Here is a 287,059-nt window from a genome sequence, read left to right as displayed (position 1 = left end):
CCTGACAGAAAAGCCCCGCGAGAAAAAGCCCCCCAGAAAACGACAAGCATATAAGAGATTAAATAGTTCCGCCACAACAAAATGTAACAGCTATGATTAACTTATTAAAGGTCAACATAAAAAAATTCATTTTAGATCAATTTTAAACTTTTTAAGGATGCACAGACACCCTGATAAGTTCAGCTGGTGAAAAACAAACTCACAAGTTTACTGAATTTAATCATCCTCCATCAAAGCCATGTTCAGAGTCAAACAAAAATCAACCATAAATCACCATTTTAATCGCACAATCACCCCAATGACCATCTATATTTTTTAAACAGTAAAAGGATCACTGTTAGTCACTTGAGGTTTCACCTTCCACTGTTCCCGAGGAAGAATCTGAATCACCACTATGTCTCCGTTAAGCGCCCTGTTGCGGGCAACGACTCCGTCCAGGAAAAGATCACGCCCGTCGTCCTGGAAACATAAAAACATGGCCCTGGTTTTCTAACCGCCTTCGTTTAAACATAAAGGATCCAAACTACACCGTAGTTCGGGGTCGTACTATGAAGAGGTTTGCATTTGAACTTACAGGAGACGGAATAAAGGCTTCATTGTAATTCTTGGGATTGATTCTTAATTGTCCCTGGAGAGGAAATAGAAAGAAATTACTCAAGCACATCAGTTAGAGATAAATAATCTCTAGTTGAGAAGAAATGCAGTGGGGCGATAGTGCCACCTTTTTGCGGCTCATACCTGGTAAAGCTCTCCTCTTTTCAGGCCATGGGAAACCTCCTCCAAGCTCATGTAGGACTCAAACACCTGCTTCTTTGATCTCCCGTCTCCTTTGTTCTTACCTTTCGCGCCTAGAGAATTTACTCCTGTAGCCGAAAAAGATTTCACTCAGGGACATACTGACCTAATAGTGACAAAGAAGATTTTTCTTTTAAGCAAGAAGGACCAAAAAGTCTCCTAGAACTAACCTGCAGGCTGCTGAGGTTTACCCTGTTTTGGTTTAGGACTCGATGTTTGAGGTTCAGCGGATAATTTTAAAACTGCCTCCCTGTTTTTCTCCTCCTCTGGTTTCTTCGGTTGGTTTTTTTTCTTCGACTTCCTCCCTTTCTCTTGCTCCTGCTCGCTTGCACCAGTGTTCGTTGTTGGGGTCTGAGGCCCGGCATAGACCTCGGCTGTCTTGAGGCCAGCGTTTTTGTTTGGATCATCCCTTTTCTTTTGCTGTTTCTGCTGTTTCTTTGGGCCGTTGCTTCGCGAACCGGCAAGCTCCTCGCCGGATTCGATGTCTCCGTCCTGGCTGGTGGTGGTGTCCCTCCTCTGGCCCCGTCGTTGTCGCTCACTCACACCTGGCTTCCTTTCGCACTCCTGCTGGTCACTATGACTGCTTAACTTCTCCATATATAAGGACAGTGAACTCTCTTCCCCTTTCTTTTTTGAGGAGGACGGAGAGAAGTCGCTTGAGTCGGGGAACTCGATCAGCACATGGTCCTTTTTTTGTTGTGGCAAGTTAAGCCTGTCGCTGTGTGCTTGGAGCGACGCGCTGGAGCCGTTTTCCTCCTTTTGGGTTAACGAGTCCTGTGTGTACTGTGCTAGATAGGAAGCGAACATACTGCTGCGGTGCTGGCTCAGCAGCCTGGCGTAGGCGTCCTTTGGAGGAGTCGCCGCCGACTGATTCTGGCTGCGCCTCATCCCTCGATGCCGCTTGGTCTTGTTGGACTGCTGAGCAGGATCCATAAGACAGTCCTTAAAGGAGCTTTTTCTGCCACGACATGGAAACAATGAACAGTTGATATCTTGGTAGATGTCGAGCAAAAAATTTAAATAAAGTTTTAAAAAAAATACAGGAGATAAAAATATTTAAAAAAGGGCAAAGACATTTACGCCAGAAAAACATAAATAACCACAAAACAAGGATAAATGAAGATTACTTTCTTGAAGACAATTGATAATAATGCCAGTAAATTAAGATATTATTTTAAAGTAATCAATTATTCAAATCTAACTAGTCATTGTCAATCCAATATGCTTGTCGGATGTGCCTGTTGCACCGAAAATCGGTGGTATTTTATTGATATTGTCAAAACAATTTAATATCTAATGCAATGTGACTAGGATTACAAACAATCGACTTACTATTAATTGTTGATTAATGGTTTATTAGATTAAAATTAGTTCCAATAGAACCCTCTGGTGCTAGGGTTAGGGTTAGTAGGGTTTGGTAGTTCTAGTGTTAAAAGACCAGGTCAATTGGACCTTGCAAGCTTTTTATTATTTTTGTGTGTGTGTGGTTTCGGGAAGTGACGGTCTGACAGGATACATGTCCAATCTGACATCTACCGCAAAGATGGCAGGGCCACTCCAGAACGGGAAAGAGAAACTGGTCCAAACAGAGTCGGTTTGGGAAACATAAACACTCAAGTTCCTTGAGTTTCACCTTAATAGCGCTCATTCAGCCGAGATGCATTGTGGAGCAGCGTAAACTTCTCATTCAAAAATTATTGATGTGCTACGAAGGTGAGGATGTGATGACAGAAAAGCAAAGGGCATAACAGAAACATTTTATACTTAAACAAAAAACATGTTGCCATTAAGCAAGGTTGATTTTGAGGGTTGTTACAAGTTAATACAGCTGGTAAAATAAACATTTATGATCTTTTTTCCCCCCTGTAATTCCACTGACAAGTTTAGCAAAAGTAGAGTGAAATGTGTGGCTTAAGATTGGACCACAAAAACACCTCAAAGCAACCGTCAGCACGGTGATAATTTGACATTGTTTTACCCACACTTGAGACAATCACGACCTTATAGGTAGAGCAAAGTACAGTAGAGCCAAATGTAGGAGCCATTTCTCCCACTGGTGAAATCGGGTCATCAACATGACAATGAAAGTGGCCCAGTCAAAGCCCAAAACTAAACTTGATTAAAATGCTGTGGTGAGGCACTAGAGGGCTGTGCATTCAGTAAAATTGAGCAAACCTCAGTGTGATATAAAACCCCTCCTGAATGATGTGGAAGACATGCAGGTCATTATTTAACCTTCATTCAGGGAAAATGGCAGCAGCTGTTTGGCTTGCTTTTGTAACTTGGGCACAATGAAGCTTGTGAACACCTGCTATTCATTTGTCATATTTAAATTCAAGAAAACACATTAAAAAAATACTTAAACATGGACACTGGACCCAATAAGAGCCAGTAAACACTACGTTTTAATCGCAGACAACACGAAACATTCATTTGACTAACTCCGGTTTAAATGGCTCTGTTAGAACTAGCCTTTGCTAACAGTTAGCAGTGAATGAGCTACTTTAAACGTCAAATTGTTGCTTAAACCTTCACTGCCGACGTCTCTTGTCTGAGAGAAAATGACATGCTTTGCAGTAAACAAGAGGCGAAACAATGTAACGACTGTCAAAGTGTCTGATAAAGATATTACCTCTCGCTGACTGTGATGTAGGTTATATGAAGCTAGCGTTTGTCGCTAGAACGTTACAATGCCGTGCACTCACTTCCTCCGTCGTCATTGGTTGGTTACATACATGCTGCATTTGAGTGCTTTGGAAAATGTAGGAACAGTCGCGAACGTCACATTTATTGTGCGACCAGTACCTGCTGCAAAGCAAACGGGAAAAACTCAACTGCATTCAGGGCTATCTAGTCGTTAGATGTCTGGTATATAGGTTTTGAAAAAGAAGTTAAAATGAATACCTTCAGGACACTGACTTCAATGAGTCTCCCTGTGGTGTACGTCATTAACCTCTAGATGGCAGCAAGTCATTATTTGACGGCCAGACATCGGAGGAAAATATAGTAATTTGTGCGAGTTGGTTGTGTAAACAGCATATCGTGTGATTTGCCAGGAATGCCAGGAATATTATCATATCAGAAATGTCTTTGTGTTAAAGTTGAATGGGTGGTGAGATTCGCAGAGTCTCCTAAGTTCATCGCCATATTAAAAATGGGAGATTCCAGCTTTGTTCTGGCGAGCACCTTCCACGCGTGACTGTTCCTCCTTCATAGTACGAGGCAACTTTGAAGGCTGTCAGCGTGGGTGTGCTTTTGAGTAAACACGAACTAGGTGTATGTGTGGAATCAGATGAGCCATCTGTGAGTATTATGTGAATCAGAATCCCATCTTGTAACTTTAAAAGAGACCCAGAAATGCTTGGAAAGCCCACACAAAAACATTTACACACACGGATGATCTTTCTTTTTCATCCTCTTCTTTTAATTCGTGATATTTGAAATCCCACTCACTATGTATTGCAGCATTAGATTCACTCTGCATCTACATCTGTTCACCATAGCTAACATGTATTGTATAAATGAGCTTCAAATTAAGAATTGGTATTACAGATATTTGTACTGAAGTAAAGTGAGAGGAAAAAAATCCACAAACAACAAAAAAGGCCTTACAAATACAACCAATAAAGGGGAAAAAAACATAATTTGGCACCTTATAATATGCTGGTGATGTACACTGACCATTTGACATATTAACGTTTGTAGTTTTAAAATACTTGTGTTTACTCCTGCCTTCTAAACTAACATTTTTTTCAGTAACACACAATGTCTTACCAACATAACATTACCCCTTACACTTCACAACTTTGGTGTGCTTTGTTGACATTTTCTGTGATAAACTGAGAAAAAGTGAAGCTTGCTAGCTAGCTAGCAAGCTAGCGGATAGATAGATAGATAGATAGATAGATAGATAGATAGATAGATAGATAGATAGATAGATAGATAGATAGATAGATAGATAGATAGATAGATAGATAGATAGATAGATAGATAGATAGATAGATAGATAGATAGATAGTATTGAGGAAGAATGTATTAAAACTTTGAACAAAACGTTTGGCTCGTCTCTTCCTCAACACAGCCGGGTTCTTCTCGGCGAGCGGCGGCCAGCTGTAAAACGAAACTAAACAAAGCGTGCTGACGTCACAGATCACAGAGTTTAATTCATACAAAGCAATGAACAACAAAGCTGCAGAGATACAGAGATATGCATTTCTCATAAAATAACAACACACAAGGAGAGACAAAAACAAACACGAAACACACAGACAGACAAAGGCGCCCAACGTGGAGAGAAAAAAGATGGCAAAAACTCTGTGTATATTAGCGTTACATGTACTTTATAGTGAGTAGGCGTTTCCTCACTTTAATATATGCAAAGAAGGCGTTCTGTTGTTCAACCAATCAGAGAACCACCTTGGAAAAACGTCAACCTTCCCCTAAGTTTTAATGACCAAACTCAAGAGTCATTTTAGTTGTTAAAGTTATAAGTTAATTTTCACAAAACCTATTTTACTCTTTTGGACTCAGCATCTCCCAAGATTTGAATCTTTGCCTTATCACGAACACTATTTAAAAGGTATATCCGAAATTAAACATAGATGTTTCCCAGATTCGAAATCTGTGCTCAACTCCAGATGCAGCTCAGAGCCCCTGGGAAACCCCCAACCTTCGACCTCTCGGCAGGGGAAGATATTATTTATGGCCTGCTAATTTAAAGCCTTTCAAGAGAATAGTGTTTTGTGGCTGCTCTAAGTTACAGCCCTGCCAGGAGAATGTTTATCTCTGCTTAACATTTGTCCAAATAGGAATGTTTATCTCTTAAACGCACATGGCATGAGATTAGCCATATTAAACACTCAACAATATTCATATTTCCTTAACAATAGATAGATAGATAGATAGATAGATAGATAGATAGATAGATAGATAGATAGATAGATAGATAGATAGATAGATAGATAGATAGATAGATAGATAGAGCTTTCGAGTTAATGTGAGCAAAAAAAAAGTGAATTGCTTTAGAGAAAACTGAAAGGAAATCATTTTAATCTTTTTTTCTTTGTTTTTCCATTATTTCTTGATGTCCTTTTGCTCTTGTTAAGCAAAAGTAGTCTAAAGTAGTTTGGTAAACACCTCATTTTTTTATTTTGCTGTATCTTCATATTTTATGGTCTACTGCATCCTAAGGGGAAAGCAATCTCATTGAATATCATTCATTCACCTTAAGTTCAGCTTTGTGAGCACACACAGAGATAATTTTGTGTCATGTTTTACCGCAGAGACTGAAACTCTGACACTTTAAAATCATAAAAAGTCTACTTGTGGTGAACAAAACACAACTTTGTGAGATCTGGAGGTTTAAAACAGCGTGTCTGAGCTTGGTTCGTCGATGTTCAGCTGCAGCTCACTGCACGGCTGCACCAGTGAAACATGGCTGCTGCGTGCAGGAAAACAAAGTGTCGCAGGAACAAGGGATGTCCTCTTCCCCTCTTCTGAGCAAAGCTAAAAGAACCTCTGGGAGAACGTGGGTGAAAGAACGGCTGCCTCTGCAAGTGTTGCGCTCGTATGGGCCCAAGTTGGAACGCATGCAGATGAAGCAGCAAATTCCCATCAAATATTTATCAAGCCAGGGGAGGCAGCAAAGCCTTAAAAAAAATGAAGATAAAATGGGAAGCAGGAGCTGTCACTTTGCACTCTTCCTCACCAAAACTATGTTCTCTCTAAACCTTTGTATTATTATCCATTAGAAGATGATTGACTATTTAGAGCTGGGGAGTGTAACTTTTATTAAAAATATGTGTTTTTACATATTTATTAAAATTCTCTTTATGGCATGTTACAGATAATCTGTGAAAAAAAGCTCCTCCTCCTCCCCATACCAACTGCAGAAATACACCACTCAGTCAGAAACAACCAATCACAGCCAGGAGGAGGGTCTTAGCGCTGTCAATCACTCTCATTCTCACCCCATCCCATTTCTCTATGCTATGCTACGAATGCTAGCAGGCATTCGTAGCAGTAAAAAAGCTCCTCACTGCATTGTAATCATCAGGTTGCTGAAAGTGGCTAAGTCTTCACACATTTTAAGTCTGTAAACATAATATCAGAGAATGTTTTGTAGCTTTTCAACGTTTACATTGTTTATGTATGTAGTACTGGCTCGAGTTCATGTAGTCTGATAAATGGTAAAAACCTGCATAGAGTCACTTTTAGTTTTTATTTGGTCCATCAGCCTTCAAAGTCTTCAAGTAATGGTGGATGTTTTTAAAATCCTTCAAAAGTACATGATTTAACAAATGCAGTGCCTTGTAAATTTATTAACACTTGTTGTACTGCATAGAGTCACTTAAAGCTCCTCCTGCTTCTCCCAATACCAATGCTAGTTAGCATGCTAGTTAGCATAACCGCTGATGTTGACGGATAAACGATTTTCCTGGAAAGGTAAATTGCTTCTCTGCCATTAGCACATTTAACAGAGAGTACATGAGGTTTATTGACTTCACTAAGACCCTCCTCCTGGCTCTGATTGGTTGATTTTGATCTGGAGCGGTGCATTTCTTTAGCAATAGTATAAGGGAGGAAGTCGAGGTGCTTGATTTTTACAGATTATCTGACTAATATTATTCTGTCATGACATAGTGACAGTTTTGACAATTATGTTTAATAAAAGAAAAAAATATATGTATTTCTGTAAAAGTGTAGATTTTAGGCAATCTGCACAAAAAAAAGGATTTTGCAAGAACATTCATCATGGTTACCTGGTTAAAAAAAGGAACAACCAACAAACAAAACAAAAAAACATGTCTGGCTCACGTATTTTTAATCACAGTATCATATGCTGTAATTGTAGGCAGCAGTAGACTCACATGCCCAGAGAGGCTCAAGCCCATGGTGCAGCGAGGACTCCATGCCATCACCTTCCAGTGCCATGGCAACGGCCTGCAAGTCACCCCAGGCGAGCTGCGCTCTTTAACGCCAATTCACAATCAAGGGCTGACTTCTGATCATCAGCACCCAGAGAGCGTTGGAGCACCGTGAGATTGATGTGTGCATGCAGAGACACACACACGCACGCCCACACACGCACGCACACAACTAGAGATAACACTGTCTCGGTTTTCTGTCAGGCAGAGACAGTCAGGTGGTGTGTGTGTATAGCAACACAGATTGGCATCTCTACTATCATGTGGCAAATAAATAAATGGCTAATCACATAACTTCCACCGACCACTTCTGTGTGTATAAATTACATCAGTGTAGCTGTTTATGCACTGAATAGCTGCTGTGGTAATATGTGGCTGTAATTTGATCTAATTGTCTTAATAGAGACATTACACACCCGGACACAGTGTCATATTTTAAAGGACATTTTGAAAAGAGAAAAAGAAATCTCATCGTCACCTCAAATCAAATCAGGAATTCAATGCAAAAGTGAATGTAACTTAATTTGTGTGTGCTGTTTTGTTTTTCAATCTAGGACAAATTGTCCTTAAGTTTATTGTTGTTATTATTACCTTTATTTAACCAGGAGAGTCTCAGATAGATTAAAAACTTCTTTTTCAAAAAGAGTCCTAGCGAAGAGGCAGTAGTTTAAAACCTGTGTGAAACCTCAGTTAAAAAAGAAGAAGTTCCTCTACCGCCTCCATCTTCTGGTCAGCATCAACCAATCAGATCCAGAAGGAGTGTCTTAGCGCTGTCAATCATCCTTGTGAACATGTTGTGTAATGTGCTAATGGCAGAGAAACAGGAAAACTGTTTATCGGTGGCCATGCTAACTAAATTTAGCATTCGTGGCAGGCTCGGTTGTGGTAAACCAGCAGAGAGAAAGGGGGAAGGTTGTGAGCTATGCTACACAAGCATGATTGACAGCGCTAAGACCCTCCTCTTGGCTTTGATTGGTTCTTTCTCACCCGAAGCAGTATGTTTATGTGGATGATAGAAGAAGCACGGTGAGGAGGCAGAGGAGATTGTGTTTTTTTTTCTTCACATACCTACTGTCATGACATAGTTATAGTTTAAACAACTATATAAAAACAAGACCATCTATAATAACACATACTGTGTCTTTAAGTTACTATAAAATGCCGATCCACAATAACTGCTTAAGATGCAAAGGATTAAAAAAAAAGCCAGAAAGAAACCAGCAGTCCCATTTGAGTAATTTAATCGCAGGAAGAAAAAAAAAAAATCTGCTGTTCTGTGAAGGCCTCAGAGGTTTGTAGGAGGACAATAGAGAACAAATTGCATCCAAAAGACAGAGGAACACAGCAGACAGGGGAGAGGTCTGAAGCAGGGTCAGGTTATAAAAACAACACCACAGACGTCGGAGCTCTCACAGAGCTCTGCTTGACGACCATGTGGAATATGAGGTGCTTTGATGAAAGCTGAATGCTCTGGCTTCCGAGCACATCCCCGTGTGAGGCAGAAAACAAACCCGGCCCATTGTGTTGGCATCGTGTTGGCACCACTGAGCTCAAGGCCAAACTTTTCTTTAGCAGGGAGGCAGATGTTCAGAGTAATTGGAAGCAGAATACAGAGGAAACTTGGAGGGGAAACTGTTTGAAGTTACAAAACACTTGAGACTGGGGCATAGATTTACCTAGACCAGAAGACAATGGTCCAAATCACTTACCTAGAGATACAATTACAATAGTTTAATTGAAAGAGAATGTAGCTCCAACTTAAAAAAAAAGACAGTCTTGAGCATCTCACTTCACTTTATTCAGTTTGAAAATGAATTCCTGTTTCTATTTGCCTCTGGTTCTCCACCAACAACAACCTCCTCCTGTCTTCCCCCTCAGGGAAGCGGTCTACTCTCAGCACCGGACAGCTCCCAGTGTGTTCCCACGCCCCGCCCACCTCTCCTGCAGACGCGCGCTGAGAAACAACCACACACATAAGACGGCGCGCGCGCGAGCACACCGTGGGCGACGCTTAGCATCGCTAGGTTGTTTTTATTGGGAGGGGACTGAAGTTCGGGAACATTTCGGTGCCGCTCCTCTCTTCCGCGGCACCACTCCGCTCCCGGGGAGAAGTGTTCGTAGATTTAACGGAGTTCCGAGGATTTTTTTTCTTCTTCTCTTTTTTCCGGACAGCCGCTTTATGAAAGTCTACGCTTTCCTTTGAAGCCCCAGATTAGAAGTGGTGGTGACGGGGATTCCTGTCGTAACTGGCGACGTAATGGCTATAAAATTCAGGACCTTCTGTGGTTTGTGTTCGACAAAGACTTTCTAATAGCAGCATTGAGAGACACCGAGAGAAAAAGAGAGGCAGAGAGAGAGAGAGGATTTGGCGATGAGCGCAGCTTGCCAGGTGCCCGCGGTGTCTCCTCTGCGCCTGTGAGGAACCACCATGGCTCTCATCCTCTTCGCGCTGCTTCTGCACACCGGGCTCGTTCTGGGATCAAACTACGGCTACGTGGAGTGGTCGGATAACGACAGGGACGAGAAGCACCCGCCGGCGGCGTTCAGCACGCAGAGCGTCAACAAGGAGCCGCCCCACCGTCCCACTCCGCACCCGCTGCAGCCGACGGAGCGCGCGGTGGTCGCGCACAAAATCGAGGAGGATCTCCCCCGGGTGGTGACGGCTTTCCTGCACACGGGAGACTCCTCGGCGCTGAGGCAGGTCAACTGCTCTCGGCGGTATGAGCTGAGCAGCCTGCGCGGCGGCCTCCACGTCGCCTCCCACTACTCCCTGCACAGCGTCCTGGACACGGTGGCGCACGCGACCAACTTCCTCAACATGATCCTGCAAACCAACAGGTCCCGCGAGCGAACCTTCCGCGGGGACACGGGTTGGTACCACGCGCTGGTTCAGAGCATCCTCGAGGGGGACCCGAAGATCCACCGGGCGGTGGTGACCCTGCACGCGGACGCGCCGACGACCCCCGACCCCCACGTTTTCCTCCAGGCGACCAGGACCGGAAACGAGGTGGTGCTGCAGGACCTCTCCGGGTCCGCGCACCGCCGCCTGAAGAACAGGAGCCCGGAGTCCGACTGGTTCCACGACTTCAGGGACGGGAGGAGACCGCAGATGCACAGCGGCGTCCCCGAGGGCTCGGGCACCGGCGGCGGGAGTTACCTTCTGAACAAGAGCCAGATCAAATGGTCCGCACCGTACCTGGAGTGTGAGCACGGGGCTTTTGTTCCGTACTGGCTGCTCACCTTGTCGGCTGGGTTTTATGGACTGAAAAGCAACTCGGCGCCAGAATTCAGGTGAGAGAAAAATGCAAAAATATTGTTTTATTAGTAGTAGCAATATTACTGGTATTATTATTCTAGACTAGGGAAGACGTGCGACACTTAATGAACACACTGCCAAATGTAACATGTCGCAAAAGTTTTCACACCACTTGGACTTGTTAACTTTCCGGCGCTTTAAGCACACACTAGTTATATTTTATTAGGACTCTTTTTTTGTGAGAAATCAACACAAAGTAGTTTAAGAAATTGCAAAGTAGGAAGAAAATTAGATGTTGTTTTCAAAAGCTTTAACACCAAACAACCTGAAAAGTGTGGCGTGGTGTGGTGTGGAATCAACACACACCACAGGGTCTGGACAAACCATTTCCATACGTTGCATTAAGGAGCCGTGGGAATTGGAAATGTCGTTTAAAAGAGAAAATATGCACACACAAAAAAAACAACCCCCCCCCCCCCCCCAAAAACCCAAGTTTGAATCAGAAAAGGTTATTATTTTAATGTTGTTGTTTTTTTTTTACTTTTTCTGGTAAATCTTGTGTCTCTTAAGGTTCAAAATTTCATTTAGTTTCAAATTTTGTCATGAAACGGTGAGGTGTGTAGGTGATGGTGAGGCAGACGCAACAGACCCAGGTAAGGTAAATGGTGAATTTAATGATGGGAACTCAGTCCAAACAACGAGCAGCTAAGTTAAATACATGGGAGGGTAATGACAGAACAAGACACACCTGGGAACAATCAAGGGGAGGACAGGACAATGAAGAGACTCAAGGACACAAAAAACTCTAAATGAACACAGAAAACACAGATCCTGACAAATTTTTTCAGTTTTAAATATGTTTCTGGCGTAAATTTTTTAAAATTAATTTTTGAAAATTTATATTATATTAGAATGTTATTACCTTATCAAAACTGTACGTGGAGTTTTACCTTGATTCTTTCGTGCTTGTTTGAGAAATCCTTGAATCTCCCATGGCAACCATTCAGCGGTAGAAAGATGATCCTCATCCTCAGGGCTTCAGATCTTCTGCCTCACAGAGCAACCCTCCTCTGCGACTGCCCCACTCAGCTCCTTCAGACCAGCCAGCAGCAATTAGCAAACACCTGGTGGAATTGCGGATCTGCTGAGCTCATTATATGAGCTACATTTCAGCGCAACACTGGTAAAAACATTGTTAAAGGGTTAATAGAGGAGAAATGTTGTGTTGACTTCCTAGTGTTGAAAGGCCAGAAGTTTCTTAAAGCGACAGAAGCTCAATTTAAAGACATTAAATATGATGTCAAATTTTGTTTAAGTCATATTTGATACATACAGAATTTATTTTAGAAAAACTGAATGTAACATAGTTACTTGATCGTGCTATAAAATGCCACTATGTGGCTGGAAAACATATAATGCTGCCCCTTTAAACAAATTTTATGGCCTCAATTTTGCTGCATAGTTATCGTGTTGACAGATTCTCCCACCTGAGCCGCTTCTCCAAGATTATTTCCGGATAGTAACATGATAGAATGAGCCCAGGGACTCTGAACGTGTAACTCATTGCATATTTGACAATAAATAATGACAGTCGATGCAGACACGACCCTGCAGGTTTTTAGCCCTGTTAACAGATGGGAGTAAAGACATCTTCCCAGATGCCAGTAGACCCTCTTCATTTAACATTCCTACCTGTCAAAGCACAACTGTGCTGCCTATAATTTGATGAACACTAGAGGATTTATACAGCGTGTCTTTATGAAGGCGTCAAGCTTAGCTGGTTGTGGACGACGGGGAGGAAGAGCAGAAGAGGGAGGGCAGCACTTACACACAACTGGCTCGTATTTCAAGCTGCCAGTCTAAGAGCGTCTTGAAACAATCGATACAATCATGAATAAACGATGAAATATCAGCAATTCAAAGCCACTGTCTGCTGCATCAGTGAGCAGAGCTGTATCCTTCACTTGTCTGTGTCAGTATAATAATTTATGATTAGTTACAAAGTAATCTCAGCCAAATACTTTGATAAGTATTAAAGATTATTGTGGCAGTAGTGGCCTTTTTTTGGTGTTTCAGACAGAAAACAGGCAAAGAAAAGATAAATTTTGGCCAATATTAACAATCGATATCTTTTACCACCTTGTTGTGGACAGTGAAAGTAAAAACTATAGTGATGCAGCAGAGGATTGTGGGTAGTTTAAGTGAAGCAGAAAAGCGATGGTGAAGAGGGCAGTGTGGTTGTTTTTTCCACAAGTTGTCAAAAAGGGTAGTGAAATATACACAATATTGGTAAATACTGGTTATCGGCCGTAAGAACAATATTAGAATCACATATCAATATCGACCAAATTTTTTATATGGCTGCATCCTTAGAAGAGAGGAAGAAATGTGGCAAATGTCAGGAGTCAAGACAAATCAAAATGCAGACAAGAAGACAGAATGGTCGTAGATTTTATAATTGAAGAAAAAACATACAAAATGGTAGCGAATGTGGAGAAACAGGATGACACGGAGCCAACTGGAGTTCAATTGAGAGACCAGTGGAAAACAGAAGAGCTTTGTTTCCATTTACCACAAAATTGCGTGAGTTGAAATTCCGAAAAAAATAAATTTGCTTAATGGAAACATGCCAATTCTGGGAAAAAAAAGCTCAAGTTTTTTGATAAAAAGTTGTTGCGCTATGATGAGATGGCTTTTCAGCCGTATTGAAATATATATATGTTTAGCAAAACTCTTTTGGAAACACCTTTTTCACAAGTCATCTGATCAACAGCCGGATGTTACTACTGGTGAAAACGACAAAGGAGACAACAGGAAATAATAGGTGGATGATGGTTTGTTTTCGTTTTTTTTGGACAATGTGCAGCTGGCTCCAGCAGAGCTCTCACAAAATGTTGTGTGTCATTTGAACGTATTGAATCCATAGCTCTTCTGTAAAATCACAGACTACACTTGCATACATAGCCGCTCCAAAGAATAAGGCGATTGTCACTCCAACACCTGAATAAGACACCATCCTCTGATGGCTGAAATATGAATATATTTCATGTAAGTGTTTACATCTATCGCTGCCATGATTCTTAATGAAATATTGCATGAACAATAGAATAGAATAGAATAGAATTAAGCTTATTCATGTGTGATTTTAATTTCTCTTTTTTTTAATGGAAACACAGCAATTGCCAAATTGTTACAGGTTCTGACATTCGCAGAATATCGACAAAGATTTGTGCACCTTTTTAATGAAAACGCCGCTAATGTAACTTTAGTCCTTAAATATACTGATTAGAGAGTGGACATAACCAGACGAGCGAGTGGCAAGTTAGTGGATGCAGCTGGAGAAAGGAGCAGGTAGAGGCAAATGAGGAAGAGATTAACAGCTGGGAAAGGGAGCACACTAGAAGGCTGAGGTGAAAAATAAGCCAATCCAGCAGGATGCAAAGGTGAAATGAAACCTGATCTAATGTACCAGTCAACAGAAAGAAATACTAATATAAACAAACAAATCCAAAACACAATCAGACTAACTGAACTGACACCTGGGGTACACTAAGATCTCCCATAATGAAAAAAACCCCAATAAACTTTTGATTAAAATATGGACATAAGTGACACCAATGGATCATACCTAACACATTGAGGACCAACGCATAACATCCGCTCTGTTGCAACATCACACTCCTCTGAGATGTTCGCAAATCTTTTCAAATCAACGTTAAACCTAATTAATTCTCATACACACAAACTAGTCTTTACTTTGGAGAAGCATTCAAACCAAGAAGTTCTGTTTCACGTCTAGGCAACAGTAGATCCGTCCGTCCGTCCGTTTAGCAGATCCCAAAAATGCTTACTTGGATTAAACCCTGGAATAATAAAAGATCAAATTGAACGAGTTGATCTCCACTCCTTCCTCAACAAGAGAGTTTTATTCTGCTGACAGAGCTCCCGGCCATCAGGGAATACAGTCTCTGTAAAGTTAAGAGATGCTTGACATTGTTAACATCCATCTAAAAAGCAGAGCCTCGGGTTTCTCAGCAGAACATTATCTGAATTATCAAGCTGCAAGCATCGTCTTACTTTATCTCCACAGTGCCGTGTTCTACAAAGTAGGTGAGTAACATGCTTGATTAGGGACATTCAGATAATGTAAAGGTTATTCCGACTCTTGAGAAGGTTTTTTTCCATTGATCCAGGCAGGAGTTCGTACATACCCTGAAACGGTTGTAATTTCAGTAAATCGTGGTTCTACTAATTACTGACTTAGGGGATTGAATACAAAAACACATCACATATTTAACTGTAAAATAACCTGAAAATAGTGTTTTTCATTTTCATTCTAGTTTATAATTATGCAGCATTTTGTGTTGCCCAGAAAATTTCCTACAGAACCAAAAGGTAAAAAAGCTCCAGTGATATGACAATTTCATTAAAGTTGCAGTATGTAACGTTTATAAAGAACATGTTTGTTTTTTTGTCACCATGTTGTTATAGAAACAACCAGTCAGAGCCAGGAGGAGGTTCTTAATGCTGTCAATCAATCTCATGTACTCACTGCTAAATGTGCTAACGATGGATAAACTGATGACGGTTCATCTGCCGTCATCAATGGGTATGCTAACTAGCCTTAGCATTCACAACAGGATTTGAAAAGCTGTAGCGGTAACAGAGAGCAGGGAGCAGAGAGATGGCAGGGCGAGGGTGATTACGAGATTGTGATTGACAGCTCTAAGCCCCGCCCCGTGACTCTGATTGGTTGTTTCAAGTTAGCTCTGGAAGCGCTGGGAATCATTAAGAAAAGAAAGTAGTTTCTTTTCTTAATGAAAAAAAAGTCTTTCTCTTTTCATTAAAGAAGAGGACTTAAGAGGACTTTAATGAAAAGTCATTTCATTACTCCTTTAATGAAAAGCGGGCAGAGAAGCTAAATTCTTTTCTCAGATTATGTCCTACCATTCTCTGACAACATAGTCACAGTTTAAACAACTATTTAAAATATATATATATTCTTAACAAAACATAAATGACCACGGTTCCAACAGGATGGCTAGTGAAGTCTTAACTGCAGCTGCAGAAGACAAGATATGTGAGGGAGTCACAGCCAACTTGTGGTTTAAGTATCTTTGCGAAACCACCGGTTTTAGCTTTTTGGGGGATGCTAAAACCAAAAAGCTTAAAGCTCTGTTCTGACCGCTACTTATGAGTTAAGCATCTTTTTCGAAGCCCACATGCGGTTTTAAACTGGCTGCATTAGTTGTGCCTCACTCTGATGTTTCTGGCTCGTCCCCGCAAATTATGAGCAGCCTGCCTGGGACGTCGCACAAATAAAACAATCGAGGGACTACAGCGAGAGTGTTTATTATGCTGGGAGATGTGAACAACCTGCTTGCTTTATTTTATCCCGAAGACATCTGGAAAAACAGGGTGATTAAGTACATGAAGCGAACAAATTCATTATTAAATCAATCGACTTGTTTTGCCTCTGCCAAGAAAGGGCCGGGTGGGTTTAAATGATTTTGGCATTACACAAGCTGGCATTTAGAAGCAGAAAAGCCAGGCATTAAATCTAATTTGTATAGTTCCAGGTCAGTGTAGAGAGAGTGCAGCTATATAGAGCAGTAATGCAGTAAGACGCTGCATTTTTAATGGGGGGATTTTGAAGAGAAAGGGTTTCTTTTTTCCATTAAATGGAAAAATGTGAGGAAAAAGTTAAACATTAACTTTTTTGCAGCATTTTGGAGCATTGGAACATTGAGGAGATTGTCAGGATCTGGGATTTTTTGAGTTATTTTAGAGTTTGTTTCTGTGTCCCTTAGTTTGTGATTTTCAGTGGATCAGTCTTATTTCTGTTTTTACTTTAGTTCAGTCCTTTCTTAATGATTCTAGTTTATGTCTATTTCTTGTGACTAGTTATTCTTTTTTACTCTTAGTTTAATTATGTTTACTGAGTCCTGTTAGTCTAACTGTTTGATTAATTTTCCTAGTTCCCCTATTGTGCCATTTTCTTTCTCTCTCTCCGTCTCTCTCTCTCCTCACACCTGCAACTTGTTCGTGAATTAGTCTGGTCTATTGTTTCAGTATTCACACTCCCAGTATTTAATCACCTCTCTCATTCCTCCTCACCGATTTCTCCTGTTGAACCTCGTTACTTCCCCGGATTATCCTGCTGGCTTTTTGTTCTGGATTCTTGTTTTTGTCTGACTCTGGCTCCCTGTGTTCCCTGTGAAATTCTTTTGTTTGTCAATTTTATTTCATTAAATCATCATCATCTGCTCAATGCCTCTGCCGCTCTGCGTTTGGGTCATCTTTAAACAACACATTATTTGTTGTTTTAAGATGTCCTTATGAGCATACAGTTGAAACCAGAAGTTTACATACACCAGATAAAAAGACTCAAACCTTTTTTGTTTCACTAACAGTAAATTAGATCAAACTTATCTTGTTTTAGGTCAGTTAAAATTACTGAAATTATTTCTAGTCCAGTGATTCTTGGTGCAGCGAACCCCACAGGTGAGGGGGATTTGTAGGTTTTTCAATTGGTTCGGTTTGTTGGACAGTGTAGTGTGAAAGCAAACCGCACCAGCTGAAAATATAACAAATCGAACCGGGTCTATCAGGCGTAAAAACACCCTTCAAACTGGAAAGATTAGAATGTAACCTTTCAAGGCAAGCAAACATTGGCAAAACAAAAAAATAAATAAAACACAGAAGTGAGGTGAATTATTGGGCTGTGTTTCCTTTGCAAAATTTAACACAGAAAGATTCATGTGTTTAAGAGCTCTCAGAATAAGCTGTAAGGTCAGTAGCCAAGCGGGGAAAAAGCACACCAAGACAAATTGAGTTCAGTGCAAAGAAGTTGCCAGAAGTGTCACACTCCCATCCTCTCTTGACTTTCTGTAATCCATTGGTCTCTGCAGCTTCCTCCGCGCCAATCCCTAGTCTTGAGATGAAGCTCCTAAAAATAGAAGCAAAGTCGGGTTCGGACCGAACATCACGAGCCGTTGCCTAATTCCACCACGTCTTCTCCACCCCGAATCAGCTTCCCTCTGAGTCGGCTTCACACGGACAGACATTAAGGCTCCGTAAAGCCGATCAAAATTCAAGCGGAGACGTTTGGGTTTGTTGCGAAATGTGGAGGCATTACCGTGAGGAAGGGAGAGTGCCTCGAGGCGGCTGCTTAACACAGATTACTCAACATTCAGGAGCGTTGTTGAAGGTTGAAATGATTGCTTCCTTCAGGCTCTCTGCCAAGTGCCGGAGCTGACTGGAAAGGTGCAACAAACAGCAATCACGGCTCTTTCAGAAGCGAAACGTAGCTCAGACCTTTGAGTAAAATACAGCAAATGTGTCTCTGACAGACTTGGTAAAGTTGGACGAGCAGCGAAATAATAAAGAGCAAACCAATGGAAGGCCTAACATGTTCTGCAGAGACTCGTACGGCCGTACTTCCTGAAACTTGTGCAGTATTTTACCGTCCGATATCAACACGTTTTTTTGTCTTTCTCGATGAAAGATAGCGACAGTCGCGTCTTGCCATGGTTGTTTGTTCCTCTTCCCAGCAGGCAGATGGAGATAACAGGTGTCAGGCTCCACATCACAGTAAAGGATAGCTAGAGTGTGTGTGATTGTGCAGCCTTTCTTTGTGATGGAGAAGGAGACAGCAGAGTGTAATCACAGAAGATTGAGCCTCCTGAATAAATGTTTGTGTGTGAAGAAAGAGAGAGACAGAGAGAGAGAGAGACAGTCACGGACGGATATAGAAACCGGGCTCGGCTCCAAACCCAGCAGGTTAGACGGAAAACGTTAAGCTGAACTAAACTCAATCGGTTATATAAGCAGGCCGAGGTGTATCGCTCAAGCTTTTCGGGAGAGTTCAAGCCCATGCATTTCACATTAAGACTCTCTGTTGCAAAGGTTTTCAGCCTCTGTGTCCAGAAATACTTATTACATTGTCCTGAGATCTAGGAAACAGGACTAACAGAGACTTTGTATGTGAGAAATTGTGTAAAATCAACTTTTTGAACTTTATTTCACACTATGTTATTCCCTCATCAGAAGCATGCAAAGGGTGTTGCTTTGATTCTTTCATGCATCTTTGAGAAATCCTTCAATCTCCCATGGCAACCATTGGAGGGTGCCTGCACGCTATTTCAGCTCCTCCAGACTAGCGACAGCAGCAATTAGCAGGCCTGCTGAGCTCGTCATAGAAACACATTCTTAGAGTTTACAGTTGTAAACGGCATCATGGAGGAGCATTGTTGTGTTAACGTGCTGAAGACGGAGTGTCGGAAACAAACAGGCGCTTCTTAAAGAGACAGAGTCCAATTTCAAGGTGTCAAACTGCAAAGTCAAATGCCTTTTAAGTTATCTTTGACACACAGCATTTTTATAACAATTGAAGGTAACATAATTACTTGATTGTGCTATAAAACGGCAGTATATGAGTGGAAAATGCATGATACTACACAATTAAATCTGAAATTGTGCTAATTCAGTTCAATTCAATTTCATTTTTTTTTCATGTTTGGAGACACTGGATGAAAAAGGTTGAACAGCATCCCAAACTATGAGGCACAGAAGGTGGCATCTTTATTTTGAGTAGACTTTTTGCTTTAGGAGGGACTGGTGCGCTTCACAAATTAGATGGCATTATGAAGAAAGAATATTATGCAGAAATTTGGAAACCAGGAAGTAAAGGTTTGGACGTAGAGGGTCTTCGAAGTGGAAAACGACCTTAAGCATACCACCAGATTAGCTACAAAGTGACTTAAGGGCAGCAAAGGCAATGCTTTTGAGTAGAAAACACAAAACTCTGATCTGAGTTGCTTATGTTGGAATGTAAGCAAACTGTTGCTTGTAGGATCATACCCAAAACATTTGACCTATGTTGACCTATGTTATGTAGTTTAAAAGGTAGCCCTAAATTGAGAACATTTATTTAAAATGATTTATCAAAACATTTAGTATCTCTATTTGGCCTAAAGCAGAAAGTAAATGCCTAGTAGTGTGAAAAAACATATTTTTTTTACACTGTATTTACATCTCGGGTTATATTTCCATATATTTTAGCCACTATAGATCATTGTGACTTTGTGTGGATCAGAAAAACCCACAATAAATTAAAACTGGCCCACACCCAATTCTCTTTTCTCTGCAAAAATCCTTGAGGTGGTGTGTTACACAATCACTGCACCTTGGAAAAGAAATGGGTTGAATAAATCAAAGCCCAAAATTTCACTAAAGATGTGCATCTTTAAAAAGCCCACATTGATGTTTTGCAGAGAAAAATACAAGGAGGAAATGTGTAGGAACAATCCGTTTGCACAATTAGACATTTTGCTTTAATTGACAAAGTGTGCTCATCACATTAGTAGTTTAACCCCCATAGACACCAATCCCATAAAAAACATAATATTTTGTAGCAAAAACACACAAAACATTCACAGCAAAGACGTTTATTAATCATTTCAAAGTGATTACAGTTAGTCATTGTTAGTTACATCAGAAGATTACCTAGCGGAAAATCAAATTTAATCTGACTCCGGTTTTTATTCTGGAATGTTTATCTCTGCTCTTCATCATCTTCATCTCCATTGCTCTGCATTTCTTTCCCATTTCGATCCACTTCTTTCAATTATTGCTGCCTCCAACAGATTTGGCCTGACTTCCTCTGAGAACGGCTCTTCTTGTTAATTTTCTTGTCTTTCATTCCAGCCTCCCGAGTCTCTGCGTTCTCCTCTGGCCTCTTGTCCCTCTTGTGATTAATCTAATCTAAAGCAATTTTGTCGGCTCTTCTTTGTCTCCCATGGTTCACTTGGGTCCTTTTCCCCGTCTACCCTCTCATGTACCTCAATTATTTCCCGTCTCATCTTTTATTTTATTTTTTTTTACTCTTACAACATTAATCTAATTCAGCATTCTCATTTTCATTTTTATATGTCCTTTTGTCCAACTCCCCACTGATTTCCATGCAGTGATTTACATTTTCTTTTTCTTATCTCTTCCTGTTCTGTTTTTTTTTTTTTCATCAACAGGGGGGTTATTCGTGTGGATGTGAACCTTCAGGATGTGGATATTGACCAGTGTTCCAGCAGTGGCTGGTTTGCTGGGACTCATCGCTGTAATCTCACCAGCATGGAGGTCAGTGTCCGCAAAACAAAAAGCAGGAGGGATTCTTTGTTTCACACTTTCTTGCTCTACACCACTACAATGTACCTCTGGTTGTGTGCTTAGATAATTGAATATTTTAGCTAAACCTTTCACGTGTGGATACTGCAACCTAACTTAGCATAGGCTTGCTTTTTGGGGGGAAAACAAACAAAAACAAAACGCTAGCCACTGAAAAATTCAAGATGGCTGCCATGGTCATCAAAGAAAATATATTCTTGTGTTAAATTTGCCAATATTTGCCACAGATGAATACTTTTGGTGTAGAATCCCACATTATTCAACCCATAGTAGTTATATTTACAGATACTTTTATAATTTTCCAAGATGGCCTCCATGGTTGTAGTGGAAAAATAAGTTTGCCCTAACATCACCTATTAGATGAATGTGTTTCGTGTCAAATCATATTACATAATAATAATCGTGTCATAATCATAGCTTACATATTTTGAACAATATAAATCATATGTATTTTCTTGATCTTTTGCTCCCATTTTCTGGTGGACATTTTTCAAAATGGCCACAATGGCTGTAATGGAGAACATATGTTTGAAATAGAATCCTAGAAAAAAGTTAGGTTTACTAACCACTAATGGACTAAATAAAAATCTTATCCATGCTAAATCCCTAAACACATAAAATTAGCAGAAGTTGGTAACGCTAAGTCGGAAAACATAAAAAATGAGCTCCACTCATGCTAAATTGCTAAGTATTAGCACATCAAATAGAAGCTAATGCTAACCACTAAGATATTTATTGCTGTCACATATTCATCTCCTTCCAGCTGGCGACTGGTGTGAGACTTGCAAAGAGGAAAGCTCTCAGTTTCTGCTTTTGTTACATATTATTCCTTTAAAGCTGTATGAATAGAATGACCACAGTTGAACACATATATGGCATAAAATTCATCCACATTATGAAAATGGGCAACCTTTTATGTCAATAATTGGTTTAAAAGGCTCAAATTGTGGCAATCTTGAAAAATGGCTGTCACTTTGAAATTCAATTCTCAAATGGGAAATATGAAAAAAATACGACCTGAGGAGTAATCACGCTAGTTTTTATGCTTGTATCCGCACTTGAAATACTTTTACAGTAACATGCTGCACCTTGTTGTCCTGCTACGAGCCTGGCTCTTCTGCAGGATTTAACAGGATATCTACCATCCTGTATTCAATTTCGCTACCTTCAAATCAATTCTAATGGCTTCGCACACATTATATGACATCTGAAGTACCAATGTAAATGGAGTTTGAATACAAATTCACGGCACACCTTTCAGATTTTTTTTTCAGGGGATATAAATACTTTGAGCCACTTTGAGCCAGATCAATTTGTCATAATATTGGATCTTTTTTTATTCATGCTCAGTCACTTTTGATCAAGACGGCCTGTACATGATGCTGTGAATCAGAAAAGTCCAATTTGTTGAGCAAAAGCTTAAAGAAGACATCTGGCTGTAGCTTTCTAAATTATTTTTTTTTGTTGCTTCACACCACTTTGCTCACTTTGAGAGCACCAGCTGAAAGAGCAAAGCCATCATTCTGCTGACGTAAAATGTGAATCCATGAAAGGCTGGGTAGGATGGAGGCTTTAAAGAGTTTTAAGATGCGCTCCTGAAGTATTTTAATAATTAACACCGTGTTTTGATTTCATCAAGAAGGTGTTTTTCTGACATAATATTCTCTGAAAGGTGCTTCACTAGAGAGTGTGCCCTCCCCACTTAAGAAACTAACAAAATACCAAGTTAAAGGTTGTGATGTCTTAATAAGTCATTATTCATTATTGTTCATTACCTGAATTCATTATTTTTGGCATACACAGAGCCAGTATGGGCATGAACTGTTTTTTCATTTGATCACATTACAAAAGCAAACAAAATGCGTTTTATTGGCATTTTATCTGACAGTATAAAGCAAAACGAGGCATTGTAGTAAAGTGGGAGGGTCATTTTATTCAGTTTATTTTAATAGCGCCAATTTGCAAAAAATAATAAAATTAAAGATGATAAAAAATAATAAACTGGGCCTAATTAAAAGAGTAGAATGCATAAAAACACTATTCAGTATCTGGAATAAAGCCAATGCTATGAATAATCTTGAACACAGATCAAGACCAGATCAAAATAAAATTTTGAATCTTTAGCAAGATTTGAGAATTGATGGTCACAGATGATTACCATCTGATCTGACTGAACTATTTTCTAAATTAGAACGAATAACATTTCAGACTCTGGATGTGCAAAGCTGGCTGACAGGGCCGGACTTAAAACAATGTGGGCCCCTGGGCCGGAGCCAGTTTTAGAGTTTTGGTGCCTTGTGCACTAAGGAAAAATGATTTTACTGAAGCAGATTACAGGTAGTCTTCTACATCAGCATATAGAAATAGGTAGCCAATAACTCCATGTTGTTCCCAAAGAAATTTACTATAACATTATAATTTTCAAATATTTAAATATTGTTTATAGTAGTACAAATCCCAAAAAATATTTATAAAACTCACCTAATTTAGTAGTTTTATACTAAGTAAAATATTTGCAATATATGCATTAAAAAAAACAAATCTTTGGGCCCGCTCCCAAAAATCCGGGCCCTGGGCTACTTCCCTTGTGAACCCTTTCTATAGTCTGATCCAGCTGGCAGAGATATTACCCAAAAAAGGACCAGAATCAATGATTACATGCATTTCTTTCTAATGGTATTGGCTAAGTGAGACTCAATACAAAATGACACACTTTTTTAGACTTTGATCACCGCAAAGATAATAGAAATACCTATAAAATACATAAAAATGTCTCTCTACCCGACTACTTGAAACAATCTTGAGGTGTGAATACTGTCAATAGGCGCTGGACGTGGACGGCCCCTCCATGGGGGTTACGATGAAGAACACGTGTTGTCAAGGAGGGCTGGTGTAAATAAGAGCCGCTTTCAGCGTAACCGCTGAGCTGGAACCAGCGGCAGGCATACATCACGTTTTGCCACATTGACTGATGACAGAACGGCATAACGGGGGAGATGGATGGGCATGTTTGGCGCGCTGGAGGAGCGGCTCCAGGCTGTTTATATGCGAGCGGATTCGCCCTCACCTTCGCTGCAGCGTGTCTGTAGCACAGTGCTGGTTCTGGATGAGGCGATGCAGGGGAGAGGGGCTGTGCAGGCATGTTGCTGGCATTAGGATGTATAATGCATGCAGCTTTACGGATTGCAGAGAGATGAGCTGAATAATTAACCACGTTCTTGGTATGTGGACCCCCCACATACCCATGTTTGTATGTAGTTAGACGGTTGATGGGAGGGTTTTTTAATGTTTGACCCCCTGCATTGTTTAAATTTTTATAAGCCACTCTCAGCTGGTGGTAGCTGTCTGCTCCAATATGACGGGTGCTGTTTCTGCTGCACAGATGGTGCTTCTGTTTGTATGGCATCTTCTGTCCTCATCACAGTGAGCTCAAAATAAAGGCTTTATTTTCTTCTTATTGTTATTGCTCTTCTCTTTTCACCAAACCCAGTCTGAGTAGCACATTGCATTCAGCAAAGAAAAAATAATAGACACCTTATCTCATAATCTCATAGTGACATGTTTTTTTGTAACTATGACAAAAGGTGTCTATTTGTTTTCTTTGATAAATGCAGCGAGCACAGCTCATATTTATGCAAGCCACAACTACAGGTTGTGTTTCCTGTCGGCTGACATACACTGAAAAATTAAAAAATACATTAATTGGTCACGAGTAATAAAAAATAATAAAGTTAATCAAATTTACTTTTTGTGTTTAAAGTTAAGAAATTAATTTGGATAAACTTAATTTGATTACTTGTGACTTATTTACACAATGTTTTGCACTGTCTTTATGAGGTGGAGGTTAATAAATTTGAATATCACCAAAAAGTTTATTTATTTTTGTAATTTAGTACAAAATAGATACTCATATTTACGTATATTCATTCTGCACAGTGATATGGATTTCAGCTGATAAAATTTAGCTTCTCATATGTGAGAACTGTTTTTACTGTTGCAATACAGCATGCTTTTTTTAGACTGTCACTGCCTGGAATCCATTATTAGCTAAATTAATCAATATAAATACTTGAAATTTGTTACTATGTGTGTAATGAATCATTTCATCTTTAATTGAAATAAATTAGCTTTTTGACAACATTCTAAGTTTTTTGAGATGCAGCTCTATTTGTGTATGGAATATGCATATTTGTAGATGAATCATTTTTCAAAAAAACAAAATCGTGCTTCTCCAAATGTGAATAAAAAAACTTCAGACGATTCAGTTTTAGATGGTGTAGTAGAGTAACATTCACTACTGTTCTCTGATTGCCACTTTAGAGAACACGGTCAAACAAAAGCCAACATGAGCAGAAAATGAAACCCGGAAAAACCTAGAGAATTACGACCAGATTCATATTCACTCAGTAAGCAATAAGAGCAACAACTGTTTCTGGTATTTAGCTAATTAGTCATCACCAGGTGTTCGCTGTGTTTAAACAGCCGGATGATGATGGTTTTAAAGTGGGAGCAGAAATTAGTATTTGTTTTGCTGCTCAAACAGCGTCCTCTTGGCTGACAATGGCGAAAGTTCTGGAAGAAACCAGCATAATAAATAGAAGAGGATATGATAGTTGGTTTAGTGGAGACAGGAAAGAAATGGGAGATTAAATTGGAAGATCAGAAATGTTACATTACACAACAAAGAGCTCTTTAAAGCTGGTTACTACCACTCAGTATGGCTTTTGCTTTTCTCTTTTAAAGCAAGAGAAAGGTCCAGGCTTTCATTTCTTCCCTTCTCTTTACATTTTTGATTCCATCTCTCCCTTTGTGCTTCACTGCTTCCATTTCTTTCCTCAACTTGTTCGCTGCTTTGTGTGATCATTCTCTGAGTTCTGCTGTTTAGCCAGACTATTACCCATACTTTAATGTGCTGCTTTGGGACCTTACCAGCGTTTTCCTATAGCAATCTGAGCCTGAACAGTCCAGTTGTTTCCTTATTTTTTGCTAAAACAGTCTGTCAGCAGACCACAGGCGCACATAAGACAGATCATTTCAGAGCGTTGTTATCTACAGTTTTTTTGTTGTTTTTTTTGGGAAATGAGCTGTGGAAAGTCAATGTGAGGCTCGTTGCCTTCTCTCCAGCAGTACAAACATACCCCGAGGCTCAGGGGAAGAGAAACATCATAATGAGATTTTAGTAATGTGAAGGAGCCTCATGTGATCTCCTGAATTCGCTGCTCTTCCTCTCAGAGCTGACATTGCCCAGTGCGGCGGCTGCAGTACATTTAACTTGAAATTCTGTTTTTAGCAACATGAGCTCTGCTTGGTAAAGATGTTGCTTTTCTAAACCAGCAGAGGACTGGGAGGCTTTCACAATGTGTAGCTTTTTAAGTCTTCCCAGTGTAAAGTATTAAATTTGGCTCCTTTTCAGTTCGTATGAACGCTTAAAGGTAGCTTTTGCTATTCAGCGGTCATTTATTTTATCATTTGCACTGACTCTTAGGCATCGGCTCCAAAACATTTCCATGCCATGGCCTCCCAAACACCATTAGCCTCTGGCTGGGGACCCTCTTAGAAAACCCACAGACAATGCTATGAAATATTTAAAGACACATTGACTTTTTCCTCACCTTTATTCACAAAACCTATCTTATAATTTTAACTTATATTTCATAATTATGATTGTAAAGCAGATTAGATTTTATGATTAAACAAAGGTTGTTAAAAATTCATGACTAAAATAAATATTAGATTAAATTCTTTTATTTGTGATTTTTGTTTTCTCATCTTCCCTCCAACTTTCCGAGGCCCCACTAAAATGTCCTAATGGACCCCGAACCTTTATTCCCCGCACCACCACCATCGTTTCAGCGCGTCTGTACGCAGCTTTCCGCATCGTACGCATCGTTCGCATCGTTCGCCGTCTTCCTGGACTGTTCACGTTGTGCCCAGGTACAGAGGGAACGGGAAGGAAGGTAGGCTGTGTCCTACCAAATACAAAACCTCATGCATTATGGATGCAGTCAGTCATAGGGGGAAGATTCTTACATAAGGATCCGCTGCTTATATAATTAGACGAAGATGCGAGGATGATGATTGGCGTGGGTGATTTTTGACTTGATGCATCTTAGTAGGTTTATGTAATTTATTTATTTTTTCTGTATATGTGAGTGTCTTAGAGTAGTACTGAGTAGTCTCTCAGTCTTCATGTGTGTCTTTTTTTGGAGCCGGTCGTGTGAAATGTGCCGATGGAGATAGCGGGACTTCAAAGCCAGAGCTCAGTTAATGAGCGTAAAATCCTACCACAGCCTAAGAGGGTTACCTTAACCCTCTGTCTCTTCCCTTTGCCCTCTGTTTATGTTTAGGTGTTTTTCTTCTTCTCCTTTCATTGGCCTTCTCTAAACTCTCTCTGCTTCCATTTTTTTTTACCTTCAAAGCCTTGCTTCTTATCTGAGAATCAAATTTCTTGAAGCAAATAAACTCCTCTGAGGGATAAATAAAGACCAGAAGGAGATTATCACCCCATCTGCTAACATAGCATCATCTCACTTCTGCCAGCTTTGCACATGAAATAGTCACATGAACCTCAAGCGATTGTTATGTAATCGGTCTTCGTCATTCTTTTTTACTTTCCTATTCTGAACCTGTGAGCTCAGCGTATTGTTGATAACAGAAAGAGAAAGAACGATAATTTAGATTCTGCTCAGATTACTTTAACAAGGGTGCTGGGACTTGAAAACAACTTTAGGCAATTTTTGCCAAAATTCAGCAATATTGGACTGGGAAACAAGTAGATGTTGCCTTACTTTGAATGTTTGGTTCCGTTTTAAAACAAGAATGGATGACGATCTAAGAAAAAGCCAATTTAGAATATGAATATAGTGATGAAAATAACTATTTAGTCCCCATCTGGTAAAGTAAAGTAAAGTAAAGTAAAGTTTACTTTGCTTCATTGTTTCTTTCTTAAGAGGCTAATGAAAGAAAAAAATCCTTGCAGTTTTAGGTAGCATAATAAGTCCTTTGAAACTGACAGGTTCAGATTATTTTTTAAATGCTCCAAATAAATGGCAATCATGCCTGTGATGAGTGTATATAAACTTTTGAGCTGAGCGGTAGCAGTTTAGATGTTGCACAAATAAATGCGGAAATTCTATCCACCTTTCTCGCTCTGCCAAGAGAGAGAGAGAGTTTTTGTGATGCCGAGGATGTTTGTCAGGGTAATAAAGCCTTCTTCCCACTTCCCGCCAACCAAAGAGCCACCAAAGGCAGGAAAGACTTCAAGTTAAACGACACGGTCTAAAACTGGTGCAAAATGGGCCGAAACAGGCCATCATGTCTTGCAAACTGAATCTGCTAGCTACTTTATGAGAATGCAGAAGCTTCTGTGATGAAGAACATCAATATATCCCTCAAAGAATAGAAACTGCCAAACGGGATGAAAACCATTTTCTCTCTCTTTTTGAATAATTGACTTCATCATTTATACATCAATGTAAAAATGCATTAATAACTACAGTTTTATTCTTGTTCTGTGTTGAAATCGTGCCTTATTTGTGAATGAAGTAGCCAAATGATCAAATACATATATCTTTATAGAGAGCTAGATTTTGGATCAGTGTAAAACGAAGGTCATATTATCATTGAAATAATGTATTCAAAACAATTACACTATCAAATGAATCCTGTTTGTTAAGGATGTAGCAATACTTAGCAATACTTTTAAATGATACCAGAGTTAAGTCATGTCAAACTGTCACCATGCGCCCTGCATTCCCTGACAGAGAATCCATCCTACAATATGCTGCAGAGTAATGGTTAAACTCTCTAGACGGCCGGCTCATTGAATTAAATAGGAAAATAATTAAGTTTCAGCTGTTTGCTGCAGTTTGGTGCAGCTTTGAATGTAAATGCTACTGATGGCTGAGATGATAAGATTGAAAAATGGTTCTCAAAAACACACTTTTGTCGCTCAGTGGAGCAAAAATTGGCTAAATCTTTCAGTATTTATCTAAACATTCCTGTTGTGGAGCGCTGGCCTGAGTGCAATTCAGAAGAAGACAGGAAGGGGAATAAAGGGAGAGAAAGCTGCGTCGATGCCTGGTGGTAGTCTGGACTTAAATGGGATTGTGATGCAGTGACCTTAAACAGAACGCCTGTGCTCCAAAGTCTTCTAAAGAAGCTGAATTTAAGCGACTCTGGCAAGACGTGTGGGACATAATTCCTCCACATCATTGTAAAAAAGTTATTGCCAGTTGTCATCAACTCATGGTGTCGCTCATTACCACCCAGAGTGCCAAGAAGTTACTTGGAAGTCATTTTTCTGATTGATTTTTGGTTGATATTCTCACTTTATTTCTCTATTAGAAAGAAGCCATTATAAAAGACTCTTATTTGTTTGAAAGTTTATAATTTATATTAGTTTTTGTTATTTATTGATTATTTGATATAATTGCACTGAGGGGAGAACTGTGGCCCAGTTTGGTTGTGCTTGTGAAATGTACAATGACAATAAAGACTTTACTTTACATTTTTTGTTAATGTTAAATTATTTCTTTGCTGTTTTTAAATGTCCATATAAAACTCAGAACAATATTCCGAATCTAGCATTTCCCCCCTTTTCTTTAATTAGGCTGAAGTAGAAGGAAAAATGTGTGAGTAAGAGAGTCACAGTCACCAAGGAGGTTTCATGCTCCATAAACATACACTATTCACTTTCTAATCTAACGCCTGCAGCTTAATGGCTGCCAATGAACGGCTGTCAACTCTATAGCAACCGTCAGATCTTTACTAAGAGAGACCCTCCAGCTCAGTGCGATGTGAAGAGCTGCAGGGATCGCCCAGCCAGATATCTGCAGCCCATCTGATAAGTTTTAAAGTCCTACATTCGTTTAACCAGGGCAGGGCAATATATCAACTTAATTGATTAATCAAATTTTCTGTTTTTGAAGATTTAATTTTTGGGAAATGTGTTTTTTTTTAAATCATCAATCCACTCCTTGGGTTTCAGTAATTCAGAGTGATGTCAGCACACCCATTACCTAACATCTTGTTTTACAATCATGCTTTATAGCTCGTATTTAGTTGGACTTTGAATTCAGGTCAACTCCTAGAAGGGATGATTGAAATATAAACAAAAATATTTTCTCTCATTTGTAATTTAAAAAGAAAGGAGAGAAAAAAAAACATCTATTAAGAGTTTAAATTAGAATGAAAAAATGTCAGAGACTTTATTTTTAGGCTACATCACCCAACACTCAGCTTAACATTTCTTTGTTTTAAAGATTTTATTGGCTCCAGTGGCCTTTATTTGACAGGAAAGTGGAAAATGGGAGAGGGGGGGAAGACATGCGGCAAAGGTCGCTCGCGCCAGGCGAGGAATCAAACTTGCAACAGCCGCGTCAAGGACTAAGGCCTCCATACATGGGTTGTGTTTTACGCCTGCGCCACCACAGCATCCTCAGTTTAACATTTCACTCCTGTCATGTTTTTCTGGCAGCTCATTTCGTGGAACATCTTTTTAAATAAGTTCAAAATTACAACCCAAAATGTGTAAAAACTAACAACGTGACTATGTTAGGAAACCCAGCGTTTCCAGTCATTATCTTGAATCTGCACAAATTGGAATTACAAAAATAAATTTGCTTAATTGAAAAAAAAATGTTTTTGCACAAGAATGAGGTAGTTTTTGAGCTGTATGAAAATGTGCGTTTCTCGCAAAACTACAACGGAAACATTTTTTCCGCATCCCATGAGTCACATGGCCAACAACCGTCCGTTACTGCAGTCAGAAAACACGAAGAAAACAACAGGAAGTGGAAGGATGGCGGTATATTTTTTAATGACTTATCACGTGAACAAACTTATTAAAGTGATTTATAATATTGGAAACACCGCAATTGCGAAATTATGTTTTTTTAACATTAGCGGAATATTATCAACGTTTTGTGCACGTTTGTAATGAAAGCTCAGCTAGGGATATTCCAGACAGACCAAGGTCTTCTGTCCTCCAGTGTTTCAGTGCTCAGTAGACTCTCTCTGAAACAGCAGCAGGCAGCTTCATGTACACTGGAGACGGAGTGATTGTAATGCTTTTAGGGTTTATTGCTTCAAGTGTATTTATAGATCTCCAAAGGGTGCCGCTCTCATTCTCTGCCTCTTTTTCTCTCTTGCTAGCTGCCACCTATTGTGTCATGTTCACAACTTCATGGTGAGGAAAAATGTCAAAAACAGGCACGTCAGACTGCAAAGCAAAAATTAAGGTGTTCTCTAATAAATGTAATGTATATGTAAATGTATATGTTTATTTTTTCAATTGCAGATTGCTTCTGGCAAAAGAAACCAGATATCGTACAATATTTATTACACTTCCCATATGAGAAACTCACTGGTGTTTTTTCAGGGCCCTATAAAAATGTATGGCCGTTTCTTGAGCAAGATTTAAAGTGCTATATTTCTTGAGCGGTAAGATGGATGATCAAATCTGCTGTGAAGGTCTAACGCAGAAAGAGTTTAATTTTACCTTTGCGGCCATTAAACTCTACAGAGTTTAATCAGACAGGTTGCTCTAGCTAAAGCTATACTTTAACTGGAGCTAAAGTATAGCTTCGGTTTGGTATCTGACTTTGATTTATCTGCTTTGATCATTTCTTCAAGTATTTCCAACATCTGATGTTGCACTTTTAGTTCGTCTCTGGAATACAGAATCTGTATTTTTTCCTGTGTGACGGCTGTACGCTGCTGTGGCGTCCATAACTCTCCTTCTGATATGTTGGCTGTTTTCTTCTGATTAAAAAGTTTTGACATAATTTATAACATAAGAAAAATATTACTGTAAAATTATTAATTATTATTATTGTTGGTACCTGTGGTGGTTATAGAGTCTTACAGCTGGAAGGGTCTCGTAACGCTTCTTTGTGCACTTAGGATGCAGCAGACTGTCACTGAAGAAGCTCTACTTTATGATAGGCTTCTCTAACCACGTCCTCTCAGCTGAATTAAAGACAATTTGAAGGAAATAATACAATGTTCTTTTGAGGTTATTCTTTTGGAATTTAGCAAATATAAATAATTTTGGCAAACCAACTGACCTAAAATAGGAAAACTTAAACTTAAAACAGTGAGAAAATAAAGGTTACATTTTCTTTTTTTTTACAATGTATGTAGACATCTGGTTGAAATGTAGTAATTAAGTGAAGATCATAAGATCATGACCTTCCTAAAATGATGACCAAAATATTTTTTTTCCAAAAGTGATTTTGAGGAAAAACAATACAAAGCAAAACAACACTACTTTTAGTGCCAAAAGATGATTCAGGCAAAAAAACACTTTTGGTAAAACTGACTTTGGCCACTACTTTAGAAAGGTGTGACAATATGTTTGGAATCCATAAAATTACATTGTTTTCAGCTTGTATTGCTAATAGAACTGCTATTTACCATCACAAAGAACACTATTTTAGGGTTTCCCCCAGAAGACCTGCTACATCCGATGGTAGTGAGCTCTAGGGCAGTCCACCAGTGCCTACAAGCTACAAAAATTTGGAGGCGTATGAGCAGGCTTCATAATTTGGAAATAACAGTCTGTGAGGCCAACGGGCAGGTGCAGAAACAGCGCAATTGGTTTGCACTCCCCCAATGCATCAACTATAAATCTAGCTTAATCTGTTTTTCCTGATGGTGTGGGGGGAAAAAACCCTATCTAAAGTATACAAATGACACTCAGCCTGGTGGCCCGCCAGGCTTATAATACACTGGGAGAAATCCTGCTATTTCTTTGGTTTGGTATCATTCCCAGCTTCACGTTGCCACTTCAGACGTAAATAAGTGGCCACTAGCACTTGGTTCTGGGTTCATTTCTGAAGTTGTGTCCATTGCTGGTTTGAAAGTTTGTGATTCTCTTGTGATCTTTTAAATTATGTATTTTGTTTTTTTTAAGCGCCATGCAAAGACATAGGCAAATTCCCACCGGCATTTATAGACAATAGAGATTATTATTATAATGATTATTAGCTTCAGTTTATCCTGAGAGATATTCAAACTTTCTCCACTCCAATTCCTTGTGAGTAGTTGTTGTTCATAGCAACCACCTACCTTTCCACTGCTACCGCCACAATAAAATTGGCTGCGGTGAGTTTGATTGGAGTAGATGACAGGTGGTGACATTAGGCTGTCACGGCCAAGGTCAACCTGTGAACAGCCCAGGTAATTTTATTCAGCAGAGATGCAGGGGGATGATTCATCAGGTTGTGTTTCTACAATTGAAAATATATTGCCTACGCTTTAGCAATAATTTGTGTGGTCCTTTCATAGCTGTTGAGAATAAATAATTCTGTGTTTTCCTTCTATCTCTGTGAGCTAGTTGCTAAGCTAAAGCTATGCTAAAGCTAAAAGAAATGACATGTTAGAAAACACCCTCAAAGATAAGATTACAGAATACTAGAAGTAAGGGAACGCCCTCTTTGGGGCGTAACTCACGTAGAGGCTAACAAAGGAGATCACAACCCCTTCTGGGGGACCATTTTGACTTGCTTCCTCCTAAAGGTGGCATGTGAAATGGAGCAGCTGTATTTTGGTATTAATAAATGGAATTCATGAATTCATACATCAAGACAGGGCGCCGTATAGGGGGGAAAAGTTAGGACAATTCCTAGGTGCCCCTCCACAATTTATTTATTTATTTTTTTTTATAGAAATTAAAACGAAATTGGGGCCCTGTCAATTACAAAATTAATCATATTGTGTTTTCTACAATTGTTTTTAGAGGTAAAAATTTAATGTTCTCACTCCCAGACCAAAAAACACATATTTGCCCTGAACCCCCCTGGATCTGCATGAAATGCTTCGTTCCTGCTTGGCGCACTTGACCGTCACGGTGTTCAGCAGCATCCAGTAGAAGACAAGAACTACTATGGCTGTTTCTATGCTGCCTAGAAAAATTATAAAGTCGGGATTTAAAAATGAATAAATAAAAAAATAGAAAGAGAAAAAGGAAGAGTGTCAATTTATAACCCAGTTTTTCTCCAAGAGAGGTGGGCAGACTGTGTGAGATTATCAACCATTTAGCATAGTTAGCTTAGCTACAGACTATTGTTTGCCTCCTTTTCACAAGCATTAAATGAATTAAGGAAAAAAATTACCCAGATATTCATATATTTAATTTGTCCCTTGTACCTTTTACCGCTTAACAACAGATGAGTTAGTCAGCAGCAGCTCTAGTCCACATCGCTCCTGACCTGGGGGGGCCCAATAAAATTTTTTGTCAAGGGGACCAAGATTCTTGGCGGCACCCCTGAATCAAGAACTCAGCATAGAGAACGGTTCATTCTCCACATAGTGCAGAGACTTTGTAATATTCAAACGGTTAGGGCAAAAGGGTCAAAAGGGTTGACTTCTCACTTGGAGACTGAGAGATCTTCAGTGACTGACTGTTTTCTCTTATAAATAATGGAAGCGAACAGGAGAAGCACTTGTTCAGATCTAAGTAAACAGGTCATCATGAAAAGCTCAACTTTCATTTCTGAGACATGGAGTTTATTTTATGGGGGGGAAAAAAATCAACCTGACTGCTTTTATATTGTACAAATATATCAAGCATTTTAGCTTCCTCTGAATGCCCTGAACTCTGTCAAACTAGGGGATTGCAGTAAATGTAACCCTAACCATTCTTTGAAAGGAAAATGCTCCTCTCGCCTTGAACCTGTCGTAATCCATCACCCTGAGACCTGTCAAACGACTGTTTTATTGCCCTTTCATACTTGCTAAGAAAAAAAAAAAAAACAGGCTGGCCTTGTGTTGCTTAATTGCTGCCCTTTACAAGTGCCTCTTTGTGGGTTGCTACATGGCTAATTGGGTTTTCTGCTGGAAAAGTGACACTGGTGAAACCACACTTGAACCGACAGTGGAGAGCCAAAGGTTGAGTTAATCCGAGTCAAAGCCCACGTCTTAAAGCGTCACGTTGGTGTTTTCTGTATTTTATTTGTATTTGTGTTTGGAAACCAGTTTCAGATATCTTTGTTTGTAGCAGGTAGTTTGAGTCCAAAAAAAAGAAAGAAGGATATAAAGTGATAGTGTTTCCTTGGAAGCAGGGGGCGCAATAAAGTCTTAAAATAAACCTCATATATCATTTTTTGCCCACCCCAGAATCCCTGGGCATGTCTTATTAATGAGTCCGCTCTTTCTTTGAAGTAAGCAGAAGATGATGTTCATAATACATTCTGTTGCGCTTCTCTGAGTCTCCCTCAGATAAATTCTCAATTAGAAAATGTGTTTAGTTTTGAAGTGATTTTAGAATAGCACTGAAGACAATCTTTTAGTTTCAATATCACTTATCAGATGGAGTCCTGTGCTAGTTTTGCTCCAACAACGCTCGCTTTGAAGTCGAAGGAAATTTAAAATTTCACTTTTAATATACAGTTTAAATTCAGCTGAATTGCTGAAACTTTGTTGTAAGCTAAAGATGCCATGTGTTTTGCACACAGGCACCCCAGGTTTCTTCTTGTAACTATCCCTCACTCCTTTCATTCAGCTCTTTCTCTCAGTTACCTCAAACATCTCAGTGAGATTAAAATCTGCACTTTGACTCAGACTTTGTCTTTCTTAATTCTCATCCATCTCAATTCTTGTCCAGTTGTTGATGAATTTACTGGTACGTTTTTGGGTCACTGTCATGTTGCAGGATCCTGTTCTGCTTCAGATTAGATTTTTATTTGAGGTGATTTTACATTTTTCCTATAACGCACCCATATTCAGTAGAATCTTGCTGCAGCAAAGCATCTCCATACCATGCCACTTCCACCCCCGTGCTTCATACCCAGTCTAACATTCTTTTCCCGTACTGCTTTATGTGGTTTCTGTCACACACGTCCTCTCCATGTTCCCTCGCAGCAAGAAGGTCCTGGGTTCAATTCCCGGCCCAGGGTCTTTCTGCACGGAGTTTACATGTTCTCCCTGTGCATGCGTGGGTTCTCTCCGGGTTCTCTGGCTTCCTCCCACAGTCCAAAAACATGACTGTCAGGTTAATTGGTCTCTCTAAATGCTCCCTAGGTGTGAGTGTGTGTGTGCATGGTTGTGTGTCCTGTCTGTCTCTGTGTTGCCCTGCGACAGACTGGCGACCTGTCCAGGGTGACCCCGCCTCTCGCCCAGAAAGTAGCTGGAGAGCGGTACCAGCACCTCTCGACCCCAATAGGGACAAGGGTGTTAGAAAAAGGATGGATGGATGCATCATAACTCTCATGTCTGCCTTCCCTATCTCATGTGACAATCAAGCACTGATTTGCAGTATCTGTTTATCCTGCCAACTGTTTACTCTCCAGACCAGGCATTTACACCCTCTGCAGCACCTCCTTCTCGCTTGCTGCTTCCCAGTTTGGAGATATGAGGCTGTTTGTCAGCTTTGGGAAATGATCTGTGCAGACATTCTGCAGGGAGCTTCAGCATGCAGAGTTCTTCGTGGACACAAATCTACCAGTATGTATTTTTCTAAGTGGATGATGAAGGGAGAAGAAGTCTCTAGAATAACTCACATATTTGTGCCCTCAAGCTGAATTAATTAGTGATAGATGTTTACTTCTATTCTGTTCTGGGACTCAGTGATGTTCTACAACAGCTTCTCTTGTGGAGACCACCACTTATAGCAGCAGTATGTGACTTATTTTTTTAAAATTATGTTTTATATATACACTGCTCAAAAAAATAAAGGGAACACTTAAACAGGTGTTTAACACTTAAAGTGTTCCCTTTATTTTTTTGAGCAGTATATATACATTTATATATATTTGAAAGTATAGTATGAGACAGATAACCTGTGAAAAGATCAAGCTTCTCTGCCTTCTCCCTATGGTCCTGCTGTCATCTTAACAAATACACCGCTCTGTCAGAAAACAACCAATCAGAGCAAGGAGGAGGGACTTAATGCTGCCAATCAGGCTACTGCTGGTTTTCCATAACAGGAGTCTGTCACCAATGCTAAAGCTAGCTAGGCCATTAGCACATTGAGCAGCACATGCACAAGGATGATAGACTCGCCGTCAGGCTCTGATTGGATTGTTTTAATTGCTCATCTTTCCACAGATTACCCATCTCATATTATAGTGTCACAACAGGTTGACAGTTTTAACAAATATGTAAAAAACATATTTTTGTAAAAGTTACATTCTGTCGTTATCAACGAAGTGTGGAATGAAATGCACCATTTAAGAACATTCATTGAAAATGTTTAATGAATTATTTAGTCACAATGCTTTGTCATGCGGGTCCACAGTTTGTTTCTGTACTGTGTGCGAATGTGTTCATGTTTACGATCCAGATGGTCAGCAAGCTTATGTAGCTCCCCCGGTTGTCGACTCAAGCCGGAATTTTTACTGCCGCACTAAAAATCCGCAAACAACCCCTAATTCCTAATTTAGATATTAATTAGTTTCCCGGTTCCTTGGCAAAGCCCAGTGATTTCCCCTGATGTCGGGCATGTTTGCAAGCGCCCCGCTTGCAAACATGTCTGCAGCTTTTGCTCTGCAGAGGAGCGTGTAGAAAGATGCAGAAAAATCAATAACATGCCTGAAACAAGCTCATTACTGAGACTAAACACTGCAGTGGGAAAAAAGATCACAATCATCAGTGTGGACGGAGCTTTGGTTATTCAGTGTTATGTGAGATATGTGGCGCCCTTTGCTGTCAAGTATGAATTTTTCACTTCATTGAGAAGAGAGGAACCTTGCCGTCTGCATTGTATGGGTAGATTTCCACAGTTTTTGTTCCTTTTTTTGTAACAAAACAATGAATTATGGCATTAAACACATTTTTATACAAGACAAAGCTAAATGGAGAAAATCCAAAAATCCGTTTTCAAACAGTTATTTGATTTGGTAAAGGGAAAAAGTTATCCAAACCAACATTCTCTTTGAGAAAAAAAAAAACAGTTGTCTTCATTATTCAATCATAAATCAACTGTAATTAGGCATATTTTTGGTCCAATTTCACCTCTGACCTTTGGAAGAGGAATAGGGCCACTGTAAAAAAAATAGAATTGACTTTAATCTCATAAGATTAAATTTAGAATTGTGAGAAAAAAGTCATTTTTTTTCAGTGACTCTAATCTTCTTCCATACTGATATGTAGAATCAAGAAATCATTTAACAACAAAAAATAAATCTTTCTAAAATCATGAAGCCAGCTAAGATATCTTAAAAAGTAACATTTCATGTCCCAATCTAAGAATAGAGCAGAAGCAATATCATTGACTCATATCTTTATTATCTATTGTTATTGTCATGTGTTAGTCAGAAAAGTGTGACAAAGCCATTCGTAATCCATCCAGACTCACCGAATCACAACGAGATAATTTTCAAACCTTTCTAACACTGAAAGTTGCTGACTTCCTTCTTCCCTCCATTATATGTAGTATCCAGACCCATGAACGACGTCGTTAGTGAGCGATGACAAAAATAATACACACTCTCATATTTTACTGGACTGCCTTCAGATTTTGTTATGGCGTGCATCCACCCTGTAGCCATTACGTTAACCTTATGTCCCGTCCAGATTTGCCTTCGTTTTCCATCAACATGTTGTAGAGGTGATGGGAGAGTTATACCACTACGGACCAACTCTCTCCAGTAATTTTCATGGGGTTAAAGATTGGGCTGTGGTGGATAATCCATGTGTGAAAGTCACGTCCAATGCTCCTTGAACCACTCCTGTACAATTTAAGCTCGATGACTCCTCGCATTAACATCTGCAGATAAGCCTGTAGATGTCAGGGAAGAAAATGTTCACTGATGGAGCTGAATTTTATTCAGGAAGTCAGCTGATGCGTTGGCGTCATAATGTTGCAGAAGCCAGACCTGACCAACCCCTGATTATGACCATGATTAATTTGTCATTTTAAATGACAACCAATAGAAAACCACACAAACAACAAACAATACATGATATGTTGTAAGGCTGCAAATAGTTTAACAAGCAATTAATGTATTGATTATTTTGATGGTTATCATATAAAAATGTTTGCCTAAAATGCAATAACAGAATTCCCTTGGTCATTTTGAACCAAATGAAGCTAAATCTGCTACTTAAGGAGTTTTGGCTGAAACATATTTACAAATGCATCTTAAATGCAAAATATACATGTATTCTTTACAGTTTTGGCTGCTTTGACGTGTTTTGTTATTTTTTTCAGCAAATGATCTTTTTTGACTCTGCATACTGCAGATAAACGATCAATCAATTACTAAGTTAGTTGACGACTAGTTTTAATAATCAATTAATCACAATTCATGACGATTAATCCGATTAATCGTTTTAACCCTTGTTTTGTTTAGTGCTGCTACTTATTGTTTTTATGAAGACTGGTTGCTATATACATTTTCTCTATATAAAACTATAAGGTGTATGTGGATAACTATGTTCCTTCTTTGAGGAAAAGCACATTAAAGAAGACGCCGTTCTTTAAATCAGAAACACTTAGAAGCTGAGTGGATTCTTTCTTCTCTCTCTGCCTGCATATGGAGGACTGGCTCAGTCAGTGAGGTAAATCGTTGTTTCTTGCTTCTAAACTTGCTCAAGGCCGAGACGAGAGCACCCCGTCATCCGAACCGCTGCACCCCATGCAGCAGACAAATATTCTGCTGGAGGCTGCTATACAGAGGCAGCACTGCTGCATTAAGAGCATGGATTTCTAACCTTCTTATCAAAACATCACCCAAAACTTACCCTCATCCCTGCTCCCTCCTGTGACACGCTTTCTCATGACAGCATTTTGATCCGCTGTGTTTCTCTCTCTGTCTTTGTTCTTCCAGTGCACTCCCGTTGGCGGCCACGGATTTGTGCTGGACAAGTACAAGTGCCTGTGCAGGAAAGGATTTTACCATCCGAGCCGAGTGGCGCTCAATGGCTTTAAAAGTAGGTTACAAATCTCGTTGTATTATAAAAATAAAGAATAATAATAATAATTTTAAAAAACTGCATTGTGCAATTTGCTGCCAGAACAAAAGACTGATTGTAACTCAGAAAAGAAACAATCCCCCTGTATAGCTGACAGGTACAGTATACCCTTTATCTGATGTTCTTTTCAAAGCTTAAAGTGTGTTCTCAGCTTCTACAGCTGGGAAACTTCAAAGTGAAAAAGGATTGTGACTTTGCTTACTGTGGTATTGCACCATGAGTTGGTCTGGACTCTCAAAGGGGAATAAGTGACATTTAACTCATACCTCGTCCAACATATTCCCTGTTACAACCACAACCTTCATGTCCTTAATTTTGTCAGTGCAATGATTGCTGACTCTATTTTGTGACACTGAAATTTATATATATTTATATATAAAATGTTTAGTTTGATTTTTATTTATTTAAAAAACCTAATATCCTTTTACTCCCGCTTGACAGTCATGAGTTATTTGTGATTTACAGCATACGATTCCATAGAAAATCTTAAAACTTTGTGGTTTTTATGTGACTAACTGTGGAAAAAATTAATCTCAGGGGGTTAAATTATTGCAAATGTTTAAATAGAAATATACTTGTGAATTTTCCCACTAGTAGCATAAATTGTCACATTGGCAAGACGAGTTTGTGACCCACCTTAGTACAGACGGGCATTCGTCCTGTTGCAGTCAGGTGTATAAAACAAGCACAAGTAAAACCAGATATTTACACACACTCTGTTACAGTGTTTTGTTTTCTCTCAATATCCAACATTAAAGTAAACTTTTCCTGTTTGAGGTTAAATTACCTCTATTTGCTAATTGTTATGACGCTCAGAAATGTTCTGGGTCAACATTCTACCTATCACTTCTGCTTCAGAAAGTAGTCAAATTTAATAATTTTCCTTTTCATTATTATTATTTTTAAATCCTCAGAACACCAAGATAAAATAGTATGCTTATGATAGGTTAATTAGCAACATTTGAATTAAACTGAGGCTACCTCTAGTTTGATTTTAAGGCAACGCCTCAAAAGCAGCTTTTCCACTATAAATGTGCACAAAACTTTGTTAATATTCTTCTGATGTAAAAAGCAAAGTACACACAGTTTTGCAGTTGATAAAAAATGGAATTAAAATTACACGTAAATAAGTTTGTTCGCGCCATAAGTAATTAAGAAACACGCGGCATCATAATCTTCCCAGCACTTCCTGTCGTCTTCTTCGTCTTTTCCGGACAACATTCGGCTGTTGATCATGTGACTCTGTGATGCAAGAAAATTGTTTCCATTGCAATTTTGAAAAATAAACCAATTTTTATACGGCAAAAACCCCAACATTCTAAAAACAATTGTCCCGTTTATGTGTTCAAACAATTATATGGAAAGTCCAAACAGCCAGGAAATTAAAATAATTTGGGGTGGTCACTACAAAGTCCTCATTTTAATCCAATTGTCTCTCCTTTTTTTAGCAATAGATTTTGTAAGTTGTAGCCGATGTAGAGCAGGAGAGGTTTAGTTTGATTTAATGTGGCAGGGAACAAAAGGTTATGTCTTTTTATATGCTGTATGTTAATTTCTGATTTCAGCTGCGCACACACACACTGCGCTGTGAAAACGAAACCGATTTGTCCCCAATCATGCATTGCATTCAAACATCTTCATTCTAAGAAGCTGACTGAGAGCGGGGTCGTGTGGTCAGGCAGAAAGGTTGGCCTTGATGAGGAAAAAATTATCAGGCAGTTCTGACTGGTTCACACTCCCGACTCCAACATGCGGCGCCTGTGGGAGGTTAATATGCTAAGCTGAAGTTTATTATAATGCCTTTTGATGAGGCGAGTAGTCAAGAGACTGCGTGTGGGAAGACAGTCATTTTCCAAACCCCCATGCAGATCGTCTCTTGTTCACAGCTGATAGCAACTTTGATTTTCCTGCCTGAAACCTGAGTTTTATTCTTTGCAAAAAAAAAAAGTAGATCAAAGTGGGAACGGGTTTTATGTTGTTCCCTGGCAACAAACTGAAAGAAACAGGGGGTGCCTATGGTTAACCTTCACTCTGTCTTTCTTTGCAATGTCTTGAAAGTTAGAGTTCATTTAAAGGGATAGTATTATTTAAGATTGACTTATTTTAACATTATATCATGTTGTAATGTTATTCCCTCATCAAAACATACCTGGAGTCTTGCCTTAATTCTTTCATGCATTTTTAGAAAACCTTTAATCTCCATGGCAACCATTCAGCTGTGCAAAACATCTGTGTGGACCTAGCTCCACCTACAAGGATGAAGCTCCTCCTCAGAGCTTCAGTTTCTATATAAATGTGCACAAAACTTTGTTAATATTACTCTGATGTAAAAAAAAAACAAAGCACACACACTTTGTTTGTGTGCTTTGTTTTCTCAAGTCATCTCAACTTCCGCCTCCAGGAAGTATAGATGAAGTTGAGGCGGAATTTCAGAAAGAGCAGGAGCTTCTTAAAGAGACAGAGGCTAAATTCAATTTCAAGTTGATAAATTACAAAGTCAAATTTCTTTTGAGTCATATTTGATACATATAGCATTTTTATAACACCTGAAGGTAACATAGTTACTTGGTTGTGCTATTAAATGACACTATGTGGCTGAAAAACACACAATGCAGCCCTTTTAAAACATTGCTGATGAAAGGTGAGCTCAGCAGATCTTTAGATTCAGAACAAAAAGGATGTTTTTGACATAATTTAGCTTCTTCACTGACTTCTGTCTTAAATTTACCAGAACATCTTATCATGGAGATGTAACTCAGTCAGTTTTATCATGTTTTTTAGCAGTTAGAGGCTCAGTTGAGGATAGAGCTGCTTCACTCGCTTTTAGTTTGTTCATGGTGCTTTGCTCTCAAGTCTCGTTTGCTCTGTGTGTTTTCTGTTTCTGTCTTTTAATGACTTTCTCTTGTATTTTCTGGTCTCCTTGAGTCCCTTGTGAGTTCTTTTCCTTCCTTATTGTGCTTTTCGTTCAGACATTGCCACGACGCTGGCTTTAAATTATTTCCTGTCATCGCATTGGTCCCCGTGTCTGTGCTTTATTCATCATCCTGCCATTTGTCAGCTTGGCTGTTCATCACCTCTGTCATTGCACGCACATGAGGCCTCACTGTTTCTTAAACATTTATCAGGTGGCTTTTGGATTTTCTCTTTGATTTTTTCCACACCGTTTCGATTCACTCTAAAGCACTCACTGCTAGCATAATTGGAAAGTGACAAAATGTCAGGACCCATTTACCAGATTGTTTGATAGCAGAAGGCAAGACTTTTCCATTTCTTTTAACTTTTTACCAATACAGTCTTGCAGAAGAACCACAGTTTTATACTCCCAGGAGTCTGAAGCTCCAGTCTTTAAGAACAGGTGTCCTGCAACTTTAAAAGCATCTCTCCTTCAGCACATCTGTCAAATAATGAGGTCATTAACAGGACTCTGGAGAACTTGACAGATGGCTAGGTAATTTTGCCATCTGATTCAGGGGCGAAAGCCGGTCAGACCTGGCAGGCCCAAACGTGTTGTGAGGGTCTGCTGGGAACGTCTGGCGGAATCCCCTGTGAGACGGAGCTTTAACTCCCATCTCCGGCAAAACTTCGAACACGTCCCGGGGGAGGTGGGGGACATGGAGTCTGAGTGGACCGTGTTCCGTGCCTCCATTGTCGAGGCGGCCGATCGGAGCTGTGGCCGCAAGGTTGTCGGTGCCTGTCGCGGCGGCAACCCTCGAACCCGTTGGTGGACACCTTCGGTGAGGGATGCCGTCAGGCTGAAGAAGGAGTCCTATCGAGCCTTTTTGGCCTGTGGGACTCCAGAAGCAGCTGATGGGTACCGGCGGGCGAAGCGGCATGCGGCTCGGGCGGTTGCTGAGGCAAAAACTCGGGTGTGGGAGGAGTTTGGAGAGGCCATGGAGAAAGACTTCCGCACGGCTTCGAGGCGATTCTGGTCCACCATCCGGCGTCTCAGGGGGGGGAAGCGGTGCAGCACCAACACTGTTTATAGTGGGGATGGTGTGCTGCTGACCTCTACTCGGGACGTTGTGGGCCGGTGGGCAGAGTACTTCGAAGACCTCCTCAATCCCACCAACATGCCTTCCACTGAGGAAGCGGAGCCTGGGGACTCTGGGTTGGGCTCTTCAATCTCTGGGGGCGAGGTCGCCGAGGTGGTTAAAAAGCTCCTCGGTGGCAAGGCCCCGGGGGTGGATGAGATCCGCCCGGAGTTCCTTAAGGCTCTGGATGTTGTAGGGTTGTGTTGGTTGACGCGACTCTGCAATATCGCATGGACATCGGGGGCAGTTCCCCTGGATTGGCAGACTGGGGTGGTGGTCCCCCTGTTCAAAAAGGGGGACCGGAGGGTGTGCTCCAATTATAGAGGGGTCACACTCTTAAGCCTCCCTGGCAAGGTCTATTCAGGGGTCCTGGAGAGGAGGGTCCGTCGGATAGTCGAACCTCGGATTCAGGAAGAGCAGTGTGGTTTTCGTCCTGGTCGTGGAACACTGGACCAGCTCTACACCCTCAGCAGGGTCCTGGAGGGTGCATGGGAGTTCGCCCAACCAGTCTACATGTGTTTTGTGGACTTGGAGAAGGCGTTCGACCGTGTCCCTCGGGGAGCCCTGTGGGGGGTTCTCCGGGAGTATGGGGTACCGGGCCCTTTGATACGGGCTGTCAGGTCCCTGTATGACCGGTGTCAGAGTCTGGTCCGCATTGCCGGCAGTAAGTCGGGCTCGTTTCCGGTGAGAGTTGGACTCCGCCAGGGCTGCCCTTTGTCACCGATTCTGTTCATCACTTTCATGGACAGAATTTCTAGGCGCAGCCAAGGTGTTGAGGGGATCCGATTTGGTGGCCTCAGGATCTCATCTCTGCTTTTCGCAGACGATGTGGTCCTTTTGGCTTCATCAGATCGTGATCTGCAGCTCTCGCTGGATCGGTTCGCAGCCGAGTGTGAAGCGGCCGGGATGGGGATCAGTGCCTCCAAATCCGAGGCCATGGTCTTGAACCGGAAAAGGGTAGAGTGCCTTCTCCGGGTCAGGGGGGGTGTCCTGCCCCAAGTGGAGGAGTTTAAGTATCTCGGGATCTTGTTCACGAATGGGGGAAGAAGGGAGCGGGAGATCGACAGGCGGATTGGCGCAGCGTCTGCTGTCAAGCGGGCGCTGTACCGGTCCGTCGTGGTGAAGAGAGAGCTGAGCCAAAAAGCGAAGCTCTCGATTTACCGGTCGATCTACGTTCCCACCCTCATCTATGGTCATGAGCTTTGGGTCATGACCGAAAGAACGAGATCGCGGATACAAGCGGCCGAAATGGGTTTTCTCCGTAGGGTGGCTGGGCTCTCCCTTAGAGATAGGGTGAGAAGCTCAGTCATCCGGGAGGGACTCAGAGTAGAGCCGCTGCTCCTTCACATCGAGAGGAGCCAGTTGAGGTGGCTTGGGCATCTGGTCAGGATGCCTCCTGGACGCCTCCCTGGTGAGGTGTTCCGGGCACGTCCCACCGGGAGGAGGCCCCAGGGAAGACCCAGGACACGCTGGAGGGACTATGTCTCTCGGCTGGCCTGGGAACGCCTCGGGATTCCCCCGGAGGAGCTGGAAGAAGTGGCTGGGGAGAAGGAAGTCTGGGCCTCCCTTCTGAAGCTGCTACCCCCGCGACCCGACCTCGGATAAGCGGAAGAAGATGGATGGATGGATGGATGATTCAGGTGTGTCAGACCCAGGAACACATCTAAAACTTGCAGGGCAGCTGACCTTAACGGCTGATATATGAGCAGATGTTTGCTGCTGGTATTGCTTGCATGCTCAACAGGATTACTGCACCAAAGCTACGTTCACACTGCAGGTCTTGATGCTGTTCTTGAGTGCGGGTGGCAACAGAAGTGAGTCATTGACAAAAACGAAAGTTTTTGCCCAACTGGCGATAAATTTGCACTTGCCCATAATAGACACAGAAAAGCTAGCTAGCTAGCAAGGGTATATTAGCAGCTACTTAGTGGTAGCCTCACCTGGCTCAAGTCAGAACTCAATGAACAGGTCTGAGCTGACTCAAACTTTAGCCTGACAGATAAAAACTACTTAAACAAGATTAGATAGTCCTGCCTCGACCAAATGTAAGACCTGTCATTAATGTATTTAAGGCTACATCACATTTTTTTTCTAAATTGAAGTCATTTTAATGGATTCATTTTAGATACATGAAATTAAGACTTTTCAAGGATCTGTAGACTCTCTCAGTAAACAAAATCCAAAACTATAAAATCTGCAAATTCTGATACCAACCTGAATTCTTGTCAATTCCTGCTTGAACTGTATTTATTGATTCCAACAAAACCTCCATACAACTATTCAACAATCTGAATCATATTCTCTGGCCAAAGATATGCTTTATATTGTTCAGGCATACAATGTGGTGAGATTAGGATTTTAACAAAGGTATAAACAAAGATTTTTAAAAAGGTATAAATTATAATTCTTTTCTGAACTAAAAGTTGCTTTCAGTCCCACTATTGGAGGAAGTTAGCCCCAGACGCTTTTTTCTTTTATATTTTCACACAAACACAGGACTATTTACATTTCCAGTGCACATTTTTCCAAACATACCTCTACTGTTTACACAACTGCTTTCTTATTCTTCCACTGATTAAATCAATTCATTCCTTTTCTGTACACCTTGGTTCCTAGTGGGGCCGGGAGGTGCTGGTTCGTATCTCCAGCTAATGTTCCGGGCGAGAGGCAGGGGTCACCCTGGACAGGTTACCAGTCTGTCGCAGGGCAACACAGAGACAGACAGGACCCACAACCATGCACACACACACACACACTCACACCTAGGGAGAATTTAGAGAGACCAATTAACCTGACAGTCATGTTTTTTGGACTGTGGGAGAAAGCCGGAGTACCCAGAGAGTACACACAGAGAACCCACGTATGCACAGGGAGAACATGCAAACTCCATGCAAAAAGACCCTGGGCCGGGAATCAAACCTTGTTGCTGCAAGGCAACAGCTCCACCAACTGCAGCACTGTGCAGCCCCCATTGATTAAATATTACTTGAAATATTTAATTGTTTTTCTGGGCTGGACCTAAATTATTCTCATTGGCAGAAAAGCCTTTTTGTGCAAAAAATTTAAAAAGTAATGTATAGACAGGACAGTTTTCTATATCTGATATTCACATGCAGTCTGAAGCGCTATACAGATTGCAACTGGCACAAATTAAACTCTGGAAAAACGAGGGCTAGAGATAAACAATCTCATCGATTTGCAGCAAAAATGGTGCCAATGTTTCATTACGATTACCTTCTGCCCTCTCTTTTACAAAAGTCTTAGACTCAGTCACGCTCTCTGCAAGAATCAAATCACTTTGTTAAATTAATAAATTGTCTCTTGCAAAAAAAAAACAACTGAGCACATTCTCATGGAGCAATTCTCCACCAAAGTTACAGTGGGAGTTCTTGAATTAGGATCAGTTTTATAAATGTTTTTTCTGCATCTTTAAATGTTCTTTATTAAATCCAGGGCTCAAAATACTCAACCATGAGGATGTGAAATGCAACAATATTGTCTGCAGGTAGAGCTGATTAACAAATTTAAAAATGACAGGTGCTGGTTTAAGAAAGGTTATTAAAAGCAGCAGGATGACGAGGACAGTTTCATCATGTTTTATCTTCTTTTCATTCATTGTTACCTTGTCTGCTTAATTAAAAACGGAACTCTTTTAATCATCGCCCAAGGCTCTGGGACTTATTGGGCTAATGATTTTTAATCTCCTACACTGATAAACCGAGCAGTTAGAAAAAGTCACAGTGGAATGAGAATAAGCGCACTAATAATCCTCGGAAATCCTACTGTATATTAGCCATGAGACGTGGTAGAATATGAACATCGTTAACGTGTGTGCAGTAAAGCTGTCGAGATTTAAAGGAAATGATAACGTGTCCTCCCTCCCTCAGACCGGGAGCACAGCTCCTACAGAGACGAGACGTCTGACGTGTCCAACAAGTGTCTGCCGTGCAGAGAGGGCTGCAAGTACTGCCAAGACGACACCCCCTGCCTGGTGCAGGAGGACGGCGGACTGCGGCTCGCCGTGGCCTCCTTCCAAGGCCTGTGCATGATGCTGGACCTGGCGAGCATGTTGGTGGTCTACCACTTCAGGAGGAACAAGGTGAGTGGGACAGCAGGGCGTCGGGGAAGAACGCTGGAAGTTCACTTTGATTCGTAATGCAACTCTTTTGGGCTGTGAATGATTACATTGGAAAGTGCTTTGGAGTCTTCAGTCTTGATAAACACTATACCATTTACACTTTCATTTGTTTCACTTGTTTCAGATGTTGCGTTGGGTTATTTAGCTAAACTTAGATACAGTCAAAGATCAGACTTTGGGTTTACAACTTTAGGCTCCATGATCAAAGTTTGATCTGCCAGTTATGATGAAATAAATTTGGATTTGTTTGTTTCCTAGCCTTGCTGCGGTGAGTTGCATTAATTATTTATATTAGGAGCAGACGAACATCAAGAGCAATCATAGACAATAGAATAAAGAGTTTATATTTCTAGTTATTTTTACAATCTTATCTTAGTGATTGTCACGATTAGCGTTAGCCTGTTAAAAAACAGCGGCCTTGTTCTATGATTTTGCTAGAGAGTCTGGACTTTAGGCTATTAAGAAACGATTGCTTGCTATAGGTGTGGATTCTGTTGAGGTTTTAAAATGTACCCAATCACTAAGGTTTGTCTGTGATGTATGTAATGTGCCAGTTGGACTTTATGAAGCTTACTGGAAATGGCCTATGCCAATCCAAATGAGGCGGCTGTTAATGTTGATTCAAAATTTGGAGGCGTGGCCAACATGGACTGAACAACTTTGTTCACTTCCTCCGCCACAGGCAGACTACAGTTATAAACAGCACAGAAAATTGACATCATCGTTCACCACTTCTCCGTCTGATCGCTGATTCTTTGAAATTCCACCTGAAGAAGTCAATGGGAGAAAGTGTAGATGGAGCAATGAAGGGAGATGAGAATCGAGTAATATTGATTTGGAAGGCAATGGCCAGGCTAAGTTAGCTAGCATTACATAAATAGTAGTTTCTGCGTCTGTGTTCATTATGCAAAGTGTAGATCATTGGAGTAGTCCAAATATTTTGTCACATGGGACAAATTGAAAAGTGTCAGAGAGGAAAAAATTTAGAAGATCATAAAAACTCCTATTTTTTCACCTTCTTACCAAAAAAAAATTATTTCATTGAAACACAGTAGTCTGATTTAGGCAGACAACTCATCTGTAAATCCTTATAGAGAAGAGCTACGAAGGGTCTTTGAGGGTTTCTTCCCTTTTTTAAGGAAAGCGGACCAATTCCTAATTTTGGGGGGTTGAATGTGTTCTATTTTGCTTGTTTAAAAAACAAATTAAGCTAATTTCTGCAAAAAGACTATATATTGGTCACTCTAGTATTTAACCAGGTTTAATAAATAGGTCTGGTTCTCAATCACTGAGAAGCAATACTGGACTTTTGTGGACCTATTTACAATGAAAGTAAAATGAAAAAGACAAATACCTTTTTTCAGCATTTTACATTTTCTGTTTTAATCTCGCCCGAGAAAATAGCAAAAAAGTATCCATCTGCATTTGTTGGGGGACAAATCTGTGTCTTCACTGAATGAAAATTGTTCCAAGGACTGCAAACAGTCACCCAGCTGCACTTTGGACACTCTAAATATAGAACCTTACCTTACCACAGACATTTCCAGACAATTCTGAATCTAAAATGTCTCATGACAGACAGAGGCTGAGAGCTTAAAAGGAACAAAATATTTATAAAAAAGAGCAACTTTGCACGCCATTCAGCCTTGCTGTTATCTGTTGAAAGTCTTGCTTTCTCTCACAGCCTGAAGAAACAGCAAACTAGAAAATACAGTTTCCCTTTTAGTGGTTTTATGTAAATGCCATGCATCCTGCGACATTACTTTAAACATTTTACCATTTAGTCACTTTTTCCCCCTCTGTCTAACAGCTGGTCAATCAAGCTGAAAATCAGCCACTTGCAGTGACCGGCTGATTTCTCTGTGCATCTCTTCCTGCCTCTACTCATAACTTCTCCTTACTTTTCAAGCAAACAGAGGCTAATCAGAACAAATGCTATCGCTCATCTCAACACTTATTTCTACATCAGAAATCTACCTTTTCCGACTTGTTCTTTTTTTTTTTTTTTTTTTTTTTTAAGAGTTGTGATTAAAGTTTCCAAATCTGCTCTCATTCTGCTGTTCATCAACCTCCCACTTTCCTAAGTGCCAAAAACTACTAAGGACAATCAAAAATGACTAATTGCAGGTCAAATCAAGACATAGAGGTGAGCAGGAAACAGCAATGAATGTAGTTTGAAACGAATATACAATTAGCCAAGTGTGTTTAATGCTTTATCCTTAGCCTAAAGAACAAAGGGTCTTTATGAAGTACTTTTAATATTATTCTAATCCACAAATATTTAACTTCCACTGCACATAAGGCCTTGTTTCAAGTTGTTGCATAAGATGCTCTTTGGCAGCAGAAATGAATTAAACACTAGATCCTCCCAGTGTAGCTCGACTCCAACCAGCCTTCAGGCAAATATGAGCTGGAACTTTTATAAGTAAGCTAATTATAGATCATCTGTGTTATTCCCTCAGAATCTCCCAGTTTACTTTCAATTCGCAAAAAAAAAAAACCCCACATACACACAAAAAAAACGCCCCTGAGGGCTTTTACAATCACATAGCAGCAAAGTCCTTAGTGAGTTTTATATGGATAATTAAATGCAACCCAGAAAAATTCATTTCCCCCCCGACTCCCTTCCCCGTGCTGCTTCAAGATAACACAAGACGTTAAATAAATATATATTCTGAAACCCTCCTTATTCTGTTGTTTGCTTTGAAACAGGCAATTATTTTGTTTGTTTTTTGGGTTTTGTTTTTTTTTTTGCTTTTGCCTGGAAAGAAACTGAAATGCAAATCGGTATTCATTACGGCTGAATCGGAGGGTTTGATTTTAGACAGCACAGTTTAAGAATTAAGTTGTTGAATGTGCAAAACACTGAAGCCCGTACACTGGGTTAAATATGAAAATGTTTGTAAAAAATCCGTTGTTTTTCTGCAATAACAAAAGAGCTAGATTAGAGACTCTGCAAACAGGATTAGTCTCTTGAGACTTCTCATGCTGCAGAGTACTCAAACGTTCACTGTCTCCCATCATGTACTAATGAACATTCGTTTTGTTCTTCCTTTACAACAGAGCATCCGTACTTCTGGTCTCATCCTGCTGGAAGCCATCTTGTTTGGGGCGTTGCTGCTGTACTTCCCAGTAAGTCTCTGGTTTGATCTTAATGGGACCCGGCCTTGCAGAAGTATCCAAACCCTTTGAATTTGGGAATATGCACAAACTTAGTGTATTTTTTTGATTTTATGTTATGGACCAAGACAAAATTATGCCTAATACTAAAGTGCAAGTAATATAAATTGTTTGGAATACATTTTACTGATGAAAATCCAAAATCTGAAGCTTGCATTCCCTTAGTACTGGTACTCCTAAATAAAATCCAGTGCAGTCTATCGAACAAACAACAGCAGCATAAAGAAAAAAAAGGTTTTGGAAGCAGGATTAAGTTATAAATTAAGATCACAAGCTTTTAACACCCACAAATAGAACCGTTTGAACATAGCGCCACCAAAATCTTAAAAGATGTGGTTATGCATTTACTAACAGGTCACGTCTAGCTTTAGTCAGAGAATCAGCAAAGATGTCCTTGGCAACTCTACATATGCTACAAAAATTCAAAGCTCAGGAGGAGAAATCTGTAAACAGGACAAGATTTAGTCATGGATTTAACAAATTTGACCTTTCTGAAAGCAAGGTAAATAGGAAGTCATTGTTCAAAGAAATCTGTTTGCCTCAGTTCATGTAAAGGAAACAGGAAACACAGGATGGTGCCTTTATGCGTCTCTGAACGTTCAGAGACACATAGAGATAATTAGAAAGTCGGTCTTCTATCTCCTGAGGAACATTTCCAGGATTAAAGGACTAATGTCGCAGCAAGATCTAGATAAACTTATCCATGAGATTAACTTTAGTCTTATTGATTACTGCAACAGTGTCCTCGCAGGTCTGCTGAAAAAAACAACCAGACAGCTGCAGCTGATCCAGAACACTGCTGCTCACTAAAACCAGGAAGATAGAGCACATCACACCAGTCAAAGGAAACATCCCAGCGCAACTTCATGTTTTAAAAGACAAGTTGGGCAGGTTTTACTTTGTTTTTGACCTGGAGCCTGTCAGTCAGATCAGATCAGCTTTATGGTTAACCCTGGAAGTAGCCTTTTTGTCAGAGGTATCACATCCATTGCTGCTGTTATGGATGATTCTATAATCATTAAACACCTCATGTACTGCTGCCTGAATCCATTAACTTCTTCAAAGTACAGACAAACAACTAAGTAGGCCGAGGAGCCTGCGTATAGCATGGAAAGTACAAGAACAGCACAGTGTGGATGCAACCAGCTGAATCAGAAGCACCACCCACAGAATCACTCATCAGATCGCTTACATGTGGCATGAAGTAGCAGCAGATATGGAGCGTTGCTGCGATGAATCGTCTATGATTTTAGATTTGGCTATCATGTAACTAGGCTGCTTTTCAACTTTTGCTAAAGCTATTGTGACAAAAATTGACATGTTTTTTACTTGACAATCTAGTGAATGCTGAGCTGATAAGCCAAGTTGGAAACGAACGCAGTTTGAGATGTGGGACAAGCTGACTCATGTCACATGCTAGCTAATGCAGTTCTTAAACGACTTGTTTGTGTGTTTTTGTTAGGTTTGTGTGGGAGACGAGTGGGAGGATATAGCAGAATGTCGCTGCTGACTTCACTGTTACTTTGTCTTCTGTGTTGTTTTTCTTCATTTCTGTTTTGTTTCACTTGATGCTACAAAGTACTTCGGGTCCTACAGCACTTTTGTTTTTTGTGCACCGATCCACTTTTTTCACTTCTGATACCGATATACTGTAGGTATCTGAGGGTTAGTATGGGCCGATAGCGATCAAACAGAAAAACAGTGCTGAATTGACTTAAAACATTTCTTTTTTAAAACACAGACATAATGTACTTTATTACAAATTTATTTAATAACTCTGCACCAGTACAGCACAGTTTAATACACCAATAACTTAACAACCTGATTTGTTTAGTCAGTGTAATTAGGAGTAAAACAAACATTGTAAAACAAATGAGAAAGAAACTGACAAAGACAATAGGTTGACTATCTTGGTCAAATGTGTAAAAATAATCTGCTGCAAACCTTCTTTCACAAGGTTGAGAAAGTTCAATTTGGAATTATAAATATAATGTAAAATAAAAAATAAAGCATGACCTCACTCAGCGCACAAAATATAGAATTAGACCAAATAGATCTGCCGTTATTGATCGGGCACATTCTCACCGCAACCTGATCTAGAATTTTTTTAAATTTCAGGGCCGATGTTGATGTTAATATCAGATCGTTTCATCTCTAGCCCATGAGTCTCATACTTGAGAAACACTAATGTGTAAACTACAGTATATTTTCAGTTTCTATGTGACTTTAACTAAACAAACCTTCAGTATCACCCTTTCTCTAGCATGAGCGTTGCAGTTTATGCCACATACAGTATACAGTGCAGCTCATAAGCTCCACTGCTACGTAAATGAGACCTGATCTGATTCTAACTTATGCAGACTCTCTGTCTACATTGATGAAGATTTGTCCTGGCCTCTCACAGTGTGTGTGCAGAGGATTAAACAGTTGCCTATCATTAAGTATGGGGAAAAACAGAAATTTTGACCCCCATGGCAAAAAGTTCTTGCATAGTCATATGTTGTACAATACACCCCAGAGCGGAATACACATCAGTACATTTTATTATTGTCAGAAGTTCAGACATTTTGTAGATGTAAAACAATTTAGCAAGATTTCTTCAGATAGAACTGACATCAAAATGATCAAGTCAACCTTGCCATTTAATGGAAAACGTTTATTTTAGTCAAGATAATCTGTCTGGATATGCAGGTTTGTGGATGGTGATGGGTAGCATCCACATACTAACCATATGTAAGTAAAATCGTTTAATGGCAAAGAAGATAAGAAATCTTTACCGGTATTGTCAAACATAAACTGCTTCATTATAGATGGCAAATAACAATAGGTTTGTTTTATACATACTTGTACTGTGATGAGAGCTAATTGTGGGGAAAACCAAATATGGAGTTTTTGCTTCATACTATTACATAACCATTGCTGATCTAAACTGACACTCCGGGCATTTGAACAAAAGACAATCCCCTATGGAGCTGAGAAAGACAAAAACATGGAAATGGGTTTATATTTAACACAAAAATCTGCTGGAAGATAAGCATCATGTTGCACAGTCGATTAAAAAAGCACAACTTGTGTAACTAGTGATAAAGAGAAAGGACTGTGGGGTGCTGACCTCAGGTGGGACACGGCCAATAAAACCAAGTGTGTCGCCATTGCTCATGAAAAACTAATTCAAAGTCCAGTGCGTTAGAAAAGTTTTCATGGCCTTAAAAAATGTTCGGATTCTCTTATGTAACAATAACAAATGTAATTTATTTTATTCAGTTTTTATGGGACTTAATACGAAAGGAAAAGGCAAATCTTTATTGTCAGTGTGCAAACATATAACGGGCAGTAGAACAACAATGTTGGAGTATTGAATCGCGAAGAGAGTCACAAAGAGAAATGGTGTATGGAATCAGAATAAAATTAATAGTGCATAAATACTGAAGTCATAAAGGAGAGAAAAGCTGAAATGAAGACAATGTACCGCATAGTTGTGAAGTAGAAAGAAAATTGTTTAGAATAAGAATCTGAAAAGTCACATGCATCGAGACTAGAGTCTACAACTTTTTCTCTTCTTCTTTGGAAAATATCCCAAACTCAGTGGGATTGGATAGAGAGTGTCTGGGTGCGTCAGTGTGGAAGTCTCGCCAAAGATTGTTGGATTTGAGTGTGAACTTTGACTTGCTCATTCTGTTTAGCTTCATCACTTCATCATCACATCACTTTGGTTGATCTATCGCATACAATACATAGATTGATATGTTCGGTCACTCTCTGACAAAATGTCACTTATTCAAAAAGACCTGCCTTCTTGAGCTGCAGCCCACTATCCATGTGCTCAATGTCTGTCTGGACAATAACAGACAGACATGCAGCTTAGCTATGAGTGTTCCTCACTTTGTGCTTGGCTTAGCCAGGCTTTGTGGTGGGTGGTGCCATTGTGCTGTGTGTGTGTGTGTGTGTGTGTGTGTGTGTGTGTGTGTGTGTGTGTGTGTGTGTGTGTGTGTGTGTGTGTGTGTGTGTGTGTGTGTGTTTACCGTCGTGCCCACAGAGCACCTGCTGTGCTGAATCAGAAGCTCATCTTTAGAAGGGAAACAGATGGAAGAAACCTGTGTGTTGTGTTAACAGTGAGGGAATTCACTCTCCTTATCAGAGAGCTCTCCTGTCTGTCTACCAACAGAAAGCTTATTGGCTGGATGTCAGCCATTTGAAGGAAAAATGGTAAATTCTTTGAGAAAAGAGCTTTGTGATATTTGTTTTGTTCTTTTGAAAAAGTTACAGTCAAGGTTTTTATGTGTTTCATAGTAGAGTTTAGATTTATGGTCTGAGCCCAACCCAAATCCATCAAAAATTATTTGCTCGAAGGCCGGCTTTTGTGTTGTATAAGCCTGCAATACATACAGCAAAGGAAAAACCAAATGAGAATACTCAATATAAAGTTGTATTAATCTAATCATTATAGTCTAAGTATAGACGTAACAGGTTAGTAGTTTAACCAAAGAAACATAAAGTGAGTAGACTGCGACAAGCTCAGTGAACTGCCTGCACAAACAACTCCGCTCTGCTAGAATCCTTTCAATCACACATTCCAGAAAATTTGTATTTGATTCATCATGTGGTTGCAACAAGCCACAAAATGGAGCTGGAAGACATGAACCAAAAGGTAGAAACGGGAGAAGTTACACTGCTTCCTTAAAGGAGCTGCATCATGTGAAATCTGCTTTTTTGAGTTTTACATCATGTTATGTTATTTCCTCATCAAACAAACCTGTAGTGCTACTTTGATTCTTTCATGCATGTTTGAGAAATCCTTGAATCTCCCATGGCAACCATTTGGCTGTACAAAACACATGGAGGGACCGAGCACCGCCTTCATGGATGAAGCTCCTCCTCAGAGCTAAGTTTTTAAGCTATCAAGTTTCTGCCTCACAGAGCCTGTCTCCCCCACGACTTCCCCACTCAGCTCCTTCAGACTAGTCATCAACAATTAGCAAATGTCTGGTGGAACTGCACATCTACTCAGCTCGTTGTACAACCTCCTTCCCAGTGCAATGCTGGTAAAAATGTTGATGTGTTGACTTCCTGAAGGCGGAGTTTCAGAAAGAGCAAAAGTTTCTTACAGAGACAGAGGCCCAATTTCAAGGTGTTAAATTACGTAGCCAAATCCCTTTTAATCTACATTTGATATATACAACTGAAGATAACACAGTTACTTGATTGTGCTACAAAGTGATACTGTGTGGCTGGAAAACATTTAATACTGCCCCTTTAAATGAACATCTAAAAACAAAATCTGCAAAATTTTAATTAAAATAACATAATACTAAAGTGATTTAGTAGGGTTGGAATGGGCTAGGATACATTGCCTGTAGGTTTAGGTAAAGTTGGATTTTTTTGACCCGATCTTGACTCTATTTCATAGTGGCATTGGAATGGCACTACCCCCAAACAAGCACCCAAACTTCAGGTGTATGTTTGGGTGTTTGTTATGAAGTCATCGGTGAAGGTAGGTTCATCCTTATGAGATCAAACCTATCTTGTTTTGTTTTTTTTTAAATCCACCTACTTATCCTTTTCTCTCTGCACCCCAAGGATACCTCCAGTCCCAAAAATAGCTGCACTAAAATTTCCTGCCACTGTTATGTTCACACAGTCGAGTGTTATCTCCTCCCCGCTATATCTCACCATCTTTTTTTTTGCTGTACTTCGCAGCATCTTCCCTGCTTGTCTCAAGCTTATCCCTGCCCTTCACGTCCTCCATGTTTCTCTTTTATAACCTCGTTTGCATGTTCCTTTTCTCTCTGCATCTTCATCCTCCAGTCTCAACATTTGTTGCCAGAGCTTATTTCCTTCTCCTTTTTTTCCTCCTACTTCTTTCCCTCTGCCGCTACAAGTCTTCTCAGCTGTAGCTGTACCACTGCGGTGCTCAATGCATTTTTAAACAGTCCATCAAGTTCTGGCACAACTTGTTTTAAAAATACCCCTGCTGATTAATTGATGGAGGAGGCTTCAGAGGTTGGAGGCAAACCAAGACAGCCACCTCCTCTACTAGATGATATTAAAAAGAAAAAAGAAAAAAGAAGCTGTCTGCCGTTTCAGCGTCCTGGCTCGTAGTAATGAAGGGTTTGATCGGGCTTGGGACCAAATATCTGCGTGTATGTTTTGGAAACAAATCGAAGGCGTTACATATGTAAGTTCAGATGAGTTGACTGGCATCAAATGGTAATAGCAGAAATAAACAATGGCTAAGAACAAAGAAAATAAGCACAATGCTTCCTTACTACAGATTTCGTAAAGAAAATGTTAAAATTAGAAATTTGCTTTCTGAAATGATTTGTTCTAGATTTGTGTCTGGTTTAACATACAGACTCAAAGGACAAGGTTGCCTCCTCAGCATGGAAACAGGAACTTCAGAGTCCTGCTAATGAACTAATTGATTCAGAGACACAACTAAAGGTTTTCATGTGATTTAGATAACCCTTTCTGTAATAAATACAATCAAAATTTTAATAATTTATTTCCTATTCCCACAAATGATGTTGTTAAAATTAGTGGCAATTTTTAAAAATAAAAAACAATATTTCACAGCAGTGTAGATAATGATATTACCATCCTATTTTCTTGCTTTGTCAAGTTTGATTTTGATTGTAACAGCAACAACAAATGACAAAAGTATATCAAAGTCAAGCAATAAGTAAATTTCATGCTTTCAAAATCTTGTCATTTGGGTTTATATTAGCTTGTCACACAATGATTGCGCACAATCACTGAGGCATACTCTAAGTGCTGTGTAATTAAAACATTGTAATCCTTTAGCTGCTAAAGGTGGGAGCCATTTTAATTAGCAGCACTTTGAGTGATGCTCATTAGTTTAAGCACGTCACTCTTCAGGCTCACTTTTTTAAAATTAAAAATAGAAAAAATAATGAGTTAATTTGTATGGCACATTTCAACAACAAGGCAGTTCAAAGTGCTTTACATAGTAAAAACATCAATTTGAAAACATCAATTATGAAATGAGCAATAAAACATACATTTTGTTAAATGCCATCAGCAAACACACATACATAAAATGTATTAAAATATTTTCTGGCTATTATTAATCAGAGGCAACAAACAGGGGGGTTTTAGCCTTGATTTAAAGGAACGCAATGTTTCGCCTGTTTTGCAGTTTTCTGAAAGTTTGTTCCAGATTGAAGGAGCATAAAAACTTAATGCTGCTTCTTGTAACTGTCTTTATGTGACTCTGAAGGTCCAGGTCAGAGTTCATCACTGCACCCAGATTTGGAGCCTGGTCACTTGTTTATAGCTGTGATAACTGAAGGCGTGTGCTGACTCTGTGTTGTTCCTTTCAGGTCCAAAGAGAAGCTAATTTAATTCTTAGTGTCAGAGAAGCTGTGATAGCCTTGGTGTACTTTCCTCTCCACTGTAAAGTCTGACTTTGAAATATTAGGAGATCATTTTATGAGACTCATTTTATGATGTTCCAGTTTCTTATTGTTGTACCAGTTCCAGCAGCTTTGACTCTGTCACGCTCCTGCTGAGGAGCAGCGCCGGCGTGTCGGAGCCGAACTTGGAGCGAACACGCCGACGACTCAAACAAGCAATGTTGTTATGACAGTCTAACTGCTCGCTGATCTACACTTTGGCAGCATGTGTGAAATCCATCCCTCCAATTCCACGACGATAACGAGGAGGAAATAAGCTTTGGATTAGTTCACCGCTCACGATCCTGTGACATTTGCTTTGAGTCATCTTTTACTCGTAACATCCTCCATAGCTGCATAATATCTTGTCAGATTTAATATTTTTTTCATTTCATCATTTTTGTCTTCATCCCACGGTCTCTGAGCCGCCCTCCCGTCGGCCCGATGGAGCGCACGCGGTGATTCATGTTCCTTATCTCGCATTAGCTCCCCTTGTGTCCTAATGCATCTCTCAGCCAGACTGTTGCTCTCCCAAGACTGGCTCCCTATTTTGTTGAATTTGTCACACATGTTCTGCTTCTTTTCAGCGGAAAAACAGCTTACAGGTGCTGGTGTTACTTAAGCCTCATTACACAGTATGCTCGGCGTCTCTTGAATGCCAAGACAGGAGGGGAGCGGAGATTTTCCAGTTCTTTCATTTCTCACTTTATTCTGTGCAGTTTGTGCTGCTGCTGATGTTGCTGCAGTCGTGACTTCAGGTTTCTGCAAAATGTGACATTCGGTGGAAAAATCCGACCGTACGCTCAGGGCCAGCCTAAGTCTTTTTGGGGCCCTAAGCAGATTTTTACTAGCCGGTCCTCCTATACCAACATGTCAATACAAGATGCTTTATCATTCCAAAGCTACTCTCTGTGTGAAAGATACCGATTAGAGTAATTTGTAATTAGCTTACATCATGCCAGTGTTTATAATGGCTATTGATTAATAAACTAAAAATAATGATTTGGATTTTTGAAACGCAGAGTGGTATTTAAGTGTACCATATTATTTCAACTATTTGAACATAACATCAACTGATAAACAATTCATTTACAGTAAACAAATGAACAAGTTTCATATCTTTATTTCCCCTAAAGTGGCAGCAACCATCCAAAGGAAGAAATTAACCATTATTTGTGTAAGAACTGTAGTAACAATACAGTGAACCCTCGTTTATCGCGGGGATTACGTTCCAAAAAGAACCCGTGATAGGCGAAATCCGTGAAGTAGTAACCTTTATTTTTTTTTACAATTATTATACAATAAAATACTCAATAATACATTGAAACCAAAGAAAAAACCTTTTTACAGTCCCAAGCATTTGTTTAACAAATAAAACTACTGTATAAACTGTTTTTTGGGGGGTTTTTTTTACAAATAACTACTGTACTGTAAAATAATAATTTTGATCATCAATACGAACTGAAGGCTTCAAATTGCGGAGATCAGCCCAACTGCGACCCGAGTCATTGGATTAGAACGGGAGAAAATGAAAAATGATTATGAGAAAAAATACAAAGTACAGTAGGACAAATAGTGACTCAGGTGTATTTCACTGCTTTTTTGACTGAGCCGCTGCATCCTGACTCCACTCTGTTTTTTTTCTTCTAAAGCCCGCGGTGCCGGTGTGTTTTTTCGAGAGAAGAACATAGTTATCGGTAGATGTTGTCGCTCTTTTTTCTTCTGGGCAAAAAGATTCTTATAAACTGACATGCCACCATCGATTATGTTAAATTTGGCAAGCTGTGTTACGTACGTGCACATATTAAACTGCAAAGTTATTGATACACAGGTAGAGAAGAAGCGGAGAGACTGTTTAGCCAATCAGAACACAATGGACGATGCAAATCCGTGAAGCAGCGAGACCGTGAAAGGTGAACCGCGATATAGCGAGGGTTCACTGTATAGAAATTGCTTTTCCATGTGAAATAGCATTTAGTTTGTATTATTCAGTGTTGTTTTAAATATAAATATATTTTTTTATTATGCTAGCTTGGGGCTCTTGGGGGGCCAGTGGTGGTGCGGGGGCCCTAAACAGCTGCTTAACACACATATGCCTTGGGCCGACCCTCCTCACACTAATTAAAATATAAGTAAATAAAAAAAGTCAGAACTAAACTAATGAAATGCTAAATTTCTGTTTGTGGAACAAATCTTGTAACGATACCAAAGAGAGTAGATCCATTTTTACTTAGAGAAAAATGATAAAATATAATTTTCTATCTCGGTATAATGAAGTATATCGATTCAGTAAAGTGCTGTATCATTACAGAGATAATATATGTTGTTTTCTTCTTTGTTATCATTATTTTTATATATATACTTTGCCTGTTTTGTGTTTAAATATAAAACGGTGTGGATGGTTGATTGTACTTTAGTTGTTTATGGCATGGTGAATTGACTTTTGAATGTAGGGGTGAATTATATTAAAATGTTTCCCATTTCCATCGGTGAAATCTTCATTACAACTTAATGTTTACTGATCTTTGAGAATGTGTTCTTGTATTATTACGCCACTACCACTATATTACTTGAAAATGGTCTCAAAACAACGTTATAATTTATTGCAATAACTTCTGGGACAATTTATCGTCCAGTGAAATTTGTTTTAGTCACCGCTGCCTACAATTAACACAGTCTATATTATGACCATTATATTATGAATAGTAGGCTGGTCTCCTTTCAAAATAGATACTTTATTTATCCTGAAGAGGGAAATTCACAGATCCAGTAGCATCAACACAAATTGTAGCAACACTAGAAAGAAAATAGAATCAATACATATAAGACACAATAATAATAAAACTATTAATACTACTGATTGGTTGAGGCAAGGATCTTTCTAGAATCCTGACGGAGATTTAGTGGCGAATGTTTCATGTCCTGTAAGCTGGATGCCCTTCATGCACCACGTCTGTTTGCACAGCACATCCCACAGATGCACAACTGGACTGAGATGGGGAGAATTTGGAGAGCAACACTTCAAAGTGGATGCTGTTTCTGAAGCATTTTAGGTTTCTGGCAGGGTGTGTGTTTTCCAAACAGAGTCGACAGCCGTCAGGGAATATCATTTCTGCCTTGACTGATCCCCGAAAAAGAAAATAAAAAATATTACTCCTAAAGAGAAGGGAGTTGTTGAAGTAACTCCCCCTCCAAAGAGGAGGCCGTGGGCAGGAAGTGTCTCCTGTCGCAATCTGTGATGCAGCAAATTGGAAGAAGCTTCTGATTGTAAACACTTTTACGAAATTATTATTCTGGAAAGAGGATGCACTGGGTTAAATTGTTAAATTTGTGGTACATTAAAAAGGTGTAATGCACAGTGTATTATTTTAAACTTTACCCATGGCAAACGTTTGGCTGTTGAGTACCTAATGCGCTAATTAGTGCTATGAAACTTACCAGAAATTTTCTGCCCTGTAAACAACCGTCTTCCACTGCGAAGAGAGACGTGCCGAGCCAAACAAGATGGCTGCCGATGTTCATTTAATATTTTTAAAACATGGCCAACATGAGCTGAACGGCTTTGTTAATTTCTTCTACTGCCATTTCTAGAACTACAGTCAGAGTACAGAAAATTGACCTCATCGTTCACAACTTATCATTTTTACTGATTGGTTGAAATTGTACCAGAGAAATCCAATACAAGACAGAGCAGTGAAGGGAGATGAGAATCAAGCAGAACTGCATAGGAAGGCAACGGCCAAGCTAGCTTGTGAGTAGCTATGGAGTCTTTACAGCACCAAGACCAATGCTGTGTTCTGTTTTTTTGGCTAAACTTCTAAATCAAAAGTTTTTTTTCTTTTCCAACTCTCAAACTTTGCTCCAAGTTACCTTACATTTACCTCCGGACTCTGGGATCTCCTACAGAAACTTTAACAATCACCAACTTCCTTCCAAACATTGCCTCAGGGGGAGGAAAAGGGCGTGGTAATTTTCTTCAGACTTCCCTAAACAGCAAAAATAATGCAAATTCCTGAAAGGGTCATGCATAAACGGTCAGGAGGGGGGCGTACCAATTAAGTGGCTGATCCAAGCTTCATTTAGTTCAGAACGGTGGCCGCTGGAGATTTAATACACGGCGTCCTGCTGAGCTGCACGCTAATGAAGTGAAATGCAGAAGTGCAAAGGGAAGCTGTGATTTTTCTCGGTATGCCAGACTTGCCTCCATTAGCCTCCATCGCACCCTACTTCAGGTAATAGTTGCTGGGGGGGAAAAAAATCTTCACATCCGAATAGAAAAAGGTGAAGCAATAATTTATGAACTGTCACCAAATTCAAAGCTTTGTGACAAACTGGAGAGACGATTCGAGACTGGATCAGGTCAGAACATCAATATTTATTTCTGGAAAAACAAGAGAAGAAAACGCAGAATTTTGAGTGAGATTTAATGTCGTGCCCTACATATAACCCACATGCTGCTTTCAGTCGATGTGAGCTGTGGAGGCGTGAGCTCTCTGTGATGCCAGGTCTGCCTCCAGCTCTGCTTCTCTCTTAGTGAAGACTGAGTTTCTGTTTGTTTTGGGGGTTTTTTGTGAACTACAGAGAAATGTGATATGTGTGACATTATATCACTGCAAAAACCCAACATTTTCTGGTCTAGTTTCTAGTGTAAATATCTGATTACATTTGCAATCGTATACTATTGTTTTGAACTAGCTGCTTAAAACCAGCACTAGTTTTAAATGACATTACTTGTTGAAAAAGATTATTTCAGATTATGTGTCTTATAATAAGACATTTTTTCCATGTTGTAAGTGAAATAATCTGCCAGTGGAAGTAGCACTTTAAAAAAAAAATCAATATTAAGGAAACATTGACTTAAAACAAGTACCCTGATCTCTCTGGAAATGTACTTTTAAGTTAGTTTAGTCTTATTTTAAGTGTTTTTCAAAGTGGGGGTAGTCAGAGGGCGTTATGTTGGAGGGAAAGTGAAGAATAAAGAAAGCAAAAATAAAAAACAAAACTGAATTCTTAAAATTTTTTAAATCCATTTTTCATTATATATATTTTTTCTATTATAAAATATTTTTTCTTTCTTTTTTTAAATGAAATGTAAGTTAAAGTAGCTTATTTCAGTCTTACTTCTGACGCTCATCTTCTGATTGGCTGCTGGTTAAAATCATTGAGCTGCTTTGCTTCTCAACAAATGGAAACGTTTCTGACAAGAAAGAGACTGAAGGAGCTCAGCTGTGAAGGACATATAGCTGCAAAAATCCACAAGAACTGTGGGAATAAAGTACAATTTGATGTTAATTTCAGAGGATTTTGATGAATGCTTGTATTATCTGGTAAAGTCTTAGTATATAATCTGATAATAACATTTTGAGCCACAGAATTTGTGGCCATTGAAAATCAGAATGAGGCAGCATTTATGCTAAACGATTGTAATAATTGTTGAATAGTGAATAAAGAAAACATAAAGTTAAACTTAAAGTTTAGGTTTCTTTACGGATTTTGTAGCATTGTCTGTGGGCTTGCTTTAGGGGTTCCTGAACAAAAGCTAGTGCTGTTTGGAGGGGGCGTGGCATGAAAAACTTTGATAACTCCTAATCTAAACCAGAACTTGAAACTAAACCAAAAATACTCTGAAGATTTAGCATTTTTGCAGAAACCCCGGCATGACCCATAATGCTGGTGTGTTTGTCTCTCGCTCCAGGTGATGATCCTGTACTTCAGCCCCAGCGTGTTTCGATGCATCCTCCTCAGGTGGGTTCGCCTCCTGGGATTCGCCATCGCGTACGGCACCATCATCCTCAAGCTGTACAGGTATGACTGAGTTAACAACAACAAAGAGCGTAATCTGTATCTGAGATGTTTCTCTTTTTCCTTTCTTTTTCTATGAATTATTCTGATGGGGATATTAAATTGAAAGCAAAAACTAAAAATAGGCAAACCCCACTTCTCACTCGACGTCTCCTATCCTACCATCTCCTCCGCTCCTTTCTCTGTTTCAATAATTCAGCTCCCTCTCAAAGATTGCGTGCTTTCTTTGGCCCGTACGGACATTTAAATTTCACATCAGGTCTGATCTTTGCGCGTCTGCCTGCATTCATACACACATACACACACACAGCCCCACTCTGGCTTCCTAATCTGCAGCTTGGAGCGAGTATTACTGAGATGGGAGAAGGAGGTCAAAGATTGGCCAGAAAGTTCTCTTGGCAAAATTACCAATTTGACTTTTTTTTTATTATTTCTTTTTGCGAGCTTGTTAGATGGAAAGTGTGCCTCAGGGGGAAAAACTCTTACAGCCTGAGCGGCAAAGCTGGATATCAGATGAAGCGGATTTGTCACAGTCCGGACTGCCAATGAGGAGCATTATAAACAGAGAATGACATATTTTTCAAACTTCACTGCTGATTAAAGGCATTGAAATTTTGAGATGCAGGCCGACACAAAGTTATGCAAAACTGTATAATAAAATAATACATAAATGAAAAAGTACACTTGCAAACCCACCACGGCCTGGAGGTTCACTGTAGCTGGACTGGAGAAAGTCAGTCAGAAAAGCTCGAAAGAGAAACTGCAGAGATTTACAGCTCAGGTTGAGGTTCAATTCCGGATCTGTCCGTAGTAGAACTATGAGATTTGCAATTCATAAATCTGGCCTTTGTCAAAATGTGGCAAGACAAAAGCCTTAAAGCTGCAGTGTGTGACTTTTAGAAAGAAATTTTGTTGTTTTGTTTTTTTTAACATATTTGTTAAAACAGTTTCCATGTACAGACAGTAAAATATAAGACAGATAATCTGTGAAAAGTTTGAGTTCCTCCACCTCCTCCCAGTGCTACAATTGATGTCTGAAGAAATGCTCCGGCTCCTGGTCAAAATCAGAGGCAGGGGGACGGTCTTAGTGCTGTCAATCATGCTTGTGTGCTTTTGCTAAATGTTCTAATGACGGAGAAACAATTATCGTTCCAGGAAAACAGTTTTTCATCATCTGTGGCCATGCTAACTCGCCTTAGCGTTCACGACAGGCTCTGCTGAAGGGCAGACGCTGTAGCATAGCAGAGAGCGAGAGGGAGGGTGTGAGCAGCATGTATACAAGCTTGATTGGCAGCACTAAGACCCTCCTCCTTGCTCTGATTGGTTACTTCTAGTTAGCGCAGGGAAACAGCAGAGGAGCTTGATTCTTTCACAGATTATCCATCTCATACCAAACTGTCATGACCCAGTTTTAACAAATCTGTAAAATATTTTTTTTATTAAAGTTACTGCAGCTGTAAGAAGCGCTGTTTGTAGGTTGTCAATCAATGCAAAGTACAGAGCAAACGATTCCTTTCCGACAGCAGCTCCACAATTAGCATCCAACCACAAATCCACCGCTGTGGATAATTTCCTTCCCCCTTCGTTTCATACAAGTAAAGTCGCAGAGCTCCTGGGCCGTGTGTGCTTTCAGAGCGAACGGCTGGGATTGTGGAACCGAAACCAGTGTGGGTTACGACTGCAGCACTCACCGGAGCAACATGCGTGAGTCATTTCTCACGGGCAAATCCACCAAGACCTGAAGTCTTATAAATAAACCACCCATGCATTGTTCCAAACACATCGGTAGCGAATTTGTACTAAAAACAGATTCAGATTGTTGTATTTTATATTTTATGAACAAGAACATTTCTTCCTCTTACTTTCCACTTCATCCAGTACAGGAGCACAGCACGCTAGATAGACTTAAATGCATAAAACCGAAATGGATATGTTTCTGTTCATGTGGGAATGTCGACCGAAGCAACAATCTAATAATACATTTTCAGTTCAAGTAAACTGAAAATGTCGGATGAAACATCTACTTCTCAGATTTGGGAAATAATCTTGGAGTTTTTCCAGATTCAGACCGTGTTTCCTTCCCCCAGGGTCCTGAAGGTGTTCCTCTCCCGCACGGCCCAGAGGACGCCTTACATGACCAGCTGGCGCGTCCTGCGGCTGCTGGCGGTGATTCTCCTCATTGTGCTGTGGTTCCTGGTGGCTTGGACCTCGGCTGTGTGCCAGAGCCCGGAGCTGAGTCGCAGTCTGATAGTTGCAGGCTTCACACCAGAGGGAATGCAGTTCAGCATGTGCCTGCTGGACCGATGGGACTACATGATGGGAGTGGGTGAGTGTGTGTGGGTTTTTTTTATTTATTATTTTTTGGCAGTTTGGTCAAGAGGAAAGTCATTGATTGGGTCAAATCCATGATGCTGACTTCCATACCTGCGAGTCAATTGTAATCTTGTTACTTTACAAACAACTGCTTTGTCATGGGAGTTCAGCTGAGAAATGTTTGGAGAAATATAAATCTAATAGAAAAGGTCAAGGAGTATTATTTGTGTTTTATTTATGTTTATGTTTATTTATGTTTGTACCTCAGGTTTTCAGGTTTTGTGTCCACCGTGAATCGATTTGTACCTGCCGGTGGGCGTCTTTCATATCCGCTTTGACAAGCAACAATTTAAATACATTTTCTTTAATCTACTCACAGCCTGCGGTAAGGAGGTGTAACGATATAATTAGAATACTAATAGAAGGTAAAACAATTTTTTCAGATGATAGGACTTGAGAATTGTGCAATTTAGTGACCATTTTTCTCCATAAATAAGTCAGCTTAGTACAAGCTTTTGCCATGTAGATAAAAAATGGTTTATTTTCAGGAATGAAAAAGTGGTAAGAAGGGATGAAATAGAGATGTGGATATGTGTTGGCAAAAGGCAAAAGTGAATTAAATCACCTGCTCCACATAGCTGGCATATTTACTCACTAAAGGATACGGACATTTTTCAGTCGTTTCGATCACTACCATGTTCAAGAGAAAAACAAAAAAAGTTTTTCACCAGAATTTGGTACACATGCACGTGAGATATAAAATAATCTGATCACTCCCGTAATGCCTAGTTTCATTGTTGCCTTTCCTCTTCTCGTATGTGTGATCTGTTGTGTGTTTGGTGCCGCCCTCTGACTGAGGTTATTGTTGGAATTGGTGGTATAAATTACCTGTCAGTCATTTGCCTTTTTATAGGTCTTCTACTCTTTTTCCTTCATATTTGGTGTAAACATGATGTGTAGGTGGTAATTCCAAAAGCAAACATCCAAGCATATAGTCACACTTACAGGTGACACTTTAGTTTGACTTCTTCTAATTATCTGCAAAACTTTACAAATTGGAGTCCTGTTCAAATGCAGCAGACATTAACGGGTACCACCGTGACCTTCTCTACATCTGATAAACCTCTCTGCTTTCATGTGTTTCCTTTTGTAGATAAAAAAGAACTTTTTATTTAAGAAAGACTCAAAGGGCTCCAAAACCTACTACCTCTTTCAAAACTGACAATTTCAGGCTGTAATTCAAAGCACTTTCACAATTTCAAAATTGAATATAAAATTATATATTTCGGGAGTACAATTTGCCTTTTCTCCGCACAAGTCTCTTAATAATTGCTATATGATGGAGTAATCCTTTCAGGGCTCTTTAGCCCTGAAGAGCAGAGCTGGACTGTTAATCAGGATGCTGGTCCAACTCACAGTTCGCATGCTGCATAAGTGGCACACAGCAAACAAGTAGAGCAGAAAGGAAAAATGTATTATAAACACAGAGGGAATTCTCATAGGTAAACACAAGTATTTATAGTTAACATACTTGCACAAATGGCTAAAATGCTTCACTATGGACGGCAAACTTTGTGATTAGCGCTCAATAAGGAATGCACGTCTGCTTTAGACTGTTTGATATCAGATGTTGAATTTAGGCAGATTTTATCTGCAGCGCCGTCTGCTGTTTGGGTGAAAATCCCAGGAGCACAGGACCCCTCAATCTGGGAAAAGTCTAGATTTGTCCCCCCCAAATAAATCATAAAAGAAACATTTGTATTTAAGCGATATAAGTATGAAATAGCAAAAGAAATCCACTATTGATCAAAGAAAAAAAAAAAGTAAGGATGAATTTTTAACTGCAGATGGACAGAAGCATGTTTGTCAATCTCAAATTTATTTGTATAGCACATTTAAAGTCAACTATGAAGCCAAAGAGCTTCACAGTTTACATTGGGCTGAAATGATTAATCAAAATAACCATGATTAATCGATTATTGAAATAATTGTCAACTAATTAAAATGTATATATTTTGGATTTAAGATAAAAAACTAGCTAAAACTCCTCTAGTGGTATAAGTTTAGTTGTACCCAGTTCAGATTTAGTAAAGGAATTTTGCAGTTTTGCATTTTAGCAAAAAACCTAATATGGCAAAACCTAATGTTTATTTTCTTATTTAACAAAAGAATTAAATTTTTCATTCATTTGTATTTTTATGTGTTTTGAATAGTGCATAAAAAGGATTAAGTGGTTAAGTGAAAAATCTCTAGGAAGTGTCTATTGTTTTTCCCGATTAATCGTCAGAATAGCCGGTTAAATGCTAACTAAAATAATCGATAGCTGCAGCCCAGATTTACAGCAACAATCGTAACAGAGGAAACAGAAATATATACGTATATACGTGTGTGTGTTTGTGTACTATTGATGTTTTGACAAATAGCATTGTCTTCGTTTCATAAGAAGTGCGTATAGAGAATTTCAGTCCATAACTCTTCTTATAAAACCACTTTTTTGAAAGCTTGCTTACCATCTTATCACCAATGCATACATATTTAGGAGGCTCATCTGCAGAGAACATGTACCAAATAAAATCGTCAGGGCCTCATTGTTGTCCTGGATTGTGTGGATAAAGATTCCTGAGTTCGTACCTTTCTCCCTAAACCACACCGCTCTTCATAAATTGCAATAATTCCTGGAACCCTGCAGTGTTTCTGTTCAAGATGACCCAGATGGCCTTCAGAAGAGTGTTACAGTGCTTGTTCTTCGGTGACTGATTCTAGAGGCAGGAGGCAGCGATGTGCACCTCACTGGAGCCAGTCTGGCAGTAGGGGACACTAATCCTGTTTGAAAAGGGAAAAACGATGAATCCCTCAGAGATCCTACTGAAAACTGACAGACATGCAGACTGAGAGACTGGAGGTGGCAGGGAAAGAAAAGACGGAGTGAGGGAGGGGAAATGCTGGTGGGTAGTAGCCATCGATGCGGAGAGACATTTCTACCACCAGAACTTCAGAAAGACAAGCATGTGGAGGGAGAACAGCTAAGGACACTCTGGAGACGGCACAAAGTATCTTCAGAGAGAAGGGGTGTGTGTGTGTGTGCTTCTGCAAACCGGCGACATCTTCAAACAAATGTGCGCGCTCCAAAACGAAGCGCGCACAGGAATCCCTCCGGTTGTTCCTCTGAATGTGTGTAGACAAGCTAGGAAGAGAGGAAGCCCTGCTGTTTGCTCTGACAGCCGGAGAGAACGCGCCGACGTGCTGCGGAGGCTGCAGAGGGACAGGGAGCACCTTCTGAAGCAGCTGCGGAGCATTTCATCAATGCTGCATGACACCCCGTTTTTGAAAAGCAGTCCTGTTTTTTCTTCCTTGTTAATGTTGACAAGTGTTGTAGAAAAGCCCTCTTTGTAAAAGGAAAAAAATGTTTGTGTGGATGATTTATATGTACCTGCATGATGCAATAGTTATTTCTTCCTGAAATATATATATATTTTTTTATATGACTTAAAGACTGATTTAGCCAAAACTCTCCAGGCGTTATAGCTGTAGCTTTACCCAGATCAGATTTACTACAGGAATGCAACAGTTTTGCATTTCAGGCAATAAAATATTTATTTTCTTGTTTAAAAAGAGAATTGATTGTTTTTGTTCATTTGCATCCTTTAATGTATTTTAATATTGCATAAACAGGCTTAAGTGGTTAGGTGATATTTCTGTAGAATGTGTTAAAAAAAATTTTTTTACCCGATTAATTGATTAATCGTCAGGATACTTGATTAATTGATAACTAAAATAATCATTAGTTGCAGCCCAGATTTACATCAGCCATTGTAGAATAGCAAACAGAAATATATGTGTGTGGGCGTGCACTGTGGGGGTGTGGGGGTGTGGGTTCTTGCATCATCATGTTTTGACACATGAATACTTTCTGTGTAGTTAGTGATGATTTAAAGACAGTGCATACTCCTAAATATTAATTAAAAATAAGATTGAGATTTAATTTCTCAACCTGTCACAATAAGCAAAAAAAAAAAAAAACAACAACCACCACATGATAAATTAAAATGAGCACACACATTTTTATATGGACAACAATTGTTAAAGCGACATTCCTTCTAATATTTTTGCAAAGCCGCCATTTTCAGAAACATTTGTCACCCAGTACAAAGTAGTCAGTTTGCACTTTCTGGCACCTTTGCCTGTTTTTCTTGTGCAAACTGAATGGTTATTATTATTTGAAGTGCAGTTTTGCTTTCTGAGACTTCACAATCCATTTGTTGTTTTTGTTATTTAAAATGTTTTCCAGCCCCAGTGTTGTTTTCTTTTGAGACAATTTTTTCTGTATTGTCCAGCAAAATTTGTTGCAGTGACAGGCCTCATGTCTTATTTGTGATAGTTTGTTAATTTTGCAAACAGAAAAAAAGAAAAAAAAACATAATCTAAAAAAAGTCAGTGAATCACTTTGAGCCTCATTGGAAAGTTCACAAAAAGGGTGTGCAAAATTAAATTTATATTTTAAATGACTCTGTTTCTGCCAGTGATAGATGATGCTTTTATGTTTGTGCTAATCTTTGGGGATCATACTCTATTGATCCAGAACATAATTTCACGGTGCAGAGACAGACTCCGTTGCTTTGCACGCTACAATAATTACGTTAGATTTTTTGATACTTTAAAATTTCATTAGGTGATAATGAGCAAATTTGCAGCCACACACTGGATCGCCTGTTCTGAAATATTGTCCTGTAACAATGAAGGCAGGCGTCTCTTCTCAACGTCCTCTCTGTAAATTACCCTATTTTATAACTCGGCTCCATGATAAGAGGATAACAAACACTGCCGTCATGGGAAGAGGATTAATTTATAATTCTTTATTGCTTTATAATAGGATTTGGAGGAGGGGTTGAAAGTTTAACCGTATTTAAAGCAGTATATTGCTGTGTGAAGGACTATTCATACCCTTTAAACTTTTTTCGTTTTACTTTTACACCCGTCAATTTCAATGTTTTTTAGCAGGATGTGCTTTTTTTATATCGTTTTTCACAAATACCACCATTTTGGGCCATATTGAAATTGGTCTATTTCACAAACCTACACTGGAAACATTTTTGCACGTCACACGAGTCACGTGATCAACAACCAGACATTGCCACTGGTGCAAACCACGAAGAAGACAGGAAGTAGTTGGAGGATGATGGCGCCTTTTTTGTTTTTATAATGACATCACATGGACAAACTTATTAATGTGTGATTTCTTAGTCAAACGAATTTCTTTTAAGTCGTATTTGATATGTGCAGCATTTTTATAACCGAAGGTAACATAGTTACTTCAATGCTCTGTAATAGGACACTATGTGCCCTGAAAATACATAACACCGCCCCTTTAAGGTTAAGTGCATGTGGTTACTTCACCTGTAGCATTTGATTGTGAATTGTTTCAAGTGTTTTGGAAACTATTCTCCTCACTAATGTGAGGAGTAGCAACATTTGCAGTATTCCTGATGTCCTTCATGTTAGGAGAGCTAAAGAATAATCCCAGTAACACGACCACAGCTGTTTGATATAAGGACTGTGGATGGCTCATTACAAGCACAATGGATACAATGTTTTCCTGAAGGGTACATATTGCTGAGGCTTTCACAAAGATGACTATTTCATGGAGGGAGTTAAAGTAGGTGACAGAATGCCTGCAACTACTCAGAGAATTATATACAATATGGTCGCTAATGGAAAAGGCTTCTTCTTGTTTGGCCTCAAAGTTCATCCTGGGAATAGTTAGCAAACAGGGCTTTATGAAGAGCACAGTGGCTGCGACGGCAGATAACAGGTAATCAGCTCTGCGATGTTTTCATTTCTTATACTTTGTAGCAAAAAACTGAAGTCAATCAAAGTGAATGTTGAACTTTGGAAGCGGAAAACATCAGAAAGATACAATGAACGCATCGACAAATGTCAGTTATCAGTTCATGTTTTCTGAAAAGTATGTAAGATTGTGAAAAAATTAGCATACCCCATAAGACCAGGTGTTTTTATAACACTGTCATAAACTTTTCCACAACTTCCCTTCCCTGAGTGTCTGCTGTGTTTCTCAGTCTTCATGATGCCTGTTTGTTAAGTTCAAGTTTATGTTTTAAATTGGGACAATACGTAATAATATACGTGTAAATACAAAAGATTATAGCCAGGTGACTAATTTCCATTTCTAGTCCCAGTGGCAGGTTGATGTTAAAGCACAAAAATGTTCTCTAACGAACCTTTACAGAACATCTGGATTTGTACTGAGATAAAGAAAAAAACACATCTGGTGGACATCAAGCAGATCCACGCTAGATATTTATTCATTTATCTTTTTTTAATTTAGAAAATGAGTACAGTAATGCATTTGACATTCAAACAACTTCAAATCTGGTGAACCTTTACCAGCTGGCCTGTCTTTGTTTCAGCTGAGTTCCTGTTCCTACTGTGGGGTGTGTACCTGTGCTATGCCGTCCGCACCATCCCTTCTGCTTTCCACGAGCCGCGGTACATTGCTGTAGCCATCTACAACGAGCTCCTCATATCAGCCATCTTCCACATCATCAGGTGGGTCAATGTGATGGATCATCAAACTATTCCCTCTTCATTACGTGTGCTTCAAGCTGGAGTATGTAACTTTTATAAACAATATGGTTTTTTTTTGCATATTTGTATTACTACGTTGTAACACTGTAATATGAGACAGATAACTTGCGAATGAAATCGTCCCCCTATACTCTTGCTGTCATCTGAACAAATACACAGCTCTATCAGAAACAACCAATCAGAGCCAGGAGGCGGGACGTAGTGTTGTCAATCACGCTTGAATGCTCTGCTCACAGCTTCCTCTTTGCTCGCTGCTACGCTACAACCGGTTCGCCACAGAACAGCCCGACATGGACACTAAGGGTAGTTAGCTTTGCCACCAATGACTGCGGATTAGATGTTTTCCTGGAACAGTAAGTTGTTTCTCAGCCATTAGCACAATTTAGCAGCACATACATGAGTATGATTGACAGCACTAAGACATGCCTCCTGGCTCTGATTGGTTGATTTTGACTGGGAGCGGTGCATTTCTGCAGATGACAATAAGAGCACTGGAAGGATGCGGAGGACCTTGATCTTTTCACTGATTATTTATTAGTATTATACTGTCACAAAATAATTTAACAAATATGTATTTACATATTTTTATATATGTAAATTTACATACCCCAGCTTTAGGTCTTATCAGATAATTTATGTGACAGTATCTCGCCCGGCTAGCTAACTAGATAGATATACCCAGATATCTCTTTATCTATCTATGTAGCTAGATAGACAGGTACCCATCTATTTATCCATCTGTCTATCTAGCTGTCTAACTATCTATCTATATATCTATCTATAGGGATAGCTGGACAGCTAGATAACTAGCCAGATTGAGAGATATGTTATTGTCCCCATAGGGAAAATTTGTCTTGGACATCGTGTGCTAATAAAAGCTGCTACCACAATTCAATACACTAAAAAAATAGAAACACATGACTAATAATAAAACACTAATAAAACAATAAAATCAAACTTTGAACAATAATGTCAAGATCTTCATAAACTACACCTCTGTCTGTTGTATAACCTAATATTTAACCACTTACATGTAGATATCTTCTTGTTGAAGCTGTACGGGCACATATCATCTCGGGGAAAAGAAGACATCTTTATGCAGCTCTTTCGTCAGGGAAATGAACAGAGTCAGCAGAGTACAGGGTGAGACAGTTTAAAGGATAGCATAAATTATATCTTCCTCGGGGAGAGAAAAAGCAGCGATGTACTGTGCCAGAAACTAAAATAAACTCTGTTTTTCACACACTGTTTGTTGATGTCAGTCCCTGTCGCACTGAATTAAGCAGTAGTTCTTCCACTGCTCATCAGGTATGCACATAACTATTTTGAAGTTGTAGGTTAATCAAAACTAATCTGCTATATGCTGGATTTGAATACTAAGGTCATATAAATACTCCTTCCAGTTTGTCAGAGTTTTCCTAAAATTAACAGCTAGCAATGTTTCACTAACCAGTCCCGGTTAGTGAAACACAGAACCGGATTGCTAGAGCTGGGAATTTTGACTCATGATGCAGCAAATTCCCAGCGCTGCATCAAACCTTCAGGTTCATTCAAACTAAACAGTCTTAAGAGCTCTCCTGGGAGTTTATGGGGACTAAAGGATAACATGGCTTAAAGGGATTTTTCCCCCAGTTGCACAATAGATAGAAACAGTGATACTGTGATGCAATGGCTTGTCAGTGGTTGTAAAGTTACATTCAAGGTGGAATTCCTCAGTAAATACTTGGGTTCACTGTTCAGACATTTATCAGTCTTAGTTTTCTTTTTTCTCTTCTGTTTTTATATTGTATGAGCAATTTTTGAAGCAGCGTTTGCATCACCCAGCCATCCATCCTAGCTTAATTTCGTTTGGAGGTGCAGTAGTGACCTGGGTCATGGGGCAAGAGGTGGAGTCCCTCTTGGTCCGGTTGCCAGTCCATCACAGGGCAAGAAAAATACAGTGTTACAGATAACAATTCATACATACATATTCACACCTAATTGCAATCTACAGTGGCCAATCAGTCACTTTGATGCATCTTTTTGGAGACAGTGGGAGGAACCAGGCGTAAAACTGGAAAAGTATGCATCTTGAAAAACATAAAACCCTCAGGTGATATTTACTGTTGGCAACTTTTCTGACCTTTAGTGACTTAAATAAAAAATGAAAAGAAACTCTTAATATATCTTTTTCCTGATTCTATTGAGGACTCTACACTTCAAACTCCTCTCAGTACAATGTGGGCGTGAATGAATCACGGATGTGGGGAATAAAACCTGTTGCTGAATGGTGCTATTGATGCTTTTTGCTTCAGTCTCACACATTGCTGTTTTGTTCTTGAATCTTCTTGATCCATTTAAATCGTTGATGGAGACAGTTTACAAAACATAATAAAATGCCACATTGTTGGTGAGTTAGAGGTAGAATCAAAAACAAAACCAGTAGAAAATCTAAAATTTATAAGGGAAGCAAAGGAATATAGCCCTGTCAGTAAAGAAAAAACTTATGTTACCTTTATGTCATTTTTGCAAATCCTAAACTTTGATAAGCACAGAGGATCATTAGAGTAGTGACATTTAAAAACATATATCTAACATGTTGACAAAAGAAAATTATTGAAATTATGTTTTGATGTATTTTAGTGATTTCTGGGTAATTTTTTGAACAGACAATAATAAGTTTTCTAACTGAGGACTTGGGAGCACTAAGATTAAAAATAGATGCGCGTTCTTGCTGTTAGGCAGAAGCATTAAAATGAAACAGTAACGCAGCACTGATGAACATTCATATTTTAGATGCAAAGATGCATTTAAAACTACAGTGCCTTGACAAAAGGACATAGAGATAAAAAAAAAATCACACATCGTAGAATGAACGTCCTGTTAGCTAGCTTCTAACTTCCTGTAAGTAGCCAGTTGTACCAGTCTAACTGGTAAGTTAGAAACATATCAATTAAAACTTTGACTACATTTCATATTAGTAGGGATGCACGATCTTGGATTTTTGGTCATTGTCCAATATATTAAAACTCATTTGGCTGATAACCAATACCGAAATTCTTTCCCATACCTACTTACTGAAACTATCTGGCTTTTTCTACCGTGGAAATAAAATACTGCATTGTCTTTGACAATTTAGCCTGCTACCAAATACATATGCTACAAAAGGAGGCTGAAAATGATGGAACACTTTCAACTTACATTATGTTTAGTGTCAAATTTATTCAATGTAAAAAAAAATATATTCTCCACGACAATGACGACACTGAAACAGAGCGAATTTGACGTTGTGCTGAGCTGCAGGCACCATTGTCACTGGTTTGTCATATAAAAACAATGCCTTTTATATCGGGGAGTTATTTCGACGGAATGGCCGATATTAAAATTTACAGCTAATATCGGCCGATACTGATACCATGCCGATAATATCGTGCATCCCTACATATTAGCATTGTCTCTCTTGGAGACCTGGATTACCCAGAGAGAAAACTTACAGAAAGACCCCTGTCATGCAAAATTTAATATTTTGTGATAAATGTGATCCACTTACTCTGCAGCGCAGTGTTTCTCAGCGATCTTCATCTATTTAACTTTGAAAACAGGGGAGTTGGCTCTTTGAAGTTAAAAAAATCGTGACTGAAGAAGGCTTGAATTTCAGCAGTATTTATAAAGCAAAGGATGTTTCATCTGAGTCATAGCAGGAATAAAACCTCAGCTGCTGTTTGCAGTTAGTTGCCTTGGGAAATAGGTTTCATTTGTCACACATTCTGCTGTAAAACTTTCTGTGATTGACTTTTCTTTTTGGTGACCCGCTTTGAGCTCAGCCAGGCAGAAAGGAAAAGATCATTTGTTTAAATTTTCACAAAATTGTACATTCTCTTCCACTGTGCAGGCATTGAACAGCGGGAATATCGTATAGAAAGCTGCTTTCAGATGAAATTAAAAGCAGCACAATCCAAACTTTAACTAATTTGAGTTGCGGTAGAACGGAGATAAGACTGGATGTGTTTGTTCCTGTGAAATCAAAGACTAACGCCAGAATAGTCTATTTTAATGTTTTCTTTTATCTCAGACTGCGCATTATTTCTTAGTAGTCACGACACAGCCTAGAGCTGGACAAGTTACCTTTTTAATTTATCAGTCATGGTAGTCCTTTCTACTGGATATTTGAATTACTACAGACATTTAGAGTCTTTTTTTAAGCAATCCAAGCAAACTACAAACATTTAATTAATGGGGCTTTAACAATTGGAACGTGACACAAACAAGAACCTGCTGCAGGTTCGTTACAGGCCGCCAGATGTGACCAGTTGGGACTCAGTTTTTCACCCACAAAGTTTCCATGTAAGCAGATCAAAATCAAACTACATAATGGGAAACTAGATAATTTAAAAACATTAAAACACAAGCAAATAAATAAAAATTAATACCACAAATCTTAGACCTGTTGTTTTTCTTGTAAATATACTTTTTGTATATTTATGTTCTTGGTTTTATGTTCTTGGCTTTTTGTCCGCCATGCTGTTCAGAAATATTTACAATCATGGTGTGAAAATCATTACTCTTATTGAAATCAAAAATTAATCTTAAAGGAGACTTAAGCATCAAACCTCAAAAGAAGCAGCAGTGAACATTATTATAACTGCAATAGTTGACCAGTTCTGTTATGTGAATAGCATTAGGAATAATTATCACGCTGCTGTTTTAAATAAAAAGCTCTTGGTTTGATGTTTACCTGCAGGTTCTCTCTGGCTGCAGGGCTTCACCCGGACTGGATGCTCATGCTGTTCTTTGCTCACACTCACCTGACTGTGACTGTAACTCTGGGGCTGCTGCTTGTTCCAAAGGTAACAAGACGGTTTTACAAAACATGTCGACTACCGTTCCGAGTCGGGGCTCAACTCTTATGCTGTCAGCGAGGCCAGATTTATATTGTGTTTTTATATGAATCCAAACATTTTTAAGTCCTTTGGATTTGATATATTTTCTAGTGGTGAAGCAATACAAAAGAAAACTTTATTCAAATGTGAAGGAATTCTGTTTTACTCTAATTGCCAAGGATTGAGAGCATTGTAAAAAATTACATGAACCATACACACGAAAGAAATAAAACAACGCATAGCTTTTTTTCTTTTACGAACTCAGTTTGATTTTCAGTCACTTGAATGGCCTAATAAATCTTTCAATGTATTTTTTCTTAACTTTAGATTTATGGGGGAATATTTAAAAATGTAGTACTAAGTGCAGGACTACCGATGAATACTATCACCCTTTTCATGCCTGACATTTCGATGGTTTACAAAGCAACTGTTTTAATTCTGTTATTTTATGGAGGTGTTTTTTAAAATTTATTATTATTTCACCAACAAATGTACTCTGACAGTAATAACGTATAGATTTATATTGCAGCATTTCAGCAAATGCAGCTTTTATGCACTGATCTGATCACTTTGTATTAGTAGGCTTCTTTTAACAGATTTCTACGCCAAACAAGAAAAATCTAATTTGTATTTGAGTTGCAAAGGAACCATTTTCAAGTGTCTCACCCAGGGTTTGCCTCTGATGACCCTAAAGCAAAGATGAAAGCTGCTAACAGCAAAGCTCTAGCAAATACCAATGATGAGAAATATTGGCTTCAGAAATGTTTTAAATAGATTTTAATTCAACTTCACCACCTGTAAAATAAGTCAACGTGGTATTCGACGTGTATCACTGTAAATAGTTATGTAGTAGTTATTTTCTAGGACAGTGGATTTGATTTAAAAAACAAACAAACACATGTAAATAAAGAGAAAACAAGAAAATAAAAACTGGATTTTCTCTAAAGACTTTTGTGCCTCGTGTAATGTCAGCAGAGGCATGAGTGTGGACGTTTTGTAGGTTTATTTCAATTAAATAGTAATTTAAAAAACATATAAAAAACTAAACACCTACTGAAGTTTAGTAGGTGACCTTCTAAACATCAAACAAGTCCAATTGATTTTACATAAAATTGCAAATTACACACGAGAACACAATCAAATTTCTTTCTCTTTGTGCTTACTTTTTATAAATAAAACAAAGTGAAACCCTGCTCTCAAATTGCATAACAGCCCGCTCATAAACTAATAATATCGGACTGAGAAAATGTTGCCGCTGTATTGGAGGATGGATAGCATTCAAAAACAAATCTCCATCGAAGGAGGCTGTTCTACTAACGCGCTGTAAATATCCATTTACGGCACATTATTCACCAGCCTAAGTCCATTTGATATCAGCAAGCTGCGACGCTCAAATCCACACTGGCTCATTTACCATCATTACCTTAAACTCAATCAGACTGTTTAAGTGGTTATTGTAATTTAGCTGAGTACTCCTGCGGGTGTCTTTAGGGCTGATGGGAAACGTTTCTTGCTCCTGCTGCGTGAGAAATGTTCTCCCTGTTTTTTTATGCTTTCTTAATTAGGCTCCTCAGAAGCGCAACCCAGTTGAGCACGCTGGGATAATTGAGCGCAATGGGAGGACGTTAATTTCATAGAGCATCTGTTCGTGGAGCCCAACTAAATATTTGGACATCCTCTCTGTCCCCGTATGTGTAACTCCAACAAAGGTGGAAATTTAATATCTGTTTGTTGTGTTGTCGTTTATATTTCTACATAAATCTGATTGTCTTGTGCACAGTTTGGAAAAAAAAAACCCTGAACAAACGCTACAGAGTGGGGTTTTTATAATAATCAATCCTTTACGTTAAGAATCACTTCATATTTTATTATTAATAAATACATGACATAAAGCATTTTAACATTTCTTTAGTTTTAACGTTTTTATCTTTGTTTTTTGTTTTAATTTTGATCCGTTTCCTCATTTCCTGGAAAGTTAGTCCTACTGAAAATTAATCTTATTTTATTTAATTTGTTTATTACCAATACAATTTGTTTGATCTTGCTTTTTGTCTTTTCAACATTCTTAATTTCACTAGTTTTTGCAAAGAGTCAAACGCGGAAAGTCAAATTGAGATACATATTCATCCTTTCTGCTGTTGCTCGAAAACCTTGCGTCGTCTGCGGTATATTTGACCTCAAGCAGTTAAAACGAGAGAAAATACATAGTCGTGTTGTATTTATTGACTGAAAAAAAATCTGTTCAGATATTAAATAAACAAATACCAACATCAGTGTGCATTTTTCACACCCTGCTGTTCATATTCTCTCAGGGCAATAAAAGTAATTTGCTGAGGATTAGCAATAACAGCCCTGGTCGAGGATGCACAAATCGATGAAAAAAAAAGCTGTTTTATTGTGCAATCATTACAGTTAGATTTATATAAAGTTATAACACACATTAAGACCTATATTAATGTTTTTGGATGTATCAAAATAAGAAAATGAACAGGAAGAAGGTAAAGTTAAGAGTGCAATGTTCCTCCAATCCCACAGACATAACTTAGAGACCAGGAAAGCATTAAATAGAAGATAAAACTAAATAAACACAGACATCTTTTCTGATGCACCTCCATTTGTTATGAGACCAGATTTTATATATCTGTGCAGAAAAGAACATACTGCAGTTCGCCTGCCCCAAGACAGCAACCCTATTAACTTTGTAAGTAGTAAAACATCACTTAATGGTAAAGGACCGTTAGACCGTCAGTTCCCGAAACCACACACACACAAAAAAAACCTCTGTCAGTGTGACAGACACACAGTAAATACCAATGTGGGGTCTGAATGACCCCGTCTCTTAAGGCCATGAGACGATTCAGCTTAGAGTTAGCTTACAGTCACCTTCTATTTAATGAATTAATTTATTAAATCTGCGATTTTTCCATTTGGGACATGAATTCCCCTTCATCTTTGAGATTGTAGATTCTGATTTAATGCAAAAATTGAACCGTAAAGTGTTTTGTTGTGGGGTCATACGAAGCCACGCCCACCTAGCAGTAAACTCTCGCCATTCAGATCAACGAAGTAACTCCTGCATGCAGCGCATTTTTATGACCCCACTGGGACTGGACCAAGTCCTTCTCCACTTCTAATCCATCAAAACAGAAGAAAAGACCAAAAAGTATTTACATACCAGATTGTATTAGCAAATGAAATCTAGGTTTTATATTGATTTGACGTGTTCAGTGCTGTCCCTAATGACCAGTCTCTACTGATTCTGTGAACTTTAGTCAATTACTTTCATTTTCAGTCGTGGTGCTTTCAGGGTGTCCTTGTGTTTTGGATTCTGATCACTGTCACTGATACCTGCGTATTTAGTGTCATTTCCCTGCCTGTCTCTTTATTTCTCTCTATCTCGCTGCTTTTCCCTACAGCTGCAGTCTGTTAGCAGCCTCTCTCCTGCTCAGCATTTGAGCAATCGGCCCTCCCTGGCATTTAAGCCTCTCTATTGAGCCATTCCCTTGCCAGATCCTTCCTCTGTCAAACCTATTGTTGCTCCTGTTGTCCTGCTGTCTTGTGGTTTGAATTCGCTTTGTGCTTCATGTCTTGCCTGGTATTGTATTAGTTTTGGTTCTTCAATGCCTTTGTTTCACCATTCTTGTTTCTTGGCACTTAGTTTATGAAAACAAAGCTTTCTATGATTCTTACATCCTCCTTCTTGCATTTGGGTCCTCCTATACGTTAATGAGAAACTCTTGACTTTCATGGCTGAAGGTTTTTGAAGTACAAAATGTTTTTCTGGTTTTTCTCCATGTTTCAAAAGTTTACCAAAGAACATCAAATCATTTCAAGTTCTCAGGACTTTTGTTCGCAAATACATTGAGTTTATTTATGCCTGCCGATTTACCAAAAAAACCCCCAACTAATCACAACAGAGAGATGAATTAAATATACTTGATGGTTCAGCATTTCATTGTTCGCTTTTCTTTCTGCAGCTCAGTCTGGAACGCTGTGTCTCACCTCCTGGGTCAGATCCTGACTGATAGTGACTCATTCTCATCTTATCGGTGCTTAGAGTTGTTCAGCCACCTGCTTTGTGAGCGGCTCTCGCTGGGGTTTTAATCTTTGAGCCACTTTGTTATCTCTTCGGCTGCATTACGCGATGCTCAATAATGCTTGAAATACAGAGATCCTCACCAGATTGTGTCTGGGCTGTTGGAAGAAGTTCCTCCTTGAGGACATTTTCAATCTATTCTGTATTCATGCGTGCTTTTTGCCACAGCCAATGGAGAATGCACAGCCTTGGATGAAAATCCACCTCACAGATAAGCTGTGTCAGGATTCTACAGTGTGAGTCCAACACCAATCTGATGGTAGATGTCACCTTAACTTCTCCATATTCCAAACATTCAGAAAGAAGACATACATTTTTCACCAACTTACCATTGTCTGTTTTTTTCCTTCTTGCAGAATTTCACTAAGTGCTAGATTTTTATTTTTTTTTACAGAATTTTTCTTTCAGTAGAGGTGTTTCAATTACAAATGGGCGCAAAAAAGAAATACAATTTTGCAATTGCGGTGTGTCCATTGAATAAGAAATGCAATTAAAATCACATGTAAATATGTTTGTTCACATAATAAATCATAAATAAAATCATGTCGCACTATGATTTTCAAACTACTTCCTACCGTTGTGGTCTTCTTCGTGGTTTGTACCAGTAATAACACCTAGTTGTGACTTGTGTGTTGCAAAAAAAGTTTTTCGATTGCAGTCTTGCGAAATAAACCAATTTTGTTGCGGTATACAAAGCACCTAGAGCCAGCTTTTTATCAAAAATCGACAAGTTTTTCGAAATTGGTGTGTTTCCATTAAACAAATCTATTTTCAAAATGTCAAATTGCGCAGTTATATGGTCAATGGGAAGACAGTTTTTGCTACCTTTCTTGTCACAAGGCCATTGTTCAAAAGTCCTTGACATAATATGTGTTTAGCAGGGCTCATACTCACTTCCAGTCAAAGCTGGGCAAGTTTGGACCTGTAGAGCTCTCCTCTAGCTTGCTGGGTAGTTGTGAACGTCCTGAAGTGTTTCTGACAACTGAGTCTCTGGTCCTAAAGTTATTGATGATGTATAAATTTATGCTTTCAGAGGTAATGTTCTTAAGTGTCCTTACACAAGAGGCCCTATTGTTTTTGCAAAGGTGGGTCTACATTGTTCTAACTACCTTAGCAACTACTTTTTAGACTCCTATTCTTCCAAACCAGAAAAGGAATTAGACCAGAGGATACTTACTTCTACTTATCTACCAACCCTGAATAGAAACATCTAGTTTATTTACTTTGGATCAACATTATTAGCTTTTTCTTCTTTTGCTCTTTCTTTTGGTTTGTTATTTTGTTTGTATTTCCTTTTAAATCTTGTAAAGCACTATGTATTGCCTTGTTGCTGAAAATGTGCTATATAAATAAAATTACCTTTACCTTCTCCAGTTGTATCCATTGCTAACAACTGACAAGAAGTCTTTTAACATGATAGTGATTTCAGCTGGACATTTTCATTGCTTCATCCGTGCTTCTAACTGCAGTGTAACAAATGAAGGGGTCCTTGAGCAAAATATACATCTGCTCAGTCTGCATATTATCCTAAACTAATGGGAAAGTTGGGGGCGGTACACGGTTATTCCACTGTGGACTCAGTCTTAACACTTTGTTTCCATCTGGTCTAGTTCCTGACCAAAGGCACTCAGGCCCGAGATGATATCGCCACTGAGGCCTATGAAGAGGAGCTGGACATGGGAAGATCTGGCTCTTACCTGAACAGCAGCATCACGTCCGCCTGGAGCGAGCACAGCTTGGACCCAGAGGACATACGGGTGGCGCAGCTTTTAAAATCCTGACCAGAAATGAAACTTGATTTTCAATGCTTTTAAAAAAAACAGGATTTTCTTTAAGCACTGGATTTCATTCAGAAGTCATTTTGAAATAATCCTTTTAAACTCACATCTAATCGTATAGGTGCATAAATGTAACAGGACATTAACACAATTCTCATACAGGAAGAGCTGAAGAAGCTGTATGCCCAGCTGGAGGTCCACAAAAGGAAGAAGATGCTTGCCAACAACCCTCACCTTCAAAAGAAGCGCAACTCAAAGAAAGGCCTGGGTCGCACCCTGATGAAGCGGATAACAGAGATCCCAGAGACCATGCACTTACACCGCCAGTGCAGCCGAGACGACGGCAGTGAACATGGCAGCAACCGGGGCACCCTGAGGAGAAACCAGCTGGAGGCAAGCCATCAAGGTAAGTTCACAGATACAAATCTGGATGCAGGCTAGCGGCAGGACGGAGGAAACACAACCTGGTTTTCAATTAATGTCTTGTTTTTAAACTTGATTTTAGCTTCATATCTGTCAGGAAAGCAGATAAAAAATATATTAAATGCTCTTTAATTTCTTTGAGTTATGTTCAGTAGTCTTCTGGAAATGAAACACCATTTTCTAGAAACTTCTCAGATCTTCTCAAATGCAGTTCTGGTAGTCAATTTACACCCAGCCGTCATCAGCATGAATGTCATATTAATAAATAAACAGTTTTTAGTGACTTCAACATTCAATGATTTTTATCCAGTACTAAGCTAGTTTTCATCCGAGTTATGTGCGTTTTTAGAACATTAGTCATTGTTTCATAGTTTCAACCATCATCTCACCCACTCTGTCACCTTCAGATGTCAGGAAATTGATCAGGTTCAGGAAGAAGCAAAGAACCACAAAAGCTCACTGGAGATCATTAACTGGAGGATGCTGGGATACCAGTGTTACTTCATGAGGGAAGCTAGAAAGAACGAAGCCCCTGCTGCAAACTTTACATGTTAAAACATAAAAGAAACATGCACCTGCCAATATGCCACAAACTTTATGCAATAATGTTCTTTGAAGAACAATAGGTACCTGCTTAATTTAACATCACAGAATGTGACTTTCTACGCTACTTTTCTTCAGGAAAACTTCAAGACGATTCCCTGAAGAACAAACTCACGGGTCTGACGAAGTCGCTCAGCTTTGACCATGTTTGTGAGCAGGATGCAGAAACAGCGAGCCAAACCGGCTCGGTTCCAGGAGACAAAATGACTCCCGTTGGAAGCGGCGGAGACGGCTCTCTCCTGGGTTCCCTCATCGGCCGCAGATACACCAAGAAGCAGCTGGAACCGGCCAGCACTCTGCCGAGGCTGGAGCCGGCCGAGTCCACAGAGTCCGTCCCGCTCTTCTGGAAGTCGGCCAGCGCCCACAACCTCACTCACGAGAAGAAACCCGTCCACCTGCGGACCTCCATCATGCAGAAGTCCCTGAGCGTCATTACGAGCGCCAAGGAGAAGATGCCGGGACTTTCCAGCAAGACGCAAAGTGTGGAAGACGCCAGTAAGAAGGGCCAGAAGGGGCCAGAGGAGAGGACTCTGTCAGAAGTGGATGAGACGCCCGAACATTTCCCCAAAATGATCATCAGCCAATCGGTGGAGTACTCAAAGACTCCCATGAAGATGGGAATCATGAAACAACAGGTAAATCTGTGCATATGTGCAGGTAACTGATGCATGTTGAACTGGGCCATGTTCTGTCACAAAGCTCAGTACATTTTATTTGAACTTTCTGTGACAGACCTGCTTTCTATTTGTCTTTCTGCTTTGTTTGGCTGTGAAAAGACTATTAATATGTGGCTAAATGAAATTAGCTCTAATTCATTATCTCTTCAAGATAACAGCTGTGTGTTTGAATATTATCTTAATGTTCAAGTCGAATCATTTTTTCTTTGTATGCTGCCACATTACAATGGGAAAAGAATTAAAATATTTAATTTGAAGACACTTAATTTATCAAGTGCAGAGAAAGTATTAAGTAACTAAGTAAATATCAGGTTTTTTTAACGGCTACTTTTATCAATACATTCTTCCACAACCGCCTCCTTGTGGACATTTATGATCCTGATGTGGTCCGGAATAAAAATTTGTTTGACATCTTTGAAAGATTTATTTATTTATTTATTTTTATTTTGGCCCTCAAGTCCCTTTGACTTGATGATTTTGGCCCATGTGACAAAAAGTTTGTGCATCCCTGTTGTAGAGCCCCACATTAACTCTGAGATTTTCCTTACAGCTACATGGGGACGACTTTTTCTCATTGGTAGCATATTAGATTCTAACAGTCCTCATTATTTATTATTTTAATTCTATCAATATCTGAAAGATGTGGGTTTGATTCCAGTCTCTTCCTCATATGTTGCACTCTAGGCAAGGCACTTAACCCTCAGTTCCCTTGACTTGTGTATTAGTATATAAATGTGTGTGAGTTTGGGTACAATTGGATAAATGTGGCTCTATAATGTGCTTTGAATGGTCAGTATTACTTCAGAAGCACTTTAGTCAAGTCATTTTATTTCTATAGCACATTTCAGCAATAAGACAGTTTAAAGTGTGTTATGTAATAAAAATAGTCACCAGTAGTGAAATAGGTAATAAACATTATATTTTGTCAAATTATCAAAATCATCAATACATCAATCCCCAAATCGAACTCTAGCTGTAAGCTCAACAGTTTAAGAAACCAATCTCATTGTTTTCCTCATCTTTGATTGTTTGTTTTTTCAGGTGAGTGGCAGCCAGCCGTCCATTTGCTCTGAGACTGGAAGGAGTCTGTACGACGTGTCTGAGGTTTGTCCCTGGGAGCTGGATGAGGCCCAGACTCCTTCTGAGGCAAAGACCCAAAAGCACGTGTCCATCGCTCCGGTAGAACCCGCCGCGGGCCGGAGAGGCAGCAGCAGCAGTTCGGGAACGGCTAAAGTCAGCCGGTCTCAGCAGAGACAGAAACTTGGGCAGTCTCCGTCCAACAGACGGCGCTCCAAGGATAAAGGAGGAGAAAGAGAGGACGGTAGGGAAACGAGGAAGTCCCGGCCGCCCAAATCGCCTCTTCCTCTCAAGCCGGACGTGAGCCCCTGGGAGTTCGACGAACAGCCCATGGTGGGAGGAGATGCTGACTCTATCTCTCCGGACAGGATCAGGAGGAAGAAAAGTGTCACCCCCACTGATGGGAAACCCAAAGGGCTCCATTCGGACCACTCCAAGTCCACAGGGAGCCTCCTCCAGCCCCCGTCTCTCATGGTAGAAATTTCCCCATGGGATTACGGAGGGCCACCTTCCCCCAAGCAGGAGAAGACCTGCAACAGTCCCACCACACACAAGAAGAAACGGAAGGGCTCCTCCTCGTCGAACCACAAATCCGACAAGGACCGAGCGAGGGAGAAGAGCAGGGAGAGGCGGAGCTCGTCCAGCAAGCCGCCGTCGGAGAGGAGACGGGTCAGCCAGTCGTCGGAGGGCGGGGGGCCAATGGAGCGGCGGAGGAGCTCGACCAGAGACGCCGAGGTTTTCTCCCGAGACGCCGAGCACTCGCATGGCAGCCTGGCTCAGACTAAAAAATCCCCCGAAAAGAAGAAGGAGAAGTCTTTGCGCAGTAGTTACAAACCCGCAGTTCTAAGTGGCGCAAAAATGGTTGACGTTTGCCCCTGGGACTTCCCAGAGAAGGAGTCGGGGGAGAGGGCGTGATGACTGCTGGTACGACTTGATCTTTTTGTACTCGCTGACTGAGAGCTCGCAGAACAAAGGGAGGCTAAAAATATACCAGTGTGTTTGGTAAAAGGCTTTTCTTTTCCCCCTTCATGTTGTCTTGGTGAAGAGGGTTTTGGGAGCCCTTTCCATAACGCCGCTCTGAATGCAACCTTGTCACTTTTAAGAGGTCATTTGTTTTCTCTGCACACCTGCTTACACATCTGTGAGAGTTTGTATGTTTTATCACCTTTAAATACATCTTGAAGATTTTGTAAACGATTCACGCCTGCACTGGCCAGCCCAGCAGACGAATCCACCAGTGAGTTCTCTGCATGTTGAAGACGCACGAGGAACAAAAAGATAAACTTCAGAAGAACGGAGAGTGTGGGCTGAGATGCTCTGAGACGCAGGAGAAAAGCAGCTTGTCTTTGGGCTGAATGCATAATTAATGTCATGAAGACGATCTGTTCGATCAACCAATCGTGGGAATAACAAAGGTTTGCAGCGCAGCTAAATGAGGAAAGCTGTGTCTTAGGGCAAAGGTTCTCCATTTACAGCGCCTTGCAAAAGTAGTCATATCCCTTAAACCTTTTTCACCATTTTCCATGTTACTACCACAAACTGATGCATTTGTATTAACCCTTCTTTATCAGTGTGTCTGCGCATCTTTAAAAAGTCTTAAATTCAAGTCTTAAATTAAATTAAGGGCTTAAAATGCCTTAAATTTATTTAAAAAGTAAGTTGGTCTTAAATCTAGTAATCACTGTTTTTTTCCCTCTCAAGACTTTTCTGTCAGGCAAAAGTTCGATTCACACTCAGACTTTTTCATTGCCTTCTGTGACTCAAAACAGTTGAGGCTATACCGCTAGCTAGCTGCTGACATAGCTCTTGCTAGCTAGCAAGCCTATTTCACTTATCATGGATAAGTGCAAATTTATTGGCTGTTGGTTGGACAGAGTTGATACATTTCTGTGGAGATACAGGTCTTAAATTCCATTCAAAATAGTCTTAAATTTGAGTCGTTGAAACCATCTGACGCCAAGGTTTATTCTAATAAACCTAAATGAAAAACTGTCAACTTTTGTTCAGACATCAGCCTATTTGTATCTAGAGGAAGAACTAGATATAAATAGGCTGAATATGCAGCAAAATGTATATAATGAATAAAAAACTCAGTATTTCAACCATTCATTTCCCTTGCACTTTAAAAACATGTCTTACTTTCTGTTGGTCTGTCATGTAGAATCCAGATAATTAGACGCATTAACGTTTATGACAAAATCTGAAAATGCTCAAGGGGAATGATTAATTTTACAAAGCTCTGTGTATTATTTTGTTTTTTATTTAATTCATTAATTTATTTATTTTTACAAAAACCACCGCATGTGGTAAAACTATCCAGCATCAAATAACTAAATGTTTACTGGTGAACTATGACAGTGGGTGTTTCGATGTTGTTGCGTCCGGTATTTGTCCACTTACAAAGCACACGATGCTTTTTGAAATGGCGTGCATTGCTGTGTCAGAGTCCGCATTTCATATGGCATGCCGTTTAAAGTTGAGCAGTACTGAAGTTGGTATCTATTTGGTGTTTACTCTCCTGGCTGGGGTGTCATATTTTTATATGGATAAAGAGACACTCTATCTATCATTGGCTGTAGTTTTTTTGTTCTTTTTCTACACATGCAGTGAAAAACAAAAGGACCAAATCTGAATCTGCCTATCGCAGATGTTGTGAATAATACATTTCCTCCCCTCCTTAGCTCATTTCATCTGCCTGGATGCGCCTCTCTTCAAAACTGCACACTTATTCAGTCGCTAAGATCCCTTCGCATGACTATTTTTTTTCTCTTTCTCTCTAACAGAGAGAGTAATTAATCATTTTTGGCATCGTCTCCAACATAAACAACAACAGTCAGCCTGTCCGTCCTGCGGTCAGCCACCCACTACTGACAACTCATGCCATTGTGTCACACACAGCATTCAGCTCAGCTTCAGGACGGTTGTGTGTGCATGACAGTGAGAATATGACCCCATAAGTTCCCTGGAAGCATAAAATAATCATTGCATATCTTATAAAATACTTAAAAGGATACTTTCAAGCACATTTATTTAAATTTTAACTGTATTTATCATGCACTTTGATGTGTAACCTGAACGGCTTCATAATCAGAGGCCTTTTTTTGTAACGGAATGCCATCGTTTGCCCACTACACGTTATTTAATGCTTGTTTATGCAGTATATTGTTGCTCCGGCAGCTTAAAAATGGTTGTGCCATCCACATGCGGTTATTTGTACAATGTATTCTTATTGTGTTGCATGTAAATAAAGTAAATAATGTTCTCAATTTGAAATTAAAGATTTCTAGAAAAGCCAACTTGAAGCGACTTTCAGCTCTTTTCAGGACTGTAGTTAGCCATCGTTGGGATGTGACTTTCTCCATCACAAACTCAAAATTAAAACATCTGTCGCTTGCCACAGAGTTAAAAATATATATCTCAGTACAAAACTACATGCTCAACCTGCTTCTTCAAGTAAAATTGTTTTATATAAATTATACTAAATCTACTAAATTGGAATTGTCATGACAACACTGCCACCATGTGGTGTAACAGGTTTATTGCATGTTGTTTACTTGCAAGTTCCCTCTTGCCAAAACTGCAAGTCCATTGAATTCTCATTTTTATAATTTTGTAAGTTAAAAGTCGGAATTTCATAATTTGTTAAAGGGACAGAACTCTACTGTAAAAATGATGGGACGCTTTACCAAAGATGAATTTAGTTATCACATTGATTTATGAGGTACTTTTTAAACATGTTGGTTATGAGGTAAAAGTGGTGTTTGCATATTTAAAAAGAACTTATTTAAATAATTCGGTTCAGAAAAAGAAAAGCTGATTTATTTTTAGGTGCAAAAAGTGATAGGCTTATATTTCAAGCAGCAAGAAAAAGCAGCAGAATATTTTACTACCCTTGATGCGAGAGGCGGCCATATTGAAACGTGAAGTCCGCCTTGTAAGTCGTAACTGGGAGTAGTAAGAGTTGCTCCTAGTTTGATTTTCAAGTTGATTTTTCTGACTTGGAAGGCGGAATTTCCCAGTTCCGAGTGCAACTGGAACTGGGAAATTCAGCATACAGGGCAGGGAGGAGCTGGACAAAGAATCTTGGCTAATTAAAAGCTAAAGTTTAACAGCTGAGGCTGAATGTAACTGATTAATTAACACAGGGGAGCAAAATAAGGATTTAAAGACACCGTAAATCTAGCAGAAAAAAAATATCACAAATTTAAGAGAAATAAAACCCAGACAGACAAGAGCAATATCATAAGATTATCATCGATGTCACAGTCACTGTTTCTCTGTACAAGCAGGGTAAGTCACAGACAATGCTGCACACAAACAGACCAATGGGGAATAAAAACGTGTGGAAAGATTACTGAAGGATCCAGGACAGGAGCTACAGCTGTTTCATTCCTCGCACGAAACAGACCTGAAAAAGACATCACTACTCTGCTGCACCTGAACGCACAGAGCTCCTGTCAGACTGAAGGACAGAGTCACATCAGTCACTATGGACAGCTTCCAAGAAGAAGGCCTTCCTCGCCTTGTGGAGAGACCCACAATTAGATTAAAGAGTGCTACAAAAATGGCTCCCTCTAGTGGTCTGATTCTCGCCGTGCTGTTTTAATGTGCCGGTAATGCTCTGATTTAGTTTGTGGAAATGACATAAACAGAGAAAATATAAAGTTATGTGAAGGTACTGGTACTTTAGTAAGATTTTTTTTAAATAGTAAAGAGACGCCTATAATAAAAAGTAGTTTGTGTAATTGCCTCTTCAATATACACAAAAAGGGACAGAGATGAAAATAAAAAAAAATGAAACAAAAAACTAATCCAAACTTTATTGTAGTTTTTAATCAGTTATCTGATGACAGAATGTATCATCGGATCTTATGTATGTCCAGTTTCCGTAAATCCCCATCTGATTTTGGTTGAACTTACAGCTAAAGACATTAAATTAAAAAAAACAACATCGATTTATTTGTATGGCACATTTAGCAACAAGGTCAACGTGCTTTACATCATGAAAACAAAAAAATAATAAAATGTCATAAAAACAACACACAGTCACAAATAGAGAAACTAACATTACATTTTGTTAAGCATCAAAATCATCAGTGCGTCACAACACGTTGGTCCATGTTCCATTCATCACGGTTCAAAAGAACTCCAAACAGGTGAGCTTTTAGCCTTGATTTCACATGTTTTAGATGAGCCTCTATTCCAGAACGGCTGATCCAAATGACCTTTTGACCTTCTTCTGCAGAAGCCTGTTAATCACCCACAGATTCAATCCAGGTGTGTGGCAGCAGGGAAACACCTAAAACATGCAGGGCAGGAGGGCGTGAGGACCGGATTGAGAAACACTGATTTAAAGGAACTTAAAACCTCAGTATCAGCTCAGATTAGTTGGTAATAAAGCGCAGTTTGCTCGTTGAATTGACTGTCTGCTCCATAAATTCCCTTTATTGCTCCTGGTGCCTCGTTGGTATTAAAATGTTCCATTCAAATTGACTATGACGTCCAAGAACTAGAAAAGGTTCCCCGCGAATTTTCTCTTCTTCTTCTTCTTCTGTTGCGTTTTATGGCAGTTTACAGACTTTGTGCATTACCGCCATCAACCGGACGGAGATGTAACTTCAGAAATTAATTTTTTACTATACATCTTCAAATCAAAAAAATAAAAAAACTCGCACACACATACATACTAAATCCTCTCAGCTAATTTTGTATCTTATAATAAAATTTTCTCCTCTATGCCGGGAGCATAATTTGAATATTGAGTATTGTGACTTTAACATACCTCCATAGAGGTGACGCCATCCTTGAGCCAGCTAGCGGACATTGCCGAGCTGCGCCTCGGCATACCCCGCCCCTATCCGGCCCAGCCCGGTCCGGTCCGGTCCGGTCCTGCCCATCCCGACTGCTGCTCACGCCACGCATGACACATCACCGCACACAGCAGCAACACATCAGGACGCTAAAAGCAGCCAGTTCATTCCCCGGCCGCTTCACAACAGGGATCCGTGCGCACAATATGGGCAACGTGCAGGTAGGTAGTAATCTTTTTTTTTTTTTATCCCCCAACTTGTTCTGCTAATTTACGCACCTCTGAGTTAGAATCCAATTAAAGCGACTACTTTGAGGAGTAACATTTTTTATTTTTTTTTTAAATAGATTGTTTAGAAAATGGAATTTGATCAGTTTTACGAGTAAAAATACAAATCAGAAGCCATAATTTCACACACAAAAAAGAACTCGGCTTTGTCATTTTCTCCAATTAGACAATTAGTCTCAGTGGAAACCGCATGAAACGCAAGTGCGCAGTAAACAGGGAGTGTGCTCTGCCAGAAGCGGATACATCAGGGAATTTCAGATCAATGAGGCTGCATTGTGTTGACGAGAGGGAGGGAGAGCAGAGGAAGAAGAGAGCAGAGGAAGAGGCTGCTGCTGCTGCTGCTGCTGCTGGCGGCCCATGACTCAGCACAGGCAGCAGCACCCTGCTCCCGCGGGAGAGACTACTTCCTGGATGCAACACCATAACAAATCCTCTGCAGCGTCTCCTTTTAACTGTAGTCACTTTGTGATTCTTTTTTTTTGCAAATAAATATTTCAATCATCTGTCTGTGTTTTCTCCCCTCAGCCCACCGTAGTCCCATTTGAGGACTTTGACGTTACGGCTGACATCAAAGACATTAGAAAAGCATGTAAAGGTTTAGGTAAGTACACAGAAACCAAAAAAAAAAAAAAGAAAAATCTTTAGGAACATTGTTAGAAAATCTTTTTAAAACTGGAACGTTCCTAAAGGGGCAATACTACATAAAAGTAACTTTTCTATAGCTTTGTAACATGTGGTGTGTTTTATTCCCCCATCAAAAACACACCAGCAATGTTGCCTTGACTCTCCCATGCATGTTTGAGAAATCCATTAATCTCCCCTGGATGCAGAAGACGAGCGGCTGCCTTCCCCACTGAGATCCTTCAGACTAGCCAGCAGCAATTAGTAAACACCTGATGGAAATGAGCATCTGCTGAGCTCATTAAAGGAGCTACTTGTCAGTGAAACGCTGGTAAAAACGATGTAAACGATGTAAGAGGAACATTGTTGTGACGACTTCCTGAAGGTGGAGCGTCAGACAGAGCAGGAGATTCTAAAGAGACGGAGACCTGAAGTCTCGTTCGATATTCACAACATTTTTTTTTAAATAACAACTGAAGGCAACATAGTTTCTTGATTGTGCTACAAAATAGCACGTTGTGCCTGGAAAATCCATAACACCGCCCCTTTAACGAAGAGCCTAAAGTGTGATTAGTTGCGTGGGAGACGCTCTAGTTTCTAATTTCTGTGTTGCTTCATGTTTTCCAGGCACAGATGAGGAAGCTGTCATCCAGATCCTGGCCAACCGCTCTGCGGCTCAGCGTCTGGAGATCAAACAGGCCTACTTTGAAAAGTATGACGACGTGAGTGCCCGGTCCTCCTCTGTTCTGCTCTGTGTGTGTGTGTGTGTGTGTGTGTGTGTTTGCCCTCTGACGCAAACCCGGCTGAGCTGTGTTGTCTGTCAGGAGCTGGAGGAGGTGCTGAAGAAGGAGCTCACCGGTAGCTTTGAAAACGCCGTGGTGGCCATGTTGGACGCGCCGCAGGTGTTCTTCGCCAAGGAGCTCAGGAAGGCGATGAAGGGGGCGGGAACAGACGAGGCTGTCCTGGTGGAGATCCTGTGCACGGCTACGAACGAGGTGGGCAGCGAGTTGGGTTGGCGGTGTTGAATAAAAGGAGTACGTTGTGTTTGAGCTTTTGTCCTTTTTTATATAAAAAAACAACAAAACAAACAAACTGTAGAACTGAGATCCAGTGTGTTGTAACTGTGTGTTGGTGTTGACTTTCACTCGGCCTCGTCTTCGTTTATCCCACAGGATATCATGAGCTACAAGGAGGCGTACGTCCAGGGTAGGTTTTCAAACTGTCAACCAGCTTTTGTTTTCTGTTCGTTCTGAAAAGTACAGCCAGCTTAACGACAGGAAGAACTTTGTCACATTTCGTCGGGTTCCGAAAATTGCTACAAAGCAAAAAAAAATAAATAACTAAATTCTGCTGGAAGGCGAACTTCTGCTCAAGTCTTTTGGTAGCGTTTGTCTGGTTTTCTAAGTGTTGTTTCCTTTCAGTGAACGAGCGCGACCTGGAGGCGGACATAGAGGGCGATACCAGCGGAGACGTTAGGAACCTGCTGATCTCACTGCTGCAGGTACAAAAACCGACCATTGTTGGGGTTTCGGTTGTCGAATGAAAGCGCTCCCTCCGGTCCCGCCCCCCTCCTGAGTCTGGAAGGAGAGTCCAGGCGGGAGAAGAACGCTGCTTTTGTCCTTCCTCCCTCAGATTGTTTCTCAGAGTCGTTGCCGGTGCCTCGGCTCGCCCACTGCCACATTCGTCACATAGCTTGGCACGCTCGGGCCTCCATGCCCCCTCCCACTCGGCATCCTGTCTGTTTCCTTCCTTCCCTCGGGTATATAAAAAAAAATAAAAATCAGGACAAACAGAGAGAGTGACTCACGTTTTACAGCAGTGCCATTCTGGGGAACTTCAGTGGCCTTCAACAGTTTCCTATTTATGAGCTCCAGATGACTGCTATCTCATTAAACGCCTGGTGTTGTTCTTGTTGTCCACTCTCTTTGACTTGCCCCTAACGCTCTCTCTCTCTCTCTCTCTCTCTGTTTCTCTTTCCACCCATCTTTCTGATCCTCGTCCCTCTCTTTGCTCTCCCACGTCTTCCTTCGCAGGCGAGCAGAGACGAGGGCTACGAGGTGGACGAGGGTTTGGCCGAACAGGACGCCATGTCTCTTTTTGAGGTGTCCAGCACAGGCTTCTCATATACGTTACATTCCGCTAAAGAAAAACATGAAAGTGAAGTGGAAAGAATTGGGCTTACGGTTTCAAAAGGCATTCAATCAGATTTAGGCCCCCGCAAACCCCGACGCACCTGAATACAATCCGGTTCCACCAACTGCTTTCAGAAGTCACCGACTCAGCAGATGTCGGTGTAATTTTCCTTCTTTATAAAAATGCATTACTTTTAAAAATATATATAAATTCATCACCACTTCACGATCATTCCTTAGTCCTCAAAGAACTTACAACCAGACTCCTAGAACTATAATGTCTTCATTTCTCCAACACCTGGCCGAGATAGCAAATAACAGTCCGAGAGAGACATCCAATACAACTGCAGACACTCGTATATGTTGCCGTATCGTTTTCGTTTTGTGTACACAACAGGCAGGTGAGGGCAGGTTTGGTACGGACGAGTCGACCTTCACCTACATCCTGACGCACAGGAACTACATGCAGCTTCAGGCCACCTTTAAGGCCTACGAGTCCGTACGTACCGCACCGTAGCGAACCTACTCCAAAATGAATCCGTTCGCTTCCTTTCATCAATTTCACGCACGTTCATGCTGCCTTGTTCGCATGCAGCTTTCGGGGACGGACATTTTGGACACGATTGACGCCGAGGCGACGGGAACCCTCAAGGACTGCTATGTTACTCTTGGTAAGCAGAAGCTTTTGATCACTTTATTTCATTACGACTGACGCCTGCTGATTTCATGTGTGTGTGTGTTTTGACTGACAGTGAGGTGTGCCAAGAACCCGCAGCTGTATTTTGCTCGACGCCTTAATGCTGCAATGAAGGGACTTGGCACTGATGAAGACACGCTCATACGCATCATCGTAGGTCGCTCCGAGGTAAAGTGTGCGTGTGTGTGTGTGTGTTTGTAATACCTTATGGGGACCATTTTCCTGACACATACTACGTTGTGGGGCCCAACTGCTCTTTGTGAGGACCGAAGCCTGGTCACCACAAGGGGTCAGGGGTTTTTGGGTCAGAGGTCAGATTTAGGACTAAGTTGTGAATTGAGTTTTGGTTAGGATACAGGTAGGGTTTAGGCTGTAGAAATGAATGGAAGTAAATGGAAAGTCCCCACAAAGATGGCCCCCATATGTGTGTGTGTGAAAGGTATGATTGCGACGCTTCACTTCTTGCAAAAGTGCAGTGCTATAAATTTTTACCGCCTTTCTGTACAGAACTTTAGTCAGACATGCCTAGGGTAGGTAATTTCCAATTATTAAACGTTTGATTCTTTGATCGGTAACTCAGTACTTGAGCTTCTTTTTTGCTAAACGCATTTTTACTCTTGAGTCATTTCTTGGACAGCTACTTTTTACTTGAGTAAAAATACAGTTAAAGTAGAACTTGAGCACAATTTTTGGCTTCTCTAGCCATCCCTCTAGCAAAAGACAATAACCTTTTACACCGACTTTAAGAATTTTCCATTCATTTGATGGTACATTTATGTATCTTGAGTCATTGATGATGCATCAAGCAATAAAAATATAAATATTATGGAATATAAATGTTGTGGATGCACCACTGTCCTTGTTTCCAACCCTCAGATCGACCTGGAAACGGTGAAGGACATGTACCTGGAGAAGTACGACGTCACCCTGAAAGATGCCCTGGACTCGGAGTGTGGGGGAGACTTTAAGCGTCTGCTTATTGAGATCCTGCACTGAATCACACATTTACATTCACGTCCACGCCTCACCCGGCCTTATTCCGCTGTGACGTAACAGGATGCCACTACATGCTCTGTTTTCTATCACTCTTCACTCTCTACTCTAGCCTCTCTCCGTCTCGGAGAGTTCACTTTACAGCGCGGACCAAAAAAACCCAACTCAACGTAATTCAGTTCAGTGTTTCGGCGTGTGGTAATTTTTTTTACAGGCTTTGTTAACATATTTGAGACTTTTCAGAAAATCGGCTTAACTTGTTGTCCAGTTACTCAACAACACGACAGGAGAGCGGAACCAACAGCATCACGTTCGTGCGTCTTAAAAGTTGCAGCGAAGTCATCGTCGTCTGGTGTTTTTCCTACTTTAAGCTGCGATCGTTAAGCGTCTGCTAACAGAATAACAGGCGTTCGTCTCTCGTTGATTCTTCACATCACTATTTGCCCGAAGGACAACCTTCGCAAGATTATAAGCGATGCAAGTTACTTTCCGCTGCAACACAGAAGTGCCCGATTACCTTTAAGACCCGGAAACATTTGAGCATTCTCTTAGAACTTCAAATATTGGCACGTCTTTATGAAAGGCTCGGTTGTTTAAGGGATTCGCTGCAGGCTTTTTGGTCGCGTATTTCAAAAGACTAGCGAGACGTGCAAGTGCTCCAAGTCGTTTTTAAAAGCTCACATGTTGCCTTGTTAGATTTCTAGACGCTCTTAGACTATTTTTTTTTTTTTCCCCCCCGAGTTGCTTTGAGTACTTGCATTCACTGCTTGAAAAATAGCCCTAGTTGATTGAGACGACACTGATCAGGACGTAACTTTTGAAGTGCAATGTTCTAAAGTAGTCTCACTGAGACTGAGCTCTGTTAAGTAGAGTAGTACGAACGCTTTGAGGCATAATTGAAATATTGCATATTACAATATAACTGATGTAATTGTATACATGTAACAAAATTTAGCTGATGTCTGTTAGTGTTTGTACAATACTTGTATGTAATAGATATTAATAAATTTTAACCACCTGAACTGAGTTCATTTTTCCTGTAGAGGGCAGTGTTGAACCATTTTCGTAATGGAGGGAGGGGAAAAAAAACAACCAATGACACTAATGATGTAAAGTCAAATATTTTCAGCCCCACATAATATAAAATATAACAGGGTGATAATATTGTTTTGAAGATGATGCTAGTTGCTCTTCTAAGTGACGTGTGTTTAACGTCTATATTTCAGGCTTGCACAGAAGTTTCCGTCAACAAGTTTGACCCCAATCACCTTTTGATTTATACCAGAGTAAAAATCCTGTGTGATGTTGCCGGCTGGGTTGAAACTGGACAGTAAAAAAAATAAATTCAAGTATGAAATGATTCCAGATGTGCCGCTGTCACATAAACAGCCAGTGTCTCTCCCTCTGCCTCTAGATTCCCCCCCCCCCCCCCCCCCCCCCCCCCCGTCTCTTTCTCTCCAAACTTCTCATGGTTTATTTCACCAGTTTCAGAGACCAGTGTGCACCTGTTTTCTGTGCTTTCTGTATATATGCTTCCAGTCTGTGCACCATATGTGGCCTCCCCGACTCTGGCTGGCCATTTATTTGTCTGGCTGAGACGTGTTGGCCCCACCACATGTGGCTGCAGATAAATAGAGAGGTTCGGGATCTGTAGACACCAGTCTGGTGCAGGATTCTTTGTTTTTTTGAAGGGAATGAACACGTTTGCTGTTCTTTTTGTTTAAAAACGAGCTTTCGACGTTTATGTGCTAACACGTGATTAATCTACAACGTTTACCTCGTCTGTAGCTGCGTTCCCATTTACCATAATTGTGCAATTTAACATTTCGAAAATAAATTCACTTAATGGAACCACACCATTTTTTCGATAGTTTTGGCACTACGATGTTTTTTTTTTTACCGTACCGAAATTGGTTTAGTTTGCAAAACTGCAGTGGAAACACATTTTTCGCATCACACCAGTCACATGATCAACAACAGGATGTTGTCGCTGGTGGAAACCACGAAGAAGACAACAGGAAGTAGTTGGAGGATGATCACGCAGCATATTTTTTTAATGACTTATCACTGAACAAACTCATTTCAATGTGATTTTAATTCCGTTTCTTATTTAATGGAAACATCGCATATGCAAATTGTGTTTTTTCGACATTAGTGGCAAATTGACAAGGTTTTACAGACATTTGCATATAAAGCAGCTCCTGTTGCATAATGCAGATTAATCGTACTACCTATTTTGAGCTAAAAGCGTCAAGTACACCTCGCTGCAGCAAACAGAAAGGGGCAGGGACGGACCACTGTCAGACTCATACCTTATATGGAAACGGGACCATTGCACACCGGAAGTGAAGGGGGCGCTATTTCCTATATAATCTGCAGCCTCCCGTTTTTATTTTCTTTTTAAATCTGCGATATATTTTCACCTTTAGGAAGGATTTTCACTCTCAGCATGTATTTGAACTTCTCTCATTTATTTACTTCAGCGCAGCTCACAGTTTTTAACAAATTGTGTAGCTTTCGGTGTACTTCTAAATCTGCTCCTTAGTCGCATCTTTTCGGGCCTGCTACTGCCTCTAGTGGCGAGGGGGTGGCAACACATCTAATCTAATTACGTTACCAAATCCTCCTTCATCGGGGCATGCCTTGGAGCCCAGGTGTGAAATAATTAGAAATAAATGCTGTAGATGTATAACATTGTGTGCAAGGAATCCATATGGAGGCCAACTTTTAATATTATTGAAATAAATCAGCTTTTTGATTTACTCATTCGAGATGTGGACATTTACAATTATTTAAATCAAGTTCTGAATAACTTTTTTTTTTATATATAGAACAAATGTGAATGTGTTTTATTTTGCCGGTAATTATGATATCCTTCTGGTTTGATGCACCAGTTAGTACTGCACTTTGCTTTTACTTTTTATGTGTATTCTGTCTGTTACAAGTAACTTTTACACACAACAGAGGAGATTGTTTTAAGTTAATAATTCCTTAGCATTGATTTTAAAGAAGCATTAGTTCGACTGGCAGATTATTTCACTTATGGGAAAAATATCTTGTTAAAAGTTTGATCCGTCAGAGGAACTAGTACTTTTTAAAAATTAATATAATAATATAATTATTTACTTTGAAAAGTAAATAATTTTTAAATTACAAATTTTAAAATGAATTTAAATTCATTTTAAAATGAAAATGTCTTACTAACTTGTAGTTAGTAAGACAAAACTAACTACATGAAGTTAGTTTTGTCTTACTTCATGTACTAAAAAACTAGACCAAAACTACTTGGTCAGAGTTTGTGTTTTCGCAGTGCATTTATTACATGTTAACAGATCAAGAAAAGGAAAAAAAAAAAAAGCAATTGGCTGAGTTTTATTTTGGAATATCAGAATGCCACACTTTTCAAACAATTATAATGAAAAACTGTTCAAAAAATTCTTTCTGCTTAAACTTTGCAAATATATTAATTAAAATTCAAACAAAATACGCTGAAGTTTGTGTTTATAAGGCAACAAAAAGGAAAAAAAAACATTTAAAATCAGTGTAAAAGCTGTGGCGTCTCTCAGCTGCTCCTCTGTGACGGGGGCAGCCAGTAAATGCAGGGAACAGTTTTAGTGTTGCCAAACAAATTGTCCAGCAGCCTTGCAGAAGAATCCTCGGCTATTTTAAGAGGAAAAAAAAGACAGAAGCTCAACAAGAATTTATCATCAATCACACCGTATCCAGAAAAAAGGATCTAACATGAGCCGTGGTTCTGACCACCTGTGCTGCCTCGTCGTTTCCTACCGCAGCAGGGATAAATAGCTCAGTCGGTGTAAGATGTTTACAAAACGAAAACTATAGCAGGCTGTCTTAATGTTAAATATGATCATTTCTGATCACTCATTTCTTTATGTGACGAGACTGAAGTGGAAGCTTAGAAGTTATGCTTAGCATAGCATTGGAATAATTTACACGACAAAAACACAAAAATATCACTTCATCAGAATATCCTACCCGTTTAAAATGAAAAGCTATCGCAGATGTTTGCACTAATCCTTTTATGAGAATTAAATATTCAAGAAAGAATTTGATGTAAATTGTACATTTTGTGATTCATATCCTTAAACTGCTGTCCACTTGTTTTGGCGCTGTAACTTTGTTGATGCTTTTTGGCAGAATCTGTGTGACTTTATCCACAACAACATAGAAGCACAATTTATGATATTATGGGAAGATTTCTTACTTGGCCTCACTAAAATCATGCTCAACAATTCTGAGTTTCTCATAAATCCTTTATTGCCACTAGCTAAATATCATATTCATTGTTCCAGGTAGAGAAAGCCATGCCTTGCTGCATTTTACAATGAAGTTAAGTTTTATATCCTGACTATGAAAGACTCTGACAAAAAATAGCTACTAAAACAATTGAAATCTGTACTGCTTTGAGTTGGGAACCGAAGCCCCTTAGCTTTTTCTTGAATATGTTTATCTGTATTTATCTGTATTTGTTTTTCTGGAGGCATAACAAATGTTTCACTCTGTTGTTATACAGTGTATCTGAGAATAAAGTTTAAAAAAAAACATCCCCCCCGCCCACGCAACAGACTTCTTGTGGCCCCTGATGTGAAGCAGTGATGTCACTCATCCTGTCTGTGACATCACTGGTCACTGTCTCTGTATTCCCAGATTCCACAGAAAAATTTATTTGCGGTTTTAGGTTCGACACGAAGAGACAAGTACCATGGCAGAGAAGGATTATTTTTTGGCAAAAGTAAAGACTACTTCACTGGGAGGAAACGTTTTCCTGGTGGAAGGAACAAACAGTTTGGAGAGGAGCTGCATGAAATACGAGCGCGAAAACGAGCAGCTTAAAAACATGGTGGCAATGTTGAGTAAAAAAATCGGGTGTCTCCAACGTAGCCAGAGCAAGAGCGACATTAAAAACTGTCAAACAGTGAATGAGATGCTACGATGTCGCAACGAACATTATGAACAAAAAATCAGACGCCTCAATTCAGATTTGGACGAAGCCAGGAATACGACACAACAATTAAAATCTGACTACGACTCCATGGCGAGAATCAATGTGCTCCAGGAACGGACAAACAGAACTATAAGAGAAAACGCACGGGATTCTCTGAGGAAGATGACAGAAAAGATTGAATTCCTGGAAGCAGAAAATGACCAACTAAACAAGGAGATTGTTGTTTTGAAAATTAAGCTGGACAGAGCCAAATCCAGGATGGAAAAAAAATCAGAGGACGAGATCTTGTTGCTGGAGGAAACGCCAAAGACCACAATATTTCACAGAATCGGGCACACTTTTCTGGACATGTACGAGTCAGGAACGATACAAAACTGGTTGTCATCATGGTTCTTTTAATTTTTAAAGTCTTCTGTGTCCGTTCCAGGAGCACATTGGTTCTCACCATGGCCTGATTCTACCCCGGAAAAGGGTAGAGTGCCTTCTCCGGGTCGGGGGGGGAGGGTGTCCTGCCCCAAGTGGAGGAGTTCAAGTATCTCGGGATCTTGTTCACGAATGAGGGAAGAAGCGAGCGGGAGATCGACAGGTGGATTGGCGCAGCGTCTGCCATTAAGCGGGTGCTGTACCAGTCCGTCGTGGTGAAGAGAGAGCTGAGCCAAAAAGCGAAGCTCTCGATTAACCGGTTGATCTACGTTCCCACCCTCATCTATGGTCATGAGCTTTGGGTCATGACCGAAAGAACGAGATCGTGGATACAAGCGGCCGAAATGTGTTTTCTCCATAGGGTGGCTGGGCTCTCCCTTAGAGATAGGGTGAGAAGCTCAGTCATCCGGGAGGGACTCAGAGTAGAGCCGCTGCTGCTTCACGTTGAGAGGAGCCAGTTGAGGGGCATCTGGTCAGGATGCCTCCTGGACACCTCCCTGGTGAGGTGGCTCGGGTACGTCCTACCGGGAGGAGACCCCAGGGAAGACCCAGGACACGCTGGAGGGACTATGTCTATATGAGGGGCTATAGACAATGACTATGGCCTGGGAATGCCTCGGGATTCCCCCGGGAGAACTGGAACAAGTGGCTGGGGAGAGGGAAGTCTGGGCCTCCCTTCTGAAGCTGCTACCCCCGCGACCCGATCCCGGATAAGCAGAAGAAGATGGATGGATGGATTTGCAGTGAGTAGCTTTGTCCCATGTTTATTAAGATTGCGTCTGCCTCTTCCAAAAAAGGTGAAAGCGCTGCCAATAGATCTAGAGGTTATTGATGAAGGTCACTGAGCTGGCAGAGCAGGTTTTAATCAGCCATTTGTTTATCATGCCCGGCCTGGAGTGTTTTATGTCTGATGGAATTGGACCACTGAGAAATAACTTCATTTTTAACTTTCCCATAGTGTTTAGAAGAATATTAAAGTCCTTTTTCAGAAGTTTCTGCTTTGCCAGATCGTTGGCTCCAACATGCACAACATAAATATTTGGCCGATCAGCGGTTAGAGAGAGAACTTTGCGAGTTAAATCAGATACAGTGTCACCAGGAGAAGAAATCACTCTCATTTTCTTGTGATTGCAAACGTGACTGATTCCATTTACTGCCTCATCTCCAACAATAAGCACTTTTGGGATACCTTTCGTTTAGCTGGTGGTTTACCTGCTTTGTCCTTTGGGGCTTGGGGGTGGATGTGTTGGTGTTGCCTCATTGTTGATGTTTGAAGGCGAGGTTTCACTCAGAGGCTCAGGCTGGAGTGCAGAAAATCTGTTTTTCAGTGGGATTCCCACAGAGTCAGAATGTCTTGAGGCCCGGGCGGGTCGCTCTGTCCTTGGGAGCGGGGTCGGTAGAACCGTTTTGGTTGCAGCTGCTTGTTTGTTTTCTTTTGTTTTAGCAGGTGTTGAGGTTGAAGGTGGGTTTCGGCTCAGAGCCGGCCACGCTGATTCGTCCAGGTGAGGGATTTCTCCCTGTTAGTTGTCTCCACGGATCTGCAGTGTGAGACTTTTGCTTCGGCTTGGCACCCAGAGCGTTCCAGGGTGAGCTGCTTGATGCGAGGCGTACGGCCTCTCCGTTGATTTGAGGAAGAGTTGTCTGATTTCCACAGGTAGCGTTGATCTCAAAGTTCACTTCCAGCAGTTTGATTTTCATTTCTATAGACTGAAGTCGTTGTATAATACTGCTAATGTCCCTTGGGGTTAGCTGGAGGCATTTTGCCCTGGTTCAACTTGGAGATGAAGAAAAGTAAGGTAAAAAAATAAAGGTAAAAGTAAGAAAATCCCCCAGTCCTTAGGTTTGAAGTAATCCAGTTATCATGTCGATAATGTAAATATAACTATAAAAGCTGTCACTTTAAAAAGTAACTCACAGGCAAAGTTATCAGTAAAGACAGGAGAGAGCAGGATAAGCTGTTCCTCCTTCAGCTACCACAGCACAATATGTCAAAATTTAATCGATAGAGTGATTTATGACCTTAATAATTAATTGCTTTTAATTTCTGGTGACTGGATGCCTCTCTCTCTCCCCCTCCTTAAAAAATAATCATTCTTTTGACATCTGTTAATCCCATCTTTGTGACACTTTGTTTTCATAAACTCCTTCTCACCTCTATGATTTTATAAAAAGAATACAATTAAGTATGAAAAACAATAAGTGTTACATTTAATCAATAATAATATATAGTATATATTATACCTAGAGAAATGTAAATAAAATTTTAGTGTTGTAATACCTCTGGTTTTAAACAGATTGTCTTCCTGATACACAGCGTGAAGGGGAGAGGGGTGACCCCTGCCCTGCTCAGCACACCATCTGTGTGTCTGTGTCTGTAGGTGTGTGTGTGTGTGGGGGGGGGGGGGGTTTGGGGGGGTCAGTTGTGAGAGGAAAAAAGCCCTTGTCCTTGCATAAGAGTGAAACATACCTCTAAATCACCAACATCTAAAAAAAAACCCTACAGTTTAACTGGTAGCATGACTAGTCAGTGCTGACTATGAGTTTGTGATTTCCTTCATCCATTCAAAAAACTAAATCTGTAAGAACTAAACTCTTACATACATATAAATTGCATATCATATATTTGATATGCAATTCAAATATATGCTGCATATCAAACACAAATTCAATCAGTGAATCTGTGTTTATTTCTTAAATACCTTTTCTCGCTGAGACTTAGTTACATCTTCTATCACTGGAAATTAAAGGCAATTAATTATTAAGGTCATAAATCACTCCAATGATTAAATTTTGACATAAGGGTGACTCTATAGTCTCTATTGTTCACTTATATATGTTGTTGAAGCCTGATCCTAATGCTGTGAAGCATTATATTTAGTATCTGGGTTAAGGTGTAGATTAAGTTTAGACTGAGGTTAGGAGTAGTTTTGTGTTCTGGTAACGTCAAGGTTTGGGGTTGTCTAATGGTGCGTTCACACCAAACGCGTTACGTCAAAAACGTGCCCAAAGCTTCAAGTTCAATGCGTGTCCATTTTGCTGCGTTCACACCAAACTCCTTTTGAGCGTCAGGCGCGTCTGGTTTACAGTGAAAGTCTATGTGGAGGCTCGACGAAGGCCGTTGCACGTTTTAAATCGTTTGGAGCGTTTGAGGCGTCAAGAGCGTCCAACGGAAAACGGATAGAGCTGACGTGCCCTCGACGCGCCTCCACAGTCTTTTAATGTACACCAGACGCACCAAATGCTAGTTGTCAAGCATTTGGCATCAAGCGTCTGCATTCAAAGTGCACAGGCGTCGACCTTGAAGCATCGGAGGCGTTTTTGATGCAAGTAACGTGTTTGGTGTAAACGTACCATTATGGTGCGTTTACCACGAGGCAATAAACCACTTTAAATATACAAGATTACAGTCCTGTTCCCATTAAGTTACTGGTATGATTTTCATATCTGTATCGACACATTTTGAGCTGAAAAACAGGGCTTGCAAATATCGGCAGGCTAATAATTTGCTGTGCCAAAATAAGCATCCCTGCTAACTCAGACACATAGTAAGGCTTTCTGCATAATCACACCTATTATACAAACTACTGGTATGAGTTTCATATAAATAAGATTATATTTGTGGGAAGTAGACAGGCCATGTATATATCGGCAAGCTAATAATTAGCTTTGCCAAAAAATGCATCCCCCTCTTATCTTGAAGAAGTAAAGAGTTAAGATTGAAATAACCTTTTCTACATAATCACACTTGTTCTATGAGCTGCTGGTATGAGTTTCATATCAATAGGACAATATTTGGGGAAAATATATAGGGTAAGCAGATGTTGGCAGGCAAATAATTTGCTTTGCCAGAAAATGCGTCCCCCTCTTATCTTGAAGAAATAAGGAGTTAAGTGGGATTTCACCTTTTCTACATAATCACACTTGTTCTCTAAACTACTGGTATAAGTTTCATATCAATAGGACAATAGACAGGAGATGCAAATATTGTCAGACTCAGATATTAAAATGCATCTTCTCCTATATTAATAGACTGGACAGTTAAGGGTGATATCAAATGTCCTACATAATGGACCTCTGTTTTCTCATGCTTTAAGTCAGGGGTGTCAAACTCACTTTTTTTAGGGGCCGCATACAGCTTAGTCTGATCTCAAGGGGGCCACACTAGTAAAGTGGATCTGCTACTTCAGATGAGATGTAACCTAGGGGTTTTGAGTTAAGCATTCCCTCGATTTCAATCAGAACGGTGTGCAGCACCTCTTCAGTGACGATTTGGGCTCCAATGATGACTTGAAGAGCAGTCTTTAGCGAGCGAATTTCACGCTCCCAGCAACCTCCAAAGTGCGGGGAACCAGGAGGTTGAAAATGAACTTGATTTGCTGGCAAGCTAGCTGCTCTTTGAGGTCAGGGTGAAGAGCTTGAAATGCTTCCTGCAGCTCACGTTCTCCTCCTCTGAAGTTTGTCCCCTGGTCACAGAGGATCTCCTTGGGTTTCCCATGCCTGGCTACAAAGCGTCTCAGAGCCATTGAGAACGCATCTGTGTCCATACTCGGGATCAAATCAAGGTGCACTGCTCTTGTAGTTAGACATTTAAACAGTATTCCCCACCTTTTCTCATGACTGCGTCGGATCTTGATGGTGTATGGCCCAAAACAATCCACCCCCGTGGAATAAAATGCCGGCTTGAATAGACGCAGTCTGGCTGGAGGGAGATCCGCCATCCGGGGTGGGTTAGGTTGACCTTTCCACCTCTTGCACTCAGCGCAGGATCTCTGATGGCGGCGTACTGCTTCACGTCCACGTAGCACCCAATACCTCCTTCTGATCTCAGCGAACACCCTTTCTGGCCCAGGATGTTGAAGCTTCCTATCATAATCTTGTATGATGAGTTGGGTCAGAGCGTGTCTGGGGTCCAGAACAATAGGGTGAACTTCATCTACAGCCAGGTCAGGATTCCGGCGCAGACGGCCTCCTACTCTGATGAGCCCTGTTTTTTCATCAAACTCAGGTGCAAGTAAAAGAAGACAACTATATTTGGCAATAGGTTTACCGGCCATTAACAGGGTGATTTCCTCCAAGAATGATTCCCTTTGGGCTCGTTGTAGAGCTTCCATCTCAGCAGCAGCATAGGAATCAGCAGTGATAGGGTGGTTGGGGTCAGCCGCCCCGTGATTGTGATGTACGATGGCCTCCAAGTAGCTGTCCCAAGTTTGGTGCTGGCGTGGATCTGGAACACTGGAGCTGGACACAGTTAGACAAACAGCTTGTCGTTTCAGCTCACCTTCAGGATTACTCTGGGGTGGAGGTGATAGGTCAGGCCAGTAACCTGGAGCTAGTTTCAGGAATTCAGGTCCATCGGTCCATCTACTGCCTTTGCAGATGTCTTGGATAGTGAGGCCACGAGTAATATCATCTGCTGGGTTGTCTCTTGAGGGCACATATCTCCACGTGGAAGCTTCCGTCATATCTTGTATTTCTGCCACACGAGTGCCCACAAAAACCTTGTATCTGCAGGAGTCTGAACCCAACCAGGTTAGGACTGTGGCTGAGTCAGACCACAAGGTACAGCTGCGTATGGGAAGAGTTAACTCAGAGCTGACGACTTTGCAGAGCTGAGCACCTGTTAGAGCGGCACACAACTCTAACCGAGGAACAGATTGCTGCTTCTTTGGAGCAACACGAGATCGAGCTGCAAGGAAGGCAACCTCGACTTCTCCTTCTGGACTCTCTGTTCTGAGATAAGCCACTGATCCATATGCCTGTTCAGAGGCATCACAGAATACATGGATATCTCTCATACAGTTGGGCTGGTCTAATCTGTGACTGGTGTAGCACCTACACTGGAAAAAGTGAAGCACAGAGTTGTTCATTCAAGCTAATAACTACCATTGAATACATTGTAAAATAATTGACTTGGTTGTGAAAGTCTATTTTTTTGCATTCTGAGGTGTCAATTTTGATTCAGACTGAATTAATAACACTTCTGAAGGAAAGAAAGCAAATATTTTGGTTCCTCTCAAAACATACTGAAAGGAAATGATGTCATATTTTCAATCTGAGTCACGTGAGAAGAAGTTGGGGAGAAGTGCTTGGAGAGCTTCGTCCGTTTCTGCATGGGGAAGAAAGAATGATTAACGTCCCAGCACGTCATCAAAGAATAAACCTGCGGTAAGTACTAAACTAAACTGATGTAAACGTGTCTTAACAAGCCTACAATTGTATTAATGCAAAAGACTGAGTTAATGTCACCTGGTTAGCAAGCTGAATGTCCCGCCTAAATGTGGGTATCCCAGTAAACGCTTTCTTTTTTCGCCGGGTTAAATGTGGTGTAATTTCTGAACTTACACGTATTTCACGAGAAATATTACTATGTGTACATTGTTTGGTTGTAGCTGGAATTAATCAAGGTAGGCATAATTCGTTACCAATCAATAGCTTCCACCACTCGGCTACACCGTGAATTTGACTAGCTCAACACATGTTAAGCCATGTTAGCAATTAGTTAGTCTAGTGTGTTTATACCACTATGATTGTAAAGTCCCAGTTTGTTAATGGTAGCGAGGCCTGTTGAAAATTAATGGTGTTTTGTGCATGCATTATACTTGTATGGTATGGTAGGTGATGTTTCCCAGTGTTCGCCATGCTGGTTTGTCCAACTGTTAAAACGGTTGCACAGGGTATGCTCTCGGTAAGCGAATCTCCTTGTTAAACCTTAAACTTTTTGTTCGGCTCTACAACTGGTTTTCAGGCATTTTGTTCACGACACTGCCCCATTTCCTGTAGGTTAAGAACTGCATTTTCCGAATGCATTGTGTTTTCAGAGATATGTCATGGCATGCTGGCAGGTATCTTATGAAGTGTGACTTCGCACGCGTGAGCCAGTAAAACTGTTGGGTTGCAACGTTCAGAAAAACCAAATGAATGTGGAGACGAGATTAAGTGGACCAAACGATTTAATTAATTAATTTATTTATTTTATTTCAGTCGAAGTAGTCTGCAAGATCAGTGTGGCAGGCAGAGTGCTTCAAAAAGTGAACATGCCAACTTCAACCAAGCTTACTCTATTAAAGCAAATCTCTAATGAAGGGGACAGGGGGCCAAGTACAGTGTTGCATTTGCCTGCAGTCATTTTTACATTAGGGTGGCTCTGATTGTAAGAGCGCAGTAGTAGCTATAATGATGTTGAATGAATGAATTTCTGTGTATATCTTAGTTCATACAAAACATGCAGCTCAATGTTCTTTACTACCGCTAGACTCAACATTGTATTTAGGTATGTAGATTACCAGACTGTCATTAAAACTAAACAAACTAAGATTTCTGTTCATTGCATTTTCTAAATATTTACTGGTCTGCTTTCCTTTTTTCAGGTTGGATGTGGAAATGCAAAGAATGCAGCGAGCATTTTTCAAGAAGAGCTCTCATCATCTACCTGGGAGAACGTGTTGAGGACCTTATAAAGGAATACATGGTATGTCCAGATATTTTCTGTCACAATGATGATTCAACTTTATTCATCACGGGTTATGCCATTATACAGTATATAGTGATTAATGAGGTGTGCCAGACTGCAGTTGTTCAGTTGCATATTTCGTATATTTTGCCTCAGGTCTCCCAGAAAGATCAAGCCGAGCAGGAGCTGGAGAGGACCATCATGGCAGTCTTCATCTTCAGAGAGAATTCAAGCCCTCTACAGCAGCCCCAAGACGTTGGGATTGTCATTGATGGTGTGGAAGTCCTCAATGAGTTGCCTTCTCTTGCAGCCGGAGTGGCAATGCTCTTTGGACTTTGCTATGCTCTTAACATGGAGTATCCACAGGGTTTCAGGTTCACCTTTGAGGCCCTTCAGAAGATCCTGATGGAGCTTGGTTCCAACAAGATGACTTCCAAGATTCGCAAACTCAGTGGTGAACTCAAAACTGCACAGTAGTGTATATTTGTGTGTGCTTAATCAATTTAAATTTCATGTTATTTCTTTATTTTATTTTATCTACAACTTCAAGTTGTAGATAGTCTCTATTCTCTATGCTGCAAAAGCTAAGTAATTTCCCTGCTTATGTAATATAAAGATGATATATATGTTATATTTAGCTTAGTTTTATTTTAGCAAAAAAGCACAATGAATTATTTTTAATATTTTAAATGGACGATTAGAAATTTTACAGACAGGTACCAGATGTATTTGTGTCTAAGTCAAGAGGTCAAGAGGCTTTTTAGTTTGCAAGAAGCAGGATGGAGAAGAGGATACAGAAGATATACAAAAAAAATATACAAAAGAACAACTGTTATTTGTTTGAATGCTTTTTATTTTTGTCATTAATAACAATTAAAAAAAATACAAGAAATAAAACAATTCCACAATTATTTGCAATAGGCACAGTGGGACAGCAGGGGGCTGCGTGTGTGTGTGTGTGAGTGGCATTTCAGCCCTCATTCTGTGCACTGTCTGCACTGTCGGCACACATCTGGCACTGCCAGTTCATGGGCTTGCTGCATTTGCCACATGCGTATTTGAAGCAGTCAACGCATCTCCTATTTGTACTATTTTTAATGCATCGACGGTTGATTTGGCACTTTGCCCTTTTGCCTGGACTGGGTGTGGCAGGTTGTTGGCAAAGCAGTTGCTCCTTGCACGCCTTCTTCTCACTCACATGAGAGTTAGCCAACTCTTTTGCGAGCTCCACCAGGAAGTCCACCCGTCTCTCCTGCACCACAGTGCATGCCTGATACAGCACATGCGCATTCAGTGCTGCCATGTCAATCATGTTGTAGAACACGGCAACTGGCCACCTCCGTGTTCCTGCACGCACGCTGTACTCCCGCACCATTTTGTCCATCACATCCACACCGCACTTTGCTTTGTTATATTGTTTGATGGTGTTTGGCTTTCTTCTGGTGGTATCCTCAGTCTCAACCACGCTGTGCATGCTGCTGAGAATGTAAACGACCTTCTTCCTTTTGGGCACATACACAGTCAGCGTGGCATCAGAGGTTGAAAACACCTGAGTGGTGAATTCAGTGCGATCCTTCCGTTTAGTGGATTGTGGAATTTCCCTGCGACACTTGTTGACTGTGCCGAGGATGGTGGTTTTCCGGCTACGCAGTCGTTGCGCAAGTGACAGTGATGTGAAGAAATTGTCCGTGGTTACAGTTCTGCCCTTGTCCATGAACGGTTCCATCAGCCTCATCACTACAGTCTCGGACAGTCTCTCCCCGCTGGGACGACTGGGGTCCTTGCCAAGATATGGGAAGACATTGCAGATGTACTTTGATTTCAAGTCGCAAGCCACCCAAAACTTGATGCCAAACTTGTCCGGTTTTGTTGCTATGTATTGAAGGAAACAGCAGCGGGTTTTTGTGGGGAAAAGCTGTTCAACAACAGTTATGTGTCGACCAGGGCTGTAGGATGAGATGCAGTTAGCGGCAAACGATTCCCAAAGATCAGAGATTGCAGCGAATCTGTTGGTCTCCGCTCGCTCACGGCGTGTAAACATGTCATCAAAGCGTAGGTGTCGCATGATGTTTTGGAAGCGGTTTCGGGCCATAGTTGAAATGATCATTGGGTTTCCCAGGTTTGCTGACCAGCTGTCACATAGTGATGGAACCTTGGTCACCCCCCGCAAGATAATGACTGAAATAAATGCCATTAGTTCCGAGAGATCCATGAACCAATCCTGCTGCTCCTGACTTGCATGTTGGGTGGTCCACTGTTGAATGGTACGAAGCATCTCCAGAGTAATAAAACAGAGGAAGCTCTGAAGGCGACTCCGGATGCTTCGACTGGCCTTAGCGCTTGGCTCTCCATCTTTGGCGTACGGCTCAATTGGAGTGAAATGGAGATGTGTCCCCACTTGTTCCTGCCGCCACACTGTACCATCCTTCGTGGTCTCTGTCGGCTCACTCCCCGAACGAGCTCTCTTTTTTGGTAGCGGGAGAGTCTCCTCATCTGCAAGAAAAACAATTTCAAATCAACTTTTTGTTTCTTTCTAAATAACAAAATAGTCAGGAAAATAAAATAGGCAGGTTGAGAAAACTAACCTGAAGAGAGCTCAGAGTCCGAATCCGGTTGAGCGTCTAGGTCTTCTTTGTCTATGACTTCTTCATCTATATCTTCTCCTTCTGAATCCCAAGGCTTGAAATTCTGCATAAGTAATTCCAAAGCCTCTTCAGCATTCATCAGCTTCTGTGTCCTCTTCGCCATCTTGATTCTTGCAAACTAAAAAGCTGAGTGAATGTCCAGATATTTATACTCCACAGCACAAAAGGCAGCATGCAAATTTGCATGTGCAAAGTCTCCCAGATCTGGGAACCACCAGAAGTAGTTATTTTCAAAATATCTATCCTGTTCCAAGGACAATCAGCGTGAAAGTTGATGTAGTGAGTTTGGCTCTCCTCCCCCCTGCTCATCTACAGGGATGCTAATTAGACCATTCAGAGTCGTCAGTTTGGCCACATTTGAATGCTAATAACTCAGTTTGGCCCTCTCTCGGTAGCTCTAGGAAGATACCCAATCTGGCCCCTCTTGGTAGAGATAGGAATTTCTCAAAATCCTGGTAGTCCTAGTGTTAAGGGTAAAACTAAAATACTCTGCTAAATAAACAATATTATTAATATGTAACATCACTTACTTGTATTTCCACGCACACACATCGAGGAGTAACAATAAACGGCAAACAGCAAGTTAAAACAAAATGCGAACATAAACTATATTCCCATTCCACTCTACTCTTTTTTTCTCTCTTTTACGTCTGCATGCTGCAGCTGCTCTAAGCCCCGCCCCTTAAAGGCTCAGCATGGCAGTTTGTTATACAGCCTTTTCCACACTACCTATTTTGAGCTAAAAGCGTCAAGTACACCTCGCAGCAGCAAACAGAAAGGGGCGGGGACGGACCACTGTCAGACTCATGCCTTATATGGAAACGGGACCATTGCACACCGGAAGTGAAGGGGGCGCTATTTCCTATATGATCTGCAGCCTCCCGTTTTTATTTTCTTTTTAAATCTGCGATATATTTTCACCTTTAGGAAGGATTTTCACTCTCAGCATGTATTTGAACTTCTCTCTTTTATTTACTTCAGCGCAGCTCACAGTTTTTAACAAATTGTGTAGCTTTCGGTGTACTTCTAAATCTGCTCCTTAGTCGCATCTTTTCGGGCCTGCTACTGCCTCTAGTGGCGAGGGGGTGGCAACACATCTAATCTAATTACATTACCAAATCCTCCTTCATCGGGGCATGCGGGCCAGGTGTGAAATAATTAGAAATAAATGCTGTAGATGTATAACATTGTGTGCAAGGAATCCATATGGAGGCCAACTTTTAATATTATTGAAATAAATCAGCTTTTTGATTTACTCATTCGAGATGTGGACATTTACAATTATTTAAATCAAGTTCTGAATAACTTTTTTTTTATATAGAACAAATGTGAATGTGTTTTATTTTGCCGGTAATTATGATATCCTTCTGGTTTGATGCACCAGTTAGTACTGCACTTTGCTTTTACTTTTTATGTGTATTCTGTCTGTTACAAGTAACTTTTACACACAACAGAGGAGATTGTTTTAAGTTAATAATTCCTTAGCATTGATTTTAAAGAAGCATTAGTTCGACTGGCAGATTATTTCACTTATGGGAAAAATATCTTGTTAAAAGTTTGATCCGTCAGAGGAACTAGTACTTTTTAAAAATTAATATAATAATATAATTATTTACTTTGAAAAGTAAATAATTTTTAAATTACAAATTTTAAAATGAATTTAAATTCATTTTTAAATGAAAATGTCTTACTAACTTGTAGTTAGTAAGACGAAACTAACTGCATGAAGTTAGTTTTGTCTTACTTCATGTACTAAAAAACTAGACCAAAACTACTTGGTCAGAGTTTGTGTTTTCGCAGTGCATTTATTACATGTTAACAGATCAAGAAAAGAAAAAAAAAAAAAGCAATTGGCTGAGTTTTATTTTGGAATATCAGAATGCCACACTTTTCAAACAATTATAATGAAAAACTGTTCAAAAAATTCTTTCTGCTTAAACTTTGCAAATATATTAATTAAAATTCAAACAAAATACGCTGAAGTTTGTGTTTATAAGGCAACAAAAAGTAAAAAAAAACAACATTTAAAATCAGTGTAAAAGCTGTGGCGTCTCTCAGCTGCTCCTCTGTGAGGGGCAGCCAGTAAATGCAGGGAACAGTTTTAGTGTTGCCAAACAAATCGTCCAGCAGCCTTGCAGAAGAATCCTCGGCTATTTTAAGAGGAAAAAAAAAACAAAACAGAAAAAAAAGACAGAAGTTCAACAAGAATTTATCATCAATCACACCGTATCCAGAAAAAAGGATCTAACATGAGCCGTGGTTCTGACCACCTGTGCTGCCTCGTCATTTCCTACCGCAGCAGGGATAAATGGCTCAGTCGGTGTAAGATGTTTACAAAACGAAAACTATAGCAGGCTGTCTTAATGTTAAATATGATCATTTCTGATCACTCATTTCTTTATGTGACGAGACTGAAGTGGAAGCTTAGAAGTTATGCTTAGCATAGCATTGGAATAATTTACACGACAAAAACACAAAAATATCACTTCATCAGAATATCCTACCCGTTTAAAATGAAAAGCTATCGCAGATGTTTGCACTAATCCTTTTATGAGAATTAAATATTCAAGAAAGAATTTGATGTAAATTGTACATTTTGTGATTCATATCCTTAAACTGCTGTCCACTTGTTTTGGCGCTGTAACTTTGTTGATGCTTTTTGGCAGAATCTGTGTGACTTTATCCACAACAACATAGAAGCACAATTTATGATATTATGGGAAGATTTCTTACTTGGCCTCACTAAAATCATGCTTAACAATTCTGAGTTTTTCATAAATCCTTTATTGCCACTAGCTAAATATCATAGTCATTGTTCCAGGTAGAGAAAGCCATGCCTTGCTGCATTTTACAATGAAGTTAAGTTTTATATCCTGACTATGAAAGACTCTGACAAAAAATAGCTACTAAAATAATTTAAATCTGTACTGCTTTGATTTGGGAACCGAAGCCCCTTAGCTTTTTCTTCAATATGTTTATCTGTATTTATCTGTATTTGTTTTTCTGGAGGCATAACAAATGTTTCACTCTGTCGTTTTACAGTGTATCTGAGAATAAAGTTTAAAAAAAAACATCCCCCCCATCCCCCCGCCCACGCAACAGACTTCTTGTGGCTTTGATGTGAAGCAGTGATGTCACTCATCCTGTCTGTGACATCACTGGTCACTGTCTCTGTATTCCCAGATTCCACAGAAAAATTTATTTGCGGTTTTAGGTTCGACACGAAGAGACAAGTACCATGGCAGAGAAGGATTATTTTTTGGCAAAAGTAAAGACTACTTCACTGGGAGGAAACGTTTTCCTGGTGGAAGGAACAAACAGTTTGGAGAGGAGCTGCATGAAATACGAGCGCGAAAACGAGCAGCTTAAAAACATGGTGGCAATGTTGAGTAAAAAAATCGGGTGTCTCCAACGTAGCCAGAGCAAGAGCGACATTAGAAACTGTCAAACAGTGAATGAGATGCTACGATGTCGCAATGAACATTATGAACAAAAAATCAGACATCTCAATTCAGATTTGGACGAAGCCAGGAATACGACACAACGATTACAAACTGACTACGACTCCATGGTGAGAATCAATGTGCTCCAGGAACGGACAAACAGAAATATAAGAGAAAACGCACGGGATTCTCTGAGGAAGATGACAGAAAAGATTGAATTCCTGGAAGCGGAAAATGACCAACTAAACAAGGAGATTGTTGTTTTGAAAATTAAGCTGGACAGAGCCAAATCCAGGACAGCAAAAAAATCAGAGGACGAGATCTTGTTGCTGGAGGAAACGCCAAAGACCACAATATTTCACAGAATCGGGCACACTTTTCTGGACATGTACGAGTCAGGAACGATAGGGAACTGGTTGTCATCATGGTTCTTTTAATTTTTAAAGTCTTCTGTGTCCGTTCCAGGAGCACATTGGTTCTCACCATGGCCTGATTCTACCCCGGAAAAGGGTAGAGTGCCTTCTCCGGGTCGGGGGGGGAGGGTGTCCTGCCCCAAGTGGAGGAGTTCAAGTATCTCGGGATCTTGTTCACGAATGAGGGAAGAAGCGAGCGGGAGATCGACAGGTGGATTGGCGCAGCGTCTGCCATTAAGCGGGTGCTGTACCAGTCCGTCGTGGTGAAGAGAGAGCTGAGCCAAAAAGCGAAGCTCTCGATTAACCGGTTGATCTACGTTCCCACCCTCATCTATGGTCATGAGCTTTGGGTCATGACCGAAAGAACGAGATCGTGGATACAAGCGGCCGAAATGTGTTTTCTCCATAGGGTGGCTGGGCTCTCCCTTAGAGATAGGGTGAGAAGCTCAGTCATCCGGGAGGGACTCAGAGTAGAGCCGCTGCTGCTTCACGTCGAGAGGAGCCAGTTGAGGGGCATCTGGTCAGGATGCCTCCTGGACACCTCCCTGGTGAGGTGGCTCGGGCACGTCCCACCGGGAGGAGACCCCAGGGAAGACCCAGGACACGCTGGAGGGACTATGTCTATATGAGGGGCTATAAACAATGACTATGGCCTGGGAACGCCTCGGGATTCCCCCGGGAGAGCTGGAACAAGTGGCTGGGGAGAGGGAAGTCTGGGCCTCCCTTCTGAAGCTGCTACCCCCGCGACCCGATCCCGGATAAGCAGAAGAAGATGGATGGATGGATTTGCAGTGAGTAGCTTTGTCCCATGTTTATTAAGATTGCGTCTGCTTGTTTGTTGTCTTTTGGTTTAGCAGGTATTGAGGTTGAAGGTGGGTTTCGGCTCAGAGCCGGCCACGCTGATTCGTCCAGGTGAGGGATTTCTCCCTGTTAGTTGTCTCCACGGATCTGCAGTGTGAGACTTTTGCTTCGGCTTGGCACCCAGAGCGTTCCAGGGTGAGCTGCTTGATGCGAGGCGTACGGCCTCTCCGTTGATTTGAGGAAGAGTTGTCTGATTTCCACAGGTAGCGTTGATCTCAAAGTTCACTTCCAGCAGTTTGATCTTCATTTCTATAGACTGAAGTCGTTGTATAATACTGCTAATGTCCCTTGGGGTTAGCTGGAGGCATTTTGCCCTGGTTCAACTTGGAGATGAAGAAAAGTAAGGTAAAAAAATAAAGGTAAAAGTAAGAAAATCCCCCAGTCCTTAGGTTTGAAGTAATCCAGTTATCATGTCGATAATGTAAATATAACTATAAAAACTGTCACTTTAAAAAGTAACTCACAGGCAAAGTTATCAGTAAAGACAGGAGAGAGCAGGATAAGCTGTTCCTCCTTCAGCTGCCACAGCACAATATGTCAAAACTTAATCGATAGAGTGATTTATGACCTTAATAATTAATTGCTTTTAATTTCTGGTGACTGGATGCCTCTCTCTCTCCCCCTCCTTAAAAAATAATCATTCTTTTGACATCTGTTAATCCCATCTTTGTGACACTTTGTTTTCATAAACTCCTTCTCACCTCTATGATTTTATAAAAAGAATACAATTAAGTATGAAAAACAATAAGTGTTACATTTAATCAATAATAATATATAGTATATATTATACCTAGAGAAATGTAAATAAAATTTTAGTGTTGTAATACCTCTGGTTTTAAACAGATTGTCTTCCTGATACACAGCGTGAAGGGGAGAGGGGTGACCCCTGCCCTGCTCAGCACACCATCTGTGTGTCTGTGTCTGTAGGTGTGTGTGAGTGTGTGTGTGTGTGTGTGGGGGGGTCAGTTGTGAGAGGAAAAAAGCCCTTGTCCTTGCATAAGAGTGAAACATACCTCTAAATCACCAACATCTAAAAAAAACCCTACAGTTTAACTGGTAGCATGACTAGTCAGTGCTGACTATGAGTTTGTGATTTCCTTCATCCATTCAAAAAACTAAATCTGTAAGAACTAAACTCTTACATACATATAAATTGCATATCATATATTTGATATGCAATTCAAATATATGCTGCATAACAAACACAAATTCAATCAGTGAATCTGTGTTTATTTCTTAAATACCTTTTCTCGCTGAGACTTAGTTACATCTTCTATCACTGGAAATTAAAGGCAATTAATTATTAAGGTCATAAATCACTCCAATGATTAAATTTTGACATAAGGGTGACTCTATAGTCTCTATTGTTCACTTATATATGTTGTTGAAGTATGATCCTAATGCTGTGAAGCATTATATTTAGTATCTGGGTTAAGGTGTAGATTAAGTTTAGACTGAGGTTAGGAGTAGTTTTGTGTTCTGGTAACGTCAAGGTTTGGGGTTGTCTAATGGTGCGTTCACACCAAACACGTTACGTCAAAAACGTGCCCAAAGCTTCAAGTTCAACGCGTGTCCATTTTGCTGCGTTCACACCAAACTCCTTTTGAGCGTCAGGCGCGTCTGGTTTACAGTGAAAGTCTATGTGGAGGCTCGACGAAGGCCGTTGCACGTTTTAAATCGTTTGGAGCGTTTGAGGCGTCAAGAGCGTCCAACGGAAAACGGATAGAGCTGACGTGCCCTCGACGCGCCTCCACAGTCTTTTAATGTACACCAGACGCACCAAATGCTAGTTGTCAAGCATTTGGCATCAAGCGTCTGCATTCAAAGTGCACAGGCGTCGACCTTGAAGCATCGGAGGCGTTTTTGATGCAAGTAACGTGTTTGGTGTAAACGCACCATTATGGTGCGTTTACCACGAGGCAATAAACCACTTTAAATATACAAGATTACAGTCCTGTTCCCACTAAGTTACTGGTATGATTTTCATATCTGTATCGACACATTTTGAGCTGAAAAACAGGGCTTGCAAATATCGGCAGGCTAATAATTTGCTGTACCAAAATAAGCATCCCTGCTAACTCAGACACATAGTAAGGCTTTCTGCATAATCACACCTATTATACAAACTACTGGTATGAGTTTCATATAAATAAGATTATATTTGTGGGAAGTAGACAGGCCATGTATATATCGGCAAGCTAATAATTAGCTTTGCCAAAAAATGCATCCCCCTCTTATCTTGAAGAAATAAGGAGTTAAGTGGGATTTCACCTTTTCTACATAATCACACTTGTTCTCTAAACTACTGGTATAAGTTTCATATCAATAGGACAATAGACAGGAGATGCAGATATTGTCAGACTCAGACATTAAAATGCATCTTCTCCTATATTAATAGACTGGACAGTTAAGGGTGATATCAAATGTCCTACATAATGGACCTCTGTTTTCTCATGCTTTAAGTCAGGGGTGTCAAACTCACTTTTTTTAGGGGCCGCATACAGCTTAGTCTGATCTCAAGGGGGCCACACTAGTAAACTCATTGCAAGATTAAATAGAACTAAAACAAAAGTGGACTTGTTGATTTTTATATTAAACGAATTTCACTTTTACCAAATATATTGTGAATAACAGAGTTTTTAAGAAAGGTATGGGCAATTTCGACAATACTTTTACTCAGTTAAACATTTATTAAGTGCATTATGCATAAGAACTGATCACAGTGATTGCACAATGTTGCAAAAACATTTATTCATTATTAACTTAAAACATTGTCCTGCATGACAGAATACATTAAACAGATACAAATTAAGAAATTATTTAAAATCAATTTTCCACATCTGGGAAGCAATTTGAACAAATTATGTGACTTCACACATTTGAAGTCTTTAGTGGCAGCTGTTTCAAACAGACGTTTGATTAAGTAGATTCCTCACCTTTCTTGTTGATGCATAAAATGTATACATTTAGAAAAACGTACATACAAAACATGTATATTTTACTCAACAAAACTCTTTGTTGTAAATCTGTTACTGACTAGCACTAACTTTAACAGAATGAATTCAGCAAATATTCAAAGCTTCAAAGTTTCAGAGTCTCATTAAAGTGCTTATATGTGAGCTTTGAGCGCAGCTTTGTTTTATTTATATTCATTAGTGACAAAATTTGCTCACCAAGGCAGGTAGTCCCAAACATGGACATATTTGCAGCCAGTGCTGTCAGTTTAGGACAGCCTGGTGGGAGACACTTGTAAAATGTGTCCAAGCCAACTGATGCAAATTTGTCCTTCAATTCCACATCACTCTGAAAATCAATAGTTCAAGTTGCATGTCAACGGGCAAATCAGAAGCTCTGACTGTGAGCGGTGAGCGAAAAACTGAGAGTTCTGTCTCGAGTTCACTGAACACTGAAATGCAGCATCGCTGTATTTCACCGCAGCATCACTGGCGTCAACATCTTTTTGTTTTATTTCATTGTTATTTTTAGGAGCAAATATGCGTTGGGTCTTTGCGTCCTTTTTGGTCAGCAGTAGTTTCCCCACGAAAACTCTATTGTGGAGTTCCAATTTTTGCCAGTGTCTCCTTATTGTCGAGTCGTAAGAACTGAACTCAACCCAGGGAAGATGGCTCGTAGTAGACTGCTAGTTGGTTGGCCTAATGGATGAGGCTCTGATGCAGTATTAAAAATGTTGTTAGCTGTAATACGAAGGTTCCCTGCTGTTCCACGTTTTCTCCATCTGTAGATAATGTAGATAATGACTCTCACTGTGGTTCACCAGAGTCCTAAATCCCTAGCAAAGGCTTTGGAAGCATTTTCAAGCAGATACACATCAGTTTGTTTAGATCCGGGGCGTGACGCGTTACTTTTTAAGATGTTTTAGCCTACTTTATGTTATTTCTTAAATCTAAAGGTCTGGCAGTAATTAGTAATAAAAAATAAAGTTTTTGATTTAACAAAGGGGATTTAAATTCAATTCTATATTGGGATTTGGTTTGTTTTGAAATCCTTTTCCACCTGATAAAAGTCCGTCATTCGAAATCTGCGTCATGGAAACCTGTGAGGGAATGTCAATTGAAGTGTCCAAGCTACAAAGCACTGCGTTTGCAACATCTGCTATTTTATAGCACAGCTCATGGTAAAGTAGCTCAAAGTTCTTCAGTAATAGGAAAGTTGCACGAACATAAAAGTTGCACAAACTAACACCTTCGTCTCTGAAATGTCGTCCGCCTTCCATTTACACCCTGCCTTATAAATCACGCAGCTCCATAATCAGACTTGACAGCCGATCTGATGACAAATATTTTTATTGCATTAACAGCAAAACATCAAATATACACGTCACTGTCCGTTTTAAATAGGCTGTTTGTTTTTACATGGCCTCAGTCTTTCTTTCTCTTCATATTTAAGCCAAACTCTGCATTATTGGTACAGTACACTCACAGCAACAAGACTGGCATCTAATGTAAAACACATGCCCTTAAAATGAATAGAAACCAGTGTTAAACAACTGGAGTTATCTGGAGGCCCTTCGGCGTAACAAGAGTAGGCTGTCTGAATTACTTAAATATACAAAAAGAAACAACAGCAACTAAAAACATGCAAGCTGAAGACAATTTAGAACAGAAAGCTGAAGCTTGAAAGACTGTCTTATGGGAATAAGTGAACAATAACTATGTACAAATAAACCACTGGTTTTCCATTATATAAAAGATCAATTCTGTTTCATTAAATATCCTGTAGTTCATCTAAACAGATTTAAAAAAAAGTAAATTGTAGCTGACTACATCATCAAGCAGCTTATGGAAGAAAAAAAAAATTAAGAGAAATGTAATTTCTTTGTTTTGCCATCAGTAGGCGATATTTACAAGATATTTTCCAGGTGACAAAAACTCTGGGAGCGTCTGCTACACAACGGCAGAGTGAAACGGTACGGAGGAAACAGCGGGCTTTTGCTGTGTCTTTTGAACTTCAGCGGGGCAATGAACTCTGACCTTGTCCTGAGGCCGGGGGGGAGGGGGGGGGGGGGTGCACAGTATGGTGCTTACTGCTGACGAAGTACAGACGAATGATTTATGTTCCACCGCATACTTCACCGTGAGCAACATCCAGTTTAAAGGCCTTGACGTTGTTGGATTAATAATTGTGAGACTGTAGGCCACTCAGTTTTATAGCTGATCAACCAGCTTTAAAACTGCATGTAAAATTAAATGAATATGAATAGTTGGAGTGGTAGGAAGTTTACTTTGAAGCTGGTTTATGTAACTCATAAAAGTATTTTCACCTTCCTAAAATAATAGCCAAAGTCATTTTTTTGCCAATAAGTGATTTAAGCAAAAAAAGAAAAAAAAAAAATCAGTTTTGGCAAAAAAAAAAAAAAAAAAGACTCTGTCCATTATTTTTAGGAAGGTGAAAATATTTGGGGGGTTTTTACACATATTTGTTAAAATGATCACTTTGATGCGACAGTATAAGCTTAGACAGATGAGCTGTGAAAAGCTCAAGTTCCTCCATCTCATGCCGGTGCTGCTACTGCCGTCTGAAGAAACGCACCGCTCCGGTCAAAAACAACCAATCAGAGCCAGGAGGAGCATCTTAGTGCTGTCAATCATGCTTGTGATCGATAGCGACATCCTGGGTTTGAATTCTAGCTTGGAGTCTCTTTCTACGAAGCTTACCTGTTCTCCCTTTGCATCCTTAGATTCGCTCCAGGTTCTGCTTGGTAATAGCTAATTGATGAATGGATGGCTGGAAGCTTTATGCAATAAATAGCCAAGATAGGAGTTAAAAATGAAGCCAATTCCACTAGATTCACCTCCTGCTAACAGATGTATTTATTTGAGTCATATAATTTTTTGTTCTTAGAGTACTAGATTATGATTACAATATAGGAAAATAATGAAACATCCCCATTGGATGTGGATTGAGGCATTGCCAGTACAAAACCTCCCAGAGTAAAAGAGGGGCTTCACACCAGAAAAGTGGCAAATGAAACATCTAATATTTCAAGAGCCAAATGAGTACACTGCAAAAACACAACATTTTTGCCATGTTTCGTTTGTCTAGTTTCTAGTGCAAATATCTTAGCACATTTGAAATAAGACAAAAACTAATTTAAAAGTAACTTTTCAGGAAGATATAGGAGCTATAGGAGTCAATAATTCTTTAATATTAATGAAAACGTAGATTATCTCACATATAACATGGGGAAAATGTCTTATGCGAAGTAATCTGCCAGTATTTATTAAAGTCAATATTAAGAAACGACAGACATGAAACAAGTTCCTGGATCTTGCTGAAAAGTTACTTGTAAGTTGCTTATGTCTTATTAAAAATGTACTAATATATTTGGATGAGAGACATAAAATACTTGATAATATTTTCTGTTTTTGTGGTGCAGCAACTTTGTCATTTAACTTAGAGGTATTGATGCAAATGCTAAGTGAAACTTTCGGGTTAGCATTTATTACCTTAAATGACAATGCGTCTGAGTAAGATTATGAATGTTTGTGGCCTTCTTGTTAAACTCAAATAGGAAGAATCAATATGGGAAGGTTTTGGCCTTTCTGGCTGTTTGTTATCATGCTGCCACCCAGACCGCTGACACCCCACTTCCTGCCTGGTGACTGATTTGATTGACTCGTCCACGTACACAGTCTAGGATGAAGAAGACAGCTGTGCCATTATAAACCTGAAAGGATGCTCGTAGACTCAAGCTGGCCCACTGGCACCCCTCAAGCATCTGACCCGCCACCTGCTGGGCTATGGGTACAGGCCGCAGACCCTCTGCTTCACGGCCCCCTTCAGAGTCACTCCGCCTCAGCAGAGTCACCTTGACCAAGTTGCAGGAGTGAATGAGTTTGAGGTCCAACGCCACACTGACTGTGCCACTCTCCCTGAAGACAAAGTCCTTTTTCTGATTCGGAGATCCTTTCCCCAACAGCCCCATTTGCGGCACCTGGGGGCTGGTCTGGTGGAAGAACAGAGGCTTGTTCCGTACTGCTCCAGATGGAAGGCCAGTGTTGGCCACAGAAGCAGTCATAGAGGATGAGATGGCAGCAGGGACCCAAAATAGACTGAGAAGACTGATGCCGGACTCATCGCCAAAGAAGCGTACATTGCACTGAGCTGGAGAGAGGATCTCAAAGCCAATGGCATCCCCGGGACTGACTGTGGCGGCTCCAGACAGAGATATAGATGTGTCTCGGTAGTGAACCCCTGGTTTGAAGACCCGAAACATCTCAGTGGAGGTTCCATTTTTGTTGAGATATGCCACCAGCTGAAAGCCGTCACTCACACAAGCTTGGCCCATAGAGTACAATGCTTGCTGGAACACAAAACGCACAGATCCGTTCTCTGCGAAACGGATCCCTCGACTGTCGTGACTCAGCCCCACTACGTAGGGGTCAGAGGTGGAGGAGATGCGGAAGGCCGGGCGGTAATTTGTGTGGTAATGTGCAGAAACCACGGCCTGTGCTGTCATGGCAACAGCCCCGGTGTCATGAGAGAGCCAGAGGAGGGAGAGCATGGCTGCAGAGGTGTCGTAAAGCTGCAGACCTTCGCTGCTTTGGTTGCAGTGATGGCTGGCGCTCCGAAGAAACAGGGACATAAGGTGACCCGGGGCGACTTCCGCGACCCCACTGATGCTGACGCCTTGAAGAGACCTTCGTTCCTGGTGCTCCACCCGTATGCCGCTCAGGTCACGGCCGTCGGACCCGTCTGTGTGGTTTACACGTAGGCAGACCTGGATGAAGCTACGGCAGCCGTGACCAAGCGACAGAACTCCATCGAGCCAGACCAAACCGTGCTGCTTTAGGACCATCTGCCCATCCTCAGCTGAAACCAGACCCATGTCGTCTCTTCCCTGTATGTGAAGCTGCGCGCTGGGGAAGGCCTGACCCAGGATCTGGCCTTTTGGACCCTTCAGACTTATGTCTCCAGACCAGGAGAGCGACAAAGCAGGAACATCGGTAACGGAGCCGGAGCAGACAGCGTCTGTGACTAAGGTGCAAGGGGAAACAACTGGTTCCCCATCGCACTCGCTGCAGGCCTGACATTCATCCATCTCAGAGTTGTAGAAGTAGCCGTGGCCACACATTCCAGAGTTGGCGTCACGTACCGTCATACCCTGACACTTGAATCCGCCTGGTGATACGACAGGAAGCAAATTGGACAAGTAGGAATAAAAATCCGTCAATCGGAAAAAGGAGAGAAAATATTGCAATGTCGATAAATAAAAGCATGATTCATCGTACCTGGAGTGTTAATGCACTTCTGTTTATCTCTGCACAAGTCTGATATTTCAAGACATTCATCTCGGTCCTGTAATAACAACAAACTAGTTGGAGCCACTGGTGGCAGTGAGCAGATGATGAATCAAGACTCTGCCTGCTTGTTCCCTTTACTGGAGAAATACAGTCCAACCATTATTTTGTGTTTTGTTAGCACATAATAGCTGACAATAGCTGTGTTTCCATTGGCAGTGCAATTATGGGAATTGGAACTGGAAAATAAATTTGCTAAATGGAAACATGTTAACTTTGAAAAAAACTCACATTTTTCGAGAGAAGGTTTTTATGGATGAAGTGGCTTTTCAGCAGAATTGAAATGGGTGTGTATTTCACAAATCTCCAATATAAACACTTTTTTGCATCTCACGAGTCATGTGACCTGTGTGACGTTACTACCGGTGGAAAAAACAAAGAAGGAAAAAGCGGTAGGAGGATGACGGTGGGACATGTTGTTTTTTTAACAACTTATCACATGAACAAGCTTATTCACGTGTGATTTTAATTTCGCATCTTATTGAATGGAAACACTGCAATTTCTAAATTTAGTTTTTTCGACATTAGCAGAGTATTGGCAAAGTTTAATGTTTAATTTTTTTTTTTTTTTAAAAGTCCAAACTGGCATGACTCAGTTGAGTTAAGAAAGCCATTCGTCGAAAGCGTAAAGTTGCAAACCTGGCAGATCCTGTCAGCATGGACAGAACACTGGGCGACCAGGAAGAAGCCAGGAGGGCAAACCGTGCACTTTTCACAGCCAGGATGTCTGCTGCTGTAGCTGCAGTACTCCTCCGGACCGCAGCTCCCACAGGCCAGCTGGGGTTGTCTCACCTGATCACATTAAATGCAGTAAACTGAGAATCCCTGAACCAGTAGCAGGACCGAAGCGTTAATCTGGTGCGATGGTTCAGGAATCTTCCCTTTTTTAAAAATGTGAGGCAAATCTAGATATCTCAATGTCTAGAATAACATGAACTCACCTCCATCACACTGGCCTCCATGTCCATTTTATGCAATGACATAGCTTGTTGTGTTCGATGGGGTCTGACTTGCCCACTCAGGGTTTCCATGTGACTGTCCAGCTCCTCCTGAAGGTTCTGGAAGGACGTCTGCTTGACGGTGTCCATCAAAACGCTGTACTGGGCTTTTACCTGCACACATAAATCTCTTCAGTTCGGTGTGATCATTCGACAGACGTCACACTTTGAACACAAAGATGCAAAACAACACATCCATTCAAGGATTTAGAGAGACTTCAGAAAGACTGGGGCTGGACTCAGTGCATCAAGAGACAAACAAATCCTACACATGGGCTGCAAATGTTACATTTCTCGTGTCAGGCCTCTCATAAACCAGATCTGGACTGTTGCCTTCTTCTGACGAAAACAAAGTTTGTGTTTTATTACGTCAAGTCAAGGTCCCAGAGTCTGGAGGCAGAGTGGAGAGACACGGAATCCACGTTGCTCGAAGTCGAGTGTGAAGTTTCCACAGTCAGAGATGATTTAGGGTTTGCCATGCCATCTGCTGGTGTTAGTCCACTGAAGTCCTCTGCGATGCAGCTGTCTACCCGGAATGTTTAGCACACTTAATGCTTCTCTCTGCTGACACGTTTTGTGGAGATGCTGATTTAATTTTCCAGCAGGATTTATCACCTGCCCCCTCTGCTAAATGTACCAACATTTGGTTACGTGACCATGGTGTTACTGTGATTGTCCAGCAAACTGGCCTATCCTGAAACCTAAAGAGAAGCAACGCCATACTGTCAAGAGGAAGACGAGGAACTCCAGACCCAACAGTGCAGATGACCTGGAGTTTGCTGTCAAAGCAACCTGGCCTTTCAGTACAACCCAGCAGAACCACAGACCAGTCACTTCCATCCCACATTGCTTTGATTGATTCATGCAAAAGGAGCCCCAACCAAGTTCTGGGTGAACAAACTTCTCAGAAACCTCACATTTCTGTTTAAAATATGCTTCTTTTTTTTTTTTTCATTGACCTTATAGATTATCCTGAATTTGTGAGACACTGAATTTTGGGTCTTCGTTAACTCTAAGCCATAATCATCAAAATGACAATAAATAAGGTCTTGAAAATTTTACCCAATGTGTAAAACTTTCCACACCATGTCTGTACAGTCAAAATAATGCTGGAAGAACTCTTAGAACTCAACTTTTAGATACAGCCCAGATCCAGCGCACCAGAACCAAGTTGTTGAATTATATCATCAGCTTAGGATCAACTTATACTGGGTTCTGCTAATGACCTTCTTTTTTGATTTAGGAGTACTGAAGAGTGGAAACCTGAAGGTTGCAGGAAACTGAGGATTAGGGTTTCAAAATTAGATGTTACGGGTTTGAAAAGAGGCTTGGGATGAATGTTTACAGATGTTTTCTATCCAGCCTCTATGTCTCCAGCAAACATTCTTCTTTACAAATTAGCTCAGGGTCAAACTCCAAAGGATCAGCATGATGCAATTGCATTGAGCGCTGGTGCTACGCAGAATTGATCCCTGTGAGCTGAATGCAAATGAACTTAGTACTTTTCATGAATTTGTTTTTTTGTTTGTTTGTTTTATCTCACATGAAAAGCCAATAAAGTACATTCCAGTTTGTGTCAAAATTTGAAAAGTTCAGCGGGCGTGAATAATTTTTTTTGCAAGATTGATGCTTGACACAGATTCACTCCTGGAATCAATCGTTCTTTTTTAGATTTTTTTTTTTTTTTTTTAGATCTGCTCTTCTTATCGCCAGTAACCAAACATTAATCATTCCTCATCGATCGCTGCAGACATACTTGCTCCATCTGATCGAACATCCTCCTCTGTTGCTCCAGTATTTCCCTCTGTTGGTTAACGAGCGCCCCCTGCTGTTCACTGAGGAGTCTCTGCAGTTCCTTGACCTCGCTCTGTTGGCCCCTGAGGGCCTCGACGAATCTCTCCTGGCCCTTGGATAGCTGCAGCTGCAGGACAAGAGCGTCCTCTGATGGAACCTCGTTGGACCCTGTGGGGAAGAAAGAAACTTTTTATGCGACTGTATTTTTTCCCCCCCGGATTAAGAGGCATTTTAATGACATAACATAAATCAGACAAAGTTCAGGGCTTCCTCTCACATGTGATTAGGCCACTGTTTTAGGAAGGTGAGGATATAAAGCCTATATTTGCACACTTATGCTAACCACAATCAGAGTTTGAATTGAATTTAAATATCATGAAACGTGAAAACTTCCTTGATTTTGATAAACCAACCCCGCCGGCTGCAGCCTATCTGACCGCGAAGTTGGCTACTGTGCGCTGCGCTGCTCTAAGGACTGAAGGAAAGCCAGAGATGATAGTCTGAAGTACCTAAGGAAGGTTAAGTTAAATGCATTTTTAGTGCAAGCCCGTTACTATATGTTGCATTTCTACGAACAGCAAGACATAGATTAATGCAATGGTAATTGCATTTTCAGAAGAGTGTGTTAAAATATTTTCAGAAGAGGAAGGGATCTGAGGAAGACATTAAACTTAGATGGGGATGCTCAAAATAATTTACTGTGCTCTAGTTCCCTCAAGATAGAAATGATAGTTATCTGTTACTATGACGTGTAATATTTAAATATTATTAACCCTTTCCCCCAACTCCAGACAGCCTTCCATCACAAAGTTTTTTAAAAAGTCCTAGAGGAAGTCTCCTCTAACACTCACCTGGCATCATGTCACATGCCAGCTGTATCCAAGCTCCACGATCCAAGCCAAAGTCCGGGAGCTCGCCGAGAAACTGTGCAGCCCTGTCCGTCGCTTGAACGGGAGAAGAGTCTCGCCTCCCGTCGTCTCCAGCATGCGTCCTGCAGCCGCTCCCGACGCACTGCTGCTGCTGCTGCTGCTTTTGGCTCGCCCTGTGGGGCAATTTGCACCCAATCCCTTTGCACTCTCCCTTGTCATCATCGGTCCCACGATGAGAAACGGTGGTCGGACAAGACCCGCCGGAGCAGCCGGGATGAAACACCTCCGCCGTGATAGTCCTGGGGTTCGTCCTCCTGGTGCCATCGGTTCCAAAGCCTCCGTGTTGACTCTGGACACCGCTGTAGGAGGATATCGGGGTGCTTTGAGCTTGGTGGCGATGGCGGAACTGACCGTCTTGCTGGTAGCTGGGATAAACCTGCCCTGTCCTAGATTGCGCAGCGTGGTGTGGTTGCCTTCTGGAAGCGGACGCCTCCGTGCGCCCCTGGCAGTGCGCTCCGACGCACGGTCTGCTGCTCCACTCCTGGCCTGGGAAGCAGCGCGTCCCCCGGCACCCCTCGGGTCCGCTCCCCGAGCAGAGGGCAGAAATGGAAAGGAGCACAAAAGTCGCACAGGCAGTCTTCATGTTGCAGTTGTTCCACGGGAGAAAATGTGCAAGGGGGCCCCGTGGGGACGGTGGCCAAAGTTTTCACGCGTCCAACTTCTCAGATTTATGGGCCCCGTTTGATCATCACGGCGAGGAGGGGGAAGAAAAAAAAGAAAATCTTTCTGCGCAAATATCTACATAACTCAACTTTACTGCACTGGTTCAGTTTGCCTCCATCGCGCACGGCTTCTGGCTTCTATCTGCCTCTGGCCCACATGTGGCGCTCACTGCTCCTAATTGGCACCAGGCTTTGCTCCTAGTCTTAAATTAACCCGTAGCTTTCCCGGACATACCTCTCTACCGAGTCACCCCGTCCCCCAAATATCCCATTTGGTTGACAAGTTTTAACATTTGTACCCATCGTGTCCAGACATTTACAACTTCAAAAGGAAAGAGGGACTTTTCAGGAAAACATTTACCTTCTCTCTTCACGCTTTTCATTTTGATGAAAGGATCTATTTTGTGGGGGGGTTAACAGGCCGACGTGCTCTAGGGATTATAAACTCGTAAGGCCATTCAGACTTTCATCTTGCTTGAATTCAAAAGGCTGCGGTGGGACTTTTGGAACACTGTCTTCTTAAAATTAGAGCCAAAACTGTTAAGTCATTTTTATGATAGTTCATTACCACTCTCATTTCCCTTCACTTAAGATTAAAAATTGCTTGAAAATGCTTTATTACTTCTCATAAGCCTTCACACAAGTCGTCATTCTTCGAACATCATTACTATAATCAGTTCCTAATAGTAAATGCACACTAGATGCTGACGTAAGACTGATACCGCAGTATACTCATAGTGGTCAAGCGATTCAAATATATTTTTACAATTCCTTTGAACTGTTAACTTTTTTAATATGAGGCATAGGCCTATATATACACAAAACAACAAGTTGGTGTCAAAATGGCAGTTTTTAAAATTTCCTGCAGATTTTCTCTAAAACAGGCACCACGTTCCTTCAGTTCATTTCCATTCAGTTTTATTCGTCCGTGATGGACAACGTCACGGTACATGAGTAGCACAAATAGACTCACGTGATAACTCACACGACCAAATTCATAAAATTCAGTTCAAATTCAAACATACCTTATTGAGCCCAGCCAGAAAATAAATTCACACATGCTCATAAATAAATCAACATACATACTGTAGGTAGTAAAAAAAAAAAAAAAGTGCAATGTGACCATCAGTAATAAGGGCAAGTTTACAACATAAAGTAATAATGTACAGTTATTAAAAATGGCATATTCATATTTCAAGGAAGGTGCAGCATGGAAGGCAATTTAAAGGGGAAAAAAAGCAAAAGTTGTGCATGTACACATAAGTGCGTAAAAAAAACAACAGCCTATTGACAACAGGAATGTGCAGGAATGTTATTTGAAATGAGAAAAACTGCAAATATAAAGATTTATAAAGATTTATTGAGTGTGTTGGGAGTTGTGATGGTTACAAAGAGGAAGGGTCTGACCTAACGCTCCTTCGTACACCCAGGATGCAGTGTTAGGTTTGAAAACCTCCCCTTCTCCACAAGTTTATTTTTGAATTATTTGAAGAGCACATTAATACGTTATCACGGCCAAGCGGAGCTTCGTTGACCGACGGGTCCTCGGGTCGGGATCGGATCCGATGGATTCGTGGATGGTTGTGTCCAGAACCAGCATGCGGCGGCCCTGGTTGGACAGTTTTGTCAAAGGAATGTGTCGTCCAAGGATTCTGCTCGCCATATTTTCTTTCGTAGTTGTTCTTATTGTGTTGCCTTCCGAGGAGAGATCCAAACACACTGCGCCGAGTGAGAAAGGAATCCGGATGTTCAAACTGTAGTGACAGGCAAACAGCTTGATCCTATCCAAAACCCCAAACCCTCAGAGAAACAGTAAACATGTGTAGTTTTTAAAAATAGTTCTTACATATTTTATTCTTTAACTTCCTTTTTAATATATTTTCTTGCATCATTTCCCTTAACAGCTCAAAATTATTTTTTTAAGTTTTATATATAGGTGGATATAAAATAACCAGGAAGTATTGCGTATTTGAAACATTTTGAAACTTCATTATGTAATGTCAAGTGTACAGCATTACACTTTACAATACAAATGTTTTTGCAGTGTACCTCACTGGCACACTGCAAAAACACCAAATACTACCAAGTTTTTTTGGTATAACTTATAGTGCAAATACTTAGTACATTTGAAATAAGACAAAACTAACTGATAAGTAACTTTTCCATAAGATATAGGTTGTTTTAAATCCATAATTCCTCAATATTGATTAAAAAATAAGTATTAGTTCCACTGGCAGATAATTTCACTTAACATAGGAAAAATGTCTATTAGTGAAATGATCAGCTATTGGAACTAGTACTCTTTCATTTTAAGGAATTATTGACTTAAAACAAGCTTCTATATCCTGTTGAGATATTATTGTAAGTTAGTTTTATATTATTTCAAGTTTACTAAGGTATTTGCAGTAGAAAGTAGACCAAAATACTCTGTAAGATTTGGTGTGTTGTTTTTCTTTTGGTGCATCCCTTGATTACATTTATCCTCTCACATGACAGGGAAGCCATTCCTCTTAGCCCAGGGGTCTCAAACTCCAGTCCTCCAGCACATCTAAAAGTTGCAGGGCCGCAGTCCTGCAACCTTTAGATGTGGCTCTGCTGCGCCACACCTGAACAGAATAATTAGGTCATTAAGGCTCTGGAGAACTGATCTACACAAGGAGGAGGAAATTAAGTCATTTCATTCCAGTGTTTTGTACCTGTGGCACATCTAAAAACTTCAGGACTGCGGCCCTTGAGGACTGGAGTTTGAGACCCCTGTTTAGCCGCTCTCAAAAATGGGGAAAAACAAGAAAACAAACCATTCAACCCAGACAGATTTGTGTTCTTTGAACCTTCCAGATCTCTCAGGTCTTCTGGTTGTGGTTCTGCTCTGCAACCCCGGAACCAGAACCAAACGTGCAGAAGCAGCATTCAGCTTCTATGCACCGCAAATCTGGAACAAGCTTCAAGAAAACTGCAAGAGTGCTGAAACCCTGAGTTCCTTTAAATCTAGACTAAAAACCGACCTTTGAGCCGCAGTTACTGAAGCATTGACCAATATATTTGATATGTATTGATGATTTATCATGGCACACATCGAGCAGTTATTGACTGCACGATGTGTCTTTGATGTTTTTTATGTTTTCATGAAGCAGAGCGCTTTGAATTGCCTCATTGCTGAAATGTGCTGTACAAATGAGCTCCATTGGTTGATCGAAAGTCGGAAAATAACTTGAGCTTGTCTTCATCTGATGCCAGGTGAGTAATTAAAAGATGCAAATAGCTGCAACTTGGACAAACAAGCCACAAAGGCTATTTATGCACACACAGAGAAAGCTGTATTCAAATGAGACTTCTCTGCAGTGGTGGCGTCACACAGGCGTGAAGAAATGCCCGAGTCTATCTGTGGTGCAGAAGCACATGTAAGCAATATGTTTAGAAAAAAAAAAAAAAAACTAAACCTCACAGGGTTTTTACTAGAGAAGTTTGATCTACTTCCTGATTTCTCAGGAAGTTCAGTGAATGTCTGCTATGAGTCATGTGGACATGTGGTTAGATTATAAAAGTGACCTGTGGGCTGCTCATCAGTCACACTCACTTGGTGGTGATCGCATGTGTGAAAGGCAGAAGAGGTAAGAAGGTTACAACTATAGTTCGCAGAGATGTGCATGCGCACGTGTGTGTGTGTGTGTGTGTGTGTGTGTGTGTGTGTGTCTTTTCAGTTGATTTTTAACTGTATGTTGCATTTATAAAGTAGTATTTGTTTTCTGTAAGTTTAGTTTACGCAGAGATGCGTAGTGTGAGAGCCGTCTTTGAAACAACAACACCTTTTACCTGTTTGCATGACAAAGAAAAATTGAAATTTCTTCCGTGAACAAATGTGCTTCAGTGGGTCTGAGTGAAATCCCGCAGCGGACACGACTTTTGAACTCGTCAGGCCTTTTCTGCGAAGTAAAACTCTTTTAGGTCCATCGGACCTCCTAAGAGTTAAATACCAGAATATCCACGTCAGCCTCGATTAAGTCAAGCACATGTTCGCTCACAGGAGCCAAACACATGGGACGTGCAACTAATTAGGAAACACCAAGAAGCTCTCAGCCACAAAAAAGGGATCAGACATGACAGTGGCCTGTCAGCAGTTTGCTGTCGTCGTGTTCCTTCCGAGCGCACAGTCTTGATGAATCGTTTTCTTACCCAGAGTTTGGGTTGAAGTCGATTGCTTACGTGCCCGGCGGTTTCGCAGCCGTTTCTTGTTTTGTTGACGCGCGAGGTCGATGCCTCCCACCGAGCGACAACTCTGACAGGCCCTATGAGACGGGGGCATCATAAAAGGCCTGTGGGTTTGTCATGAATCATGCTCAAAAACTCCATTTATTTATGTATTTGTTCCCGAATTCGGTTCTTCGGCTGAAAAGCAGTAGAAGACAGAAATCAAATCTTAATTTCCACATCTGGTGTAGGCGCAGGTTTGGACAGAGTTTTTCACTTTAATGCGAAAACAAGACTTGGCATCCAAGGATGTGTACCTGTTCCCCTTCACTCTGTTAAAGCAAATGGGTAGTCTATTTAGCCGAGCTTACACATAAGAAGGACAATTTCAGTTTGTCTGTATGTCTGCAGTGGATTATTTGCCTTTTGTTTAGAAATGATGAGCGGTTTCTGCGGAGAAAAATCCTGGATTTATGTACCGCAAACGCTAAGAGACGGTTTCATTTATTAGCATTGTGTAAAGTTTAGATAATACAAATATGTGTTAGTAAGTCATTGTGAAGACATTGTCTGAAGTGGTGTAAAGTTGTAATGAAAAGCACCGAGGACCCAAAATTCCAGCCAGATGCAATCAGTGATCGTTAAAAGATTTCCGAAAGTGGAAAAGCAGGAAACCGCCAACTGCAGATTCAGGAGCCGCTGGGGGGAGGAAGAGATAAGTTAGTGGCAGATGTGAGATAAGTTTCAAAGAAACCAAAAATTAAAGCCACTAACCTTCTCAGAATCCACGAGAATCTGAAATTCAGCTCCTCAGCAGTGGAGCGATGAACTGGTGGCGGCGTAGACATGACATTGGGTTTGACTTGGAAGACATGCAACGTGGGGGGAATCCTCAAGGACAGCCACCGGGTCCACAGTGTTGGAAACGAGGAATGGGCCGGTGAAGTGAAGTGCCGACTTACAGTTCTTAAGCTTAATCCTGAGACTCTCGGCTAAAGATTCACCCATTTATTCTGTATCTGCTGTGGAATCAATGAAAACTGAGACATGATGGGCTGAAGGAGAGATCAACATGTTAGCTGGGAAAGAGGTCGAAGATTAGCTAGAAACCTTGCCACGGCGTAGAGCTCTCCTCCTGTCAACTGAACCTGCTCTTTTAACAGACAGAGACCATGTGGCCCTTGGCTCCACAGTAACAATAAAGGTCAAGTCTCCTTCTGTGAAACTGTTTCCCCCACAGAAAGGAGGACAATCTCTAGGTTCTTGGACTGGTCTTGGAAGTCTGGGGAAAACAAAATAAACCTCTGAGTGTTTGTTCTCTATCCTTTGTACTGCAAGTCTGAACCCATCCGAGTCCAAATCGTTGCGTGAGTTTGGGTAGTTCTGGGTGGCCCGATCATCTTTGATGTCATCATTAAGTCATTGCATGAACACATCCATTAATGCATCTTGATTCCAGGAAGTGTTTGCAGCGAGCAAATGGAGGTCAATTATGAACTATGACGCTTTTACTGCCTTGCTTAAGGGATGGCTAACCCCTAGATGCCTCCCAGTCAGGGACTGTGGGATCAAACACCCTGAAGAGCTCTTTAGAAAAAGATTGATACAGATTTGTCCTGCCACGTTGTAGTTCCCCATTGTTTAGCCTTAACCGAAAGTATTGAAATGACAAAGGTCATTTTTGATCTCAGTGAGGAAAGAAGAAGTCTGTAACTGAAAACATATTTCACAATGAGTCAACAAAGATCGGCACTGATCCGGATCTCCTTTTAACGTCACAGTTATATTGTCGAAGGGTCCATTATGGGCCAGATTTTGTGGAAGTGAGAACGCAGGAGATTGCCGACAGCAGGTTCAGGAGCCTCCGAGTAGAGTTTGAATAAACAGGGCTGGTGTGAACGTACTCTAACACGAAAGTTTGGGGGATGCTTTGTGGCTGCAGGATGTGTCCAGCTCATTGTCATGGAATCTGCCTTAAAATCCAGGTTCCTTGTGGACAATGTGAGCGCATCTGGAAAAATAAAAACTAAAACTGAAACAAATTGGGACCAGCAGCGTGACAGCGACCCAGAATGTACCAGTGAATCCAACAAGAACTGGCTGAGAAATAATATGTCATAAAAAAATAAATAAAGTAAAATAAAAGTTAGTTGAGAGTTTTATGATTGTGTGCATTGAACTTCTTCACACATACAAAACCAATTTGTAAAATCAAAACGCAGATGGACCATGACTGTCCTTCTTCGCCGTTTCCCTAAACCTTGGTGGGTGTGAGCCCCCCTCTGCAACGCTTTCACCAAGTTGGCAACCACAGAAAGCTCATTCCTCAGTTTGCTTTTTGAAGACAATCCACATGGAAGGTATATTTTTGATCCTGGGAGCTGGCAAGACGACGCCTCCATATGGAAACACCCAGACGCTGAGTTTTGTGAAGCGTTGTCCGCTTCAATAAAACCTTATAGCAGGAATAATAAATGCAAAGTATTTCGTGCTCTTTAAGCAGAAGTTTATGTGAATGCTTTTGGACGAGGTGTGAGGATAGAAATCGACGTGGGACACCGTCTAGATTGAAATCCCACCTCTTTGATTCTGGGTTTATTGGGGGTGAAGCACACTGGGCTGTGATTAAAGGCACTTTGTGTTTGTTTACAGCCAGAGGAGCATGGAAACCATTTCTGCTCCGCTCCTTTACAGCTCTGCATCATCCGCTCTGGAGATGCAGAGCGTCGCTCAAGATGCCCAACGTTCTTTTTTGTGTGTGTGTGTGTGTGAAGAGAGTGATTAAGCTCAAACCGTTTCGATTTTCGGTGCTTCTTGCCTGAAACTGATTTTAAACTGAACTGAAAGTGTCAGTACGTTTTCAGTTCCTGACATGCTTTGCTTTGTAATCTAGTACATATTCTCTCTCAACTTTTGCAAAAAAGTGTACATATCCCTTCCACTTTTACTTTTTTGGAAATTTGCAGACAAAAAACATTAGTTTATGTTGTGCATAACAGACCAACACAAAGTAGCGTTTATTTGAGAAAAGGACAATAAATGACACATGGAATTCTTATTTTTACAACTAAAACCTCGTCAAGTGAGCATTTGTCTTTTGTCTCATGTCTTTTGGTCTCTAATCACCTATGCATATCTGGAAACTGGCATTCCTGCCTGTTTGATTGGAGTGGCGGCGTCAACAATCATCAGTTGTCAAGTATTGCCTCAGAGTCTCAATTAGACTCAAGTCTGCAGTCTGACTTGTGTTGGAATCGAGACCACAGCACACCGAGACCAAGACGCTGAAGAAGGCTGAGACCAGGGCAAAAAAAAAAAAAAAAAGACCAAAGCAGAGTCGAATCACTTTACAAACTCTTTAAAATTGTATTGAAATAGTACAAGCACCTTCTCTTGTATTAGATGTATTGAAAACATTTGGGCTGCTTGCGCAGGGATTCAGGCAAACAAGGGGGAAATGCTTTACATACCTTCACACTGTTTAGCAGTAAGCCAGGACTCTTTTGGTTCCACATTCCCATCTACATGCTCTGAAAGCACGTGGACTCTATTTACAAATAAGTTGACTTCTGAGGCCAATTTGTTGCAAAAAAAGTTCAGTTGATATGAATACTTTTGCAAGGAAATGTATGTAATAATAATAATAATTTTGCTACTTTTGGCAGATGGACGAGATCGATGCTATGTTCAGTGACCTGCTGGGAGAGATGGATCATCTCTCTCAGGTAAGTTTCTTTTTCTTTTTCGAGGTAGAAAGTACCAATCTTGTTTGTCTGAATGCTAATGTACAAACAAGCTAGCATCAGTTTGATGCAAGTCAGTCAGCATGTTGGTGTCAATGGAAAGAAATGGAAAACCTGCCTGTGACAGAATATGCTGAAATTTGGAAAAACAACAGTTACAACCCAATTATTTTATTTCTTTTATCGCATTGTGTTCATTTATTTGAATCGTTGAATCAATGAAGAAAATCTGAAAATACATCTATGCGTGAGAAAAAAAAGGCTTTCTGATAGATTGACTGCAGCATTAAAGTCCCAATATGCAACAAAGACTTTTTTCTACATAATGCTGTTGAAACAGTATTTTGAGAAAGTGAGAGCAGCTTTCATAAAAAACAAAATAAAAACAAAACAACAAAAAAAAAACCCATCTTGTAAGCATGGAGAGGGAAGCAGTTATGCTTTGGGCTTGGAGGCATGGAGAAAAAAAAGTGTTTGTGTCTTTTTTTATATGTATGCAAACGTCTGGTTTTAACTGTAGGTAAGGTTTAGCTGGCACTACACATGCAGGCAGTACAATGCTTCATGGTCCGTCTGCATTAAGAGGTGCTTATTCGAAGTGTTGACTTGGTGGAGATGCCCACCGCACTTTTCGGATTTTTATTAGCAAAAGAAACAAACAAAAAAATAATAATCCAACGCAAGAAGGTTTGTGATTGTGACAATTCATGGATATAAATGATTTGGCGAGACGATGTTTCCCTGATGTTTTTGGTTGGTTTAAATTCACCAACGTTCTTGTGCGGCTCAAAATATTAATTGTAAATGAATGGCCAAACGACTCCTCTTCATTTTTCGATTCACATACTCTTCTCTAAACAGCTGTTTACAGATAACTCCCTTTACCTAACAGTCTGATCCTGATGACTTCATCCTTTCTTCAGGATCTCTTGACCTTCCTAACTGGTTTGTGTTGGTATGTTTCAGGCTCCTGGGCATCAGCAGGTCCGTTTGTTTCTGACTGATTTGCTGCTCCTGATGGTTTTGCCTCTCGTAAAATGAGCTGCAGCCTCCCATGTTTATGGGTCGGCTCAGTTAAAGGAGCAATCCCACAGAACCAGATACCACTAATAAATGACTTTGTGTCTTAATAAAACTGTGCTTCAAGTTTTAAAGGCCTTGCGGCTGTTTCTTCTGCAGACGCTCTACTTTAAGTGTCACCAGAACGGTCAGAAGACTGTTCCTTTCTCTGCTCAAATCCACGTTTGGGGAATCAGTTAATCGTGCGACGTTCGCCGCGTTTGTCCGGATGATATCAGATTACACTGGGCGCTTTTGTGTTTGGACTCTGCAGATCATAAACAGAATGAAAACCGAAGCATCTGCATGTGGGTCGGACATCAGGCCGCAGAGACGACGTAAGCTGCTCATCATAAAAAACTGCAGCTTCCGCCAAGAGCATACTGATGTCTCATGGAGACTCAGTCTGAGGCATATTTTACCATTGTCCTTCTCCGATGTCTGCATGGAAGCAGGAAAAGAGAGCAACGCAGAGAATAGGATCAGTCTATAGTTCATATCAGATTGACTCACACTGATAGTTTGGGGCGCTTTCTTTGCAAAACCATAACTGCAAAAGCAATTTCAAACAAGAGAATGTGAATGAAAAGGATATAAATTAAAGCACAAACATCCCTTTCATTATATTAATTATCTGCTTCAATTGAGTTTGAGGAAACAGAGCATTAAATAATTTAAACTCCAGCCTTGCCTTTGCCTGTCACTTCCAAAACTGTAAAATTACGAACAACATCAACAGCCAAGCCTGAGCTTGAGCGTCAAAACTCTGAGATGCCAAAGGTATTCTCAAACGCACTACTGCTGCAAAATGCATAAATACATGCTCAAAGCTTTCAAAAACGAAGGACCAGACAGGTGCATTAATTAATCTCGTGTTGCTCTATGCAAGCGCTCCATCTTCACTGATGAAGATTTACTCACCTCAGCATGCTGAATGCTTTAAGGGGCTCCAACTGACAGCAGCCCGGCCCACTTTTTCACAAAATCAGCTAATGGTTATCGGATTACTCTAAGGCTTTCACCCACTGCAAAAACACAAAATCACACCAAATATTTTTCTTCTAGTTTCTCGTGCAAATATCTTAGTACACTTGAAATAAGACGAAAATAACCTAAGTAACTTTTCAGCAAGAAATAGGAGCTTGTTTTTCAGTCAATAATACCTTAACATTGATGAAAAAGCACTAATTCCACTGGCAGATTTTTTCACTTATATATAGACATATATCCCATGTTACAAGTGAGTTCAAACGTAACTAACTAAACCTTCTTTATTCTGTTAGTCTTCTAGTTTGCTCACTATTTAATTTGAACCCTGACCTCCGGTCCCTGCACGTCTCTGCAGAGTCTAGCAGAAGCCACAGTTTCATCAGAAGTGGATGCGACTCCGCAAGAGAACTCCTTCTCCATCGGCTTCAACAACCTGAATGGCAAGTTCTCCATCATTCTCAGCTGTTTCATCTGAGACGGCGACGATGGCAAAACAGATTTTTGTTCAATTTAAAATGTAACAATTTACAGTTTCACCCGGTATTAGCTGAAGCTTAGCGGGCTTTTGAGCGAGCTATACTCCAATATAAAATGTATTCATCGTTCAGCATGCAAGATTCATATTTTTGTGAAGATTAAAACTGTGATTATAAATTTGCTGTTTATTTCTAATGGGGGGAAAAAGCTGATACTTTATGTAATTTTAGCCAAATGTAGTTTTTGTTGTGAAAATTCACAACAGAAAGACTGATTCAAGATTCAATGCATACATTTTTTTTTAAAGAAATGTATTAATACGTGAAGGAAGAAGTCTTTTTCACTCTTATTTTTGAGCTTGCACAATTTCAGCCAGGTCTTATCATAAGCATACGCACGAGGGTCAGATAATGTTGTATTCATTTCCTCCTGCGTTAGCAACGATTATCTCCAGGGATAAGCATGCAGCCCTTATCGCTTTGCATCCAAATGAACTCTCATGCCAGAGCCTGATGCTAAAAATAATGCACATGGATGACGTGGTGAAAAATTTTATTGGCAGAGCAGGTCAGAAGTAAATCTCTTTACCAATCTAAAATTAGTTTAAACAAACTACCAGAGTCTCTTTTTTTTTCTTCTTTAAAAAAAACTTCTATTAAGCTAAAAACATCTGGAAATATGAAGTAGTTTTTACAAAACATCTCATGATTTTTTGGCAGACATGTTTGGCAGAGTCAGATTATTAAAAACATAAGAAAATAGAAAAAAATACCGAACCCTCTAAGTGTCCCAACATTTAACCACAAACTCCACGTATCATCACAGATGTCATCTCACAGACAACGCGCCAGAAGACTGTGTCACTGTGTTCAAGGAGAAACCTCAGAGCCGACACGCTAACTATGCTACAAACTTGTCATCGTCAGAAAATAAAGCATGAAAGTGTTTTCCAACATAGCTGCCTGGAAGACTAATGTTTCAAAACAAATGTTTGGTCTTCTTCTTCCTTTAACTAAACCAATATGGCTCTCTGGAAGCAAAACTTTGCCCACCCTGGCGCCAAAAGCTAACTGCTAAGCTAACTTGTAGCAGATGTGGTATTCTCTGAGTGCGTGGCATCCCAGTCGAAGTCCCTCATACTTTACAGAAGTTTGAAGGTTAGAAATAACAAAAAAATATATTTTAATATGCTGTTTGGAAGTTAAAGGTAATAATGATCAAGACACCAGTAGGCTAGGCTTAGCGATGCAGGCTGCTAGCATTCGCTGGTAGCACAAAGCGTACAGTAATCTTACTGTGGTGACAGAACGTGTAAAGCTAAAGTACTGTCTAAGCCAGGGGTGGGCAACTCAAGGCTTAGAGAATTGCCAGTCTCCTGCAACTTTTAGATGTACGTATCTCTACTTCAACACACATGAGTCAAATAATGAGGTCATTGGCAGGACTCTGGAGAACTTGACTGCACTTAGGAGGTGATTCAGCTATTGGATACAAGTGTGTTGGACCAGGGAGACATCTAAGAGTTGCAGGACACCGGCCCTCGAGAACCAGGATTGTCCACCCCTGGTCTAAGCAAAGCTTTCCTTTAACAACTGCATCCATCTGCAGAGTCTCTGAATGAGCTGGAGGACCATGATCTGGATGCTCTGGTGGCCGATCTGGAGTCAAAGTCCACTGATCAACAATCTCCCACACACAATGGCAACAGCAACCCAACAGGAAATGAAACCGCACCACCTGCCGTTTATCAAGAGTCCGAGCCTGTGGTGACCTTTCCTGTGGTCACCACTCAGTCATCGAGAGCTGTGAAAATGGTAGGACTCAAAAGTTTCACAGGGCACTGCACTGCACACGTGAAATTATTTAAGCCTTAAAAAAAATTCATTTTTAGTTCAAAATAGCTCAACATTGAAATGCTCTGTAGACGTCTGGGCAAACGTACACAGACGTGGTTTAATTCTGTTTTGTTTGTTTTTTTTAATGTCTGGAATTGATTTTAGATGCTAGAAGTTTAAATGTAGATGTGTTTTAGCCACTATGGACATGAAGCCTTGAACTTGGAATCTGTCAGGACTGAGTTTTTGGTTTTGGTTTTGCCTTTCATTTTACTTAGCATTATGTTTTAGTTCACTTTAGGTCAGCCCGTCATGGTCCTTTCAGTTTTATTTGAGGTTATTCAGTGTGATTAGAATTGCCTTGTTGTTTTCCTTATTTTCAATCCTTCATGGTGTTTCTACTTAGGGTTATTCTTTAGTTACTTTAGGTTCTGTTATTCTTGTATGTCTGAGTCTATGTCGAGCTTTCTTTAGTGATAGTAGTTTATTTTTATTTAATCCTTCTAGTTATTCCTTATTTCAGCCTCCCTTTAGTGTTTCTAGTAATGTTTATTTCTTAGTTGTTTTTCATCACCCCTGTTTCTAGTTTTCTTATTTTGTCACTTTAGGTTTAGTCAGTCTTTTGTCTGAATCTATGTCCATCCTTCTTTAGCGATTCTAGTTAGGTTATTTCTTTGTTTAGATCTTCTAGTTTGTAGTTTTGTTAGTTAATTTTCGTCATTAAAATAAGTATCCACATAAACTACGTCTACTGCCTGCTGCGATTTGGTCCACTCCTACACACATCATCTGTCAATTACTAAGGAAGTGATTTACTATTTATAAGGTTATCTTCACCATAGTATGTACTTCACAAATAATATACAAGTCAACCACTGTTTACCTGTTTCTCCCAATTTTTCACACACAAATAATACAGAATATTTTCCAGACACTGATAGGACTGGCGCCACATCGCAACAACAAAAATAGCTCAAATTAGTTTAGAATATTAAACCAAATGAAACTACTGTATAGTTTCAGTTTTGTAATCAGTTCAAGACAGTTTTTTATACAGTGTAACATATGTCAACTTAAGGCACTGTTTACAATAAAACACTGAGAGTTAAAATGAACTGCTATGGCCCAGCTCCCTTTACAAAGTCTATCCTGCCTCTTAAAGGGGCAGTACTATGTATTTTCCAGCTGCATATTGCCATTTTATCAAGTAACTATTTTACCTTCTGTTGTTATTTTAAAAAATGCTACATATATCAAATATGACTTGAAGGAATTTCGACTTCCTAATTTAATGCATTGAAATTGGGCTTCTGTCTCTTTAAGAAGCTCTTGCTATTCCTGAAACTCCGCCTTCAGGAAGTCATCACAACATAGCTCCTCCTCCTTACTCCTTTACTCACTCCTTTAACAACATTTTTACCAGCATTTCACTGAGAAGTAGCTCAAATAATGAGCTCAGCAGATGTACAGTTTCACCAGGTGTTTGCTAATTGCTGCTGTCTAGTCTGAAGGAGCTGAGTGGGGCACCTTTGGGGCTCGAAGGCGGGGCAAGGCCCAACCAGGTGTTTTGCACAGCTGAATGGTTGCCACAGGAGATTCAAGGATTTCTCAAACATGTGTATGCATGAATCAAAGCAACACTCCAGGTGTGTTTTTGATGAGGAAATAACATAACATGATGTGACGTTAAACAAATTGATTTAACGTCATACTGCTGGAGATATTAGCAAACACCTGATAGATCTGTGAATCTGCTGAACTCCTCCTCCAAACTACTTCTCACTCCTAAGAACAGTTGTAAATAGCATGATGGAGAAACGTCATGTTGACATGTTGACATGTTGACATGCTGACGGCGAAGTGTCAGAAAGAGCAGAAACTTCTTAAAGAGACAGAGGCCAAGGCATCATCATGTGGATCGTAGCTTTCCCACTGTTGTTCTGACGTTGCACTTCATACTTTCCAGAACGAACCCCAAACGAAGGCGGATAAAATTAAAGTGGCTCTGGATAAACTGAAAGAAGCCAAAGTGAGGAAGGTAAACTCAGCGCTCAGTGTCTCACTTCCACCCTGCAGTAGCACAGCTCAGTTAAACCAAGCACTCCGCCCCTTGTAGTTGATTATAAAGGTCCTGATGAGTGACAACAGCTCTAAGACGCTGATGGTGGACGAGAGGCAGACAGTCAGGGACGTTTTGGACACTCTGTTTGAGAAGACACACTGTGAGAGCAGCATTGAATGGAGCCTGTATGAGACCAATCCAGATCTGCAGACTGGTGAGACAACCAGCACACACCGAACATTCGAGCCGAAAGCCATGTAGGCACTCATTCAGGCAGCGTTTTCCTCAAATTGTCTCAGAAAGGGCCTTTGAGGATCACGAGTGTCTGGTGGAACCGCTGTCTGCTTGGAGTCGGCACAGCGAAAACAAACTCTACTTCTTGTCAACGCCTCAGAAGTACATGATGTTCACAGAGCCTCAGGTAAGCTCCGGTCTTGAGAAATGCCTGAGCGCTTTACCTGCCCTGACCCTAACCCTAATCCAATTTGCAGATTTTTTACATGTGGAAGAAGAAGAAATCTAGCAGCGATATGAATAGCCAGGCCAAAGAGCTTCTTATCAAGGTTGGTTACGGTAAAACCGAATCGGTCTTCTCTCCATCACACATTTTAACTCAGTTAGCCGAGAATTACCTTTGTGTTGTTTTTCTTTTCTTACAATAGGAGCATTTCGGAGGTTCTACTACTATTGTCCCTAATCTCGAGGGCGTGTTATACCTAAAAGAAGATGGGAAGAAGGTTTGGAAACCCCGCTACTTCATGCTTAGGGCCTCTGGGATCTATTATGTCCCCAAAGGAAAAACGAAGGTATGACACATAAAGGAAAGAAGCTAAAGGGGTAGTGTCATAAAAAACTAACCTTTTTGAGCTTTATATCATGTTCTAATGTTATTCGCTCACCAAAAACATACCTGGAGTGTTGCTTTGATTCTTTCACGCATGTTTGAGAAATCGTTTAATCTCCCATGGCAACCATTCAGCTGGCCAAAAGACCCGATTGGACCTAGCCCCGCCTTCAGAGCTGCAGTTTCCAAGCTTCAGAGCTTCTGCCTCACGGAACAGCCCTCCCTCACTCAGCTCCTTCAGACTAGCCAGGAGCAATTAGCAAACACCTGGTGGAACTGAGTATCTGCTGAGTTCATCACATGAGCTACTTCTCAGTGAAACATTGGTAAAAATGTTGTTAAAGGGTTAATAGAGGAGCCATGTCGTGACGACTTCCTGAAGGCGGAGTTTCAGAAAGAGTAAGACGGCCTCTGTTGCCCAATTTCAAGACTAAATCCAGAATTAAAAGTCCTTTTAAGTCATATCTGGAATATATAGCATTTTTATAACAACTGAAGGTAACATAGTTACTTAATTATAATAAAAAAAACACATAACACAAGCCTATGCCTGGAAAACACATGTTACTGCTCCTTTAAATCTAACCTCAAGAGTGTAAAAACACATCATTATTTATAGCACTAGTGAAAAAGTGCTTTAATTATACTACTGCATTGCTTCTAAGCTATTTAAGAAGTAAAGTGAGATCCAGGTGGTTCAGATTGAAAACAGTGGACTATCTAATCATTCGCAGATGGGTCGGCGCATGCAGATGTGTGTTAACACAACACTAAGAAGGGAAGACATCGGCATTGACCTTGGAGAGCTGTCTAAAGTCCATTATTCTACAATAAGATTATGAACAACAGGAAAACATTTATGACAGCTAAAAACCTTCTCAACATCTCAAGTTGCTAAGAAATATCATTCTCTCCAAACAGAATGAAGCAGTATTATTTACTCTGGCTGGATTGCATCTGACTATATAACAAATTGTTGAAGAAGGCTCTTTTGACAAATTGGGGGTGGTTGAGGAAGTAGAGAGATACTTGACTATAATGCACAGCCCCCTGTTTGCTGAAACCTAAACATAGCTTGTGAAAAACATCTTGCAGAACCTGTTAAACACAGAGGGGAGAGTTGATGATCTGGGCTTGTTTTGGTTGACTACTAACTTGCCCGAACTCCGAGTCACGATGTTGAGCAAAAACTGAGTCGGGCTACAATGAAATGTCCCCAAACATGGCAGCAAATCTACAACAGAATGACTGGAGATGATGACTCGGCGTGATGCAGCGAGCCAGTAAAAGCCCCGATCTCAACCTGACTGTCATGCTGTAGTGGATCTTATTAGAACATCGAAGTGCAGAGAAGCAAATACCCTAAAAACTACATGAATTGCTGTTGTAAAGAAGAGTCAGCAGCAATTTACTTCACAACAATATGAAAGACTAACAGCTACCAGTAGTTTTTGCTCCTGTTGGTATAAGCCACTGCTCTATAGTTTTTCCACTATAGTTTAACTTTTCTAATGTGAATAATTACAACCTGGAAACTGCTGACTGTTTTTCTGCTCTCTGGGTTTATTTTTAACACACATGTTTACTGTTTTTTTTGCTCTTTGGGTTTATTTTAGAACCTGGTAAAGAGCAGATCATTTTCGACATCAGTTTATGCTGATGCGTAAAACTGTAGAACCGATACAGCGCGACATTTTTATGCCGCGACTGTGTCGAGTTTGAAAATAATTTTATTTAGAACTGGGTGTTTGCAGGAAACAAGTGCAAACACTCAACCCCCACGTCCGAAAATCTTCTTCGAGATCGTTGACGAGCAGATTAAGGCTTCGTTTTAGCAGAGACTCTTGCTGTGAAAAAGTTGTAGCCTTTATCCAGCCTGTCTGTTTACTTGGGGATTCAGATTGCAAACAACTGAGCAAATGTGTTGCGCAAATCACAATTGCACATCACAATTGCCAGGTGCTTTCAATGTGAACCACCTGGATCTCAAAATTGTATATTAGTTTGTTTAGGTTTTGCAAACAAACAACCTTTATTTCTATTGAAGTTAACAGGATGGAACTTCATCTGAACCTGAAATGACGATCTGTCCCATCTTCCTGCAAGCAGGAGTTTGGCATCAGTCACTTTCAACCTCTTCTAAATGTAGATTTAGACAGTTCATTAGTGATTTGAATGCACTGCTGTTTAATGTAGCTGACATATAAACATGAATGTCATCAGCAAAGAATGAAAAGTGTTTCCCAAAACAGATACGGAAGACAAATTGTACAAAGTGAGCAATGGACCCAATGCATATCCACGAGGAATCCCAAAATGGATCGGAAATCATTACTGCTAGTCAAACAGTTAGCATATTTGTTATACCTATACTCTAGATCATATAGAGTCTAACTTAAAATAACATTAACTGCTAAGTAGCTAGCAACGGCTAGTGCTAGCCATGATTAACATTAACACTTTGACCAAAGATCTGTTCACAGAATCTGTACAGAATGGTAATAACTAAATGCTGAATATGAATTTTGTTGACTCAACTCTACAGTGTTAAATAAACCAAGACTTGGATTGATCAAAACTGAAACCTTGATTAGACTTGATTTGCAGGAAAAAAAAAAGAAGCCTATTTTGAGTTGATTTACACCCAGCAGTTTTTAATGTGCATCTGGGTGTTTCATTGTACGTCACATTTTATATTGAGGCAATGGTGGTTGGAGTTTCTCCTGTAACTGGTGGGTTGCCATTTCGGAAACCGGCTCCATTTGTTCCAGCCGTTGTGTCCTTGGGGAAGACACTTCACCTGCCTTACGTTTCGCCAACGGCAGCTGTGGCTACGGTGTAGTAGCTCGCCACCATCAGCGTGTGAATGACTGAATGTAGAGTAAAGAGCTTCGGAGTCCTCTGAACTCGATTAAGCGCCATACAAGCACAAGCCATACACCATTTGCTGTATCCCCACATGATCAAGCAGTCTTTCATATGAGCTGATACGAGACTCTATTTAAAAAAATATTGCAGAAAATTACACAAGTTGTGGAAAGATGACTGAAACTCATTGCAAAGAGAGAGATAAATAGCAGCCAGTCAAAATGCTTCACTTTCAGGAAGTCACTAGGCTTCAACTTGTCACCAACGACCCCGTGTTTGTCGGTGAGGGTAAACATGTCAACATTATTCTCATCTGCTGAGAAAGAAAATAGGAAGAAAAGTTGTAAGGTTTTAGACAATGTCCTTTGAACTGTGTATGTTAACTTGCTTTAAGATTTGATTTTTTTAAATATAATTCTTTAGAATGTATTGATAAACATCAAGTTCAGTTGCAGCTAAAACTATTCAATCCCTCTTACAAATAGATTTTATTTGCCGAATTCAAAATTGTGTAGGTGCTTCCAAGAAACAAAATACAGGAATTGTTAAATAAAAGTAACATTTCCAATATTTTCTCTAGATTTATCCTACTGTCAATGAATACTCCATCAATATAATTGTCTAATATCAAGAAAAAAGGAAAGGATTGCCAAAACAAAACAGAGGTTGTGAATGTTCCTAGAGATACCGCTGAAAGTTTTTAGAGTTAAAGTTGAAGGAGCAGTGGCTGCACCACATAGTTGGGGTAAAAACAGGAAGCAATCACCGACTGCCAAGGGCCATGAGAAAGCAAGTGGTAAAAACTAAACGTTGAAATGCTTCTTCATTGAACTCCAAGACACACTCTACCGCAGGCCTAATAAAACCACAACAACAACAACAACAAAAAACGGTTCCAGTTTCCTCACAGCTCCATAAATGAGTCAAACAGGTTTGGGGATTCTGAATTAAAACTGAAACTTTTCAGGTCTGTGAATTAGCATGTCTAGCATGTCTACAGTGAAGCATGGTGATGTGATGTACCGGGCTGCTGTGCTTCGTCCGGTAGTGAAAAACTGCTAGATTTAATCTCAGGATTTCAAATCCAGGCAGAAAATGTCATATTAGTTGTACGCTACCAATTGGTTACAGAAGACTTCCTACAACAGTGGTTCATAACCCCGACCCTCAAGTGCCATTACAGTGTACTCACAGTGCATGTTTTAGGTGTTTTCTTGCTGCCACACACCTGACTTAAACAACTGAATGATTACAATAGGCATAACAGAGGAGGTCATGCAATGATTTGAATCAGGTGTGCTGCAATAAAGACACATCTAAAACATGGAGAAGAGGAACACCTGAGGACAGGGGCTGGGAACCAATGTCCAAAGGCCTTTTCACATGAGGAGAAAGGTAAGATTCATCAGAACGCTACCAGCATGTAGTGCCAGACCACGAGTCACATTTGCCACAGCTCATGACCGCAAAGAGGTGCTGTGGATACTTGTCTTGAAGGAGTTGTGACATCATTTGTGCCTCTTCCAAAGTTTTCAGCAACGCACATCCTAAACATTTCTGTCTCTCTCCAAAGTCTTCCACCGATCTCGCCTGTTTTGTTCGCTTCGAAAAAGTCAACGTCTACACCGCCAGCAGCTACAAACAGAAATACCGAGCGCCCACAGACTTCTGTTTCCTGTTAAAGGTGAGGTGCTGTTCAAGATTTAAAGAGCTCCTTTACTCTTCAGGTGTTTTTTCTCTATGAAAAATACTTTGATCGCGCACTGGCGGAAACTACATTTTTCGTTCCTAATGTTCAAACTGGTCTTGAGGCGACAGCAGCTGATTGTAGTGACTGGCATTAGGAGGACTTCTGATGACAGCAGTTGCTGTTAAGTATAATAAATGCAGGTTCATGATCAGCTTCGTACCAATCAGTTACCACTTGGGGCTATTGCAGCTTAACAGATGTCTTGCATTCAGAGTTCACAGATGGGTGTATTTTTAGCTCCCCTCAGACTTCATGAAGGTGCACATATGAAAACAGCCAAAGTGAAAGAGGAAGACGGCGCTCAAAATAAGGAACAGAGGGCGGCGAGGTGGTGCTCTACACCGGAGTGAGCTGAGGTGTTTTCATAGTTTCAGCTGAAAAGATCCGAGAGAGCAGCAAGAGGGCTGGTAACAATATGTGGAGTCAAATATCAGGCTGCAGGTTTAAGAGGTCATGCAGGCATACTTTTTGGCTTTACACAACAACAAAAACAGCACAGCGTAAACTCTCTAAATATGGGTAAAAAAAACAACCTATTTAATATCAAATGCAGTCCCTTCTTTTTTCAGTTTTAGCGCGCCCACACTGCCCTCTGCTGGCTCTTTTTTTGCACTACTCGTTAAAGAAAATAATGAAACCATTTCCTTCAGTGCCTTATACAAGGCATAATAAAACACATTCATTGTCTGTGTAGCTCTAAATGAAAAATGCCAACAATGTCAGCATGCTCATCTCTGCTTGACCCAGTTTAGAAAATGAGGGGTTGTAGCACAACAACCGAGGCCGGTGGTTTAATCAAACAAAGGCACATTTGTTGGCACCTAGACGTGTCAAAAGTCTTAAAATAAATCCAGCTTTTTTAGTGGCATAATCTCACGATGACAAATTGATGCAAAGCCAGAAAACATTTATTCAGTGAGGGAACAAAAATCCCATCGAAAAATATTTGACAAATAAGCAATTTTTCACCATAGTTTTTTTTTTTTTTTTATATATAATTTATTTATCTAATTCACCCAGAATCAGTCATCGCTTGTATAAACTCCTCTTCAGCTCACCGTGCAGATTTACTTGATAAACCATTTCTGTGCTGATTTGGCCACGTTTTGCAACATTGTCCCACTGAAAGACTCACTGATGACACTTTTTTAGCTCATCAGATTTTTTTTTGTTTCAAAGTATTCATGAAGCCATGCACTCCAGCAAGGGATCTTTGGAAGAAAATCAGGCCCACAGCATTACCGATCCTCCACTGTACATACGCAGTATAGATATGAGGTGCTTTTCCACACATTCCTTTCTTGTTTCACGGCAAACCTAAGTGGAGTGTTAAAGTGAACTGAAATTTAAGGTTGTGGTTTTCAAATGCTCCAATGTGAGGCTATCCTTCTGCAATAAAATACAAATGTACTCAGAAGTTTTTCTACGTCTTAGCATCCCTGCATCCAGAAGGAGTCTCCCTACATCAAGATCCTGTGCTGTGAAGACAAACACGCACTTCTGCTTTGGGTCAACTCCATCAGAATAGCAAAGGTCAGGTTCATCGCCGCTCGCTATGATGCACGCATTGTGTTGCGTGTTCACAGATGTGTGTCCTCTGTGTGTGTGTGCGTTTCAGTACGGTGCTGCGCTGTACAAGAACTATCAGGCTGCGGTGACCAGAGCATCCGCTCTGCAGATTCCCTGCTCAGCAGCAAACAAAGGTGAGAACCCAGAAATGCAGAAGAAACAAACGAATGGTTTGTCTGAAACAGCTCTGTCCAAGCTAAAGCCTCCAAATCTCTTCAGATATTGCAAATGTAGTGCTACAACAATCAGGCAGGAACAACTTGTTGACTAAACATTTCAATTCAAAAATTGGAACTTCTTTATATTTCTCTGCAGAGAAATCTAACAGTGCTACCTCCCTGGAAAGCCCATACCCAAGTTCATAAGCCAAATTCACTGAAGCTAAATCATCACCTGACACCTGACATCTTCAATCCTCCTTCTGGACAAGAATATCTTTGAAACAAACAAGAACTTTATTCAGCACAGCATCTTGCCTGGAGTTTGCATATTTGTGGTAGGAGGATGTCCAAAATCACTTAGTGGGCCGCAAATTGTCCCTGGGGCCACACTTTGGACATCCCTGACTTCAAATAAACCCATTTTTATTTGCACTGGCATGACCTTGTACTGTAAGGTGCGAGGTCATGCCTGTACCACATAGTATATGCATGACCTTGTACAAAGTCAGAGAGAGGAATTCTGTGTTAATCCCATTTAGACTATTGTTCTTGAGAAATCTTCTCGATTTGCTTCCGGTTTCCTGTTGATGCTCATTTAACACAAAGGATCCGTTTAGAGGCACTTTGGCACCATCACCGTCCAGTGATCACAGTGTGAATGACATATACTTGTAAATACAATTTATGATTTTCTTAAAATAAAAATGTAAAATTCAGGCAGTAAGGGGTTAGGAAACTATTGTTTACGAAAAAAAGTACGATAAGTGCAATTATTGGGAGTCCTGCTGTGGACATTTGTCCTACTCCCCCTTTCCAACAAGACATTATACATCATCTCTGAGGTTGGACCATAAAGAGACAGGGATCTTTGACTCTTTGTACAAACTGTGTGGTGTACAAACGTTTTGCCAAAGTGGCCAAAAATGTAAAGCTGAAAGTATTCCATGGGCCATAAAGTTTTTATTGTTAGGGTATTGTTTTTATTAAAGCTGATTAAAGATGGTGTTTGTCCAGATTTCTTTTGTGCATGTATTTTGAGCAACAAGAGCAAGATGTGGCTCGCGATTGCATTATTTAGCCTATGAAAAAAACTGGTTAGTATCTCATCTTTTGTACATATTTAATGTTGCTCCTGTATAAGGGTAAACGCCGTTTATAACATAGGGATATAAACCATGTGGTGTGAATTCAGGCAAAATTTGATTAACACATCAGGAGCTTATGAAGCCTGCTGGAACTTGTCCTTGCTACAGCAATCCTCCACTGCCAGTAGTGAGCCGAGAGATTGCTGAACGGCTCCGTTCACTTCCTCCGCTGCCTTTGTTGAAACTACAAACACGTTTATGTGAAGCGTAACCAGCAGCAAGTTATTAATATCAGAAGAAATGTACTTTGCTACAATGTAGTACAAAAAAAAGTAAGTTTTTTTTAATTGTTATTATTTTCAGGTAAAAAGAACCTAACTTAATGCTACCTTCAACCAACCACAGAAAAAAAAGTGCAAATTTATACTTTTCTGTCTTTTTCTGACCCCAGAGTGTCAATACACGTCCCAATAAACATCCATATGACGCCAAGGAAAATATGACCGATTTTGAAAAATCTGGAATTTTACTTCCATTTCATTTTGGAAAAAAAAAAAACTTTAAAATTTGTTTCAATGAGTTGTTTATTACAAAAAGACTGTACATAAATTTCAATGAGCACATTCTATGTACAAACTGAGAGGAGGACAAACAGATTCTATTCCCATGAACATTTAAGTTACACGTTTTTTTTCTTTCTTCTTCTTATTCTTGATTCCACGTTTGAGCATATGAAAACACGTTGGAGAAACGGTGTCATGTCTCGTGATGCCCTGGCATTAGGGACGAGTAAACATTTTCTTCCCGCCAGTGGCCAGTTCATGATTTCCAAATAACAAAAAGGGTATAAATAAAACCTTCACATACAAACTGCGAGCAAACGCTTCTCTGCTGTTTCTCACGTACAAAAAAAAAAACAAGTCAAATGCAAAGTTAAAAATGCATCATGTAGAAAAAAGTTGTCTTCTCAATTAAAAAAAAAAACCCACAAACGGCCTCATGATGTCAAATACAATCCAGACAGAGACGCACTGGAGAATCATATTCTATAAATGACACACGATCATGCAGAGGCTGAACGAATACTGCTCACATCAGGACATTCTCTGTTAAAAGTAAAAATGATAAAAAGCCATCACTTCAAAGTACAAACGAGTGTGTGATCAATAGGCTTCAGAGATATGTAGGAGTTTTACTTCCACCGACAATCATCTTGTAAGAGCAGGGTTTTCTTTTTAGAGAGGAAACGACCAACAGCCCTCATTCTTTAGACCGTAAAGGTGTAGTTCACATATTGTTGGAAGTGCGGTTCCTTTACCTGCAGCAGAGAGATGTCAGAGTGTAGAGAGAGTTTGTAGAAGAGTGAGAGTGGTAGGAGGCTAACAGCTAGTCAGTTACACCACCTCTCCCCCGTTTTATCGTATTTCGTCCATTTAAAACAACGCAAACTGAAAAATGTTTATATCTGTGGTGTACACTGCTACATAAGTGGATATTTATTGTCAACATTTCACAGGATACCATTTCCTGCTGCTATTTTCTCAGGCATACAGTATCTGTTTTACTACATTAAACTCTGCTGACTGAGTTATGGTTATTTACATGTGAACCCTAACCCTATGTCATATCCTCTACTGTAGCATTGTATTTGAAGGGCAGTGGTGGCTCTTGATCTGGGCACTTGCACAGGGCGACATTAGAAAAGGGAGGCACTGAAGTATCAGATGAAAAGACCAAACATGTCGGTCATTTAAGCACTTTCTGTTACTTTCACGCAAGTGCAGTCAATGGGTAGTTAGCGCCCACTTCTGTTGAATAGGAAGCAACAAAAATAAGGAGTCTAAAACATTTGTTTTCTATGGGACTGCGCTGCATCCATCACACCCCAGGTTTTCTGATCATTTCAAGCATTTTAATTGGCTGGGAGACAGCAGCAGAAGATTAGCTGAAACAATGACTGACTAGCTGAGGTCTTAACTTTTCCGCAAACTCACTGGAATATTTCCTGTCTCTACCGCAGGTAAGGGAACTACTACTCAAAATTTTAATAGAATGTTAGCTTAGCAAAGCTAACGTATCCCTTTAAACATATTTTCTCAGCAGTAGCTAGAGATGTTTAGCACATAATCTTGGACCAAAGATCAGGAGTGACTGACAGCGCGCTACTGCTGGTTTGCCTACATTCACATTACAGATATGATTGAAGGAATTTACAATCAAAAAGCGAGCGACGTTGGAAAATAAGAGACACGCCTCTGCGTTCTTCGTTACAATTCTCCGTTAAGCAGTGTCGTACTTGAGGTTGTTCGGGTCGGTGAGCACCAACTGGAAAGCGCCGCACCAGCAAATGTTTGCAGAATAAACAAGTTCTCCCGGGGCGTCCTTCGTCGCTCCCCGCTTGACGGCGACTGGCGCGCCGCAATCAAACGCGACACGGAAAATCAAAGTCGCTACAGTCGTTGATAACTATCAGTGCAGCTACGACACAAAGGAAAACAACATGAACAGACGCAACAGTGAGTCCTGAAGCCGAATGCAGCGGCGACGACCGAATCAGAACGGAACAGACACAATCCCTTTGCCAAAACGGAAATGGCGCCGTGACTGTTGAGGACAAAAAATGGAACATTCAAGTAAAAATGAGCTAAACTGAAAAAGAAACCCAACCTTGGCACCGCTCACCTCCACTGACGAAGCACACCGACAAAATGTACTGAACTGGCAGTTGGTCACGTTACACGTTATATACACGTTAGAGTACAGAAAGAAACTCCACCAGACTGAAGAAGGAAATTGTCTCTGTTTTTTTTTTCCGCCTATTGATGCATTCTGTACAACCTTCCTTTGTAATTCGACACAGAGCGTTCTAAATACACACACCTTCACACTCCCGCTCGTAAACGTTTTCTTGATTTCGACAGGGTGGAACATTCAGTCGTGTCCTAACTAAACGCACTTGTTGACGTTGTAGTTGTCCGTTTGAAGCGGAGGGAAGAGTCGCTCTGGTGGTCCGCAGTGCAAATAATCAGGTAGCAGTTTGAAGCTAAAGGAGCCTCGTCTCAGTTTCCAGACTGAATCTACTGTATATTTCACAGTAGTTTGAAATGACAAACGTATGGTTACGGGTAAATTCTAGTGAGGCTCCCTCTTTTTGTATTTCCAGTGTAAATTAGCAGACCGCAGCCTGTCAAATATTAAACTCCTTCCCCGTTTTTGTGCAACATTCGTATTTTAGTAGACTAAATAAATGCAAGCACAACTCGCGCGGATCTGAATAAAATCCTTTAAAAGAAAAAGAGTCACCATGGCACTTTACTCAAAATGGGAGTTTCGTTTCTCGTCACATGGCTGTACATATGTAGATCTATATTTAGAAAAAACTGAGCTCCATCATTCGTGGAGGTTTTTCTTCGCTTTTTGGGTTATTTTCTTTAGTCAGTGTAATGCATGATTGATTCGACGTAATTTCCTGGGAAGAGTCCGGTGACGCCGTTGCAGACGCCTTCGAACCATCCGTCGTCGTTCTTTTTGATTATGTAGATGATGGCGCCTTCCATGAAAGACAGCTCGTCCTCCTTGTCCTTCGTGTAGTCGTAAATGGCCACAACTGGGTCAGAAGAAACATAAGATGCTGTCTGTTTAGTGAATATAAAGGACTGGGTGAGTACAAATTTTCCATGTCAAAATTCAAGACCTTTCCATGTTCAACATCAGCCCACTTTTAAACAAGAATTACAAATGTTTACTATGCACTTATATAGCAGATAATTCATTATGCTAACTAGATCATTCATTATGCTAGCTTGACTTTGACAACCTTACCATGTAGATGTACTGCAGAATTCAGTTAACAAAAAAAAGTTGACCCACATGCTTATTCTCTGACAGATCATCAGCAGAACAGGCATTTAAATTAGCTAGTTAGCCAGAGCTAGTGTTATATTAATAATTGCAAAATAAGCATAAGGCCTGAAACCATAAAACTGTAGCGGACAGAATGCTTTGTTTTTTGTTGTTGTTTTTTTTTGTGGGGGAAATATTTGCGTGTTTATTGGTGTAGAAGATTTAGGCACATTTAGGCTAGTGGAGGTGTTGTCAGTCGGTTGCCAGGACAACTGGTATGCATGTGGAGTAAAGCTGATTCAGAGAAGAAGAAAAAAATTTAGTGGTTTTGAATTGTTTCTCAACAATTTTTCAGCATTTCTTTCGCCTAGCTGTGGCCGTGTAATTTCTGAAAGTTCAATAAAAGACAAAAACTAGACTAATTGCCTCGTTCGTTTGTTGATTGTCAAGATATTCATAACAGTCTTCATATAGGATGAATTAATTCGTAAAGTATTTCACAAACTACAGCTCCTAAAGCGGGAGTTATGTAAAGTGAAATTAATTATGCAATAGAAAAAAGAAATTTGCTTAGTCCTCTTTGCATCTTGACACAGTTGACGTAAACCAAACCGAACTGAGCTCTGTATGTACATAAATGACACTCTATCCTTTCCAGTCTGTGTAGGGACTCTGAATAATATTACCTTCCCCACTGGCACTGACCTTTCTCTAAGAACGCCTTGGGGGCCCAGTGGGGGTCTCCATCAGCGTAGGGATCGCTGTAGTGAACGACGGCAGCTTCCTCTTCCTCGTAGTCCACAGGCGGAGGAGGTGGAGGGGGAGCAGGCTCCTCAAACACACCTATGTCCTCTGGGGGAGGTGGAGGAGGCGGAGCTGGACTGTCTGTTACTGGAACACAAGAAAATGTAGAAAACAATTAGTTTTTTGGTTCAATTTGATCTAAATATGCTGAGCAAAAGTCGTCACAAACCTTTCTTTTTAATTTAAGAACGCAGCAAAGAAATGTTGAAATACTCTGACCAGTAGAGGGCAGTGAAGGATCCTGACTAAAAATATGTTTGTCTGGCATCACATCTGTTTTCACATGATGCGTTTTTATAAACAATGTCTTGCTCATGTACTAAAGCAACTCTTTGGTTCCAACCTCCCTTTTCTCATTGGTCGACCAATTGACTCCAGCGATGTTTTAAGTTCACAATTAAACGACCCCTGACAGAAGTTTTATTACCTGCAGTAAAAACTCCGGATTTAGTCAGACTTTAAGTATATTTCTGGCAAAGGTTTCTGTAATAAAACAGTTTTAAGGATGATACGCGGAGCGATAGTAGTGCCTGTTTGAAATGTCCCACCCTTTGAAGATCCCTCTCCAGGGAAGCTCCCTTGTTAAAATACGTGATTCTAACTTACGGCCTGCTATTATCTATTCTTGCAAATACGGTAAGCTTATTTTATTTAATGTATTGTGAGCTTTAGGCACAGAGCAACAAAAAATCGCATCTAATTGCAATGTGTTTAGAAACCATGTACACTTTCATCCCATTGAGCGCTGGTGACCTTACCGTGAACAAAACTGCTTTAATGTCCCAAGTGAGCGAAATATGACAGCCATTTTTTCTTGTCATTTATCCACTCACCTACATGCAATGATACATTTGGCTCTTTAAGACGTTTCTCCTCCACTGATGTCAATGTGGTGGCATGACTTATTTTATCTCGCTGTGATAAACAGTTGTATTATGCCAACAACATGCTGGATAATGTTAAAACAGCAAGGTAAATGCAGGTAGCCATGGCAACCCATGCAGTATCTGCAGTCAAGTTGCGTATTTACAAACAAATAATCCCTCTATGCATCTGCAGGTGTGAACCCAAGTAGGTTTAATATGTCATCCAGCCAATCAGTCCTTGTTGCTGTCAAAGTAATCGACTGTAACCTCATAATCTTCTAATAATTCTAGGATTTGTTTCTTATTTAAAAAAAATAATTCCTAAAATCTTACAACTCACATAATTTTGGCCTAGAAGTTTTAAATAAAGTTTTATACAATATTTTCAAAACACACATTCACACATTCATAGACGTGTAAATATGCGTGATGTGGGACATATTTGGATGGGACAGTTCGGGATAGGATTTCATAAGCTTTGTCTTCTTTCCTCTCCTTTGTCAAACTGGGTGTGGAAATTTTGTTGTCTTATGTTTTTATGTTTGATTGTTATTATAATATATATTTTGTTTTCTTCTTCAGTATTTAATTTTCCTCTGACATTTTACTTGATAAAAATAAAGATTTAATTTAACTTAAAAAAATCTTTGGGGCCACCCCTAAAAGTTGGTGCCCTGGGCTACCGCCCCTGTAAGGCTTTTCCAAATTTCCAGATTAAATGTCTGCAGATGTTTCCTGCACTCTAAGCAGGCAGACACAGACAGGTGGAGAATTCAGGACAAGCCATCACGTCACATTTTCCACCTTTTGGTGGACAGACATTCGAGGATCCGGGCTGATTCATCACCATGGCAACCCCCCAGACATCAGAGAGGGTGCTCCGCCAGCAACCTTGCTCGGCCGCGCGAGTAAAAGCTAGTGTAAGCGTGTGTGTAAGCGTGTGTGTCCTCACAAGCAGCTGGGTGTGATGCTGTACTTACTGCTCTCCTGCATTCTGGCCACGAAGCCGGTCAGCGGGATCTGCGGGGTCAGCTGGACCATGGGGGGAGGAGGCGGAGGATTCACAGACACTGAAGCAGCGACGCCCAGGCGAGAAAGCAGGGGAAGCGACAGAGACACGGAGAGAGACAGGGAACGGAGGTGGACAGGGAGAGTGATGGAGACGTGAAACAGGACATGACAAGAGCGTGAAAGTCAGCGTGGTAAGAAAGACTACCAAAAAAATAAATAAATAAAATAGCCAGAGATGGTAAAAATGTGCAGGACGAAATGCATTTCGGTTTTCCGGTCTAGAGTGGAATTTCTTCTAATCTCAGTTTGAGGACATGCCTCATCAGCATCTGTTTTTTTTATTAAAAAATAAACTGTACACTGCAGAAAGCTTCAGACACAGTAAAAAGAAAGCAAAGAGCTGCGCAGACCCAAACATATGGCAGCGGCGTGAGCTCACCAGCTGATTAATCGTCAGAGTCAAATATTCTGACGATTAATCGGATAAAATAAAACAATTTTCCACCTCCTGCAGATTTTTCATTGCAAATAAACAGATAATTGAATTTCTTCTTTAAATAGCAAACAAACATGTTATTGCCTAAATGCAACAACATATTGATCATTTTGTTTCAAAGAATGCATCGGCATCTAAAAAAAATACTACTAACATCAACATGTGAAAAATCAATCCAGAATACAGCTGAGCTGTTGATTATTTTTGGATTAACAGATTAATAATTGGAGAGCAAAAAGATATTTAAGATAAGATATTTTTGTGCAGAATTTGAATGAGGTGAAAGTAAAACTGGGACACCTGAACATAGTTAGAAAGTTTATATATATATACAGTATCTTAAGTGCAAAATGTAGATATTGTTGCATAGGTCTGGTTGAATTATTGCTCTCGTTGAGTCTGCATTCTGCAGTTAACGATTAATCAATTAATTGACGATCATTTCAATAAAGTATTCATTGTGGTTAATCCGATTAATCGCTTCAGCCCTACTGAAAAGCATTCAGAAAGCCACAGCATTTATAAGTAATCCAAGTCATTTAAAGAATATATATCGTATCATGCCTGTATAAGAAAGCAGTTTAACCCCCACCGTCTCAAAAAATAACAATAAAAAAGAGAGAAAGAGATAAGCAGACAGGCAAACAGCCGTCCCCACTCAAAGATGATGTCACACGCAGACACATGCCAGCTCTGACTCATAAATCACATGTAATGGAAGGGCGTCTGCAGTCTCGCTGCGCTCCAAAGCCTTATTGCTGTCCGTCTGCGGCTCAAACGTGTCAGCTGCTTCCTGTAATCGCCACCGACCGCCGCAGATCCAGGAGTCACTTTGAGTCCGGTTACGCTACACCGGCACAGAGGCTGCCTCATCCTTCTGCGTTTTCTGCCAAGAAAGATGGTCGTCCTCGGAGGCAGGAGCCATTAGAGGAGAATGGGGAGAATAAATCCAACTCCCTGGATAAGAAGGAATGGGTTTCCCCCGTTGTCTGGCGGCCATTTGTGTTTCAGACCCACTTTGCCTAAAGAGTAGTACGTTTCCTCCAGCTGATTTAAAGGTTTGTCACGTAAAGTGGTAAGAAGCAATGATGAAACGAATCAGAACGGAAACCGGATGGTTTCGGCATCCTAGGCCTGAGTTAGCACGACTCATCATCTGCAGCGTCTTGCATAAGTATTATAAAGCCTAGAGAGCTTTGTATTTTTGTATTAGGTTGACGCAGAGTAGCACATATTTATGAGATGGAAGGAAAATGATACACTGCTTAAAAAACATTTTAAATAAAAAAAATTGCACTGTCTTTAATTCAGTCGGTCTGGAACAATACTTAAGAGACCAAGCCTCAGCTAGAAATACAGTCAGAAGGTTTTTTCTTAAGTTTAGGGGGGAAAAACAGCTACAGACATAAAGAACATTTTGGAAAAAAGTCAGATAGTTTTTTGAGATATCTCTCTGCTAATTTTGCACTTGTAAAAGTATAAGTGTAACAACAGATATTTATTGTTTTTAATCTGTTATTCAACTGTCAGATTGGTCCAAGGTGTTATTCTACCCAGGAACCCCTGGTAATTTATAGAACTCCTTTAGAAATGAGGACCTTGTGCTACAACGTTCTGCTACATGTTTAGCATTCAGGTGCTATTATAGGCTTTATTAGCTTTGCTAATAAGCTAACTTTGCTAAGCACAACTTCAACATAACAATAGTCTTTTCCACCGTCCCATTAGATTGTTTTTGAAGAAAAAAGAAAAAATGAAAGCAAAGCCTTGAGACTTTTGTATGTTAAAAACAAAAAGAAAAGAAAAAAAAGATTATTTGCGTTAAAGTATTTAACACATTAAAATCGGTTATTAATTCATTGGAGTTACTTAAAGTCCCGGCCCTAATTATTATTTTTGCATTTATTCCCATTCAATGGCATAAAATCCCAGACAAAAATGTGGCTGTGATGTGACAAACTAAATCTCCTCAACCATTTTCATCCCAGTCAACAACAACGTAAAAAAATCTCTGATTTTACAGTTGAAATGCAAGAAAGAATACCAAAGTGTTTCCCTCCTAAAGTCCTGACCTACCTGCGTTCTGCTGGAACGCCGGGCCCCCGTTGACGTGAGGCTGCTGGGAGGAGACGGAGGGCGCGCGGCGGTAGGTCCCTGTGGCTGACACCATGGAGGCCGAGGAAGTGGTGGAAGAGTTGTGACGGGAGATCTGGCGAGAGATAGTGCCGAACTGGGACATGGGGATGGGACCCAAGCCGGGGCCCTGCGGCACCGACGCTGCGGAGGTCGCCACTGCGGGACGGGAAAAGGGCGGTAACCAGGATTAAAACGGTGAAACGATCGGCTGCTGTATTCCATGTGAATTCTCCATTTGACGGAGGACAAACGAAGTGAGCTGCAGCTGCCGGCACCCACCTTGCCCCATGCTGGGAGGGGACGGAGTGGGAACGGCGAGGGGGACCCCGACCCCGCTGCCGCCGCTGTTCTCCCGGCCGCCGCTGCCCCCGCTGCTGCCGCTGCAGACACAGCAGAAGAAGCTTCAGGAAGGCCCTAATTACACAATCGGATCTGGCAGGCCGTCATTACTCCGGCGTGTGTCATTCTGTCGCAACACTTATTCATTCCATCGCCATAGTAACAGGTTCACATGCGGTATGCAAAAAGTGTTTCACAGTTGCGTTTTGCAGCTCGACAGTGGACCAACAACAGTCTGCCGTTGCATCTGGGTGTGTGTTCGTTTAGCCCACACACCTTTACCGCTCTCAGACCGGCCATATAAAATGTTTTCAGAGCCGCAAATGTCACAAGACGTTGTGAAAAAGGACAACTTATAATTTAGTTTGTCTTTTAATAACCAACATTTTATCCCCCCTTTTTCTTCTTTAAAAGTGAGAAAAACATGACATTTAGCAAAAAGAGGATCTTTTTTCTTTCTGTGGGATGGAAAATGATGTAAATTACACATATATAATTCAAAAACAGATGTAAATACATATAACTGGCATCAAACCTTTTGAAAAACCAGTCCACCTCCTCGCCTGTGATGGTGCTGCATCAAGAACTACTGAAGGAAATGACATAAAAACCCCAGAAGAAGACATAAGTGCAACTTCCATCCATCCATCCATTCATCCACCCTGGTGCTGGTGTTTATCTCCAGCTAACTTTACGGGCGAGAGGCGGGGTCACCCTGGACAGGTCGCCAGTCTGTCGCAACACAGAGACAGACAGGACAAACAACCATGCACACACACACACACACACTCACACCTAGGGAGAATTTAGAGAGACCAATTAACCTGACAGTCATGTTTTTGGACTGTGGGAGGCAACAGTGCTACCAACTGCGCCACTGTGCAGCCTTCCTTCTTCATAAAATGTAAACAAATGGAGTAGTGTTTAACTTTAGTGGTTGTGGGATTTTTTTTTTTTTTTTTGGGGTGAAAAACCACAAGCCATTTTTCCCGCTAATGCTAGGCTCACACGTTTGTTATGGTTGTATTTACCCAAGATGCCCTGTGCTACAGTTTGCCTCCTGCTTTTGGAGCGGTCTCTGGTCAGCTTGGCATTCACATATGCATTCGAACTGCACCAGAGTTCACTTCAACCACACCCAGACAGACATTTTCAGGCAGGCTAGAGTTCGCTTTTTTTGATTTGCATCAGAGTTTGATTGCGCCTTCACACCTCAACAAATGATCCAGACTTTCTAGGCAAACGAACTGGCGTTCGATTAAAGAGGACTGGTATGGTGTGAATGAGTCCTCAGTGTCATTCTCTGTAAGAATTTAATACTAACATTGCAGGGAAAAAAACTAGTAAAAACCTGAATGTCTTAATATATTTATGTTTACGTCTCCAGAGTTGGATGTTGCAGACCCCTGATTTAGACAGAGGGTCTCATGTTTGCTACCTGTGTGTCCTGGGTCTCTGGTTGAGCGAGGCCGTGCGTGCGGGGCTGTGCTGGTTCCCCAGTCGGGCCGGGCTCGTCATGTAGTCGTTAGGCACCACCGGAGGCTTCACGGGCTCCAGGGTTTTGTAGGGGGTGTTACGCCTGGATTCAGACCAGCAAGGCGAAAGAGAGAGAGAGAGAGAGCAGATTTCAACCTCAGTATGTAGAGAAAGAAAAATGTTCACAATCGAAACAAAAGAGGGGTTAAAACCTTCATAAAAAGCTCAAAGAGTAATCAGATTTACTATTAGAAGAGTTATTGGAAAATAATATTTCTACAGGGTGTCTGTGCATCCTTAAAAATCTTTAAAATTCTTAAATTAACGTATCTAAAATTAAGGCCTTAAAATGGCTTAAATTCATGAAAGAAAACATAGGTTTGCCTAAGATACATTAATCACAGGTCTTGCACTAATGGGACTTTTCTTTCAGGCTAACGTCTGAGTCCAGACGCAGACATTATCACTCACTGCACTGTGTCTCAAGGCGGTAGAAGCTGCCAGCTACCAGCTTTTAATGCTTGCTAGCTAGCTGGCTAGCACTTTTTACGTAAGCGTAAATTTATTGCAGTAAATTGACTACGTTCATCTTCACCAACCCACACGATGCTCCACGCAATCTGTGCGAGAAAAAGGTTTGCACTAAGGGGTTAAGAGAGCCGCTGTCAACAGCCACAAAGAGACCCCAAATATTTCAGTTTTGGTCCTCTGGAAAAGTAAGTCTGAGTTGGTGAAACCTGCAGACACTTTGAAGTATTTAGCATTATGCTGTAGCTTCCTACCCGAGCGTTCCCCGGCCAGCCATAGGGGGACTCGGGGGTTTCTGTGAAGGCGGGTTGGTCCTGGACAGGGTTCCTCCTCGTCCTGCTGCATTGTTCCCGTGTTGCTAGAGAAGCAAAGAGGAGTTAAGTCTAGAGCTCATTCATAGCTCTACTGATTTAAATAGGGTTGAAAATTAGTTGTCATGAAAACTCTAATTTCTATTCTATTCAACACAGAGGAGAAGAAAGAGACCAAGTCAACTCTTACCTTGGCTTTAAGCCACTGAGTGCACGCAGGCAGAGAGGAGACAAACAAGTAATTACTAAGCTTGGTTAACAACACTGTTTCTCAGAAAGGAGTGAAAGGAAAAAGAACGGAAATGAAAAACATCCATTCGGTCTCCCTATGTGTTCACGTACTAACCAGACTATGTTGCGTTTCCAACCGTTTTACTCTTTAACCTGTCTTTGCTATCACTATTACTGGTGTATATCAAAAAAAACTTGTAGCAGATAAACAAATGAAGCTTAGCGCAAGTAAAGCCCGGTGTCCTGCCAGGCTTATAATACTCTGGGAAAACACAGCCTGTTTTTTTACTCTTAAAAAATTGGCATATGTTAATTTCGTAGCCCATTTGTTCTCTACATACTGTTTGACTGACGTGGCCTGCTGATGTCTCGAGCGTTGCTATTGACCAAGAACCATGAGAGACTGTGAGGTCATAAATAACAGCAGACAGTCCGGGTTATGGGAAGGCTGTAACCTGTTAGAAAATCTGTCGCTGTGGTAACTCTCAGAAATGTCCACTAAGGTTATTGTGGCGAAGAAGAGAAGAGCTCAGTCAACACGCTACGTGTGAATGTCTCTGAATACCCAGCTCTCTTTTTTGGCTGATGAAGGGGAAATTAAAGAAGAGGTAGAAGGACGACGGTAATGCCTCAGGAGCTCGAGGGAATCCGCCACAACTTAAACAAAACATGTCGAAGGGATGGAGCACTAATAAGCTGCACAGTAGATTTCTGTGTGGCAGCGACGAGTTTCATTGCTTCTGAACTATTTGCAGATGTGTATGGAAGAAAGGGCTTGGTAGGGCCTGGAATGCAATTTGTATTTCTGTCCACATGGATCTATTTAAATGCATATCCACACACACACATAGCTGGAAGGAGGAGAGAGACAGAGAGAGTTTTAAAAGAAGAAGAAGACAAATAGGAAGCTAAAACCGAGAAATAAATCCTAATAAATTCCAAACGTAGTTGAATTAAATGCTTTAAATCTTTGATTTCTTTTTTCTTTTTTTTGAGCTCCAACAACCTCCGGCTCTGCTGATCTGCACTGATTTCTACAGAGATCCATCATCTCTTGTGTCCATGAATGATGCCTGATTTGCATAGCCAGCCATGCCAGATCTGCCTCAGTGTGAGCCAGCTCTCACAGGAGGAGACAGTGGCTTTTGAATTTGAATCAGCGGATGTTTGAAAATCGGCAGACAGCCGCTATCTCAACAGAGACAGACCCAAGGGGGGAGGGAGGAAGGGGAAGAAAAAACGACGCACAGGCCGAATCACACATTACGCACATGACCGGCTACACACACACACACACACACACACACACGAGCACGCACAAAACGCACAGGAGAGAGTGGGGAGAGGAGAGGATGGATCATGGGGAGAAATATAAAAAAACTCCCAAAATGAAACGGAAGAAGGCTGAGAGATTTCTTTTCTTCCACGATTCAACAGTGGATGTGGATGTGTGAATAACACTTGGCAACGATGCCTCCGTCCTTGCTCACACACATACACCCACGCACACCCACCCACACCAAACAACGTTCAGCTTCAGACAGTACTGGACCCCCCCCCCCCCCCAAAAAAAGAGGTTTGGTTAGTGAATCTGTTTTCAGCCACAGTCAGCAACCTGCTCAGCATCGACTGGTAAAGGGCGACACGCAGAGTTCCCACACATTTTAATGTCAGAACTCCAGACTCTTCCAGAATCACATTTCTGGGTTTCTCTGATATTGATTAGACATTTTTAAAGGAGCGGTATTATGTAAAATCCACTCTTTTCCAGCTTTATATCTTGTTATAATGTTATTCTCTCATCGGAAACATATTCAGTGTTGCTTTGATTCTTTCATGTATCTTTGAAAAAAATCTTTTAATCTCCCGTGGCAACCAATCTGGAGTACCTTGACTGATTTATCACCTCAGTGAACCTCTGGTTCTGTCTGCCTTCGTCTGAAGTTTAACTGTTTAACGTCTTCTCTTACTTTGACGCCGTGTCCCACGTCGTCCAGCAGCGTGTAGTCGATGGGTTTCCGGATGTACCGTACGGGCCGCTCCATGTTCGCCGGGGCGATGATCTTGTGGGTGCGAGAGGTGTTCTTGTTTGTGGTCAAGATGCCGATTTCTCGACGCGCCACCTTCTCCTTGTGGATGTCCACCGTCTGAAAAAGAGAGACGGAGGATGAAGGCCCCTTGATGGGACGCAGCACATTTAGCCATCTGACATATTAAACTTTAACACTCTTTCCTTTACAGATGTGCACAAAAGTTAGTTGATATTCTGCTAATGTTGAAAAAACACAATTTAGTAATTGCTGCGTTTCCGTTAAATAAGAAATGCAACTAAAATCACATGTGAACATGCTTGTACGTTTGTTTACATAAGTAAAAAACAAAGCCACACCATTCTCCTTCTACTTCCTGTCGTCTTCTTTGTCATTTTCGCCAGTAGTAATATCACGTGACTCGTGTGATGCAAAAAAGGTGTCTCCGTTGCAGTTTTGCAAAACCCACTAATTTCTACATGTTTGAGAAACAATTTCCAGGCCGGGAATCGAATCTGCGACAGCCACGTCCAGGACTAAGGCCTCCATATGTGGGTTGCGCTTCACCCCTGTGCCACCACTGCACCCCCTCATTGTGCTTATTTTATTTTTTTTAATCCTTTTTTGTTTTTCATTATCCGTCTTATGATGTTTTATAAAGAAATGCTGTATTATATTGCTAAAAACTCATTAAAGCTATTGCATTTTCATTTTAAGGGGTTATATTACAGCTCTTTACACCTCATGTCAAGATCGTTAAAAACAAAACAAAGGAAGTCTTCAGAATTTGTCTTTTTTTAACCACAGTAAAAACAAAAAAAAACTAAAAGCGCAAACAACCAACTAATAAACTGGAGATTCATTTTGTTTTTCCCATGCAATTTTCACAAAGATCCCCTTTGGCCCTTCACACAAGGACTAATTGAAAATACCAATGACCTACTTCTCCTTTAAGGCTTAAGTCATTATCACTCACAGCAGTCTCCTGTATGAACTGGCCCTCAATCTATGAATGATAGATGAAACTGGAACGGATGAGTGATGCTCAGAGGCAGAGGGGCGGGGCTAAGGAGAGCAGGAGGAAAAATGAGTGGAGCTGAAGCAGGCTAATGAACGAACCGCTGGTAAAAACTAAGAGCTCCCCGTTCTCTGGCCTTGATGAAATCTTAAAACTTTTATCAATATCTCGGATGAATTACAATAAATGGCGTACTATCTTTTTTTTAAATAAGACTAAGTCAAGATGTAGAGGTAGGTTATGGAACAACAAAGAGCATCCTTTCTGTTTTAGAAGACTAGGAGGAATAAAAAGGACCTTTTCATTTTCTCTCTCTCTCTTTCTACCTAAAACTGGATGGAAAAGTTATCCAATTTTTGTTCACAGACACTTCATAATTCATTTCATTTGTTGTTTGAGTTGTGTTGTTGATGTGTTTTACGGTTCAGTGTTAAATATATGTTAGAATTTAAATTTTATTGATTTTTGAGAAAAGTGTTCTCGCACTATTATGCCACTACCTTTATATTGCTTAAAAACTGTCTCTAAACAAAATTATTGTTTATCGCAAAAACATTTGGGACAATTTATCATTCAGCAAAATTAGTTATTGTGGCAGGCCTAAATCTGAGCATATGTGCAAAATCATTACATGGAGTTATTAATCCATTGAAATACTGAATGAAGTGACGGATTTAGCTTTTCATACAATTATTCACATAATGACATTTACTGTTGCGTTTATCCAATTGGTAAGGACTGAATGCTTCTTTATTGAGTACAGATATATAAATATTTTTATTAAAAGATAGTTGATATGATTGTAGCAGGTAATAAATGTTTATAAATAACCGTGTACTACCCAGTATGTAGGAATGAGTGGATGTTTTTGCTAGGTGTTGTCAAGTGACTTTGCCTGATCTTGGAGTCTCTGACTGGCTGAATGCGAGTTAAATATAGAGAACCAGCTGAGCCCATTTTTAGGAGAGGAAACCAACGTTGCACACCCAGCTTCGGCTGGGAAGTAAGAGAAAAGAGCCGCCCATTTCCTGCCAGCGACAGGCGAGCTGAGGTGAAGATTAGATAAAGTGAGAAAAACCAAGAAGAACAGAAAGGGATAAGGCAAATAGAGGATTCTGACATTATGTTGCGATTAAAACAAACAAAAAAACAACAACAACAAAAAAACAATGAAGAAGAGGGAAAAAAGTAAAGGAGATTTACATATAGGGTTTAAAACAAATCCAGCACACAGAGCAGACACGTTTCTCAGCAACAACAGCTGCTGTAAACATCCGTTTCGCGTCTTTTGCTCTACTACCACAGCCGTGAACAAACACGGTAATCCTGAAACGCTGCACCGTCATCTCTATTTCAACATTTCCTCGGAGCGCCCATTGCTGAAGGCCTGAACAGGCGCGATGATCTGTGTCAAACTTTCAGACGTAATAACTGGTTACCTAATCGCTGACGGCACAACTCTGTCTGCCCTTCCTGCACTCGCTCCATCTCATTTTCTTTTGTAATCTTTGCCCTCAGAGACGTCCCGGCTGCGCGTTTCAAAGAGCAGATGGTTCAGGGGCGATGATCTCCCGCCTCGGTCTAATAAATCTCCTTTTTGGCAAAACAATTCCACATTGCCACAAAGTAGCCAAATATGCTGAGTTGTGGCTGGACCGGGGAGGATAAAGTCCAAGACAAGATAGACGATTTCAAACGTCATGAATGTAGTATTCAGATTAGGGACGCAACGATACGCCTTTTTCACTCCTGATACCGATATTTGAGGCTTTAGCATCGGCTGATGCCAATCTGGTACAGAAAACGATGCTGAATTAATTTAAAACGTTTCTATTTTGTGAACACAGACGTAAATGTACTGAATTAAGACATCTTTTTGATAACTCTGCACCAGGGCAGCACACTTAATTACACCGATAGCTTCACAAGCTTGGTCAAAAGTTTTAAAACGACACAACTTCAATTTGTTCGGTCAGAACAGCCGACGTAAAATAAATAATAAAGAAACTGAAACTGGCAAAAACAATAGGTTGATTACCTTGGTCAAAAATGTTAAAGAAAATATTGTGCAACAAACCTTCATTCAAATGGTTGAGAAAGTGCAATAAGGAATTATAAATATAATGTAAAATAAATGATGAATTATGACATTGCTCAGAGCACAAAGCATAGAATAGAATGCATCGGGAACATATTCACTGATACCCAATGTTGATTTTTTTTCAAAATATCGATGCCGAAACAGATATTAGTATCCGATCGGTGCTTCTCCTTTTCACACAGGTTTACTTTGGACCCAGGTTTCTCAGCCAACGGTCGACTGGATCGCCTGACATTGACCAAGTGTTTCTGGGGAACAAAATGGAGAAAAATAAATAAAAAAGCAGGCACGGGAAAGTGTTACACAGCCAGAGCGTGTGTGTTTTATCTACCTCTGCATTGAAGGTATTTTTAGCCACAAATATCCAACCTAAACAGTGATTCACATCTCAGCTTTAGATGGCGTGTTGATGTCGAAGCGCTCCTTGTGTTAATCCGTCACAGCCTCCTCTGTTGTGAGCTTTTTAAACGAGGCTTGGACTTGGCAAGCCACGTTTGGCTTCCTTCTCGCTTTAATCTCATTTCAACCGTTTCAGCTGAACTAAGCTGGAAGTTCAAACTTAATTCCTTAGACACAAAAAACACTTGAACGCTGAACGAAAGCCAGAAATGCCTATTTTAGATGCGCGAACGAGGGAGGGGGGGACATTCATAATTATTCCTACCCATCGGGGCGTTTCCAGTTTTCTCATGCAACAACCGCGATCTTCAGTTGGGAGTTTATTGGGAATTTATGTGATGGACCAACACAATGTAGTAAATAATTGGTAAGTGAAAGGAAAATATGTAGTTTAAAAATGTATTGTGCAAATGAAAAGAAACTGAACTGCATTTTGGGTGTATGACCTCAAGCTCATTAATCTGTGAGCACCTCAGATTCTCAATTGGATTTAGGTCTATACTTTGACTGGGACATTGTAACGCCTAAATATGTTTTGACTACTGCAGTCCTTGTTGGATCAGGGTCAGTAGCTGTGCTTCCAGTACAAATGTGCGCAAAACTTTGTCGGTATTCCACTAGTGTTGAAAAAGCTCAATTTTGCAATTGCAGTGTTTCTATTAAATAAGAAACACAATTGAAATCCCACGTTAACAAGCTTGTTAACACTACAAGTGCCTACAATTCTGCTGTATACAAACTGGTGTGATGTGAAAAAAAGTGTCTCCATTCTTCGATACGGCTGAAAAATCGCCCCATCCTAGCACAGAAATGTTTTTATCAAAGTTGGTTTATTTACTTACATCAAATTTATTCCCATAATTCCAATTTGCACAATGTTATGGTCAATGGAAACTTAGCTTCTGTCATGCAAAGTTTTCTTCAAGAATTGACCTGTAATTATTAGGGTTGCAACTGCACCGATTACAGTTGTTTCTAATTTTGGCTGTTACCAAGTTTTTTTCGTCTGAAAAGTCAGTAAGTAAAGCTTTATTTGTAAAGCCCCTTTAAAGATAGAAATCACAAAGTGCCTCAACAAACAAAACAAATACACAAAACAAATTTACGCAAAAGCAGATTTAAAAAGATACGTTTTTAGCTGTTATTTCAAGGAAGCCATTGAGTCCGCATCCAGCAGCAGCTTTTGAATCTCCGGGCTTGGATTCATGGGCGGTAGCCCAGGGCGGCATCAGTAAGGAGTGAGGCTCCCATGAATAGAAAATAAAATTTATCTTATTTACCGGTTTTCCCCTGAACAAATTTACTACAACTTGTATGCATGAGTAGTGAACTGAGTTTGCATTAATTGCTGACAACTACTGGGAGTGTCATAAAGCGGTGTGTTGAGAGTGGTGAGGCAGACGCTGTAGACCCAGGATGTGGTAAATTAATGGCTTTAATGATGAATATGTCTGAATATTCAAACCAGTCCAAAACCCTGTCAGCACAGCAGAGCGGGAAAACAAAGCTCAGCACTGGTAGCACAGGTACACGAATGGACATGAAGGAAAAAACAAACGACTGACTGTTGGTAGACGAGGACCCGACAAAGAACAGACACACAGGTGACACTAAATACACTGGGGGTAATCAGGGAACAAGAAACACCTGGGAACTAATCAAGGGGAGGACAGGACAAGGAAAACTCTAAATAAATACACAGACAACACAGAACATGACAGGGAGACTACATTACCTACTTTCTGCTACAAAATAATAATAATAATAATCTGATTATTGCTTGCAGTTTCAATGGTTGGAGTGTGCGCACAGAAGGAGGAGCTTGCCCAGGGCACCGTTCTTGGGCAAGCCTAACTGCGTGCATATTTTTATTTCAAGCTTATTAAGCAGAGTGATTAATTTTGATAAAAAAAAAAAATTGTCGATTGGCAGAAGTAAAAAAAAAAGCTACATTTTTAAGAGTTATTACCACACTGATTATGTGAAATTGTCCAAGTTACACTCCTCAGACCGTACTGACAGAGAATTCTGCACTTGATGGCAGAGTTACACTGCGGTTAGCACTGAGGGCTATAAAATGTGAAGCAGCGATGTCAAGTGGGAAACAAGATTGGGCGCTAAGCCTCTTTAAGGGGTCGATAAAGGCGGCGCATTGTTCTTGGTCGGACCGCACCTAACGCCGCTCCATCCGGCCGCGGGAGGTGAAAATGCAGAAACAGAGAGAGAGAGAGTGCTGCTGTCAGGATGTTTTCTTCATTCCTGACGGGCTTAATGAAGCATGGAGGCAGGGCACGGGACGTTCACTGACTGACAGAGAGCAGACAGAGGAGGTGTGGCATGCCCTCCATCATATCTGTCTCCAGGAGTTTATTACTTCCTCTAATGTTATCACACCGGAGAACATCAGTGGAATGCATGTCTTTGTACTTAACTGGAATGAATTTCTAAATTAAAATCATGCGTAATACAACACCATAACACAACAATAACAGTTTTTATTGTGAAAGACCGAGCCTGCAGAATGTTTCATATCAGCCAATATTGATCATTATTAATCAGTTTTTTGTTTTAAATATATGAAATGATGGCATGGCCTTTCCTCTCCTATCCACAGTTTTCACTCCAGATCGTCGTTTTTTATTTTTAGGCAGTTTTGAGACGGGCAAAATCTTCAACCGCTGTTATGCAAGTTACTCAGCAAGTTGTTGCTATGTAACTAGGGGTCTACCGATTTACCGGCACTTAATTTTGGGACATCGGTGATCGGCCGATAATTACATACAAAGTCGATCTTTTCACACAATCTTATTTACCTCGAAAATGTTTAAAAATCAGCAACCGTCTTCTTCTGCTTTGCCGTAACAGAGTTCCCACTGATAGACCGGCTCACCAGGTCATATCTACACGTTTGCAGCGAACACCAGTCACCCCAGTGTTGACAACTCTGTGACTTTCTTGCTATATTTACCGACATTTCAGACAAAAATAATTGGTATTGGCCAAAATGGGAATCAGCAGATCAGACTTTTTAAATGTCGGCGTTCGGTCAGAAAACTGCAACCGGTGCACCCTCATAGGTAACCACCGAGTGAAGGTAAATAGGTAAATCTCCCAGAATGCTGTGCGGTTCTGAAATGCTTATATCATGATACGTTTTTCAGCCACATCAACCAACCCAAAATTTTGGTACACGGTGGAGTGTTTCCTCTGGGTTTATTTTTAAAACCTTGGTGATAGGCTGTCAAGGTGCGCGTGTGCGATATGACACTGATGATCAAATAAATCAGAAACGTATCTGAAACATTAGGCATCAAGGCCAAACTATATAATTTAACTACCGTCGTTCAAATACAACATATGATGGCGTTGGGATTGTTTTCACAGTTTAACTAAAAATGTAATCCACTTAACCTTGCTTAGATACTTTCCTTGCATCTTTTCACTGCCTCTATTTTTGACTATCGTCTCTAGTTTTACTTCCCTCCTGAAAGAGGCGCAGCGCACAGCAGCCAGCTTCACATCCAGGCAGGCGAAAATGTTAATGTTGTGTGATGTCTCAATTCAAAATGTCAAACTCTGATTATCAATAGTGTAAGTGTGCAAATATATATGCATGTTATATGCTTTACTTGTGCTTTTATTTTGAACTACACGAAGAGGAAACCCTGCAGCGTGTGAAACGGTTCGTGTCGAAATCATCTGAGGCAACTCAGGCGCAACTAAAGCCTCCCGAGCGTCGATCTGGCCTTTGTACCTGGGAGATGTGGTTGATGGAGGACTCCATGCGTCGCAGCTGCGAGGCCTGAATGTCCAGCAGCTGCAGCACATTATTAGCTAAGGCATTGATCTGGTAGGCAACGCTGGCCAGAGACTGCGTGGTGTAGGCTTTGGTCTCCTCCAGGGCTTTCTTTTTGTCTTGAGCCTGACAGGGAGAGGAAGAGAAAGCAGAAGTTAGAAAAAAAAATGTAAAAAAAGTAGTGAAAGGAGGTGTGGTAGGAGGAAACGCTGTACTCTAATTTTCACTCTGTCAGGTTTTTTTTAAGCTGAGAGTGTGGAGAGCGGGTATCTGACAGGACCATTCAGTCTCGGCTGTTCTCAAACTGCAAAGCCCCCCTTTAAGCTCCGAGGAGAAGCGAGGGCAAGTGTGCGAGACTCTAGAGGAAGATAACCCAAGCCAGGAAATTTTACCACACAACTCCAGAGTAAGCCAGGTTGGCAGTGTGGGAACAGGTGCATGGTGGGAATTAAGCCCAGAATGAAGGAATGCCAGGACATTCCTATTTCTTTTTAACTTTTTTTTTTTAACAGGATCCCAAATCTCTGCCCGGCTGCACAAACCATCTGTTTCTGGATGCCTCTGCATAGCACTGAGATTGAGTGGACATATTTACAGTTTGGAAACCAAACTGGGATAATGCAGCCACACACAGAGAGGCTCTCTAACAGGGGAAATGCCAAGTCCGGTTACGAAGCAGGACTACAATTATTCCACAGATGTATTCAATTGGAAAAAAAATAAAAATAAAAAAAATCTAATTTTGCACATCAAAATGCAGTTTGTCACAGTGGAATTTGTAGCTTTATTAAATCCTAAAAGTAAATAAAATTTTTAAAAAAAACTCTAGGGGAAGAAAAATTCCATAAATATGCAAATTAGCCCACCCACTCATTAGTTGTGTTTTTGAATTCCAGGATTATCTGAAAGTTAATATGATCAATGCAGTCTTCGACGTCTGAACTACACACTCCGCTAAGCCCAAAAGGACTTACTTCAGCTTTGAAACAATCTTTTCGTTTTATCACCATTTCTCTTCTGATTCCAAAACTATTAACATTTTTGGAATGACTTATATCTGTGAAGAAAAATATACATTAGGGTGATGATAAGGAGGCCTTCTTTGAAGCAGCACATTTAAGTAGTCAACTTAGATGTGAGAAAGGCTGTGTTTATTGCCCAATCTGATGCGATGTGATTTTATTGTTTGGTTTATGTAAGAATATTGAAGATCTGTTGCATGACACAGGGCTTTTCTAATTCCCCAACAGCGATTTGAATGCCACGCTATCCCTAATCTTTGCTTAAAGAACGACAGGCGGTGTTTTGAACAGCTTTCAAGGCTGATCATGACTTGCTTCTTGGTGCCTATTTTATCAGAACAAAGACTTAAATGCGGGAACAATGACTTGGACTCCTCCTTTCGTTACGAGGTGGATCTAATCTCGCTGCAGCAGCACACTTTATCATCCAGCTCGCTGCTGACCTGCATTTAAAAACTAGCTTGACACTTGGAAAATGCACATTTCAGCAGCAAAGCCCGTCGTTGCTGTAAATGGTCTTATCATATTACATGTTCAGTTTCTTCTAATACATGGAGGGTCAACGGGGACAAAATTAAACGTAAATACATAATTAAATCATTAATTAACTGCATCATGTAACAGACAAATGTTTAATTACATGCTTGCGTCATTTATTTAATAAAAAATTAATGTGCTAAATCTCATTCATTAAATCCTTAAAATGCAAACTTATAATAGCCGATGCAGATAATTAGGTAAATATCTATTTAATTATTTCATGGTTCCTGCTCCTGCACTGTGATCATAAGATAATTTTATCTGTGGGGGCGGAGCTACAGGCGGGGCTAGTACTGATCTTTCTCTCCAAATGTACGGAGGGTTAAATGGGACAAAATTAAGTAAATATATACAATAATTTATTTAAATATACGTTTAAATAAATTATTTAAATTATTTAAATACATAATTTAAATGCTTAAATTAAATAAACAAATTAATCATTACAATAAATGTATTTAAATAAATAAATATTTGAATATTTACATTACTAATGGAATTCAATTCATTTATAATTCTTAACCTGTCATTAAATTTCTAAAATGGAAACTTATAATAGCAGATGCAGATAATGCATTCACTATTTAATTACTTCACGGCTCCTGTTCCTGCAGTGTCACCATGAAGTAATTTTATCTGCCCACTGAAGTCGCGGGGCAGAGTCATCGGCGGGTTTAATGCTAAACTATTAGCTTCATCCTTTGAAAACCATGGCGGCTCATGTAAAGGAGAGCTAAATGCAGGAGAACTTATTTAACAAATTGTCTATCAATTAAACATTAAATTAACCATTTATTTATTTCATGGTACATTTAATTAACCACTTAATGGTGTATTTATTTATTTAATTTGGTCCCTTTTTGCCCTTCAAAAAAAATTAGGCTGATTAGCATCCTAAAGACTTAATAGCAATGTGTTAAGAAGGGAGAAAGAAGATTTTTTGAAGAAACATTCTTTTAAAAGATGAAAAGCAAGAACCCCCGTAAGCTGAAAGCCGTTTGAAAATGACGTTAAAGATGATGCACAAGCAGTTTTCCTGTTCCACTTCCTCCACTATGACAGGCCACCTGCTGCACTAATATCTGTTGAAAGGCTCTGCTGCTACCTGCAGAGTCCCAGCTTACCAGCCTGCTACACAGCAGACACCCTGTTGGTTGGGTATTATCACAAACACTGGATGGAAGGTCCATATTTAAACGTTTTCCTTGCATGCGCATAGGAAACAGACATAACTACAATTACTCTCACACCAGCACCTGAAGAAGTGCGTGGAAGGTAAAGTATGAGCACAAAACTTTTAATTTTAACAAAACATTAACTTAAACAGCATCCTTTACACAATTTAATGCAGTAAAATTGTCCTGGCCACTGAACTGCTGGGATACTGGGAATCAAAATGATCCCTTATGGGTCAGAAAGATTTTGTTAAAACCAAAGATTCAGAGGAAAGCTGAGAACCGCGACGCAAATTCTTTTAGCTTTCTTACTAAAAATAGCCAGTAATCAGTGATCGATTCACAAGTGAAACTAAGAAGGCTTAGAAATTTTTTTTTTTTTAATATATGCATCACTTTTCTATTAAGTGGATGGAAGCAAATAAGCCAGACTGTCAGACTTAGAACAGAGCTGGAATGTAGACTGAAAACCTTGTTGTCTTAAAGGCTGGGATGTACAGAGCAACTGTTTGGTGAGTGCAATTGGTAAATGACCGGCTCACTAACACAAAAATCTATTTCTTTGACTTAAAAATTTTGGTTGCCCTAATTATGACACTCTTTGGAGTAGAAGTCGTTAATAAGGGAAGAAACCTCAATTAGTTCTTTTTGATATTATTGAGGTGTTTAAAATTAAAGTCAGGGAAGGCGTAGAATGGGTTAAAGTTAACTACCAAACAAATATCGCATTTAGCAGGAAGGCTGAACATATCAAAGCAAAGATGGCCTGTTCTCTCTTTTTCACTTCAAACTGTTGTCCGTCACAGAGCATGCTGGACTTGGAAATGTTGGCAGCCATTTGCAAATTTCTGAAATTTAAGTAAGATTGAACATTCTTTCTGTTTATAGTAATTAATTCTCACGGTGCTCATCATTAATACACTAAAGATCAAACTTACAGCCAAATAAGGATTTTGCCTCTTTAAAACAGAAGTATAAGCTTGTATATTTTCTCACTTACACAGGGTGAGGGATATATTACAAATGCTTGTAGTAATAGTTCCTAAAAACATATTAATGAGGAAAATGTTGGATGTTGGCATGCCTAATGTTTAGAAACCAAATAGAAAGAACTGATTTTTTTTTTCTCTGAGCATAACACCAAAGAAAATTCAACCACTTTTATATATTGCAATTGGACCACGGTAAATATGGACGTGATGTAGTTTCAAGAAACGGCTTTCAAGGTAAGTGAAGCAGCTGTAATCCAACCTCAACAAATGTTGTGGACATCAACACAAAATGAACAGAAAAAAAACAAATCCTCTTTAGAAATGACCGTAACCTTTAAGCACATAACTGGACCATGTCTAGAAATGTATTCCTCTAACCTACTTTAAAGTTGAAGTGACTGACTACAATTTGTCCAACAAAGTCCCAAACTGAGACAATGAGTTCAATATGCAGAGTAGAATTGGAATGGTGGAACGAATAGTGTTTCTTTCCTTTATCCCACTGACCTATCTGTAACCCAGAAACAACAAAAAGACTCAAACGAATTTAAAATCTGCTTTATTCTTACCAGTTTTTATGGGTGACAGTTTGACAGTTCCTCCAAAATGGATTTCTTTTTTGCAAATATCTGATCTAAGAATAAAACTCGCAGTTCTGCAGCATCACACAAATGATCTCCATATCACAGCGCGGCTGTTTGTTTTTGTGCAGCGCTGCTATTTAAGCTGATGATCTGACAGTACGAGTGCTTTTTAAATGGCCTATATGCAGGAGGATGAAGAACTATTTGAAATTAGATGAGCAGATTTCAGCTCTAGGCTTCAACATCACTGACTCACAACAGGAGGCTCGAGTCATTATGCTCAACAGACATATTACCAGTCGTTTTGGGGAGAATATTAACTGAAGCTGTTTTGGCTGACCATTTGCATGCTTCATAGCATAATTTTTTTTAAAGCGCGTTAAGACGCATACAGATTGTCACTGTTTCTAATCTCCCTAAAGGGATTATTATTCAACAGAAACCAAAAAAGATTCATGTTCATATTCCATGGCTCACCTGCTGCGAAGCACTGCACTAGTGAACAATTTTCGATAGGGGTTTCTTGAACCAATATTGATATCGGATCTTGGTCCAATATCAAACAAAAAATGTGAATCGGATTATAACGGCCTGCACAAAATCTCTGATAGAAGCATTCTGCCCCAGCATTTCAATCCAGCAGCGCTTCTGTCCCATTGGATAATAATAAATGTGTCAGTGTCTCTCATACCTCATACCTGAGTGACATCACTGGATCAAGCCTTTTCTAACATTCCACTTTACAAAAACAGTAATAATAATTCGTGCTGACATTGTATTGGGTCAATATCGGTATCGGCCAATACTCCAAGCCGTGGTATCGGTATAGGAACTGGAAGAACATGTATCGCTACACCCCTAGCTTTCAAGATCCACAGAAAATAAAATGAACATAACTGTGTCATCATATTTTTGATAAATAGGTTAAGAAAGTACTAACGAGATTATATAGTTGTTATGACAACAAACTGATGAAAATGTGCATTTCTTACCCACCAAGTTGAAATATCTCTATATGCTGTCTATGCACAACAGAAATTTTTGTCATGATGCAGTTTATAATACTAACATCTGCTTAATATTTACATAAATATCACAAGTTACAGATAATTAATACTCTATATATTTAAAACATTTAAGCAAGTACTTGCGAGTTCCACTTCCTTAGATAGGTTTGAGAACTGGCTCTTCTTGGGTAAAGTTACAGTTTCTTGTGACGTAAACCGATAATTTGCTGGAGTGACCAGAGCTTTCTCCAGCTGTTTAAAGTACAGATCACTGGAGGCGCTGTCCTCTATGTACTGCTGATTATTTAGCGGACAGAGTACTACTGACATTTCCCCCAAAATCAGCTGCTTATAAGAACACAGACAGTCATGGTGGCGCCACGCTGCATCCCTGCTGTAGGTGACATGTTTCTGTTTAGCAGAAACATTATTAGTTAAATAATTCAAATCGGCGATTCTACAAAAAGGAAGAAAAGAGTCATGACCACTTGAAAAATATTTCCAAATTACTTGTTTATTGTAAGATTTTGTCTATGTATTGAATTAAAAGTGGAATTAATACATGAATATTACAGATCTGTGGGTCTCAGACTGGTACTTGGTCTGTCTGAAGAGCTTGTTTGTGCAAAATATGTCCAAGGGAAACACAAACAAGCTGACATAGTAACATTTTGCAGATTTTCTACTGAACAACTTAAGTCTTTTTTTTTTACACAATATCATTAAAACATTAAAAAATGAAAGGAAAAAATAGTTAAATTCTATTTTTTTTAAAAAAGAAAATAAATATGTAATGCCTAGAACAAAATAATATAGAATTTATTTACCGAATTTGAACCAGTTGAATGTTTAAAAGAAAAAAAAAAAGCCACTTGAGTAGTTTTGGATAAAACGTGTTTACAGAGAACAGTGTTTTTGTTTTAAAGGCAAAATCTGTATTTTGTACAGGTTTGGCTTAATTTCCGCTCTCAATATGTTTAGTTTTTTTTTCAGCCAATGGCCTTTTTTCCAGTTAACAATTAATGATTACTAAATTAGCTGATGATTGTTTCAATAATGACGATAAATTGGATTAAACCTTTCAACCCTACGTTTTATATAGGAAGGCCACGATGGTGACTGGAGTTAAACAAAAAAAGAAAAAAAAAAACTGAAAAAAAGATTTGATATTATGTTGAACTGCGGCTATGGTCTTTCACAGCATCACAGTGAAAATAATTACCACTGTGGAGCACAGCGCTTGGTCTCACTGCTGAGAGGCACAGCAGTTCATGCCGGACCACTCAGCCAGCGATGCCGGCTCACACGTTTACTGAAAACACTCAGCGGGAGAGCAGCTATATGAAATCAAATCACAGCATCAAGGTCTGCAATCTCCAACAGCTGGAGCATCGTCTCACCAACATTTATATCACGGTGCATTCGCTTTCACGTTCAAATTCCACATTTAGCCGGTTGGACGGACTCTTCAATTCAAACTTTCGTGAGCTTTAAGTGACTGAGATGCAAAAAGTAGTAGGTGGGAAAGTGGCATGTGGACAATGGCATGCTGGGAAAAAGGAAGAGAGGGAGGGAAACGTGGCTAACCATGCTAAGACGCAACCAAAGTTGGCAACAAGCTAGCCATAAATAACTAGAGAAATTCCGGGTCGTTGCTAATTTCTGGTTTTTTGAAATGCTTACTCTGATTTTGACGGTTTAGATGCATTTCCAATGATTACACCATATGAAACATAAAAAAATGAGGCATATGTTCTGATAGAGAACAAATTAATTCAGCATTACATCTTATCAATGTGCACCATTGCTCACAAAAAGTTGTGTAAAGCACACAACCACACCTCAGAAGAAACCTGACGTAATGTAATAATACAAGTGGAGATGCAACAGCCAAGATTATTTTTATGTTGATGCCATTTATTGATGTCCATAAGATTTAGCAACTTTTTGTTCAACTAAAAAACACATCAAAGTTCATGCAGCTTATGTGTTCATAAATAAAATATAATGGGAATTCTTGGTGTTTCTTTTTTTGCATTTAAACTAATATGCTGATTACTTATCAGGAAAGATTGAGGGGAAAATTGACCGATTCCGATCTCTAGCTGACTGATTGGTGCATCTCTGCGTTGATTTGGTGGTGGGGGGGTTTTGTTTGTTTGTTTGTTTAGTTTAGTTTTTTTCTTTATCTGCAAGGTAAAGGCTTACTCTGTGGCACGCAGGGGTGAAGATTAGTGCTGTAATTCAGTGCTAAGATTAACAGAAGAAAAGTGTCACATTTAGGCAAACCATATATATATATATATATATATAAAGAATATTGTTTCATTTAAAAAATTAGCATTCGTAACGCTGTTATGACGCCTCAACGTTGCCAGCACACTCAGTGGGATTCGTGTAGAGAAGGATAAAAACGTCCAAATTAAAAATGGGGTCGACATTGTCTCTCACAGGTACCTATAAGAGACTGAAGTGACAAACCACTTATAGCCTTAATAACGACACACCCTCTGAAAGGCCCCCCAGCAGTTTTTAGCTCGCCCAGCAAAGCCCCTTGCTTTCATAAATGAAGGAGAAAACGCCGACGTGCAGCCCAGCCCGAGCCCACACCGAGCCGCGGCTGGCAGAAGCGGCTCGCCGGGAGCCGAGACCACTCGGCGAGGCCAGCGCTTGGAGAACCGCTTTCATTGCGACCAGCATTTCCTGTCGCTGTGGTTTCACCCTCTTCAGCTACAACACCGCAGGCACGACGAAGAAACGGGGTGAGGAGGGGAAATGATCGCGTTCGGCGGCCTTTACTTACCTGAACATAATTGTTTTCACAGTATTCTGCAACCCGGGACAGGTTCTGATAGCTTTCCACCAGCGCTCGTTTACCGGCCGGGATTTCCTCCTCTAATAGCATTTGTAGCTCTGCCATCTTACATCCCTTTGCATTGCTCTCCTGCCCGTCTTTTTTTTTTTTTCAATGAGGCGAGGCTGTGATGCTGTGCTGTGTTGCTGAGAAAGGGGCTCCCTCGTCTGGCATTGTGGCTCCGCGCTGGCCTCGGATTCACAACAGTGCGTCACTAATCGCAGCTACGTTGCAAACGGAGAGCACTCATTGGTTCAAAAGCCGAGCGGGTGGATGAGCTAGCCAATCAGATGTCGCTGCGGCGGTTTTACACGTAATTATATGGCCGTGTAATATTTTAGTAGAGTTTTCATATAATTGGTATAGAAAAGTAATATTTAATATGTTAATATAAATAGATTATACAATTGTTGTCTTTTTATATTTAACTGTCATAGTAAGAAAAATATCAATTATAAAACAAAGCCTGTAATAATTATTAAATTTTTAACTACAATAATACATCACAAATGGAGGTGTAAATTTAATCTCTCTGACGTATATCATCCCATAAAGTTTAACTGAATTTACAAGTTTAATACTAAATTAATACAAAATATATATCTTACTCTTGTCATCCATTAACACAAATGTACTCAGAAATCTGAATCGTCAACAATATTGAGTATGCTATGAAATTCAGAAATCCAAAATTTTCCGTATTAAAAATTAAACTTTTAAATGAAATAGATTTTTAAAAACTTGTAAAATCACATAAAATTGGTATGACAAACATCTAGTATGCATTCACCAGCGAGCCTAAGCTTACATTTCCCATAAACCCCTCGTCGCCCATTAGACAGACAGACAGACAGACGGACGGACGGACGGAGAGATAGATAGAAACTTTATTATTCCCCTTTAGGATTTTACCTAAGAGAAATTGTAAGACAACAGCGAATATAATATAATATAATATAATATAATATAATATTATATTATATTATATAATATAATATAATATAATATAATATAATATGAAGCAATCCTTATTTTCTACATTTGTAAGTAAAACATTTGTCCGAAATTTACATAAATAATTATGATAACGCTTAAAATAAATCCAGCGTGCTTATATGACATACATTTCCAAAGATATGGCAGTCTGACATCTTAAAGCAACAACTGGGTTTCAGCGTTTTGCTGCATAGACGAAACATGTTTTAAGACTACATTTCCCATAACAACCCTGTGTTTTAAATCCCACCCCAAGTAAATGAGGTTTGTGGGATTTGAAAGCCTTCAGCGGTGGAAGGCGAACCTCTTCCAAGCGTGGCTCTCGCTGCTATGAACTACATTTCCCACAAACGAGTAGCGCTTCAAGCGTTAACTGCTGGGTTTATCCTTAACCCGAGAGGAGATTGGCTCTCTGCTTCAATACTGCAGGCAGACACCGGCTTTATGAAGTAATAAGGTGGGTTTCTTCAAAATCCGAGATGGGAGGTTGGGGGGATATGACTTAAAAACATTTTTTTTTTAAAAAGCACAGAGGTTGCAACAGATAGTATGGGTTACGCGGATTTTATAGACTAATAAAAAACTGAATTGAGAGCATGCGAATCTTCTGTTTCTGTCTATAGGCTGCACCCTTCATCGGACATCTCTGATCCACCTTGATTTTTTTTTTTTTTTTTAATCCCTATTCTCGTCCAAGATCTGAGGCTCCTTTCATGTCATCCCTGTGTGGACTCGGCATGGCGCAGCAGGAGAAGGAGGAGGAGGAGAAGGACGAGTACAGCCTGGAGGCGAAATTTACCGCTGCGGTTAAAGTGATCCGGAGTTTGCCGGAGGAAGGTGATGAATCATCCCGGTCTGTTCTGAAAAAAACCCAAAGGCAATTATAAAATAAACCCAGAGTTGTCTAATCATGCGCAGTAGTCCATGTGACGTGCGCGCCTTGTGGAGTGTAAACAATCCAGGTGACTGACCTACATGCGGAGCTGTCACTCCTGGCTCCCCCCGCTCCCTGCTCCCATAAAGCTGCTGCACCAGGATAAAGAGCCGTGATTAAAGGAGTCCGTCGTTTATCTGGTCTAGAGGCTTAGATCATGGATTAGCGCACAATTCTTAAAAGGACTCTTTTATATTGTTTGTTTTTAATGAGGTTTTAAATGTCATCCACCTTTTCTTCATTTCTTAGGTCCTTTCCAGCCTTCAGATGACATAATGCTGAGGTTTTATAGCTACTATAGGCAGGCTACCATGGGGCCCTGTCACATCCCCAGACCAACTGGCTTCTGGGACACTGGAGGCAAAGCTAAATGGTAAACTTTAACTTTTTAAAGCTGAATTCAACTTAGAATTATGCAAAGATGAATTTATTAGAGTTTAACCCCACTTCCATGCTTTGGAGATCATTTGCCTTGCCTTGGAACTGTTATTTGTTTTGTCAATATGGCTGTAAAAACCTGTTACCGTCAAAATGTTAATATTGTGGCGTTAATATGTTGTTGTCATCCCCATTTTCAAGGATAATCAAGAGCAACCAATTGTTTTTGGTGGCAGATCAGTCCATTATTCTAAAATAACCGGTTCTGCATAACTGGTACCAAGATGTGGGCCTCCTTCTAAACAGAGAGGCACCGGTTCCGGTCAGAAACAATCAGTCAGAGCCAGGAGGCGGGTCTTAGCGCTGCCAATCATGCTCCTGCACATGTTTGCAGACGGCAATAGTAGCACTGAGATCAGGTGGGACAGCTTAATTTTGTTTTTTGGCAGCTCATCTGTCTCATACCATCATGTCATGGAGACAGTTTAAAAAATTTTCTGAAAAGACTTTCAGAGAGACAGCTTCGCTAAAGTTATTTGGCATGCAGCTCTTTCCTCTGTGTTGAACTTGGACTGTGTTGTCAGGGACGCATGGAGTTCTCTGGGAAACATGACAAAAGAGGAAGCCATGAAGAATTACATAGAGCACATCCAGCTGGTAAGCTGCTTTCCCACAAAACAGAAGCGTAGACTACAGTAACATGTTCGAGTTTTGTGCCCAGAAAAAAGAAGAAAAAAAAAAAAAGACGTCGGACCTTTATGCTGCTGAGTCAGTGTCATATCAGCTGGAACGCCGGGGTGTGTGTGTGTGTGTGTGCGTTGTCAGATTTTGGAGACCATCCCAATCTCAGAGGAAGTTACAGAGCTGGTGCAGAGGCTTGGCAACTTCTACACCGAGGTGGACGGAGAGGAAGATGAGGAAGGAAACGGGGCAGTCAGGAGGCCCTTCACCAGGCCTTTTGCGGAGCACGCAGGTAAAGAAGACGAGTAACAACCAAGTGTTCATGCTGCTTCAGACCTAAAGGCACATCAAATGTAATAAGAGCGTACTGTGTCTTTGCCATGTGTTCGTATCATTAGAGGAGCTGGTTAAATCGATTAAGAAGCCAACAATGGAAGGCAAGTCTTTGACGTTAGTTGCTTTAGACTCAGTAGAGATAGGTTGTGTTGTGCATTAGCCTGGTCTAGTTAAAGAAAAGCCATTAGAACAAATGTGTGTTTTCATTGTTTATGTTGTATTTAATTGACCTGTGTTCATGCAGAATTCAGAATTGGTCAAAACTTGTGTGTGTGCGTGTGTGTGCATAATGTTCTGCTTCTTGCAAAAGTATTGATACTCCCTATGGGGCTTTTCCACATCAAGAACCCTTGTTTCAATTCAATTCAATTTCACTTTATTGCCAAAACTACCAGTAGTATATAAGACATAGACATAACTGGAAACAATTAACTCAATACAAAAATTCTTTATTGATCCCAAAGGGAATTTAAATTGGTGCAAATTGCAATATGTATAAAAATAAAAATGTGCAATACCGTAAATGTGACAATTAATTTAGTGTAAACAGAATGAACTGTGCAGATATATTACAATTTTTGTTAAAAATTGAAAACCAATAAATCACATTTACGTAAGTATTCACTCCCCATGGGTATGTGTTTATCGTATCATTCCTCAATTATCGCAATAAATTTCTTATCATGATACGATTTTGATTTATCGCTGTCACAATAAATTCCAATCAATGATGTTTAAAAACCCCTGAGACTATCCGTGTTGTTGGGGTTGTTATTTTTACTATTTTACTCCACTGTTTGTTCAATGATAGTATCAATACATTTGAAGATATGATTAACCCGTAATTTCTTTTCTTTACTTCTGGAATTGCTGTAAAAGTATTGCTTTGGCTCTGGTCATCTAATTTAAGTTTTAACATAAAATAATAAGTTGTCTACTCTTAGGTAATATCCGTTTCATATGGCTAGTGTGAATGGTCACATGACCAGACCTCTTTATTTGCTGCCTGAACAGCTGGAGGTAAATGTCTGCCTCAAACCTGTACAAGAGGACGTGAGTAAAATACTTTTGATAAACAAACACAACTATACTATCTTAAAGAGGTCTTCTACTGACATACAATGAGAATTTTATCACGGAAATCATCTTTTTGTCATAAGAAGAGTAAATGTAAGCCTAGCAACAATTGCTGCTAGCATGCTACACTGATAGCGCTAAGCTAGGTGTCAAAGGTTTTGACTTTGACACCTTAATTTTTTTCCACACAGTTTAAAACTATGTGGAAAAAATAGTTCCATATAGTACTATTTTTGTACTATGTGGAAATAGTACTATGTGGAAAAATACAATTTTTCCACATAGTACATAGTACTATATTTCTGATATAGACCTTCTAGATCAGAAAAAAACTCAAATTGAAGTGATCTACATCAGTCATTCCTACAGTTGAAAAAGGTTTTTATCTTTAGGTTTAAGTGGTGTGAATGTTTGGTAAGACACTGTAGACCCTGAAGTGCTGTTTGTCACTTTTCAGGCTATGGGGATCTGTGGGAGGACATACAAAACGTCCAGGAAAGCGACAGAGGCAGCAGTGCCCTGAGACGAAGTGCGAGCAGCGAGGAGGCAGAGGGAGGCAAAGTGATAACAGAGGAAAGTGGGGAGAACTGGAATGACGACTTCTGCGCCGACAACGTGGGGACCAGAGGTACGACGAAAAACCAGAAATTCAAAAACACAAAGAGACATTGTCAAATGTTCCTGCTTCTTTTTTTTTGTTGTTGTTGTTTTTTTGACCCCAGATTGGGACCAGGACCCACGCTTTTTAACTGTGGAGGACAGGAGGTGGCGGTCTGAGACTAAGGGGTCCAACAGCAGCCTGGAGCCCAGCGTGTCGTCCTTCACCAACGGCACACACAGCTCCCTCAACAGCGAGGTGGAGGAGGAGGAGCTGGCCTGTTCCATGGAGCCCACTGGACTCCATAACCCATACCTGCACTTTAATGGATACTTTAACGGTAGGATCCTGTAAGGATTTAGTTGTTTTTGTGTGTTTATTTTGGTTTCTGTGTTCTGTAGAGTCCAGTGACGTGCGGTGAGGTTCATATTTGGTGAGGCACTGACTTAATCATAATCATATTTACAAACATAGATCCCCTATATGTTATTGTTTACATAAGGAAATTTCGCGCATGCGGATAATGTTGGACGGCAAAAAGACAATTCTTTAACATGTCATCGTAGCCGCGCTGCCGCCGTAGAATAATTCTGTTAACTCAATCAAACTTGGACATGTAGATACTTTTAATGTCGTGCTGTGCTCCACAGCAAAAGGAAAAACTGTTACAGTACAACTCAAAACCACTTCTTTCTCGCTCTCTGTATCAGCACAGCTACAAGCAGGCTTGTTGCCATAGCAACTGGCAACAACGAAACAAACAAAAAACAAACACTGAAATATTTCCCCCACAAAAAACAGAACATTCAGTCTGTTGCAGTAAGATGGTTTTAGGCTTAATGTTTATTTTGCGACTATTGATTTTTGGGAAAATTATTCAGAATATTTAGAAATTGGTTTATTTCACAACAGTGGGAACACTTTTCTTGCGTTACACGAGTCACATAATCAACAACCGGATGTTGCCACCGGTGCAAACCATGAAGAAGAAGGCGGCAGGAAGTAGTTGGAGAATCGTGTCGTGAAATGATTTCTAATGACTTGTCGTGTGAACAAACTTATTCACGTGTGATTTTTTAAAATTGTGTTTCTTATTTAATGGAAACAACACTCTAATATTGACTCATTAGCAAACTGTGTGCTAGTGAAGCAATTTCACTATCAGACTTTCAAACCAAATATTCAATTATTAGATGGATATGATTGGTGTGTTGTTTTTTTTTCTGGTGACACATTTATGTTTTTGATATGCTTTGTTTTCTGACCGCTCAGACGACCACGATGCAAATCCTGAGCAGAACCATCGACCCGCAGACTCTGACAACGAGGAATTCTGTGACTCAATGGAGCATCTGGCCATGGAGGAGGTTTGCCTTGTCTCTTCATCTCCCTGATGAAAATAAATGTCGGAACTAGAGATGCACCAATCAGACAAACAACGCAGCTCTGAACTGGAAAGTTTACTCCTAATTGGATTGATTGGCAGACAGTAGTTTGGATTTTTAAATGTAAAGCTAGAAAGTCCCACAATTGTCAGCCTATAAGCACATCAACCTACAGCAAGTACATCACAGCACTTTGTAAAGTTATCGGATAGAAATAACTTTACAAAGTTATTTCTGTCCGAAACGGTTTGCGACACATTTTTTGAGGCTGGAATTAACTTATACATTTGCAAAAAACACAAAATCTTACAAAATATTTTTGGTCTAGTTTCTAGCGCAAATATCTTAGCACACTTAAAATAAGACAAAACTAACTTACAAGTAACGTTTTGGCAAGATATGAGAACTTGTTTTATGTCAATGATTCCTGTCGTGGAAAAAATACTATTTCCAAGCACTGTTCAGGTGAAATCACTCAATCAGGCTTATTCATATATTGTGCACAATACAGAGAGCTTGTAGGACAATCAGTAATGAAGCAGGTCTGGATGAAAAGCTCTGTCAGGCAGAGACAACACATGAGTTTTATACCAAGGGTAAAGAATTAACAACAAAGGGAGAGACTGCCTGGTTCTGATGCAGCTGTAGAAAACAACTTCCAACCTTCTACTGTACATGTAACCCAAATAGTTCTTTTGGTGAGAGTTCACAATCATTCATATAACATGACTAGCAGATGTGACCTTAATGTAATTTTTCCATCACATTCATTAATATTGATTAAAAAAAGTTCCACTTGTAACATGGGAAAAATGTTGCTTTATGACTGAAATATTCTGCCAGTGTAAGTTATACTTTTTCATCAACATTAAGGAATTGTTGTCTTAAGTAAGCTCCTATATTTTGCTGAAAAGTTATATGTAAGTTAGTTTAGTCTTATTTCCAGTGTACTGAGATACGTGCAGTAGACACTAGACCAGAAATACTTGTGTTTTTGCAGTGTCTCTCTTTATTTTCTATTGGATTCAAAACTACTAAATTTAAAATAAAATAAAAAACTATGTCTCATTTCGTGTTTATTATATTGCTTTAAAAAACTTGCAATCTTTCAGTCGGGCCTCAAAGAAAAGCACAATTCATGATGCAGGTGCAGGTGGTTGTCTTTAATCGATAGTGTATAACTCTATTCGGCTGTGCCCGACTCTCGTTTGCGTGCGCAGCGGCTGCCTCCGTCTAAAGGCCGGTCCCCCGGGTCAGGCGCTACATCGGTGAAGACGAGCGACGTTTGGTTTGAGAGCAGCACAACCCTGAAAGATGCGGAAGATGAAGGACCGGCGGGAGATTTCTACATGAAAGAAAGAGTGGCTTCAAGAAAGCCCAGCAGCTCCTTGTCGAAACGAGGACGAGGTGAACCTGCAGTAGTTTCCCTTGATAACACTGCATCACTAAAGGGGCAATTTTATGTGTTCTCCAGGCATTTAGTACCATTTTATAGCACAATCGAGTAACTGCGTTAACTTCAGTTGTTAAAAAAATTGCTACATATATCAAATATTACTTAAAAGAAATTTGACTTCGTAGTTTAATGCCTTGAATTTGGGCCTCTTTAAAAACTCCTTTAAAAACTTTAAAAACTTTCTAAGACTCTGCCTTCAGGAAGTCGTCCGGAAAGGGGAAGTGTGATGACTAGCCTTTTAACATCGTTTATACCAGCGTCTCACTGAGAAGTAGCTCGTATAATGAGCTCAGCAGTGTGTTTGCTAATTTCTGCTGGCTAGTCTGAAGGAGCCGAGTGGTGGGGTTGCACGAGATAGCTGCTCTGTGAGGCGGAAGCTCTGTAGCTTGAAAACTGCAGCTCGGAGGAGGAGCTTCATCCCTGAAAGCTGGGCTAGGTCCAACCACACTTTTTGCACAGCTGAGTCGTTGCCATGGGAGATTAAGGGATTTCTCAAATATGCATGAAAGAATCAAGGCAACACTACTGGTTTGTTTTTGATGAGGGAATAAAATTATAGCACGATGTTCAGCTCAAAAAAGTCGAATTTTAAATAATATTTAAAATTATTTTTAAAATGTTGATTTTCCCCACAAAGTTCTTGCTCTTTTTTTTTTCTTTTTTTTTACCCCTCCAGGGGTCTTTTGTGGGCTCTAGTGTCCCTTATATGATAGTAGGCTGACAGGAAACGGGGAAGGAGAGGGGGGAAGACATGCGGCAAATGTCGTCGGGTCAGGGACGGCCGCGACGGCCGCATCGAGGACTGAAGGCCTCCAAATATGGGTCGCGCTAACCACTACGCCACCATGGCACGCCCAAGTTCTTGCTCTTTGATGCCTCTTGTTCTGTTGCAGGTTCGCCCGGAGCCACCTGCATCCCTCTGCGTTGTGTAAGCGCAGACGCTGCCTGCGATTGTGTGTTGCGGCGCAGACATCCTGTCGTAGCTACGAGGGGAAACACGAACGAGCAAATAGCAGCTGCTCTGCGGAGGCTGCAGCACAACATGGCCGACGTGCTGCACAGGCTGCACGCTCTAGAAGAGCTCACCAGGTCACAGGTGATCAACCAGAACCGCCGGCTGCTTTATTTGCTTCAGCGGCATCCGGACTTGTTCTGTTTATGTCACATTTTTGCTCACCTTGTTTATCGTCACCAGTCTGCGTATACTAAAAGAAGCCTTTATTTTCTTATTTTTAGTCAAGATCTCCGTCTCCAAGAGAGGAAGGCTTCTTACCTGTTCCACGAAAGGTTCTTGTCATTTCTGTTCTCTTCTCATTGTTCTCACTCTTATTATTACAGTAGCAAAGAGTGGACATCAATGGTATATACAGTATATATATGTCTATAGGGTTTTCTGCATAAAATTATCATGAGATTCTTTAGTTTTGAGCTGACAAAATTAATCGTCACCTTACTAAAACAACTCTGAGTCATTTCTTGGCCAAAATTGACTTTGGCAAAAAAAAAAAAAAAAGAAATTACCGCTTCTTTCTTTCCAAAAGATGTTTTAAGCAAAAAAGATAATAGGTTTAGGTAGCAATTATTTTTCTCATAGGAATGAATTTCTTTTTTTCCCCCCAAATATATACATGGAGTGATTTTATGAATCACTCCATAAACCAGCAACAATATGCTGGACTTAAAATCATTTGAAGCTGTAAGTATGCACAATCATAATAAAGGAGGCATTTAGGTAACAGTGAGAAACTTATTCACGTATTCGGTTGTGGGATTTACGTAATGTGATGACATGAAGACACGAATATCAGACCTACTTTTAAAAGGCACTGAACATATCAGTGAGGATAATCTGTTAAAACCTCATCCAAATCGTTTAAAATTTAGATTAAGCAGGTAATTACACAATACGAGCTTCCTAGCTAAACTAACCAGCTTCCTTTAAACAATAAAATATTCAGATGTTCTACCCTGCAAAAGAACATAGAAAAACATAAATAAAAATGTCCTGCTATGAGTGAAATAATCTACTGGTGGAGCTAGTACATTAAAAAAAATCAATATTAAGGAAATATTGACTTAAAACAATCTCTAGATTTGCTGAAAAAACTACACACTAGTTTTGTGTTATTTAAAGTGTGCTGAGATATTTGCACTCAAAACTAGACCAAAAAGGGGCGTGCTGTGGTGGCGTAGTGGTTAGCGCGACCTGTATTTGGAGGCCTTGAGTCCTCGACGTGGCCGTCGCGGGTTCGACTCCCGGACCCAACGACATTTGCCGCATGTCTTCCCCCCTCTTCTTCTCCGTTTCCTGTCAGCCTACTGTCATATAAGGGACACTAGAGCCCACAAAAGACCCCCTGGAGGGGTAAAAAACTAGACCAAAAATACCAAAGATTTTGCCGTCTAGCCACTTCGGTGAGGTTCAAGCAGACAAATAAATTTGCACCATGGTAACCGGTTTTTGTATGAAGCCCAGAAAGCTTGAATTTATTTACTCGTAATCATCTTATGAGCTCAAAAATGATGTTTTCCCCCCGACAAATATCCCATCACCTCAGTAGAAAAGTTAATTTTTGGAATAATGAATTATGAGTAACATTTTGCATTAAAGCCACATGTTTACAGAACATGTTTTTTCCATAATTATTAAAACTTATTTGAAACTTATTATAAATAAGATTATGAAACTTATTAAAACTGTCATTATGTTATGACAGTTTTGTATGAGACAGATAATCTGTGGAAAAAACTGAGCTCCTCCGCCTTCTCTCAGCGCTCCTATTGTTGGTCAAAAACAGCCAATCAGAGCCAGGAGGATTGTCTTAGCGCTGTCAATCGTCCTCGTGTATGGTGCTCAATGTGCAAATGGTGGAAAAACAACTTACTGTTACAGGAAAACCGTTTGGCGGTGGCTATGCTAACTAGCATTAGCGTTAGTGGCAGACTTTGTTGTGGTGAATCAGTTGTAGCTTAGCAAAGAGCAAGCAGGAGGGGGTGAGCACGAGAGTGATCGACAGTGCAAAGACCCTCCTCCTGGCAGTGATTTGTTGTTTATGAATGGTGTTTTAATGTAGTTAGTGCTGGGAGCACTGGGAAAAGGCAGAATATTAATTCTAACAAATACGTAAAAAAAAGTCATATGTTTTTAAAATAAAAGTTGCATGATGCATCTTTAAACGAAGATAAAGACTTTCATTTTCTCTAGATGTTTATTTTCTCAGATAAGGAAAACAGCATGAAAAGGGTAATCCACAAGAACAGCTATAGAAGGAACAGCTGCTCTCAGACTTCACATATTGTTACAAAATGTGCTACAATCGCTGCCAAAATGTTATTATCGTTTGTTCATTTCAGCTTATGTCGGTTGCCTGTGTGTGTTGTAGCTCCTGAGGCCATCTTGGTGGCCTTTCCGCCTCTCTCCTCTCACTGTGGTGTTGACGACGCTCTGGCCTCTTCTCACCCACTGGCTTGTCCAACTTTATTTCCAACGTAAAAGAAGGTGAGCAGGATTCATGCCTAATGATAATAATTTTAAAAAAGCTAACTAGATTTTTAATGTTTTATTTTGACTGAGTCTCCTCTTTTCTGTTCACAGGAAAATACCGTGAGGGTTCTGACACTCGACAGGAACCAAAAATGCACTTTTGTTTCGCTGTGGCTTCACTTAAGCCAACGTTCCAGATGTGGAGTTATGAAGCTTAAATCTGAAAGCTGCAGGAAATTGGTGGTTTCTCCTAAGCAAGAGGAGCCCTGTTAGGTGTGTGAGAAGGTTTAATTATAGCCTGTAGCCATAAAATGACTGAAATGAAATGATAATTTATGATTATACAGTGACTATAGTTCGCCAGTTCTGGGCGTTTTCTAGATTCTCATTATTATTTATTTGGTGTATCATGTTTGTGCAATTTAGTTAATTTTAATGCCTTGGGAAGATATATTTATAAATTATAAATCAGTGTTTAACGTGTGTAATTTTTTTTTTTACATTTAAATAGGCTGACGGTATTTTTCTTAATGTCTGGCATACACTTCATGTAGCAAGCAGAAATTTTAATATGTAGCTTGTCGCTGCAGTGAACTAATAAATAATTATTCCTCCATCTACGTGGAGAGGTAGCTGAGTCAAAAGCTGACTGCTGAGTCAGCTTTCGTTTTTGTAATTTAGAAAAAAAAACTTGTGAGGGGGAAAAAAAGAAAAATATATGCTTTTTAAAAAATGAAAAACAATAATAGCAACAAAGAAACTGCTACAGAAGTATTGACCAAGTGTCGGGGGGTTTTGCAGTATGTGGTTTCAGGTGTCTGTTTATGTCATAACACCTCCTACATTTGCAACGTATACTACAGACAATCTATATTAGCCTTAGCTAATCATTCATCTATTCACTTTTACAGTATAAATTAAGATAATGTACATTTTAGATGATCTTACAGCAAGACTAGTTGTAATATGTGACTGTATGAAACTTAAAAGATAAAATAAAAAAATGTTTGTAACTAAAACCGACTGTTTTTAGGTCAGTATTTAAAGTTTTTATTAGTCTGTGGTTGTTGAAAACATTCCATGCACTAAGTATTGATTCCCTTAGCTGATATTTGCAATTAAAAAAAATAAAAATACTGGCATGTTTTTGAGCATTGGTGCTAGTGAATCTATAGAAGCTACTGCCACAGCCAGCTCATTTTGCCTATGAACCATCCCAGTTGTATATATGGGGTGCATATGGAGAGAAAATGGAATCAAATTTAAGCCCCAAATAGGCAAAATAAGGACTCTGTGTTAAATTATCTATTTTTGTTTGGGTTAGAAATATTCTGGGTGTTAAGTGGAACCCAGCTAGGTAAGAAACACAAGAAAACAAACAAATGTGAAGTTCTAAATCAGTTAAAAAATGTACTGTATTTATCCTGAAAGGAAATTACATTTTGTTGTTGAACTTACTCTTCTTTGGTCTCTGGTCCTGCTCTGTAGCAGTGAGCCGTTTGAGCCAAAAATATTGTCGATAACATCAACAACAGCACATTGCTTATTGAAATTTTATTTTATTTTTGTAATGTAGTTTCTCACCTCTATCTCACAAAAGATTTTGTTCTTAAATTATTAAAATTTTTTGCACTATATTTAGGGGGAAAATGAAAACACATTTATTTCGTTTTTCTACTGTTTCTGTTTATTATGTTAGTATGTTGTGTAAGTATTTTGTAGACAAATTTGTTCCAAATTATGTCCTAACAAAATAATGGGCCTATATTTATTTGATAGTATATCAATATTCAATTCTATTTTCTGTAGTTCCGTTTCACTTGCTCTGGATTTTGGCGTCATAGATCCGGTTTTATGTACATTTTTTTGAACCCTACTTAGCTTTTCCCAGTTTTAAAAACAATACCTTGTTTCCATGATTACACATCATAACAATTGTCTGAAAGTAAACAAATAAGACAAAAAAAAAATCGCATCCAAAGAATTAAAGACCACAGGGAATAATTGTCTAACTGTGCAATATCTCAACAACGAAAACACGTCGGCCAAGAAAAAAAAAACAACATAACACAACTACTCCGTCACCATTATAACTCTCAACAATTTATTCTGTTCAAACAAACACCACTTTAAATTCACTTCCAGAATGTACTGGAGTGGATTCTCCATTATTTTCAACTTTCTTAACCAACGGAACTAATCAAAACAAAATAATTTTCTGCAGGGACCCCCTTTTTTGTTGTGGTTGCCACAACACCGGCGACGTCATATCCGGTTTATTACCCCCCCAACCGGTGTCAGTGCTGCTCCGCCGAAGTTCGCAGTTGAACTTGCTATGCCTGCTGCGGAGAAACCGAGGGGAACATACGGACGCCTTTAACTCTCGGGGACAGTGATATAAAGTGACTCAGACTGCTGGAGCTGCTGCAGCGCATATTAGCGGAGGATGTTTTCCTTATCAATGTCTGTCCAGCCACAGGTAAGAAACAAGCAGGCCGAGCTAGCTTTAGCATTGTTGTTTTTGTTTCTGACCTACCCAGCTGGGCTTTGCCTGCTAGGTCAGACCCTGCTGCTTATCTAATGAAACCATATTAGTTTGTGTGGACGTTTAAGGACACTCAACAATTGTGCATAAGTTTTCCTATTCTGCCTTGGCATACATTTAAACTATTCCAGCCTTGCTTCACCACATAGAGTAATAGTAATACGCGGAATACGTCGCGTGTTTCAGGTGTAGCTTTTAACAGAACTCTGGGACAACAAACTGGGTTTTGATCGTGGCTGTTTGAATCACCGCAGGTGACTCTACCTCTCAGTCACCTCATCAACATCCTTCACCCCCTGAAGAGCTCAGTGGGAAGCAGCAGCAGTGCCACCTGCACGTCGAGAAAGCAAAAGGAACATGCCCCGGATGCAGATCTGCACCGTACAGAGGTATATAACGCAACAACTCTGGGCGACTTTAAATTGTTCAAATATCGTCTGACGTCAGCCACAAGTTGGATTCAGTCACATTAAACAAGCTGTGCTTCAAGATTAGGCTTTCATTTGTTTCTGATCGTCTGGCTGGAGATTTTGATTTAACTTTTCGTGAGATGTGCCTGATTTGTTTTTTTCCTCCTCAAGTCTGGAATTGTGTGTATATATATATATATATATATATAAAAAGTTGCACAATGTATTCACTCATAGTTGCAGAGAATTGTTTGGATTCAACTTATGGTCAGCTATTTCAAATCATAATCATTCATACTTTGGGTGCCAGTAATGTGTGTTCGGCTCATCAAGTTCCCTTGATTCCGACACCAGACGTGTTGGTGACTAAGATGCCGAGACGAAACGAATGGAATGAATTATAACCAAGCTTGTTGCAATAAGAAATAAATCAATTCATCGCATGATCAATTCAAACAAGCTCGATAATTTCCATTTGCATAATATTTGATTACTGTATATGCATAATTTTCTACCAAATAGTGGATGACAGATCTCTTCAGCCTTGCATTTCATTTAGAGATTTCAGTATCCATTTTATTTGTTATTTTGTTTATTTATGTTGGACATTTAAAACGTCTCCCGCTTCCTGTGTCAAATGTCCGTTAGAAATTAAAGTTTATGGATGTTTAAGAGAGCAGACTTGCATTTTTAAGCCATTATTGCCTCAAACCAACAGCATTATCATTTATCGCAATAACTTTTGGGACAATTTATTGCCAGGAAAAAATTATCATGACAGCCTGATGATGCGAAAAGATATTTATTTTCTCAAATATAACAGTAATTTTGTAACCTGTTTCTAACATCAAGACCTAATTTGAATTAGAAAACAAGTACAAGCTGTTGTTTCTTCTTTTACTTGTTTTAACATGTATGTACCGTAGTCTACACAAATATAAAACTACTGCAAATGTTGACGGGTTTTTCTAGTAACAGTATGAGAGTGCTGCTGTCAATCAAAAGCTGCAACCCGTTAAGTTAAATTAATCTAAACGTGGGGAAATATTCAGGGTAGAGAAGAGAAATCTGTCAAACTCTAATAACCATTCTGACATTCAGATTTTATTTTTTGTCTTTTGGACTACTCCTTTAGATCAGATTGCGTCATAGAGCTCTGCACTCCTTGTTTTAACAAAAACCAATTGTTCTTGAACCCTAACACAAATTCCGTGTCGTCTGCACGCGTGTTTTTCAGTACGCGCTGTCCGCCGGGAACCTCCGGGAGCTCGGTTTGTCCGACCTTGGAAAGCAGCAGCTGGACGAGCTGGTGAGCCAGGTGTTGCCACGCTTGAGCCCGCAGGAGGTGCCCCATCCGGCCTGGGGACAGTCGGCATGGAGGACTTCGCACCTCTCCTCTCACTCCTTTTTCCACAACAAGCACGGTGAAAACGAACTGCTTTATTTAGAAAAAAAAATTTGTTTTTCATCGGTTATCTCAGCAGCCTGTTGGTGTTTTCATCTCGTTGTCTCACAATTAACAGACAGCTGTTGTCGTCTGTTTTGCTCAGGCTTTTCGTTGGGCGCCTTGCCTCTGACGCCTCCTGTTTACTTAAACAAGCGCCAGTCTCCCCTTCAGACGGTCTGCACAGAGCTGAAACACTGGCCAGGTAATTGCTGATTAGTTGCATTTATGAGCGGTTTAGTCAACTGTGATCACTGAGAGACTAATAAGTCGGATTAGTTACAAAGTTCTGCGTTGTCACATGTTGTCACCAACATGTTTCAACGATGTCTGTTGGAGGTAATATGCAGTGTTAGTTTTTCAACATACATGTGATTTTACAAATAGCTGAATACCTGGTTTCATCTGGTGAGAAATTCACCCAGTTTGTTCACCACTGTATCGGTTTTTTCAAGCCATGTTTCAGAGCAGAGGCTTCAAAACTCTAAGGACCAAAACCAGGCGAGTGCAGTCGGCCTTCGAACGGCCTGCCGACTCCGAGACTTTCGCACCGTCTTTTATCAAGGTGGGTTCTGAAGGATACTCTCCCACCAAGTAGGGCTGGGCGGTAAATCAGTTGTATCGATGAATCAAAGTTTTGGTTTTTGAAAACGTTCCAAATAATTTGTCCAAAATGGTTCAGATTTTTGGGATAATTTCTTTTTTTTTTTTTTTTGACCATTGCTCTTATTGGGTATCTATTGTTCAGCGGAAACTTGTTTTGACAAGCAAGTTTTCCAGCTTCTATTTATTCGGACTTTGAATTCAGATCAACTCTACAAAGGAATGTAAGGACCAGACTGAGAATAAGTCATTATCCTACAATAAAGAAGTCATGACAGTGAAATCTAAATAATACGAGAATAAAGTTGAAATATTAGGAAAACAAAGTAGTAATTTGTAATATTGGTACTAGTTGCAAAGGTAGTAGTTGTGAGAATTTCAACACAAAAAATAAAAATGTAATTATCCAAGCTTTAACCAAAATTTTCCCTGAAATTTAAAGATGTTCTTCTGGTAAAATTGCACCTTTTTTCTTCTAATATTATGAATCTTTTCTCGTAATTAAACAAAAAATTCTCTTAGTTTTACTCAGTCTCGTGTTTTTTGGGGGGTTTTTTTCTCTACAGGGTTTCCTGACGCGCGGTAAGGGGCTGGACGCCGATAGCCTGGACGGTCTGGTGAGGAACAAGAACATACCTGATGGACAGCAGGAGGCGTTCAAGAGGGGCTTCGCTGAGGGTTTCCTCAAAGCTCAGGCGCTGACGCAGCGCACCCAAGGCAGGTTGCACTCCTGATCCAACCGAGAGAAAAGCTGATACCAGAACTAAAATGGTTCTGTTGTGACTGTTCAGACTCTCTGAGGAGAACTCGTCTGTTCCTGCTGGTCCTGCTTCTGGTCGGGCTCTACGGCATCTCCAAGACTCCGTTCATATCTGGTAAACGCCCGCCTCTCCTCTCCTCTTTTCTCTTTCTGTTTTTGTTTTATTTTCCCCCAGTTGCGCAAAATTACTTTCACATTTTCGATCCGGGCTTCAGCTGCTTGATCGGCTTAAATCGGGTGTAAACGTTTTCCACGGAGCTCAGCTTCAGCTCCATGCACCACTGAGCCGCTCGCTGCTCTGACTAGATAACGTTCCTGTGCTGTATTGAACTTGGACAGTGCGCTTCCGAACAACAACAGGCCTGGACTCAGCCGTGGACCCGGTGCAGATGAAAAACGTGACGTTCGAGCACGTGAAGGGCGTCGAGGAAGCCAAAAACGAGCTGCAGGAGGTGGTGGAGTTCCTGAAGAACCCGCAGAAGTTCACGGCCCTCGGAGGAAAGCTGCCAAAGGGTGAGAAGTCACGGGTGAAAAACGGTCCGTGCAGATATTGCGATAAACGATAATGCCGTTTTGAGACCGTTTTCAAGTGAAATGCTTTAGGGCTGAAACAATTAGTCACGATTAATCGATTGTTGAAATGATCATCAACCAATTTAGTAATCGAATAATTGTTTTTGGGAGTATACAGATTCTAAAACACATCATTTTCTCAAAGAACAACACAGTCAGAGCAGAAATGTAGCCAAAACTGCACAAAGAATAGTAAGGTGAAAAACGTTTTGATGAAAAGCTTTCTTTAATATTTTCAACCCAGAACTCAGCTGGTTCAAATTCTGTAGCAAAATAAATAAATACAATTCTAAATCCATTTAAAAACTCAAAAAATAAATTGATTACTAGACAGTATATATATATATATTTGTTTTTGGTTAAACGTTCATTGAAGGCATGATATGTTATTGCATGTTGGGGAGAAAAGATGTCCTCATGCACAAAAGTAACTGAATTATTTGCAAGTTTTAATGTATTTCAAATAGTGTGTAAAAAAACCAAACAAACTTAAGTAGTTAAGTGAAAAATCTGTAAAGTCTGCCAATTTTTATCCAGTTAAGAGCCAAAATAATCAATTACTAAAATAATCATTTGTTGCAGCCCTAATATATTGATAAGTTTGCCCTCTGAAAACTTCAAGTCGCAGTGTGAGGTTTTCTTCACAAAATTGAACATCCACAATAAAAAGCAAAACAACCAGTAACGATAAACGAAATGGAAATAAAAGTCAATCAAACCTATGAATAAAATTATGATTTCTCTGTAAACATTGTTTCCCTTCAAAAAATATTAATCATTAGAATGGAAACTATGGAGCTCATTTTAATTTATTGGTAACAGGTGTAGTTATGGCATCTTTTTATTTGTTTTACTTTAACTTTCTCTTCCGTCTCTGTTTTTATTTTAGGCGTTCTGCTCGTTGGTCCTCCAGGGACAGGAAAGACTCTGCTGGCCCGAGCCGTGGCCGGAGAGGCTGACGTGCCGTTTTACTACGCCTCTGGTTCAGAGTTTGACGAGATGTTTGTTGGCGTTGGAGCGAGTCGCATCAGGAACCTTTTCAGTGGGTAGTTTTTCCTTCTTTGGGAGCCTAAAGACGTTTACTCACTCCCATCATGGACATGGATATCATATCAGTTGTATCGGGCGTCTTTGTTTTGAGGCTGGAATATTTAAACGGTTAAATGGTTTTTCCACCATTAGAACATTTAACCAGCACGTACGCTAGGATGATTGAAAGTGCTAAGATCCTCCCTCGGCTCTGATTGGTTGTGTTTGGTTATGGCAGCACAAGGAGGAAGTGGAGAAAATCTGTCTTTTCACAGGTTATCTGTATTAAACTGTCACAACATGGTGACAGTTTTAACAAATATGTAAAAAAAAAAAAAGCACAATAAAAGTTACATTCTGAAGCTTTAATTTTTGAAAAGGAAATTCAATAAAGCACTTTTGAATTTGAATTAAAATTTTAAATGTCCATATAGGCCTGTCGCGATAAACGATAAATCGATTAATCGTACGATAAATTAAAACTATCGACGTCATTTCAATTATCGGCATTATCGTCTCTTCCGACCTTTTTCTCTTTCTGTTGATGACACCGAATGAAAAAAGGCTCAACTCCGGTGCTCTCCACTGACACCTCCCTTCCTTATTTCCTTAGTGTAAAGCCCAGCTCACACTACAGGATCTTAGAGTTGTCAGCCGATTGTCGGCCCATTTTCAAAACCTGACAGACCACACATTACCCGACAGAAATCCTTGGTATAACGGTTTGATCGGGTTCGATCCTGCCATGTGGTGTCCAACAATGGGCACAAAATAATGGCTGCAAGTCCAGTGAACTAAATTTAAAACCAGGCATTAATTAATGCTTTACTACAATCTACCTGCAATGCATGTGGCTAGTGTCAGTGTAAAGTCCTGACTGAATGAAAATCATTAGAACCTATTTACGTCACGTTAACGAAGAACAGCTGAAAAGTTACCGGGTTTATCAACTGCGGTAGCAATTTCGCTCCAACTCCTCCTCTTGTCATTTCTATATTTTTTGCATGTTGAATAAACATTAATGTTGTTTCCACGTCCGCTGGACTTCGGGTTGCGCTGTGTCAGCTGTTTGGGATTCCCCGATGTAATTTCCCCTCAGAAAACACGGAGGAGAATCCTCGCTTTCTGATTGGCTACCTGTCACATTCAACAGGTGTAGTTAAAGCTCCCAGTCGGGACAAACCCCTGATTTAGATCGGAGCGGCAACGACGATCTACGGTAACACACCACACAATCTTAGGAAGACCAACAGTCTAAGATTGTTGTATGGGGAAAAATAGGAGCAAAAAATCATGTAGTGTGAACTATTGCATCAGGTAGTCAATGTGCCCATCTTCTCTATTTAAATCTAATTATTACTGAAGGGCAACATAATATACAGACTTCATAATCTGCACTCTTTTGGTTGAATGCAGTATTTATTTCCACTTTGGCTTCATGCTGTTTAGTTTTTATCAAGTACATTTTTTGTTAATGGAGACTGAGAATCCATTTTGTTTTTGGTTGTTTTGTTTATTTTGTTTATCAGCTCCAGTGTTAAATATTCTTTTGAAAATAATGTGTATCTATCTTTGGCAGGAAATCACATGCATGATTACGTCATTTCCATTACATCAGTGTAAAAAGGTCTTCAAACAATATTATCGTTTATCGCAATAATTTTTTGAGACAATTAATCGCTCAGCAAAAATTACTATCGTGACAGGCCTATGTCCATAAGATATTTAACCCCATATTACAAGTAGTGTACGCGTATACATTCGATTGTTTCTTTATTTTTTTTCTTGAGCCTTTGTGGATTTCAGGAAGTAAATTTTAGATTCAAAATTATGCAGAAAAGTCTTATTTAGAAAAATCGTTGCAGTTGTGTTTTGTACCATCATGTCTCTATGAATCACAGCCACGGTGATTGTCAATCCCTGGAGCTTTGTTTACTTCAACGGGTAACGTATAAACGCCCCCTCCCCCCAGGCATTCATTTAGATGTACCTGCTGTTTTCTCAGGGGAGGCTAAAGCTAACGCTCCGTGTGTGATCTTCATCGACGAACTGGACAGCGTGGGAGGGAAAAGGATCGAGTCTCCTATGCACCCTTACTCCAGACAGACCATCAACCAGCTGCTTGCCGAGATGGACGGGTAATCTCAGAAACGGTCGGCTACATATTTTTAATTTGGCTCGTTTTTATTTAAAAAAATCTCCCATCTTCCAAGCTAAGCATTTGTTCAAGCCAATCAGAAAATGACCCCAGAGACACTGACCAGCTTTTATTACAGGTTTAAACCTAATGAGGGGGTGATCATCATTGGAGCAACTAACTTCCCAGAGGCTCTGGATAAGTACGTTTTATGTCTCTGGGTAATGCGGTGCCCGCCGTTCGGGTTCTGCACAGCTGTACGTTTACTCTGTTTCTGTGTTTGTGTTCGAAGCGCGCTGATCCGCCCGGGGCGTTTCGACATGCAGGTGACCGTACCCAAACCAGACGTCAAGGGACGGAAGGAGATTCTCAACTGGTACCTGAAGAAGATCAAAGTAGATTCAGGTGAGCTGTTGGTGTCTGTAGGCGTTTCTTCATTCGAGTCAAATTATTTCACACTCTTGTTATTTCATGTTCACATTGAGATGAGGGGGCGGAGTTTTCTCTGCGGGGGCTCGTCCGGTCAGAGTGCAGCACATCTGCATGAGGGGCAGCGAGGCCGGGAATAAAACAGAAACTACCAGCAAAGTATCAAAGAAGAAAATAAATGCAGACTTTTTTCTGAATTGTTTCAAATTTTTCTGCATTTATTGAACTGATTTTAATTCAAATCCCTGGTAACAAAAGCATCCCAGGCGTATTGAGAAAGGCTGCTTAAATAAAACATTCAAAAGGTAAGCTGGTCAGCGCTGGTGCGAAGATGAATTAAGACGACTCTGAACATTGAGTCAGAGCCAAAACTGATTAGTTTAGATAATTTAGAATGTTCAACACAAAGTCTGGATTTAAATCCAGACATTGACGCTCATAGTTGTTCTCATCTAGTCTAACTGGTGAAAAAACTTAACGTTTGTAGATGTGCAAAGCGATGGAAAGATGCCCCAAACTCTCAGAGGTGTAATTGTAAAAGGCTTTTCTGAAAAATATTCACTCAGGAGGCCTGAACACTTTCGTAAAGCATTTTATGTCCACTTTCTGTGCACCCAAGTATTTTGTGATACAGTAATACAGTAAGATAAAGCATTTAAACAAAGCTGCTACTACTACAGCCAAGCAATTCCTCGACTACACGCCTGTTCTCTGTTCTGTCCGCAGCCATTGAAGCCAATGTTATCGCCCGGGGAACAGTCGGATTCTCTGGCGCCGATCTGGAAAATCTGGTGAACCAGGCCGCCTTGAAGGCAGCAGTCGATGGCAAAGACATGGTCACCATGAAGGAGCTGGAGTTCGCTAAAGACAAAATCCTCATGGGTGTGTAACACCGCGCAGCGTAGTTGCAGACCGTAGTCAGAGTTTCCTCAAGGACATTCTTAAACCGTGGTGGTGGTGGGCTGACCAGGGAGGATGGCCTTCAAAACCTGGAACTTTAGGCATGAAGACCAAACTACACCGTGTTCCAATTTATTATGCAAATTGGATTTAAGTGTCATAACGATTACATTTTTTGTTGTGCTATTAATTTATAGATGGTATTGTGTGTCAGGGCTCTTTGAATCACTATAATGAATTTTTTCCCTCTACTTCGGACTGTCGTCTAGTTTTACTTCACTCCTCAGAGTGAGCGCACAGTAGCCATCTTCACAGGCAAAAATATTAACGATCCATGATATTTAAATTCTTTTCAAAGTCTGATTGTTGTTAGTAAAAGTGTGCATGCATGTCTATATTAACGTGAAAAAACAAAAAAAGGCTTAATACTGAAGGTGTGGCGGTGTTTATTTTGCTGTGACAGAGCGCCGCCATCAATTACGTGTAGTGGAGACCCTGAACGTCCTCGTCTTCCTCCTTTTTTTTCTTCAAGGCCCTGAGAGAAGGAGTGCAGAAATAGACCAGAAGAACAAGCTCATCACGGCGTACCACGAGTCTGGTCACGCCATCGTAGCGTACTACACCAAAGACGCCATGCCGATTAACAAGGCCACCATCATGCCCAGAGGCCCGAGTTTGGGACACGTAGGGGAATCCAGATCTAGTGTTTTTCTTTTGAACTACGATGGGGTTTTTTTTTTTAGCGTGATGTAAACATTTGAGAGTCTCTCTGTCCTCCAGGTGTCCATGCTTCCGGAGAACGACAGGTGGAGCGAGACTCGCTCTCAGCTTCTGGCACAGATGGACGTCAGTATGGGCGGCCGTGTGGCAGAGGAGATTATTTTTGGCCATGAAAACATCACAACAGGTAGGAAACAGCACCTTTAAAGGACTGGGCGATAGACCAATTTTATAAATTAATAAATGTATTTTTTAGCTTTATGACTATTTAATTTTTGGTAAATCTGGATTATTTTTCTTCCATCAAAGAACTCTTTTTGTTTCCATACTTCAGAATGCTGTCGGCGCCCCCAGGGCGGCCATCTTGTTTGACTAGTGCGTTTTACAGTTTCTATTTGTTTGGACTTTGAATTCAAGTCAACTCTCTGTGTTGATTGGGAGAGTAAAGTCATAATTATACAAGAATACAATCGTAATATTAGGAGAATGAAATGGTAATGTTACAAGAGCTTCGACATGAAAAATAAAAATTAATTATCCGAGCTATTTTGTCATTAAAGCAACTTTCTTGTCATTTTAAGACGTAATTCTCGTAAAATCACATCTTCATAATTGAACAAAATTTTTTCATAACCTCCCATCCAACTCGCAGAAGGAATGATTGAACTAAAATTCACTTTTTGAAAATGTTTTCTGTTATTTGTTGGTTTTTTTTTTAGAAAAGAAAACAGGGGGGGGGAAATAAATTGATTAAAGAGATTTAATTTTTATGCCATATCGCCCTAATGTTTAGTGTAGCTATGTTTCCATCTAATTGTCTTAGGAATTTTGAGTAAATTTTTTAAATGTTGGAATATATATATATATATATATATTTTTTTTTTTTTTTTTTTTTTTTTACCCCTCCAGGGGGTCTTTTGTGGGCTCTAGTGTCCCTTATATGACAGTAGGCTGACAGGAAACGGGGAGGGAGAGAGGGGAAGACATGCGGCAAATATCGTCGGGTCTGGGAGTCGAGGACTCAAGGCCTCCAAATATGGGTCGCGCTAACCACTACGCCACCACGGCACGCCCATATATATATTTTTTAAAGAAAAAAACAGATTAAACTTAGGCGTTTCCTTCTGCTGGTTTGGAGCAAATCAACCAGGCTACACAAAGCGTAATTTCGTCAGATGTTGACGATTCGCATGGCTGTAGCAAACAGGAAGCAGAGGTGGCAAACTAGCATGATGTGCACATCTCAGAGAAATGGAGAGTTCTCCCCTCCATGCTGGACTTCCATGCCTCTGGTAAGGCACACAGCCACTAGTGGATGGGGAAGTTAGTTGATATCAGAACCTATCGGACAAATGTCTTCCCATCTCACCTTTCGCGCATTAACTCAAGATGGCATTTTTGCAAAATTGAGGAAGCTATGTTGAGCTTTGCAGTTTCCATCAACCTTTTCTAATGCGATATTTCAAAAGGCATTGACGTAAACGAGGTGTTGTCGTTTCTCCTTTTTAAGGCGCATCGAACGACTTCGATAGCGCTACCAGGATTGCTAAGATGATGGTGACCAGATACGGGATGTGCGAGAAGGTAAGCCGAAAACTTTCAACTGGCGGCAGAAAAACGTCGTGCTTATTTGCGCTCTGACTCCGCTCCCCGCCTCTCAGTTAGGCGTGATGACCTACTCCGACCTGACAGCCCAAAGTCCGGAGACACAAGCTGCTGTGGAGCAAGAAGTCAGGATTCTGCTGAAGGTCTACGTCAATCGAATCTAAACATATGAACCTTCTCTGCTCCTGTTAGCCTTGTGCAACACCTGTTTTGTTTTTGTTGGGTTTTTTTTTAGGACTCCTACGAGCGTGCCAAATCCCTGCTAAAGTCTCACGCCAAGGAGCACAAGAACCTGGCCGACGCTCTGCTCATGTACGAGACGCTGGACGCCAAAGAGATTCAGCTGGTCCTAGAGGGCAAAACGCTGGAGACCAGATAAAACCAGCAGGAACACAGCCGGGGAATGAACGGGGGCGGGAGGGATGGGTCAATTTTAAAGAGAATTAAATCAGAGGCATCCATCCACAGTGTCTCCTTTTTAAAAAAGTGCTCCACTTTATATCCTGGTGACTTCGTGGAACCTCCCAAACAGTTCGCGTTGATTCTTAAAGCAAAGACTCATCATCGTCGTCATCGTGCGTTCCGATACCAGCAGATCTTTTTTTTTTTCTTTTCTTTTTGAGCCGCATGGTACCGATGTGTGGATCGCCTTTAAATAAATAGATCTTTTATGGCAGGGTCATAATCTCACATTGAAATTTGTAGGGGAAACAAACATCAACTTTAATTTATTTGTATTTATTCTGTGGGAGGAAAATAATCAATATTAAATTTGAACTCAATCATCAATGACATATTGGAGAGAGATCTTGGCACAGACTGTCTAGATCCTGGAGTGTCAGGGAGCCTTTTACAGCCCTATGAATTATTATTATTATTATTAAAGTTATCTATATATATATATATATATATATATATATATATATATATACTTTTTTTGCTTAAGCAAGGGCAGGCGGTTGATGTTTCTGTTGTTTAGATATTTATTTGTATTATTTTAAGGGTGACACTTTTGCTGATGAAAGAGTTCTTAAAAATGGATGCAAATTCTTGTCTCCTAACCGCATTTACTTTTATTATTATTATTATTATTATTCCATAATAAATTAGATAAACATCAAGTCACGTAAACAGGGTAGAAACCAACCAGCACAAAAAAATGCCAGAAATTATGAGCCATTCTTACAAAATTCAGACTTTGTCTTGTTTAAAATGTCATCTGTTTAGATGGATGATGATTTTGTTTGGGGGATTTTCCTTTTCTCGCTAAAATAAATAGAACTCAAATTGTAGGCAGGATTTTCTTCTTATTGTTATTTTCAGCATGAGATTATGCTGCTGCCATAAAAGAGGAATCCAATTGAATCGTTTATCCACGTCTGTCCTCACCTGTAATGATTCATGAATGTATGGATGAACTTTTAAAGGTTCATCCACTTTAAAAGTGGATGAAGCCTCATTTAGCGCACAGGGAGGTACACTAAATGAGATTTTACTAAGACAGTAAAAATGATCAGGTAATAGCGCAAAAAGACATCAGCCACCATGTTTTCCATCTTAGTGTTTGAAGAGGCGTGTCATAAATATCCACACTTCCTTCCTTTGGTATCTGCTCCTCCATCGTAAAGGCGTCCTTTTGGGTGATTGCATAACGAGCCTTTTTTTTTTTTTTTTTTTTACTTCAGTGCATTACTGTCTGTGCACTTTATTTTCTCATTTCAAAGTCAAAACTATCCTTATTTATTTCGTTTGGCTTTTGGAAAGCCTCCGAGTGAAACGCTAGTCTGCTTGTAATTACAAACGTGCGAAGCGAAGACGAACCAAAAAGGCCCGCTTTGCGTCTCTCTTCTTCTTGACTGCGGACAAATCTCCCGCCCACGTTTGCTCCTGCAGACGTGTCTTTCATTTTTCTCTTTGGAAGCTAAGATTTCTTCGGCACGGAGAAGCGACTCTTTCACCAGTGAAGAAATGTATCAGGCTGGCTAAAACTGAACCTGGAAGCAAAAATCCGCGACTCTGGAAATGTTTGGACATTTTTAATTTATTGTGGTTCATATCTGAGGCAACTGAGAGCATACGCCAAGTTTAGAGCAGTCCATTATTTAAATCTATACCATAATCAACAGAGTTAGCAATATTTTCTTGGCGTTGGCCTCAGTTTTACACGTTCTCTGTTTCTTGATCTCTTAGCTTTGCTTGGCATGTATATACGACTCAGTGGTGGGAAACCTGTATATAAATGTATAGGAATGCTTTTATGCTCTGTACTCTCTGAAAGGCTCCCCTCTGTAGATCGCTTTCATAGTGTGATAAAGACTGATTATGTGCAGCAGAAATAAACAAACTCCAAATAAAATCTTTAAAAAAAAAAAAAAAGGAAAGTGGCCGATTTCTTCTTGTAAAACTATAGCAGGGCGTGCCGTGGTGGCGTAGGGGAAAAGCGCGACCCACGTTTGGAGGCCTTGAGTCCTCTACGCTGCCGTCGTGGGTTCGATTCCCGGACCCGGCGATATTTGCTGCATGTCTTCCCCCCTTTCCTGTCAGCCTACCTTCATATAAGGGACACTAGAGCCCACAAAAAGACCCCCTGGAGGGGAGAGAAAAAAGAAAACTACAGCAAATATTTCCTGTTCAGTGAAAAAATCCTTGTTTGCTGTTTTAAGAGCAGAACAAAAATGATCAAAACAGTACATCCATCACAGTTAGCATAAGACGACTAAACAATAATCAAATCGATTTGAAAATATTTTACAAAAATTACCAAAATATGCAAAAGTGAACACCCAATGAAACCAACAGCAGAGGAGGGACCTAAAACTAAAACACAGGAGAGAGTAAATGTACAGCTCATATCTGTTAGTCAAACTTAGATCAAGATTACCGGTAGATTACATTATTAGATTAGAGTTGGGCTCTTGTGCTTCAGATACTTGAACTTGAGGTTGTGAACTGATGGCTGATGGTTTCATCAATTAGTATAATCTGGACCAGATGTCCAGATGCACTGATCATACATCAGTTGTCCAGATGCCGCTTCAGATCCTGAAGCAGCTCTGGTCGCCACCATTCCACCATAATGTTTGACTGTTGGCAAGATTGTCTTTCTCAGAAAAGCTTCTTTTTAAAAAATGTTTTTATTGAATGCATACATTTCATTAAGTTTCACTTTTACCTCATTTAGTCCAGAGATTATTTTCCAATAAAGCTTAGTGTGTCGCCCACAAACGTGAGATGCCTTTGGAAGCATTTTGGTCAATAGAGGTTTTGACTTTGCATCCCCATTAATTCATTTATGAATGTCACTGTTCTAAAAATAAACATTTAATTTGCAAACTAGATGTTTATTTAGTAAGCTAAATATCTAGTCAACAAACAAAACATGTAGCTCCACACTTAATATTTAGTTCGGAGAAGAATAAACTTACTCATTGCTATCAGTTTCAGACCGTGTAACTTTACAAACGGCACTCCGTACTTTTTGTCCTGCGTACATTTGGGCCTGTTGACTTTCACGACTGATTTTGACCTCTGACCTAACCCGAATAACTTTGAGCGAGCTAATTATAATAGAACAAAAATAATTAATTGGATTCATGAAACGGCAAAAGAGTGAAATCGTTTTAAATATCATTTGCCAATGCGGGTACGAGGAGACTGTCGGTATTAAACAAGTGAATTATTATTATTATTATTTTTTTTTTATTAGAGCCGAGTCCTCGTGAACTTCGGTGACGTCACGCGCGTCGCAGCAGATTAGGCGGAAGTCGCGCGGCCAGCGGGCAGCTGTCATCGTAGCCGAAAGCCGCCTGCTGCTGCAAACAACAAGTTCAACATTTGTCGCTCCAAGCGTCCGCACCTGGAGGTCCGCTTATAGCCAACTTGGGCAACATGGACGAGGACGTCCTGACCACCCTGAAGCTGCTGATAATTGGAGAAAGCGGAGTGGGGAAGTCCAGGTTTGTGTATGCTAGCAGCTGCTAGCCTCTTGTTGATGTTGACATTATCCTCGTCGTTACGTAAGTTTATTCTTCTCTGCTGGACAGCTACTGCTTAGTGCTAACGTCATTCTTTTATGTTTACTACTTGTTCAACACAAAGTGAACGTTGCTAAAAAAAACAACGTAGTGCTTTATTGACTTTGTTACGTGTAACTTTACAAACGGCAGCTGTGAAAGTTTTGTTTTGTTTTCGCTCTGAAGGAATGATGCTGCACATTCGGTACCAGAAACGTGTTGTTGTGTTGCTATGCTCCTGACGGAAAGCTAGCTTGATGAGTTATCCTGCCCATTTCCAATGTGTCCTCGTCTCCCCTCACAGTCTCCTGCTGAGGTTCACAGAAGACACTTTTGACCCAGAGCAGTCAGCCACCATAGGTTCCACCGTCATAAATACACTCATATATGCCTTTGTAGAATACAGAAACTGTTTCATGTGAGCAATCTTTCTCTTAAATCCAGTTTCTTGTTTGTTTTGTCGTGTTTCTTAAGGTGTGGACTTCAAAGTAAAGACCCTTGCAATTGAAGGAAACAAAGCGAAGCTAGCCATTTGGGTGAGTCTTCATGACCTCCATCATCGCCCACGTTCACAAACATGGTGAAGTTGAACGTTTTCTCCACACGGTGGCGACATTGCTCAGCAGTAAATACTGTTGAGGAACAACAGCTGCTGAGCTGCAGCTCTGTGGCCTAGGTCACAGTAAGAATTGAAGCGCCTTTTCAACAATCAATTTTAGAAACTAATCCTTATTCAGAAGGTGAAATGTTTGCTGAGTTGTTTTTTTTCCCCCACAACAAGCCAAAATGTCCCAAGGACTACAAACTGCACTTTGTGGACTTATAAAGACTATTAAAGCAATGATCAGTTTATTAAAGGGTCATTTCTGAGTTGGCCAGCAGTAAATGGGGACGTTATCATTGAGATTAGCAGTGCATGGTACTAAGTGGTGGAAAATGTACTTTTTAAAGTCTGGTGTGTTTTCTTTTTAAGGACACGGCTGGACAGGAGAGGTTTCGCACGCTGACCCCCAGCTACTACCGCGGCGCGCAGGGAGTCATACTCGGTAAACGGCTGATACTTTTCGAGTCAAACTACCACCTACTTTCCCGCTTTCTTTCTCTTTTTTTTCCCATCCACTGCACTTGTTTACCTCGTGTTTTGGTTATAATATTTTGCTTTAACTTTACATACACTGCCTTCCGTTAAGTCTTAAAACTGCTTGAACCTTTCCGATCCAAAAAGCCATTTATGCCCCCAGTACAGCTAAATAAAACGCATCTAATTACATGATCTTTTGAACAAGGAAATTATTTCTTTTTTAAAGTTATGTACTATAGAAAGCATTTTTTTTTAGTTTTAGGTTTTGTAATAAAGAGAAATTCCTTCCAGATTTACTTGGAAGAAATCTGGAAGAAATCAATTTTCTTTTTTTCCAAATCAATTTTGGGAAAACTTGTCATTATTTTACAGTGTAACCCTTTTAAACTTCTCCACAACTTTCTCCCTGACCCGTGTGCTGCGTTCCTCTGTCTTCATGATGCTGTATATTCACTAATGTTCCATAATTACAAACCTCTTTTGCCTTCACAGAATGACTTTATTTATGCTAAAACACACACACACACACACATAGAAAACCTGTAGTTGTACTTTTGGTTTACAGAAACTGAAACTGAAGAAAATTGCCCAAACTTCAGAGAAAATGTTTTAAGTTGCATTAGTGAAGTTAGAGCTCAAGCATTTTTATACCAACATACGTCAATACAGCTGCAGATGCACCGATGCGAAAAGTTGGGCCGATATTTACAGACATTTATAGATACCTCCCAAATTTTCTGACTCCGTGAAAGAAGACCACACCGCTTGGTCCGCTTCTGTGCTTCCGTTCAAATCCAGTCAACAACGATGTTGATGCTGACGTGTCGGGCCTCCGTAATCACGTTGTTGTCGTGTTTTCTGTCAGTATACGACGTCACACGGCGCGACTCTTTCGCGAAGCTCGAAAACTGGTTGAACGAGCTGGAAACCTACTCGACACGCAACGACATTGTCAAAATGCTGGTCGGCAACAAAATCGATAAGGTGAGTCACTTCCTGGAGTTCTTGCATGCACAACGGGTCACTGACCCAAACGCTAAAAACAGACATTTTAAGTTTGAATTTGACTGTTTTCTTCAACGTAGGACGACTTGCATTATTGTTCCTTGGTGAAAAGAAAAAAGAAAAAAAAAAGCAGTGAAAATATCTGTTTTATGCATTTTGTGCTGCTCTGCTGCTGTTGGTCTGGATTTCCTTGTGCGTGTGCGGTGTGGAGTAGTTCTTTTATGGTTCTTGAGCATCTGATGTGGTTTCAGGATGACCGTGAAGTGGACAGAAATGAAGGACTGAAATTTGCCAGGAAACACTCGATGCTTTTTATTGGTAAGCACGGGCCTAAGTGTGGAATCAGATGTTGTCGGTCATGTTCGTTTACAGCGAGAAAGCCGTAAAGTTCCAGCCGGCGCCAATAAAACTCTTCAAATTGTGTTTAAAAGTTACAGCTGTCATTAAATGTCACAGAGGAAGTCATGCACACAGCTCAGATTAGCTGGGCTGGTTTTACAGTGCTCTGCTCACGACAAGAAATCGGGGGGCGCAGACAACCGAGAAAAACAATAAAATGGCGTTAATATTAAAACTGAACTGCTTTAAGTGACCAAATCCATGTCGGCGTCTGGTCCTGGTTCCCACCTTTTCATCAGCTTGTCTAGAATTTGTTTTAGAAAAACTGAATGAAGAAGTTTAAAGGCAAAATTACAAGATATGATGGATTTAATCTGCTCTTTATTCTAATTACTATTTACTAATTTAGAGATGCACTATTTAAAGCTTTTCCTGGACATTGTAAGTTTTCTTTGAGTTATGACTGGCTGGTCCAGATTTTCTTTTGAAGGAGAAGAAATTGAAAAGTGAAATATCTAAACAGTGAAATCTTCATATTAAAATAAGAGCAATGTTTCCTCAAAAAACAGTCCTGAAGTTAAAGAGCTGTCACAAAAAATGAGCAAATTCAAGAAAAATCCTTCCTGTTGTTGGATGGAAATAGAAATGGACTGATTTCTCCTGGCTAATCCCAATTTCTTAGTTCTGATGTGAAGAATTTGACATGAACTACGGATTCACAATATATTGGCATCAACATCGGTGTTGGTCATTTTTTACAGATCGGTATTGATCCGATAAGCAGAACTGAGCCGATTAACAACAAATGTTTATTTCCATCTTTTTGCCGTTTGTGTTCATGTTTCTTGTAACGATGCAGCAAAAGATTACGGGGTGTGTCCAGTGAAAACTCGCTACAACGCGGTTCACCTTTCACGGCCTCGCTGCTCCGCGGATTTTTTTTTGTGCAGTTTTTTTTTGTTTTTTCAGTGCATTGTGTTCTTCGTCCTGATTGGCTAAACAGTCTCCGTGCTTCTTCTCTACCTGTGTGCCAATAACGTTACGGTATTTAAATATACGTGATACAGCAAATTTTGGCAAATCTTTTTGCCCAGAAGAATAAAGAGCGACAACAACAACTACCGATAACTACGTTCTTCTTTAGAAAAAACACACCTGCACCACAGGCTGCAGAAGAAAAAGCCACTAGAGAGCGGAGTGAGGCCGCAGCGTCACAGTCAGAGGAACAGTGAAATACGCGAGTCACAATTTGTCTTACTGTATTTCGTATTGATGACTAAAATTATTATTTTACTGTAATTATTTGTAAGAAAGCGTTATATTTGTTAAAACAAATTTCTTAGGCCTGAAAACAGGCTTTGCTCTTTGGTTTCAATGTAGAGTATTTAATGCTGTATAATAATTGTAAAAAAAATAAAGGTAACTACTTCACGGATTTCGCCGATCACGGTTCTTTTTGGAACCTAACCCCCGTGAGAAACGAGGGTTCACTGTAACTGAGGCAGAAAAGCTTTCGCACCAGTCACATTCTGACATGAGAAGTGTGATTTGTGTCACTAAACTGCACACAGTAACTGCATTTAATCATTTGTTTTCAAATTTATGAATACTCTTATTGAACAGTGGAGAAAATAGTAAGGGACAGTTTGTTTTTTTTAATACCATTAAACAACAATAAATCAAGATTCTTGTCACGACAAGAAATTTATCGCGATAAACGCTAAAATAAATGCTCACCGATAAGTAGGGTTACGATTTAAAAAAAAATCTTTAGACCTGAAGTGACATTTGTGTCATCGTTACTTTTTGTTTCTTCTGTAGCACTTTCACCTCCCTGACCACATTAATCCCGTCTTTGTTCAGAGGCCAGTGCTAAGACCAAAGATGGCGTCCAGTGTGCCTTCGAGGAGCTAGTGGAGAAGATCCTCCAGACTCCGGGGCTCTGGGAGAGCGACAACCAGGGTCAGAAGGTCCAGCTGGGGCAGCAGGAGCAGGGCGGGGGACGGGCGTGTGGCGGCTACTGCTCCATACCCTGAAACCGACAGAAACCACGGAAACGGCGACCTGACGGGGAAACGCATCGGACCAGAGAAACGGAACTAAAGAGGGGCGGAAGAAGAAAAGGAAGTTAATTGTTGGGAGCTCCGTCATCTGAACGAACTTTGCAGTTTTGCACAATTACTGTTCAAACATCATCACTTATTTCGACTCTTTATCATGTTTGGTTAGCGAGCGCATCAATCGGCTTTCGGTCAGCGGTGGAATGGTGTCTTCAAATAAAACTAGACGTGCCCAGGGCGTCGCAGCGGCACACGTCTGGGGCGGCTCGCCATCATTAGCAACAGTTGTTCAGTTCGGCATTACTTTACCAGCATTGTGCCTGTAACATAATCTGATTTTAGGTGGCGCTTCAGGTTTTATTCTAAATATTTAATCCTAAGCAATAAAAAAAATGTAATCTCCTAGTTTACGTCCGATTCCCTTCAGATTCCCGACTTTATTACGCCTCAGCCCTGTGAATTCTCTGAAATGATTCATTAAACAGTTTAGCCCAGTTACTGCCTTTTTATTTATTTATTTTTTGCCCCCCGTCTTTACACTCCTGTCTCCACATCATTACGTCTTGCTACAAAATATTCCCACTTATTGCTTTAATGCTATTTTCTCAGCATTATCAGCCTCTGTTGTCCAGCTTAATTCCACCTCTGGTGAGTTTTAGTTTTGCAGTGCTTCCTCTGCAATTATCATCTGTCAACCATAGAGTGAGAGCAAGCACTCTTTCCCTCCGTCTCCTTTATGTATTTGCATTCCAGCTTTAATTAATACTTTATTATTCCTAGTTACTGTTACCTGGGAAAAGAAATGAATTTAATCTTTTTTTTTTTTTTTACTGTTGCTTGGTTGTGCTTTTGAGTCATGTACTGTCACACGTCGATCTGAGACCTGCCTTAACACTAACAGCTGCAGTCGAGTAGCATTTGATTTGTTTTGAACTTAAATAAATAGAAACCTGAAGATGGGATCTCTCGGCTCCAATAATTGTGTGTTTGCTGTTTGATAGCTGGCGTAGTACGTTGTTGACGACTGGATGTAAGAATGAAAATATTTCTTGGAAAAAATAATAATAATTCACCCCAACCCCCCCCAAAAAAAAAGTCTGCAGAGCAAAAGTAGCACATGTTGAAAATCCAAGATAAATGACTAAAAACAACAATAATTCAGAAATACTTGCAGCAGTGGAAAAGTAACATGGCTTTAATGTTTCCAATGCAGCCTGGGAAAGTATGGCAGTGTTTTCCAAGTTGGGATAGGAATAGATAAAACTGAGTTTGGAAACATGTATTTCCAGACTCTTTTCCTTATCCCACTGTCTAAAAGTGATATCTATCCATTAATCCAGACATTCATTACTTTTTCTGAAAATTATTGGACGGAGAGACTTTAAACCATGCATCTGTTTATTGATCTTTCCGTCTATTTGTCAGTTTTTCCATAATACATTAACGTGCCAGTCTGTCAATTTCTCTGTCCATCCGAATTTAAAGCATCGATCCGTCCATAAATCAATCAGTCCAACTTTCGGAGCATCATTTTATCTGTCCATGTTCATTAATCTATCAGTCCATCCATAAATCGATCTGGTTTTTGCAAGTTCCGAATTTTAGTCAAAGGAAATTAAATTTGGATATAGTTGATATTAAACAGTCCTGCAGATTTAAAACACTGAAATAAAAGAGGAAAACATGAGAAAATATCAAAGGAAGCATAAAATGGGAGATTTCAGTAAGAAATAGCTAAATTACAGAAGTCACAACTCTTACTGACTCTGATTACAAGCGAGGAATTTCGCAAAACTGCAATGAAGACACTTTTTTTTTTTTTTGTCGCGTCACACGAGTCACGTGATCAACAGCTGGATGTTACTACTGGCGAAAACAACGAAGAACAACAGCAGCCAGTGTTTGCCAATTTTTATCCCAGTTGATTCTCTCTGACCTCTGTGTTTCGTGTTCGGACTCCTCTTGGTGTGTCATCTTTTTTTTTTCCACGGTGCATTTTCAAAATGAAAGACCATAAAGCACATGAAACCTACCACTAAGTACAGCTCCGTGGAACATAATTAGGTTGTCTCAGCCCCTGTAAAGTGATGATTTAAAGCAGAAGGAGAAAAAAAAAGGCAGGCCAGGCGCTTTCACATTGGCTTTATTCGAACGGCTGCTGTACAACTTCATCACGGGAGGATTCTCCGGTGTCCAGACAGTTCTTATAAGTTATGGAAAAACGAAGGTCAAGTAGGGCGTAGCAAAGCAAGCAGACATTAATTGGATTCACTCTTCGGGGTACTAATTAGATGTTACAGCATATAACATAATTAGAAATGTGTTAAAGGTGTAAAACATCAGGCCTGCACACTGTGTACACTGCGAGGCACTTTGGCTGGCGGCGAGTGGAACACGGCGTCCAGTGCCTACCCGGTGTTTGCCAGGGGGGCTTTGACGGTCTGGACCTCGGAGATATGAGACGATTTCTGGATGATGCGGCTGGTGAGGGCGGTCCCCGCGCTCTGCTTCAGGGCCGACACGGCTCCCGTCACGCACAGCCTGCCCGTGAGGCTGGCCTTCGCTGCGGAGGAGGGCTCCGCGGCGCGGCTCTGCCCCGTGGCGGCGCCGGGTGCCGGGCTGGCGCTCTGAGCCGCCTTGCCCTGGGCCAGGCTGGTGAGAGCCACGGCGGCGTGGATCTCCCTCCAGCCCTGGCCGTCTTTTCTCGGTGGGTTTCGGCTCCGCAGCTGGCCCCTGTGCACAAACAGCCAGTGAGATCCAGATGAGTTCGAGCTGCCAGGTGAGGTTGTACTTTATTCGCGCCACTCGCCATAAAAAAAAACCCGAAAAAAAAAACTTTATTGCAGCAGCATTGAGGAAAATTATATATTTAATCTGAGCACCTTTATTCAGCTGTAGCCAAAGCTTTTTTCTTCTTTTTTTTAATGTTGCTGTTTTAATTTCGTGTGTGTTTCTAGGAACTTCTACACTGCAAAACACAAAATCTTACCAAGTATTTTTAGTCTAGTTTCTATATCTAAATATAGATATTTAGTGCAAATATCTAAAGTACACTTTAGATATATATATATATATATATATATAGATATATATATAGATATATAGATATATTTTCAGAAATATATTATAGCTTGTTTCAACATTTAAGTGAAAAATGTATTCCTCTGTGTCGACAATAAAACAAACAAGCAAAAAAAAAAAGCTGTTCCACTGGCATCACGTTAGAAATATATTTTATCAGTCAATAATTCACATAGCACTTTACACGACCACAGTATGGGAGACCAAAAATGTTTTACAGGGTCAAAAAGAACATGAAAAACATAGCAACAAGAAAATAAATAATAAGAAAACACAGCAAAGCAACACAGAACAAGCAAAGATAAAACCAAAAGTGTCACCACACATTTAAAGGTGCAGTATGTAACCTTTATAAAAAGTATGTTTTTATATATTTGTTAAATCGATCACCATGTCATGATTGTATAATATGAGACAGATAATCTGCGAAGAGATTTAGCTTCTCCACCCTCTCTCTGAGCTGCTTTTGCCGTCTGAAGAGACGCAACGACCAAAATCAACCAATCGGAGTCTCAATCAACCACATGTATGCGCTGCTAAATGCATTAATGGCAGAGAAACAACTTAACGCTAATCTGCCGTCATCAATGGCTACGCTAACTAGCCTTAACATTCACGGCAGGATCTGCTGATGGAGAAAAGCTGATCCTTGCATAGCAGAGAGCAAGTGGAGGAGAGGGAAGTGCGATGAGCAGCGCCAGACGAAAGGTGATCGACACTGCTAAGACCCGCCCCCTGGCTCTGATTGGCTGTTTCTAGTTAGCACTGCGAGCAGGAAGAGGAGTTACATTTTTTTCACAGATTATCTGTCTCATACGATTCTGTCTCAGTATAATGAAAGTTTCAACAAAAGTATAGAATATATATATATATATATATATATATATATATATATTTTGCAAAAATTACATTCAAGGCTAAGCAACTCTTATAAATGATGGTCAAGGCCATTGATAGCTGTATAAACAAATAATAAAAGCTTGAAATCTATTTAAAAATCTATATTATAAGTGAAATAATCTGCCAGTAGTACTTCTTCGTCAAAATTAAGGTTTTATTGACTTAAAAACAAGATCATATCTCTTGCTGAAAAGTCGTGTGTAAGTTGGTTTGGTTTTATTTAAAGTGTACTGAGGTGCTTGCACTCAGAACTAGACCAGAAACACTCGGTGAGATGTCGTGTTTTTGTAGTGTAATCCGTAATCCACAATTTTCCGTTCTCATGGACTATAAATATGATGTGAGGCCCGTTCTTTCTTTCTTTCTTTTTTTTTTTTTTTACCAACTGACCACTAGATTGAACGAAGAGCCATATTTATCTTGCCATCACATGTGGTGAGCAACATGATGAAGGAGGTAATAAAACATTTCCAAAGCCTACTGCTGCTACGGAACTACAGCGAAAGAAAATGACGACATAGCAAGTCTCGATAACAACCGTTAGACTCTTTCTATGCGCCGCTCACGGTGGAGTCGCATTTTGTAGACCTTTAGTTCATCATTTTGTCGGTTGAGGCGTTGCACGTTTGGGCAGTTATTCTGTCTGGTTTTGGATGCTGTGCAGCCGGGGGATTATTCCTCTCACTTTTTGTACTTTTGGACAGTTTGTTATGATGCGTAACCGTGGTAAAAAAAAAAACGGTATTGTTTTTACATCCAGGAGCAGCTGGTTAGCATCTCGAAAGCTCTAATAAAACCTGAACTTCAAACCAAAATCCCAGAGGAGTTGGAACAAAAAGGCTTCGTGGATGAAAAGCGGGTCCAAAGAGAAGAGAGAAAAATAATATTCACTATTATTATCATTATTATTATTATTACAGCCCGGCTTTCTAACCACACGGCCAGTCAAAGATTTAAACTGGGGCGGCAAAAGCAAACCAGTTGGATTAGCAGTACTTGCCAACAACTGATGGTGTCATCCATGCGATGTTGACTGCGAACTATTAATAAAATATGAGCATCTTATGAAAGTTGTGAGACAACGTGCAACAGTCTTCAATCAGAGGCATCTCCAGATGTGTTGCGAAACTGACTGCTGCAGGAGATCCGTCTTTCCCGCAGCAGCTCACAGTGAGTTTTGACAGTATCTAATTTCCTTTGCGATAAGTAAAGCATGTTTGAACTGAATCTGAGTCAAACGGAAACACGTCCTTCCAACACAAACACGGACATGTGGACTTTGCTAAAACAAAGTCTCGGGGTTAATGGTAACAAACTCCATGTGGGTTTGATGTGAAACAGAGGATAAACATGGGGGGAATTAATTCATGCCCACTGTTGAGCAGAGTGGAAAATATGTGATTCTGTTGGCCTTTTTCTCCTCCACATACACCGAGAACCTGGAAGTCCAAAATACTATCACGTTGAAAGCAAATGCCAGGACTGGTAGTCTCTAACGGGCCGTCGCCATGGGCTCATTCAGAATAACTACCCAAAACATGTAATGGCCAAAACAATATGGAAATGTTACAGGAAACACAAAGTCAACTTTCCTCCAAGATAATATTTGTCTCAGTCCCTCAGATCCCGCAGGACTCTGGACAATCTGAAGAGACTTTGCAAAAATCACTTACAAACGTATTTTATTTTAGTATCGCCACCAGAGGTGTCAATAACTGTGACTCCAAGGATTGCTCTGTGAGGCGGAAGCTCGGAAACTTCAGCTCGGAGGTGGAGCTTGGTCCTCGAAGGCGGGGCTAGGTCCACCCAGACGTTTTGCACAGCTGAATGGTTGCCATGGAGATTAAAGGATTTCTTAAACATGCATAAAAGAACAAAGGCAACACTTTAACTTTGCTAAAATTAACAGTGAGGTTATGCTTCTGCAATAAAAGAGGAATTTATTTTGAAAGGTCTTCTTCAACACTGGAAGCAGAGTTTTTTTGTTGTTGTTTTTTTAAGTATGAAAAAGTACAAGCCGCATTGCCAAGGTTATGAGATATGAATTACGGTACTAACCTGCAACTTTTAACTGAAGTGTTGTCAGTTGTATCTGTAAAAAAAACATAAAAACATGGAAAACTTAGCAAATGTACCACAAAGCTACTTACCAGATTATTAGGTTGTCGTGTCAAACATGTTTGTGTGAAACTGGTTCATTTTTCTGCATGTGTCCAAGCAATTATTCAAATGTTTGGTGCAAATTCTTTCGGTATGTGTTCATGTTTTTGTCAAACATTGGAACTTAATTCAGCCTTTCAAATATTCAGTCATTTGTCACGGGTTGCAGGTCTTTATCTCAGCTCAAGCACAAGCACTAAACATTTCAGAAATCAATGCTGAATGCCTTGGCTGTATCTCCTGAATAACTAAGGATCAGTTGTTCTCCAAAGGGGCTTCGAAGACGTTTTTTATGAGCGCCGACGAGAGGAAAAGAAGAGAGAGAGAAAGAGAGAGAGAGAGAGACCATAACCAATGTTACGTTGCTTCTAACCTGCAATTTCTGTTTGCGGTCTGTGCATACATGTGCGATATTTGTAGAATATGTTTTCCATCTTTGCTTTGGATTACAGCCTTATTTTAGGTTTGAGCACATAGATAGTGGCCAAAACCGATTTTTCTTCAGAGTCCAATAGAAAAAGAAATTAGATGCTGAAGCTAAGCCTTTCGGCGCTAACAGTCTGAAACATACCGCAGACCTGAGCCAAAAGTAACTTCTTGCTGATAGTAAATCACTTTTGTGTGTTATGCTTTTTTGCTTTGCTACTGAACATCCCTCACCATGTCCCTCCTAAGCCATAAAGTGCCCCTGCCAAGAAAGTAGCTCTGTACCTCTGCTATATTTATTGGCAGGGGAAAAAAACTTGGTTTTTACCTCTGGTGAGTTTCATTATGCGAAAGGGAATTAGTGACACCTTAATTTTATAAGTTAGCAATGAATCCAATCAGGGCTGTGTTTCCAGTGGGGTATACATCTTAATCAATATGAAAATGTAAGCGCAATAGATCGTAGCGTTGTGCTCATAAAGCTGCAGTCTGGCGCACAAGTAGCCAATATCTGTTTAACTTCTTCTGGTCTTTGAAATACAAACATTGTGCGCACCTGTTCCGCTTCCACGGCCACAAACGGCAATTTACCTGCTGCAGCTTTTTTAATACATAAACTCTCACACAAATTAAGAATAAAAAAAATGTATCTGTCTGATGTATGACTGTGTTTTATAAATTACGGTAAAAAAAAAAATCAAAACAGAAACCAGAAAGACTAAGGGTCTCAAAGCAAAGCCCAGAGTTATGCCATAAAGAAGTAGGCTTTCAGAATACAGACAAAATGGACGATCTGATGAACATTACTTTAGCAATTTCTGTAAGGCAGATTCTGATACACTCTGATACTTAGCAGGACAGAACCAAAATATTTATCCATATCTGTCTTAACGTACACCAAGATATAGACTAAAATAGATTCCTACAGAGACAATGAGAAAATAGAATAAACAATTACTAAATATCAGCTTGATGAATCTGAAAATGTACTTTAAAGGAATCTCTGATTGTTGTAGAAGAACAACATTCAGACTCCCTAAGACCGTTACATAAACCTTTAATGTGATCCAACTTAAATATGTTGTTGATTGTTCGCGGGTAACCATATTAAGTTTATGCAAAGTTAATTTACTAAGTTTATTAAGTCATCAAGTCAAATAAACATAAAAAAGGAAGCTTGACAAACTCCATTCGGTTGAATGTGACCAATTTTGTTTGTTTTTTTTAGTCTGAGCTGCATTCTCCTTTTTTTAGTGCAAAGTGTGTTTTTAGGGGGGGTTTTTTTTACAGAGCACACATCTTTTTAGCAACATAATCCCCACTTTGAAACAATGACAAACAGAGGGAGAAAAAAGGGGTGAAAAAAACACAGCAAGGCCCGTGTCCTGCAATATTTCCAAAACACAGCTCCAGCCACACTAATAGGATCTCTACAGGTAAAACTGAGCTGGTGTTAGTGTCCACTGTAAACAATTCTTAATAATAAATCATAAAATGCCCAGTAAACCATTCCTTATACTTTTACCTCCTTTGAGACTGACAACTTGTACGACACACTCCAGTGGCATCACCTAACTCAGGCTCACTGCAGGTTTAGTGGCTGCTGCAGCGTCTCCCATGCACTCTGAAAACATATTAACGGTGCTGGTGATTGTCATGTTCTGGCAGCGTGACTCTCCGTTTCATCTTCACAGCGGAGCCTTAATGACCAAGAGGGGCAGCTTTAATGAGCGGAATAGTGTTTAGGGGATTCTAGCAAGAAGGTAAGCACAAAATAATCCAGAAATAAAAAAAAAAAGACATACTCAATTTAGTATGGAATTCTTAGCTTTCTTATAAAAATGAGCTAAAATGCTAATGTTAGCTTAAATGCTACAAGTAGCTTGAAATGGTCTCACAAGTGTGGCCACAGTTTACATGAACAAAGCATTCCCTTCAGTGAGTTGATAAAAACATTATCGCTACTTTCAATAAAGTAGCACTTGTTGGAAGTAGCCTTCCAATAAATGATTGTTAGCTTAAATGTTTGTTAGCATTTAAGATAACATTAGCTTGTAGCTTAAGTGCTACAAGCTAATTTAGCAATTAAGTAAAATTAGCACTAGTAGCTTAAGTGCTACAAGTAGCATTTAAGCTAACCAAATGTTATTGGTAGCAATAGCATTTATTGCAACAATAGCATGTAGCTATGCTATTGGTAGCATGTAAACAACCAATAGCTTAAATGTTGCTAATAGTTTAAATTCTGCCAGAAGCGCTAAAGGGAATCGTAGCATTTTGCGTGAGTGAAGGAGCCAACTGACATTTTGAAAAAATAAAATAAAAAAAGATCATGGCAAACATTGCTATTTACAGACGTTTGACTACTATTAAAACTGTCTGATTTCTAAGGATATCTAAACTGTAAAATATGTGAAGCACCTTTTATATGTTGTTATATGTACAAAATTTACAACAGCTTGTTATTACATTTAAATTTGAACATCGTTCATTGAAAACAATCGATTATGATTAGATTTTTTTTTTTTTTTTTTTTTGCTTTAATGATTATTATCAGCATCTCTTGTTCACCCACCTTCAGCCTAATGACTACTAGTGGAAGGTAGCAGCCCATGGATGGGTGGATATCATTTATCATACGGCTTCACAAGCGCAGTGACAATTTACATGAACAAAGCATTCTCTTCATTAAGTTAATAAAAAATATTCCAAACAAAATCCGGTGTGTGCTGGCAGAAAAAATAATGTCTCTTGTATCTGAATCTCTAATAAATATCTCAAGTGTCCAGTTCTTTTTAGCTTAAAAGAAACTCTCCGTTGACTCCAGTATTCCTATACAAGTTTAACTAAGCTTAGCACAAAGAGCAATGAAATTTGCCTTTGGTCAATTTATTTCTTTGATGTATCAAAGCTTCTTGGCAATTAATATTATACTGTTGGAGAGCCTGTTTATTTCCCCCTTAAACGGGGCCACGTTTGTAAGGAAAATGCATTTGTGTGTTAATAAGCAGAGTTGAGTGTATTGGCAGCACCCATGAAAGGCTTGCCAAGGCCTCTATGCCAATGCCAATCAGCTCTTTGTGGAGGTATTGTGAGGGTGTGAGGCGGCGACGCCCTAATGGGAAAAAAATAGCGCATGTCATCAGTGAAGGCCGTCTCAGCTCAAATATGGAGATGAGATATTGCAACCAATACCATATCTCCACTCTTAGAAACCAAACTATCCAACATGTCAGCGCCCACCGATTTGGGGTTTATCAGAGGCCACCTCCAGGATTTGGAGGTGGACATAATGGTCTGCACACACTGTGTTGTTCTGGCCTCCGTTTGCTAAACGAGTAATTTTTCAAACTCCAGTCATCTTCCAGTCCAAAACAGCCTGAAATCCAACACCAAACCAGAGTCAATAGAGAAGGAGGGATTCATGGAGTGGATTTGGCAGGTCGCGTTCCCCGCATAACTCTGCTGTTAAACCAGCAAATCCATTTTCCTTTCAAATATGTAGCACCATTTTAACTGGATATTAAAAAAAGATTTTCCAAACGAATGCTTTTTCATTTTTTGCGAGGAAGGATTGTAAAACAAAGGAATAACTAGGCAAACACAAATTTCCTTGCTTTTTGTGCATATAGTCAGCCACTATAATATTGAAGCAAGGCCTGATTCTAAATATGTTACGCTGACAAAAAAACTAATCCTATTATTATGGTTTTTAAGCCACAATGCTTCCCAGTTTTAAATTCAATGCTATGTTGTCCTATGTTCGACAACATAGGAAGGAATTAGACTTTAAACACAATACAATACAACAGATGCTAGCGTGCTAGCTTCATTGTTTCCCCTAATTTCTTGTCTTCAGGGTGGACTTCCCAACATTAACTGCAAATGTTGGGGAAAACTTGAAAAAAAAATCTTTAGGGCAAACTGCAAAAAAAACAAAACACCGAAATACGGTAATACTTGGCGTAGATCTCAGAGGCTAAGTCTTGCAGCTAAGTATAGCTAGCTAAAGACTGCAGCCAGATTGTGACTGTTTTAAGATACGGTTTGGGCTTAAAAACAAACTGAAAAGGCAGCTCTGCCAGTTTAATGGCTGCAGACCCAGTTTTCTTAAAACACCAAGAGATGGTTTTTGTCAGGACCTCCTGAAATCAAACCATGAGAAGGAAAACTGTAAAACCCCATTTTTGTTGTCATTCTGGCCTTGTTTAATGGACGCTCTAGCATCATTTGTTTGCCTTACCGTATTTTTCATCCAAAACCTGGCCTCTCTGCTTGTAAGAAGGTACTTATAAAGTAATTCTAGAAAAGGTAAAGCTATACTTATTAGACCTGCTTTCCTGGAATGTTAATTATAATGAATTTCTCACAATCACAGCTTAGCTTTCAGTTCAAAACATTTCTAAAAAGCAGTAGAGATTAAGCAAAGTTTAAAAGTGACATTAATGATTGTACAGTCTTAGTTTTAATTAATAATCGTGTCTGTGGGATGATTTTCATTTGTTGATTGCATTGTATTTTGTTGTATTGGATGCACCACTGAACCATTGAAACTCTTAGGGGATCTTAGAGATCTATATAATAAATATATGAACTCTACAATAAACTATAGAGTTCCAGGTATTTTCCTGTCCTAACGGAGCAGCTCAAATGAATCCAAGTGCAGACAGACTCCAGAAGCAGATGTCTGAGAGAGTAGCTTCAATGCAAAATTGCGTAGTTGTCCGAGAGAATCGAGAAAATGCAAAAATCGCCTGAAAACGCAGCACCCCAAAAGCAAAGGTAAGCAGAGGGCAATATTCAGGTAATGATACTGGCAGGGTACTGGCTGACAATGAACCAAGCAAACTAGCAGAGTGATCACAGGATGAGTAACAGGTGCGCTGATTAACCGATAGCAGGAAGATAAAACCACTAAGAGAAGGACACAACTCCTCACAAAGCAAAAACATAAACGAAACCCCTGCATTATTTTACTTTCAGCTCATGACGAACCTTTAAAATGAACGTGACGTTCTCGTTTCGTGAGCCTATGCAACCGCAGAAGGTTTGTGTACGGGTGTTAAACTTTTCTCCTGTTTAATTGCTAACCTACGTCCGAGCTACTTTTTTCACACACACAAGTTTTACTCGAACTATAAAAAAACCCATTCCTTAAGTAACTTTGCGAGGCTGAAACTTCTTTGTTGCCAGGAGTAATTAGGCAGCGCCGTCCTTAGTGTTGGAGTGAAACGTATGTAGAGGTGCTACAGAGTGGAAGTGATTACAGAAACGCTACACACAACTCCTCTAATGCGACGCAAATGAAACTGCTTTTGAGCAGGAAAGCAACACATGGAAGATACAGACTGCCAAGGCACACAGCTACATCCTCACAGACTGCTAGAACAAGCCAAGTAAATATTAGCGTGTTGCCTCACATTTGCGTGGCTGCTGCAGCACTTACTCTACAATCTGTCTGTCTTCAGCGTTTTTTTTTTTTTTTTTTTGCCGACAGACTGTTCCCTTTCTACACCCAGGCTGATGTTTCCACTTCTCACCCTGGGAGAAATAAAGTCTCAGACATGCTGTAATTGTCCTTGAGGCCGGACTGGACATTTCCACCAAGGCTAGAAGTCGAAGTGGAACAAATGGCACATTCTAAGTATATGGAAATGATATTTGTGGTGTTCGGTGGCAGCCAACGAGAGCCCCTTCCAATTCTTAAATGTAGGATTTCAGCATCTGCGTGAGTCTTTATTAGTGATCTTTGCAGAGGCTTTGGCTGACTCCTTCGGGTGGCTTTGAGACGTGCCAGTGCGCCGTGCTCCCCGTAAGTCTGAGAAGGTAACCGTGTGTCAAGCTCCCCCCCCCCTCTGTTTCGCCGTTGCATTTATGATTGAATCTCGCCGAGCTTCTGACTTACAGACGGACGCCAGAGATTTATTAATGTCAGATCGCCCTCGGGAGCCAAGTTGGAGGTTTCTGTTTGCTGTGTTCTTATTTTACTGCACACTGTGGTGTTTTAAAATGGAGCTGCGAGGAAACAGGGTAGTAAAACTGCCAGTGTGCTTTGCATTCATCGTTAATCTTTAATTAACGAGGAAGATGTCTTTATTATTTCTTCAGCCGGAGGGCCCCTGTTGTTTCTCTTCATCAACCTTGATGTATATAACATCTTCCTACAAGGTCAACCGTCTCTTACTAGCTTGGCCATTGTCTTCCTGCGCTACTCCACTCGATTCAAATCTTGCTTACAGCAGAGTCAAATTTCTACCGGTTGTGAACAATGACGACATTTTTCTGCGAAGTTCTAGTATCGTTGTCTGTCTGTAGTTTTAGCAATGGGAGCGGAGGAGGTGAACAAAGCTGTTGAGTCTGTGTTGGACCCACTTCCAAATATTGAATTAGCATTACCATTAGCTTTGTTTGGTTTGTCTCTCTTCGCATTGGAGGATGGTTGTTTACAATTTCCGGTGAGCTTCATAGTGTTGAACTGATGCATTACATACGCTACAACTGGGTAAAATTGAAACCTTCAACAGAGTTCACGTCTCCTGGAAGAAATCGTTTCTTAATACCCGAGAGCTTTTAGCAGGCCAATAATCTCTCACCCGTGCTGTAGATGAAGTTGGCCTCTGCTTCGGTGGAAGAATCCGGCGAGACAACATCTCGATCGCATTCGTTGGAGCTGAACGATTGGGAAAGGCATCTCTTCCCATGAGCGGAGGCAATGGCGTCAGCCTTTGCCGCCATCATGTGTCGCAGGGTGTCGTTCAGGTAGCGGTTCAGCAAGCTACTCTTGTACTTGGACGGAGGAGACGTGCCGTCGTCTTCGTTGGAGAAGTCTGCCCCGGCGAGGACGCTGGCCTGTTTCTCAAGCAGGCTTCGGCGGTAAGACGAGCCGCCAAAGTTTGATTGGGCCGTTGGAGTCGGTAGGGTGCACTCTTCGTCTAGAGAGGAGGAAACAAAACCGTCACTGCAAATTCTGCTTAACAAGAGAGATTTAGTGGACAAAGCGGCAGGTTTAGACTTTCTGAACTGCATTCCTCGAGGGCTGAAGTCCTGTATCTTCTAGATGTGTCCCTTGTCCTACACACTTGAAGTAAGCAGTGAAACTGCCTCATTAACATGCAGTCAATCTCTCTCACGCCTCTTAGGCTAGGTGTGGTGAAGAAGAGGGACATCTAAAAGTTGCAGGACATCGGCCCTTGAGGGCCACTGGTCCAGACCTAACTCTTAGAATTCTCTTGACTAGTGAAACGAAAAGACTGATTTATGTCAAACCGTTAATCTTAAAGCCTCACCGTCCGAGTTTGTATCGTCACTGCACACACTCAGCCTCTCAGCATTTCCCTGGATGTATTTATTGTAGAGCTTGATCCTCAGCGCCCAGCTCAGGTCTGGCTGCCTCACCGTGTTCTTCAGCCTTCGCCGGGCGTTTGCAAACCAGTTGGAAACCTTGCACAGACATCACTTGATCAATCAGTATCACTAGCCATAACAAAAAAAAAATAAGCAGTCCTTTGACGAAATGGTCTCACCTGCACTAGTGTCATGTGTGAACCCAGAGCGAGAAGAACCTTCTCGGTTTTTGTTGGGTAAGGGTTGTCCCGGTGCTTGTACAGCCAATGTTTCAGCGGCCGAGCCATGTCCTGGAGCACCTGCCTTTTGTGACGAGCTTTCACCCCACCGAGACGAGACCTGGGGGAGCTACAAGACAAATACTTCATGCCATATATCTTTTTGTTTTAGGTTGGAACTTCCATAAATCAGGTCGTTTTTTTTTTTTTTGAAGTCCAAAATTTAAAGAATTTTTTAAAAATTCTTTAAGAAAAGATTCTTACCTGCATCTTCTGTACTTCATGGCAGAGATTTTCTCGGCCTGCTGCATGTCTGGGCTCTGTCCGTCTGTTAAGCTCGTCTGAGGTGAGTCTTCACAGTTCGGCCCGGTCCTCTCTTCAACTCTTCTGTAGTTGTCCAAACAAAACTGAGCATCATCAGTCTTCATCGCTGCAAATTTGTCCATTCTTAAATTTGTCCTTTGCCAACAGGTGCATCAACAGACTCCCAAAGACGCCCACAAACGGTAGATCCTCATTCTTTATAAACAAGGGAAAAAAATATAAATTATGTCCACTGCTCCTTTTTTTTTTTTTTTTTTGAGTCTCAGGAGCAAATAAAAACTGAACCTTACCAGGGAATAATTTTAGAAAAGTCAGATGATGTTGTCTGGTTTTACTGTTCTGTCTGAGGAGAGTTCAAATAACACTCAGCTCTGCAGACTATTGGCCCTCACGCCGGCCAATCGCCTCGCTGCAACACTCTGCAAGCCTTTCCTTGCAGAGTCCTGCCTCGCAGAGAGAGTCCTGCAGCAAGTACCTCTGGATGTGAAAAACGAGTCCACTCCAAAGAATATCAGCAAACCCAGTCATTAGATTTACTAGAAAGTGATTCTGTCAGTCTGCGCGAAGCCGCTTAAGCGTGGCCTCATATTTTCGGCATGAGCCGCGCGATTCTTGCGGATCTTGCGGCATCACTAAGAATGGTGTCAGCAAATAATAATCCATGTTTTATCAGGGGATTCTGGAAATTTACGAGCGTAATAACACGGTTGCTAAAAACCACAAAACGACGGCTCATGTCAGGCAGGAAATCCCGCTGTTTTTCTGCAGGGGGGGCGGGGGGACTTCGGTATGGATTTCAGTAAAAACCAGCTGTTCAGAGAGGAACCGCGTTCAGTTTGTAGATACATTCAATTAGGATCACAAAACAATAAACACACACACATACACACATAAACAATTCACGATAAATGCATCTTCGACACATCTTCATCCAGACATGTAGAATGATTGCCTGCGTTTTAATGGATTTCCCATGGTGTTTACGACATGCGGCCTCTTGTAAAATGTATTTCGAGACTAAAGGTTTTTTTTTTAACCTATTCCTAGTGCTGGAAAACCATATCGCAGCATAAGCGTTTCATGTCAGTCGATATCAATAATTACGATTAGTCTTTAGTTTTAAATGTCCTAAATACTGCCACACCGGTGGCGTTCCTGTTTGATCCAGCGGTCTCTCCACGCCGCTGTTGATTATTTTTAAGCAGCTCTGAGGCAAGGAAACCTGAAACCGCTGCTGCGCAAGTTAATCGGCAAGTTGTTGCTAGGAAACCAAAGAGCGTGTGAGTTAGTTGATGCTGCTGATTGCTGTGAGAGGTTGAGCAGCCACAATTTTCCTCTGCCTACATCCCCCAGAAAGCTGTTCAATTCTGGATCGGAGCTCAGTGAATATTCTATATATATATATTCGATATTCTATAATGATGTATTATCGATTCTATTGCTATATATATTATTATTGATTGTGTCCAGCCATACACGTTCCTATTTGTAAGTCAAGCTCAAGTATATTGGACACTAATGTAAAAGTCTTACAGGAGAGACTCAGTTTGATTTAGGGCTAGGCTTTAACTGGGCCATTCATCTGTTCTGATCTAAACAACTCAAACGTGGCTCTTGCTGTATATCTGTTCTGCTAGTAACATTACATTTTATTTAGGAGAATCAAAGTAAAAACTTTACCGATTTGTATCTGTAACAAAACCTAAAAACATGTGTAGTTTTCATTACACTTCAAAATCTTTCCACTTTGAAATAATATCCGACTAAGATTTGACCTGTAACATAAAATAAAATAGAAAACTTTGTAGTTTTCTTTGTAATGCAGTAATGTGTGGAGAGAGTGGGGAAAAAAAGTCAAAAGGGGTGTGAATACTTCTGCGAGGCCCCGTAATTATTTTTCTAAGTGGGGTCTCCTCTGAGTTATGGCTGAAATTCAAGCAGCGCTCGTTCGACACACTTAAAGACAAATGTCTTTTCCAAGTTCATAACTCAGCACTGTGAATGGGCAGGTTGAGTTTTAGAGCTTTCAGAGCTGAAAACCACATGGAGCAGAAGCATCTCCGGTAGGTGCCGTAAATTCCTCGCTCGCATTCCTCGGCGGCGGCTGGAGGAGCGCCGGGCCTTACAGGCCGTTTCACCCGCTGTCCCTCCGCGAGCCGCCCCGCGGCAGCGCTGTGGATCCTAGCAGGAAGAGGAGGAGGAGGAGGACAAATATTCTGCTTTGTTTGGATAATTTGGCGCTCGTCCCAGTGTTCGGTGTTTGCCTTACAGGTTCACAAACTCCAGGCTCATCCTCCTAAGGGCCAAACGTGTAGCGACGACACGCCGGGGAGAAGCGAAGGGTTCGTCAAATATGGGCGTTTTTTTTTGCAGTATTGCTGAATAGCTGCGGTTCCAAGCGGGCTGTCAGAAGCTTTCTGTGATATTACACGGAGACTTCACTGACTAGCATATGAGGTCTTCATCAGGTATGGAGCCCCCTGCGTGTTATTGTTCATGTCCGGAAATTTCGCGCTTCAAAACCGAAACACAACTAAATTCCTCACAACATCTGCGCGTTACGGTCGCCAAAGGCAAGCAGCCATAACTGAGCTGCTTCACTCTCCCTCACTTTTCTGAAAACATTTTCCTGACCTTATATATCAGGGGTACATTTAAGATTTAGGACCTTTATTGATAACAGCTAAAACCAATGGTAGTCGTCGCGAGCGGCTTTTTGCCCTCCACCAAAAGTGGGGGCGGGATCCTGCACGCGGGGGCTTCAAGGGGTCCGTAGGTGAGTATTACAGGCTTTTGCTGACTCATGATTATGTGTCTGTTATTAAAATGAGATTAGGTAATAATGCTATTCCTGGTTCATTGCTGCCAGTGGCGGAGCTAGACTTTTAAAGTTGGGGGGCAAGGGGGGAAGGGCTATCTCGAGGGGGGCGGGTGGTGACAAAAATGAGAATGTGTGTTTGTGTGAGTGTGAGTATATATATATATATATATATATATATATATATATATATATATATATATATATATATATATATATATATATATATATATATATATATATATATATATATATATATATATATATGAGAGGTGTATGTATACACATATATAGTGTGTGTGTATATATATATGTATAGAATAAATTGAATATTCTGTGTTTTTGAATAATTTTGTTGAATATTTCAACCTACTTTGTGAACATTTCACTATATATTTTAAGACAATCAGATCAGGTACAACTGTAGAGATGGTTGCTGATAGAGATACCAGTTTAAAAGGTTGGTTCTTATATTTCACACAGGAACTTTTGAAGACAAATTTCTTGTATTTAGAAAAGGTTGGCTCTTCTTCTCTGACTGTTTTAACAAATCACAAATGGAGCAATAAGATTGCTTAGTCTTCCAATACTTTATCAAATTAATGGTTAAAAAAAATGCATTTTCGCTAGAATTTAGATCTGTTGTCCGACCCGAAATCTGGTCTGGGTCGGGCTTCTAATGCCCGAGCCAATGAGTTTGTAGCACACAGGGAAAACCTAAACAGAATGTGTGATCAAGTTGTGTGGATTTATATTTCTATTGTAGTTTAAATAAAGGAGAAGCAGGTGACTGTTGAAGGAAAGAAACAGACGTCCGTGAGACAGAAACAAGCGCAGTGCGCTGGACAATAATTGCTCCACCTTTATGCTCCAACTAGTCACACATCAGATGACCAACGACAAATATACAATATATAGTTACTCTGCTTACGCTAATGGTGGTCTAAAAACGAAACCAGTAAAAACTTAACTGAAGCAATACATCAGATCCCCTCACCCTCGTCTTGATAAGCACAGAGTCTGCTGGTTTCGTATCCAGACTGTGATGACGCCCAGCTGACCGCTTGGTGCGCAGACAGTTTCAACTTTACACACAGAGAACATCGCGGAGCCCACTATCAACCATTATAAGAACAATATCTGTCAGAGTGTCACCTCTGATCTGGACCCTTTAACGGACCAGAGGCTTTGGAGAGTCTAGTGCAGCTGATCCGCTTCTGCGGGATTTTTCTCTCCCCGAGGGGAGCGAGTGCAGGATCAGGTAACGATCAGAGTCTTGCCGAATTCTGATCACTTCATTTGGTGAAATGTTACCTGATTTCAAAAACGTTCTCACTACAGAGAAAAAGCTAAATGTTTAGCTTGATGACTACAGAATGGAAATGAAATGATTTCTTTTCTTTGACGGACAACAACAAAAATCTAGTGCAACTTCTGCTCCAAACTACGAACATTGTTGCCCCCCTCTCCCTTCTTTTGTGGAGGTTCAGTAAATAACGTATTGGGGTTTTACCTTCAACACCTGATATGAAGTGTGATTTAGCCTTTGAGTTGCAACACAGTGCAGCACAAAAGAAACAAATAGCAGAGCTTGCTTTTATGAGTACCTTTGGCTCCGCCCCCTATTGCTGCAACATTTCAGTAGCACTTGGTCTTATGTCAATTCTGTCACATATACACAGATGTATGGAAGGAAAAAGCTGTAATGTTTACTTTCCTTATGCTATTAATGCTTTTCCATTAGCTTGTGTTGCTGATAATGGTTAGCCCGATTACTTAGCACAACAGTTGCTGCTCAATTTGATAGTTATGAGTTAAACACATGCTGGTTGTTTAAGACACACATAGACTCTGTAAGATGAAGATGATGTTGAACATTCACTGTATTTATTTTAGCACACTTTAGGCAGACGATCAGGACTGAAATGATCCAAGGCCCGCTGACATCATGCATTTCTTTCGATGTGGGAGGTGCGGCGCACATCAAACGGTGAGTTTTGGTTGGATGGCTCCCGTGTCTTTAATGGCATTGTTACAGTTTCACAGGGTGCCTGCAGATTGTCAGCGCGGCGATGAAATTATACTGCCACGGTTTCGGTCCAGGCCGCGCCTCAGGCCTGGCACAAGGCTTGCCTGCCTGCCTGCCTGCCTGCCGTCTTGAAAGTCTGTCTGTTTGCGCCGTATAGAACCCAAGCGACTCGTCTGCACACTTTGCCACCGTCTTTCTCCGGCGTTGCTGAAATAACGGTCTCTTCGTCCCAGCGGCAGTGCTCGACCCACACAGTCAGCTTTTGTGGCAGCTCGTAATTTCTCTGTGACGGTCATGTCTCTCGAGAGCCATCGGCGTTTCCCGGCATGACACTGCGCTCCCTTGTTCCCAGCTTTCCCCGCTACATGAAGCAGATGAACACTTTGTCACACGTAATGGAGCGAAGCGCCGACAAAGAGAGTAAAACTCCCGTGAATTTTAGAGGAATGGAAGAATAATTAAGTACCTCCTGATGGTGAGAAAAATCCCTCAAGCCTTTGGAGTTGGAGAGTTCGAGCAGTTGTAACACCTAACACTGACGTTTACTCAAAGACCTCGCAAAAGTATCTCTTGAGCTTTTTTCCAAATTTTATAAGACAATAACCAAAAAGTTTCAATGTATGTTATTGAGATTTTCATTTGGTAGACTAGCATTAAGTAGCACATAACATGAATAGGGAAAAAAATGTTTGTTTTTAGACCTTTTTATGAATACAAATGTGAAGAGTATGACGTGAATTTGTGGTCCGAAGACCATAAATGAAATAATTCAGTCTAATTGTGGATAGAAAGATGTGAAGAGGTTTAAAGCTGAGTTCGGTTATAAGAGAATATCCTAAGGTCTTATAATTCAGTGGCACACTCTTGAATACACCAACCGGAAATGAAGAGTTTGACAAACAGATTTTTGACTTTTTTTTTTCTCCCCGATTTACTGCAATGCTTTTTACAGTGGGTAAAATAAGTACTGTACACATCAACGTTGTCTTCAGTTTAAATATCTTTATTGAGGCTATTTAAATGAAATCCACACCATTTCATTGTTGGGAACAACCCAAGTAATCTATATTCACAAAAAAAATTACAACGGCATATCAGGGCAATTGCAAGTAGGATAAAAAAAGGAGTACATTTTGAGATTCGTCTCAAAATTTCTTTGTAGTTTTTTGGTGGAAATGTATGCCTCCTTTTTTTCTTCTACCTACAATGGCTCCAGTATGCGGTTGTAATACACCCATTTTTTTTTTTGGAAAAGCCCTTTTTCTTAATGACAACTTCAAGTCGTCTCCTCTATGGAGAAGTTAGCCATTTGCATTTCTTTTCTGCGATTTTGATCCGTGTTTCTACACAAACTGTCTTCAAATGCTTGAAGGTTCTAGGGATCACTTACAATATATACACTCTAGTCTTCAGTTCATAGATTTTTACATTTAGATCATTCTAGCAGTTTTGCTTTGTTTCTCTGAAACCATTTCAGACACTCCTTGGCCGTGTGTTTGGGACTAAGATCTCGTTTGGAAACCCACACTCCTTTCATCCGTAGATTCTGATCAAGAAGTCCCCAGGACTTTTCTCCATTTGTCCTGCTTTCAGGTCTGTTCTGTAAGACGGCTACCTCTGTTCCCACCTGCAAACTTCCGTTCTGGCTTGATGCGACCGAGACGTTTCCAGTGACATTCTTCTCACAAACACGGTGTGTGCACTAACATCCGAAGAGCGCAGCTTTTCCTTCAGCAGTGAAGTCTTGTGCACAGAGGCTGTTGCAGTTCAATGTGTTACTCATTGGTTTCATTTGAAAAACTGTTACCTACCATTTCCAGGTTTTTCAAAAGATATTTGTGAATGCTCCTTGGCTCCTCGACTCTTTTAATTATTCTTCTGACTCCTCTATAACCGGGTCTTGGCTGGTTTATGGTTAAATAATGTTCTGTCCCACTTCGGATTACGGCTCAAGCACAGCTTGCTGGAACATTCTGTAGTTTAAAGATTCGGCCGCAACCGTGGCCGTTAGTAAGTTTTGCGAAGGAAACTTTTTTTTTTAGAAGCTTTCACCACTTTTGCCAATTGTGACAATCTGTGGGATAATTTGGTAATGAAAATCCTTTTTGCTGAACATGAGTTAATATTAAACCAGCCTATATGGATTGGCACATAGCAAGAATGACTTCTAAATGCTGCCAGATTTCAGCTGGTTTCTTGGCTTTCTAAACATACATGTGTTCATTACTTCTTTCCTGTACCATTCCACGTTTATACTTGTATCTTTCTTTATGGACTAGACTGTGCCAGGCAGTTCTAGAACGGAGTGGTCTGGATAAAAGCCTTGTTGAATGGAGTCTGCTCTGTTAATTGCTGGTTTTAGTTATGAGTCCAGTGCTCGAGATCTTCTCCAGGGGACTGACTAATCATTTTTTTAATTCCAGAAAATGATGTGGCGCATAACAAATGCACTTCATACCATGAATTTTATGTTTCTTCATCATTTCACTGTATGTCTTTTGTATGCATTTGAAGTTGTTATATATGAGTATCGCCAAGGGACAATAGATAAGACTCATTGATTTGCTGCCATATTATGAATCCACAAAACTAAATAAAAGTTTTTTCATGGGATAGAATGGCCCCTTTAAAGTCCACCATTTTATTGAGTGAATAAAACTTGAAGATCGCTGTTGACAGAGGCGTTAAATCTACTCCCATTAAGCTTGAGATATTTCACAAAGACACAAAAATGTCCATTTCTAGATGTATAAAGCCAATAAATACCCCCAAAATGCTCACAGCTGTAAACGCAGGCGAGAGGCGACTCAAACATGAGGAACTCTGAAAAAGTTCGAGGAGCGTGGACACCTATGATTCAACTATGATTGTTTTCCTGTTTATGTGCGTTTCGCACAGCGAGCGCATAGTTGGCAGAAAGCCTCACGGGCTGCTACTAATGTTTCACTGCTGCACATTACAGCTAATTGAAGCGCAGCAGCTGTCAGAATAATTCCATGCCGATGTTTGCAACTTGGCAGCAAAGGGACGACACTCGGCCGCAAATTCTTCACAAGATCAAGTTTCCCCCCCCACCCCCCTTCGCTCTACAAATTAAAGTTATGTCAACTAAATGCTTAAAGAGAAGCCGAGTCCGAGACGACTGGAAAAAGCATTAAACAGAGAGAGAGAGAAAGAGAGAGAGATTAATTTGATTAAACTAGATCACCAACGTAAAAATTTAGGGAAGCTGGGAATCATGAAAAACTAATAAAAATGACAGAGATTATTATCCAAATTTATTCAACTCAAACGCGGTACTTATGCACAGAGGAACATAGTGTGCATCACTTTTAAGGAGACTATATTAAATAAGATTTTAAAAAGGGCCTTAAGGAATATTTGATGCAATCCCCGCTCAAATCCAGCCAGTCAAGCTGCTGCAGCTCCTCCACGCTTTTGTTGGCGCCGAGCGCATCCACGCCACAGGAACCCACTGGACCTCTGGCTCGTCCAGCTTCTCGACGTCGGCTTTCAGCTCTCTGAATGCCGCGGCGACGTCTCCGTTGACAATCACTTTGTCAAACAGGTGGCCGTACTGGCTGTCCAGCGTCTCAGCCTGGTCGAGCATGTCCTCAAAATCCTCCTCCTGTGAACCCAGAAAAAACACCCCCGACAAATTGAGCACCCTGAAAAAAGGAAGGTTACGAATGCTTTGTTTCCACCATATTTGTTTGGGACGCCATATTTGTTTTTTTTTTATCTCCGGCGTATTCCGCACTATTGACGGACAGCGTTTCCACTGCCAGTTGGACTCTCACTGGGCAAACGTCGTACTGGTTTGACGGCAAACGTTGGCGTGCTGGTACGTCTCCAGCTTGTCGCTAGCCGCCATGTTTTTCTGTGCCCCAATAAGCAGACTTTGTTGTTTGACGCCAGTAGATAGAAAAATGGACAACGGGTATAAAAAAAAAGTTAACCCTTATTCTAAGGTTTACTTCTAAGAATATATTAGATGGTTCATAAGAGAGGCACAAGGGAAGTTGACACCCAATAAGATACTTAACCGTAATTATTTCACACCTAATCATCTTTTTAAAGTGGGTGTACTGGAGAACAGCTTGTGCTGGAAAAATGGAAGAGCCTTGAAGGTGCTTTTATTCATACAATGTGGGCCTGGTCCTTTAGTTCAGCACTATTTGGCGAAAAATAATCAGAACAATGGGAAAATGGCTTGGTATAACTTTGCCTGAACCGGTTCAGCTTTGCTTTCTAGAGGCAGGTCATGTTTGCTTAAAAACGACCAAATATGCATTTGCTTTGGTACTGAATAGTTTCAAGAAACGTCAAGATAGACCTTAGTTTAGGGAATGGATAAAAACAGATTAACCTAATTATTTTTGACTTATTGATAGCCAAATTAGAGGACTGACAGGAGTCCTATAACTTTTGCTTTTTTAAAAAAAATTAAAGACAAATAGTGTTTTGTGGCGTTTACAATCTTAAATTTTGTTGTGAATGTGTGATGTGTATATGCAGCTTGGTTTAGTCTTTCCTATTATTTGTTCTATTTGTTTTAGTGCTCTGCTAAAAATTCAATACACATTTAAATAACAAAAGATATATTGGAAAAGATTAAATCTTACCTCAAGTAAACAAAAATTACCGTATCAAGATTTGTTATTTAACAGAACAAATTTCAATGGCAATAATTTGAATTAGTAATACATTTTTAAGTGTATTGTGTATTATAACCAACTCTCCAATCAGTCAATGGACTGTGTTGTTTGACCCCAGTAGATAGTGCAAACTGGTTTATTGATTGTATATAAGCCAGTTTGGACAGAGCGTTCTCTGGTGACCCAAATGGCCCTTAATTCCATGATTCATTTGGTGGTCTTGTGGCTGTAGAAAAAGCCCAAATCATCACTCCTCCACCACCATACCCGACAGATATTGTGACATGTTTGTGCCAATGTTCTGTCTTTTGCTGTTGCCAAAACTTAATCTGCTTTTGAAGGGATGAAGTCGTCTTCTGGCAATCCCTCCAAACAAGCAATACTCACTCCCCCTGTTTCTGATTGTCGTGTCATGAAGTTCAACTGAAGTTTTGGTTTCTTTGGTGTTTTGCATTTCCCAGACCATCCTTGGGGTAAATTCTCCTGGACATCCATGTGAAGACTGGCAGCTATCTTGAATGTGTGGGGGGAAAAAATCTCCTTAGTGTATGAGAGTGGCCTTGTAACCCATCCTAGACTGACGGGCAACAAACAATTGCTTCTTTGATGTCATTGCTAATGTATTTTCATTTGCTAAAACACACCTGTATTCTCCAAACCAGCAATCCGCTAAAACACCTGCTTTCACAGAGGCCCTCGCTGTTGCTGATGGTTGTTTTAGTTTAACCTGAAGTACTCAAACACAACAGGATACAAAACCATGACCGCAGAGCTGCACTGGGGAGGCATGCCACAGTAGTTACATGCTCCGCGTAATGGCTATAAGACCTTTTCAGACCAGATGTGGTTCTAGTTGAAAGCAGACTTTTTGGATTGGCTCGGACTCTTTGAAGGTTTGGGTTGTTGGTGTCGGGCAAAGCACCAAAGCCTTGCTGCATCGCGGTTCTAATAAGGGCCACACGGACAAACAGAGTCCGACAGTGAATGTAAAGCCATATATCAATTAGGAAAAAGCTTACTTGTCTTTCTTAGTAAATGTATGTGCACTTTGAAATCCATATGCTTCTGTTTGGGGGGAAAAAATCCTACAAGATAAACTGAACCACCACCTGCTTTCAGTCATTGCCTAGAAACATTGCACATCTACAAAAATGCAAACGTTTTTCTGGGCAAACAGCCAAGACCAAGAAAACCACCCGCACACTACCCATAATGTCTTCTGTCTCTTGAAAGTGTCTAAGAAGCAAATTACACGGTCAACGCAAGGTGTGTGCCTGGTTTATAACCCCCACACCGGCCTGCAAGTCTCAAGGCATGCAATAAGCACCTGACTTCATATATCCAGTTTCAGTGCTGTTTCGATGTTGGTCGGAAAACCTTGGTAGGTTACGGATGGGTACGGATGGGCACCCTACATTTACACCAAATGTAAGGTGTTATATTTGATGTAAATGTAGCACCTTAAAACGGTGCTACGTTTACACCAAAAGGTGGTTTTACAAACTGTAGACTCATGGGGGCTGAATACTCATGGGGGCACACCACACCTTACAGACATTTTTCTTTTTTTGCAAAAAAGAAAAAGGTATTAAAACTCTAGGCACATTATTTTGGTCTATGACATTAATCATCAATAATATACTCTGTCTCACAAAGCGCTATCTAGTTTCTATCATTGTTTGGTAAAGTTAGCTTACGATGTTATTTTGGGCCCCAGATATAAAGGTATGTGCTGTTAGGTTGGTGGCTAGTTGCATCTATGTTTGACTGCCTTTTAAATAGCTTATGTAGCAAAATTTTGGGTAACTTGTATAAAACAGAAATGGAATTACAATGTCATAAAAAACACAATGGTTTGTGTACTAGCCAGTTTAATACTGCACTAGTTATGCGTTGATCCATTGCTGCGTAGTTATGACGCGCTGAGCGGCTAACGTTTTACCTGTTGATCGCTTGTAAAGTCAATCCCAGAGACCTTCTTATAGTCCAAATTCCAAATTTGTTCCAGTCAGATGAACCATTTGTGAACAAAATCCATTTATTCCACAATACACGGAAACAGCGTTAACAATGACTCCGCCACAGCGGTCAAAAACCTTTATGCACTTCCAGGTTCAACACTTGTCAACTACCTGTCACCTCTTGGTTCATGTAGTGGAGGCCACAGCCCCATCTAGACACCAAAAAAACAAAAATACACATATTTGGTTCCTATAGTTTGCTATCATGAGATTGCCATGACTGGCTAACCATTAGCTGCTAACGATGCTAGCAGTGCTAGATTTGAAGCTACCTACTAGTGCCAAAATAAAGTCCACCCAAGTATTAACTGCACCGAGTACCACTACTTACATACCATTTTAGATACTCTTCAACTCTCCAGACAAGAAGAAAACTCTCTTTGTGACAATAATAGCTAGAATTAAACGTGTGATGTTGTTATGTGAACCGACAGGCTCACTTTGGAGCTTAGGCTAAAAGTATCCATATGTACTTACTGAAAACATCCTGACTTGCGTACTGTTTTCATCACAGACAAATTTAGCTCTCCGCCTGGTGAGGCGAAGCTCCTCAATCCTTGGCGGTTTCACGAACACTACGTATGGTTTGAATTCAGAAGTGTAAACATGCTTTATTTTCTGCAGAGGGGGGAAAAAAATAACAAAGAAACGATAAGGTCAGATGAACGCATAAAAGAAATGAGGATTAATGGTTTGTGAGCATCTCTTATCTGTCGATGTACTTTAACAGCTACATTGTGGAAGAAATTGCAATTCATAGGGAAAAGTTTTGTTAATTTATTTATTTATTTTATTCTTGCTTTAATTTCCATTTTGTTTATTTTGTACGCTTTCATGATCCACTTCTGATTCAGGCAACTCTTTCATAACCAGTCAAAATCAAAAACATCCTCATGAGATTGGAGAAAAGCCATGAAAATGCCAGTAACTTTATTCCAGTTGAAAAATACCAGAGAAACTAAAACTGTGATTTATGCAGCTCAGTGTTAAATAATACAGTGCCTTGCAAAAGAATTTATAGTCCTTGAATGTTCTCATATTTTTAAGAGGACCCTCAGATTTAACATTTACTGAAATTACATGAATTTATTTGCAGTAAACAGTGCATATAAAGAATGTTTAAAAGAATATGTTTTTTCAAAATACAAGTGTTTTTTTAAATATCTCTTTTCTGATAAATATTTTTAATAAAACTTTCATACTGAACTTTAAAATTAAATATATACTATATTAATGGGATAGCTATAGTATACTGGTTTAGTTGTTATATGTATGGATGAAACATGTTTAATGTGAGAGTAAGTAGATTTGTAAGGAGTGGGAATTTTGATAAGTTTATACTTCCACTCCACTTCCTGGAATATGTAAAACAAAAGTTTTGACATTATGATTCATGCAGTACATGAAGCATAATGTACTTATTCAAAAATAAACTAACTAATCTGATAGAAATGTGACAAAATGCCATATGACTAGTTTTGCAAGGCAGTAGCTGCGTTTCCATTAACCATAAAATTGCCAAAAATTGCAATTACGAAAATAAATTTGCTTAATAAAAACATGCCATTTTGAAATTTTGAAAAGAATTCATGTTTTCTTATTTGGTTTCTCACTTTTTTAACCATCACATGAGTCACGTGATCAACAGCCGGATGTTGCTACTGGAGAAAACGATGACAGGAAGTACAGGAGGGTGATGGTTTGTGTTTTGTTGGACAAAGTGCAGCTGGCTCCAGCTGAGCGCTCACAGCTTTGCACAGTTAATAAAAAGTTTTGTTATTTGAACGTATTGAATCCATAACTCTTCTGTAAAATTGCCAACTACAATTTCCCCAAAATGCAGAATACGTAGCCTCTCCTAAGTATAAGGGGCTTGTTGCTCCAACGCCTGAATAAGACACCAACCTCTCCTCTGATTGGCTGATAGATGATGATCACTAGCTCCATGGCTGAAATATGAATATATCTCATGTAGCCGTTTACATCTGTCGCTACCACAATTTTTAATGACTTCTCGCGTGAACAAGCTCGTTCACCACATTTGACTTTAATTTCATTTCTTATTTAATGGAAACACAGCAATTGAGAAATTGTATTTCTCGACGTTGGCGGAACATCACCAAAGATTTGTGCACATTTCTAACGGTTAGTGTTCATCAAAACTGAGTGAACGTGAATGTCTTTTTGCTGGGGTTATGCTTACACTTGGGTGAACATCAAGGAGGCAGACTTTGCCTTCAGCCATCACTCTCTGCACCGAGTCCAGATTCGACCCGTAATAGTTACCTCTGTACTGTCCATACTCCACAAACCTACAGACACGGTGAGGCAAGCAGAAAACCGGGTAAGAAGGCTTTGAATGGTTGAATAAGACCCCCAATGGGCAAACAGCTCAAGTAGTGCCACTTATCCCTCACCTGTGGTTGAGGATGAGCTCCTCAAACGCCTGAACTGAAACAAAATGATAATCCAGGCCTTCGCTCTCCTGTCTCCTCTTCTCGCGCGTCGTGTCTGCAAAACGGGAAAAGAGACGGGACACTGCTTTGTGTTCGCGGGGAGAGAATTTACGCTCCGCGCCGGACGTAAAAGCCGAAAGTAATGAAACTTCAAGATGTGCAACTTACACGGCACACTGACGCCATAGCGGTCCGGTTCGGAGATCACCAGCCTCCTCTTCAGCTCGTTCACGCCAACCCCGCTGGGCCCTGGAGACACGGATGAGAACACGGTATTCTGAATGTGGGTTTTAATTCTCAATATCACCGCGTGGTAATGCTTTCCTTGAGCGAAGCCCAACGGTAAATGACACAGCTGTCTTTATCATCAGAGAATTAGAGAGCAAATGAAAGTCAGACAGACGGAGCTCTGATTTCATTCGAACAATGATGCTCAAACAGCCTTCCGTCTGATCGGTCTTACACTCTCTGGGAAAGCCATAGCGTCGTATCTAAATGTGCCATCTGCAAAGCCGTGCAGTATCGGTGTCGTTATAATGTAGGATACACAGGACGGAATCTGCACACACACACATACACACCCCCACACACACGCGCAGGCATTCGTCCACATGTTCAGTACTCTAGCAGCCGGGATTGATGCGCAGCCAGATTGTATCCGTTTCTGTTGGGGCGCAGTCTAAAAGCAGGATTCCTGTCATACCTGCCTTTTCCATCACTGGGTTCCATGAGTTTGATGCATAACCAAATATCCAGTTTATGGACTTGCTACTCTTTCAGTGCTGATGAGCTCCACAGCTGTTATGCAGATCTCGTAGAGGACTATCATCAGGCTCGTTGGACGCTCTCCAATCGTAATTTCTTTGTAAGAGCTACAGGGTATACGTACCACGCCGTTTGGCGGTAAACAGGTCTTTAGCTTAAGACGAAACGTGTAAGCGATGCAAACGGTAACGATGTTCCTCCAATTTGGTTTAACATCCTCCGCCTGGTCCTGGATTAGAAACGGCCTTCATTGTCTCGCAAAGGGGAGACTCGGTTTTGGGTTTTTCCCGTCTGTAACTTTTCATTGCAAGTGAGCGATATATTCCTAATGATGACCTAACGATGTCGACTCTCCCCAGCGACAGTCGACAGTAAAACGGGACCTGGAGTCGAGGTTAGCCCCAACTCAATTAAAGGAGTCTAAATGTAAATCCAAGCCGTCTCAAGTGCTCCAGATTGATGATACACCTTCTGGCGGACATCATGAGGGATCTGATTCATGAGCATTCGTCTCTGTCCTCCCAGTCAGCTATCTTTTATCTCTTCCCTATCTGACCTTGCTTTTACATCTCTTCAGCTATTGGTGCTTCTCGCCGTCCCGTCTTTCACCTCTCAAAATGTACTTTTTCTTCCTCCGACTCCCCACATTTCCTCCCTTGTTTTATTCCCCCTCGGTTTTTCTGTGACCTTCAGTTGTATCCTATTATGACATTAACAAGACCTTTGGCGGCGCTCGCAGTGGAATTCCCTGTGGGGAGATAGAGCTCAGAAATACACAGAGCAGACCTGCAGGATTGGCAGGAGGAGTGAATGCGGGGTTGGACCGCTGCGTTACTTAAGTGAACGCAATATATTTTGACTCGCAGATTTCTGACACTGTTTACGTGGGTCTGATGGGAAGGGATCATTTTTCCGATCAAAAGTGGAGACATAAATCTTCATCAAGGCGTTACTTTTTTTCTTTTGATCAACAACAGGCTCGACATGCTTTATTTAAATAAATAGGATGAAGGTGTTTTGTGTTCTCTGCTGAGCCATAAAAGCAGCAGATATAAAGCAGAATTCAACGGACCACAGCACCACGGGTTGTTTGTTTTTTTTTTCTTCCCCCCACCAACTTTCACTATGTACAGTACGTCAGTGTAGTATATCACAAAGCTGATACACATCAGGTAGAAATCCAGCCTTTGAATACAGATGCATTTTTGTCTTTTTTTTCACGTACCGACCAGGACAATGAGGCGGTGTCTGTCCTTTGGCTCCTTATGGTAGGGTACCACCTCGATGTAAGTGCGGGGACAGATTGCACCATGAATCTCAGAGCTCCACCTCCGTAACTGAGCAGATTTCCTGGCTCTGCTGCTTTTCCGTCCGAGTCGGAAGCTCCTTCTCAGACCGGCTGGAGGAATAAAACCGACAATAGTCTTTAAAGAAGTGTCTGAAACTGCAGAAATCTAAAATCTAACTATTAATTAGCCAGTTGTGGCTAACTAATAAAGCTATTAGTTACCCATAGCTAGCTAATAATTTCTTTGGAAGAGTTACATCATGTCACTCTTACATCACATATGTAACAGTTACATTGCTGAACATTTGTGTAAATGTGCCAGAATTAGCCAAAAGGTGATATTCAATCTGTTGTTCTTGGATAACGAGTAATGTGTCTCGCTAAAAACAAAGGTTACACAAATGATTTAAGTTTTGTCAATAAATACAATCAATACAAACAGTAAAAAACAAAATAAGGAAACTACAACACAATTATTATAAAAAGTGCTAAGTTAATCCTGCGTCCAGATGGTAATTCAAAACGTTGACAGGTGTAACGTTGTGCTGTGTGTGATTTAGCGTCAGAACCTTCTGCTTATGAACCCGCCATCTTTTCCTCCTGAAGCAGAAATGCAAACCCCGCCGACTTAAAGTTCAACATTTCAGATCAGGTCAAATTTTCATAAATCCTGAAGCAAAATTACGGTTATTTGTTTTGACGTGTCGCATCGTTTCAGGGCCTGCTCAAGTCGTTCAGCGTTGCCCCTGGCGGCGGGCCAGTTGGGACCGGCTTGTTTAACGGGACAGATTATAAAGCTCAGCGCTAAACACAGAGCGGAGAATTACTGAGTGGCAGACTGCGAACGGGCCCTGCTTCAGGAGCAGTGTGCAACGCGGGAGCATGTCTCAGTGAAGACACAAGTCGGTCTGTCACGCTTTGCTGGTGTTCTGTCTGACTTCCAGCTGCTGCAGCGCATCTGTGGTCTGGCTCCTCCGGGATCGGCTCACGATCAGAACCACCACTCTGGTGGCATAGCCAGATTGTCCTCTTTTTTTTCTACTAATTTTAACTCCTCTAGCATGTTTAAATGTGTTCCTTTTTGGCCACATAAAGAAGAATGTTCCTCTGTGGAAAAAAAGAAAACGTTAAAGGGGCAGTAATATGTAAAATGGATTGTTTTCTTAGCTTTATGTCATGCCATAATGTCATTTCCACATCAAAAACACACTTGGATTGTTGCTTTGATTCTTTCATGCATGTTTGGGAAATCCTTTAATCTCCCGTGGCAACCAATCAGCTGTGCAAAACGCCCGGGTGGACCTAGCCCCGCCTTTGAGGCGCAGCTCACCCTAGAAGTGGCAGTTTCCAAGGTTATGAGCTTCCGGGTCACAGAGCAGCACTCCCTCGTGACTCCCCCACTCAGCTCCTCCAGACTAGCCAGCAGCAATTAGCAAACACCTGGTGGAGCTGCCCATCTGTGGAACTCATCATACGAGCTACTTCTCAGTGCAACGCCGGTAAAAACGTTAAAGGGTTAACAGAAGAGCCACGTTGTGACGACTTCCTGAAGGCGGAGTTTCAGAAGAGTTTTTAAAGTGACAGAGGCCCAATTTCAAGGCATTAAATTATGAAGTCAAGTTTGACATACAGTATGTAACAATTTTATAACAACTGAAGTTAACATAGTAACTTGATTGCACTGTAAAATGGCACTATGTGCCTGGAAAGCCCCTTTAAACATTTGCGTTGAGTCTGAAATGTAACATAAATTCATATTTCTTCTATCTTAAGTCTTTCTGTCAGAGAATCTCTAGGTCGTTTGCAAATGAATCCTGCTGCAGATCGGTTTGGATGTGCTGCAAATGAGTCTTGCACTGAGCCAGTACAGATGAAATGATCCGGGTTTCATTCTGCATCACAAAAGACTCAAATACAACTGGATATTATTCCATACAGTGATCAGATGTTGCTCATGAAGTATAAATGGCGTTCTTGGGTTGGTTTTGAAACATGTACAGCCCTGTGAGAAAATAAGAGCATCCCTCAAGACAGGCTTGCGAAAGTATTTCAACATATTGATGTTTAATTTTGAATTTTAACAATCCTGAAAATGTAATAATTGTTTTGTTGTTTATTGGCCATTGTGCTTTGAGGCCCTCGTTAGTGACCTGCAGCGGGCTGCATCCGCTTTTCTTCCTGGTGTCAGATTGCATAAAAAGACGGATTCCTTCTACAGAAACAAATCGTGTTAAAGCTAAAGTATTACAACAACTCATTCTATTATCACCACTTTGAAGGAAGACACACACTTTATTTTAAAATAGGTCCATATTTTACATTAAAAAACAAATTTATATCTTCATTTTAGTCTGTTTTGTGTTATACTATGACGCTAATACATGTACAATGACGTTTCTACTTTCGTAAATACACAAACACATACACGTATTAAAAGGATGAATTATTTTTTATGGTATAATTTGTTTGATGTTTTGAGCTCCATTCACACATTGCTCTAAACATCACTGTGTGTTAGTTTAAACCAGTAATCCATGGATATTTTTGGCTAAATGGAGGTTTTTGGTAAAACATGGTTGGCGATTTTACTGTAATTATGTTATTTAGAAAATGTGTCAGGGCGTACGACCCTCACATCAGACATTATTGGACATTTTGTAGCACTTTGATGATTTGAGCTGTTTAAATCGTTCGATATTGAGTTCGGCGCTCCGGACTGCTGAAGAGAGACTAAAGGAAATGTTGTTGACCGGACAGATGAGTGTAAAACCTTCAGACCGAGACGTTTTCTCACTCATGTCGTTTTAGCCACACAAGGAGAGGAGGGCGTCCTAACTTTGTCCTCGTCTAGAAAATGCGTTTTTGTTTCGGTCTTTTGCTTGACAAGTAAAACAAAATTAAGTTCCCAGGTCAAGGGAAACAGGTTAACATCAGAATGTTAACGTTTCTTGAAAAAGAATTGAAACATTCAGTGATGTGTACTGGATTTCCCCCGCGCCCCGACTCCTTTCATCAACACCGTTTTTACTTCTGAAACCCAGAACTACCAGACGAGGTGTGAAAGTGTCCGATGAGTGATTTCAGTCCCTACGGTCGTTTCAGTTTCACTCTTGTTCTCTTCTATCTGGCGTCTTGCGGCACTTTTACAGACAGAACTGTAGCTATGGCAACGTACTTTCCACAGCATTTGCGATGCGAGTTTGATATTAGGTTCAGATTTGACCTTTATCCCTCTGTCTACCAACATGTTTGTCAATTTGCACTCAGGTAACAATAATGGATCTGTTCCAGCTGACATTACTTTGATAAATACATTCATCACCCTCGTAAATATAACTTTGCAAACAAGAAACCCACACAGTTTTGGTTTATTAATAGCACTTCTAAATAACATATTTCATGGGGTGTAAACGCCTTTAAGTACCTAAGTACAAAGCCAATGTCTGGGCAAATTGTTGGTCCTTAAATATAGAAGATGAAGGAAAACATATTTTTAAGCCCAAAAAAATAATGAAGTTTAACCTTTCACCAAGACTGTTTTGAATAAAATACACTGTACTGTAATTAGAACTTAAATAAATCTGATTTGATTGAATCCAAAAGAATTAGAGTCATACAAATCGAACTTGAAGACAAATTTGCGGCTCATTATTTGTGGATTTCATCTATTCACAGATTTTTCTGTGGATCACAACTCCAACAAATTATTTGTGGAAAATTCACAAATAATTTTGTGTTTGCTGATTTTTTTTTCTTCATTTTTTCATTCAGCAAATAGCTAGCACTTCAAATAATGCCATTTAGCTCTCTTATCAGCTGGCATTTCCAAAGCAGCCAATCCGGGACCTCCGTTCATTTTCCTTGGAGCTGATTGGCTGTACTCTCAAGAGCGGAAATAGCAAAAACTGTGGACTTTGGTTTCTGTGTTGGTGGCAAAACAGCTATCATTGGGTGTATTAGTGGCATATTTGGTGTCTGGATTATTAAAATAGGCAGTATCTCTACAGTATATTCAGAGACCATTTGAAGTATTTGTGGATTTCAGACGCTAATGCTTATGAATGTGACACCTTCTAACAGGGCTGAAGGTAAAGATTAGCAGTCTTCTTTGTGGTTTGGATTAAAAGTTGCAAATATACACTTTAAAGCAGCGTCTTCTGCCATTCCACAGCTGAATCACTTCAAGAACACTTTTATTCTATGCTGCAAGTGAAAATTAAAAGAAAAAAAAAACTGTCTTCAGGTAGGAGTGAGTGTGCTTTGAGTGTCTCACCAATGTGGATTCCTGTTATGGCTCCGTAGTCTACATCCTCTGGGACTGGAAAAACTGAAGGAGAGAAACAGGAAATGTGAAAAACCGTCATTAAAAATTTTTTTTAATCTAGAAACATGAACTTCATGCTCATTACAAACGTTCTGAAATACGTTAGGCTTGTAAAATTTAAGTAACTGTGAGTACCATATGAGGGAGCCCGTTCAGTTCATGGATACTTTTAACAATCTTACTTACAGCAAAGATACGGCTCGTAAAAATTTTATATTTTGGGGGGTGGGGGGCAACCTTGAAAAATACACACCGGTCTTGGAAAAGTCAACGTTTTAAAATGTTAAACTTGTGAAGCGATTCATCGCATGCGTGCTTATTTTATGAGTTGTGCCGAAGGAAAGCTTTCAAAAAAACAAAATGCGTACCGACAGTGCCTTCCATGTCATCTGCCGAGCATGTGGAGAAAAAAAACACAAAAAAAAGTTATTCTCCTGTAGGGGGGGGAGGAGGTGGTTTCCACTTCTCATCCTGGAAGATGTTCTTTACAAAGTGTTTTATGCTCTTCGGATGATGTGGCTTTATGAACTGAAGCAGTGGTTCCCAAACTTTTTGCGCTGGAGGCCAAAATTGGCAAATTTAAACTAATGGCGTGGCACAAAATGAATCAAATTAAAAATGCAAAAAATTTGTTTGCTGTGATTATTTTTCCTAACTACGATAAAAGTTTTTTTTTTTTTTTTTTTTAAATACAATCTGTGTATCATTAAAAATCCAAAACATGAAAAGGGCTTCAGACAGTTGCTTTATCAAAAGAACGGCAGACAATTTCCCAATTTTTTGGGTCAGCAATTGTTTTCTGTTCTGTTGGCCAAATTTGTACCATTCTCGACTTGTGGTCAGGGACCAAAAAAAATTCTTTCACGTGTCAAAAATGGCCCCATAGCCACAGTTTGGACACCCCTGAACAAATGTGATCACCTGCTGGCTTGATGTTCTGAAGCTTGAACAGGGCTCTGGGTCGCTGCAACGCAACTCTTCTGCAAGAGATTAAAAAAACAGAACGAATATTTGTTCGATTTTCTGTGTTTTTCTTTCCCAACATTTGAGCAACTGGCGGTGTGAAAAGATCACTTTTCGTGCAGCTGCTTTGACGGGACGAGGCCCGCCCGACCGCTGCCGTCTCCGAGGCGACGGGCCTGCCACCAGGTGTCGTCATCTGTGCCTACGATCTGGAGGACGTCGCCTCGTTTGAAGGCCACGGCCGCGTCTTTACACGGGACGGTCGGATCCTCCGTGGGATCATAGTCGAACAGCGCCCGCACAAACACCTGAGAAATGACAATTTTAAAAAAAAACATTTTTTAGGCTTTAAAAACTCAAAATGGTGAGAAAAATGGAAAACGACTTATTTTTTCTCTCTCATTTGTCTGTCCTCTGGCTGCTGTTTGAACATCTGTATGCTGACAACAAACACAGCATTTTTTACTTCATGCTAATCTGTCATTTTTGAGAAACGACTACAATTATTGAAAATAATTTGCAAACACTGCCTGCTCTCAAGTCTGTTTCCAGCTCCCCTGTCCAACGTGCGCAGCGCACAACACGGCTGTGGTCCTTAACTCTTTCTGAACACAAAGATTGTAGACCTGCAAATATTTTCTGTACGGCATAACAATTAATTATTGTTATTTAAATAAATGGAGCCCAAACGGTAGACAGTGCCAAGGGATTCTGACTATCTCAGCAGATGTTGAGGAGGAGGCTGTGGTATACACTGCAAAAACACAAACTCAAACAAACGAGTATTTTTGGTCTTTTTTTGGGCAGATATCTTAGTTCACTAGAAATAAGACAAAACTAACTCGTAACCTTTCAGCACGTTTTAATTAAATAATTTTTCTAAAATTGCTAAAAACTGTCAGATTATTACACTTTTCCAACCTAGAAATGTTGTGTTTTTGCAGTGCAATGACAGCAAACCGGATGATAAAAGAAAAAAAAAATTAACCAAATGAATCCAATACAAACAAAGTAGGGCCTAATTCTTTCCACTCCATAATTTATGTGCTACTTTGTGTTGCTGACACATAAAATCCTAATAAAACACATTTAAGTTTCTGGTTCTAACATAACAGAGTGTAAAAGTTAAAGGGATGCAGATTCCAGTAGACTCTTCATAAATTCATGTAGCCGCGCTTGAATGCGAAACGCTAAATGAAAATTAAAAACAAGACACACAGCATGAGAAGTGGCTTCATTGTTTGCTCTACCTTTGTCACACGTGATGTCATTTCCTCTTTGGTGGATCCAGGAATGATTTTGAATTTAACTGCACCCTCAGAACAAGCCTACATAGAAAGAAACACAGAAATCTATTTCATGTTCAGGACATTCAAACATAAAGACTCAAAACTGAAAACCATTTTAAAAAATCAGTTTATATATATATATATGTATATATATATATATATTTTTTTTTTTAACCAGCCAATTAATAATATTCAAATGGACAGTCGGTTGGAAACATAAAGTGAAATGAACGGTTTAAACTTGTCTGATAGCTTTCTAGTCAATCTTCACTTTATATTTCAGATCATATCAGGGCCATAAATTTCCTCCAGGGCGGCAGAAGCAGAATGTATTGATAAAACCCATTAATTAACTGTTAAAATATTAATAAATAATTGTCTTTGCCTTCGATAAGTACTTCTTAAATGTAACTATTTCATTTTTTTCTTTTTTCCATTGATTAGTCCCTTCAGGATTTTGTTTTTTCTGTTTTGTTTTGTTTTTTTTCAATAAAGATCAAAAGAATTTCTGATGCTAATTTAGAATTATTTGCAGGATATCTATCACAAACCAAAACTTGGCATCAAGTTTTGGTTTGTGATAGGTGTACGAAACACCGCCACCTGCAGGTGGGAGTTAGCATTCAAGTAAACGAAATGTTTTGGGCCATTTTTGCAAAAGATATGCAAAAATCTTATAGTTATGCATTAACCACACGACACACAATAAAAACATATGGTGAAAATGACTAAATCAAGGATAAGAAATAGTCATTACTAAGAATAAAAAACTTAAAGTGACAGCAACCAATCAAGTATGGTAGATGAGGAAGCTCTTGAGGTTTATGTATATCGTTTAAGGAGGAATTTATAAAAGCACTAAACTTAAAACCATGTTGAGCAAACTCACCAAAAACCTTGTTCATTTTAGAAACTGGCAGAATATTGTAAGGCCTTGATGTTGCGGATCCGACTAAAGGAGACATGCGAGTTGATTTTAAACTTAGAATTCAGTTGGAAATCCAGAAGTTTCCTCACCAACCCACTCTCCCTGTCCAACATGGCTGCCACATGCACACATTGCAATGGAAGTTACAGTAATATACTGTTTATTCGCGCCTTCGGACTGCTTGTTTCTGTCCACGTTAGTCGCAAAAATAGTGCCGCAGCGTCACTTTGCAAACACATTCTTTTTAAAACTGAGGAAAATCGTAACAAGTATCCGGCTTACAACTGGAACACGGTTAAGCGGAAGACATAATGAGCTCTAACATCCGTTAAAAGGCTACGGGAGCCTGTGTAGGACATTATTTCATTGACGACTTGTAGTAGCAAGTCAGCAAACCTCACCCAGTTTCAGCTTTATCACTCACAAACTTATGCTTTGCTGTTTTTGTACCACACTAGCAGTCATAAAAATACAAGTTAAAGCAATATGTCGTCTTTAAATGAACAGTTAAATAAGTCAACAGTAAGAGGAGGAACAAGGATCAGCAGAAAAATGAGACCAAGAAGTGACGTGACTCACCAGGAGAGGAAGGATTTCTTTTGGCTTCCTGTGCTCCAGTGAAACTCCATTCACCTCCTTCAACTCGTCACCTTCATGAATCAGGCCTTAAAGACACATCGCGTCATTGTTACTATTACACGTTTGGAACATGACTAATTACTGAACACAAACATTTTCCAGCAAAACGCTCAGATTTTCCGTCAGCTGTTCAGAAGAAGAGCTGCAGTCTTCCGGAGTTCCTGAATTCGTATGCGGTGCAGAGTAACACCAAGCTTTCCCTATCACGCGTGGTGCTGCGGGCTGCCGGTCAGCTGGCTCAAACAAGGCTCATGCACGTTTCCCTCGCTTACAAGAAAGGCGACATTGCTGAAAAATTGCTTTGGCTCCAAAAGTGCCAGACCTGCAGTCAAATTTGTAGTCGCCAAGTTACGTTAATTCAAGATTTCTAAACCTGCAATTTATTAGAAGAGCTTCAAATTCCACACATTTTTTTATTTGTTTAAGAGTGGTAATCATAAATATCTGTAGTTTGATGGCTACGTTTGCAGCTTGATTGATAATTCTATTTGTTGTGATGTAACCGAATTATAATCAATAATGAAATAAAAGTTATCACCTATGTCCCAAATGTGTACTTTGTTTGCTTGGAATCGATGTACTCTGGCTCTGGAGAAACGACCTAAACAATGTATACGTCGCTATTTATTTTTTATTTATTTCCTCAATAAATCATTTATTTTTAAAGCGGCAGCTGTCAGTGTGGGAGTGGGATATCTGTTCAGCAGCAGAATGCAGGCTAGCTGATCAGCTGAGTCAGGAGTTAATCTCAGCTTGGTGCAGGTTTGTTTCTCCACAACAGAAACAGAAGGTCTGCAACCTTCACCGTCCAAAGAGCCATTTTCACCCTCTGCACAATAACATTAAACTCATTTATTACTCAAACGTCACATGACCTCTTGGAAGGGGGGAAAAAGTTATATATCTACTATAGGACTGTTGTTGTCACTGTTTTCTTTCTATTTTTAGGTTTTGAAATGTAGAAAAACATGAAACTTTGTAATATAGATTAAAAAAAGGATACAAATGTTTTCTTTTGTATCCTTTTACAAAATATTGATGTTGATATTTGTGGAAAAAAAATGTTAAAATCAGTGTTTCCAACCTAAAGACAAAATGCCAGTTCTTCTGTTGTGTCAATTCGATGCAGTTATTCAACGACAGAGGAGGAATTCACACTAAAAATCCACGTTTGTTATCATATCTGCATTTAAAAACATCCGTTGGTTCTTTAAGATGACTAGTCAATAGGTTTACGCAAAAACAAAAACGACCCACATTTTGTACAGTGTTTGCTTTAACGCTACTATTAAATTTTGCAGATCTGCGTTCTATATTTTTAATTGCTATCAAAGCTATAATAAATAACCACAATCAGGATTAATTAGACCATCCTATGTGTTCTCTTTGCGTAAGCCGCTTCCTCGTGAAACTGTCCTCACCGTCTTCAGTCAGAGGCTTCTTCAAATTCGACGCGGCACGGACTGCTACAGGAGACCTTTGAAGAATCTTGAATTAATATGAGTTTCAGGAAACATTTGATGTCCCCTTTGGGATCGGTGAAGTGTTTTTGAATTTGAATTCTTACGACTCCAGCGGTCTGCTTACCGCTCTTATCGGCTGAGCCTCCTCTCATGATCCTGGCGACGACGATGGCCCCCGTGGAGTTGTCTTTCTTAATTGTCGCTCCCTTCGCTCGCACACAAAAAGAAGAACCGACAAACAGATACAGCGTGAAGATAACATACTGACTCTATAGCAGAAACGCTTTGAGCTCCACTCATATGGTTTGTTTCATAAATGTATTTTTTTTAATTATTTAGACGCCTTCGTGTTCCAAACAACGAGCCGCACAAAAGCGCCGTTATTTACAACAGATGTTATTGATGCGGCGAAGCAAGAATGGAAACAGCATCTGATGCAATGGGCGGGCGGGCGGGCGGGCTGCGATCGGCTCTCGCTCGGGTGAAGCCCTGTTGTCTGGAAAATGGGAACATGTTGGATCGATCAGCGGGACAAAGTCAGAGGAGGGTCAGCCCTCTCTTTCAGACTACCATCGCAAAAATGTTCACAGTTATCCGTCCAAAAGTGTCTCTCGAACGCAGCAACGCCAGAAAAAAATGCATGTTTGCTAGATGAGTCACGGAGAGCTTTTTTCTTTTCTTTTTTTTTTTTTGTGTTTCTATTCCAGAGATGTTAATGGAACTTTATCTTCTGATTTGCAATATGTCTACATAACCTGGCAACCTGCATATTTGCATATTCGCTAAATCTTTTATTGATTCTTTACATTTTAAATGTGTTTCTGAATATTTTTTCTGTTGAGTCAAAACTGAAATATGTTTATGTGTATTTGATGAAAAACTTGCAAACTAAAAAAAAAAAAAGAATCCAGAGGGTTTTTTTTTTTTTTTTCAATTTTCACTAAAACAACAAATTTCGAGGTTTTGTGGCATTGCTGAACATCTGCCGCTCTCGGATCCTCGCAGGATGTTTTTTTTTTCTTTTCCCCTTTTCTCGATCCAGGAAACTTTTTTTTTTTTTTAATTAAGAGACAATGACATGGAATAAGTATTAAAGCAGAACATTTGAGCCTCATCAGGAAAATGGCCCGTGATTAAAGGCCTCGAAGCTAATCAATGCGCACTAGAAACAGAAACATAAATTAACCCAGGCCTTCTAAATCTGCAGTGCTGCTTTAATGACTCAATTATGATGTCAGTGTTTGCATTATTTCACTTTAGATAAACAGAACAGCTGGAGCCGCGGCGTGTCGTGTGTCACAGTGATATGTAGCGAAAAGAGCTGTGGAAAGAAATAAAGTAAAAAACTTGGATTGAGAACGAAGTTAAAAGTTTAAACACAAAAGCAGAACAGGCTGCTGCGGGAGTCATCTCTTAGGTTCCTTTTAAATTATCCTTAGCAGGCATTTTGTCTTGCTATGAATGCGTTTTTGAAATCATATATATATATAGCCTATACATATATAACTAAAAAAAAATTTAATATCAACTACATCTACCCCTAAGCTCTATATGTCTCAAATTCTGCAATGTGGCTGGGTAACTTTTAGAAGCTGAAGCTTTTCGGTGCAGCTGCATTAAATGCCAGAACAGCCATAATGTAATAAATGAATAGTTATTACAATTTTAACATTACAGTAAGACATTTTATTATTTATTAAGACGTTTCATGTGAAATTAATTAAAACGAGATTTTTTCTATATATCTTAAAACTATGTGGAATTATGTACGTTTTTATTTATTTATTTTGTGGCTCCTGTGCTGCATAGCGGGGGGGGGGGGGGGGGGGGGGGGGGGGGGGGGAGTAGCTCATTGAATATTTACAGTTAACGTTTGGCTAACAATATGTTAATTAATTATAAATCTTGATTATATTAGCTATGTATTTGATTATATTTTTTGTAATACTTAATTTCCCTGCTAATGACTCTTTTGGACCTCCAAAGCCTACAGTGTTTCTGCTGGTTTATTTATGATTATTCCATCTGCATTTTTGTGACACCTAGCGGTGACGTCGGCAACTGCAACCAATCCACTTCATCGTCCTCCCGACCCGAATCTCTCATCTTACAGCCATGCAAGAAAAACAATACAATTCAAGTGACTTACGATTAAACAGAAATTTGAGCAATTAAAAAATATATCCTGAATAAATTATATATATATTTTTTTGCACTTCTGTATGGTTTTTTTTAGCAATAGGTTTAGAAATAAATGAAAACTCTTTATGTAAAAAATTTGCACTGTAAAACGATAAAATGAAGTGAGAAGTCAGAGCTTTTGTTGATGGTCTGATTGCAGATTGACTGCCACACAGATACTGACCAGTGGCTCTTTGGTTTTCACCAGGCTCACAATTTTGACTGACTCTTCATCTTCCTCCATTGCATCATCAGGTAGGGGCGGCAGAGCAGGCTCAAAGTCTCTCTTGGCTACAGAGTCATGGGTACGCAGAAGACTCTGGAAAAGGACACACAATAAAAAGATTGTAAATGTGTCCAAGACCCCCTTCACTCTGACGTTTGTCCTTTCTGTTGTTTTTTGTCACTAATTGCCATGGACTGTCTCATTTGTCGCCTGAAACTCCAAACACCAAGACGGTACTCTGGCAAAACAAGACAGAAGTCAAACTTGTTAGATTTAGTGGCCAAAAATGGTACAGTGTGCGAGTCAGAAAAAAACAATTCACACATCAGATGGCACCTTCCAGTAGGAGAGAGACCCTAAACATCACTGCCAGGTTTACAATGGAAAGGTTTATGAACATTATTCTAATGTTCATACATTAGAGTAACCCTGTCAAAGTGCAGACTAAAATCCAGTGAAGAACGTGTTGCGAGACTTGAATAACAATGTTCACATGTTGAATCTGGAGGTGCTTTGCAATAAAGAATCGCTAAGAAACTTGTTCCTTGCAAAGTGGGTGCAGATAAGACCCAAAAGACCTGCATCCAGGGTTTCTACAGGTTTCACTGACTCAAATTTAAGACTTTTTCAGACCATTATGAACGTGATTTAGACCTAGTAAGACTAGCGATTTATCTCCTCATTTAAAATGATCTAAACTTCTGACTTCAGAGTTTGTGTTGCATCAGATGCATCTTTGAGATCAGTGCTCGCAGTGGCAGTGACCGTTTTATGTCCAAACTGTAACATTTATGGGGTCTGTTGAGGCTTTTGGCAGCAGCTTTGTACTTCCAAGCCCATAAGCGCAAAATGCACGTAGCATCATAAGGAACAGGAGTGAGCCAGTGGCAACGATGAATGTCGTCCAGTCAACTGGAGATAAAACTTGAAGTTCTCCAATCTATGACAGATGCAAAAAAGCTAGCTAGCTAGCTAACTAGAAGAGGGATATTAGCAGCTAGCACAAAATGCACATAGCATTGTACAGGTTGGATACAGGAATGAGTTAATGGCGAAGACCAACGTAATCCAGTCATCTGCCAATAAATGTTCAAGTTTCCTAACCTATCTGTCATGGGTTAGAAAACTTTAACTTTTAAAATTTAAGATGACTAGCTAGCTAGCTAGAAAGGGTATATTATATTTTCTTCTCAAAATGCATATAGTATCGTAAGGGTTGGCAACAGGAGTGATCCAGTGTCAAAGACAAATGTCGTCCAGCCCATTGTCAATAAATTTTAAAGTTCTCTAACCCATGACCAATCTAAAGAAGCTAGCTAGCTAGCTCGAAAGGGTATATTAGCAGATAATTATTTATATATATATCTTCCTTTATTTAACCAGGTAAACCCCGTTGAGATCTAGATCTCATTTTCAAGAGGGACCTGGGCCTCTTGAACCTGCCCCCCACAAAATGGGTGTAGCATCATGCAGGGTTGGCAACAGGCAGTGGCCAAGACTAACATCGCCAGACAACTGTAGATAAATTTGAGCCTTGTTTGCCAAGAGTCCCAGAACGCAATGAAGATATCTGGATGCGCCTAAAATAAATAAATAAATTAAACATAGAATATATGATATTAAATAATGCTGCCATGACCAATTTTAAGACCTGTGATTAACCTATTTAAGTGCAACTTCAATTTCTAATGAATTTAAGACATATTAAGACCTTAATTTAACCTACGTGAATTTAAGACTTTTTAAGGATGCGCAGACACCCTGTCCATCTGTAATTGTAGCAAAACACGTTCAGTCAATGGGGACATGCATTTACAATATGCACTACTTTGTACGAGTCTGTCAGACCAAATCCCAATAAACAATTGCTTTTGCGAGACGGCAACAGCCGCTGTATTGCTTGCTTTGCGGAAAGACGTTATTCACAAAAGCCGTTAATCTTTCACTGCGAGCGTGGATTAAAACGTGGAGATTTACCGTAACGAGGAGGAACGTGAATACGGGAAACATCTGCTCGTCAACTTCATTTTTACCAGTCAGACAATCCATCTGTCAGTAACTCGACTGGATACACCAAAGTCCATCAGCACTTGCTCTGTTCAGAACCTGCCAGCGCGTGAGCAATTCGGCTCTGGCTACTTTCATAAGGTGTTTTTTTTTTTTTTATTTCTTTTTAAGGAAACAAACATTAATTTACAGCATATTATATCCAGCATTGCTCATAAGTACGTGTGAGCTCCAGCGCCTCGGCCAAGAACATTAGGGCTGTTTAAACAAACTTTAGCTTACCGGCTGGCTTTGACTCCTCGTAAATTACGAAGATGAAAACACACACACACAAACACACACACACACGACACGCGGACAATCTTTGGCAACACATTCTAAACGAAAATACGTCCTGTGTGCATTTATGAACGTATGAGTGCATCTGAGACGCGGCTGTCAGCAGATTCGACATAGGAAAACATTCACCGGAGCAGTCTGGGCATCTCCGGGTCCGCTGTAATGAACATAGTTTGGGAGAACATTAGCTCCGGTGCCAGTGTGGTTAATATATGTCAGCACCTCCCGGGGGGGCGGCGGGGATGTGGTGAAAATCAATTTGAATACGTTTTACTTACTGCTGGATTCATTTGTCGCTGCGTGTGACTCATGTTTGAGTTTATTGTAGGAAACAGAATGCTGTCGGCCATTATAACTCCTGTGTTCAGTCACTCTAGCGGAATGACTCAAATGAAGCGTGTTAGCATAAAAATGTAACTTTTTCTTTTTTAAATTTATAGGTACATTGTTCAATGAAAAATAACTCCGCTTCTAACAGCGTTAGTTGTGAACATGCTTATTTCACTGCCATCCCTTTAAATGTGAACCGCCCGGGCGGATTAAAGTGAAAAGGAAAATGTCCGTGACAGTTTGTGCTTTAGTAATTACTAGGTTTACCGCTACAGCAACGTAAACTGTCATTTGAGTCTGATTAGACAAGCCATTAAAATATCAAGCAGATGATGAGTAAAAATGAACTTTGCGTCAGGAAGCCATGCTATTCTGGAAACGTTGGGTCAATACCGTTGACACTGATATTTCTGGGGGGGTTTTCTTTTAAATTGCACTTTAATGTTTGTGGTCATTTTTCAATGGTGATTTCATGTATTTAAGTAAAGAAGCTGATTACAGACCTAATTATTGCTAAACCTGAAGATTATTTTTCTAAAAAAGAAAGAAAGAAAGAAAGAAAGAAAGGACAAGAGAAGAAAGAAAGATCACTTTCTAACAACATGATGTGGGCTAAAAAGCAGCACACCCTGCCTCCAAACTACAGAATTTCAAAAACAGACGGGAAACACTTTTGTCTGTTCGTCTGGAACGGGTTACACGGCCACTTTGTAGACTTTGGGACTCCATTGAGTACCATTATCCACAAATGGAAAAGAGGTGAACCCTCCCAGGAGTGGCTGGTCTACCAAAATTACTCCAAGAGTGCATTGACACTTAAAACAAGGAGGCCCAAAAGGAACCAAGAAGATTGAAAAGCAGAAAAATTACCCAAACCACATCAGTAAATCCACCTCTTTTTTCACAATGGGGAAAAAAAATGTTTCGGATCAGCCTAGTCAAAGTATGATCAATTGAGATGGTGCTAAACAGGCTTTCCATGCTTGAAAGCCAAACTCCAATGTGTCTGAATTAAAACATTAAAAATTACATTCGTGGAATCAAGGTGTTAATGTAAAAATGTGTCACCGGATCTTTGAAATGGTATCATCAAACGCTGGATGTTTCTGACCTACTGTGCTTTTATCATACCCACCAGGCAGACAATAAACATTTTAATTTACTTTGCCATAGTCAACTCATCGTCCACAATATGGAAATCGTCTTATATATCAATCAGGAAGTCTCTCACTGTTTTATTTTTGGCTTCATTTCCGGTGAAAATCTGTCAGATTTGACAAGAGTCCGGTGGCTCAAACTGGCAACAGAGAATGACTCAGAAAATGACTCAGAATAGAGAATTACTCAACATTTTCAAATCATATGATGCAAAAAATAAATAAATAAATAGATAATTCTACTTGAGACCTGGTTGTCTTTTACCCATATGAACACAATCCATGAAAACAAGCAACCAAAACACCAGATAAACTAATGCAGAAAAGCCAAGGCAGGAGGGTGTGACGTTTTTTTTTTTACAGGTACAAAATGGAGGAAGCCTGTTTGGGGCTGAAAGAACGAAATGACATCATGGGGCTTCTTCCAGTCCTGGCTTCTGCACTGTCAAAAAAAAAAATTTAATTAATGTCTCTAATTTACAGTAAAATACCGGCAGCTGAGATTGCCAAAATTTGACCATAAAAATTGCGGTACAACCCAGTATTTATACGAAATTTTACCATACAAATGTCTTGGTTAGAAGAAACTTTGTCGTTGCGTTTACTGCTCTGGGTCCAAAGTTCTCTGTGTTTGCAGTGTACTTGACTTGAAATAAACACTCATCTATCTGCTTTTGTGGAGTAAAGGCCTCGACAAAACACAATTCTTAAATACATTTCCAAGTAATTTATAGAAAGTATTCTCTGAACGAAATGAGTTAAACGGTAGCCTAACCCGTCCTTAAGATCGTCCTCGTCTGACATCAAAAATGAAGGAGTATGTTTAAGACGTAAAACCAGGAAACCAGGATTGATTGATCGGCTTGGTCAGTATTAAGACATATTTAGCTGGGTCCAAATATTCCTTCATTATAACTTTTATTTTTTTGGGCAACTCTTGGAACCTTAACTATGCGAAACAATTTCTTTTATGTATTTCCATGACATCACATCTTTTACGCGTCTTTTCCTTCGGCGGACAATGTGTGATTTGACTGGGCTGAAGGACTAGTGAGCGTTCGAGACCACACAGACTTTTAAAAGCTAACTGCATCGGCATGGAAAGAAGTAGTTTTTCACCTTAAAGTGAGGTTTGGAAATAAGTGTAAGCAGTTCTTTGACTTCATCTCTCCATCCGTGGTACAGCAGCTCTTCTGCCAACTGAAACAAAAAAAGGAAGAAGAAGAAGAAAAAAACGTGGCATAAACATGTTAAGATTTGCTTCAAGCCAGCATAGAGAGGTATAGGAACGAGACGCTGTTAAAAGAGTCTGTCGGATGAATCACGCTCGGCGAGTTCTCCGGCTCTTTCCGATAAGCTGCTGTAGTTTTTGAGCAAACACGTCGTGCTGATCTCGTGAAGCTCGTTGCCGGGATGCCTTCTCGCCGTTCTCCGGAGACGCAACGCGCACGGAGGTCATTCGTTTCCACCGAGAGCAAACAGACGTCTGTGTGAGAGGAAGCAGAGCCACAGCTTGGCCCCTCCGAAACGGCCTTTCCTGACTCAAGCCAGGCTGTCGAACCGAATCGACAGCAACGTGACGAAAAGGAAAAGAGACAAATGCAGGGGAGATGAAATGGAAAGATGGCAGAAAACGTGGCGCATGCAGTCCAATAGTGAAGAGAGCGGAGAGCTAATATGAAACTAAATAGGGGGGGGGGGGGGGGGGGGGTTAGCCAAAGATAGTGCTGAGAGTTGCCGAAAAAAGAAGAAGAAAAAAAGATTCATACATCTAGAGGTTTTTAACTTTTTCGTGACGTCACAAACACGCACTGTGATTGTGAATTGGATTTCAAAAAAGCGTGGCGGCGTATCAGAGCCATTGTAGACAGACTGAAAAAGGAAGAGTAAATCTCCGGCACCAATCTGGGAAACTTTGACATTAAACTAAAAAAAAAACAAAACAAAAAAACGTGGAAGTTTCAGAGTCTGAAAAGTTGAACATTTCCTAGAAAAAACGTGGAAACTTTCTGAGTTTCACGACAAAATGTCTCTGTTGTGACGACGTGTTAGAAGCCGCCGTAGATGGAGGGGAAAAGGAGCAAATTTCCATCAAAAAAACTCTGAAAGTTTGAGATCAATCGGGGTTTTTTTAGAAAAAGAAAGGAAATTTTCACGTTTAAAAAAATCGAAAATTTTCAACTTCAATGTTTTACACTGGTAAAATAATTTTTAAAGGGTTAGTAGAGGTGCCATGTTGTGATGACTTCCTGAAGGCAGGGTTTCAGTTAGAGCAGGAGCTTCTTAAAGACACAGAGAGCCAATTTCAAGATGTTAAATTATAATTATAAAAGAAATTAACCAGGTATATAATTATAAAAGAAATTTGACTTTGTATACAAAGTCAAATTTCTTTTAAGTCACATTTGTTATATAAATTTTTTTTATGACAACTGAAGGTAACATCATTACTTGATTGTGCTCTAAAATGCCAATAATCAGGCAGTATTTTGCCTGGAAAATGCCTTTAAGACATAATTGTAGTCACAAATACAGATTTTTTTGAATAACTGGGATGATTTTCAACAACACATGACATTTGTTAAATCAATTTTTTGATCTCTAGGTTTTAAAATATGTGAGTTTGGAAAAGTTACATAATTTTCCACAGAAAATAATGTACCTACCATCTTTTTTTATTCAAAGGTTCACATTTTTCTTTGATTGTAAAATCCAAAAATAGAAAAAAATGGACAATTCTGTAAGAATGACAATAACATTCCTCTATCAGCGCTTTATCTTTATTTTTCCAAAAGGCCACACAAATTTTACGGCTTGTAAGCAAGTTTTATTTCACCAGACTGTGGACAAAATTGGCCCTCTGGGTTGTGAAGGTTGTTTTAGAGTCTGGAGGGCCACATAAAAGCCTGTGGTGGGCAGGATTTGGCCCCCGGGCCTCAGGTGGGGGAGTGTTTTGTAACTTTATCTCGAATCTAAAATCTTATTTTCCAACCACCGACTACATAGCTCAAGCAGCCCATCCTTCACTCCCCGGTCCCACATGCAGCTACCATCCTGGATCGTAAAAGTTCCCCCTCCCCCCTTTATCTCTCGACCAGTCAATCTAACTGCGATTTACGGAAACAATTCGGGACAAATAAGCGGGGGAAACAAATTCCGGTCGCGCTGTGTGTCTGACGGGGAAGTCTTTTCTATAACAGAGGAGAGGAAAGACGCCTCGTTTCCCTCGGCTGTCAAAAGTGTCACCCCGCGGCGGCGCGTCTGTCTGCTGAAGATGTTAGCGGTGAGTCACACACTTGCGAGGCCAGACTCGCCGCGTGCTCCTGGACAGGAACGGGCCTCCGCTTCTCAAAGCGCTTCAGCCGTTCGTGAATCTGTCGAGAGATCGAGAGAGAGAGATCGAGAGAGAGAGAGAGAGATCGAGAGAGAGATCAAGATCGAGATCGATTGACATCTATTTTTTGACTTAGAAAAGGCGCAGTCCAAGGGTGTGTGTGTGTGTGAGGAATGTTTACCTTAAACAGCAGGTGAACCTTCTTCTCCATCAGCATGCTGTGCAGGAACCTGTAGTCCTCCTCTCTGTCGGTGTGAAACTCTGTCGCAGACATCGCCGCGGACAACCGCTTACACACGCCTGGAGGAGTCCAGTTCACATGAACGGAGTCCACGTCAGTTCTGTTCGGTCACATTCAGCTCGGTGTGGTGGATCAATTCCATTTTTAGATACGGTTCATGTCATTCACTTCAGAATAGTTGATGTCAGCATGATTTAATAGAGCTCGGTTCGGTTCGGTTCGGTTTGGCTGCTGCTCCGTTCACATGATTATAGTTCGGTTTGGTTTACTTCAGTTCAGTTTATACAAAAAAAAATAATTAAACAAAATCAGTTTGTTTAAATTGAATTTCATTCAGTTTATTTCAATTCAGTACAAAGTGATTCAGTTCGGATAAAATTTAGTTCGGCTCAGTTTGATTGAATAAAATTTCCAGTTTACTTAAACTCACTTTGGTTCATTTACATGTGGTTGAGTTTAAGTTATTTCAGCTCAGACGAATAAAAATTCAGTTGAGTTTGATCTTATTTACAGCACAGAGTGCTAAATTCACCGAATAAAGGGAAAAAGGTACATGCGGATGAACTCTAACTTCTTCTTCTCTTTTTTTTACTTGATATTTCATTTTAAACTAGATTTTAACTTAAATTTAAGGTACAGCTATAGAGATCAACATATTGTTCAGCAAAAATAGCTCTTTAAACAGAAAGAAAATGTGCTCTCCTCAGACTGCTGTAAGATTTCAATTAAAGATGAAAAAAAGATCAAACCTGAACATACCTCTGTCCTCAGTTCTCCTCTGCATCATCAGTCTGAAAACAGAAATATATATATATAGTATATGAATCTCATTTTTACTTAGAACAGATTCTTTCTTTTGAGATATTGCTGCCCCCTATTGGTGGCATAAAATACTTCCATTTCATCAGTTCAGACCTCTTCAAACAAGAACAACTTGCTTCACAACAGACATTCACAGTTTCAAAACAAAACAAACATAAAATAGAAGCAGTCTTATCATAAAAGGCACAATATCTTCTTACTATGTAAGTTTGAATACAGTCTTTGTTTTTATTACATTGAAAATTAACAGCAATAGAAAAAAAGCCTAAAAAAGACCTACAAATGAAATGAAAAGTAAATCTTTAAGTCTAATCAGAAGGGCTTTTTTCTCTTTCTTTAAGCTCCAACGTTGTATATTCACATTAAATCAGTACAAATGACAACATAATCTTTACTCACCATGGACTCTCTCCGTTAGGCCTGGTTTAGGCAGAGTCGTTTGCTGCATATCTTAAAAGAACAAGCGACATTTGAACATTCACGTCGCAAACAGAGGATTTGACGTGGTTGGCTGGGCGGACTGGAAAAGAGGCTCACTCCCATTCCATCGATATCCATCAGGTCTGACCTACATTGAGCAGGTCAATCAATACGGCAAAATTAGAGCAGCGTCTGCAGCGCTTGGAACATAGAAATATAGTTAATACCAGGTATGTGCATGAATTGTATACAAGCATGTCAACCCTTTCTTTCCCTATACTGTCTGGATTTAAATTAGATTAAATCCAGACAGTATTTCCAGGACAGTTGTTTGAGAACCCCATTCCCATGGGGGCAGAGAGGGGCCTTTTTTCCTCATATACTTTTTCCCCCAACGGTTTTCTCAAGATAATGAGTTAGTTTTCCGTTTTCCGCTTATATTTCTTGTCAATGGTTTTCTCGAAATAAGTAAATTTTTGGGTGGTTTTCTCAAGATAACAAGTTCATCTTGCACTTTCTACTTTTTCCTAAAAGGTTTTCCCAAGATAGTGAGTCCATTTCCCGTTTTCCAAAATTTACTTTTTTCCCGATGGTTTTCGTGATGGTTTCTCGAGGCAACGAGTTAATTTCCTGTTTTCCATTTATACTTTTTCCCAATGGTTTTCTCAAGGCGAAGAGTTAATTTCCTGTTGGTTTTCTCGAGAAAACAATAACACCATCGGGATTTGAAAGATGATTCTAACCTTCAACGGAAGGATGGATCACTTGCTAATCTAATTTTATGTCGCACGTCGCCCTCCACGAGATGCTGCCCTGGGCGGTTGCCCATGTGGCCCATATCAGAAACCACCACCGGAAGTGAGAACGAAGTTAGATTGGCCATCACAAAAAACTTCATCTCCTTCCGGAGGACTTAATCAAAATTTCTGTAAAGTATTATGAGAAACTTATGGATGAATGTCTCTCATACAGCTTAAAAGCAATTTTATTAAACACTAAGAGAGATATATGAAAATATATACATTTAATTTAAAAAAATAATAATTTTTTCTTCTTTCATTACTCTTGATTTAGTCAATACACAATATTATGTTGATAATCTAACTGGGCAAAGACAGAGAAAGTCAGACAGTGAGAAGAAGAAAAAAAGATGTCTGGTTTCAGTTGTCTGTATGAGATGCTACAAGACAGGCAAGTAAAATATATATATCATTACCTTTTACCGAACTGTTTTACTTCAGTTTGGAAAGCAGAAAAAGAATTAAAAAGTCCTTGAGAAACTCCGTCTCGTTTTGTTCAATTCCATTTAGTGTACAGTGGAATTACAACAACGTCATCTGATTTTTAAACTGAAACCCGAGTCTTACAGTTTCGCACCAACATCCTCTTTTATTTTGACAGGTCGTCCCGGAGCCAGTTTTCCCCCCAACCGGACGTTCAACCATAAGTCGGTCTCCTCCGCTTCCTTCTGCCTGCCTCTGCTGCTCTCCGCTGAGCTACATCGGCCGAGTCTCACCGCATACCGTAACTACATGCCAGATGATGCATTGAGGGTGGGTTTTAATTGTACCACCCGCTATGCAGTGCAGGTGCTCGGCGCTCCACTTGTAGCCGTTTGTCTGGTGAGAAAGGCCCGAGATCAGACTCCAGGAAGGAAGAGAAAAAAAAAAAAGAACTGTGAGAGCAGACAGACAGGAGGCCACGGTTTCCCCCTCAAACACACACACACATCACCGGGGCCTTGATGGTGATGTATGCAAGGAAACCAACAAGAGTCAGCGATGGGTAAATGAAACGCGGGTCATTGCATTGTCATGTGTAAATAAGGCGCAGACGTGTCGCTGCTTTAGCCTCAGGAGTGGTAGCTTTCTTTTAGCTGTTAGCTGTCATGGCTACCAGCTAACTGCAGTTGGTTAGCTAGAGGTTCCGGTTAATTTTTTTTCCCCTTCTTTAGCTAGGCTACATACGTTAGCATGACGTTAACTACTAACGTAGTAATCTAAAACTAGTAAAAACATATATACTTCTTTTTAAGTCACTGAGAAATTTATGCTACTTTTTATTTTTCATGGGGGGAAAAAAATGAACTACTGGGAGCCAAATGGAAATTGTGCTAACTTTGCTAACGTTAGCTAACTTAAAGTCGTCCACAAAGTGACTTGGAAGAAAATAAATCGAGCTGACTTTTGTTCCGTGTGTTTCCACAGGTGCAACGACAGAAGGGATTCTCAGTCCTATCAGGTACACTTTCACTGTTATTATTTTTTTATTGTTATTAATGGATTAATAACAATAATGCTCAGTGCCTTGCAAATGACTTCCTATTGTGTGAACGTAAACACATTTTTGTCACTTTACATTAATGTATTTCCTAGTAACACAAAATACACTGTGTATTTTGTACACAGTGTACAAAAAGTTGAAGCAAGCCACTGTAGCCAAAAGTGTCCATTAGACCTTCTTTTCCAACTTGAATCTAATACTTAAGTTCAATGGTGCCGTTGACTGATTTGAAGGAAAACCAGCTGGATATACTGTTAGTTACACAAACTCTTCAGAATAGAGATCGAGGGTGACTAGAGGTATCCAAGACTGTACATTGAACTCGAACTCACCAGCTTTATCTGCTGTCCACTGTTTTTGTTTCCAGGCCCATAAATCTCAGCCAAAGAGCCAGTCCAGCAGCCTTCACCGCTACACCAAGGTGCGCGACGGTTCGTCAGATCCCATACCCCCGTACAAGGTGCTGCGACGCTCCGACGAGAGTCCCGTTAGCAGACAAGGGGATGCTATCGGGCAGCATGGCAAGGCCAAAACCTCCTTCCCTGTTAGAGGGAAAAACGGTAAGTGTCGGTGTTACATCCTGCTGATGTTTCATTTGAAACATTGTAACAATTCTGCTAATGTTTCAAATGAGGTAAAAATAGTTGCTTCTTTTTATATAAGTTTGAAACTATCGTAGATAAAGTAAATATATAGTAAATAATGTTTGTTTTAATTTTATTCTGTAGCATTTTTTGCTGTTGTTGTTGTTTACCTGACAAGTTGCGAGTGCTTAATTTTGTGGTTAAAAGTTTACGTACGCTCATCTCTGGCAGGAATTTCATATTAATATCAGGCTTTAGTTGTTTTAGTCGTTCTTCTAGGGTGGGATGAGAGCAAACAGGATCCGACTGCAGGGTTTAAACAAAAACAAGAATATTGTGCATTTATTAAAATGAAAATTTTGACATGATCAAAATTATATATATGAATATACGGGGCTGCAACCTTACGCTTCATATCCTTAAGCTTGCTTGCTGTTTTAAAAAGATTAGGAAAAAAAAGTGGATTCAGGTCTGTTAAAGGAAATCGATTAATTCAGACAAACTCCAAGATTAACAGTGGTTGATTAACAAGGTCATTAATATCTCCAAAATGCATGTAGTTGAGTTGGAACTTCTAAACGGACATTTCACCAAATTGGTGGAGGAATACACGCAGATGTTTGAGCTGAAGGTTTCTTTTTTTTTTTTGTGGGTTTAGAGACAATCCAATGAACAAATCTATACACCTGTTCCCGATGTTAACGGTAGATGGAGGTGGTTGAATCCTTCCGCTCTTTGCGATTTAATAGCAGCACAACACAATGCCTCGAACTCAAAAATACTCTGGTGTGCAAGTCGTGTTTGTTTGACCAAAGAAAGAATTTGTTCCAGAGACCAGCGGCTCGCCTCAGGAGGCCTCTCACAACAACAGCTCCCACCAAGGCGCTGAAACTCACGCGAGCCAGAGCAAGCCTGCAGAACGAGTGAGTTACTGTTCCTGTTGTCTGCTTCTCTACCTTCCTTTCCCTTTTTGGCTGCTCAAAAGTTTCTTCACCTCGCTCAGAAGCGACACACGGGCCGTCGTGTGCGCCGATGCTCATCAAAACAAACTCCACAGCAACGCTCGAATAAATATTCAAAAAGGTGGCTCTCGAGCCACACATATTCTCACGCGCACACACGGGCTAACTGATCGTCTCCACTTTCATCACTTGTCAGCCTGTTAGGATCGTGTCTTTTTGTCCATCCGGTTGTCGGTTTTACGCGTCTTTCTTGTAGGCCATTAAAGTTTAGTTCGCCCATTTTTAGAAAGTCTTGCGATGCCGATAACATTAAATATGTTTGCAACATGTTACTTTTGTCTTCTTTCCTGTTGTTCTCGTCTTGACTACCGTCGCCTGTCACGTTAAGATTTTTAGGCTGTGTTTAGGAGCATCTGCTGCAGCGAGGTATTGCATTAGCATGAAAAAATGCGAGTTCATAACATCTGGTATCTGTAATCCAGCATCTATTGCGCTCCAAACAATCCTTTGTGATATGAAAATTAAGAATATTGCACATATTGGTGGTGTATAATATTGCTTAGCCTGCCATATTAAACTCGGGTACTAAAGACTATTGAAATCAGCTGAATTACTAATCGATTAATCGTTGACTTAAATATACAGACTCAAAAAAAAAAAACATTTGCTGAAAGACCAACACTCTCAGAGCAATAATGAAGCCAAAACTGTACAAAAACGATCAATCAAAACAAATTGTCAGTAGATCAACTCTACACTGTATTGATAATAAGTCAAGCAGAAATGGCTGACCACTTAATATGATGTTGGAAGTATTTATTTATTTTTTTAGCCACAGATGCATCCTTTTCTGCACATAATCAAACGTTCACTAGAGAAATTCTTTGTTGCATTTTAGGGGAGAAAATGTTTATTTTCTTATTTAAAAAAGGAACTGAATTGCTTGTTTTCTTACGTATTTCTAATATTGTATAAAATACGCTTAAGTGCTTAAACAAAGAAATCTACAGAATATGGCTTTTTTAAAAAAAATCCGATTAATCATCAGGATAGTCGACACTATTCAGATTTTGACCTGTGTAGTGTTAAATCTTTGCTTTTACTTTCACCACTAAGCTTTACTTGTTTTGGTCATAAACGTCTAATAAATATGAGCTTGTGAGAAAGTTTGAATACTTTTGCAAGGCCATATAGTGCAACCTATGGTCATTTAACTTTGTATGTGTTCATAAAATGCTGGCAAAGACTTGAAAGGATTAAAAATGTATTTCCTATTTTATTACATTATTTAGGCTTTATCCGAAAGCTGCTCTTTCTAAATATATAAAAAAAAACACAACTAAAACTACAAGACGTTATGAACATTTGACATCAATTGTAACGTCATCTATCAGCCAAAAGATGGCACGAAAGCTCATCCAGACGATTATACGTGAACTTGATGTTTTCGGTTTTGTGGAAGGAGGTCCCACTTTGTGACATTTCCCCCTTTCCCTACAAACGTTGTCCTGTCCTTTGTGTGTCTTGATCTTTATCCCTATGGCAACCGTCTCTGCTCCAGGACCCTGCCGACGACTGGACAGAACACATTAGCTCCTCCGGCAAGAAGTACTACTACAACTGTAGAACTGAAGTCTCCCAGTGGGAGAAGCCCAAGGACCTGCTGGAGAGGCAAGGCCCAGTACCGCTTCATGTTCAACCAGAAATATTCCTTATACTGCCTGGAGTGTTACGCACTTCACATAGAGCGGCTATGTGCTCGGTTGCAGTGGATTCATAGATTGTACTTGCTTTTGCTTCAGGGAACAACGACAGAAAGACTCGGCCAAGATGGCGGCAAACAGTTTCCCCAAGGATATGGACTACAGACAAGAGGCCTTGCAGGACAAAGCCACGACTAGTAAGAATCAACTGTGAAACTCTGTTAGCAATCTTTGGTTGTCTACATGTTCTCTCTTGCGAAGCATCGTCTGTTCACCGGTTTGCAGGGTTTGTGTGGCTGCTTGAAAATCTTGAATTTCAAATCGGTGTTTTCAAGGTTCGGAAAGTGTTTCGATTTCTGTACCAGGTCTTTGAAAGTAGGCCTGCCACCTGAACAAATTTTGCTGGGCGATAAATTGTCACCAGAAGTTATCGCGATAACCAATAATGTCGATGTTTCGAGATCCTTTTTCCGGTAATGTAATTGTAATGACATAAAACATTGTTAAAGATCAATAAACTTTAAATTCTAAGGAACATTTAACGCTGGAACTGGGAGATATTTTGATTATATGCAAAAATAAATAAACAAAACGACAAATGAAATGAATTATGAAGTCTCTGTCAGCAAAAAAAGAAAACAAAAACCACAGCTAGTTGAGACCAAAACACCAGACTGAAGACTTTCATCACCCAGTTGTTGGTAGAAAGAGAAAAACGATAGACCTATTTAAGAGTGCTTGATATCCAAACTGCATAGTTTTGTAATGAAGAGCAAAGGAACGTTTGACTGAAAGCCTAAATATTTTTTGGCAATATTTACAGTCAAAGCCACATTTTAATTTTCATGCTTTTTGTTTTCTTCACCGTCCTGAGTTACATCAGACTAAACTTCTCTTGTTTTAGTTTAATCCTATTTGCAAACTCCAAAAAGCTTAGTAAGAACATTATTTTTCTGTAAAGTTTTTGAATGCTTATTATTCCTAATGGCTAACTTATTGAACTATTGCTGAAAATGTGCTACATAAATAAAACTACCTTTAAAAATAAATCATTTTTGCTATATTTTAGTTGACCTTGCTCCTGCTGTACAATGTAGAATACTATATTATTAATAACAGTAGTAATGGTGAATTTGTGGTGCTAGTAAAGTGCTTAAATTCACCGAAGTGGCTGCTCCGCTTCCTTTTCTGTTTTTCACGCGCAGAGGCGACATCAGCGGACCAATCCACGCCATCAAACAGCGGCCATTCCTCCTCCCTCTCTTCTTCTCAGAACCCAAACTCTGCAGCCGGCCCGTTAGGCTCCACCCCCTCCGGCATGTCGTCTTCCTCGTCGGCAGCGCCTCCGGCGGCTCAGAGCGCGCAGTCGCAGTCGTCGGCGTTGCTTCAGGACCCGGCCCTCTTGCATCAGCTCCTACCGGCTCTGCAGGCGACTCTGCAGATGAACAACGGCAGCATGGACATGGCCAAGCTCAACGAAGGTGATGGACTTAAAAAGAAAAAGAAAAACTGCTTCTCCGTAGTTTAGTTAGCGCTGTTTTGGATGTGTGGGGTCGCTGAGTGACTTACCTGAGCGTTACAGCTCTAAAACAGAACGGATAATTCATATCTATATCCTGAGGTGGCTGGCCCTCCTCTGTCTACGATGATGAAATCAGTAACTACGTCACAATGCTTATCTTTTGTTGACTCTGAAAAAGCTTTTTGCTTCTGTGAAATCAGAAACCAGCTTCTTCAACATGCCTGAATCTGAATTAGCATCGTAAATGTTCAAACTTTAGGTGTCTAATCGCATCGCAGGGTTTACCCCAGAATACTATAAGCCTGGTTGGCCACCAGGTTTTAATTGTGCCCCAGCCAGGCTAAGCATTGCTCATTTATTTAAGTTTTTTTTAAATTTTGCATTTTTTAAAACTAGCACATAATTATCAAATGATATTTTCACATTTTTCTTTTAACTCAAAAAGACGACGGGCCGCTGGATGAATGACTGCCCTACCGCAGTTAGCAAGTTTTCTGGGGGAAACTTTGTATCAGTAATTGTTTCCTTTATTTTATGAAATGCTTCAAATGCAGGTTTCCTATACTTCAGTACAGCTGCAGACTGAAACCACAAGCTTTGCATGTCGACTAACTATTTATTATTAACTTTAAGGAATCCTCCCGATCTGATCCCAGTGATTTCTGATATATAATCTTTTGAGCTGTGACGTGTCATGTTTTGTTCCTTTTGACTGTCAGGTTGAAACAGACCATCAGCACCTCCAACTTCCTGTCTTTCTGTGTGTGGCGGATCTAACGGGAGAGTTTTGTCCCCTAATTTTGTGGACGTAGCACTTTGCTAAGCCATTTTTGTCACATCCAATGATGCGTTCAGATATTTGTGCTGTTTTGTCTTAAGCTCTACTTAAAAGTGTATTTCTGTGATGTACTATGTTCAAAGGGCCAGAGTATCCACACATCCTTAAAGTCTTAAATTAATGTATCGTAAATTAAGACCTTATTGTCTTAAATTAATTGCGGGGAAAAGTAAGTTGGCTTTAAATACCTTAATCACAGGTCATAAATTTTGTTAATCTCATATATACAATGCAGTTTATTTTTTCTGTGGGATTTGTTTTTGTCAGAAACGTTTGAGTCACTCACATGTTTTCATTGCATTTTGTGACTTGAGTTGGTTGCAGCTACTGCTAACTAGCTGTTAATATACCCTTGCTAGGTAGGTAGCTAGCTTTTTTGTACCCGTTATGGGTAAGTACAAATTTACTTACCCATAAATTTGTACCAGCTCACTTATGTTGCCAACCCACAACTATAAATTTCTTTTTCACATTTATGTCATGATGTAGGTCTTACATTTCATTCATAACAATCTTAAAGTTTGAGTTGAAGGCTGACTAATTTAGAGATTTGTGTATCCTTAGTGCTGAATACATTGTGATTTTAACGCAGTCCTTTACTTAATGGATGACGGCGCTTTGTAGTTGCCGTTATTTCTGATGAATTTTGTCCCATTTCTGGGAGAACGTAGCGTTTACGCTGGTCGCGTAGCACTGGATCGTATGTACGTTAGCCGCCTGTCGCGACACAGTAAAAAAAACCAACAAAGTTCTCCCTTGTCTTGTGTGTCTGTGCTGTCACGTGTGTTCCTGTGTGTGTTCATTCCTTCTTTCCTCCCTCCAGTCCTGGCGGCTGCTGTCACCCAGGCTTCCTTGCGGTCTGTGCTTCATAAGCTCCTCGCTGCTGGACCCGCTTTCAACGTCTCTGCTCTGCTCTCAGCTGCGCAGCACTCCAATCAAGGTATGGCGTCTTTTGCCGCCGTTTCCCGTCCTCCTCGCCGCCTCAGAATACGCTTTCAGAAACGAAAGGTTTGCGTAAAAGTGAGAGGATCGCCCCTGTTCAACACCCTTCTACTGTGTCGTTTCTGATTTCAGCCCAGCACTCCAGTCAGTCCCCGGTCTCAGTGACGACAGATTCGTCATCCCCACACCCATACGTCTCGCCGCGGAACGGCACGCCCCAGAACAGCCAGAAGCCCCTTCTGGGCATGCATATCGGCAGCGTCACACCCTCACAAGCTAGAGTACGTGGCTTCAAGAGTCGCCGCCACTTCCTGTTCCACCTGCCGCTTATTTTCTCTCCACTTCCCTCTTCAGGGTGGCATGCCGTCAGGAAAGCAGGGATCAGCGTCTTTGTGTCAGACGACAGAAAAGCGTCCAGAGGACCCGAGGACTCTTCAGAGAAGGTATAAGCCTCAGCTGCTCAAAACTTTACTTGTGATCTTGGAGGCAAATTTCACCTACGTTATCCAGAAAAGGTTTTGTAACCCAATTTCTTATTCTTTAGAAATACACTTTTTGTGAAGATTGACCCATTCTCTGTAAAGTGGTATCCACACTATCTTCTTCACAAACCTGGTGCTTGCGTTACAGAGCAACTAAAGGGAGAACATACCAGCGCTCCACATCTGGAGACAGAATTTTTCGTCCGTTTTCTTTAGCTGACTAAGTCAAACTCCATCAAATTGGATGGAGATGGTGAACATCATTTTTCCAGCCTTGCCATTAAACTATTAGATGTAGTTTGAGCATGTAAATAACCTTTGATATGAACCATTCTATGGTACAGGGTATTTGCACATCTTTAAAAGGTCTTAAATCCACTGATCTAAAAATAATTCTTTAAAAAGGCTCAAATCCCTGAAACCAAAATTAAGGCCTTAAAATGTCTTTAATTCATGGACTCTCAATTGATTTAGAAAAAAAAAATTATTCTCCACTGCTGTGATGAATCACTGCGCTTTAACTTTTTCAGCTTGAAATGCTGAGAGTGTGACGAGGCTGTGGAGTCGTCTCACTCCAGCAGCCAGGAGATTCTGTGCACCGGACCAATCATGTCTGTTTTGCCCCATGCATCCTCCAGCAGCAGCAGTGGCAGCAGCCAAACCCAATCGGACCCCCCCGGCTACTTCACTCCCACCTTGGCGACTCATTTCGATGAAACCCTCATCCGACACATCCAAGGGTGGCCTTCAGAGAACACAGAGAAACAGGTAGGTGCCGTCAGACCACCGAACGACTCGGCATCTTTCTGACGAGCGGCCTTCGTGACGAGACGCCGCGGTTCCGTTTCAACAGGCGGCTCGGTTGCGAGAGGACTTCCACAACATGGGCAGCCTGTACATGTCTGAAATCTGCACGGAGATGAAGAACCTCCGCTCTCTGGTCAGAGTGTGTGAAATCCAGGCTACGCTGAGGGAACAGAGGTAGGAACGGGAAGTGAGGTTTGCATGAACAAACTGGACAAACGCAAGCCTCCAACTGAGGATTTGTGTCGTCTTCTCCTTTGTGTAGAGTCCTGTTTCTGAGGCAGCAGAGCAAAGAGCTGGACAAACTGAAGAACCAGAACTCCTACATGGTGTGAGGACCTGAGAGAGTCTGCGAGCGGAAACGGCTGAAATATGGACAGCAAGTCGCTCCGGAATGTTTTCAAAAGGCTACAGCCGAGTCCCCCCGCACCCCCCCCCCTTTTTTTTCTTTTCTTCCTCTTTTAGTTTTAACAAAAAAAAATTTCAGTGTCCCGCCACATTGACTGGTTGGTCTGAAAAGGCCAGGCCTCATGGTTCAGACACGTGGACACAGAGGATCTGTGATTACTGGCAGACGGCACCTTCTCGGACCACGGATCGTGTGTATCATATTGGGTGAAGTTGTTTTCCGGCGTGCTTTTTTTTGACGTGTAGTGTTGAGGACGAGATTTAAAAATAGACATCGTAAGCATTTCCGCAACACCTGTTTGGGTCGACAAACGACACCGTTTGTCGCACTTCTAAAACAGACTTTCTCGTACATTTAAAACTTACAGATTCTCACTGATAGCGTTTCTTTTCTTTTTTTTTTTTTTTTAAATTCACTATACTTAGAAATTGTTTTGCCATCCTGTTGTGATTTGAGAGGATAACATCGTACGACATCCGTTTTCTCAGTTGGAACCATTCCGATTAAAGGACACACGCAGTGACCGCTTGTGAAACTGGGCTTCTGTACATTATCGTCTCTCAGCCGCCAGCGCTCTCATTCCGTCTGTAGTTTCGACTCAGTCGGCCGACGTTTCGCTTCCAGTCCCGAAAAGTTCTGCATTCCTTTCGACTTTATCTTGGAGAGAGATTTTGTGACGCATTACAAAAGTGATTGAATTTACAGTCACGCAAAGCTAAATTATTGTTGCACATGATGATTACCGTCCTTTGTAGTGAAATGGAAAAAGGTAAAGTGGGAAGTACTTTTTTGGTTTCTGTAAGGACAATGTTTTTTTGGTTTTTTTTTGTGATGCAGTTGTTGCTGCACACCCTTTTTGTTACCTGACTAGACTGATCTGGCTACTTTTTCTTTTTTTCCTTTTTTTTTTTTAAAGGATTAACTCTTTACAATAGGGAAAACGTTTTATACCAACATCACAATTAACTGCAGTCATTCCCTTTTATCGCCTATAAAACATATTTCTTTGTCTCTCTTCTCCTTCAATAGATTCCGTCAGGTCTGATGTGCACATTTTTTTGCGGGTGGGATGAGAGGGAGGGGCAGGGTAAAGGGAGGTTGGGGAGTTTAGGGTATTTGTATTCCATAAAACATGTGAATAAATACTATACTGCACCTAATGCTTGACTTCTCAGTTTCTTCTTGATTGTTTTGCAAGTCACCGAAAACTTAATTTATGGCAATGATTCACTTTAAAAAGTGGAATTTTGTGACATATTTAATGTGCTTAAATTCTTTATTTTGATAGAACGGATCTTTTGTCATCACAGGAACAATGGAAAAACACTTTAGCAGCTCTCTGTGTGTCGGCATATATGATAGGAACGTACACATGTCACATGATTTAATTATCAAAAACAATTGACTATAAATAAAGATTGAGAGCAGCTGTTCAATAAATTAATATATTATTGAAAGGTTCATTTATTTCAGTAACTCATCACCAAGTGAACATATTATATAGATTATCTTGACAAAAACATTACAGTGCAGGTGTGAATGAGAGAACAGTCGTGTGTGTAAAAAGGGAACAGAGGAGGAGACTGAGGACACACCCTTGCATGCCTTTGCTTGAGATGAGGGTGGAGATGTGGAGCTACAACTTGATACTGTTGCTAAGAAAGCCCAATACGCAGGTACATGGTGAGCTGCTGAGGCCCAGGGTTCTCGATTCTCATTGGATGTTTACCATGCCTTTAAAAGGACAAGGTGGAAAAATCAAGGAGGAAAGGAAACGAAGGGTACAGGTGAGGTAGAAAAGATTCAACATTGGGAAGAAAGAACTGAGAAGGACACATTTAGGAAACGGCAAACCAGGCTGATCTAACCTCATGGTGATGTCAAGAGGAAGATGAGACAGCGGAGCAAACATTGTAGACAAGCTAAAGCCAACCTGGGCTTCCATTACACTTCAGCAGTGCCAAAGGTCGATTGCCTCCATGCCATGCCGCATTGATGCAGTAAATCATGCAAAAAGGACTTCCAACCAAGTGTGGACATATACTGTGCAGCACCTGGGCACATAGTTCACTAGGCCAACATTTCTGTGTCAGAAAGGATTTTGTGTTTAATATTAGAGTATTATATATCTTAAAATGTACACAACATATGTGAATTGAATCACTCAATAATTAGCTTCTTGATGTATTTCGTTTTATAATCCAGTTTGCTGCTCTACACTCTTCACCTTTCATAAGCAAAAGACGTGAAATTCTCCACTTGCAATGTTTTTCCCAGACCACCAGATAGCAGCATCGAGCACTTTCTTTCTTGAACCTCATGCTTATCTACACAGTTATTCCACAGTTGACTTCCATCAGATTAGAAAACCCATTACCTCATATGTCACATGTGAAATGTGGTTGAAACAGCAGCCAGGCTGTTGGATAAAATCAAACTGAGTTGAGGCCTGATGCAATTCTGCACCAGCGCCAATGATCAATGACGATACACAACTTGTGCCTAGAAAGAAAGGGAGGGGGAAATAATAATCCTTGCTGCTTCCATAGGGATTTAGGAGGAAAAGTTGAAATGAGTTGCTGCTGATGAAGCGTTTTTAAGTGTTCTGTAACCGTGAACGCATCTACAAAAACAGGAGTTCTGGCAATTTGCTGGTTTGGAGCATGCAGTTGTGCTTCACCACAATGACAACGTGGTATAAAAAGTTATCAAAGTTTGCAGCATTGTTGCCTTGCAGCAAGAAGGCCCTAGGATTTGTTATTATCATTTTGCAAAGGGGTGGCATGTTGTCCTGCATGCTTTTGTCCTCTCTTTCACAGTCCAAACAACATGACTGATAGATTGATTGGTCTCTCTAAATCGAGTGTTTCTCCATGTTGCCCTTTTGTGGACTGGTGACTTGTCCAGGGTGTACTTAAAGTAATTTACCGAGTAACGAGTCCAATAATAATTAGAATATTCTTCTTGTATCTGTAATTACCATCTTTAACATAAATATATCTATTTTGCAAATTTGTCCACATTGTCGAATCGCTTCAAGAGTGTCTCCTGTTCCACAATTGATATAATATCATAAACTGTCAGTTTTAAATCGTCCTCACAACAACGTTGTCACAGGAACCCATTTGCAGTGAATAAAAAAAAGAAAAGTGGAGGGAATTTATTAATATTATTTTGGATAGAATTAGTTCATTTCTAATGCAGTTGGTAGCCTTGTAGGGAGTTTTGAACAGTCCAAAAACATGACTTTTAGGTCAGCTGGTCTCTCCAAATTGTTCTCATGTATGAATGATTGAGTTTGCATGGTTGTTTGTCCAATATGTCTCTCTGTGTTGGCGACCTGTCCAGGGTGTACCACGCCTTTCGCCGGTTGGGTTTAGACGATGGATGGATAGTTTACCTCCATTAATTGTATATGCGATACCCAGAAATGCATAGCTGTAGCTTTTAGGTTGATTTGTAATTAGGTAGTGGTCTGTACTTTCTATAATGCTTTATTAAGTACAGAGGATCCCAAAGCACTTCACACTACAGTTACTGTATTGCATCAATAGGGGGCGCGCTCAATAAATAAATGCTTAGTGTGACGCAGCTCCGAAAGGCAACAACAATGCAACACAACAGATAATGCTGTGCTGTGTGTTCCCCTCGGAACTGGGAAATTCCGACTTCCAAGTTGGAAATCTCACCTGGGACGCCCGCCGAAGTCGGATTCCCCACTGGGAAACTGGGAGCCACTCCCAACTACTTTCAGCCACGACTAGGAAGACGGACTTTGCGTTTCAAGATGGACGCTCCTCACCTCGCCTCAACAGAAGTAGGTGGAAATGTTTTTATAAAAGTGTCTAAAAATTAGCGTCTGCGACTCTAAACTGAACAAATTGAAAGTGTTGTTTTCTTATGGAAAGCTTGAAATAATTGCAAACATAAATGACATTATGAGCATCGCCATGTTGAAATTCCGACTTCCTGCCGTTACGTCGCTCGGGGCCTGACGTCAATTCCAGCTCCTACCTAATATATTATATATTCTTGGCGCTGATCTCAATGTTGCAGAGCGGAATGTGTCGAGGTTTACTTTACTCAGTGTTCTCGTTTACTTCTGTCTAATTTTGTCAAATCTATCCTTTCTGTCGTTAAATACTAGGGGTCAACATTAAACACAAAGCTTTATGTCTTTTTACTGAACAAAAAACTAACAAACAAAAAACCAGGTGCTCTACTTTTCAAAACGAATGCCAACCAAGACAGGGTTCATCTTTACGAACCTGAATCTTAATTTCAACAGCATATTGGCAGTGCACAACACATCTGTCAAGGAACATAGAAAACGGGGCTTTACTATGATTGCTTAAAAATGTTAAGCAATGCGTTTGTGTAGCACGCATGTGAACGTGAGTTATAAGAATCCCTTGGTTTAGTTCGACTGTGTGAAGCATCTCTATCGTTTTACAGAAATAATAATAAATTTTAAAAAATCAACACAGTGCTGCTGATGCGAGTACAGCTGTTGCTGTAAGTGGCGTACAACAGGGCTTTCCTCGACATTTTAGGAGAACAAGTGTTTTGATATTTCAGTAAACTTGCAGGAATGAGACCAACGCCTGTGTACCGAATCGATCTGCAGGAACGCTTTGCTGGACTCAAAACCCCGCAGAGGAATAAACTGTTGTTTTTCTACAGCTGTGAGCAGAGCTGCCTTAGGTTTCCTCACCATTTTTAGAGCAACCCCCTTGTTTTGAGTCTGTTCGTCAATTCAGGCGTGTGGCATGATCCAAACTCTTTTCTTTTCTTTTTTTTTCTAGCAGAACGAGCGGCTCAGCGTTCACAACGTTGGCCTTTAAGAGCTAAAAATGTTTTTTTTTTTGTTCAAAATTGTAATGTTATTTTAGAAGATTAAGGGCGTAATGTTTTTTTCCTCAATGTTCTTTTTTACATTACACCACTCAGTTTGATAAAAGCTCCCATCAAAGAAACTTTTGACAGGATGTTGTCCTTCTTTTTAAATCTGAAAAACTATCATTCCCTCCCCCCCTCCCAAATGTGACAGGCCTGAACCGTCTGTCCTCATGTCCTCTGAACGTCTTTTAGCCCCCGTGATTTATAGATCCCATCGCGGTTTGTGTTGGCCCCACGTGTCCAGGGTTAAAGGTGGTCCTCAGCCTCTCTCACCTGCTCAGGAGTCAGGTTTATCTCTAGAGGTTAGATTTTTGTGACATCTTCTCACACTCTGAGTATTCGTCAACAGATCATCTGTCACGATGCGCGAGTGTGTGTATGTGTGGGAGCCTGGGCCTTTCAACCCAAAACATCCTTGGGGGGACATGGGTAACTGCGCTGATTGCCTGTCATAATATATTTTTAGCCGTCACCCATTTATAAGGGAGCCAGCTGTGGTTGAGCGACCATTAGCCCCGTTTCTCGTTCACCTTTCTCTAGACTCCCATTAGCCCCTCTCCCTCTCAACTCTACCTTTACCCCCCTGCTATCTAAAACTTTGACTTTCCATCCCATTTCACCTGTTTCTATTTATTCCTCTCCTTGATGAGTATTTCTTTTTTTCGGCTTTAGCGTAGCGACAGCGGGAGTCGAACTCTCCGGACGCCCCTCCCTGATGCGTTTACAATCCTGACTTTGCCGACTCCTCAGCGTCCCGCTCCCGTTGCCGCAGCCAGAGGAGGAGTTGCTCCCGGAGTGACCGACCCCCCGCTCACACTGAGCCCGACATGTTGGCTCCGGTTGACTTTGGAAAAAAAAGACAAACTTTTGATGAACGAGAAGAGCCCGTGGCGCAGAGGCTTTTAAAAAGCTCACGTCGTTTAGAGTGTCACTGACGGGACATGTTGTCATCACTTTTAGTCGTCTCTGTATGTGCCGGGAGGATTTTTCTGTACGTGCAGCAGACCCCGCATTAGTGGAGAAGTGATAATGAATTCATGGCTGCAGGTGAAGGATGTTGTGGATGGCGGTGCCAGAATTACAGGCTGGTGAATTGTGATAAAAGGGCTTTGCGAAAGTATTCATACCCCTTGAACTTCTTCAGGTGTTGTCAATTTGCAACCGTAGACTTTTATGGTTTTGTTTCTTTTTGTATATGTGCTAGATTGACACAAAGTCTGTGAGTATGAGAACCGTCATCCTTTGTGGTTTTCCGATGTTGATCACATGACCCGTGTGATGCGAGAAAAGCATTCTGTGAAGTGCATGCATTTCGATGTGGCTGAAAACCCACCTCATCCCAGTGCAGCAGCTTTTTATCGAAAAAAAACTTTCTGTTCGAAATTGGCGTGTTTCCGTTTAGCAATTTTATTTTTGTAATCTCAATTTGCGCAATGCTATGGTTAATGGAAACGTGGCTAGTGAGGATACGAGGAGAGGAAAGGTGCAGGACTTTGAGTACTTGGTGTCCACTGCCCAGGAAAACATGGAGTGTGGTAAAGAAGAGAGTCCAGGATGGAGAAAAGGTTCAGGAGTAAACTGTGACTAAAGAGTGGCAACAGAGGTCAATAGGAGATTTTACAAGACGGTCTAAAATTTCTCCAAAGCAGCAATATTATATGGCTTGGAGACTGTGGTACTGACAGAGAGACAGGAGGGAGAACTGGAAAGTGGCAGAGCTGAAGATGTTGAAAGTTCTCCTTGGGAGTGATGAGAATGAACGGGATGAATGATGAGGACCTTAGAGATACAGCACAGGTTGAAGGCCTGGTTGATAAAGTCGGAGAGGCTAGACCGAGATGATTTGACATGCAGAGGAGGGACAGCGGGTATATTGGGAGAAGGATGTTAGAGATGCACCTGCCAGAAAAAAGACAATGAGGAAGGCCATACAAGAGACATATGAATGCAGTTAGAGAGGACATGGAGGTGGTAGGAGTGAGAGATGAAGACGTAGACGACAGTTATGTGGAGGAGGATGACTTGTTGTGGCGACCCCTGAAAAGAGATCAGCAGAAAGACAAAGGAGAACAGAGAAAAACAACCTGAGCAAAATATATCGGCTTTCCGTTGGGGGTTGAAAAAATAGCAATCAATACTTAACAGAGTGAGCTACAATGCTCAATACTGATGGAGGAGATGCAAATTGTAAAAGGCAGTATTCCAACAATCCATTGGACAGGAACAGAAATGGCTATGAGCTTCGTGTTAATACATCTGTGACAAAACGCAAACAATACAGTCCAAATGAAATTCGTTTTCAGGACATAGTTTTCAAATGATGATATTGCAACCTGGCACTACAACCCTAGACCTAAAAACTGGTTGTGCCTTTACCCTCTTCTTATGAGATGGGGTCATCTAGACAACAGGTTTTCTCCTCTGTGCGCGGTCTGGTAGGGTCACACTGACTTCGTGTGCGCTTTTATGAGCGCACACGAAGTCGCTCATTTATATATGTGTGTGGGGTGGGGGTGGGGGTGGGTCGGAAATGTGTTTAGTTTGGTCAACTGTAGTTTTCTCTTCTGACCCCTCTGTTGCTACAAAGACCCTGTCTTTGGACAACACTTTCTCGTTGTATCATGAAAACTGACCTTAAAAGAGGCAAGTGAAGGTTGCAGGGCATGGTATGTTGCATGGTATTTCATGCTGTCAGACGGGTTCTATTTCTAAGATTAATTGATTAACAGTCAAAGTTGAGGTTAAAATGGGCAAATACATTTTCACAACACTGGTTTGGAGATGCTGAGAAGACCTGCAGAGGAGTGATGGTGGTTGGCTGTCGAATATGGAGCTAACAAGGGGGAGGAAAAGAGAAAAAACATCCAAGAGGTTTACGGATTATAGGCAGAGGGTTTGTGTGACTGGGAAGAATAGGAATAGGAGCGACGGAGGCAGACGTATCAGCTGTGGGGACGTCTAAAGTTGCAGACGTCCCCTGTACAGTTGTTATTATTCAACTCACAGTTGGATATATAAAATTCCTTACTGTGGGTTTAACATTAATGACTGTCGATTCGATCTAGAGTCCTACCAGGAAATCAAAGTACAAATTAAACACCACGTTGCATTAACTCATAAAGCAACATGAGAATGTGTTCCTGTGCTGGCCTTCAATGTTAATGTCAAATTTGCTCCAACACGGGGGGGGGAAGCCGTAATCCCATTTCAAAATCCCATGCAGTGCCGTGATTTATCGCCTAGCAATCAAAGCATGCATGAATTATTCAAGTCACTGTTCATTGTTTCTGTGGCAATAAAAGTCCCTTAAAATCACAATGAACACACTCACTGTTTGGAATTTCTCACCATAAGAGAGCACACGCGCATCTAAAATCTTTTGGTTTGTTCTTGTTTGTTCCCTCAACACAAATTTGTGTTTTCCCGGCTCTCCATACACCGAAGGCTCATCTGCTCAAAACGTCATGCTCAGAATGCAAGACAAACATTCAGTTGCAATGAAAAGACAAGGTGACCAATCCGGTTGCATAATCCTGCACAAAACATATCTTTAAAGGCACATATCAATGAGATGTGACCTAAAAGTAACCTTATGGTGGAAATTTTGGACTTTTCAAACAGAAATGTCCAATTGTCTGGGATTATTCTCAAAATCTGAGTATTTGTTTGGCAGGAATATACTTTGTTTTTCTATCCTAACAAGTCGTCATCGTAGGTAACAGTGGGTTGACACACGGCTGTTACCTTAAAGTTGTAACTACACATTTTCACCACAGGAGGGTGCAGTTAGCCCCTATGGTAGATTTCAAAGGAACTTCCAAATGTTATATATTTTTTTATTTTTACTTATGTGTGAACAGACCAGATGAAACTATAAAGTGTGGAGTTCCCAGGAGGAGCTTCTGGGGTTGTGAATCACGTCTAATGGTGCCCCGGACTGCGCAGGCCTCCCGTGAAAAACGCAGCGGTTGAGAATAAAAAGACGTCACCAAAGGCACCATCAGAGGGTCTGATGGGAAAGATTTTTGTTTTCTTCCTACTGGGTCCCAAGCAGTTCCCCACATTTTTTAATCGTCTCCATTATATGGTTTGTTTACTTCGTCGTTTTGCTGCTGAGTGACTTGGTAGCACTCCTTCTGGACCTCCGGGTTATATCAGTTTAATAAAAGGGATCTGTCCCGCCAGTGCTGAGTCGGCGCCGTGTATCAGCTCGGAGTGATTGCGGTCTGGCAGGGTCAAACTGCCAGTCTGATCTGATCTTAACCAAACATGAACAAACAGACCAAAGACTCTCACTGGCAACTGTCTGTGTTTGCGTGTGTGTTGCCCTGAAAGTTCAAGTTTATTGGTGTAGCACATTTCTGCAACAAGGCAGTTGAAAAATTCTTCACGTCATAAAAACATACCGTCACCAATTGTGTGAAACGAGCAACAAACGTCACGTTTTGTCAAATTCCACCATCAAAATCAATCAATAGACATCAGGTATGTTGATCAATGTTCCATTTAAGATGGCAAATCAAAGGCAACTAAGCAGTTTTCTGGAAGTTTGTTCCAGATCTGAGGTGCACAGAAGCTGAATTCCTGAATGCCATCTTCCTCCTGCCACTTCCTGTCTTCTTCTTTGTCGTTTCTGGCAGTAGTAACATTCGGTTGTTGATCACTTGACCTGTGTGGCTCAAAAAAAATAAGTGTTTTTGTTGCAGTTTGGCGAAATACAGCAATTACGATGGAAACGCAGCTATTGTTAGATGACTAGGACCAGTCACACAGTCACACTGTTACATGTTTTTATTTG

General features: G+C 40.3%; 13 protein-coding genes and 1 long non-coding RNA gene across 26 annotated transcripts in view; 8 read left to right on the top strand and 6 right to left on the bottom strand.

The window, feature by feature from the left end:
* The window catches only part of dis3l2 (DIS3 like 3'-5' exoribonuclease 2), a 13,155-nt gene extending 9,598 nt beyond the window's left edge, over positions 1–3,557 (bottom strand). Inside the window, exons 1-5 of the mRNA XM_028021661.1 lie at positions 3,428–3,557; positions 966–1,753; positions 739–863; positions 575–628; positions 358–459 (exon numbers count right to left, since the gene is read on the bottom strand). Of these exons, the coding sequence (XP_027877462.1) occupies positions 358–459; positions 575–628; positions 739–863; positions 966–1,728 (1,044 nt within the window). The 5' untranslated portion in view covers positions 1,729–1,753; positions 3,428–3,557. The remainder of the gene's footprint in view (positions 1–357; positions 460–574; positions 629–738; positions 864–965; positions 1,754–3,427) is intronic.
* Positions 3,558–10,149: 6,592 nt separating this feature from the next.
* Positions 10,150–90,365, top strand: gpr158b (G protein-coupled receptor 158b). The gene is made up of 13 exons (XM_028021211.1): positions 10,150–11,012; positions 21,006–21,111; positions 39,933–40,035; positions 47,996–48,207; positions 51,310–51,378; positions 64,534–64,643; positions 66,728–66,966; positions 73,379–73,517; positions 78,277–78,382; positions 84,122–84,268; positions 84,452–84,695; positions 85,394–85,950; positions 87,034–90,365. Exons 1-13 carry the CDS (start codon positions 10,150–10,152, stop codon positions 87,982–87,984), a joined length of 3,846 nt encoding a protein of 1,281 aa, XP_027877012.1. The 3' UTR covers positions 87,985–90,365.
* A 2,563-nt stretch (positions 90,366–92,928) lies between these two features.
* Positions 92,929–98,631, top strand: LOC114147076 (annexin A13-like). Its single transcript, XM_028021615.1, has 11 exons — positions 92,929–93,100; positions 93,692–93,767; positions 94,415–94,509; positions 94,612–94,782; positions 94,960–94,993; positions 95,209–95,288; positions 95,821–95,889; positions 96,317–96,418; positions 96,515–96,590; positions 96,672–96,784; positions 97,493–98,631. Exons 1-11 carry the CDS (start codon positions 92,990–92,992, stop codon positions 97,610–97,612), a joined length of 1,047 nt encoding a protein of 348 aa, XP_027877416.1. The 5' UTR covers positions 92,929–92,989; the 3' UTR covers positions 97,613–98,631.
* A 5,618-nt stretch (positions 98,632–104,249) lies between these two features.
* On the top strand, positions 104,250–117,960 carry LOC114145773 (uncharacterized). The gene is made up of 2 exons (XR_003595765.1): positions 104,250–104,445; positions 117,807–117,960. It is a non-coding gene; the product is annotated as an uncharacterized LOC114145773 (long non-coding RNA).
* On the bottom strand, positions 111,287–113,299 carry LOC114145772 (piggyBac transposable element-derived protein 4-like). The gene is made up of 2 exons (XM_028019331.1): positions 113,034–113,299; positions 111,287–112,941 (listed from the first exon to the last, which is right to left on the bottom strand). The coding sequence occupies exons 1-2, from the start codon at positions 113,194–113,196 to the stop codon at positions 111,419–111,421; spliced, it is 1,686 nt and encodes a 561-aa protein (XP_027875132.1). The 5' UTR covers positions 113,197–113,299; the 3' UTR covers positions 111,287–111,418.
* A 5,657-nt stretch (positions 117,961–123,617) lies between the features above and the next one.
* On the bottom strand, positions 123,618–130,682 carry LOC114147017 (uncharacterized). The gene is made up of 6 exons (XM_028021529.1): positions 129,775–130,682; positions 128,886–129,091; positions 127,073–127,243; positions 126,771–126,923; positions 126,063–126,129; positions 123,618–125,952 (listed from the first exon to the last, which is right to left on the bottom strand). Exons 1-6 carry the CDS (start codon positions 130,433–130,435, stop codon positions 124,388–124,390), a joined length of 2,823 nt encoding a protein of 940 aa, XP_027877330.1. The 5' UTR covers positions 130,436–130,682; the 3' UTR covers positions 123,618–124,387.
* Positions 130,683–134,010: 3,328 nt separating this feature from the next.
* Positions 134,011–153,075, top strand: LOC114147181 (amyloid beta A4 precursor protein-binding family B member 1-interacting protein-like). 2 transcript variants are annotated; one of them, XM_028021761.1, is made up of 13 exons: positions 134,011–134,125; positions 138,368–138,427; positions 140,850–140,934; positions 142,580–142,785; positions 144,773–144,844; positions 144,923–145,082; positions 145,168–145,289; positions 145,360–145,431; positions 145,531–145,674; positions 150,154–150,264; positions 151,765–151,863; positions 151,949–152,033; positions 152,638–153,075. In XM_028021761.1, exons 2-13 carry the CDS (start codon positions 138,368–138,370, stop codon positions 152,646–152,648), a joined length of 1,227 nt encoding a protein of 408 aa, XP_027877562.1. In that variant the 5' UTR covers positions 134,011–134,125; the 3' UTR covers positions 152,649–153,075. The 2 variants fall into 2 exon arrangements, with proteins under 2 accessions (XP_027877562.1, XP_027877561.1); XM_028021760.1 differs by having other exon boundaries at positions 134,012–134,125; positions 152,215–153,075.
* A 636-nt stretch (positions 153,076–153,711) lies between these two features.
* On the bottom strand, positions 153,712–183,106 carry LOC114147232 (abl interactor 1-like). 5 transcript variants are annotated; one of them, XM_028021846.1, is made up of 11 exons: positions 182,654–183,106; positions 174,489–174,656; positions 167,157–167,333; positions 165,146–165,160; positions 164,899–165,002; positions 164,079–164,219; positions 162,577–162,681; positions 161,271–161,299; positions 159,639–159,773; positions 157,694–157,879; positions 153,712–156,752 (listed from the first exon to the last, which is right to left on the bottom strand). In XM_028021846.1, the coding sequence occupies exons 1-11, from the start codon at positions 182,768–182,770 to the stop codon at positions 156,577–156,579; spliced, it is 1,353 nt and encodes a 450-aa protein (XP_027877647.1). In that variant the 5' UTR covers positions 182,771–183,106; the 3' UTR covers positions 153,712–156,576. The 5 variants fall into 5 exon arrangements, with proteins under 5 accessions (XP_027877647.1, XP_027877643.1, XP_027877645.1 ...); XM_028021842.1 differs by lacking the exon at positions 161,271–161,299 and adding an exon at positions 162,242–162,457 and having other exon boundaries at positions 159,639–159,728; positions 162,581–162,681; positions 182,654–183,099; XM_028021844.1 differs by lacking the exons at positions 159,639–159,773; positions 161,271–161,299 and adding an exon at positions 162,242–162,457 and having other exon boundaries at positions 162,581–162,681; positions 182,654–183,099.
* LOC114147231 (acyl-CoA-binding domain-containing protein 5A-like) lies at positions 182,386–195,175 on the top strand. 4 transcript variants are annotated; one of them, XM_028021840.1, is made up of 14 exons: positions 182,386–182,612; positions 184,398–184,537; positions 184,884–185,007; positions 185,597–185,669; positions 185,838–185,985; positions 186,092–186,130; positions 187,564–187,734; positions 187,829–188,044; positions 188,977–189,071; positions 190,310–190,496; positions 191,439–191,641; positions 191,782–191,832; positions 193,929–194,044; positions 194,141–195,175. In XM_028021840.1, exons 2-14 carry the CDS (start codon positions 184,414–184,416, stop codon positions 194,151–194,153), a joined length of 1,560 nt encoding a protein of 519 aa, XP_027877641.1. In that variant the 5' UTR covers positions 182,386–182,612; positions 184,398–184,413; the 3' UTR covers positions 194,154–195,175. The 4 variants fall into 4 exon arrangements, with proteins under 4 accessions (XP_027877641.1, XP_027877639.1, XP_027877638.1 ...); XM_028021838.1 differs by lacking the exon at positions 182,386–182,612 and adding an exon at positions 183,747–184,157; XM_028021837.1 differs by lacking the exon at positions 182,386–182,612 and adding an exon at positions 183,747–184,157 and having other exon boundaries at positions 184,324–184,537.
* Positions 195,176–196,296: 1,121 nt separating this feature from the next.
* On the top strand, positions 196,297–209,544 carry LOC114147230 (ATP-dependent zinc metalloprotease YME1L1-like). 2 transcript variants are annotated; one of them, XM_028021836.1, is made up of 18 exons: positions 196,297–196,508; positions 196,829–196,963; positions 198,222–198,408; positions 198,535–198,633; positions 198,884–198,993; positions 199,598–199,748; positions 199,823–199,906; positions 200,152–200,304; positions 201,254–201,406; positions 203,399–203,531; positions 203,670–203,732; positions 203,823–203,935; positions 204,686–204,841; positions 205,392–205,543; positions 205,640–205,766; positions 207,090–207,163; positions 207,241–207,327; positions 207,420–209,544. In XM_028021836.1, the coding sequence occupies exons 1-18, from the start codon at positions 196,476–196,478 to the stop codon at positions 207,561–207,563; spliced, it is 2,154 nt and encodes a 717-aa protein (XP_027877637.1). In that variant the 5' UTR covers positions 196,297–196,475; the 3' UTR covers positions 207,564–209,544. The 2 variants fall into 2 exon arrangements, with proteins under 2 accessions (XP_027877637.1, XP_027877636.1); XM_028021835.1 differs by having other exon boundaries at positions 200,131–200,304.
* A 1,385-nt stretch (positions 209,545–210,929) lies between these two features.
* LOC114146874 (ras-related protein Rab-18-like) lies at positions 210,930–216,644 on the top strand. The gene is made up of 7 exons (XM_028021288.1): positions 210,930–211,140; positions 211,502–211,557; positions 211,672–211,733; positions 212,171–212,243; positions 213,144–213,262; positions 213,535–213,601; positions 215,486–216,644. Exons 1-7 carry the CDS (start codon positions 211,073–211,075, stop codon positions 215,656–215,658), a joined length of 618 nt encoding a protein of 205 aa, XP_027877089.1. The 5' UTR covers positions 210,930–211,072; the 3' UTR covers positions 215,659–216,644.
* A 1,013-nt stretch (positions 216,645–217,657) lies between these two features.
* Positions 217,658–230,653, bottom strand: LOC114146873 (homeobox protein Mohawk-like). Its single transcript, XM_028021286.1, has 6 exons — positions 230,076–230,653; positions 229,773–229,941; positions 229,536–229,689; positions 228,843–229,181; positions 221,722–221,755; positions 217,658–218,415 (listed from the first exon to the last, which is right to left on the bottom strand). The coding sequence occupies exons 1-6, from the start codon at positions 230,255–230,257 to the stop codon at positions 218,091–218,093; spliced, it is 1,203 nt and encodes a 400-aa protein (XP_027877087.1). The 5' UTR covers positions 230,258–230,653; the 3' UTR covers positions 217,658–218,090.
* A 7,594-nt stretch (positions 230,654–238,247) lies between these two features.
* On the bottom strand, positions 238,248–268,181 carry LOC114146623 (MAGUK p55 subfamily member 7-like). Of its 4 annotated transcripts, XM_028020879.1 has the most exons (19): positions 268,050–268,181; positions 266,813–266,981; positions 265,532–266,382; positions 265,313–265,390; positions 263,136–263,216; positions 258,142–258,276; positions 255,901–255,982; positions 254,254–254,339; positions 252,708–252,785; positions 251,569–251,765; positions 251,416–251,474; positions 250,863–250,883; positions 250,444–250,497; positions 246,108–246,281; positions 244,286–244,366; positions 244,079–244,172; positions 243,865–243,973; positions 242,139–242,279; positions 238,248–238,610 (listed from the first exon to the last, which is right to left on the bottom strand). In XM_028020879.1, the coding sequence occupies exons 3-19, from the start codon at positions 265,622–265,624 to the stop codon at positions 238,380–238,382; spliced, it is 1,794 nt and encodes a 597-aa protein (XP_027876680.1). In that variant the 5' UTR covers positions 265,625–266,382; positions 266,813–266,981; positions 268,050–268,181; the 3' UTR covers positions 238,248–238,379. The 4 variants fall into 4 exon arrangements, with proteins under 4 accessions (XP_027876680.1, XP_027876677.1, XP_027876679.1 ...); XM_028020876.1 differs by lacking the exons at positions 263,136–263,216; positions 265,313–265,390; positions 265,532–266,382; positions 266,813–266,981; positions 268,050–268,181 and adding an exon at positions 260,161–260,831; XM_028020878.1 differs by lacking the exons at positions 242,139–242,279; positions 263,136–263,216; positions 265,313–265,390; ... (1 more) ...; positions 266,813–266,981; positions 268,050–268,181 and adding an exon at positions 260,161–260,836.
* Positions 268,182–268,303: 122 nt separating this feature from the next.
* LOC114146624 (WW domain-containing adapter protein with coiled-coil-like) lies at positions 268,304–278,116 on the top strand. Its single transcript, XM_028020880.1, has 13 exons — positions 268,304–268,618; positions 269,041–269,074; positions 269,484–269,676; positions 270,532–270,623; positions 272,224–272,333; positions 272,465–272,562; positions 273,571–273,846; positions 275,549–275,665; positions 275,800–275,948; positions 276,022–276,110; positions 276,788–276,917; positions 277,003–277,130; positions 277,219–278,116. The coding sequence occupies exons 1-13, from the start codon at positions 268,578–268,580 to the stop codon at positions 277,286–277,288; spliced, it is 1,527 nt and encodes a 508-aa protein (XP_027876681.1). The 5' UTR covers positions 268,304–268,577; the 3' UTR covers positions 277,289–278,116.
* Positions 278,117–287,059: the final 8,943 nt, after the last annotated feature.

The sequence above is a fragment of the Xiphophorus couchianus genome, chromosome 6 (genome assembly GCF_001444195.1).
Source record: "Xiphophorus couchianus chromosome 6, X_couchianus-1.0, whole genome shotgun sequence".
Classification (NCBI taxonomy): Eukaryota; Metazoa; Chordata; class Actinopteri; order Cyprinodontiformes; family Poeciliidae; genus Xiphophorus; species Xiphophorus couchianus.
Note: the sequence above shows the minus strand (reverse complement) of the source record. Positions and strands in the feature narration are given on the sequence as shown.

Coding starts and splice junctions, on each gene's coding strand:
- gpr158b (XM_028021211.1), top strand. CDS start 10,150: ATGGCTCTCATCCTCTTCGCGCTGCTTCTGCACACCGGGCTCGTTCTG. Junction 11,013..21,005: donor AACTCGGCGCCAGAATTCAG/GTGAGAGAAAAA, acceptor TTTCATCAACAG/GGGGGTTATTCGTGTGGATG. Junction 84,269..84,451: donor TGGACCCAGAGGACATACGG/GTGGCGCAGCTT, acceptor ATTCTCATACAG/GAAGAGCTGAAGAAGCTGTA.
- LOC114147076 (XM_028021615.1), top strand. CDS start 92,990: ATGACACATCACCGCACACAGCAGCAACACATCAGGACGCTAAAAGCA. Junction 94,783..94,959: donor TGTGCACGGCTACGAACGAG/GTGGGCAGCGAG, acceptor TTTATCCCACAG/GATATCATGAGCTACAAGGA. Junction 96,419..96,514: donor CCTTTAAGGCCTACGAGTCC/GTACGTACCGCA, acceptor GTTCGCATGCAG/CTTTCGGGGACGGACATTTT.
- LOC114145772 (XM_028019331.1), bottom strand. CDS start 113,196: ATGGCGAAGAGGACACAGAAGCTGATGAATGCTGAAGAGGCTTTGGAA. Junction 112,942..113,033: donor GGACTCTGAGCTCTCTTCAG/GTTAGTTTTCTC, acceptor TTTTTCTTGCAG/ATGAGGAGACTCTCCCGCTA.
- LOC114147017 (XM_028021529.1), bottom strand. CDS start 130,435: ATGAAGACTGCCTGTGCGACTTTTGTGCTCCTTTCCATTTCTGCCCTC. Junction 129,092..129,774: donor GGCATGTGACATGATGCCAG/GTGAGTGTTAGA, acceptor TCTTCCCCACAG/GGTCCAACGAGGTTCCATCA. Junction 127,244..128,885: donor TGTTCGATCAGATGGAGCAA/GTATGTCTGCAG, acceptor TTATGTGTGCAG/GTAAAAGCCCAGTACAGCGT.
- LOC114147181 (XM_028021760.1), top strand. CDS start 138,368: ATGGACGAGATCGATGCTATGTTCAGTGACCTGCTGGGAGAGATGGAT. Junction 145,675..150,153: donor TCCCCAAAGGAAAAACGAAG/GTATGACACATA, acceptor CTCTCTCCAAAG/TCTTCCACCGATCTCGCCTG. Junction 150,265..151,764: donor ACTTCTGTTTCCTGTTAAAG/GTGAGGTGCTGT, acceptor TCTACGTCTTAG/CATCCCTGCATCCAGAAGGA.
- LOC114147232 (XM_028021842.1), bottom strand. CDS start 182,770: ATGGCAGAGCTACAAATGCTATTAGAGGAGGAAATCCCGGCCGGTAAA. Junction 157,880..159,638: donor GGCCAGAATGCAGGAGAGCA/GTAAGTACAGCA, acceptor CTTGTGTTCCAG/TAACAGACAGTCCAGCTCCG. Junction 156,753..157,693: donor CAAGGCGTTCTTAGAGAAAG/GTCAGTGCCAGT, acceptor CTTCTGACCCAG/TTGTGGCCATTTACGACTAC.
- LOC114147231 (XM_028021840.1), top strand. CDS start 184,414: ATGTCATCCCTGTGTGGACTCGGCATGGCGCAGCAGGAGAAGGAGGAG. Junction 185,986..186,091: donor GCCTTTTGCGGAGCACGCAG/GTAAAGAAGACG, acceptor TCGTATCATTAG/AGGAGCTGGTTAAATCGATT. Junction 190,497..191,438: donor CTTGTCGAAACGAGGACGAG/GTGAACCTGCAG, acceptor GTTCTGTTGCAG/GTTCGCCCGGAGCCACCTGC.
- LOC114147230 (XM_028021835.1), top strand. CDS start 196,476: ATGTTTTCCTTATCAATGTCTGTCCAGCCACAG. Junction 200,305..201,253: donor CGGAGGAAAGCTGCCAAAGG/GTGAGAAGTCAC, acceptor TTTTTATTTTAG/GCGTTCTGCTCGTTGGTCCT. Junction 203,936..204,685: donor GAAGATCAAAGTAGATTCAG/GTGAGCTGTTGG, acceptor TTCTGTCCGCAG/CCATTGAAGCCAATGTTATC.
- LOC114146874 (XM_028021288.1), top strand. CDS start 211,073: ATGGACGAGGACGTCCTGACCACCCTGAAGCTGCTGATAATTGGAGAA. Junction 211,558..211,671: donor AGAGCAGTCAGCCACCATAG/GTTCCACCGTCA, acceptor GTGTTTCTTAAG/GTGTGGACTTCAAAGTAAAG. Junction 212,244..213,143: donor CGCGCAGGGAGTCATACTCG/GTAAACGGCTGA, acceptor GTTTTCTGTCAG/TATACGACGTCACACGGCGC.
- LOC114146873 (XM_028021286.1), bottom strand. CDS start 230,257: ATGGACAAATTTGCAGCGATGAAGACTGATGATGCTCAGTTTTGTTTG. Junction 229,942..230,075: donor ATGAAGTACAGAAGATGCAG/GTAAGAATCTTT, acceptor TTTGTCTTGTAG/CTCCCCCAGGTCTCGTCTCG. Junction 218,416..221,721: donor ACTTCAGTTAAAAGTTGCAG/GTTAGTACCGTA, acceptor GTTTGTGCACAG/GGGCCAGCTGCGGAGCCGAA.
- LOC114146623 (XM_028020879.1), bottom strand. CDS start 265,624: ATGTCTGCGACAGAGTTTCACACCGACAGAGAGGAGGACTACAGGTTC. Junction 265,391..265,531: donor AGGTTCACCTGCTGTTTAAG/GTAAACATTCCT, acceptor ATCTCTCGACAG/ATTCACGAACGGCTGAAGCG. Junction 244,367..246,107: donor CCGCCTCATTGTCCTGGTCG/GTACGTGAAAAA, acceptor CCGTGTCTCCAG/GGCCCAGCGGGGTTGGCGTG.
- LOC114146624 (XM_028020880.1), top strand. CDS start 268,578: ATGGTGATGTATGCAAGGAAACCAACAAGAGTCAGCGATGG. Junction 268,619..269,040: donor CCAACAAGAGTCAGCGATGG/GTAAATGAAACG, acceptor GTGTTTCCACAG/GTGCAACGACAGAAGGGATT. Junction 275,666..275,799: donor TGCGCAGCACTCCAATCAAG/GTATGGCGTCTT, acceptor TTCTGATTTCAG/CCCAGCACTCCAGTCAGTCC.